At 48.9% G+C, this 242757-nt stretch overlaps 9 protein-coding genes, 1 long non-coding RNA gene and 1 pseudogene across 25 annotated transcripts; 6 read left to right on the top strand and 5 right to left on the bottom strand.

Annotated features, from left to right (window-relative positions):
* Positions 1–1892: 1892 nt before the first annotated feature.
* On the bottom strand, positions 1893–9541 carry NR1D1 (nuclear receptor subfamily 1 group D member 1). The gene is made up of 8 exons (XM_030839939.3): positions 8922–9541; positions 5867–6202; positions 5487–5575; positions 5245–5389; positions 4255–4898; positions 3778–3963; positions 2876–3086; positions 1893–2223 (listed from the first exon to the last, which is right to left on the bottom strand). The coding sequence occupies exons 1-8, from the start codon at positions 8950–8952 to the stop codon at positions 2024–2026; spliced, it is 1842 nt and encodes a 613-aa protein (XP_030695799.1). The 5' UTR covers positions 8953–9541; the 3' UTR covers positions 1893–2023.
* Positions 9542–20884: 11343 nt separating this feature from the next.
* LOC132594214 (uncharacterized) lies at positions 20885–28661 on the bottom strand. The gene is made up of 3 exons (XR_011377068.1): positions 25020–28661; positions 23287–23888; positions 20885–22935 (listed from the first exon to the last, which is right to left on the bottom strand). It is a non-coding gene; the product is annotated as an uncharacterized lncRNA (long non-coding RNA).
* A 546-nt stretch (positions 28662–29207) lies between these two features.
* Positions 29208–41741, top strand: MSL1 (MSL complex subunit 1). Of its 2 annotated transcripts, XM_030840216.3 has the most exons (9): positions 29208–30311; positions 32966–33189; positions 34487–34869; positions 36772–36819; positions 37271–37335; positions 37978–38045; positions 38440–38564; positions 38706–38778; positions 39179–41741. In XM_030840216.3, exons 1-9 carry the CDS (start codon positions 29544–29546, stop codon positions 39267–39269), a joined length of 1845 nt encoding a protein of 614 aa, XP_030696076.1. In that variant the 5' UTR covers positions 29208–29543; the 3' UTR covers positions 39270–41741. The 2 variants fall into 2 exon arrangements, with proteins under 2 accessions (XP_030696076.1, XP_030696077.1); XM_030840217.3 differs by lacking the exon at positions 36772–36819.
* A 2203-nt stretch (positions 41742–43944) lies between these two features.
* On the top strand, positions 43945–64714 carry CASC3 (CASC3 exon junction complex subunit). Its single transcript, XM_030839791.3, has 14 exons — positions 43945–44237; positions 44628–44655; positions 45003–45040; positions 56402–56560; positions 56650–56801; positions 57582–57758; positions 58479–59164; positions 60504–60568; positions 60869–60983; positions 61225–61323; positions 61577–61791; positions 62408–62530; positions 62709–62772; positions 63245–64714. Exons 1-13 carry the CDS (start codon positions 44007–44009, stop codon positions 62730–62732), a joined length of 2112 nt encoding a protein of 703 aa, XP_030695651.2. The 5' UTR covers positions 43945–44006; the 3' UTR covers positions 62733–62772; positions 63245–64714.
* A 3437-nt stretch (positions 64715–68151) lies between these two features.
* Positions 68152–81843, top strand: RAPGEFL1 (Rap guanine nucleotide exchange factor like 1). Of its 4 annotated transcripts, none has more exons than XM_030839795.2 (15): positions 68152–69055; positions 71861–71939; positions 72868–73003; positions 73228–73325; positions 75374–75486; positions 75725–75892; positions 76636–76733; positions 76828–76950; positions 77499–77677; positions 77752–77842; positions 78427–78477; positions 78821–78908; positions 79117–79181; positions 79562–79616; positions 79870–81843. In XM_030839795.2, the coding sequence occupies exons 1-15, from the start codon at positions 68536–68538 to the stop codon at positions 79992–79994; spliced, it is 1989 nt and encodes a 662-aa protein (XP_030695655.1). In that variant the 5' UTR covers positions 68152–68535; the 3' UTR covers positions 79995–81843. The 4 variants fall into 4 exon arrangements, with proteins under 4 accessions (XP_030695655.1, XP_030695653.1, XP_030695654.1 ...); XM_030839793.2 differs by having other exon boundaries at positions 79538–79616; XM_030839794.2 differs by having other exon boundaries at positions 75371–75486.
* A 9705-nt stretch (positions 81844–91548) lies between these two features.
* WIPF2 (WAS/WASL interacting protein family member 2) lies at positions 91549–130176 on the top strand. Of its 4 annotated transcripts, XM_030840094.2 has the most exons (9): positions 91549–91690; positions 94552–94690; positions 114475–114606; positions 118691–118823; positions 119537–119653; positions 120006–120662; positions 128125–128334; positions 129693–129794; positions 130037–130176. In XM_030840094.2, exons 3-9 carry the CDS (start codon positions 114544–114546, stop codon positions 130075–130077), a joined length of 1323 nt encoding a protein of 440 aa, XP_030695954.1. In that variant the 5' UTR covers positions 91549–91690; positions 94552–94690; positions 114475–114543; the 3' UTR covers positions 130078–130176. The 4 variants fall into 4 exon arrangements, with proteins under 4 accessions (XP_030695954.1, XP_030695950.1, XP_060146310.1 ...); XM_030840090.2 differs by lacking the exon at positions 94552–94690; XM_060290327.1 differs by lacking the exons at positions 91549–91690; positions 94552–94690 and adding an exon at positions 91866–91966.
* CDC6 (cell division cycle 6) lies at positions 130132–149773 on the top strand. Of its 2 annotated transcripts, none has more exons than XM_030840086.2 (12): positions 130132–130379; positions 138540–138730; positions 139577–139858; positions 139983–140182; positions 140434–140609; positions 141465–141571; positions 142339–142478; positions 143325–143425; positions 144597–144661; positions 147592–147794; positions 148457–148597; positions 148902–149773. In XM_030840086.2, exons 1-12 carry the CDS (start codon positions 130132–130134, stop codon positions 148989–148991), a joined length of 1944 nt encoding a protein of 647 aa, XP_030695946.1. In that variant the 3' UTR covers positions 148992–149773. The 2 variants fall into 2 exon arrangements, with proteins under 2 accessions (XP_030695946.1, XP_030695947.1); XM_030840087.2 differs by lacking the exon at positions 130132–130379 and adding an exon at positions 137707–137765.
* A 5165-nt stretch (positions 149774–154938) lies between these two features.
* Positions 154939–198457, top strand: RARA (retinoic acid receptor alpha). Of its 8 annotated transcripts, XM_070044514.1 has the most exons (12): positions 154939–155035; positions 175203–175744; positions 177046–177121; positions 178073–178161; positions 179293–179475; positions 189623–189771; positions 191054–191195; positions 193211–193371; positions 193606–193782; positions 195062–195266; positions 196084–196242; positions 196888–198457. In XM_070044514.1, the coding sequence occupies exons 2-12, from the start codon at positions 175567–175569 to the stop codon at positions 197103–197105; spliced, it is 1737 nt and encodes a 578-aa protein (XP_069900615.1). In that variant the 5' UTR covers positions 154939–155035; positions 175203–175566; the 3' UTR covers positions 197106–198457. The 8 variants fall into 8 exon arrangements, with proteins under 8 accessions (XP_069900615.1, XP_060146890.1, XP_030696123.1 ...); XM_060290907.2 differs by lacking the exons at positions 177046–177121; positions 178073–178161; positions 179293–179475; XM_030840263.3 differs by lacking the exons at positions 154939–155035; positions 177046–177121; positions 178073–178161; positions 179293–179475 and adding an exon at positions 163725–163923.
* A 5130-nt stretch (positions 198458–203587) lies between these two features.
* GJD3 (gap junction protein delta 3) lies at positions 203588–204454 on the bottom strand. Its single transcript, XM_030839959.2, has one exon. It carries the CDS (start codon positions 204452–204454, stop codon positions 203588–203590), a length of 867 nt encoding a protein of 288 aa, XP_030695819.1.
* A 6564-nt stretch (positions 204455–211018) lies between these two features.
* LOC115843627 (large ribosomal subunit protein uL15-like) lies at positions 211019–212681 on the bottom strand (annotated as a pseudogene).
* A 3788-nt stretch (positions 212682–216469) lies between these two features.
* Positions 216470–241422, bottom strand: TOP2A (DNA topoisomerase II alpha). Its single transcript, XM_030839738.3, has 35 exons — positions 241317–241422; positions 240294–240449; positions 239987–240077; positions 239508–239571; positions 238189–238334; positions 237898–237995; positions 237430–237642; positions 236913–237086; positions 236622–236723; positions 236370–236507; positions 234896–235034; positions 233727–233884; positions 233300–233425; positions 232546–232656; positions 232296–232401; positions 232095–232204; positions 231749–231841; positions 231228–231342; positions 231016–231137; positions 229653–229801; positions 227666–227897; positions 227343–227477; positions 227018–227218; positions 226644–226839; positions 224636–224727; positions 224368–224532; positions 224160–224243; positions 223094–223276; positions 222682–222772; positions 219390–219542; positions 219047–219170; positions 218887–218930; positions 218327–218467; positions 217689–217888; positions 216470–217034 (listed from the first exon to the last, which is right to left on the bottom strand). Exons 1-35 carry the CDS (start codon positions 241335–241337, stop codon positions 216906–216908), a joined length of 4602 nt encoding a protein of 1533 aa, XP_030695598.1. The 5' UTR covers positions 241338–241422; the 3' UTR covers positions 216470–216905.
* Between the last annotated feature and the right edge of the window lie 1335 nt (positions 241423–242757).

The following is a 242757-nucleotide window of genomic DNA, read 5'->3' as shown; positions in this document are numbered from 1 at the left end:
CCCTGGGCTCAGGGCTGCATGTCGGCAGGGATGGATGGGTGGACACAGATGCCCCCGGAAGCCATGGGGAATGGGGCAGGGGGCGGGGGGAGGGGTGCCAGGGCTTCCTGCGCTTTGCACTATTGGGGCAAAAATGTCTTAAGCAGTGGGGAACCTGCCACCCCACCCTGACCCTCAGCCTGCCACAGCCCCCTTCACACACACACACACACACACACACACACACACACACACGAAGGCAATGCTATGCTGCCCATCAGGGCATGTCCTTCCCCCACTGTTCAGGTGTTCCGACAGGGCTGGAGGGCCTAGAAGAGCATCTGCTATCACCTGTGCATGTGCCTGCCCAGCCCCCCTTGGGTTCGTGGGCTGCCCGTGCTGTCCTTGTCCGTCTCTACCCTCTCGCTCTCCTGGGGTACTGATTCCTGTATTACTCCAGTCCCATGGATAAGCCCTCTTGTACCCTCCTCCCACCCCCTGGGGGCCCAGTGGAATTCCTGACCTGTCTGCAGTCTCTCTATCCCTCCATCCCCACGTCCACCCCTCCGTTCCCATTCTCAGCCATGCCCATGGTGGAGAAAAGGCCTTCAAGAGGCCTGGCCTCTTACAGGCACTTGGGAATCCCCCCTCCCCCTCCCCCTCCCCAATCATATGAGCTGTGATCCCCCACTCCTCCCTGTAACCCCCGACCCCTCCCCCCACTCTCAGTGACGTGGGGTGTATGTGTGCGTTTCTCTGTGTGAATGTGTGAGCAAGTACACGTGGTGGGGGAGGAGCCGGGGGGACTCAGGAGCGCCACGCACCTGCTCTAGAGAGGCAGCTGTCCCAGTCCCTGCTTTGGAAGTGAGGGACAGGGCCCTCTCCTGGGGGCCATTGGTGCTAATGAGGGGGATGGCCTTGACGTGGGTGCTTAGCATGCCTCCCCCAGTATTGGCCCGGGGCACTAGGGCAGGCAGAGTGGGGCAGCAGGTGCAGTGTTGGTGGGAGGAGGGTGCCAGGCCAGGACAAGGGGGTGCCAGAGCCATGACCACTACCCCACCCCCACCACCCGCCTCTCCATCTCAGTATTCCCCCTCCCATCACTCATAACACACATACCTCATCCAGCCTCCTCCCTGCTCAGACTTGGGGAGGGTGGGGGTGGAGGAGCCCCTACCCCTTCCCCTGGTGGCGGGTCTACAGGGCTGGGAGAGGGCAGGGCGTGTGACACAGACACCGTCCATAAGGGGGACAGTAATTCCTGCCCTGGGAACTCCTGGGTGGGAGGAGGGGGACACTTCCTTGCAGGCGCTACTGAATGTATGAGAAGCTGGTGCTGGGGTGGGGGGAGGGGGGCTGTGGCCAGAAACAGGGAAGGAGGTAGGTCCCTTCCCCAGGGAGGGGTGGGGCCAGTAGGGGTGACTTGGGGGCTCCTACTCCTGCCCCACGTTGACAATCAGTATGTCTGTTTTGTGCGATTTTTCACCCCGTTGTGTTCTGGGTCAGGATTTTAAAGAAAGATATTTTTATGGTAATTGTTGCTCGTCTATTTTACTATATATTTATGTAATAAATATATGATGAAAATAATCCCCTTGGGCACCCCCCCCTTAGACTTGTGTGCTGTTTCCCTGTATCCTCCCATCTGCTGGCCAGAGGACCCACCCCACAAACTGACCAGGTGGAGAGGTGTGCCCCCAGCCTTGGCCACGCTTCCGCCCCGCCCCCCAGAACGAGCACACACCACAGAAGCCAGCTCAGCTGTGAACTACTGGATTTGAGACAGGAATAGAACAAATCGGGGGGCTAGAGAGTAAGAGGGGGGAGAGAGTGGTTTAAATAGGGGAGGCAGGGGAGGTTCAGTGATGGGGGAGGGAGGCAGGTATTACAAGAAGGCTCGGGGGGCCGGAGGCTCATCTTGGAATATTTTATAACAATATAAATAAGATTCTGGTTTGCTTTTCCTTTTCGTCTCGTAAAGGAGAGAGAAGTGCAGAGTTCGATTCTGTACAAGGGGGCAGCGGCAGAAGGCCGGCCGGGCGGGTCACTGGGCGTCCACCCGGAAGGACAGCAGCTTCTCGGAATGCATGTTGTTCAGGGTCCGCAGGTCCGGCAGCTTGAGCAGCAGCTTGGTGAAGCGGGAAGTCTCCGAGGGCCGGTTCTTCAGCACCAGAGCCCGAAGAGCCCGCAGCAGCGTCTCCTGGAGCTGCTCCACCGAAGCGGAATTCTCCATGCCCGAGCGGTCTGTGGGGAAGACGACGGCAGTGAGGCAGGCTCCCTGAGCTCCTCTGACGAGGAGGACCCGGAGGCCTGCGAGGACGCGGCGGCGGCCATGCAGCCTCTCCCCGAAGCCCCTCAGAGGGCCGATGGGGAAGGAGGAGGAGGGGGAACATGACTCCCTCTCCTAGGCCTCTGACCCAAGAGCAGGAGGTGCCTGCGACCTGGGAGCCCAGGCTCAGCAGGGCTGGCCCCCTCCCACCCCACCAGGCCGCTCTCCTTCCCTGAACAGGCCACACACGCCCAGGCTCCCTTGCTTTTTGTTCTGTAGTTCCCTCTGCCTGGGATGCCCTTCCCCCTCTCTCTGCCTGGCAGTATCTTTACTTGTCCTTTGAGGCCCCACTCAAGTGTCACCTCCTTCCCCAACTCCCCAGGCAGAAATAGTTGTGTGTGCTTCCAAAGCCCTTGGTTCATGCTTCTACTGTGACACTTATCTCACTGTTTTATAATTAGTCGGGCATGAGTCTGTCTCCTGAGCTAGACTGTGTCTGAATCATGTCTGTATCCCCAGTGCCCGGGTGCAGGGCCTGGCCTAGAGTAGGTACTCCATAAAAGGTGTGTTGAATCGAACTGCGTCCGCCTCCTCCCGGGGTCAGGCTCAGGCGGGAGCCTGACCTACCTGCAGAGACGAGCACCACCGCGGTGAAGAGGCCCAGCTCCTCCTCGGTAAGCGCCAGGGAGTTGAGCTTCTCGCTGAAATCGAACATGGCGTTGAGCAGGTCTCCCATGCCCATAGCGCCGAGCTCCTGCAGGCTGTAGGTGGTGCGGCTCAGAAACATCACTGTCTGGTCCTTCACGTTGAACAGCGATGCAAAGCGTACCATCAGCACCTAAAGCGGGGACAGTCATCCTGGGTGGAGTGGGAGGAGCAATCGCCAAGTTGCCCCTAAAGTTTTTTTTTTTTTTTCTTTTTTCTTTTTTGCGGTACGCGGGTCTCTCCGGACGCGCAGGCTCAGCGGCCGTGGCTCACGGGCCCAGCCGCTCCGCAGCATGTGGGATCTTCCCGGACCGGGGCACGAACCCGTGTCCCCTGCATCGGCAGGCGGACTCTCAACCACTGCGCCACCAGGGAAGCCCTCCCCTAAAGTTTTGTGAAAGGGTTACTGGTGCTGCCTTAGATTTCTCAGTCAAGACTGGGGCTAGTTTCTGAGTAAGCAATGAGGGGGGTGCAGTGCCAGGTGGATGGGGAACATCCCACTGGCTTTGGAATCCAGCCTGAATCTGGGTCTCAACCTTGTCGCTCCCTGTGACCTTGGGCAAGGCACTTCACCAAAGTGAATGTGCTCATGTCTAGAACGGGAATAGCGCTGTACCCTAAAGTGTTATTTTAGGGTAATAGGATGTAATTAGACCCCAGCTGAGATGACAGAAGTCCCAGCCATCCATAGGCAGGACTGGGAGGGATTCTGCCCCTTCCTTCATCCGTCAAGAGTAAGGTTTCAGAGCCCCTGCCCACCCCAGACACCCTTTCTGCTGGATCCTTCCCAAGGTCAAGAGCAGGGAGCACAAAGGGTCACTCACCTCAAAGGTGCCAGCCTTAAGCAGGGTGACCTGGTCGTGCTGAGAAAGGTCACGGAAGCCAGGGATGTGCTTGGCAAACTCGACCACCTCCCTCACAGCGGGCGTGAAGCTCATGGAGAAATCCTCCCAGATCTCCTGCACAGTTCGCCCACTGCGTCCGTGCGGGTACATGTTCATGGGACATGCCTGGAAGAGGAGAGAATTTGGGGAGGGGAGTATCAGTCAGGCTGCCTCAGATAGGCTTCCCCGGCAGTGCTGGGCCCCCGACTCTGCTTGGGTTAGAGTTGTGGCGTTGGAGGATGGGTCTTTCAGGTAAAGTAGCAATCGGGTGCCAGGTGGAGATCAGGGATTCCCAGGCAGAGCCCTTCCTGCAGGGCTGAGCATCCTCCCTGCACCTAGCCTTCAGGCACACCCAGCGGCCCTGTGCTAAATCCAGTCTCCCCAGTCCCCTGCCCACTTCACCCCCAGTGCCCTCACCAGCAGAACGTTCTTGGAGTTGCCCTGCCGCAGACTGTCGGCAGGTGCTTCGCCTTCTGGGGCTGGGTACACGTGGGTGGGGCACAGATGGTGCCCATGGCTGTTTGGCTGGTGGCAGCTGTGATGGGCAGGGCCAGGGGGCCAGGTGGGAGGGTAAGAGGAGGGAGCCTGGCGTAAACTGTTCAGGGCCTCATTATGACGCTGGGCGGCCACGATGTTGTTGTCATTGGGGGCAGGCGGGCAGCCCTGACTTTCCCAGTGATGTGGGGTGGTGGCTGGAGGGTTGCCCGAGGCATGGTTGGCATTTAAGTTGCCAGGTGAGGTGCCCAGCTTGTCATGGGCGTAGGTGAAGATCTCTCGGTGGGCCCGGGCTACCTGGGATATTACATCCTCCACTGTGGGCTCAGGACTTGGGGATCGGGGAGGCGTCAGCTGCTGTGGGAACTGGGAGAAGCCCACCAAGGGTGAGGGGGCAGGGGCTGGGGGTGGGGAGGGGCCCATGGGGCTTGGGGTGGGGTGCTGGGTGGGCGGGGTCTCCAGCGGGCACTGGCTGCTTAGCTGGTTGTTGGCCAGGTTCATGGCACTCTGCATCTCAGCCAGCATCCGCTGCTTCTCTCGTTTGGGGATGCGCCCAAAACGCACAGCTGTGACAGGATGAGAGCAGTGTCAGGAAGTTCTAATACACACTCACACGCTTCTCTTCCTTCCTCCTGAAAGGGCAAGCCCCTTAGAGCTTGGGGTTCCACATAAAACCCACAAGGCCACACCCATCGAGGGGGTTTTCCAAGTAGGCATTACGGTAAGAGGTGACCAGAGAGACTAATGAGAAAGATGTGTGTGTTTACCTGAGACCCGATGAAATGTGGGCATCCCCTATGCAAATGAGATGCCTAGTATTGGGCCTTTGTAAGGCAGGGATTAATTCAGAAACTTCCGAGTGGAAGAACGGGGGAGGGGGAGGGGAGGCTCGTGGGCACGGTGCTGCCTCACCATCTCGAGACATGCCCACGGAGAGACACTTCTTGAAGCGACACTGCTGGCAGCGGTTACGATTGATGCGGACGATGGAGCAGTTCTCGTTTTTCAGACACCTTTTGTACTGGATGTTCTGTTGGATGCTCCGACGGAAAAAGCCCTGTGGAGCCGGGGCAGCTAGTGAGCATCTCCGTCTAGGCCGGGCCTATGTGTCCTGTGGGAGAGGGTCACCTGCCCTTACCCCCACCCTGCCTCACCTTGCAGCCCTCACAGGCATGCACGCCATAGTGGAAGCCCGAGGCCACGTCCCCACACACCTTACACAGTAGCACCATGCCATTCAGCTCTGCGGGAAGAGAGGGGCAGTGGGTGAACAGGGCAGGTTTCTGAGTGGTCAGAGAGCTGGAGGTTTTCTGAGCTGGAGATTGGGCGGGGGGGGGTGGGAAACTGAGGAGGAGCTTCAGTATCTAGGGAGCACCCGGATGAGCAGACAGGGCTGACAGCAGTTGGTGCAACTCTAGGAGAAAGCCCTGAGGCCAGCGTAGGTCCTGGGAATAACTGTGTCACATGAATGTCAACTCCCCACCTCAGCCTGGACACCTTCCCTTCCCCCCAGATCGGCTGGAAATTTACTCACTGGTGATGTTGCTGGTGCTCTTGCTGGGGGACACTCGGTTGCTGTCTTCCAGGGCCACTTGTAGACCCCTGGGGGGGCTCCCGTTATAGAAGGAGGAGGAGGATGACAACGAGGAAGACGAAGAAGGGGAACCATCGTCACCCAAGCTGGGTGGAGTGCTCCCAAAGGGGCGAGCTGGGTCCTGGGTGAGGGAGCCAGTGGGTGATGGTGGGAAGTAGGTGGGACAGCCTTGGGTCAGGGACTGGAAGCTGCCATTCGAGCTGTCACTGTAGAGGGACTCGGGGCTGGTGCGGTTTGGGGAGGAGCCGCTGGAGCCGATATAGGTGATGACGCCACCTGGCAGGAGAACCCAAGGGAAAGGCGTGTCAACCGCCATATATCTTTGGTCCTAGGTCACCACTCTGCCCATCTCTCACCTGCCTCCCAAAACACTGTTGGATACTCAGAAGTTAACCATGTGAAACACCTAATCCTGGAGTCCCCAGAAGAGCCACAATAAGCAACTCCCCAACACATACCAGACACGGCCAACCAACCACCGCAACTCTTGGCAGGTACACTCAGCTTCTGCCTGGCGTGCGAGGTACCTCTCTAGAGGCATGACCTCTGTGATGCTCTGCGAGTATCTCACATATGTACCAACCCCCCCACCCCCGCCCTGGATGCCTTCCTTTAGAATATCAACCGCAGCTAATGACTTAATTGTCAGCAGCTGACCTCGGGATAGGATGAGCAGCTGAAAACCATTCATAATGCCCAGGCTTCAAAAAAAAAGAACAAAAACCAGCTGCTGATTTTAATGCCAAGACCATTCCAGTGATGAGACCATGGAGGGGCAGCTAGCCAACAGTGAGGAGAGTGGGGGTCTTACAAGAGCAAAACAATCACATTCCCTCAAAACTGGAAGACGTATTCTCCAAAGGTACTGTTCCCCTGGCCTCCAAGATCAAGAGTCAGAGTGGACTCTATCCCTGAACCCAGGGAAGGGCTTAACAGTATGAGTTGCAGGAGTTGGAAGTGAAGGACAAACTGTCCAGCCTCAGGCTTTGGAATTCCCCCTTCTAGATCTCTCTGCCTAGTGACAATGACCTTGGCTCTCTGGCCATTCAGGGACTTTGGCCCTCTAGTTATATTGCCAACCAGGTGGCTGTGTTCCCATTGCATTAGCAGGAGAAGAAGGTGACCTGCCTGCCACACCTTTGCCAAGTACCTCGCATGGCCTGCCATGGATGGGGTGGGAGGAGGGAGGATCCCAGGACACGTGTGAGCTGACACAGGGCATGCCACCGTGTCTACAGAGGCACATGTCTTGCTCACCCACTGACACACACTAAGCTGGGCAGAGCAACCCTAAAATAGCTCAAGGTTGGTCAGGGTGAACCGAGTTCCCTGTAAAATAATTGCACAATAGATCGGCTCCTACAGTTTCAGGGCTGAGGTGGGGGAATGGGATATTTATTTGGTGGTAAATGAACCTGACCCAGTTCAGCCATCCCCCAAAGAGAAGTGAGACTCATCCGAAGAGACTTCCACCTGGAAGTGTGGGGCACACTCAAAAGAGTCTAGTTTTAGATCTGGATCTATCACCACCAACTTGATTTGTGACCCAGAGGAAATCAACTCCCCTCTCTGGGTCCCAGTTTTCCTTTCTGTGGGGAAAAAAAAAAAAGATGAAAGAGACTTAATATCCTTTCAGCTATGTTTCTGGGATGTAGTTGTTCTGCGGGAAGCCCTTAGGAGACAAACTGCTTCTTGTTTGCTGGGAGTAGGCGTAAGACAGTGTTTGCAGGACTAAGAAACGAGATGCTTGGGGAACAGAAAGAATTTGTAATGTGGAGAAGCTGAGTCTAAAGGCAGTACGGTGAGGTAGGTGCAAAGAGAATGAAGAGGAAAAGAGTGAGGAGAAGGGTGGCTAGATGTGAGGTCCCCTTGAGGAGTGTAAACATGAGGCCACGAGAGGTCAGGGATGGCTCTGTCTTACTCTGCATCGGTTATGGGGAAGGAGGAGAGGGCCGGGCAGGCGGACAGGAAAAGGAGGCAGGCGGGGGCGGTGAGTCAGCCCAGCTTCACCCAGATCTCGGCGGGGCGGGGCGGGAGCCGGGCCCTCAGCCGGCCTCACGTCCCGGCTCCACGTGTGCCTCTTGCACGTGGCTCCCCAACGAGGAACCCCAGAACCCGAGGTTCCGCCCTCTCCGCTTCCCGTCAATCGGGAGCAGCAGCCCCGCCCCCCGCCCCGCCCCTCCTCGGCGTCCGGGGTCCCAGTCTAGGGCTGGGTCCCTCACGCCAGCTGGGTCAGGACTACTAAGGGGAGGAGAGAAGGGTACACGCGTTGCCGGGGCAACGGGGGGCGGAGCTCATTATGTAATGGGGCCGGGAGGCAACCACCAATGGGGTGGCGGCGACGGCTTCTGCAGAATGAAAACAAACGCAGCACGTGGGCCCGGCTCCGCAGCCATGTGAGCGCTCCGGGCTGCCGGGGCGCTCTGGGTGTCCTTCCTGGGGCAGAGCACCACTCGTGGGGCTCCTCAAGTGCCGCTCCCTACTGAGGATTCACCAGTGAGATCCGACCCATCCCCCCAGCCCCTCCTGCCTGGAACCCAGGTCGCCCCACTGCTTCTCGAGTTCCCTCGAGCCTGCAGGAACTAAGGGAAGAGGAAGATTGGAAGGAGGGGGTCCTCCTTCCGAGAAGTCCAGGCATGCCACAGCTGCAGGGGGTGGACAGATGGGGGCGTTTCGGGGCACTGCTCCAAAACTCCCAGTTCTTGTAAACTGTTCATCTCACCACACGTACCCGCTCTCCATTTACTCCTTCCCCGCGATCCGAGTCCTTCAGGCTAAAGAGAGGGGCTCTGAGGGGTGATGGTGGGGCGCCTCCGGGCGCATTCCCAGGCCGAACAACCCACTCTGGAAATCCCAGCCTACGGCCCCCATCACGCTAGCAAATCCCCAGGCCGAGGGAGTCTCCAGTCCCTTACAAAGTTCCTTACAAAGGCGTAGATGGAGGAGAGGAGACAGTGACAGAGAAAGAATGATGGTAGCAAAGGAATCTTAGTACCTGTGTTGTTGTTGGAGTCCAGGGTCGTCATGTCTTCACCAGCTGACAGCGGTCATTCAAACTGGACCTTGACACAAACTGGAGATTACAATTGCCGCTGTCGCCCCCTGGGAACTGACCGAGGACGGGGAGTGGACCCCGCGGCTCACGATAAGGATCCTAGGCACCCTGCAGCAAGGTCTTGGGGTGGCCGACTGCAGCCCTGCAGAAGGGTAGGACGCTGAGGCAACGGAGGTCGGCTTTGCATGGGAAAAGCAAGAGAGTGTGGGGGAAGGGGGCGGAGGGAATCAGCCTGCAGTAGTTCTGGCTAGAAGGTAGCAAGGAGGGTCGGGTCTCTGCAGTGCCCGGGGTGCCACTGCCTGAAGGCTCCGCAGCGCTGCAGGGTAGGGAATCTGGAGCTCCCGGTGCAAAAGTCCCAGAGGGAGAGAGGTTGCAGTCAGGAAGTAAGTACGTGATGGGAGAAACGGGGCACCCAGGCGCAAAGAAGCGAGACGTGTGCCCTGCTACGTTCCCTCGGCAGCAGTATTTCACTCTGCCAATCTCAACGGCCTTTTGCCCCAGCCTTTTTCTCTGGGACAGAGGGCTCTGCGCAGGCGCCAGCAACCCAGGGTTCCCGGGCCGCACGCGGCACTGGAGCAGGTACCATGTGATCCCAGGGAGCGCCTCGTGCCCCAGTGACACACTTTTCCAGCAGCAGGCACGTTGAGTTCCGTGCGCCTGCGTAAAGCCAAGGCTGTCGGGATATGTAGTCCATTGGCAAAGTGTGCGGACTGCGTATATTTCCCCGTTTCTGCCTCGCAAAAGCTCCTGCTGGAACCGGGGAGGAGCTGAGAGCCTTGTGGGGTGGAGTGCGCTGAGAGTCAGGGTGGCGTGTTTGGAAAGCCTGTATGGCAGAGGCATGTGAATTCCTGGGGAGCGGCTGGCAAGCTTGGCCGCTCCCTGGGAGATCAAAGCTAACAACCCCTTTCTGCAAACCTTGCAAACGTGAGGGCTTCACGTGATTGCAGGACTGACTTCGCCTTGAGGTTACTGGTGACACGAGAGAGATGACAAGTAGGAATATCCCCTCGGTCAGGAGCTTAAGCTGAACTTCTGCTGCAGAGCCAAGTCCTGAGATGGAAAGGAAATGTGGCCCCTGTTCCATTCTACTCCCCTAGGGAAACGAGTTGCCATGGCAGGGGGGGGGGCGTGGTGAGGATGTCCCTGGGGACTCCCTGTTTTCGTGTATGACACCACCCCACCCACTGAAGGTGACTTCGGGGTGAGTCATTTCCCTTTGTCTAGGAAATAAAAAGGACAAGGGAGGAGAGCTTTGTGGTGAAAGTGCTTTGAAGTTCTAAAGGGGCCAGAGGTGAGGCAGGGCTTGGGGGCAGAGTGACACCCCCCTCCCCACCCTCAGTGCTTCAGGGTAGCGTGGATTCCACGGAAGGGAACACAAAGACCATCTTAACCCTCTCTCCCTTACTGACGAGGAAAATGAGTCTTAGAAGAAGTGATTGGCCCAAGGTCAGGCATCCATTGCTAGTTTCATTTGACCACCATCAAGGAGGTGGGCAGACATGGAAATGAAACGCTGAATAGGGGTTAGAAACAGCCCGCATCTCCCTTCAGAGGAGCAACTCTGCCCCATTGGCGAAAAAGGGTCTCCAGTCAAGGTCTATCCTGTTTTGGGGTTTTTTTTTTTTGGCCTCGCTGTGTGGCTTGTGGGATTCCCCAACCAGGGATTGAACCCGGGCCTTCGGCAGTGAGAGCTGGGAGTCCTAACCACTGGGATGCCAGGAATTCCCGAGGTCTATCCTGTTTGAGGACTTGGCTTGCGGGGAGAGCTGCAAGCCTCTTCTTGAAGCAGCCAAGTGAACCTGGGCCACCTGCTGCTTCCTGCTAGTCCCTCCTCAGTCCCACTGCTCCTAGGGAGGGTTTTTTTTTTGTCTTTTTTTTTTTCCCCACACAGGAAGCCCTTCTCCACTTGTTCACAGATAGCTCCTGGGACAGCATTGATGGATGCCTGGAAACAGCTACCAAAAAAGTAAAGAAAAGGAGGCATGTGGACACCAAGGAAGGAGTAAGCTGGGTGGTGAGGAAGTAAGCAGAGAGGACTGTGAAGATGACTGAAGGGGAGGCGGCTGGGCAGCTGGCCTGACCACTCGCTGGCCCTCTGACTCCCAGGGGAAGACAGATGGGCTCCCTAGAACGGCCTGGGCTTTAGCTTTGTTTCCTTGCCCCCAAGAACAGTGGGAGAGTGAGGGCAGTGGGCTCTTCCCTGGCCTGCCCTGGCCCCTTGGCCCAGAGCTGGGAAGCTGCAGCAGAGCGTGGGAGGACCTGGGAGGGGCTAGGACAAACAAGGAAAGAGACTTTTCAGGAAAACTTGGTTCTGAACTCAGCCTCCACCCCCTCTCCCTCCTCCTGCTGGGCTCTGGAGGGAAAACTGGGAGGTGAACTGCCATGTCCGGCACTGCATGCTCTCTGCACCCTTCCTGAGTCTCCATCAGAGCCAGGGCCAGGGCCAGAGCCCGAGCCCAGGGACCTGCCAGGGCTAGACTCAAAATCAGGGACCTTGGTATGACCTCTAGCTCCCCACCAGCCCAGCACCCCCGTCAGCACACTCCCTTTCGTTGCCCTGTTAGGCAGCTACAGTTCTTCTTGCTGCTGTGGTCACCCTGCCCACCCCTTGTTCTACTTGCTGGTGTTTATCCCTACTCGGGGAGGGCAGGGGTCAAGACTCCCTCCCTGAGTTTACAGCCAGTGAGAGGGAGGAGGAAGCAGAGGCAGCCAGAGCTGAAATGCAGTCAGCCTGACTCTTGGCAAGAAGCTGGGTTGTTTTGCAGTCTGTGTGAGGTACGAAGGCGGAGGCTGGGAGGGAGGAGGCAAAGGAGGGGGGTTACTTCTGCGCCCTCCTTCCTCTGCACTTCTTATAGGGCCCCTCCTTTGCTCCCTGACAAAGAAGTAACTTTGGGATCTTCCTTCTACAACTGGAGAGAAGGATACAGAATAATGACGAGGCAGGACTCTCCCTTGGCTCCAGAAGCTTCTGTCTATCCATCCTGCTCCTCTCTCTGTCAACAGCTGCTGGGAGAAGGACAGAGACTATGGGACTAAGAGCCACCAAATGGAGGGAGAAAAGGCTGGGTTGTCTGGCCTTTGGGGACCTGGAATAGAATCTAGCTTTGGCCTCTCTATGACCTCAACCTTGACCTAAGACAACAGGTGTATCTCAACATGGCCTCCCACCCCTCCTGCCAGCTGGACATTCCAGTTCACTTCTATACACACACACACACACACACACACACACACACACACACACACACACACACACACACACACACACCTGTGCATGCTCACGCACCGTATCTCCCATAGCGAAATTCAGCCCAAGAACAACTTGGACCCTTAATCAACAGTGCCCAGGTAGAACCATGGGGAATGGATGCATATCCAAGACCCAGCACAGCAGAGCACACCTGGCTCCATGTTGCCCACACTTCTGCTCCGATTCCTCAGAGTCTGGGATCCTAGACTGACCTCACCATTTAGGGGCCGGGTGGAATCCTGTGTGTGTATATATGTTTCCAACTATCTGTTAAATTCTCTTGAATTTCTTTGGTCTGGGGAGGACAGCAGAGATAGGGTAGAGGAAGAGAAGAGAGTGAGAGCTCCAAGCTCTGGCCAGAGTGTGATCATAGGATCATGAATGAGAGACTGCATGTGTGAGTGTGTAAGTGTGAATGGCAAGAATGTGTGTGGATGTGTGTGTTTGATCCAAGACCTATTTTCCTCATCAGTAGGGTGCTCTGGGTAACAAGGCAACACCCTGTGCAAATCCTGGGTGGCCTAAATCTTGGGCTGACTGCTTGACTGACTGACTGGGGTGGGTCCTTGCTGGAAACCAGGTCAGCCTTCAGTAGGAAGGAAGTGCCTTCCTTCCCCGCTCCTTTCTCACGGAACGAACCACTGCCCCAGGAAAATAACCTGCCTGCCCAGGTGATGCAGACCCAGGACAGAAACGCTGGGAATGCCCCAGCCCCAGGCAGCAAGCCCTGTGCCTGGGAGAGACTCATTCCCAGCCCTCCTAGATCCTTTTTCTGTTCTCTGAAAGACCAGCCAGCTTTCCCTAACCCACCAAAAGCTTTGATGTCTTGGGGAGAATTTCAGGAGAATTAAGTAGGAGGGTTAAAGTCTGAATTAATTTTTTCTCTGGGGGTGATAGAAAAAGGGAGGGTGAGGTATGATCCAAGCCTGGGTTCCATGGATGTGTTTTGTCTCAGATTCTATCTTTACCTCACTACTCCTTTTTCCAAGGAAAGGAAGTAATAAATATGTATTAAGTACCAACTGTATGCCAGGCACTGGGCTAAGTGTGTTACACAGATCATTTCATTGAACGTCCATGACAGCCCTATGCTGTAGGTCTCATTCTTAGTTTATTTATTTTTAAAATTTATTTATTTATTTTTGGCTGCGTTGGGTCTTTGTTGCTGCACGCGGGTTTTCTCTAATTGCGGCAAGTGGGGGCTACTCTTCGGTGCGGTGCGTGGGCTTCTCATTGTGGTGGCTTCTCTTGTTGCGGAGCATGAGCTCTAGGCGCGCGGGCTTCAGTAGTTGTGGCTCGCGGGCTCGGTAATTGTGGCTTGCGGGCTTTAGAGCGGAGGCTCAGTAGTTGTGGCGCACAGGCTTAGTTGCTCCGCGGGATGTGGGATCTTCCCGGGCCAGGGCTCGAACCCGTGTCCCCTGCATTGGCGGGCGGATTCTTAACCACTTGCGCCACCAGGAAAGTCCCCATTCTTAATTTAGAGATGAGGAATCTGAGACTTAGAAACATTTATTAACTTGCCCAGGACGCTCCAGAGACAAGGCAACTTGTCTTGAAGCTGTATTTGAAGTGAAGCACTTAAGATTGAGAAGATGTCACATTAAAGAATGGAGGAGTTAATGGAGACTTATGGAGGAGCTAAAGCTCCCCCAGCTGTCTCTTGGAACTACTACTATCAATGGCACAATGAAAATGGCAATGTTGGGAATTCAACCCCAGGCCTGAGGATAAAACTCTTCCCACTAGCAAGACTGCCCTTCCTTGAGAGAATGATTACTCTGGGTGGAATGTCTGAGCTGCAAGCTCATCCTGGTGTTTCCTAAGCAACAATGGTGCTGGAAATGAGGTGTGTCACCAAGAAGGGGAAGCCCGAAGTACCCCTTGCTCCTGTCTCCACAAGTACCTTAGTTTCCCAGAACCTCTAACTCCACCCTCATTTCTTCTTCCCTTAAACTCCTCCCTCTCTCACTCCTACATTCCCCTCCTCTGGTTAGGTAGAAGGGGGCCAGATTAGGGTGCAAACAAACACACAAAAAAACAAACTTCCACATACATTGCTACAGCAGTGAGTAACTTAAGCAGACATCCTTCTCTTCTCTGACCCCGTGACTCTGGGATATGTAGCTGGTGATGAAGGGAGAGGGACACATAGGTCTGGGCCCCTTAAAGGGCCATGGTGCTTCCTTCCATAGGTCTGGGCCCCTTAAAGGGCCATGGTGTATCAGGAATGGATTGGTTGGGGAAAAAAATGAGAATTCCCTGGCGGTCCAGTGGTTAGGACTTGGCGCTTTCACTGCCAGGGCCCTGGTCGGGGAAGTAAGATCCCACAAGCTGCGTGGTGTAGCCACAAAAAAAAAAAAAAGGATTGGTTGGGTGGTGTGGTCTCTATCTTGCTGGAAGGCACCCTCGGTGGGGCCACATGAATGGGGGCTGCATGGATGACCCCCTCCTGTGGGAGCCCTTTGCATGCAGACCCTTTGGTGAGAACCATATCTACGTGTACCCCTTGGTAGGAACCAATCAATATGGGCCCATTGCCAGTAATGACCTGTTACATACTTGCTTACCTTTATAATTCATTTAGTCGATTGACTTTTCCAGTGAACCAAAGTTCTCCTTCCTTGTTAACACTTCAAATACAAGTTTCAATTAAAAAAATTAAAAATAAAAAAGAATGGATTGGTTAAATGAGAGTACGGAAGACCACCAAGGACAGACACAAGTTGTATAAAAAGCCATAAGGAGGGACTTCCCTGGTGGCGCAGTGGTTAAGAATCCGTCTGCCAATGCAGGGGACACGGGTTCGAGCCCTGGTCCAGGAAGATCCCACATGCCGCGGATCAACTAAACCCGTGCGCCACAACTACTGAGCCTGTGCTATAGAGCCCGCGCGCCTAGACCTCGTGCTCCGCAACAAGAGAAGCCACCGCAATGAGAAGCACGCACACCACAACGAAGTCTAGCCCCCGCTCTCTGCAACTAGAGAAAGCCAGCGTGCAGCAACGAAGACCCAATGCAGCCAAAAATAAATAATAAAGTAAATTTATTTTTTAAAAAAAAGCCGTAAGGAAACAACATCCTTCTTCCCCATTTACCTGCTTGAGAGATGAGCATTTTTGAAAACAGCCCTCTGAAAGCCACCCACCATCCTGGGCCAGTGCTTCTTCAGCAGATGCTTTGGGGAATCCTCCCTTGGGTTCCCCTCTCTGAGCCCAGGATCCCAGCAAACTCACAGGATCAAGGAGGTGACATGGACTGCCCTTGGCAGGAGAAAACTAAGCCCCAGAGTGCCCACTTTCTGGCATGGGGTTCCTCCTCCCAGATCGGGGGGCAGTGACATCCAGGACATGCTAAGGCAAGGCCATCCTGTCCAACCTTTGCTATGCTGCTGCTGGAGCCCACGGGTGGTGTCACCTTCCAGGTCCCTGCACCTGCCCCTTGGCTGTCCTTGAGCCTCTGTAGGACTAAGATGCACGGGAATGTATGGGGAGTGGTGAGGCTGGGATACCTGTGTGCCTGCCCCCATCGCCATCCCTTACCCCAAGCTCCATCTCAAACCCCCTCCGTGTCCAACATCTCCTCATTCCTTGAGCCTCTGCAGATCTCCATGCAGCTGCCTGGGGAGGCCGGAGGCTCATGACAGTCCTCGTGAGCAGGACGGACCTTGGAGGAGCTGCGGCCTGGGCAGGCATTAGGGGCTGTGTGTAGCCTCTGGGAGGCTTACATAAACACTGGCTGGGATGGGGAGGGAAAGAGGGATGCAACGGGTTGCCCAGGAAAAAAGCAACCCCGCCCCCCGCCAGCTCAGTCTGAGTGCAAAGGAGGAACAAGGCTGATTTTTCCCACCTCCCATCCCTCTCCCCTGGTCTGCAGCTGTTAGTTGGGCTGGAAAGACTGCAGTATGTTGGGGGAGGGGAGCAGGGGAAGGAGAAAGGGAGGATGCGACTTCACAAATTTGGGATCCCTCCCCTTTTTCTAAATTGGGGGTGGGGGTGGGGAGAAGCAATTTGCCAGAGATTTTCAATGCCGCGGGAAGGAGCTTTGGCTCATTAGAATGCGCAGTTTGCACCCTGAAAAAAAAATCTGTACTGGTTGCAAAAATGCAGACGCGTGTAGGGGCCCAGTGGAGAATTAAAAAAAAAAAAAAAGCGCTAGCTCTGCAATGCAGGATCTGCGAAGTTTTGGTGCGGTGAGGAAATGTGGGTCGTGCTCCTTTCATTTGCTTGTTCCTGCTAACCTACTGTCCGCCTGACTCCAGCACAGTCTCACATCCCAGCAAGAGGCACTGCCGCTCAGAAACAGGGTCACGGGTGGGGGGCTGGAGCAGAGGGCTGGAAGCGGGGGTCTGGGGTTAGAGTGCTGACAGAGGTCTCTAAGGGGCTGGGAGGGCCAGATGGATGAGAGGGGACACTTCCATGAGGGATGGAGGCTGAGCTTGTCTCTCGCGTCACAAGGAAGAGTTTGTTCTCCAGCTGGACAGAGTTTGTGTTCTTCCAGATCTCACCCCCCATCCCCACCCCATCCCTCAGCTCTTCCCTATCCTCAGTTGGCAGAGGGATTTTGCCCTTCCTGTCCACTAACCTCACAGACGACTGCTGCAGAAAGAATCCTTGCTTCCAGTCCCTGACCCCACAAATCCCTGAACACTCCTGGTTCTAATTCTGGACCGGGCACTCACTGCATCTCTGTGCGGCATCCTCCTTCCTAGAAAGAGGGGACCAGGCAGCCTGATTTGGGGAGCCCAGGCTGCAGGGAAACCAAGTCTTGGCTCTGGGCTGCCATTAGCACGTCAGCTGGAGGACTGGGGCTGGCATCCTGTGATCTTGGCTTGGGGAGGCCCTTTGTTCATTTGGGGCTTAGGGCTCTGGGTTGTGTAAATGCCAAGGGGCTGCCTGGGAGGAGAATATGCCTGGGGAAACCATGTTCCTTTCCTGGGTGTTTCCTCTCCTGGTGGCTTGGGAGAGACAGAGGAGACAGAAGCAGAATAAAGAGCCAGGAGACAGGGGGAAGGGAGCCCAGTGCCCTTTCACTCCTTCCCCATCTTTCCTCCTGTTTCTCCAGCCGGTGGAGGACAGGGCCGAGTGTGTGTGTCTGTGCCGGCTCGAGGCTCACGCGGGCTGCTGGGGTCACATGGCCCGGGCATGTGCAGCCTGCTCCATTTCTACCACAACAACTCGCTCATAAACAGCCCGGCTGCTGCGGCGGTGGCGGTGCAGACATGTGCAAGCGAGGGGGTGGGGCACGTGGCCCTGCCCGAGCCAAGGGAAGGCGCTCGCTCAGCAAGGCCTCTCCCCTCCCCATGCTGGCGCTGCCTCGCCACAGGAAATTCCTAGTGCTCCGTTGCTGCTGCAAAACATGTTTTGGGAAGTGACTTTAAAAAAGGATGGAGTCGATGGACTATTTAAAAAGAGAACGTCTAATCAATCGGAGACCGACTTCTGCTCACCCTTGCCCTATCTTTCTGGGATCCCTGTAGGTGTTGGGGTGGAGGACTGAGCAGGAGTCACGTGTTCCCAATTCTCACCTGTTCCTTCCTCCTAAACTATATGACATTGGGACGAACCAGGTCCCCATGGTGAGCACTGGGGTGAGGGGCTGTGGTTCCCTAAGACAGTGATTCTCAGGATTAGTGGAGGGGTCAGCATCACCCAGGCACCTGTTAGAAATGCAAATTTTCAGGCTCCATCCCAGGCCCATTGAATGAGAAACTCCGGCGGTAGAGCCCAGCAATCTGAGTTTCACCCAGCTCTGCAGGTGATTCTGATGCAGGAGAACCACTGCTCTGGGTCTCTGTTCCCTAGCAATCAGTCCTGTAGGAGAATCTAGCCCAGGATCTGGAGAGGGTCTACCTTCTCCTTTTGTGCTTTTTCATCTCAAAGTTTAGCCAGAGAGCATAACCGGATTCAGTTTGACTCAGTGTAAAAAGCATTTATTGAGTGCCTACTGTGTGCAGGGATTCTGGGAATGAGAGCGAACAAGTAGTGGGAGGATAAGTAGCTGAGACGTGAAAGGGGAGGGTAAGGGTTTGAGGGGAAGAATGAGGGGAAGAGAATGCTAAGACTGATTATTTATCCTTTCTCCATCTTCCCTACTTTTCTTCCTGTCCTGAGACTCCTACAGAACAATTGATTGTGGTTTAAATTGTTTTGAGTCTGGAGGTAGAAATTGGTCCCTTGTCTATTTTTCCTGGCCATGAGGACCCCAAGCTCATTACAGCCATAGGTCCTTGACACCCCATGCAAAACCAAGACAGTATGGGCACCATGCATGTACACAAAAACACACACTCCTTTGGATCTTGGCGGGTAGGGAGAGCCAAGAAAAGAAATGAGGCCCCAGAGGGTTGGAAGTACCCTGGGCAAAATGAGTTTAACAGATAACAAGCAGGAAGAGTCTTTCAATGGGGCGGGTGGGGACAACCCTGGCCTACTCTAGCTTCCTGAGACACAGAAACTGTGACCAGAGGAAGCAGAGGGTCTCTGAGGCAAGTCACAAAGGCTCCAGAGAATGAAATCTAAGCCTTGAAAGCAAGGCGACTGGAGAATGGGGGATGGACAGTAGATCAGAAGGGTTCCCTTACACAGGCAAAGAGAGCAAGGGTGGGGCATGGGAGGGAAAGCCAGGGAGGGGGCCATGCTCAGCCCCTCTCCTCTCCCTTTCCCTCCTCTGTCACATGCAGCCTCTTAGGAGCAGAGCTCCCATCACTGTCTCAGGTGCGACCAGTTGACTCCTGTCCTCTCCATGCTTCATTTTTTGAGGAATGCTTTCCTCTGTTACTCACAGAGCCCTTTCTCTCACTTCTCTGCAAGGTTTCCTCTCTGTGCCTGAAAGGCTCTGCGCTCAAGGAGCAAACAGCCCCGCAGGCTCAGCTGCAGTGACCTACATCGGCTCTCCTCTAGGCCCTGGGTGTGGGGGGCTGAGATTTCAAGGTAGGAACTTGGGAATCTGGCACAGGTCTACAGATGATGACTTCAGGTAGACAGTCTGCAAAATCTGCACCAAGGGACCGCGAGGCAGGGGATGCCACAGGACTGAGTTCTCACTTTGTCACTTGTGGACAATATCAGAAGATTCTCCAACCCCCTCAATGCAAAAACATTTCTGAGCAGTGACCCCTTGGAGAGGACGCAGAGGCCTCTGACAGGCCTGGTCTCTATTCATTAGATTTGGGAGTAATTTCTGCCTGTTCCCCATTCTCGCTGAACCCATCCCAGTCGGCTACAGCTGGGTGGAAAGATTTCCTTGGCCTTGATGTAGACCAACAAGTTCAGATTTCAGCTGATTTATTTCAGGAACATGGAGAGTGAGCAGAGGTAGTCAGATACGCAGAAATTCACTCCCAAGCTTTACTACAGAGAGACGTACTTCCTTAGACCCAATGGTCCTGAGAAGGATCCAGAAGGAGTCCCAGGGCCAAATGACCGTTTACAAAACCCTTACCTTCAGGACCTGGCAGCTGAACCTCTCCTTCCAGCTACATGCCTTCTGCAACAGGGAAGGCAGGTTCTGTAATAGGTTTTTTCCGCCTCTCTCACTATAAACCAGCGTTTAGGATGCCCACCGTCTCCATATTGTGGATGTTTTGCCCTGGCAAGGAAATCCTATTGTGGGGGTAGGAAATTAGGTGATGGTGACAGAGAATGATAGATGAGCCTTTTGCCTGGGGCCGGGGGGTGGGGGGGGGCGGAGGGAGAGAGAGACACGGAGAGAGCGCGCGAAAGCAGGCTATGCAGGATTGGGTGGCTCTCCTGTCCAAAGGGCTTCCCCTTGGCCAAGCCCCACCCCAAAGCCCAGGAAGTCCAGAGCTTGGCACCCAGCCAGGGTGAGAGCATTCCTCAGGACTCTGACAGGCTGTGGGGGATGGTGGTGGTGTTCCTACCACAAGGATGGGGGAGGGGAAGGAAACGCGCAGGGGAGGAAATGACCTCGGAGGGTAAGAGGTGGGGAACTAGTCCCAGTCCCACGAGAGAAGGGCTGAGGCTGGATGTCTTCCCAACGGCCATGCGAAGGGTCTGCAGCTTCAGAGCAAATGTCCCCTAAGTCACCTCTCTGCTCAGGGTCACCACTGACGTCCCAAACTGTCCTCTGAAGGCTCTATCTCTCTCTCTCCCCACCCCCTCCCCTTTCCCCGTCCCCATCCCCGTCCCCGTCCCCGTCCCTAACTCTGGGACTGTGGTTGAGCTCGGGAGCCGCCGAGTGGCGAGAATCTAGAACTGCAGCTGGGCTGGGGGAGGAGCCCATCGGGTCTCCCTCTGTCGCTCCACCAGGGCCCCTCCCTTTTCCTCCACTAGACCCAGGACTCTGGAAATAGCACCTGGTAATGAGAGCGCTGACAGATGCTGAGTTATAGGAGAGCAAGTGTCCCTAGTCCTTAACGTTCTAGCTTGATTGCTTTGGAGCTGTTTCCTTTGAAAATAGGTGCCTTAGGACTCCTCCCATTCCCTTTGACACATCTCTCTTTAACATGCCCCTGGGTGGTGTGCTTCTTGGCTACAATGGAAGTCCCATTATTCGTGCCCCAAGATTTGTAGTTCTTGGACTATCTACTATTCATGACCTCTGTGACTTTGGAGGGACAAATGGCACCCAACTATTCTGATTTTAAATTTACCCTTCCCTACCCTTCCTTCTCTGATCACTACCTGATGTACAACCCTTTCTCCTAGTCAGCCTCCGACCACATAACTTCCGTCACCCCAATTTCCTACCCCATCTCTCAACACCACATCTCATGTGGGGAAAAGGAGTGGGGCGGAAAATGGACAAAGCCCCGGTCAGAATCTTTCCCAAGGAAAACAGTTCCTCTGTTTAGCTTCACTTAACCTATTTTCTAGCTTTTCCTCTTTAGTCCCCTTGCTCTGCATCAAGCCTTCCCACTGGACTAATTTTTGCTGTCCTGCCCTCTCCCCCTTCCTTCACCATGATCTCCCAGGACTCTTCCCATCCAGGACAAATGTACCCAACGTTGAGAGAGGAGTATTCTCCATTCTGGAAGTAATTTGCAGCTTGAGGAAACTGAGCCCAGAGAGGAAGAACTGTTTCCAGTGTCGTTGGGGAAGAGGAGGTGACGGAGGAGGCAAGAAGCAGAACGCTCACCCTAGGAGAGGCCACGTTCCCATCATCCCGCCCGTAACTGAAGAACTCGGGTGGTATTCGGGGATCTCAGAGAGCTCTGCCAGCATCACGAAGAAGTCTAGGGGAAATGGAGTAGAGGTAACCAACTTAGCAGCTAGGGATTAAAACTCTACCCAACTCCACCTCCAAAGCAGTTTTCTTTTTTTTTCTAATTTATTTATTTATTTATTTTTGGGTGTGTTGGGTCTTCGTTGCTGCGCGGGGGCTTTCTCTAGTTGGGGTGAGCGGGGGCTACTCTTTGTTGCAGTGCGCGGACTTCTCACCGCGGTGGCTTCTCTTTTTGCAGAGCACGGGCTCTAGGCACACGGGCTTCAGTAGTTGTGGCACGCAGGCTCACGCAGGCTCAGTGGTTGTGGCGCATGGGCTTAGTTGCTCTGCGGCATGTGGGATCTTCCTGGACCAGGGCTCGAACCCGTGTCCCCTGCATTGGCAGGCGGATTCTTAACCACTGAGCCACCAGGGAAGCCCCCAAAGCAGTTTTTTTAAATGATATCCTTCCTCTTGAATTTGCCTCATCTTTTTTTTTTTTTCTGCAAAACAGCATGTTTATGAAAACTCATTTGATCCATTTTGTGATGACACTTGAAATAGATTTACTAATTAAGACAACCAACACTCTGCTTTTACTTTTATTTGCATTTAATTTTTGCAGCATTTATTCTCGGGCCATAAGTTTTTGTTCTTCACTTTCTTCTGGGATATCTTTTTCTTCTGGGCAACCTCCTCTTCCGGTTTAGGAGCAGTCCGTTCTTTTTCAGTAAGGATCATCTCAATGTGGCAGGGAGAGCTCATGTATGGGTTGATCCGACCATGAGCTCTGTAAGTCCTGCGCCGCATCTTGGGGGCTTTGTTCGCCTGGATATGCTCAATGACCAGGGAATCTACATCTAAGCCCTTAAGTTCAGCATTACTCTCTGCATTTTTGAGTATGTGCAGTAAAAATTCAGCACTCTTTTTGGGCTACCGACCTTGCGTCCAGCCCCACTGTCTGGCCTGGGCACACCTACCAGCTCCACCATTGTAACGACGGAACGGCACACATTGCTTCTTTAAAGTGACATCCTTCACATACTTGGTGGCTTTTCGGATATGCATACCCTTAATGGCCTGGGCAGTTTCACGAGTGTTCTTAAAGTGAACACGAAGATTTGAACCTCTTGACTTGCATGATTTTGTGGAGTTTTCTGGGTCAAGTGAATAGCGAACCATTTTTAGAGGTCACCTCAGACCGCTTACCGGAAAAGCTGCCTCATCTTTTAATTGTATGATCCTTAAAGTTATTAACCAGGGAGTTATGGTTTTGAAATCATTTTAAGCAGAGGCAGTCACGTTCCCCTATTGTACTCCAGTCCTCAGTCAACTTTCCTCTCCTCCCCAGGCTGCTGCTCCACATTCACCCTGAAGGGGGCACTTTTGTTCAGTCGTTAGTTGGTGCCAGCGAAAAAGGACCCCAAGAAGGAAATATAACAATTGGTCACGTGTTGGGGGTGGGGTCCTCGCAGAGGTTGCTGGGCCAGGGAAGGGAGGTCCACGTGGAGTGGGCGGAACTCGCTGAAAGTTTTGGCGGGGCTGGCAAAACGAGAGAAATAGCCGAATTTGAGTTGTAGTTTTATTAAAAAAAAAAAAAAAGAAAGAAAGGCAGCAGGGAGGGTGTGTCCTGCGGAGAGGCCCCCGCGGAGGGGAGAAGGGGAGCGGCAAACGAGCATCCTGCTCGCGGAGGCCTGGAACGCAGGGCAGGGTTTTTGCCAAAAAGCTCTGAGCCGGGGCAGGGCTTCAGAGCCGGAAACCTTTGTGGCTCCATGCTGGTTCCCCATCCCCCATCCTCCCCAAAAAGGGAAAGGTGGCCTCTCCACCCGTGGTCTCATTTCAGTGCCATGTGGAGCTGGGTTAATGCCAGCCACGCAACCCGTCTTCATTTACCTTTCCAAGAGGCTCAGGAAGTCGCCAAGATGAGTACTCTGTCTCCGGGAAGAAGCCAAAACAAGTCTCTTTTTACTATACCTATTTCGGCCCCACTCTTAGTAGGAAAACACAGCTTCATACGGTCTTAAAGATGATCTGTTTCAATTTTCTTTTTGGTCTGGGGAAACCAAGACCCAGACTGTTAAAAGGGCTTGCTACATGCTCTTTCCACACTATAGGCATTCCCTTCAAAGAATGTAGGTCATAGAAACGGAATTCTGTCATTCCAAAAAGTCTTAGAGGAATGGTGAAAGTGTTGCTGCATCCATACACTTAGCCAGAGGGCAAATGGGAATGGTCATTATCCCATTAGGGATGAAACAGAGATTTGTTTAGGGACTTGATTTATGGGTCCTATGGTTTTCCTAAGGCTCCTCAGCCAGTAGGTCCACTTTCTCCCTCTTGTCCTTTACTCTTTGATATCTCACGTCCTTATATATGTCCTAGGTCAGGGATTATCACAGTTTAGAACCTAATGGTTTGGCAGCAAGAATTCTCTTCCCTTTTTAGAGAGCTTCTCTTCCCAGGTTTCAGTTTTCTGGTGGTCTATCCACCTCATTCTGTGAATTGAGATCAAGAAGATCAGACCTCAAATCCAAAATTCCAGCCTTTTCGCGTTGGGGGAGAAAAGCATGTTTACTTAGTCTGGAGCAGTGAAATCCTAGACTTTGGATTTCAGAGCTGTAAAGTTTTCAGGAAAAAAAAATTGTGGGGGACTGATGTAAGCTTTTTATTTTGCCAAGTTAAGGACATTAAAAAAACTACCCACCACCGATTGCTGTGTACTATCATTTCACGAAAGTACATTTTAACATACACAAAATAGGAAGTATGTGATCTCTGAGTAAATGACAGTATTAAGCCACCCTGCATTAATTTACATGGGTGCATTTATTTGTAGACTTTTTTTTTTTTTTTTTTTTGGCGGTACGCGGGCCTCCCACTGTTGTGGCCTCTCCCATTGCGGGGGCTCCGGACGCACAGGCTCAGCGGCCATGGCTCATGGGCCTAGCTGCTCTGCAGCATGTGGGATCTTCCCAGACCGGGGCACGAACCCATGTCCCCCGCATCGGCAGGCGGACTTTCAACCACTGTGCCACCAGGGAAGCCCTATTTGTAGACTTTTAAATGATGGCCATTCTGACTGGTGTGAGGTGGTACCTCATTGTAGTTTGATTTGCATTTCTCTAATAATTAAGCTAAGTGTGTGTGTGTGTGTGTGTGTGTGTGTGTGTGTGTGTTGTTATTTATTTTTGGCCACACCCAGAGGCATGAGGGATCTTAGTTCCCTGACCAGGGATTGAATCCTTCTCCCTCTGCATTGGAAGCATGGAGTCTTAACCATTGGACCGCCAGGGAAGTCCCACTAAGTATTTTTAAATAGTTGAAAATCTAAAATAATATTTCATGAAACGTGAAAACATATGAAATTTAAACTTCAGTGTTCCTAAATAAAATTTTATAAAATGGTGGGAATGTAATCGCTGGTTGCAGCCTCACCCCAGAGCCTTTGCTTTCAAACAATGAGTCTGCCACCTGTCATTCCCTCTAAATCCCCGTACCACTGGTACCTTAGATTAACCACTCATCATCAGCCACCGCTCATTCATTTACACATTGTCTTTTGTGCTACGGTGGCAGAGTTGAATAGTGCAAGAGACTCCACAGCTGTCAAAGCCTGAAATACTTACCATGTGGCTCTTGAAGAATAGGTCCTGGTATAGACTCCAAAGCAGTGTTTTTCAAATTTGAGGTGCATCAGAATCACCTGGAGGGCTTGTTAAAACACAAGACTGCTTGAGTCCCACTGCAGAGTTTCTGATTCATTAGGTCTAGAGTGGGGCCTGAGAATTTGCATTTCTAACAAGTTCCCAGCTGATGCTGATGATGCCAGTCCAGGACCACACTTTGTCTAGTGAGGAAGAAAACATATGCAATTTGTTCATGGAATTGCCATCTGCCTGACCTTAGAAATCTTGACCACAAAGTCCTCCTTCTCCCTCACCCCCTCCTCACACTTTCTATCAATCAAGAAATTCTGCAAATTACTAATAATGTGATAACTATACTCTCAAGCCTTAGATTAACGATTCATCATCTCTCACCTGGACTAACAGCCTGCAAGCTGGCCTCCTGCCTTCCATGCAAAGGTATACTGAAGTTAGCTTTCAAACACAAATCTGATCATTCCACACTCTGGTGGAAATCCTTCGATGTTTCACCTTGGCTGATAAATTAGTTGTCCCTCAGTATCCGAGGGAGATTGGTTCCAAGACCCTGCTCAGGATACCAAAGTCCTCGAATGCTCAAGTCCCTTATATAAAATGGCGTATATTTGCATATAGCTGACGCACATCCTCTAAATCATCTCTAGGTTACTTACAGTAACTAACACAATGTAAATGCTATGTAAATCGTTGTCGGGCTTGCGGCAAATTCAAGTTTTCCTTCTTGGAACTTTCTGGAATTTTTTTTCCTGAATATTTTCTTGTTTTTTTAATGGTCAGCTTTTTAAATTAATTTACTTATTTATTTTTGGCTGCATTGGGTTTTCGTTGCTGCGTGCAGGATTTCTCTAGTTGCGGCAAGCAGGGGCTACTCTTTGTTGCAGTGTGCAGTCTTCTCACTGCGGTGGCTTCTCTCGTGGCAGAGCATGGGCTCTAGGCGCACGGGCTTCAGTAGTTGTGGCACACGGGCTCAGTAGTTGTGGCTCGTGGGCTTAGTTGCTCCCCGGCGTGTGGGATCTTCCCAGACCAGGGCTCGAACCTGTGTCCCCTGCATTGGCGGGCGGATTCTTAACCACCGCACCACCAGCGAAGTCCCTTCCTGAATATTTTCAATTTGCAGTTGTTTGCATCTGCAGATGTGGAACCTGCGCATATGGAGGGTCGGCTGTATCCATTTCTTAACTGGGCCTTCAGACCTTAACAATCTGGTCTCAACACACCTTGCTTGCTTTACCCCCTGTACTCCCCAGTATCCAAGCTAAAGTCCAGCCAACTTCTCCTATTTACTCCAACACATCCTTTTATCCCATGCCTAGGCAATGTTCTCACCTCTGTCTGAAATGTCCTCCTATGGCCTCAAGCTTTAAGACCCACTTCAGTTGTCACTTCCTCAATTCCCTCCAGATAATATGTTCTATCTTCTCTGTGCTTCTAGACAACTTTATTCTTCCCTAGGTTTCACTAATTTTTACACTCTATTAATGTTACAAGACTGTCACTCTCAACCAAGCTAAAGGTCAAGGGTACATGCTTTCTCTTAATATAAACAGCTCATTTACTCATTCAATGAATATTTATTAACTGCCTACTTTGTGCCAGGTATGGTTCTAGGGGCTAAGGATACAGCAGTGAACAAAACACAAAGCTCACATTCTAGTGTGAGAGGACAATAAACAAGGTCAATTACATCTTAGATGGTAATAAGTATATGAAAAATATAAAGCAGAAAAGGCAAGGGAGGGTATTTGGAAGAGGTTGTGCGTTTACACAGGGTAACCAGAGAGGAAGGCATGATGAAAAGATGATATTTAGTAAAGAGCTGAAGGAGATGAGAGAGGAAGGTATGTGACTATCTGAAGAAAGAGTGACCCAAGTGGAGGGAACAGCAAGTGAAAGAACCTGAGCAGACACATGCTGGGTGTGTCTGAAGGACAGCAAAGAGGCAAGTGTGGCAGGAGGGGGGTGAGTAAGGGGGAGAGTAGTAGGAGCCAAAGTCAGAGAGCAGTCCTGGGGACTAGATCCCACAAGCCACAATGATGATTTTGTTTTTACTTCAAGTAAGATGGTAAGTCATGAGAGGGTTCTGAGCAGAGAAAGAACATGCTCTGCCTCATATCTTATCAGAATCACGATGGCTGCTGTGTTGAGAACAGACTTAAGTGGGGGAAGGCAAAGCTTGAAACTGAGGGACTAATTACAAGGTTACTGCAATAAAAAAGTGAGATACGATTATGGCACAGATTATGACTCAAGGTGCAAGTTGTGGAGATGCTGCAAAGGTGTGTGATTCTGGATATATATATATTGAAGGGCAATGGGATTGAAGACTGATTGGATGTGGAGTGAGAGAGAAAGAGAGGAAGGCTGTAGAAGAAGCAGGATTTGGGTGAGGGAAATTCAGGAGTGTGATTTTAGACGTACATTTGAAATGCCTGTTACACATCCAAGTGGATATGTCTCCTAGGCAGCTGAATATATGATTTTGGAGTGAGAGGATGATCCCAGAAGAAAATATAAATTTAGGAGTTGCCAGTGTAGAGATGGTATTGAAAGTCTCGACACTGAAAAAGATCACCACTATTCTATATGCCTCCTGCCACACACCTCCTTCACTGGTATCCCTAACTCCAGGACTCCCCTTGCAGATCTGAGGCCATACAGTCTGGTAGAAGAGCGCTGGGGCTCCCTTGGCTTAGCATATTCGCACCCATCTATTTAAAATTTCCAGTGCTCTGTGTTTTGGGGAGGTTTTCACATTAGACCAAAGAATGTTAAGTCATCTCCATCTCCATATAGACTGGAAAAAAAAAAAATCCCACCTCAACACAAAAGAAAAACAATCAATTAAAACTATTTAAAAGTTTTTCTAGGAGAAATTCTGTGAGGACTTGTTGGCTAAAGTTGCCTGTAAGTTAAGACAGACAGACACACAAAATGAACACTGAAGAGAGAGGACAAAGTGCTCAGCATAGGAGAATACCCTAAAGTATTCCTATTCCCGGTAAAGGTAAAGGTCCCTTCCGAGACTTCCTTTGCCTCAATCCTTCATGAACCCCCAGAAGATGCTAGAAGTGACTTAAGAAGGCTGGGGAGATGGCCGTTGGGAAAGAACTGTCGGTAGTTGGCAATACTTCATTCCAGGGAGGTGGTGGCAACAACTCCCTAGGCAGCAGACATCATGGATTTTCCTCCCTCGGGGAAACAGAGGTCCCCTCCGTTTCTGGCCTGGATCCCTTAGAGACAAAGAACTTCATTCTCTCCCATACCAGTGTGGGGCTGCTGGGGAGTGCTGGGGGTGGAGGGTTAGAATTCTATGCCCAGGAAACACCCATAGGCTCAAACAGGAGCCTGCATCCTGACTGGTCCAGGAGGCGTGCGGGGCCGCTGGGCCCCTCCAGCGAGGGCCAGGCCGGTTGCCAAGGTGCCCGGGGAAGGGGTAATCCAGCGCAGGCCGGGTACGTGGACCGCTCGGTACACTTCCACGGAGGGCGCATCTGCCTCCCGAAGACCCCTTCCTTCCTCTCAACTCCATTCTCTCACGCTCCTCTCTTCCGAGGAGCCTCCGCATTCGCCTTCTACCCGTCCTGGCCCCAGCCCTTTCTTCACTCCTCCTGACCCTCCCCCGGCTTGCCCCTCCCCCGGCAGCCCACCTTCACCCCGCCGCTCCACGGGCTCCTCGGTCCTCGCCCCTCATCCCCGGCCTCCCCTCGCCGGCCCCCCGCGCCGGGGGCCCCCGTGGCCCCTTGCCCGCCTTCCTCGAGGCGGCTGCGGCCCCTTTCACAATAGCGCGGCCCGCCTCCCTCCTCTCCGCTCCCGGTTCGCTCCCGCCCGCTTCCCTCCCGGCGCATGCGCCCTCCGGTCGGCGGCGGCTGCGGTTGTGGCGGCTCCGAGCGGCTCCGTTTTTTTTAAAGGGAAACGCTGAGGCGCCGGGGGTGACTGTGGGGGAGGGGGACCCCGAGCCCGGAGACCCGCGGGGGAGGCGACAGACCCCCTCCCGGAGTAGGAGGGCTTTGGGCGGACCCATCCCTCCCACCCCCTCCTGAGGAGGAGGGGGGGGAAAATGGAGGCTCGGGGCGGCTGAGGCGAGCTCCGGGGCGGGGGGCCGGGGCGGGGAAGGGGGTGTGTGGGGTGGGGAGACGAGGCGGGCCCGGCCGGGCCAGGGGGGGCCGAAGCGAGCTCCGGGGATGAGCTCGGGGGCGGCTGGGTGCGAGCTCCTGCCTCTGAGGCGAAGGCGGCGGCGGCGGCAGCAGAGGCGGCGGCGAGGCCCCCATGGGCCGGCGGCGGGCCTCAGCCGCGGCCTCCACTTCTCCGCACGCCGGCGGGATGGCGCCCGGGCCCCGGAGGAGCCGCGCTAGCCAAGGCCTGCTGCCGCGCTGCTGAGGCGAGCCCGCCAAACTCCCCTCCCCCTCCTCCGTCCTCGACCCCCCGCACCTCACCCCTTCCCCACCCCCTCCTCCGTTTCGGTCCCCGGCGCTGCTCCGGACCACTATGACCATGAGATCCGCAGTGTTCAAGGCGGCCGCGGCCCCTGCCGGCGGCAACCCTGAGCAGCGACTGGACTACGAGCGAGCTGCGGCGCTGGGCGGGCCCGAGGACGAGCCCGGGGCGGCCGAAGCCCACTTCCTCCCCCGGCACCGTAAGCTCAAGGAGCCGGGGCCTCCGCTGGCCTCCTCCCAGGGCGGGAGCCCTGCGCCCTCCCCGGCCGGCTGCGGCGGCAAGGGCCGGGGCTTGTTACTCCCGGCCGGGGCGGCCCCCGGGCAGCAGGAAGAGAGCTGGGGCGGCTCGGTGCCCTTGCCCTGTCCGCCCCCGGCCACCAAACAAGCTGGCATTGGGGGGGAGCCAGCGGCAGCCGGAGCCGGCTGCAGTCCCCGACCCAAGTATCAGGCGGTGCTGCCCATTCAGACGGGCTCTCTCGTGGCGGCGGCCAAAGAGCCTACGCCCTGGGCTGGGGACAAGGGTGGGGCGGCTCCCCCAGGTGCCACCGCCTCGGACCCGGCGGGACCCCCACCACTACCTCTGCCCGGGCCGCCACCCCTCGCGCCCACCGCCGCCGCCGGAACCCTGGCGGCCAGCGAGGGCCGATGGAAGAGTACGAGGAAGAGCCCTCTCGGGGGTGGCGGCGGCTCGGGAGCCTCCAGTCAGGCCGCCTGCCTCAAACAGATCCTTCTGCTGCAATTGGACCTCATCGAACAGCAGCAGCAGCAGCTGCAGGCCAAGGAGAAGGAGATCGAGGAGCTGAAGTCAGAGAGAGACACGGTACGGGAGGGGTTAATCTGCGTTCGGGACTAGGAGCGAGTTGTGCGCATGCTCGGGGGAAGGGGGCTGTAGGAGGTTAAGGTATCCCTAGGTTAGGGGTAAGGAGGTTGGCCACCAACGTAGGAGTCTTCTTAGTTAACGGGTCCTTGGGAGCCAGGCCCACAGACACACGTTGGGTTGGAGGGAGGGGTTAAAGGGCAACCTCCCAGGGGGAGGGGGAGGGGGAGGGGAAGTTTCAGGTGCCAAAGGGTTAATTTAAAATGACAGCCCCAGACGTGTGGGAAAGACGTTTAGAGTGGGAAAAGACCTGATTTGTGAGGGGTTGAAAAATGAAAAGGTGGGATACATATGTGGTGGCTTTATGGAAGGGGTTAACTTAAAGAGCTTTGCGTTATAAATGTATTCTGGAGGAGAGGGCCATAGCAGCTGTTGCTCTAAGCACTGCTGTAGCATCTTTAGACAGAGTAGTAGGCCTTTTAATTGGCAGAGGGGTCGAGGTGATTCACAGTGGAACCCTATTACAGCTTTTTAAAATGATATTAAGAGCATCATCACCTTTGATTTCAGACAGTTTTTCATAGGAATCTGAGTTATAAAACATGACCTGCTAACCAGCTCCCTTGTATGAGCATGGTGTTTAGAGGCTGGAAGGTTTTTAAGGCATCAGGGGAAATTAAGCTTATTAAATGTATTAAGTAGACCAAAATTTTTTCCCCTATATTAGAATCTTAGGGTAGTAGGGAAGTCATTTATTATTTCTTTGTACTTCTGAGGAGCACGACTATATAGGGTTATTTTTACTGCAGCAGTAGTTAAGGGCACCTTATGTGTTAAAACATATTCCTCCAGATATCAGGAAAGCTGTGGTGGTGGGATATTACTGTGCTAGCATACCTTACAGCTGCCTAAAAATAAACATGGTTTCTACAATTGTTGTGTTCAGGCTGCAGCAGTCTCTCTCTCTCCCTCCCTCTCCCTCTCCCTCTCCCTCTCTCTCTCTCTCTCTCTCTCTCTCTCTCCCCCTCTCCCTCTCTCCCTCTCTCCCTCTCTCCCTCTCTCCCTCTCTCCCTCTCTCCCTCCCTCCCTCCCTCCCTCCCTCCCTCTCTCCCTCTCTCCCTCTCTCCCTCTCTCCCTCTCTCCCTCTCTCCCTCCCTCTCCCTCTCTGGCGTTGTGTGCGCCAAGGGCTGAGCAGGAGAGCAGAGGGCTGTTCATTTTGTTTGCTTTCCAAATGAATCTCTCCAGGCAGCGACTGTTTTATTGGAGAATGCATTCTGCAAGGTGGAATGGGAGCTGGGGCCGGTCTCATTAAAATATCTCATGGTGTTGATTTGTGGAAGTTACTCAACATGGAGGTGGCACTGCTCAGCTACTGTACTGCAGTCTAGGGGTGTGATGGTACTGTAATTACAACACATCGTGTCCTTATTTGGGGGGGGGAGGCGGGAAGAGAACGACCAGTGAAGGAGAAGAAATCAAGGAAATGTCACCCATAAACCGTGTTTAAGTAATGTTAAGGCTGTGAATCAAAACAGAAGATGAAATGAGAATGTGGCTGACAGGGGGGCTCTCTGCTGATTGTGGAGGTTTCTGTTCAGTACCTGAGGTAATGGCCCCTTTGCAGACTTTCCTAGGCAGGAAAAGCGGGGTGAGTTAAGGATAGAGTGTCAGTCTGAACTTGGCATTCATTGCCTCTGTTGTGTATTGCAGTCTTAGCGATGCTTAAGCTTGTTTCTCTTATTCCAGTTGTTGTTTGGCCTCTCATGAAATCTGTGCAGCTAAGTGGATGTAATGAAGTCAACATTAATATCACAGTCTAACCCAAATAAAATTCTTATTATAGGGTGTAAGTAGCACATTTGGCATCTTTTCTCAGAACATTTTAATGTGAACTTTTCAATGATAATAGACTTCCATTTCCTGTTTGATTATGTGGTCCTCCCTTTAACTAGAATTAAAAGACTTTGTTTTCAATATTCAGACAAATAGGTATAATTTTTTTGTTATCTCAAATGCAAAGCAATATGTATATTTGATGATTGATGGGATTTATGGGTACTGGTTCTTTTATAATTCTTCCAAATTGAGTGTTCATTATTTAGGTGGCACTTCCCCATCCCCACCCCACCCGCCTTCAAATAACACTGCAATCCCTAGTGGCACTGTGATTGTGTGAGCTTTTAATTCCTTCTCAATGTACTGTCTGGACTTTGTCCTTGTGTATAGTGTTTTGGAGTGGAAGTAGAGAGGATAGGGTTTGGAGAACCTTAGGGCCTCCTAAAAGAACATTAAGGTTAATTCTGGAAACTCCCAAACTGACTTGGAGCCACATGGTTAGCAGTAGCAGAGACCATGCCATTTAAAAGGCATGTTGTGGCCCCTCCCAGTAAAGAGGATTTTCTTTCAGAAGAATGAAGTACAAATTCCCCCATGCCCCTCCCCAACTAGTTTAGCCCCTAAAATCAAGCAGTGTACCTTGTCTTCTCTATTGTGTTTAAGAAAATCTATTCAGATTAATGTCTGCCTGTTAAAAATAAGTTGAATTGCTATGGTTCATGGAAAGAGGCAGAAGACCATACTGATTCGCAAATAGGGCTAAGCACCTGTGTTTAATTTTTTTGTTTTTTAAGTCTGCATTTTGCCATTCTCTCTTTTAGCTCCTTGCTCGGATTGAACGTATGGAAAGGCGGATGCAGCTGGTAAAGAAGGATAACGAGAAGGAAAGGCACAAGCTGTTTCAGGGCTATGAAACTGAAGAGAGAGAGGAAACGGAGATATCCGAGAAAATTAAACTGGAGTGCCAGCCGGAGCTTTCCGAGACATCCCAGACTCTGCCTCCCAAGCCTTTCTCCTGTGGGCGGAGTGGAAAGGGACACAAAAGGTGTGCTGATAACTTTGTTACACTGTCTGGACATGAGGTCACCTGTTTCCAGTGACTGAGAGTAAGGGATTAGGACTTATGAATTTGTTTTAATAGAACTATATCTTGAATCATGAGGTCTTCTGTGCTGAGAAACTGTCTTGAAACATTTTTGCGCAGACTATGTACGTCTGTTAGGAACATTTTGGTCACCGTAGTAACTACAGAATGCAGAGTACATCATAAAGAGAATGGGCAACAAATGTGACAGCTGAGTTTCTTAAAGAAAACTATAGCCCTTCACTTCAAGTTAGGAAGTGTTAAATTCCTTCATTGCATCAGGCACTGGTAGACATTAAAATGTAAGCTCTAAGTGTCCTTGGACTCGAAGAGATTAGTCTAGCTATAAGGATGGCATAGGTTTTGAAAACTCAGAATTCAACTGCAATAAAATATGCAGATAGACAACAGTGATACAAACTATTCAGAGATTAAAGATTATTGTGCGTTAAAATAGTGAAACTTTAAGGAGGAGATGGATCTTGAAAAAGAAGTATAGAATTTAGATTGGTAAAAAGGAGAGGAGATGGCATCCTAGAAGTGTGTGTGTGTGTGTGTGTGTGTGTGTAGACTGGTGGGAGAAAGAGAGCCAGAAGATAGCAAGAAAAAAGAAACAGAGATTGTAATTAACATGGTGTAGGTTTGGAGGGGTAGAATAAGAGACTGGTCTCTGGCTGACAGGAATGAAACAGGCCACAAAGTAGAGGCCTCTAATGTTAGCTAAAGGGTCTTTTTTTTTTTTTTTTTTTTTTTTTTTTTTTTTTTTTGCGGTACGCGGGCCTCTCACTGTTGTGGCCTCTCCCGTTGCGGAGCACAGGCTCCGGACGCGCAGGCTCAGCGGCCATGGCTCACGGGCCCAGCCGCTCCGCGGCATGTGGGATCTTCCTGGACCGGGGCACGAACCCGTGTCCCCTGCATCAGCAGGCAGACTCTCAACCACTGCGCCACCAGGGAAGCCCCAGCTAAAGGATCTTGAATAAAATAGGGACCTTTTTAGATTTAGTAGGCAGTAGGATACTAGTAGAGGTTCTTAAGCATGGAAACTCACTTGTTCAACAAACATTTACTAAGGGCCTATTATATATACTGTTAAGCATGAAGCTGTTCCTGCTCATGACAGCCAAATGAACGCAGATATTTAGATACTTGAATACTGGTTATTTTGAAGCAAGCTAGTTCTCTTGCCCCAAAATGTAATCAAATTAGATTTTATTCAAGAGTCAATAAATTCTATAATGTTTTCTTCCCTATCTAATAGGAAATCCCCATTTGGAAGTACAGAAAGAAAGATTCCTGTTAAAAAGCTGGCTCCTGAATTTTCAAAAGTCAAAACAAAAACTCCTAAGCACTCTCCTGTTAAAGAGGAACCCTGTGGTTCCTTATCTGAAACTGTTTGTAAACGTGAATTGAGGAGCCAGGAAACTCCAGAAAAGCCCCGGTCTTCAGTGGACACCCCGCCAAGACTCTCGACTCCCCAGAAGGGACCCAGCACCCATCCCAAGGAGAAAGCCTTCTCAAGTGAGATAGAAGATTTGCCGTACCTTTCCACCACAGAAATGTATTTGTGTCGTTGGCACCAGCCTCCCCCATCACCGTTACCATTACGGGAATCCTCTCCAAAGAAGGAGGAGACTGTAGCAAGTAAGGCATAGAGAACACTTGCTCTTATACCCTAGTGGTGGCGGTCAAGCTAACAAGTGTGAAAATGCCTTTGGCATTTTTAAAAAAGTGCAATCAATAAAGCAGAGTTCTGTCAAGAATGAGTAAGTTAACAGCCAGAGACAGACACTGTGCAGGCATTGCAAATAGATGGAATTACAGCAAAATGTGCTCAATGTATTTGCCTGCTTACAACACTGGGAGATGTGTTTGCCAGTAAGTTGCTCATCACAAGAGCACCAGACTTGGGGGTGTAATCTCCGGCAACTTGCATGCCCTCTGAAAGAAGGGTTTTCTGTGCTGTGAAATGCATAGAACTTATACTTTGCCATGCACGACTGTTCCTGCAATTGATATTGTGTGAAACCTGGGAGGGTGGTCTTTGGGTGTTCTCAGGGGCCAATGGTAATTTTTGGGTTGGGGAGCCAGTTTGGGGTGGGGAATTTCACCTGGGCCTCCGCTCTTTAACTATATAAACATTTATCTGTATCTCTATGTCCCGGTCTGGGGGGCAGGAGGAATCTGCCAAAGACCAACAGTCTTACTTTATCTTACGATACTTCACAAAGGTTCTAAATGTGAAGAGTTTACTTGGATTGCAGTAGCCCATTGGTTGTTCATATATTTAAATAAAATGGTCTACAAACTATTTTTCAAACAATAAGGACTATCTTGGGATATCTGAGCTGCTTGGGATGGGTGTGGGGTATGGGACCTTGGTCTTCATTCCCTTTTTTTTCTTCATGGCTTCCACACAGAGATGCTCCCCTATCTCCTACATCAACCAGTAACTGGAATGTGCCTTCAATCGTGTAATGTTAGTCTGTGACAGTCACAGCGGGTGCTCCGGGGTGACGGTGGGGAAGCCTTGGATAGAGTCACAGCCCTGAGTTTCTGATGCTGTGTCTTGCCCTAGTAGGGATGGGGATGGGAATCCATTCCAGTAAGACAAGAGCATTCTCCAGGCTTTGTTTGGCTGTTCTGGTGACAAAATTAAGTGGGGAAGATAGATTACTCTTCTTAATTATCTAAAATTCATTAGGCCTTACACTTGAGTACATGCGATAGACCAGGACCCTGATCTAGGCTCAGGTTTTTTGTTGGTTCAGTTAGTTGAACAGGTTCATCCTTAATGGTTAACCTTCTTGCTGCCATGGCAATGCTGTGTAACAAGAGAAACCGTGAAGCAATTTCCCATCCGGGATTGGGAAATGGCTTAGTCCGGAGCTGTTCTGTGTGACTGGCTATTTTTGAAAACCCTTTCTGCCCTAGTACAGAAAATTCCAAACACGTCTAATATTGTGGGCCTAGCAGTACAGAAAGAGTCTGATTGGGGGGAATCCCAGTCCTTTGAGGACCCTGAGTTGTGAATAAACGTGTGAATCCTTATTCTTGACGCCCCTATCTCAAGAGGAAGTCTCAATGGCTTGTTCTAAGGAAGCCAAAGTCTTTGTGCATGTTGTTCAGGCTGGACCAGCAAGGTAGTTTGTTTGGAGGGAGGAGGGAGCTGTTTAAGAAGACTACATATGTAAGTTTTGAGAACACTGATCTTTTATTTGAAAAATAGGGTCAACTTTTACTCACCTGCCATGTTCTGAGTTTAAGGTTTGATATCCTTGGCCATCAACTGTTGCAGGGAAACCACCCTAAATAATGAAGAAAAGAAGTCGTCTCAGTGTAAAAAAAAAAGTGGTGGGCTTATTTTCTTTTCTTTTGTCTGTTGTTCCCTCTTCCCCTCCCCCAGAGAGAAATTCTCAAAAGAACAACTCAAAAAACCAAAATGGCTTCCTAGTGAGAACTTCAGTGATGATCCTTTCCTCCATTTTGGGTATGGGCTTTTTTTCTTTTTACACTGAGGTGATTCTTCTTTCCTGCATTATTTAGGGTGTCTGATGCCATCAAGTGTTGCAGGAGAAACTTCAGTCTTGGCTGGTGAGTAGAATAGGAACTGTGCTGGCTGGGTCTGGGGTGGGGGTGGTGGGATGGTGGATGGTTGGGAGCTGCATTCCCCATCAGTTGGATGGGGGAGAGTGAGATTCCTTGGTGTATGATTACACTATAGACTTCAAAATGACTACAAATTTCAGTTGTTTTTCAGGAACTGCAATAGCATCCATTATGTGAATTGTCAGGTATTGGTTTAGGGTTTTTTGTGATCCTGTGTTTGGCAGACTGCAATGGCATTTTAGGTTCTTTTAATACCGTAGCAAGGACACTGAATATGGCTTCAGGTGAGGCCATAGAATGGATTCCTATCACTTGGTAACTTTGTCTTATCTGGGAGAGATCTCTTGTCCTAGTGAATAGTAGGTTGTGTGACCTTGGATTTAAGGGTGGTTCCACCCCTCCTCCCTTTCTTTCTCTCTTTCTTTTTTCTTTCCAGTTCCTTCTTGGAGGGACCACTCAGTAGAGCCTCTAAGGGACCCAAATCCTTCAGACCTTTTGGAGGTAGGTACCTAAGACCTGTCAGTAGAAGGGAGTGAGAGAGAGAAATGGGGCTGTTACTTGAATATGTCATTGTAACTGTATGGATGGGTTAAATAGAACTTTGAAGCAAGAAGGTAACTTGAGAGATTATCTAGTCCAACTCCTTTGTTGTATAGATGAGAAAACTGAGGTCCAGAGTGGCTAAGTGATTTATTAAAAAATAAATAACTAGGGAATGTTCAAAACAAAGCTAGATTCCATGCTATGTAGAAAAGTTAGCGTGTACCACTCAGCAACAGAATTATATATTCCAACCTCATTTGACTCTTATAAGTTTGATACTTACTTTAAACTCAGACTCTTATAAAGTATAGAGGTAGGGAGGGTTTGTGGCAGTCTCAAGGGTTGTTTCAGTTTGATGTGACTTTCACCTTGGAAAATTATAGAAATGATTTTGGAATATGGAGATTCTACAGGGTAGGGGTGGGGAAAGGAGTATGTGTTTTGTTGATTTTGTTACCAGGAGGTTCCTATGATATCCATAGAACTCACAGACTCAGGTGGGACCTGAAGGTGAAAGATTTTACATTCCTGGAAGCTGGAAATGAGTATACATGTGTCACACGGTGATAAGTAGCTTATCAGCTGCTATTCTTTACACAGAACCTGGATGACAGTGTGTTTTCAAAGCGGCATGCAAAACTGGAGCTGGATGAGAAGAGAAGGAAAAGGTGAGGCTGGAGATGTCCATTCTGGGGACAACTGAGCCCTATAGGACCCTAACCTCTCTTATCTATGCTGAGGGGAGCCCTGGAGCTCTTAATACTTTTCAATTACTCAATTGGTTGAGTATCAGAGTGTGAAGTGGTTGTTGTTATACCCGTTTGGCCTCTTTTTCTTCTGGGGAACACCAACACATGATCTAGACTGCCAGACCTATACAGCTCTTCCCTAACCAAGCAGGCGGTTCTCTTTACCCCCGTACCCCTCCCCACCCCCCATCCCCCATCTAGAAGACTCAGCAGAGATCTCCCTAGCATCTGGATTGTGTGAGTTGCCTTTATAGAGCTGGTTTTCAGTAATGTTGGGTTTGTTTGTTTTGTTTGTCTGGTTTGTTTTTCCCAGATGGGATATTCAGAGGATCAGGGAACAAAGAATTTTACAGCGACTGCAGCTCAGAATGTATAAAAAGAAAGGAATTCAGGAATCTGAGCCCGAGGTTACCTCATTTTTCCCTGAGCCAGATGATGGTAAGTTTTGTTTATCTAAAAGAGTACAGGGCTCCAGGATACAACTTGCTCTGAATGAATGCAGTATTTTGGAACAGGTATAGTTGCTAGACATTTTCCATCTGTGTCACTAACAAGGTCCCGTTTGGCTTTCTTCCGTAGTTGAAAGTTTGATGATTACCCCCTTCTTGCCTGTTGTAGCATTTGGACGACCATTACCAAAACTAACTCCACAGTAAGTATAAAGTTTTTTTCCCCTCCTCTCTCAGGTAGTCTGTGCTTCACCTCCCTTCCAGACTTCATGAAAGCCTAGATATAAGGTGGAATAGCTGGCTTAGGGATAGCCATGGCTCTTTGACAGAAGTGAGGCTGCCTGGGCCACTAGTTTTTGCAGTGATAAGATTCCCAAGCCAGGAATTAGGAGGATTGCTTTTTGAATTAGAAATAGATTATTCAATCACTTTAATAGCACACCATTGCTCTGGCTTTGAGGCAGGAAAGACAATCTAAACCTGGGACTTGGGAGTCAGGGCTAGGAGTGGTAAAGGGCATAGTGTCTTTTTCTGAGTTAGTCTCATATCCATACTGAGTTTCTTCTAGTCTTGCAGGTTGATTTCTGTATCCTTTTTTGCCAGGAATTTTGAGCTGCCCTGGTTGGATGAGCGTAGCCGATGCAGGTTGGAGATCCAGAAGAAGCAAACACCTCATCGGACATGTAGGAAATAGCTGTGCTGGCAAGAACCTTCTGTCTTCAGATAGTTGTAGCATGCCACTCCCAGAGAGTGGCAGAGACCTGTATATGTGACCGATGTCCTCATGTATGTTATCATTCGCTGGTAATGCCCTTCCATACTCCCCTGATCTTGGTTTTGTTTTCATCACTCTGATTTCACAAATACTCTTTCACTGGGCTAATTGTGAATTATGGAGGGTGATTGGGATTTCTTTTCCCCTTTTGGGGAAATGAACTCTCAAGCTAAATCTATAGGATGGCAGATTTGGAAGCTTCAGGGGTCTGCTTCTCTACATTTGCCTATGTTAAAAGGGTGAAAGGGCTCTCTTCATTAGACTTTTGGAAGATGAAGCAACCCCTGCCTTTAGAGCTGTGCCTGCATGGCACTCTTCTTGCCCTGGTATACCCTTCCTTATAGTGTGAGCATAGTGGTTTTTACCCTAAAACAAAACAAAACAAAAAACCTCACCATGAGCTTAAGGACCAGATGAGGAATAACAAGTGACGTGATAAAGCAAGTCATCTTCACAGGGTAGAAAAGAGGTTGGAGTTGGTAGATAAATATCTGAAAAGACAGTTCTCTTAAAACTATCCTGTGATATAGCCATGTGGGAAGGGATGTTTGGCTGTGATTATTTTCTTAGTTAATGGGTAACTGAATTTCTTCCCCCACCCCTCAAAGAATAAAATCTTCTGAAAAGAGAATGAGGATGGTAAGTTTGGGACCAGTCATGGCTCTAAACAAAAGCCGTTGGTGTTTGGGGATGGCATGCCAGATCCTGTATAGATGTCTTTGTGTCACATCACTTCTCCAGTATTCCTTAGTTGGGTTTTATCCTTTTAGCTGAGCTCTTGGTGGTGGGATAGAGATTTAGGGAGGGTGGGGGTGTGTGTGGAAATATGTGCTTCCTTTGGCTGGCAAATGTCTACATCTTGAAACAAACAGATGTACCTAATGAGCTTCTCCGTTCATTTTGTAAAAATAGATTTGTATGTGTACCATCTTAGTTCCCCCCTCCCCCCCCCCTCCCACCCCACCCCCATTTTGTTAAAAGAATTTCAGGACAGCACTCCAGGCCACTTTGGTCTCAGTGTAAGATCTCTGTAACTATCTGGAAGGAAAATAGAGCCAAGACCTCTGGTCTTAAATATATAGGAATTGCCTTTCTTTAGTCTTCAGGACTATTGTATGAAAACAAGTAGGGGTCTAATCTCCTAGAAGGTAGGGGCTTTTATCCTTGAAGAGAATATGTCCCCAGATTATTAGCACTTTTAGAGGAGAAGCCAAGGTATGTAGGATGTGTGGCCGGCCCATCAGTGGAGCATGAGAGAATGGGATACCATTGTGGGAAGGGAAGAAAAAAGTTCCTCAGGGGCCTCCCACTGCTAAAGCTTTTTGTGAGATGTTGATCTGTGCTCCCTGAGTTTGACTTTTAAAGGAATTACTCTGGCAGCACATGTAGTATTCTTGGATGATCTTGCTGCTCTTATTTCTCCTTTGTGTGTGTGTGTGTGTGTGTGGCTATGGGTTTTCATTTGTAACTCCATCTGCTTAGGAGAGTGGGCTCTCCACAAGGGAACCTGCTGTGAACTTCATTGCAGCAAGAATGTAGAGAGAAATAGGACTTATTCCACTAGGGGCTCTCATCTCACACCTTAAGGAGAGGAAGATTTCTAGAAAAACTGGGCCAGATTTTCTTTGTTCTCCATCATTTTAATATGGCAAGCTGTTCGGCTTTCCTACTCTGACCTATGTTATGTTCCTTTATAATGTGCCCAAGAAGAAAAAGACCAGTCAGTGTCTCTTTTATTCCTTGATTCCTCTCAGTTTCTTCTTGATTTTCAGCATTTGTCAGACTCCTAATTTGGGTATGCATTAGCAAACTTAGCCTTTATGTTTGTGCCTATCCAGCAGACTCCCCAGATTTTGAACTTGAGTTAGACTAAGAGGAATCCATGGGTGCTATCTGGCCAGTCTTAAGTGGATTCTATTTCCTTGGTTCTCCCTCTACCTAGGACCTCTTATTTTATTGTCCCCTCTTCTAGATCAATTCTCCTTTGATTTGGATATGTTGAAGTTTTGTTGAGAAGGAGGTTGGAGAGTAGATTAGCAAAGTTCCAAGAGCAAAATTACAGTGTGTTGAAGTGTGGGGGGAAAATTAGTCTTATTTTTTCCCTACATGGGATACAACACTGAAATTCAATCTTCAACTGAAGGACCTGCAGTTCTCCTAAAACACAGTTCTTTGTTTCTTTCCTTAACAAAGTTTAAGCTAGTGTTAATAAATTAAAAAGAGAAATTGCTTGTCTGTCCACTTCAGCTTTGTTTTATGCCCGTTTCATATTGTTGTCTGTGTTGTAATTCATACTTTTGATACCATTTCTGATGTGTAAAATTGGTTGTCTTGTAAATATCTTATAAAGAGTTCAATTGTAAATAAACTATTGTGGCTGTTAATTTTGAACTTCTGCTTCAATTTATTAGATTTATTGGGAAGCATTAAACAATTCTGCTTGTATATTTTAAAAGACTAGAAAAAGAAATCCATTTTCACAAAATAGAAAAACACTATTTTCCCTTTTATATGAGATATTAACTTCCATTTGTGTATGAACACAATGTATGTTTCATCCCTCTTTGTCCTGTGTTCTTCCTTACACATAATTGGCAACTTTAAAAACAAGAGATGATAGGATACTTGGTGCCTGGTGTCTAAATTAGTAAAACCTCAGTTGGAAAGACCTTAGAGGTCATCTAGTCTGACTCCAATACATGATTTCCCTTTGACAACATTCCAGACAAATGAAGTCCAGCTTCTCCTTTAACACTTTGTTTTCTCTTATACGTTTTTTTCTAAATGTTAGAAAATTCTTCCTCGTTGACAAAATCTAACTTCTTGTAACTCGAGCCCACTGGTTCTTGCTTTGCCTTCTAGGGTGATGAAAAAATATCAATTCCTCCTTTCCTCATAGTCCCTCAAATAGTTAAAGTTTGCTGTGGCAATCCCAATCTTCATGGTTAACATTCAGAGATTTTACAATTGTTCCTCAAAAGAAAGGATCTTGAATGTTTCAGTTCTCTGGATGATTTGCTCATGTCCATTTAAAAATTGAATCCAGGGGCTTCCCTGGTGGTGCAGTGGTTAAGAATCCGCCTGCCAACGCAGGGGACTTGGGTTTGAGCCCTGGTCCGGGAAGATCCCACATGCTGCGGAGCAACTAAGCCCCGTGCACCACAACTACTGAGCCTGTGCCCTAGAGCCCGTGCTCCACAACAAGAGAAGCCACCGCAATGAGAGGCCCGCAAACCACAATGGAGAGTAGCCCCTGCTCGCCGCAACTAGAGAAAGCCCACGTGCAGCAACAAAGACCCAATGCAGCCAAAAATAAATAAATAAATTTATATAAAAAAAAAATTGAATCCAGACCAAACAACTGAAAGGCAAAGTGGCAGACTATCACTTTCCTTATTTAGACACTAAACTTGGCAGCTTTACTATATCAATTTACTTTGAGATAGATAGGATCCTCTGGGTCTTTTTTTTTTTTTCTTTCTGTTAACACTTATTAGATCACACATCCTCCATTTTGAACTCAGGCAGTTGGTTTCTGGAGCTGTATTTACAAGTCGTCACATTTGACCACTTGTTTAACCAGCTGAGATCTGTTTGGATCCTGATTATATCTCTGAAGGCATTCAGAATACCTTCTGGTTTCATATTGTCTATAAATTTGATAAACATCAGTATCCTTAACCATAGCATTTGTAAAAGCATTACACAGGACAGAATCCTGTGCTATGATAGTGACCTTTCTCTGGTGTGTATTATTAAAATGTGTACTCCCGTAGGTGCACTAATAGCTTACGCTTCTTATATGTTTTTATTATGGTACAAAACAAATATACCGATTTTTTTCATTGCTGAAAAATGTGTTGCCAAAATCTCAGCATTCCCTCATCTACCCGTCTGGCATGCCCTTAACAAGAAGGAAATCATGTCAGGATATTGAACCAAATGCCCATTCCTATGATTCTCTTTTTTAAAATCGGTTCTAAAATCTTGGTAAGATTACCATCATACCAGCCTGCGCTTTGGGAGAGGTGATGGCTGGGGTGGGAAGACACTTGAAGAGGGAAGAGTAAATGAGAATACAAGGGAAAACACTGTAGTGCTGCAACACTAAATCCTCGGGCTTCACTACGGACAACTGGTTTCTCCTCCGCCCTTTAGCTTAAAATGGGCTGGTGTAACAAATCTGATGCAGCACAACGGCTTCAGAGGTTTCCCTTGATTCGTGATTTTACCAAGCAAACGAATTCAGTCAAACGATCTGCTTCAAACGTAGGTAGAAACGAAAAAGAAAATCATGAAACAACTCCAATGCCGCAGTGAAGCCGGGACAGGTCAACGATATCTACTCAGAAAGCCCAAGATGGCCGGGCGTGGAGCCGAAGGAGGCTGCCCGAGTGCAACTCCCCCCTTGCCCGGTGCCCTACCGGGGGAAGTGAGGGGCCGCGTCACGCCCCCTCACGTCACCGACTTACGCAATCCCGCTCGCCGGCAAACTTGTCGCAGCGCGCCAGCTCCGCCCCCAGCCCCTCCCTCTGAAGAGCCAGGCGATCAGCGCCGCAAGTGAAGCATGCTGGGACCAGGTCTCGAGCTTCCCGGCAGCCCCTGCGACGGGCGGGGTACGTCAGGAGCTGGCCGGCGGCGGCTGTTCTCCGTAAGATGGCGGACCGGCGGCGGCAGCGCGCTTCGCAGGACACCGAAGACGAAGAATCTGGTGCTTCCGGCTCAGACAGCGGCGGTTCCCCGGCGCGGGGCGGCGGGAACTGTAGTGGTAGCGCTGGAGGCGGCGGCAGTGGCTCTCTGCTTTCCCAGCGCGGAGGCCGAGCCGGGGCCCTTCATCTGCGGCGGTTGGAGAGCGGGGGCGCCAAGAGCGCTGAGGAGTCGGAGTGTGTGAGTGCGCGCGGGCGGGGCGGGCCGGCGGGCGGGCGGGCGGGGCGGGCCGGGGGGCGGGCGGGGTGTAGGTGAAGATGGGAGGCTGGGAGTTGACGGTAGATGCTGAGGCGTAACGTGTTCGAGAAGAGAGCTATCCCAGTGCGGTTTGCCTCCGGAGCCCCAAGCGAGGAGGAGCGGTTTGTGGGGGGAGGGCAGAGCTTCTGCGGATGGGTAGTGGATGTTTATTCAGAAATTGGGACTGGAGGTGAATAGACGGGACCTCCCTCGGATGCTGCTTGTTAAAGATGTACCTTTCCTCGTGCCCCTTTCCAACCATTTTGTGTTCGGTTTTCACCTCTCACCCTCTGGAAATCACAGAACTAACCCATGTCTTTTCCTTTCTTTTAGGAGAGTGAAGATGGCATCGAGGGCGATGGTGAGTAGCATCCTGACAGAGTTGTTTGCCCATAAACTCAGGTCAGCTGTTTCCAGCAATTGACATCCTCTCAGACTGTAAGGATTTGGGGGAGGGTGCCGCAAAGTGGCTCTTTGTAGCATAGAGCTTAAAAGCGTACGTTTTAGCAGTATGATCTTGGGAAAGTCAAAGTCACTCTTTGAACCTGTTTTCAGTCTGGATATGGGGACTGTAATTTTATCTCCCTCATAGGTTGAAGTCAGAATTAAATGAGAGCTTTAGCTTGATCCGCAACAGGCAGTCGGGAGATGTAATTATAATAACTTGTGTTGAATTTTTTTTCTTTACATGTTTCTGTTTCCTTTCAGCTGTTCTCTCGGATTATGAAAGTGCAGAAGACTCAGAAGTGAGTGTGATAGTTTCTTTTTCCTATGGTGTAGGTTGGAAAGTGTATTTTAAAAACTGTACGCACCTGTGGTTCAAAAGTACCATCACCTACTTGTTACTCCTCTTGTGCATTCTTCATTTGTGCTTCTGAAAACTATTATAAAGGGTCTTGTTCAGTTATAGGGAGGGAAGCTTGGTGTAAGCTTCTTCAGGCCACATGTGTTATACTGTTAATAGCTGGTTTTTCACCCTATCTAAAGGAAATAAGGTTCTAAATGAGAGAATGAGAACATTTTGAAGCCTTTTACAGGTTGTTTGACACTCCATTTCATGATGCCTAGGTAGTGAAGCCAGCCAGTTGGATATTTTTTCTGAGTATATCTGAAGACCTTAAAAGGGTAGGATTCTGAGTGGTTTGTGTCAGAAACATTTCTCAGTTTATGGATAAGGTTTTCTGTCTTTAGCAGAAAGCTTCCCTAAGCCAAACGTTTGTGAACTTACTTGTTTTGATTGGATAAACTACTAGAGACGCTATCAGAATGGCTATTTGTTTACTGGAGTTGTTGAACAGAGCCCTGAGATATAAGGAGGAATTGGATTGTGGATCAAAGGTTTATTCTATAAATTTTATAGAACTATTGCTACATATTAGACTTTCCATTAAGCCCGGGAGATGCAACAGATATAACAAAGTTCCTATCTTTAGGAATCCTACAACTTAATAAGGAAGTCAGACAAACAGTGAGGCAATCGTAGGACTTGGTGACAACTGCTAGGGGATAGGGTTAAGTAGGGTGTTAATGGCCGGGTACTGAGTCCATCTTAGGCTGTCAGAGGAGAATGAATGGAGTTAGCCAAGCAAGCCATGTTCTAGGCGGAGGGAACAACCGCTACAAAAGCCCAGAGACGGGAGAGAAGATTAAATATTTGGAAACTTGAAAGTAGTTTGGTGTGGCTGAAACATTGTCGGGACAGGATGGATACAAGAAATAAGGGCATATTAGTGAGTAGGGGCCAGATCATGCAGGGATTACTTGTTCCTTCTCTTTATTAAGTGCCTGCTCAGAGCCAGGAGCTGTACTAGGCACTGGAATAAAAGACAGGCATGGTTCTGCCCTCATGGAACTTAGCAGTACATTCCAGGTCAGGGGGGAAAATATAGACAGTTAACTAAGTAATTACAATAATGTTTGGTAAATGCCATGTTATTGGAAGCATATGGTGCTTTGGGAGCACATAGCAGGAACAACTAACTGGGTTTAGGGTGTTTGGAAATGTTTACAGGAGCGAATGTTCAAATAGAGACCTGAAGGGTGAGTAGGAGTTAGCCAGGTAGAATTTTCTAAGCAGAGGGAACAGTGTGGAAAGAAGGTCTAGAAGGGATGGACTCCATGGTGAGTTGGAGGATATGAAAGGTTTAGTATGACTGGTGGTAAGGATGAATCTCAGTCCAAATTTTAAAGTACTTTATAAGCCAGGTTGAAAACTATTTGGATTTTATTCTAAGGAAGTAAAAAAGTGTACCAGGGTTTTAAACAAGAGTGTGATACAGGTTATGAATTAGACTTAAATTTTAAAGCAGTGTTTGTCAGATCCAGGGAACACCTACATGAAATAATCCTACTGAAACAATCTTGCAGATGGAGGGAAGACTCAGACATTTGTATGTTAACAAGATCCCAGGTTGAGGCACAGTAATATTTTAGAATTATTATTTTTATAACCATTATTTTGTGTGCAGTGGGGAGAGTTGATCTGAAGGGAGCAAGACTAGAGACAGCAAAGCTAGTTAAGAAAGCTACTGTGGAAGTCTAGGAAAGTAGTAAGTGTGGCATGGAGTGGAGTGGTGGCAGTGAAAATAGAAGTGGACAGCACTGACAGTTATTTAGGCTATGGAATTGACAGAATGTGGTGATTGATGAGATGATTTATTTTCTTTGAAGTCAATGGTAAAGTTATCTGCAAAGAGTAAAAAGGAGATAAGAGGTTTTGGAGTGAGGAATGTTTGCAGTTGTCACTAGAGAACAGAAACATCAGAAAGACTGCCAGGCAGTATGGAGTGTTCAGTGAGGTTTGGTGCTTGTGACTTTATAGGAGTTTACCATTCTGTTTATAAATGAGTTTGGATGTTACTCTAACAGCAAAGAAAGAAAGGCTGTTGGAGGCTTAAGTGTGGAGGATGCATTGTGGATGAGGCAAGACTGGAGACAGAGCTGTTAAAAGGTTATTAGGATAGTCCAAGGAGCATGATGGTGCCCTAAAGAAGGGACATGGCAGTGGCACTAGCAAGACATAGATTTGAGAGATATTTTGGTGATACTAACAGAACTTCTTGATTGATTGAATGTGGAGCCTGAATTAAGGAGGAGTCAAAGGGATTCCCAGGTTGATGAATGGTGTTATTCACTAAGAAACAGACCACAGTGGGAGGAGATTTCAGGAAGGACAGTGTTGGGTTAAGTTTTGGTTGTTTTGAGATTGAGGAACATGTGGGACTTTGATGTGGCAATATCTAGTATATATTGTCTGAAATTTAAGAGAGAGGTGTAGTTCTGTTCTGTCTGATAGGGTAGTCACCAGCCAAATGTGGCTATTTAAATTAATTAAACTGAAAAGTTCAGCTCCTCAGTTGCAGTAGCTACATTTTAAGTAGCCACATGTGCATAAATAAAAACATTTCCATCATCCCAGAAAGATCTGTTGGACAGCACTTGTCTAGATTAGAGAAGTAGACTTGATATCTTGCCTTTCATTGTAATGTTACTTGCTTGAATTTCTTGTTGATTACTAACTGTATATACCTAGATGCTACACTTTAGTCTTGCCTATTTTTAAAATTTTGATCTATCTCTTAGTCTGCAGTTTAGTTTTTCATCCCTTTCTTTTCTTTACAGTGTATCCATTGAAAAGATTTTGATGGTCACTCATTCATAGTACAACTCAGCATGCTCTCTCTGTCCTTTGTATTTCTTGCAAATTGTCTTTCCATGATACCCTTGGAAAAATACCAGTGTGACCCAGAGCTTTTATCTTGCACCGGACTGACTGGTGAACACCTGATTTTCTTTCCCTTATAAGTCACTTGCTATTTTTGTCTAGATATTCCCAGTATGTTTTCTTTAAGTCCAATAAATTTATTAGAATTTGTCCTGGAGTTGGTCATTCTGGATCAGTGTTCATAGGTATGAGATGTGCTCTACAGTATGTCATGGAACTTCTATCCCAATATTCTTTTCCTGTCTTCAGTGTTTGACCCTTCTTCTGTAATCCTTTATATCTGTTTCTTCATTTTCTGTTGATTTTTAAATATTTTCTTCCTTTTCACTTTTAATTTCTCATAAGGCATTATTGTTGTGTTTGTGTTGTTTGTGTTCCTTCTAGTTTTAGACTTTGTATTTGAAATGAATTTTTTTTTTAATTTCTAATATCTCCCTTTGAATGAATGAGTTCTTTCATTTCATTTTTGGATTTTTCTAATTCTGACTGATGTTCTTTCATGCCTTATATAATATTAATGTCTTTTTTGCTCATTTTGAAATAGAAGTTACAATTTTGATATGATATGCATGTCTTTTTGGCATGCTTTCATTGTAGGAATGCTATTCTACGTTTTTTTTTTCTCATAGCAAGTTTATGTGGGATTTGATCTCTGTATTTTTCCTTTGTTGATTTTAAAAATTAGTTTTCCTGATCTTTTCGAAGGAAGTACGGCTCAGAGTAACTTTTTCTAACTTCATAGAGCTCCCTCTTCAGTTGTTTTTCTGTAGTGTTAAAAAATATATATATGATGGCTTACTTTCTGAGATTTTCTGCTTTTGTTTCCTTCTCTAACTTGTTTTGGACCTTCTCTTTCCTTCATTCCTTTTATCCCTCTTCTGCTGAATTTGATTCCCTTCTCAACAGTTTTATCTTCAGTGTGTTACTCTCCTAGAGGGGAGCCCTGGCAGCTAGATTGGTTTTGAGATTTCAGAAGGGTTAGACTGCTCTAACCCTTTCAGACCTTCTTACTGCAGGACCCTTAAACACATTCTATTGGAGACAGTAAAACCCCTTCTGGTTTCAACTGTTATTCTCAGTTTTGCTTTCTATTGACTAGTTCAGGGTTCTTCTGTTTTCAGGTCCATTTAGTGCTCTCTGCTTTTTCCAGCACTGATACCAATCTGATGCATGTCTTGTGGCTGTTGATGCTTTGCTCTTATGTGCTTATATTTTGGGTCCTGGGGGATAGCTTGTAACCTAGTTTTGTTGTAAATGTTATCCAGAGGGTTTTGATCTTGCTCCCATTTCATGTGGAGATTTGAAGAGATCAAAAACTATGCTGCTGCCATTTTCGCAGAATCCTCCAAGAAAATTTTTTTTTTTTTCCCAAGAAAATTTTTTAAAGAAATTAGCCTATGAAGGGGAGGCTAGAGAGCTGGTAGCTGGAAAGAAGGCTGTAACGTCAAGAGAGGGTTTGGTGTTATTTTTTAAGTTGGAGAATAAAGTATGGCTAAAGGGTGAAGAAATCAGTAGAAAGGGAGAGAAAAGGGAGGGGATAGGTAATGCGTGTATTGGTGTCCTTGACTGAGTACATGAGAAGAAATAGGAAACATCTTCCATTGTAATTATAGAGAAGTGGGAAGCAAAGGTATATGGGGAGGAAGCTGGTGTGCCCTTTGTTTTGTTTTCCTTGTGAAGTAGAAGGAAAAACGTAAAGAATGGTTGTTGGTGGAAGGGCAGTGTAGGAATTGTGAGACTAAAGGAAGTTTGAGTAGTTGAGGTTGGAGGTGGCACTGATGGGTGAAGTTGTATGATTTTTTTTTTTTTAACTCCCTTTAGTGATGATCAGAAGTCTGGTTGTAAGCTTAGAAAAAGATAGTTGATCCAGTCTTGGGCACATGGGAGTAGGGGACTTGAGGGAATTACTAGTAGTGATTGAAATGAAGGAGTCACAGAGTTGAGAGAGGAAAGTGAATGTGGGAAAGGACTGATCGGTAGGGAAAAGGTAGAAATGTCAAGGGAGTGGATGACGTAAGAAATTGGAGACTAGAGAGTAAAGGAGTAACTGGGGAAGAACAGGAATAACAGGCGGGTTTTCGTTTTTTTTTTTTTAACAGCTTTATTGAAATATAATTTATGTGCCATTCAACTTACCCCTTTAAAGTGTACAGTTCTACAGTTTTTAGTATATACAGGTATGCGTGACCATTACCGCCGTCAGTTTCAGAACATTTTCATCACTTCAAAAGGAAATTCTGGGGACTTCCCTAGTGGTGCAGTGGTTAAGAATCCGTCTACCAATGCAGGGGACGTGGGTTTGATCCCTGGTCCGGGAAGATCCCACATGCCACGGACCAGCTAAGCCCGTGTGCCACAACTACTGAGCCTGCGCTCTAGAGCCTGCGAGCCACAACTACTGAGCCTGCGTGCCTCAACTACTGAAGCCCATGCACCTAGAGCCTGTGCTGACCAAGAGAAGCCACCACAATGAGAAGCCTGCGCACTGCAATGAAGAGTAGCCCTTACTTGCCACAGAGAAAGCCCACGTGCAGCAACAAAGACCCAACGCAGCCAAAAAATAAATTAATTTAAAATATACATATATGGTCCACATCAAAAAAATCTTAAAAAGAAAAAAAGAAATTCTGTACCCTTTAGCTGTCACTTGCCCCCCCACAGTTCCTCCATCCTTATTCGCTCCAGCCCTAAGCAACCACAAATATACTTTCTGTGTCTAGAGATTTCCCTATTCTGGCCTTCTATATGAATGGAATCATATATTATATGGCAACATAATATAATATACTGGCTTCTTTCACTTAGCATAATGTTTCCAAGGTTTTCATCCAAGCTGTTAGTTGCGGCATGCAGGGTCTCCGTTGAGGCATGTGGGATTTTTCTTTGCAGTGTGCGGGCTTCTCTCTAGTTGTGGTGTGCAGATTTTCTCTCTAGTTGGGGCATGTGGGCTCCGTAGTTTGTGGCACACAGGCACTCTTGTTGAGGCGCGTGAGCTCAGTAGTTGTGGCGCGCCGGCTTAGTTGCCCTGTGGTATGTGGGATCTTAGTTCCCTGACCAGGAATCAAACCCATGTCCCCTGCATTAGAAGGCAGATTTTTTACCACTGGACCACCAGGGAAGTCCCCTGTACTTCATTTCTTTTTATGGCTGAATAATACTACGTTGTATGCATATACCACATTTTGTTTATCCATTCATCCATTGATGGACACTTGAGTTTCTGTTTTTTTGTTATTACGAATAATGCTGCTGTAAATATTAGTGTACAAGTTTTTGTGTGGTTGTATGTTTGCATTTCTCTTGGTTGTGTACCTAGGAGTGGAGTTGCTGAGTCATGTGGTAACTGTTTAATTGTTTGAGGAATTGTCAAAACTGTTTTCGAAAGCAGCTGCACCATTTTACTATTCTCAGCAGCAATGTATGGGAATTCCAGTTTCTCCACATTCTCAACAGCACTTATTATTGTCTTGATTTTTTGATTCCAGCCATCCTAGTAGGTATGAAACGGTATCTCATTTTGATTTGTATTTCCCTGATGAGTAATGATGTTGAGCATTTTTTCTTGTGTTTATTGGCTATTCGTGTATCTTCCTAGAAGAAGTGGCTATTCAGATACCTTGTCCTTTTTTTAATTGGGTGTTTTTTTTATCATTGAGTTGTAAGAGTTCTTTATATATTCTAGATATAAGTTTCTTATCAGATATATGATTTACAAATACTTTTTCCCATTCTGTGTGTTGTCTTTTCACTTTCTTGATGGTGTAAGGTTTCAATGTTGAAGAAGTCCAATATATCTGTTTTTTCTTTTGTTGCTTGTGTGTTTGGTGTCATATCAAAGAAGCCTTTGCTGAATCCATGCCAAATGCTAAGTCATGATTTCTTCTAAGAATTTTATAGTTTTGGCTCTTATATTTTAGCTCTTTGATCCATTTTGAATTAATTTTTGTATAAGGGGTGAGGTAAGAGTCTAACTTCATTCTTTTCCATGTGGCTTTTTTTTTAATAAATTTATTTATTTATATATATATATTTGGCTGCGTTGGGTGTTTGTTGCTGCCCGCGGGCTTTCTCTAGTTGCGGGGAGTGCAGGCTGCTCTTTGTTGCGGTGCGTGGGCTTCTCATTGTGGTGGCTTCTCTTGTTGCGGAGCACGGGCTCTAGGCACATGGGCTTCAGTAGTTGTGGCTCGTGGGCTCAGTGGTTGTGGCTTGTGGGCTCTAGAGTGCAGGCTCAGTAGTTGTGGCACACGGGCTTAGTTGCTCCAGGGCATGTGGGATCTTCCCAGACCAGGGCTCGAACCCGTGCCCCCTGCATTGGCAGGCAGATGCTTAACCACCGCGCCACCAAGGAAGTCCCCCATGTGGCAGTTTTGATCAAAGTCTGAGGTGTTTAAATTTAAGATTTTTAAAAGTAGATCAGGTTTACTTAAAAAAAAAGAAAATGTATATAGCAGTTCCAGGTAAGACTGAAGTGTGTATGTGGAAGTGGATGACCAAAGTGGAGGTGAAAACTGTGAGCTTCTTGCCATAGTCTTCAAATTAATGACAAGGTGGACCCAGGCAGAGGCATAGAGGTACAGGTTTCCCCCTTGGTCTGATAGAGCGTCCCTGTGAGCTGAAATGGCTTAAAGCAAAGAAGCAATTACCTTAGGACACATCTTGCCAAGGGATGCACAGAATAAATCGACATAAAGCACGGATGCTCACAGACACAGTTCAAAGCTGTGGTAGCTTGATGCTGAGAGGCTGAGTGTAGTTCCCAGGGCAGGAGCTTGGTGGTGCCACTATTTCTGCTTGGGGTGTGGAGCTGCCAGTATGACAGCTCACTGCAAAACAAAACACTGAGTACAATTTTCACTTTTGCCTTTTTTCTTAAAACAAAAATTATCTTCAAGTTTCTTTCAGTTTGTGAAAACAAGTGCTACTGTAGGTCTTTCATAAAAGTGAAGTGGTGTAATCCTAACCTTCGAGAAGCAGGGTATAGCTAGGTGATAGGAGCCTCAGAGAAACAGCAGTTTAAAATGAGGTGGAGTTGGGATTAGCACATACAAACTGGTATATATAGAATGGATAAACAACAAGATCTTACTGTATAGCACAGGGAACTATATTCAGTATCCTGTGATAAACCACAATGGAAAAGGATAGGAAAAAGAATGTTTATATATGTATGACTGAGTCACTTTGCTGTGCAGCAGTAATTAGCACATTATAATTCAACTATTCTTCAATAAGTAATAAATTAAAAACAATAAAAATTAAAAAAATTTTTAAATGAGGCAGAGGAGTTAGATCTGGAAGAGACATTGAGAATGAGGAAGATACCAGGTCGACCTCTTACTCTGAAATATGTGGGGAATGAAAAAATGAGCTAAAACCTTTGCATGAGAATTCTGCCAGGGAAGCATTTGCTTCAGTAGAAAGCTAGGCTTTAGGGTTGGGAAGGGTGTTCACTGAATGGGAGAGTCAGCAGTAGGGTAAAGGGTTTTGATGTCAGCCCATAGCTGAAGAAGCTTGACTCTAGGGTAGCACCTTGGCTTCCATTACACCAGACTTTGATGCTAATTTGGAGTCTCCTCAGCACTGTGCTATTTGTATCTTTCTGTCCTGCCCTGGAAACAAAATTAGTTTCTCATTTGGAATAAAAGAGTTGCCTCATTTGGCATTCCACCACAGACTAAGAGGGGATAGAGCGTAAAACAAAGTTCTCTCATTAATCATGCTGATACTATTTTAAGGTGTTTGAATTTAGTTAGTGTTGGGGCGGGGGGGGGGGGGAGTAGTGAATTAAGGTCACATACACACCAAGGAAGACATTTTTTTTTTAAAGATGAAATCTTTATTATTATTATTATTTTAATATTTATTTATTTGCTGCACCAGGTCTTAGTTGTGGCATGTGGGATCTAGTTCCCTGACCAGGATTCGAACCTGGGCCCCCTGCATTGGGAATGTGGAGTCTTAGCCACTAGACCACCAGGGAGGTCCCCCAAGCAAGATTCTTGCAATTTCTGCTACAGAACCTGCAGGGAACATAGGACCAAGGAAAGAACTGAATGATTACCACCCACCTATTCCCAGCTCAAGAGGAGAGAAAACTTCTTGTGATTGAGGAGAAATGGGAAGAATCAAGGGTACTCGGTTGTTAAAAAGCTGTAGGTAAAGGTGTGGTTCTCATAGTGTGGGTGTGGTCAAGCAGTCTCCCTGAACTCTGTGGTTTCATAGCAGTGTCACCTTCCTGGGACTCCTAACCCAAAACACTTAGAGGCAGAAATGCCCTGATGCTGAGCAGGGAATAAAGGGGAAGGGGAATTAACTGACTAGTCTGGGCCAGTCAGCAATCTTAGCCCTATTTGAAAAAAGGTCAAAAACTTAGAACTTGAGAGCTTCTTGTTTCATCAGGAGTCTCAGTGAGTATCTTTGATCAGATTCCTGAGGCCATCCTGGACCTGGAGTCAGGAGAGGGTCTGGTACAGATTGAGTGTCAGACCCAGTAGGAGAATAAGAGACCAGTGTACATGAATATACCAGAGGGGCAGAGGTATATTGATACCCTTACATGTTAACCCAGCAGTGGGGACTAAACTACCTTCCCTTGAATCCATTTCTTTGTGTCCTCATAGGTCTCTAAACCTACCTCCCCTGGCCTATAGCCCTGCCTCCTTAGGTCCAAATCTTGGAATGACAAGGATATGAGAGTAACTTTAGTCTAAAGCCAGCCCCCTTAGCAGGAGCCTTAGCTGCTCCCTTTCCCTACCTAGAACTAGCTACACCTCTATCGCCTAACCCTTTCTAGTGGCCCCTATTTAAAGGATGGCCTAAGGGACCCTTCTTTGTATGGGCAGACCTAACACTTCTATGTCACAAGCAGGATTGTCCAGTTGTTTTTTTGTTTTTTTGTTTTTTGCGGTATGCGGGCCTCTCACTGTTGCGGCCTCTCCCAGCCACATGGCTCAGCGGCCATGGCTCATGGGCACAGCCGCTCCGCAGCATGTGGGATCTTCCTGGACCGGGGCACGAACCCGTGTCCCCTGCATCGGCAGGCGGACTCTCAACCACTGCGCCACCAGGGAAGCCCCTGTTTGTTTGTTTGTTTTTTTAATTGAAGTATAATTGATTGGATTATCCAATCTTGCTGTGCTAAGAGAGGGAAGAAAGTGGAGAGGAGAGAGAGCATTTGGGCTTTAATTTTTTTCATTTCTCAGGTGCAGTGATTGTACAAGTCCTTCTAATGTTTTCCAAGTCATAATTTTATAATTTTATTCTGGACAGAGTTGTTGCTAAGGGGCTCTCACGCTACAGAAAATTTAGTATTTATATCATAGACATAAAAAATGTAAGCCACTATTTCCCAACTTGAGAGTAATAGTGCCTTGGGAAATCATGGAGTTATTATAAAGGGTTGCAAATTCACTAGCTGTGTTCTCATTATCTGTAGACCAAATCGACATCTCCCACCTTTATGTACTACTATTATTGAATATATATATGAATTAATAAAATATAAATGTATTTAAAAGTATTATTGAATGTATAGCAGTTGTTTGTCATTACATGTTTTCTCAATTTGTGGATACTATACTGAGCTATTGTCTCATGGGGATCCATGAAAATTTTAGATTCTAAAAAGGGGTTCATATAATCTAAAAGGTTGGGAATCTCTGTTCTAAGCCATTTTGAGATGAGAGAATTAACAGCTTGAGTTAGAGTGTAGTTATCAGGCACTGCATGTTTAAAGAGACGATTCATTGAGAGGGAGAGAAATTATCAACAAAGATAAAGCTCCTTCTGTATGCTAGACACTTAAGGCCTCCCATCCATATCCCCTGGGCTTCTTCCCCAGAGGCTGCCACTGTTTTTGGTTTTTGGGTTTTTTTTCTCCCAGTTTTATTAAGGTATAATTGACATATAGCACTGTGTAAGTTGAAGGCGTACAGCATGATTTGACATCATGAATGATTATCACAATAAGCTTAGTGAATGAAAGAGGCTGCTGCTGTTAACAGACCCTTGCATTTCTTCCTGGAAAACTTACAGGAATCTATATAAACATACATATATATATTGGCCACACTGCACGGCTTGTGGGATCTCAGTTCCCTGACCAGGGATTGAACCCAGGCCCTTGGCAGTGAAAGCATGAGCATGGAGTCCTAACCACTGGACCGCCGGGGAATTCCCTGTATATATATATTTTTAATGTGCTTTTAATTTTTTTAACAATGTTTCTGTTCTCTAGAAATTTTAGTAAGAATATTGATGTGTTTGCTTTTAATTCGTTAGAAAATGTTTTCCTAAAGAATGGAAAATTTTTTAAAAAAATGGAAAAATTTAAAATACACCATTCAGATCTTATCTCCACAGCTGACAGGGAAACTTTTTTCAGGGTGATGAAGGGGAGTACAGTGAAGAGGAAAACTCCAAAGTGGAGCTGAAATCAGAAGCCAATGATGCTGCTAATTCTTCAGCAAAAGACGAGAAGGGGGAAGAAAAGCCTGATACCAAAGGCACTGTGACTGGAGAGAGGCAAAGTGGGGATGGACAGGTTAGTACCCACCAAAGGCCTCCATTTGGGTTCTGGAATAGGAGCTCTTAACTTTGGAGTGAGTAAGGAGTCCTTTATCTGTCCGATAGGAGAGCACAGAGCCTGTGGAGAACAAAGTTGGTAAAAATGGCCCTAAGCATTTGGATGATGATGAAGATCGGAAGAACCCAGCATACATACCCCGGAAAGGGCTCTTTTTTGAGCATGATCTTCGAGGGCAGACTCAGGAGGAGGAAGTCAGGTAACAGCCACTTGCCACTGCTCTGTAGTATGTTAGTATGTATTTAGTGCTTACTATTGAAATATATGCCAGGCACTTTGCTGAGTATTTTACTTGTATTATCTCATTTACTGTTCACAACATTTTAAGGTAAGTACTGTGATTATCCCTCTTGTACAAATGAGGAAAGTAAGGCTTAGAATATTTAGTAACTCTTGGTGGAGGAGCTGGGATCCAGAGCCACACTTCCACTGCCTTCTTTAATCTGAGGCTCAAAACCTCTGGGATTTGAAATACTTGCATAGGTGGCCTTATAGGAGAGAGATGTTTCCAGAGTGCTGAGTAGTTTGAAGTGAAGTCTCTCCTCATTTCTATTCCTGTTACATTTGAGCCCAGCAGGCCCTGAGGTGCTGTGATTCACTCTTGCTTTTGGAAGGCCTGTTTTGTATAGCCTGTTGGGAAAGATGGAGAGAATACCTGAGTTCCTACTGTTTCCCTGCCCAACCCTGTTTATTTCATGAACATCTTTTTTTTTTTTTTTTTTTTTTGCGGTATGCGGGCCTGTCACTATTGTGGCCTCTCCCGTTGCGGAGCGCAGGCTCCGGACGTGAGGCTCAGCGGCCATGGCTCACGGGCCCAGCCGCTCCGCGGCATGTGGGATCTTCCTGGACTGGGGCACGAACCCGTGTCCCCTGCATCGGCAGGCAGACTCTCACCCACTGTGCCACCAGGGAAGCCCCATGAACATCTTTACTTGGCAGAATCTGCCAACCTAAGACACTTTTCCCTGGTTTCAACCAGACCCAAGGGACGTCAACGAAAGCTGTGGAAGGATGAGGGTCGCTGGGAGCATGACAAGTTTCGGGAAGATGAACAGGCTCCAAAGTCCCGACAGGAGCTCATTGCTCTTTATGGCTATGATATCCGCTCAGCTCACAATCCTGATGACATCAAACCCCGAAGAATTCGGAAACCCAGGTGAGGAAATTTTGGAGCCTACACTATTGATATTTACAGGAGAAAATCTCTGCTTTTTTTTCTTGCTTTTTTTTTTTTTGCGGTACGCGGGCCTCTCACTGTTGTGGCCTCTCCCATTGCGGAGCACACGCTCCGGAAGCGCAGGCTCAGCGGCCATGGCTCACAGGCCCAGCCGTTTCGCGGCATGTGGGATCTTCCCGGACTGGGGCACGAACTTGTGTCCCCTGCATCGGCAGGCGGACTCTCAACCACTGCGCCACCAGGGAAGCCCAGGTCTCTGCTTTTTAAAATGCTATTCTGGGGGCTTCCCTGGTGGCGCAGTGGTTGAGAATCTGCCTGCCAATGCAGGGGACACGGGTTCGCAGCCCTGGTCTGGGAAGATCCCACATGCCGCGGAGCAACTGGGCCCGTGAGCCACAGTTACTGAGCCTGTGCTCTGCAATAAGAGGGGCCACGATAGTGAGAGGCCCGCGCACCGCGATGAAGAGTGGCCCCCGCTTGCCACAACTAGAGAAAGCCCTCGCACAGAAACGAGGACCCGACACAGCCATAAATAAAGCAAACTGTCAACAAGTAAAAATAAATAAACACTATTATTAAAAAAAAAAAAAAAAATGCTATTCTGGCCCGTAATTGGGTGAGGAATATAGGAAGTCTCCCTGACCCTCAGTTTATGTCTCTAGTGGTCCCTTTTGTTATTTCTCTGTTCCATTTGTTCAGGTTTGGGAGTCCTCCACAAAGAGATCCAAACTGGATTGGGGAGCGGCCAAATAAGTCCCATCGCCACCAGGGTCCTGGGGGCACCTTACCACCAAGGACATTTATCAACAGGAATGCTGTAGGTACTGGCCGCATGTCTGCTGCCAGGAATTACTCTCGATCTGGAGGCTTCAAGGAAGGTTGTGCTGGTTTTAGGCCTATGGAAGCTGGCGGGCAGCATGCTGGCAGGTCTGGTGAGACTGTTAAACATGAGACTAGTTACCGGTCACGGCGCCTGGAGCAGACTCCAGTAAGGGATCCATCTCCAGAAGCAGATGCTCAAGTGCTTGGTAGTCCTGAGAAGGAAGAGGCAGCCCCAGAGATACCAAATCCTGCTCCTGACACTGCACCACCAGCTCCTGACAGGCCTATTGAGAAGAAATCCTATTCCCGGGCAAGAAGAACCAGGGTCAAAGCTGGAGATGCAGTCAAGGTTGCAGAGGAGGTGCCCCCTCCACCTGAAGGGCTGACCCCAGCACCTCCAGTCCCAGAAACTACGCCTCCTCCACCTGCTAAGACTGGGAACTGGGAGGCTCCAGTGGATTCTACTACAGGTGGACTTGAACAAGATGTGGCACAACTAAATATAACAGAACAGAATTGGAGCCCAGGGCAGCCTTCATTTCTGCAATCACGTGAGCTTCGGAGTAGGTACCTTAGGGATAGTGACTCGCTTTTTCCCCTTTGTATCATTGGACTTAGGGGCATGGGACTTATGTCTCTCAGAGGTGTGGTGTCTGACAATATCTTCATTAACTGCAAGAAACAGATGGATTCATAGGTATATTCATTCAAAAACCTCAGAGCAGTTTTATCTATTGCACAAGACTACCCCACTACTTTGCTTACTATTAACTGATCAGTCATCAGTACTGAGCTCCTGAGTACAGAATCCGTTACCAGTCGCTGTAGAAAAAGTGGAAGAAGGCAGTGTTCTTATTATTTGAACTAATGGTTAAATGTTTCAAGGCAGAAACTGCATTTGAATTTGGATGAGTATCTCCTAATCTTTTTGAAAGGAAAGCCTCTCTAATTTCCTCAGTCTTCTAGAGCCAGGCTGCCCAGTAGAACTTTCTGTCCTGATGGTGCTTTTGAATACTTGTAATATGGCCAGAGTGACTGAGAAACTGAAGTTTTAATTTTAATTAATTGAAATTTAAATAACCACATGTGGCTAGTGGATATCCTGTTGGACAACATAGTGCTAGTGACTAGGACCTATCTACCACCCCTCTCCCCTATCCTTTTTTTCTTCCTCCAGTCAGATAGATTAGAGGATCTTTTCCTTAGTTTCTGAAATCTAAATCGAACTCAAAGATTGGAAATCCTCATTTGGACTGGCAATTTCTGCATTCTTATCTGGTGTGCGTAATTTTTGAACACCGAAAACCAGGGTAGCCTAAACTGGACCTGGAGTTGATCTTTGGATAGAGGAGTACACTCTCCTACCAATGCCTTATTACCATTGGAAGACAGTCTCTAGAACATTCCCTTTTGTCCTGAGTCATCTTCAGCCAGAGGGGAATCTCTTCCTATACTTCTAGCCCAGACCTCTGTGGCCAGGAATAATCAGGTAGATTTAGAACATCCTCCCCTCTCTAGTTGTTGCTCAGAGACTTCAGGGCTGAGATTTTTCAAGATGTTTGATAATGTAATATGCTAATTATAACCTCCCAGGGATTCTGTTCAGGGAAATACTTGATGGGAAAATTTTGAACTTGCATTTTCTGAATTGCATTACTGAAGTAATTTTTTTTTCATGTTCAGAGGTTTTATTGCTGTATTAAGGTGGCAGGCAATGGGGGCAAATTTCCAAATGCTGGAGTTGACAGGAAGCAGAGATAGTTTAAAAGGAATTTTGTTAGTTTAAAGGAAGAAAGCCATTCCCCATGTTGGGATTCTTCAGCCTGTCACTTTCTTGATGGTATCTTGAGTCCCATTCACATCTGTCTGCTCTGCAGCAGTGACTTTTTTGGTGTATTACAGGTATGCCCAACCACATACACATGGGAGCAGGACCTCCACCTCAGTTTAACCGGATGGAAGAAATGGTACAGAAGGGGGAAAGGGGCACATGCAGGGGGTTGCATGTCACAGCTCATTCACTGTTTAAACTAAGTCAGTTTTCGCATGTTTCCCTTTTAATTTGGGTCTCCCGAAATGTAGGGTACAGGGTTTGGGTTTAGATCTTGATGCTTTTTCATTGGTTTTTCAATTCTTTTTGCAAATACTTTTTTTTAACACTGCCATGTACCAAGTAAGTGTTTTGCAGTACCTAAAGGAGGGTGGGACATGATACAAGAGTCAGCCTTTTGGAAGTCTTCTTGCTCAGACCTCTTTCTTTATTTCAGGGTGTCCAGGGTGGGCGAGCCAAACGCTATTCATCTCAACGGCAAAGACCTGTGCCGGAGCCCCCTGCCCCTCCTGTGCACATCAGTATCATGGAGGGACATTACTATGATCCATGTGAGTTTATTTTTATTGTTGGAGTATCTTTCTTGGCAGGGTGAAGTGAACTAAGAGACCAGCCTCCTGCCTCCTGAATTTCCCTTCTGACCTCTCCTTGTGGTTAACAAACATTCTCTGGTTGCTGTTTTCTTCACATGGAAATGAGAACATCTTTTCAAAGGGCTTGGGGGTCAAGGAGGCTTGTCCATGTGATGTGAAGAGTGAGGGTTTATGAGAGTCCCAATGTGATATCTTACAGTGCAGTTCCAGGGACCAATCTATACCCATGGTGACAGCCCTGCCCCACTGCCTCCTCAGGGCATGATTGTGCAGCCAGAAATGCACCTTCCCCACCCAGGTAAGCTTTGCGCCTCTGCTTGTATGCTTCCAGTACGTGAGGATATGTGTTGGGGGCTTCACAAACCCCATCCTCTTGAGCTCTGTGCTGCTTGCTAATGAAGCTGGCCACTTCGGCTGCTTGGGCAACAAACTCCTCTTGGGTCCATCCTGAGGACTTCCATCCTGAGCAGTTTGTGGTGAGCAGTTCAGCCAGGCCATCCCATGGAAATGGTGTTATCTTTTATTTCAGTTTTTGTTTTCTTATTGTCCAGGTTTACATCCCCACCAGACACCGGCACCTCTGCCCAATCCAGGCCTCTATCCCCCACCAGTGTCCATGGCTCCAGGACAGCCACCACCTCAGCAGTTGCTTGCTCCTACCTACTTTTCTGCTCCAGGCGTCATGAACTTTGGTAATCCCAGTTACCCTTATGCTCCAGGGGCACTGCCTCCCCCCCCACCGCCTCATCTATATCCTAACACACAGGTGAGATGGCTAATGAGATTTTCCTAAGTACACATCCTTTAAATCAGACAGGAATATAGTATGAGGAGAATGCTCAAGGAATTGGAGAGAACATTTCAATGCCACTGATTTGCATGTGGTGTCAGGACGCCTCTTGGTGGTCAGGAGCTAGAAATGCAGCTTATGTGATGCCCATCATCTGTTTATTCTCTTCCGTTTCTTTAATGGTGTTTCATTCAAGTATTTTAGTATGTCTTAGGTGCGCATGTCTGCTGTTTATTCAACTGCATAATGAAGTTGTATTCTACTTACCAGCCCTACCCCTCCCTGTACTGTTTAACTCCCAGAAGGTTGACACCATGTGGTATCTGGAGTGTCACCACTGAGCTCAGTTTCTTCCATTTGTCAGCTGATGGTAGGAATTAGAGAAAGCTGGGTAGTACTTTGAAGAAGTAAGAACCCTATTAGGACATATTAAGGCAGAAATGAATAATTATTTTAAAGGGGGGCAGCTTAGAGATTTAAAAAATTATAAATTCCTCAATGCTCTTATTTTTGTGCCTGAATAATGTTTCCTGTTTATCATAGTTTGGATGAATTAATTCCTTTTTCTTCTCCTTGCTTATTGGGGTCCCAGGCCCCATCACAGGTATATGGAGGAGTGACCTACTATAACCCCGCCCAGCAGCAGGTGCAGCCAAAGCCCTCCCCACCCCGGAGGACTCCCCAGCCAGTCACCATCAAGCCCCCACCACCTGAGGTATGAGAGCTCCTAGGGAAGCAGCTCTAAACAAGGGATGTTTAGGGCACATCCGACCTCAGTGGGCTTTCCTTTTCTTCAGATTTCTCTCCTTTTCTGGGTGTGTTTCTATGGAAAATGGTCTTTTTTTTTTTTTTTAATAATAATGACCTGATAACAAATTCCAACTTTATTTCAGGTTGTAAGCAGGGGTTCCAGTTAATATGAATTTCTGAATATTTTAAATCTAACATCATATAAAAGTAAGTGTACAACTTAATATGACTCAGAACATTCTTAAAACTAATGCTTATGCTTACTTGCTGAACAGTCACCTAATTAGTGCTCCAAGTTGTAATCATGGGATATCTCAGGGGGAGGCTTAGAGGAGTCCCAGAATTTGCCAGTTTCTTTGTTTTATGAATGCACTGAGCAGGGTTGAGTAAAAACCACTGTTAATTTGGTAGCATTTTATTTGGGAAGCTGGAAGGAAAAAATGCAGGAGGGCATTCCTTATTAAGGAAAGGGGAAATCTAAATTTGAGGTGTTACAGCAGAGCTAATTCTAAAGGTCATGGAGGAGAAAGACCATGGGGGTTTTATTGTTTTGTTTTGTTTTAGGGATATTACTTTAATATACATTATTTAGAAATGTGGCTTTTTGGAAATAGCTTATAAATACCCAAAAGGTCCACTAACACTTTGGTGGTTCTTCCCTTTTTCTCACCCCTGTCAGGACAGCAGAGGTGAGAACCCAGGATAGAAAACAACTGGCTGTCTACTACCAGGAGGGCTTCGAAGATATAGGATGGCTCCTACCAGCACGCAGCTGAATGGGGGGAACCCCTGCCTTCCTCTGAGGGTAGGCTCTGTTGGAGAAAGGGAGAAGCAAGTGGACTTCCTCCCGTTTTCAGTCTTTCTTTGACTTGGCTGTGTTCAGAGGAGCAGAGATCCAGACAGCCCAGGCTTCTGAGTCTACATCTAGGAGCCCACATCTTTTGCTCTTCTTCACTTTCTCCTGGGAAATTCAAGCATCTGCTGCTCCCAGGGAAGCTCCATCCTGTTTTGTTTTCTAAGATGTTCGTTTTTAAAGCCTGGCTTGCTATTCTTAAATTAATATTCCTTTAACACACACACACCCCCCCCCGCCCCCTTCTCTCTCTCTGCCTTTAAATGAAACAAGTTCATTCTCTGGTTTGCTAGCTTCTCTGGGTTCCCTTTTGGCTCTTCCCTGCATCCCAGATAATTGAGACCTTCCCAGCCAGTCTTCCCCCACCAAGTCTACAAAGAGCTGGCCTTTCATTTTTGGTTGGCCTTTGTTATTGTATACTTGGACTCTCTTAACTCTTCTAACTCTATGGAAACATAGCTGTCTGCACAGAGTGTCCCGTTGTGGAGAAGATCTCAAAGTGTGTGGTAGGAGTCCTTCTTCTTGACTTCGGTTTTTAGAATTCTGGGCCTTCATCAGTCTCTGTACTCTGGTAGACTTCACTTCTCTACTAAGGGCAAAGTCTCAACAGTGGAGAGAGATGGCAAACTAGATGCTTTAGTGAGAAAGGGAGGGTGGAGTGAGACCCTTTGCACCTTAGGGGTGTGTATTCACACAGTCCTCAGGGCTCAGTCTTTGAGGTAAGTGGAATTAGAGGGCTCTGCTTTTCTTTACATCCTTTCTACCACACCCCTTCCAGTTGCTATGGACCAATGCATCTCTCTAGAGGCAGATATTACCCAGCCAGCAGTCTTCCCTGTCCTTTGCAATTGCTCTTCTCCGTGTCTTTCCTGCTACAAGTGTTTTAGATGTTACTACCTTGTTTTCCCTAAGTTTTATTACTCCTGTCCTTGCAGACAGAGGGTACCACACCTGGGCCTAAAGCCTAAGGACGCCAGTCACTTTTCAGGGCAAGGGCTCCTCCCTCCTTTCCTTCTTATCTATGGCACTGAACCACTCCCCTGCTGCCTCTTTGGAAGAGATTCCTGTTATTGCAGCACTTGTGACTGCCAGGGGTAACTTGGCCATTGTCCCTGTCCTTCTACAGAACCTGAGGGAGAAGGTGGCAGCTGTGTCTCTCCCCAAGTAATGTCACTAATTCTGTTCCTTCTCTTCAGCAGCTGGCTTAACCACTCTGAGTCACAGGGGTGGGAGGGGAAAGAGGCACTCAAACTGTAACCCCCAAGGAGGAAACAACTAAGAGATTGTTCCAAGGGTGGCTGATGGTTGTGCCTTTTGTAGGCTGTTCCCTTTGCCTTAAACCTGAAGATGTCTCCTCAAGCCAGTGGGCCACATGCCCAGATTCCCAGACCTTAAGACACTGTGACAGTTGTCTCTGTTGGTCCACTGTGTTTTGTTGCAAGAGTTTCTCCATGTGTATTGTTCTTTTTTGTTACTGTTTTAAAGGGTGCACATATGTGATTGGCATTGTGACTTGGAGAAAATAAAATTTAGACATGTAAACTTGGCTCCTTTGCCAGTGTTTTGCATGGGTCTTGATTTGGGAGGCAGGGAAGGGGACCCCCTGATTCCCTAGAGTCGCAGTCCCAGCTTGAGCCAACTCAGAATTGTGAAATGGAAGCCCAGAGAGGTGAAGACCCCCCACTATGAGGCCACAAATGACTGTACTCCCTATTAATTTTCTTAACCCCATTGCCACATAGACACCAGGATATGCAGTCTCTTAGATTGGAAGTGCAAGGGACAGAAAATCTAGTGAGATGTTGCTTACCTACATGAACAGCTAGTTACCCTCATGCCTTCCTTTGTGCTTGGCAAGTAAGTTTCCCAGGGTGATGCCCCACATATCAATACAACTGTACCAGGTCTTGGATGAGGGGAAGGTGCAAATAGCTAGCTGTCCTCTTGAAAAGGAAAATTTGCGCTGGCACTGAAGTATCAAGGACCACAGTGTAGAGAGAGGCTCCTATCAGTACAAGTAAAGAAGAGGGGCAATTGAAAGACCAGCTCTGGCTCACACTCCCAGTTACCTAGGCCACTTGGTAGCTAGCTTTGAGTTGACTATTTCCTCCTGCAGATCCTCCAGATCCTGGGTGGTATGGAAGTTTACTACAAAGGCTATCCCTGATGTGGGGAAGCAGTTGAATTCAGTGTGGAGCTGGCAGCATCTGTCCTTGGGTCCCACAAGTCTTTGTACACTGGGGGCATGGGCATCATGGTGCATCTTAAAATGACAGTTGGGACTCCCTCCTATACCCTTTGGTGCTGCTGCCACAGCCAGAGAACCATTGACTCTTCTGACCCTCAGCCCTAATTCCTCTTTGACTCATGTCAGTTTACTTACCTTCTCCTCTGCAGAGTGATGGGTAACTATGGGCCTGATCTCTTGGGGTCATCCAAAGGATGCCAGCCAGCCTTGGGGGTGCGTTGCTGCCAGGAGGAATGAGCATGATATTTCCCCCTCACCCCTGCCTCTTGATTCTCCAGTCCTGCAGTTAGATCCCATTGCTCTCTCTGTTGCCCTGGTAACCAGCTCAGCAAGAAGAAACTCAAGCTCAGCAAAGCCCCCAGGTTCTCTGCCCTCCCGGCCTGCCTCTCAGTGGGCAGAAAGAAGGCGAGAGTGTTAAGGGGCAGACGGATCAGCCTTAGGTAGCCCTGCCCTATCCCCTTCCAGAAGTCCATGGGCTGGGCTCTCACAGTTTTTTGCCTCCGTCTCCTCACAGGTGTTATTCATACCACCCTCTCTCCCTCTATTTCTTCATGGAGTGTAGATGCCCTGCCAACAATCCTCCCCACAAGGTCGGTGCACAGGCCTTACGGGAGACTCAGAAGAGCCAAGGACTTAGAATCCCCAAGTTGTCTCCCAGCATCTGCAGCCCACTTAGGTTGGGTTGTCCCTCTAGGGCAGTGATTTTCAACCCTGGCTATATGAATCACTTGGGGATCTTTTAAAAAATACCATAAACCTTGGCCCTACCTCAGAGATCTGATTTAATTGATTTGAGGTGTGGCCTGGGGAACAGTATTTTTGAAAATTTCCCTGGATTACAGTGTGCAATTGGTGTGAGAACCACTGCTGTTCTAGGAGGACCATGACTCGATGCTGGTTTTCCTCTCTGATTCAAGGTCTTGAACTTAGTCTATGCCTGACATCCTTGAGTAGTTGGAGTGTGCTGAGGTCCTGTTTCCCCACACTCCGGTTTCCAGAAGTCTCTTTGACCCTTTTATTTGCAGCCCCTACACCCTCCACACTGCCCAATTCTTCCCCCTTCCTAGCCGACAATCCCAGATCCTGCCCAGAGAGGACGTTACCAAGGCAACCAGTTTAATCTGGTAACTGTGGCATGTGCTGGGAGTGGAGCCCTCCCCTCTTCTTACTTGGTTCATAAAATGCCTGGGGAGCTCCAAGCCACTCCAGCCAGTTTCCCCTCTTAACCCCAGGGATATTAGGGTATCCAGTAAAGTGGGTCCAGGAAACTGATACTTTGATATTTATTCTAGCTTCTTAGCCAAAATTGTGCTCTCTTTTTTTTTTACTGTTCCTTTTTGCAAATCCACAAACAGATGGGTGTACAAAGCTTTATTTCTGTGAACACATGCTCTTGTACACGTAGGACCAGATAAGCACACACAGTGACACATGTGTAATACACACCCTATTCAGTTCTACCACCACTCCCAGCCTTTAGCATTCCTGTCCCTGCCTGGTCTGTGCACGGTAAACAGAGGTGGGGCATTGTCCAAGGAGCCTCGACCCGTCTGTTGCCTGGTGCTACTCTCCCACCTTGTTACCTTAACCTTGATGTGCTTACACTGCGCGTGTCTCTATACACCCCTCCTCCTGGGACAGTGTACCCTTAGGGACAGAATGATCTGGGCATAGGATCAGGATTAAGGATTATTTGGAGTGCAAATTCGGTACCACTTTGCCCACTCCATGGTTATGTCACCTCTGGAGGGGCTCTCTATGCCTGATGGTGTTGGTTGGCAGTTCTAGAGCTTGTCACCCATCTCCAGGGTTCTGCTTCCTCCTGCTGCCAGTAGGCTCAGGTGCCCTTGTGCCCCTGGTCTCCTCCTCCACCTGCCTACTGTCTCTTCTCTTCACCCTAATTAGACCTGCCACAACCTGCTGCTCCCTACCTGGCTCCTACCTGCCTGCCAGTACCTGCCTCCCACAGGCCAGGCCCTCACCACCTATGGTGCCCTACCAGAAAGGGCAGATGGGTACCGCCCCCAGTTCCAATGCCAATGCACCGGAGGCCTTCCCATCCCTTCTTACAGAAGCAAGATAAAGACCACATATTCCAGTGAGTATGGCAACAGAGCACACAACCGAGATCGAGAGTGATGGACACCCAATCAGCAATTTTTGTAGGCCTCACCTGAATACAGGTAGGTGAGTCAAGGTTCAGCCTGGTTCTTTGCAATGATACCAAGAGTCCTCGTAAGCCTCGAGCCAGGAACCCCCTCTCCATTGGTAAATTACTCCCTCACCCTTGTCCTTAATGTCTGCGTCTGCTCTGAACCCAATGCCGGTCAGCCCTTACTGTTTCCCTCGCGGTCAGCCCCAAGTTGAAGCCTGGCGCGGCCCAGGGGGCGGGTCCATTTAGGGGAGGGGCGGGGACTGGGCGGGGACTGGAGGAGGGGGCGCGGTCTCAGTTCTGCCACCTTCCTCCGGGCCGGGAGCGCAGCCGCCGCCGCCGCCGCCGCCGCCGCCGCCGCTGCGTCCTCTCAGCCTTGCGCTCCGCCCGCTGGCTCTGCCGCCGCAGCCCGGCCCAGGAGCGCAGAGTCTTGGGCACCGGCCCCGCAGCCTAACCACCCTTCGGGCCGCGTGCGCTGCAGCCGGCATGGGGGGCCACTAAGAGCGGGCACTCCTTCCCTCTGGCACCTCCCCCGGTCCCTGGCCACTGGACTCCGGCCCGCGCACCTCGGGCACCTCTGGCCCCCAGTCCGGCGACTGGCACGGCCCTCCGCTGTGACCCTCCAGATCTGAGCACCGTGTCCCCACCCCCCCCCCCCGCCTGTGCCTGGGACACCTGGGTCCCCCGGCGGCCCCGAGCAAAGGGGCGGGGGGGAGCATGAAGCCGCTGGAGAAATTTCTGAAGAAGCAGACGTCACAGCTGGCGGGGCGAACGGTGGCGGGAGGTCCCGGCGGGGGTCCGGGGAGCTGCGGCGGGCCTGGAGGGGGTGGGGGACCTGGCGGGGGCGGCGGTCTAGCCGGGGGACCGCGGCCGCTGCAGCGGCGTCAGAGCGTGTCTCGTCTGCTGCTCCCAGCTTTCCTCCGGGAGCCCCTCGCCGAGCCGGGTCTGGAGCCGCCCCCAGAGGAGGACGGTGGAGAGCCGGCGGGGGTCGCGGAGGATCTCGGCAGCGGGGGGCCCTGTTGGCTGCAGCTGGAGGAGGTGCCGGGGCCCGGGCCTCTCGGGGGAGGGGGTCCCCTGCGCTCCCCTTCCTCATACTCCTCAGACGAGCTGTCCCCGGGCGAGCCTCTGACTTCCCCACCCTGGGCCCCTCTGGGCGCCCCCGAGCGGCCGGAGCATCTTCTGAACCGGGTTCTGGAGCGGCTGGCCGGAGGGGCCACCAAGGACAGCGCCGCCTCAGGTAAGGGGTGGCTGGCTCATCCATCCCGGAGTAGGGGGTTGCCACCGGGTTCCTCTTCCTTTGCCCTTGGACGGTGGATGGGGGTTGCCCTATGCCGAGCCTCGGCGTGGGGGCGGGGGAGGGTTGAGTGGTCAGCTGGGGGCCTATGGGAGGAACAGACCTTTCTGCAGCAGAGAAGTGGCAGTGCCACCTTCCTCCCTGTAGCAGCCTCACCCATGGCTGCAGAAGAAGCTGAACCCCTTTCTCTCCTTAAGCCACCCTTCCTCTCTCCTGGACGTTTCATCTAGACCCTCATGCGTCCCTGATGCTGACTACCTCCTTCTGTGGCCCAAAATTAAGGCCTGACACACTAAGATGGAAGCTGCCCAGACCAGTCAGTGCAGCCCCCTAGAGGTGGCCAAGCCCCACAAGACCTTCCAGGAGTCCCCGATTCCGTTTAGAAGACCCAGAGCAGAGGGCTGGCCCACTCAGTGGGGCAGTGCCAGATAGGCACGCGGCCCAAGCTGCCTTTTGGGCTCCGGCAAAGGGATGTATTGTCCTTAGCAGCTTGGGGGGAGGGAGGTATTCTAGTTGGGGGCTGACTCAGAAGGTATTTGTTGGGGGAGAGGCAGCTGGGCAGACATCAGGGCCCTGCAGCATCCCGGGGGGTCTGAACCTCTCCGACTCCCACCCTTCCGGTGGCAGGCCTCAGCACATGGCCTCTTTAAAAAATAACCGCACCCTGAGAGGCTTATTCCCTGAATGATGATGCTATTTTGCCACTCCCCACCAGCACCCGTACTAAGGGGATTCTGAGGAAACTGAGGCCTCAGATTGCTGGTTAGTGGCTGAGGTAGAAGACCGGAGGGTCTTTAGGGCTAGCTCTCGGCATTTCACCAAGCCCAGCGGGGTCTGAGGATTGGGAGCCCTGGTTGAGGGCCTAAAGATGGGGTTTCATGCTTTGCTCCCAGACCTTTGCAGGGAGTCCTAACCCAGGTGTGTGGAATGGGGCTCCACTCCCCTAGATTTTTCTCAACACCCAGGTACTCTCCTTGGCTCAGGTTGTAGTTGCCCTGGGGAGCTGACACCTTTTGGATTTAATTAGAAAAATATCAGACACACACAGCTCTCTTAACCATAACTTCCCGCCTACACCACACACCCTATGTCTCTATGACACATTCCCTGGGGAGGCTGTACATTGGACCAGAGCCTGCCTTGGAAGAGACAGACGCCAAACTGTAGCCCCCATAGCAGCATCTCCCCCACTCTGCCCCCACGTTCCTCTTCCTTTGCTCTGTTTAGCTCTCCTGTGAGATAAAGAGTAGAGGAAAGATTTTGGGCATCCCTATTCCTCGTCCCCATACCTGGAGCTGAGGGTCAGGGCTGGGGGGCTCAGACTCACTTTAAAAACTTGGCAGAGAGGAAAAGGGAGAAACTGTCTTTCCCCTTCCGCAGGGGCAGGGGCCTGGTGCCACAGGCGCTGCTCAGTCTTCCCTGGGGAAGGACTCTTGAACTGACTGTCACCGTATTATCTGGACTGGCAGGCTGGATCCCCAGAGTAACTGCTTTGGGGAACCCCAAACCAGTCCCAGAGTGAATGAGAATCAGCGTAACCTGCCACTCTGATATTCTCCAATATAACCAATGTTCTTAAGCCATCTCGGTTCCCTCCCAGGGCGTGTGGGAGGAGGGGACTTACAGAAGTTACCCCAAACTAACCAAAGGCTCTCAAACGTCTAAGCAGCCCCACCTGCCCACTGTACTCTGACGCTCTGCTGGCCTCAGGAGTCTGGGTTCTTACTCCAGCTCCACGCAAGTCCCTCCCACAGCTCTGGGCCTCAGTTTCTCATTTGTGAAATGAAGTAGTTGAAGTAGAGGATCTGGTGTTGATTCTCCTGCTCCACCTTCATGGCTGGAATTGGAGGCCAGGGGACGGTGACCCGGGGGCCATCAGAAGCCTTGGTTTTGCCCTGGGGCAGTACCTGGGGACCTGGCCCTAACCTGTCCTGGTGAGGACACCTGGCTCCCTCCCCGAACCCTGCCTGTCTGTGTGTGCCAGGCTGCCCTGCCCCACCCCAGGTCTGGCTGCAAGTCAGGGCGACCTTGTACCTGGCTGACGGGCTGAGCCAGGCCCAGATGGGGGTGTGGAGGGAGAAAGGGTGGTGTGAGGAACCACTCCCCTCCACCCTTCCATCATTAACTCTTTCATCCCTGGGCGTCCGGAGGACACAGGCTTTCTATTTAAAGGCTTTGGGATCAAAGAGATGGCAGTCGCTCCCTCTCCCTTTGAATGGGGCTGGTTCTCACCTGCCTAGTTGGAACTCAAATTTGTTAGGTAGGGAGTGAAGAAGGGCGGAGGGACACACACACACACACACACACACACACACACACACACACACACACACACACACACACACACACACGTTGACCCTAACCTCTGTGCTTAAAAGTTCTCTTTGTCTAGAGACACTTCTGGGGGCTACCTCTTCCTCTTTTTTTCAGGCAGATCTCAAGCTTGGTGTATTAACTGACCAGCTTCCCACACACATTGGAGAGAAGTGGGCGTGGCCATGCAAGCGCGCCCCTCCTTCTCTCCAGCCGCCTCGGCAGCTGCCAACCCCACCCCCGCAGCGGCTGCCCAGAACCTTCACATGTGTGTGTGTGCGCGTGTGTGTGTGCAGAGCGTGACTGGGCAGGTGGCTGGGGCTCCAGCCTGGCTAAAGAGAATTTGCCCTCGGAGGCAAGAGAGGGGGTGGTGAGTGTCAAATTGGGTCCTGGAAGTGCCCTCCCGACATCAGTGGTGACAATTGCTCTCTACAGATATCCTGCTGGATGACATCGTCCTCACGCATTCTCTCTTCCTTCCCACGGAGAAGTTTCTGCAGGAGCTACACCAGTAATATCCTTTTGGGGAGCTTGCAAAAGGGGAGGTCAGGAGGGAGCCACCCCCCCTCACCCCACATGTGATGTGAGGGTCTAAGCTCTTCCCTAGAAAACACACCTGGGTTTCAATTCCAGGTTTTTCACTCACCAGCTGTGTGACCTTGGGCAGCTCACCTAACCTCCTGGGGCCTCAGTTTCCTCTTCTGTAAAACGGGGGTAAATAGCACCTGCCCTGCCTCTCTATGGGGCTGCTGTGGAGACCATTCTGACAGCAGATGTGGGAGTGCTCTGGAGACTGCAGAGCCCTGTATAGATGTAAGGGGTTATTACTCTATTAAGAGTGCCTCTCTCCCCACTGAATTATTGCTCTGAACATCTGGTTGCCCAGTGAGTTATTACAGGGTCTGATGTAAACATCAGGTCGTGGCTGTGCTTCAGCTGGGTCTACTAGAGACAAGCCACTGGCTGGGCTATTCACAGGGCCTCTCACCAGGTTATTCTAGGACCTAATTATAAACGTCAGGCCAGTGAGTAGAATATCATAGGCTCTCTTAGAAACACCAGGCCTTACACTGAAGTCTTGTCAGGCTTGTGGTTAGCACCATTGGCCTTTATCAGCCTGCTGTAAGCTCCAGGCTGTGGGCTGATCAGGGGTTGGGTGGGTCCAGGCAGAGTAGCTTCTAGTGAATTTTCTCAGGTGAAATTCAAACAGGCAGGGGCAGGAGCTGGATGTGGTCTAGTGGGTGTCATCCCTACCTACTCTGGCAAAAACCTGGGCTGGGGCATGAGGTGGTCTTGGTTCCAAGGGCCCCTGGAGCCCCTTTCTCCATGGCCCCAAACCTAGAGAATTTTTAGGGGTAGCCTTGCCTCCCATTGCCTCCCATACCCCTTCCTGGTGTCCTCAGGTCTGCCTGCCCAGGGCTTTTTCTTAACTTAGGGGTCAGCTTTGTTTGGGCAGGAGGCATGGAGGGCCCCGAGGGGCTTGGCCGGAAGCAGGCCTGTCTAGCCATGCTCCTTCATTTCTTGGACACCTACCAAGGGCTGCTGCAGGAGGAAGAGGGGGCTGGCCGCATCATCAAGGTGGGCCTGGGATGAGAAGGTGGGTGAGCAGGCTGTTTGCTCTGGAAGGGGACCCCTTTGAAGGAACCATACTTCTCAAGCTGGGTACCTGGAAGGAAATGATGCCAGTGAGCCTTAGCATGTACGGTTCTTCTGTGCTCGCAGGCATGGAGACCCTGCCCCGCCCTTGCAGAGGGTGATGCTTGAGACCCCTGCCCTCACCTTCTCTCTTCTCATCTCTGCAGGATCTGTACCTGCTGATTATGAAGGATGAGTCCCTTTACCAGGACCTGCGAGAGGACACACTGAGGCTGCACCAGCTTGTGGAAACAGTGGAGCTAAAGTGAGGGGAATAGGCTGGGGGAGGGGACAGGAAAGAAATCCCCCTTGTTCCTCTATTACAGGGCTGGGTGCCTGTGGCCTTTGGGCTCCAAGATGCTTTTATTTTCATTCCCTTTCTCTTACTGGAGAGTAGCACAAAGCACTGTCTCCAGTCATTTTTGGGGTCCATTCTCCCATCCATTTATTTGTCAATCCAATGGTGTACTGATAAATATTGAACGATCAGCACTTCAGGAAAAAGAGCCCTGGTTTATAGCTTTTGCTGATTCCCATGGTGTAAATTCTCTCACTGTGGTTGATTCCAAGCTACCAGTATGACATTACTGAATGTGAAGTTGGGAAGAGATGTGCAGTAGCAGGCCATTAGGTACTATCTTCACCATATAAATCCAACAGACGTAACTTAACCTGAAGAGCATAGATAAGAGTAAAAGGTAGTGAAACAATTAGGAAACTACTTTTTGGGTAATAATTTGGCTGTAAGTTTATAAAACATATATATATGTTTATATATAATTATATGTTTTATATATATGTAAGTTTACATATGTATGTGTAATTAAATTTTGAATGGCTATGTTTAAAAACCAGTTGGCAGAACTCCCCAAAATTTAACAATCTGCTTTCATGAACCAATGTGAGCTGGCTTCAGGACACTACCGCATCCATCCCTCCATCTTTTCAGCCCTTTCAGTTTCTCCCTGCTCCATCCCACCATCATAACCCTCATTTAGGCGTCATTATCTCTCACCTGGATTATCGCCACAGCCTCCCATCCAGGGCTTCAGCTTATGGTTTTGTGTCTTTCTTATGCTGACCCCAGAGAGAGCTTTCAAACTTGACAACATTGTGCTTCTGTTCCAAGAATATCCACGGCCCCCCATTGCCTACAAGATAAAGTTGCAACATCCGAGACTCTCTCTTTCTGCCTCTGGTCATTCTTCCCATCTCATCTCCCACATCCCCCTTCACCCGTGACACTCCCTATACACCCCACCATTCCATGAACACCTTTGTGTTCCCAACTTCCTGCTGTCACTTATGTGGTTCACCCCAGCGTGCCCTCCTCCCACCCCCTTCTCTTCCTGTTGTCCTTCAAGGTCCAGGTCAAATGCCATCCTCCCAGTGAAGGCATCCTTTAGTAGTAGCTGTCCCTCCCCCATACCAACGTAACTCTTCTTGTACCTTTATTATATCACCTAACACCTCCTGCCTCGTGTTAGATGTAGCTGTATGCATGTCTCCCTCCCTCCCAGACTGTGAAGTTCTTTCTTTTTTTTTAATTTATTTTATTTTTGGCTGCGTTGGGTCTTCGTTGCTGCGTGCGGGCTTTCTCTAGTTGCAGTGAGCGGGGGCTGCTCTTCATTGCGGTGCGCGGGCCTCTCATTGCAGTGGCTTCTCTTGTTGTGGAGCGTAAGCTCTAGGCGCGCGGGCTTCAGTAGTTGTGGCACACGGGCTCAGTAGTTGTGGCTCGTAGGCTCTAGAGCTCAGCCTCAGTAGTTGTGGAGCACAGGCTTAGCTGCTCTGCGGCATGTGAGATCTTCCCGGACCAGGGCTTGAACCGTGTCCCCTGCACTGGCAGGCGGATTCTTAACCACTGCACCACTGGGCAAGTCCCCCAGACTGTGAAGTTCTTGTTGGCAAAATTCAGCAGACAGCTGATGACCTACACCTACCATGTGCCAGGCAGTGTGCTAGACCTGTAGGATGAAAATAAAATTCAGTCAGCTCTCAATCTTGTAAAAGAGATAAGACATGAACATAAACAAATATTAGCCCAATGTCCTACAGCTATTAAGACAAAATGGTGACCTCTCCTGGTGGGTGGGATGGATAGAGAAGAATTCACGGAAGAGGTGGCATTTGATTTGAGTCATTCAGACAGTTGTCCCATGCTGGCCATCGTCCTCTCTTCTTACCCCCTTCACCACTCTCTGAACCTGATGCCGGGGCATCCTTGACCAGTTCTGATATCCCTGATTGATGTTGCCTGCCTTGCATGCAGTATGCCTGGCAGGACTTCCTGATGCCCAGCTGTGTCCACAGCAGGATCCCGGACGAGAGCCAGCTGCCCAGCAAGCAGGTGAAGCCACTCTTCCGCCACTTCCGTCGGATAGACTCCTGTCTGCAGACCCGCGTGGCCTTCCGGGGTTCCGATGAGAGTGAGTGTGGACCGTAGGAGGGGCAGGGATTCCTTAGTGGCTCCGGGGGCTCCGGATCTCGGGCACCCTCTGTGGAGTCTCCCTTTTTCATAAAACCAGTCCTTTTCACAGCATATTTTTCAGAGGCCAACCAATTTCAGGTTGGGGTGGGGTGGGGAACAGAGGTGCCCAGGGGGGAACTGTGCTGATGCTGCTGTTCTGCCCACTGGTGAAAAACCACCTCCCGGTCTCTATCCAGTCTTCTGCCGGGTCTATATGCCTGACCATTCCTACGTGACCATACGCAGCCGCCTCTCAGCATCTGTGCAGGACATTCTGGGCTCTGTGACGGAGAAATTGCAGTACTCAGAGGAGCCTGCGGGGCGTGAGGATTCCCTCATCCTGGTAGCTGTGGCCTCCTCAGGAGGTGAGGGTCAGAAGGAGCTGGGCTGGGGAGCGGGGGTGGGGGGGGCGGGGGGCACAAAAAAAAGAAATTCACAAGCCCAGTGCCTTGGGGCAGGAGTAAAGACTGAATTCTAGGCCCTGGCTGCTACTCCAAGTGCGGTCCTGGGACCAGACACATGAGCATCACCTGGGAGCTTGCTAAAAATGCAGTATCTCAGACCCCACTCCAGACCTGCAGAATCAGAATGTGCGTTTTAACAAGATCCCCGGGTGATTCTTGTGCACATTAAAGTTGGGGAGCAGTGGTCCAGGACACTTGCATGCTGCCTGGGTGCTTTGCCTCTTACATTGGAATCTTGTCCTTTAACTTCCACGAGCATCTAAGGATGCTACGTTTTTGAGGCCAAAGGCACAGGGTGGGCCTCCAATCCCGGTAGGAAGGCAAAAACCCTGCAGTGTAGTCATAGCCTTATTTTCCTCTAATTCAGAAAAAAAAATTCCTGCTTTCCCAGTGTCACAGGGATGATAGACTAAGAGAAGAGCTATAAAGAAGGTTGGGAGCCAAAAGGAGGTTATAAATGCAAGAGAACTCATTTTTTGAAATATGTCAGATAAATATGGCATAAACTGGTGATGATATGAGTCCTGTTAGTCTAGAACATGTCTGGGCGGGATTAGGAGTTTCTGGAGGGGACGGCGGTGGTGGCTGGGGTGTGTGAGGGTACAGGGGCCGGGGCTGAGGCAGGGCAGCTCGTTCTCCTGCAGAGAAGGTCCTTCTCCAGCCGACCGAAGACTGTGTCTTCACCACGCTGGGCATCAACAGTCACCTGTTTGCCTGTACCCGAGACAGCTATGAGGCCCTGGTAAGAACTTCACAAGCCTGGGCTGACAGGGAAGGCTGAGAGGGACCGGGAGCAGAAATTCAGAAGCCCAGCCCATGTCCCTGCCTGCCACCAGGTGCCCCTCCCCGAGGAGATCCAGGTCTCCCCTGGAGACACAGAGATCCACCGAGGGGAGCCTGAGGACGTCGCCAACCACCTTACTGCCTTCCACTGGGAGCTGTTCCGCTGTGTGCACGAGGTGGGGATTGAGGCTGGAGCTGGGCTGGGGGCCTGGAGGGAGGCAGCGTCTGGGCTGAAAGTTCTGGTTAGGACGCTCCCTGGCAGCGTGCCCTGGGGCAGTGTGCCGCCAGAACCTCTCTAAGCCTTTGTTCCCTTTATCTTAAAAAAAAAAAAAAAAAAAAAACGCAAAGAGGGAGGAAACACCTCGCCTTACCCGCCCCCCTCCCTGGGTGGTTCAGGATGCAATTGCTGCTTACACAGAGCCTGACCCACGGTTAGAATTCGTAAAATATTCACTATTAAAGAAAATAAGGCAAGGACAATAATGTCGATCAGACGGTTCAAGCGCCTGGCACCGGGTAAGTGTTCAGTAGATGGTAGAGCATTATTAATGTTGGTTGTCTTTTCTCCCCCCTCTCTGTTGCATCCTGTCCTGTCCCGGTTTTCTTCTATTTTCCACCCCTCCCGCCCCGTCCTCCTGCCTTACCCTGCTCACCGCCTCGCACTGCCCTCTTCCCACCCGCACTCCCCACGCCCTGGCGGCCCCTCCTGCCACCGCGGGTGCAGCTGGAGTTCGTGGACTACGTGTTCCACGGGGAGCGCGGCCGCCGGGAAACGGCCAACCTGGAGCTGCTGCTGCAGCGCTGCAGCGAGGTCACGCACTGGGTGGCCACCGAGGTGCTGCTCTGCGAGGCCCCGGGCAAGCGCGCGCAGCTGCTCAAGAAGTTCATCAAGATCGCGGCCATGTGAGTGCGGCGGCCGCGGAGGGGGAGGCCATGGCCAGCCGCCCCCCCGCTGACCCCGCCTCCCGCCCCCGCAGCTGCAAGCAGAACCAGGACCTGCTGTCCTTCTTCGCCGTGGTCATGGGGCTGGACAACGCCGCGGTCAGCCGCCTGAGGCTCACCTGGGAGGTGATGAGACCTCTTTCCTTTCCTCTCCTCCCACCTGTGCTGGCCCACCTCGGGGGTCTTGGCCTCCACCCTCAGCCTAGACATCTCGGGCTCACCCCAAAGCGGCCTCCCGGGACCGCTGCTCGCCTCTGGGGAGCTTTTGTGCCGATTGGAAGGAGGCGCCCTCTTCTGGCAAATACAGCCCCGGGGCACACAGCAGGGCTGAGGGACCCGGTCCCAGGGCAGATTAGTAGAGGCGGATTCCCCTGGGGGTGGGGGTGGGGGTGGGGGTGGGGTGGGAGGGGGCAGTCCCGGCCAGATCGCAGCCTTAGCTCTTGGCTTTCAGACAGCACCCAGTGAGGCCTTGTACGTGGCACGTGCATCTGCAGAGGCCTCCATTTCCCCAGAATAACTCGTTCCTCTGGGCCGCTTCAAGCTCCCCAGACCTAGCCCAGGGCTGGTTCTACTTCCCCGCCGGCCAGCTTCCCAGCCCCCTGGGAGACACTCAGACCCTTTCCCCCTCTAACACCTGGGGATTAGTCAGGAGATCCCGTGAAACCCAAGGAGCTCCAGACTCTGACATCTCTTCTTCCTTCAAACTGCAGAAGCTGCCAGGGAAATTCAAGAACTTGTTCCGCAAATTTGAGAACCTGACAGTGAGTGGGTTTGGCTCTATTATCTGCCCCTGGACTGGCACCCCAGAGAATGTCTGTGCCCATAAACCTTTTACCTCAAGCTTCCCTTTCAAGGTTTTTAGTGCCTGGGTCCCCCCACCCCTGCCCGCCCTTGCCCACCACGCTGGGAGGGAAGATGGGAGGATTGCTGCTTCGTTATCCCTGGAGGAGAGGGGAGAGCAGTTGAGCCCCAAGCAAGACACCCAAACACACCCCTATCTGACTGAAGATATTTCTAGGGCAGGGGCTGAGGGAGGGAGTGGGGGATGACTTTGGGGTACACTGGGCCTGTCTGTCCCTTTATCCCTCTTCTGTGGAATGCTAGGACCCCTGCAGGAACCACAAAAGCTACCGAGAAGTGATCTCCAAGATGAAACCCCCTGTGATTCCTTTCGTGCCTCTGATCCTCAAAGGTGAGAGTCACTTCCAAGCTACATTCTTCTCTCCACGCTCTCCATGCCCCATTCTGACCCTCCGTCCCCTCTGAACTCAGCTCTGTGTGTTCAGCTCTCTCTGAACCCACCTAGAGAGGAGTTCCCCCCAGATTGAGTGCGGTCGGGGGGAGGGGAAGGGCCCTTTGGACCTCCTCTCTTACCCATTTGCTTCTCTCCCCATCCCTAGACCTGACTTTCCTGCACGAGGGGAGTAAGACCCTTGTAGATGGTTTGGTGAACATTGAGAAGCTGGTGAGTGGCACTGCCGACCTCACTCCCATTGAGTGGGGGAGGGCTGGCATCCTCGTCCTCTCCTAGCATCCCCCCTAAAGGTGCCAGCCTTCCTCATGGCACCCAGCTTGCCTGACAGACTCCTGTCTTCCTGGAGGTGTCACTGTGACAACCTGCCCACGGGTGGCAAAACTGACAGGCAGCTCAGGGTGGGGGAGCAACTCTGCCTCCCCCTCACCTGGCACCCTATTGCACCCCTTCTTTGGTCCTTTAGAGACCCTCCAGAGCTGGGGACTGGAGGGAGTTAAACCAAGAGAGTTGGAGATTGGAGGAGGGAGAGCATTAGAAGGGGGGGCATCTTTCTGTGCCCTTTTCAGGACTCATTCCTTGTCATCTCCCAGCATTCAGTGGCTGAAAAAGTGAGGACAGTCCGCAAATACCGGAGCCGGCCCCTTTGTGAGTAACCCACAGCGTTTTGAGAGCGTTGCAGGTAGAGCTTTGACTGAGCAGGGGGGGTTCCTGGGAGAGGTCCCCAGTTAAATGTTTATTTCCTAAAATGTGTCATTTCTCCATTCTCTCCTTGGCCTGCCTGGGGGGCCCTCCTGCCCAATATCTGTCCCAATCCACACCTTTCTCCTCTGGCTGGTATGTGTGTAGGGGAAGAAGGGTGGCCAGCACCCTGACTGCCTCCCTGTCTTCACACCCCCAGGCCTTGATATGGAGGCCTCCCCACATCACCTGCAGACCAAGGCCTACGTGCGCCAGTTCCAGGTCATCGACAACCAGAACCTCCTTTTCGAGCTCTCCTACAAGCTGGAGGCCAATAGTCAGTGAGAACCGAGCTTCTGGCTGGCCCTTCACCAGGGTCCTTGGGCGCCTGGCACTCAAGCACTTTGCACGACGTCCCAACCCACGTCTGACCTCTGTCCCCGGGAGCAGGAAAGAGTTGGGTGGACTTAGCCCTGGACTCACAAGCCTGTTTGTCCTGCTGAAGTCCTCTCCGCCTTGCTCCTTCAAGCCCAAACCACACTCTGCTGGTGCCTGCCCTCCCAGGGAACGTGGGCAGAGAGCTCCTTCCCCAGCCCCTCGCATAGAGGTCTGTTCCGGAGGTGCAGTTCCCAGCCTCCTCTTCCCAAGCAGGCAGGAAAGCTGCCCCCTTCCCATCTCGCAGAGCGGAGTTACGGGAGGGATTGGCGTCCTTCCTCTCCACCGCCTGCCAGGCTTCTCCATGGTCACTCTGGGACCCCTAGATGGACCCCCGAATATTATAGTTACCTTGTGTCCGTGTGGGTGTGTGCGTGCGTGTGTGTGTGTGTATGTGCGCCCCCTTTGAAGGAGCAGGAGTGCATCTGGTAGTTGAGGGAGGGTGTTGTGTGTGCCGGGGAGGGGGTCCTTCTGTTTGGTGCTACCCTTGTCTACTCTGCCGCTGGGACGGTGTGGGGAGCTTTCGCCGCCCCACCACTCCCTGCCCAGCTCCTCTGATGCCCTGTATGTCCAGGCTTGTGGGTGAAGCTGCTCGGGAGGGCAAGGAGAAGCAGCAGACGGGAGGGTTACCCATCAGCCCTTAGGATTTCCCCCCTCAGGCCTCCCAAAGGTCCCTGGGTGGGCTCCCATGAGAGGGTGAAAGATGCTCAGGGAAACACTGGCCTAAGCTGCCTATTGGACCCTCCGTCTGCATTGCAGTGGGGTGAGGTGTGGCAGGGTCGGGTTGGGGTGCCCGCTGTCCATACTCCTGCTGTTCGGGTGTCTCACTGCTAAGCAGGGAGTTGTCACCTCCCTTCTGGCTCTTCTGTGGGATACCAACACATGGTCTCATCCTCCTCCCTGTCTTGACTCCCCCTTGGTCCTTCCCATCAGAGCTGGGGTGGGGTGGACGCCTGTACCTGGGGCAGGCAGCCCCCCAAGGTGGGGAACGAAACGGCAGAGACTGGAAAGGCAAAACTGGGCTCTGGCGATGCCTTCATTACCTGTCTGTCTCCCCTCTGTCTCCCATCACGGGCCTCCAGGGCTGAGGGGTGCAGGGCTCCCGGCAGCTACGGTGTGAGGTTTCCTGGTGCAGCCTCACCCTCCTTTCTGGCACCGCCTCTTTCCCTTCCGAAGAGGCAGCAGCCAAAGCAGCTGCCGTTCCTATTCTGAGAGTGTATATATTTTTTACCAAAAGCTTGGGAATTGTAAATTTATTTTTTAAAACTCAAAGAGGGAAAGAGCCTTGTATCATATGTAAACAGTGTATCATAGGTTATGTTGTACAGTCCCTTTTATACAGCGGTCTGTCTTGCTCCTGCCCCCCCCAAAAAAAATGCCTATAGACTCCCCACCCCCAGCACATTCACAGGCGCTGTGTCCCACCCCCTCCATCCCTCACAGACAGGGACCTCTGTCTATCTACTCCTCCCTGCTACTGCTGATGTGCCCTTCTCTCCCTGCAGCCGCCCTTCCTCCCGACCCCTCTTAGCAGCCTTGTCACTCCAGCTCTCATCATCCTCCCCAAACCCTGGGGCCCGCTGGTCCAGTCTCTGCTGCTGCCCACCCCTAGCCTTGACGCCTGCCCTGCTGCCGCCCAGGGGCCTCCGGACGCCTTCCTGTGCCCCACAGCTTTTCCAGAGTGAAACGTGTGTACTGTACAGGCTTGGTTGTCATTGCAGAAACCTCCCGGTGGAGTAAAAGCTGATAAAATTCTGAATCAACCCGTCTGCTGTTCTCCATTCTGTTTCTTTGAGCCTGGGGAAGGAAAGGCCGAGGGAGGGGAGAGGGAATCCCCTCTTGGGGCTCTGGGCTACCTCAACCAGGCTGTTCTGGAGTGACTTTGAAAATGTGGGTGAGAGGAAAAGGCGCTAACCTTGGAAGAAATGCCACCTAGTGCCTGGGACTTGCAAGAGTGAATGTTTTCGTTCTTCCACGTTCCAGGTGCCATGGATATGTGATCGCGTTTAATTCTAACACTGTGAGGTGGAAGCTAGAAGCTGGGCAGTCCCAGCATAATGTCCAAGTTACAGGGCGAGCGAGGGGGCAGAACGGGGCCCCTAACCCAGATGTGTCCGCTATAGACAGCATGCACGTTCTCTAGCCCAGGGGTCCCCAACCCCCAGGCGGCGGACCGGTAGTGGTCCGTGGCCTGTTAGGAACCGGGCCGCACAGCAGGAGGTGAGCGGCGGGTGAGCGAGCGAAGCTTCATCTGCCTCTCCCCATTGCTCGCATTACCGCCTAAACCATCCCCCCCGCCATCCGTGGAAAAATTGTCTTCCACGAAACCGGTCCCGGGTGCCAAATAGGTTGGGGACCGCTGCTCTAGCCGCTACCCAGACAGCATGCACTCTGCACACAACCAGTACCTACCAGTTATACTATGCGGAGAATCTAGAGCCTCGTGTTAGGCTCTAATGAGAGCCTGAGCTCCAGGAGACATCATATACTCAAACAGCTACACGTGAGCCCTTGACCTTCCCTCATCCTGCATCAGTTATTCCCTCAGTCTTCTGCATCTCAGAAAATGGTCCTCTCGGGCTTCCCTGGTGGCGCAGTGATTGAGAGTCCGCCTGCCGATGAGGGGGACGCGGGTTCGTTCCCCGGTCCGGGAGGATCCCGCATTCCGCGGAGCGGCTGGGCCCATGGGCCATGGCCGCTGAGCCTGCGCGTCCGGAGCCTGTGCTCTGCAACGGGAGACGCCACAACAGTGAGAGGCCCGCGTACCAAAAAAAAAAAAAAAAAAAGTCCTCTTATCCACCCAAGTTTTCCAGGCGAGAATCTAAGACTCACCCTCGATGCCTCTTTCCCTCATCCCTCACTCATCTCATCGGCCCGGCCCGGCGGTTACAACTCCAGAACACAACCTGATCAGTCCACTTCTCTACGATTTCTCTATTACCACCCAGTCCAGACGCTTTCACGTCTTCCCTGGACGACTGCACTAGCCTCCTACCTGGGCTCTCGGCTTCCTCTCTCCAACCTGCTCTTAACCCCACCAGTTGGGTCTCCACACTGCAGCCAGGGTGCTCTTTTACAAACCTGAATCGGATAATGTATGGCTAAACTTAAAGAGCAGCGATACCAGGTGTCAGTGAGAATGCGGCGCGACTGGCACTTCTGTACATTGCTGGCGGGAGTCTAAATTGGTACAACCAGTTTGGAAAACTGTTCGGTCGTATCTACTAAAACTAAATGTACACCGTACCTGTGACCTAGCATTTCCATTCCTAGGTGTATATTCATGATAAAGAAGTTAGAAAAAACCCAAGTATCCTTCAACAGGTGAATGGACAAATCAATTGTAGTATATTCTTATAATGGAATATTACATAGCAATAAAAGGAACAAATGACTACTACCTGCATAAATGAATCTCATAGACATAATATTGAGTAAGCAAACCAGACATATAAACTACACACTATATAATTCTGTTTAGAGAAGTTAAAAAACAGGCAAAATTATGGGGATTGGAGTGAAAATAGTGGTTACTCATGGGGTGGGAGAGAGTATTGAAGGGGTGTGAAGAAACCCTGTGTGGTGATAATAATGTTCTGTGTCAGGGACTTCCCTGGTGGTCCAGTGGTTAAGAATCCGCCTTCCAATGCAGGGGATGAGGGTTCGATCCCTGGTGAGGGAACTAAGATCCCACATATGCTGCGGGGCAACTAAGCCCTCGTGCCACAACTAGAGAGCCCGCGTGCCGCAACTAAGACCCGACGCAGCCAAATAAATAAATTAATTAATTAAAAAAATATGCCCGGGGGAATTCCCTGGTTTAAAAAAAGTTCTGTATCTTTTTTTTTTCATTGAAGTATAGTTGATTTACAATGTTGTGTTTAGTTTCAGGTGTACAGCAAAGTGATTCAGTTATGTATATACACATACATTTATACATATATGTATATGTACATATACATATATGTATGTGTGTATATATATATATATTCTTTTCCATTATAGGTTATTAAAGATATTGAATATAGTTCCTTGTGCTATACCGTAGGTCCTTGTTTATCTATTTTATATATAGTAGTGTATATCTGTTAATCCCAAATTCCTACTTTATTTCTCCCCCACTTTCCCCCTTGGTAGCCATAAGTTTGTTTTCTATGTCTGTGAGTCTATTTTTGTTTTGTAAATAAGTTGCTTTGTAACATTTTTTTAGATTCCACATATAAGTGATATCATATGATATTTGTCTTTCTCTGTCTAACTTACTTCACTTAGTATGATAATCTCAGGTCCATCCATGTTGCTGCAAATGGCAATATTTCATTCTTTTTTATGGCTGAGTAATATTCCATTGTATATATGGACCACATCTTCTTTATCCATTCATCTGTTGATGGACATTTAGGTTGCTTCTATGTCTTGGCTACTGCAAATAGTGATGCTATGAACATAATGTTCTGTATCTTGACCTGGATGTGGTTACATGTGTGTGTGTGTGTGTGTGTCCATTGAGATTTATACATTTCACTGTAATGTTACAGTTCAACTAAAACAATTCTGATTATTATAATGCTCCTCTGTTTTTGATAACACTTAGGTGAAAAATCAAAATGCTCTCTCTCTGACCTCACCTCCTCTCTCTTCTCTCACTCATCCCACTCCAGCCACATTGACTGCCTTACTGCTCCTAAAACACATAACACTCATTCTTGTCTCAGGGATTTTACCTTTGCTCTTCCCTGAGCCTTTCCTGACTATTCTGATCCCACCCCCGCACACCCCCCACTCTCTCTCCCCTAATCCTCCTGTGTTTTCTTCAAAGTTCTCATCGCTACCTGACATCATCTACTCTTCTTTGTGTATTTGCTCCTCCAGCCCCCAGAATGTTAGCTCCATGTGTTTCTCTTGTTCACGCTTCAGAACCTAGAACAGTACTTGGCACCAAGAAGACACTTGATACATATTTGCTGAATGAGTAAATTAGGTTGTTTGAAATAGGAGCTGTAAGAAGGGGACAAGACACAGGATGATAAATGCTCTTGGAGTTAAGCCAAGGAGATTCACTACTCGTCTGGGGATAGGGGGGTGGGGGACAATAAGAGAAAACTCCTTGGGGGACTTCCCTGGCGGTCCAGTGGTTAAGACTCCATGCTTCCAGGGACTTCCCTGGTTGTGCAGTGGTTAAGAATCCGCCAGCCAATGCAGGGGACATGGGTTCGAGCCCTGGTCCTGGAAGATCCCACATGCCGCAAAGCAACAAAGCCCATGCGCCACAACTACTGAGCCTGCACTCTAGAGCCCGTGAGCCACAATTACTGAAGCCTGCGTGCCTAGAGCCCGTGCTCCACAACAAGAGAAGCCACCACAATGAGAAGTCCTCGCACCGCAACGAAGAGTAACCCCCGCTCACCACAACTAGAGAAAGCCCGTGCACAGCAACGAAGACCCAATGCAACCAAAATAAAAGAAGACTCCGTGCTTCCAATGCAGGGGGTGTGGGTTCAATCCCTGGTCTGGGCACTAAGATCCCACATACTGTGGGGTGTGGCCAAAAAGTACACACACACACACACACACACACACACACACACACAAAAAAAAAAACAGAGAGAGAAAACTTCTTGGAAGAGATGACCCAGTCCTTGAAGCAGGCAAAGGGTTTGATGGGCAAAGTGTGGACATGGGAGCGTTGCTCAGCACTGAGAGCTGCCCCTCATGACACGAGGTGGTCAGAGAGCCCTGTGGGCTGTATGGGGAGAGGATGAGCTTACTTAATAATGTTTCACCTCCTAGGCTGGCTTAGCAGTGAAAAAATGGTGGAAATAATTTAGCGTGTAATAAATAAGATGTAATAAGATGCTCTCTGGATCTGGCGCACAGTGAAGAATTTAAGCAGTGCCCTTTGCATCCACTAGGTGTCGCCACCAAGATTACTTCACCACGCTTGGGAATAGGGAGGAGGCCTGGGATGGGGAGAGCGGGGTAGAATCTTGAATCTCTCAGAGGGTCTATCTCCAGGCATGAGAAATTTGACCAGAATAACCCATATCTTTCATTCTCTGCCTTTCTACTGGCTCTTTCCCATTAAGCGTTTAAACCCCTCTCAACTTTCCATTTTTACAAACTCTTTTTTGTGTGTGTGGGATCTCAGTTCCCTGACCAGGGATTGGACTCAGGCCACGGCAGTGAAAGCCTGGAACCCTAACCACCAGGCAACCAGGGAACTCCCTACAAATGCTTTCCTTCACCTGACATACACGCTCTAGCTTCTGTACCCCCTCACTTCCAGTTCTAGGCCAAACTTCCTGAAAGGGTTGTCTCTACCTCCTCATGTCCCATTCATTCCTTTTTTACTTTGCCTTGTTCCCCCAACTTTTCAACATGAAAGATTTCAAACACAGAAGAGTTGAAAGATTAGTACAATGAATACTTAGATCTTTTTAGACTCTATGATTAACATTTTGCTAAATTTGCTTTTGTTCTCTCTGTACACACACACACACACACACACACACACACACACTTTTTCTTTTGCCAACCTACTTGAAAGTAAGTTGCAAACGTTAATATCATTTCATTCCTAAAAGCCTCAGCAGAAATCTCCTAAGAATAAGGACGTTCCCTTACATGTCTACCACACCATTATCACACCTAAGAAAATCATCAGTTGTTCCATGATATCTGCTAATATTCAGTCTATATTTAATTTTCCCAGGTTGTCTCAAAAAAATCTTTAAGAAAACTTAAAAAAATCCGGATCTGGGCTTCCCTGGTGGCGCAGTGGTTGAGAGTCCGCCTGCCAATGCAGGGGACGCGGGTTCGTGCCCCGGTCCGGGAGGATCCCGCATGCCGCGGAGCGGCTGGGCCCGTGAGCCATGGCCGCTGAGCCTGCGCGTCCGCTGAGCCTGCGCGTCCGGAGCCTGTGCTCCGCAACGGGAGAGGCCACAGCAGTGAGAGGCCCACGTACAGAGAAAAAAAAAAAAAAAAAAAAAAAATCCGGATCTAATCAAGGTCCATGCGTTGCATTCGGCTGTTATTTCTCTTCAGTCTCTTAATCTAGAACAGCTTCTTTTCTTTTCGATAACATTGACTTTTCAAAGTCTAGGACAGATGTCTTGTAAATTCTTGACTTGTCTGATTGTTTCCCCATGCTCTTGTTTACTTGCATCCCCGTCCCCTCTATAGAGTATAAGCTATTAGTTCTGCCTAGAGAGGAGTGTCCAATACAAATATAATGTGAGCCATATCTGTAATTAAAATTTTTCTAGTAGTCACATTAAAGAAGTAAGAAGAAACAAGTAAGTTAATTTAATACTTTAACTCAATATATCCAAAATAATATCATTTCAACATGTAATCAATATAAAAATATTGAGACATTTTACATTCTTTTTTTTTGTATTAAGTCACTGAAATCTGGTATGCATGTTATACCCACAGCATATGTCAATTCAGACTAATCACTTTTTTTTTTTTGCGGTACGCGGGCCTCTCACTGTTGCGGCTTCTCCTGTTGTGGAGCACAGGGTCCGGACGCGCAGGCTCAGCGGCCACGGCTCACGGGCCCAGCCGCTCCGCGACATGTGGGATCTTCCCGGACCGGGGCACGAACCCGTGTCCCCTGCATCGGCAGGCGGACTCTCAACCACTGCGCTACCAGGGAAGCCCTTTTTTAAAATTTATTTTTTATTGAAGTAAAGTTGGTTTACAATGTTGTGTTAATTTCTGCTGTGCAGCAAAGTAACTCAGTTATACACATATATATGTTCTTTTTTTAAAATAAATTTATATATTTTCTTTTTTGTATGCGTTGGGTCTTCGTTGCTGTGCGCGGGCTCTCTCCAGTTTCGGCGAGCAGGGGTTACTCTTCGTTGTGGTGCGCAGACTTCTCATTGCGGTGGCTTCTCTTGTTGCAGAGCACGGGCTCTAGGCGCGTGGGCTTCAGTAGTTGTGGCACGTGGGCTCAGTAGTTGTGACACACGGGCTTAGTAGCTCCGCGGCATGTGGGATCTTCCTGGACCGGGGCTCGAACCCGTGTCCCCTGCATTGGCAGGCGGACTCTTAACCACTACGCCACCAGGGAAGCCCTACGTTCTTTTTTTACATTCTTTTCCATTCTGGTTTATCCTAGGAGAGTGAATATAGTTCCCTGTGCTATACAGTAGGACCTTGTTGCTTATCTATTGTCTATACAATAGTTTGCACCTACTAACCCCAAACTCCTGGTCCGTCCCTCCCCCACCTCCAACCCCCTTGGCAACCACAAGTTTGTTCTTTCTTTATGTCTGTGCAGAATAATGACATTTTTTTTTTAATAATGACATTTTAATTGATAAATAGCTACAAGTGACTAACGGCTCCCAGCTTGGACCGTATAGCTCCAGTAGTTTTCCAGAGCTTAAATATTCTAGGGAAGAATACTTTATAGGTGCTGCTGTTAATAGCATTATGCCGGGAGGCGAACAGTGTCAGGCTGGCCCATATTAGTGGTGGCTGTGTTTGACTCTGTGGTTAAGGAGGCACTGCCAGATTTCTCCATTAAAAAGACACTTTGTTTTTTCTCTTTGCGAAGACGCTTTGTTTTTTCTCTTTGCAGTTACTATGTGGTGATTTTTGCATCTGGCAAATATCCTGTGTATCCTAACCATTCACTCTTGTTAAAAAGTTATTTTTAAATGTGTTGTGTAATATTTCAATCATACAAAAAGTTTAAAGACTAATATAATGAACACCCGTGTCTCCACCACTCAGCTTAAATGAAATCTTACCTTACAGCTGAGGCTCCTAGTACCTGCCCCCAGTCACAGGCTCTTCCTTTCTCCCCAGAGGCCACCACTTTCCTGAGTGTGGTATCATTTCCATGAGTTTCTGTAAACTTTCATTACATATGTATATATCTGAAAACAATATAGTGTTTTGCATTCAGGGGGAGTAGCAGTTTTACGGAGATATAATTTGCAACCACTATTTAAAGTGTGTATAGTCCGGGACTTCCCTTGTGGCGCAGTGGTTAAGAATCTGCCTGCCAATGCAGGCGACACAAGTTCGAGCCCTGGTCCAGGAAGATCCCACATGCCGTGGACCAATTAAGCCTGTGTGCAACAACTACTGAGCCTGTGAGCCACAACTACTGAAGCCCGCGCGCCTAGAGCCCGTGCTCTGCAACAAGAGAAGCCACCGCAATGAGAAGCCCGCACACTGCAACGAAGAGTAGCCCCCACTCACTGAAACTAGAGAGAGCCTGCAGACAGCAACAAATGTGACATAGTGAATATACTATGACTCATGAATGCTTTCCAAGTGTGTACACGGTTCAGGTGCATTCCATTTAGTCTTTTCTCCACTTTGCAGATGGGGAGCCTGAGGCTGGGAGAGGTTGAGTACCTTGCCCAAAGTCTCACCCTATTCAGTAGTGGGGAGAACTAAGACTCGAGGCCTTGGGCTCTTCCAACAGCACTGCCTCCGAAGTCTTTGTGCCCAGTCATACCCAGCGGCCACTCAGTGCAGGCATCCATCATCTCTCACTTAGATGTCCACAACACTTTTGCCTTTAACCTGGTCCCCTCTAATCCATCCTCTATGCTGCAGTCAGTCAGAGGGATCTTTCTAGAAGGCAAAGTGGGTCATGGCAGTTCTCGGCTCAAACTTTCTAGTGGTTTCCCTCTTGCCCTAGAGATAAAAATCTAACTTTTCATGAGAGATAATAAAGTCCTTCACAAATTGGCCCCTGGCAACTTGACAGTATAGCATGGGGCAGTGGTTCTTCATGGATGCATGTTGGAAATTTGTGGTAGCTTTTTTTGTTTTTTGCCCCACTGCAAGGCTTGTGGGATCTTAGTTCCCTGACCAGGGATCGAACCTGGGCCCTCAGCAGTGAGAGCACGGAGTCCTAACCATTGGCCCGTCAGGGAATTCCCTGTGGTGTTTTTTTGTTTTTTTTTTTCCCTGTGGTGTTTTTTTTTGTTTATCCCAATGATAAGTTCGTGCTACTGGCGTTTGGTAGGCAGGAGTTAGGGATGCTATATTTTGGCAATGGAAGGGACCATTCTGCACAACCAAGAATTATCCACATGACTTTCACTGTCTTACTGAACATTCTGTGTGAAAAATCTATTATCATCTTAGCCTAGAATCTATCTCTATTAACCCTACATCCAAGGCAGGAGGGGACAGGTTTACTTCTGGTTCACCCTAACCATGAGGATGTAGTCCTTTGGGGTCCCATCTTTACGAAGGAGAATGTCCTGTTAAACTCCCCTGTTGAGGAGGTCCTGGGGTGTTTTCTTTTCCCACAAGACCTGGAAAAAGCTCAAATTCATCTAGTTAGGCAAGTGTCCTCAGAGCAAAAGCCTGCTTCAGTGTTCCACTTTTCTCTCTTTATGTCCCCTGCCTTCACTTACTTTGTTTGCCCTGAAAATTCCTCAATTTTCCATTAAAGCATTTAAGAGCTGGGGACCTGATGAAAGCACTTTATCACGTGCTTTCCTATTCATCACCTCATTTGAGCCTTCCAACAACCCTATGAAATAGTTGGGACAGGCACTATTATGTAGACCCATTTTACAGATAGGGTAGCTGCGGCCCAAAGGTACGCAGTAAGTAGTGAGAACTAAGTCCCAACTCTATCCCCTTACTTCGGATTCAGCGTAAATAAGGATGATGGAGAGACCCAAAGGACATTGTGAAGATATATGACAATGGGGTTGACTGCAACGGAAAAGCATTTTTGTGGGTGGACTAGGGAGGGATCCTTAGTCAGCTGGGACCGAGTTAACAGCAGCCCCACCAGGGAGGGCACAGGATTCCTTTCCCTGATCCAGGCAGCTGGAAGTCCGCAGCACCAACCCCCAGCTCTGGAAACAGAGGAAGCCCAGGCCCGGTAAAGAGGAGACGGACGTTCACAGGTGTTCGAGTCAGGCAGCTAAGATGACGTTAAGGATAACTTGTTAACAAGGCCTGCCTCTGTTCCCGTGACAACCAGAGCTTGACTACTGAGCCCTTGCAAGGTTGACTGGGGCGGGTTCTTCGTTAACTCGAAATTAGGAAAGGATATTTATGGGGTGTATGTGTGCGCGCGCGCGCAAAAAAGATGAAAAAGATATTCAAAAAGATGTTCAGCTCAGTGATTCTCCACCTCCGCAACATGTTAGAATCACTTTCGCAATTTTAAAAGTTCCGATGCCTAGCCATACACAAGACCAATTAAATCAGAATCTCTGGGGATGGAACTCAGGTATCACTATTTAGTCAAGTCTTACCAGGTGATTCTAATCGCAGCCAAAGTTGCGATCCCAGCTTTTAGCTGCTAAACCAAATTCCTGCGACCTTCTCCAGATGGCGGCCACCCGCCCACTTCCGCCTTTACGTGCCCTGGCAGGGGGAGGGCTTTCCAGGGCGCATGCGTGTAGCTTCTCTTCGCGCTCTGCTCCCTCCTCCTTTTCCCCCTCCTCCATTTTGTTCGCGGACGCTGGGGACGGTGGGAGCAGATCCATTTCCGGGTTGGCAAAAGGGGCGGCGGCGAGAAAGGGAGCTTGCTGGGGGGCGAGCAAGACGGGACGGAGCCGGAGCGGAGGTGGCGGAGGATTTGCTCCCGGAGCCGCTGTGCCCAGGTGGGGAAGAGGCCGGGGAGGGTGGGTCCGTCGCTGAAATGACCTGAGGACCTGAATGGGAGGGAGAGCCGGGGGAGGGGCGATTGGGGCGGGGCTTGAGGAGAGTGGGGGACTTTGGAGGAGGGGCCTGTGGGAGAGAGGGGTCCTGGGGGCGGGACCTGAGGGGAGGGCGAGTGGGGGCTGGGCCTGAAGAACCTGGAGAAGAGGGGGCGTGGGGAATCTAAGTAGGGAGGAGTGGTCGGGAATTGGTGTGAGGCGAGCGCCGACTGTGAAAAGGTGAGGAAGGTTATTGAGAGACGGGAAATAAGGGATCCTGAAGGGTTGGGTAAGGTAAGACGGCGACTCAGGGTGAGGAACGAGGTAACCGTGCGCAAAAAGGGAGATGGGGAGGGAGGACCTGTTGGGAGCAGGTAATTAACAGGATGCTCCGGGTGAGGAGGCCGCCGTGACATTTTGGGAGTTGATGAGTGAAAACCAATGGTTGAAGGGATAACTGAGGAAATTGCTTACTCTAGAGGGAATCTGGAGAACATTAGTTGAGAAGGAATCAGATTTGAGTTAAAGGTTGGATTGAGAAACCTTGGGGTTCGCATGGGAGCAACCTGCAATTGAAGGTTCAGGTTGGAGTGATGTGAAGTCTTAGTTCTGGGCACCTCCAGGATCCACTTCCCTTTTCATCGTGTTATTTTTGCCCTATGTTTGTTTCTGAATGACTTATGGTATGTTTTGAGTGACTTTTTTTTCTCCTTTTACAAACCAGAACAGAACCTCAGGGAACAAGGATTCCTAAGGATTTACTAAGTAACTTTGAGGCAAATCATTAAACTGTCTCATTTTTTTCCCTTGGAAATGTAGGTTTGATCCCTCTCTGCTTCTAAAAGATTGTGTTAACCAAATGGGATCTTTAAAGTGTTTGCAAAGAAGTGATCCCTGAAAATTGGATTGAGATATTGATATTTAGAAGACATGTCTTTCCCAGTTTCTTCCTCTCAGCCTTGCACATTTTTTTTTTTTTGTGCCAGGGAAGAGTTGGTTTTGATTTGATACATGTCCAATTTTTAAACTTTTCTCAGTGTCAACTTTTAGTAGCCAAAAATTTCATATTGTTGTGTTACATTGTATTGGCTGCCATCAAGACCGAGATGGGGAAGTTAGAATTGGGAATAAATAAGGTTGGTTGATGGAGAATGTGGAAGAATGCAATATTTTATTTCTATTTTATTGTCTTTGAGAATTCACTGGAAAATAGTGTTGTAGACAGTTGAGCCTTTTGCTTTGGTCCAGTCACTTTGGCCCTTTTTGCCAGTTGTTGGGGAAGCAGTGTGCTTGTGGACAATTTTAGCTTCTTTATTCTTAATCCTTTAGCATCTTGACTGTTCTAGCGTTTTCTTTGGGCATAATACTCTATAAACACTTTGCCCTTAGGTGAATTTGTTTAGCTTAGAAGTGTTCCTGAAGGTCTTGGCATTTCTGAAGTCTGATGTGGATTTGCTTAAGAAGGGGCAGATTCTAACTCACACTTGATATCAGAGTAGTGTTTACCTTAGTTGGTACTGATTAGTTAGGTGATGTCAGCACAAAGGTGAAATGTAGAGGAAAGTGGAAGGTGTTGAGAACTGTACAGTTTTCTGGTTTTACTGATGGCTTTTAAGAAGGGAAAGCACAAGTCCTATTTCTTTTGAAGAGAAAATTGTCGGATGTTCTTTCTTGACTTCTTGGGCTCTTTGGGAGAGTAACCTGGTGGACTTGAACCTGTGTTCTTATTGTTTTGAAGTAATTTTGAAAACCGTGGGCCTGCTGATTCAGGCTGTTTCAGCAACCCAACCCCAGGAAGAACTGCAGGTATGAAGTGTATACAGGTGGTCCCTGACTTACCGTGGTTCCATTAAAGATTTTTCAACTTCATAATGGTGTGTGAGTGATATGCATTCAGTGGAAGCTGTACTTCTAATTTTTAATTTTGATCTTTCCCTGATTTGGCACCATACTCTTGTGATGCTGAGCAGAGGCAGACAGCCGCAGCTCCCAGTCAGTCACACCAGCTGATACACTTACAACCTTTCTGTGCCCATACAACCATTCTGTCTTTCACTTTCAGTACAGTATTCAGTAAATGACGTGAGATATTCAACACTTTATTATAAAATAGGCTTTGTGTTAGATGATTTTGCCCTACTCTAGGCTAATGTAAGTGTTCTGAGCGCATTTAAGGTAGGCTAGGCTAAGCTGTGATGTTCAGTAGGTTAGGCGTATTAAATGTCTTTTCGAATTAACAGTATTTTCAACTTACAATAGGTTTATCAGGATGTAACCTATCTGTACACTTATTTGGGGGTAAAAACTTGCTTAATATTTTGCTGTCATTTCAACCTACAGTGTGTCTTTTTGGTTTGTTTTTAAGGTATTGAAATAAGTTGTGGAGGCTCAGAGCTCTGGGCAGGCTTTTGGTATAGCCTGCTTCTTTCACATAATGGTTTTCCATTTTTCCTATCCTGTCATGTGTTTCCATTGCTCTACTGGAGCCAGTCCGAAGTGGAAAATGGCAAATTGCACATTTTTTTCCTCCTTTTCAGTCTCTGGTGGACATCTTGTCTGTGTCACAGTTTGATACCACCAAATTGAAAGGATTTTTGACTGCTTCAAATGGGGAGGGTGGACAGAAGCTGAGCTGGGTTTGCTGGGCCAGAGAATGGACTCTGTCAAAGCAAAGAATAGTTGCAGAAACACAAACCAGGACCTTGAAGCTGTGACTAACATTTTGGCAACATGCTTCCCTTTGCCAAATAACTTCTTTTCTTCTTGAGTGTGATTGTTGATCTCCTTCTCAAAGTAGGCTCTTGTTGCTACTGTTCTTTACACAGCTCCCGAGCAGAAGTTGGCAGAGTTCCGGTTGACTGTCTCTTGAGGGATGTGGCCCGGATTAGAGTGGATGGGGTGTTTCATGTCAAAGTGAGGTTCATTGGCAGATCCTGAGAGCTGCTCTGCAAGGAAATGGAGGCGGTACTCTTTACTGAATGTTCTTACACGCCTTTATGTTTCTCCTAAATTCAAATCTGTTACTTATTCATCTGGTGATTAAATGCAGAATCATTGCCTTTGCCTAGCTTTGAAAGTCCAAGGCATTGAGGAAGAGAGAAAGAGTGTTTCCCACTTTTTTTTTCGCCTCACGCTCACTCCCAAGCCTTTGAGCCTGGGGAGCCACAGGCTAAACTCACACGCACTTCTTGGTGTTATTATCGAGGGGTATTTTAAAATGCTGAATAGAACTTTATGGAGAAAAACAATGTTAGTAGGGAAAGAAGGTGATACATTTGCTAATGTCTGTGTCAGTCTTAGGTCTTTTAATATTTTGGCTTACCATGCCTGTGGAGGCAAATAGGTTATCAAATAAGGGAGCCAGGAATTGGCTTCTAACTTGCCATTTAGGCTTGGCAAAGTTAGAGCAATTTAGTATGACTACACTGAATACTTTATTTATTTATTTTTTGAAGATGTTGGGGGTAGGAGTTTATTAATTAATTAATTTATTTTTGCTCTGTTGGGTCTTCGTTTCTGTGCGAGGGCTCTCTCCAGTTGTGGCAAGTGGGGGCCACTCTTCATTGCGGTGCATTGCAGTGCACTCTCACTATCGCGGCCCCTCTTGTTGCGGAGCACAGGCTCCAGACGTGCAGGCTCAGCGGCCATGACTCATGGGCCCAGTTGCTCTGCAGCATGTGGGATCCTTCCAGACCAGGGCTCGAACCCATGTCCCCTGCATTAGCAGGCAGATTCTCAACCACTGCGCCACCAGAGAAGCCCTACACTAAGTACTTAATGCTACTTGGTAAATGTCCTTTTCAGTGTGTTCTACTTAGTGAATACCCCCTTTTTTAAAAAATATTTATTTGGTTTTTCCGGGTCTTAGTTGCTGCATGTGGGCTCCTTAGTTGTGGCATGCAAACTATTAGTTGCTCCACGGCATGTGGGATCTAGTTCCCTGGCCAGGGATCGAACTCGGGCCCCCTGCATTGGGAGCACGGAGTCTTAGCCACTGCGCCACCAGGGAAGTCCTTACCCTTTTGTTTTTCAGGGGATAATTATTTGAAGATAACTGTGTCTCCATTAGGTCTTGGAATGGATTATGAAGATCATTTCTTGCAGTGTGTGACAGTGGCCCTTGTAACATTGGAGATAACCCCAAAACTAATCCTCTTCTTGGTGGCCCTGGATTCACCTTTCTCTTGCCATCGTTAGTCCAGAGTATTCTGTTTCTGATATGCAGGTTCAGATCCAAAGGTTTTGACTCTGGTCCAGGGCTTTGATTGTGGCAACAAATATGATTATTGGAGTTGTGTTCAGCCTAGCCTCAGGTCTTTCTTTCCTGAAGAGTGTCTTGAAGTTTGGCACATCTGTATATCCAAGGAACGTGTGTAGATGTCCTCCCCATTTTAATAATTGGTTTTCAAAAAATTTTTAGTTTCTTAAACTTCATGGATTCATATTAAGCTCCATTTAGACTGAGGCCCCTGAGTGAAAGTAATTTGTTTTTAGTTGGTATTTATGATAATTCTTCAGTACAAATTCATCAACCGGCTTTCTGTGCTTATAGAAATGCTGAATCCAATAATCCCTTTTTTTTTCCTCCCAATAATCCCTCTGACTGTGAAACATTCTCCATAAGTCCAGATTGGAACAATTGGTTGTTTAAAAAAGAAAAAAAGGCATTTTCTAAAGTGGTACAGTCTACTGTGGGACAAGCTGTCTAAGATTTGTAGATAGTGAGATTTCCTTCTTTCCACTTCTACCTTCCCTGTGCTCAGATGTAGGCAGGGTGTTTGTCATCAAAGATCCAGGTATGAGATTAATTTAAACTCTTGCTATCACTGTCTTATAAGGACAGGACTGTCTTTAACAAATATTATTTAAAAAAAATACTTTATTTATTTATTTGGCTGCGCCAGGTCTTCATTGCAGCACACGGGATCTTCATTGCTGCGTGCGGGCTCTTTAGTTGCGGCATTCGAACTGTTGGTTGCGGCATGAATGTTGGATCTAGTTCCCTGACCAGGGATTGAACCTGGGTCCCCTGCATTAGGAGCGTGGAGTCTTAGCCACTGGACCACCAGGGAAGTCCTGACAAATATCATTCTTTTAAATAGATAATACACTCACGTGGCCCAGAATTTGAAAGGTAAAAAAAAGGTTTACAGTCAATAGTCTGCCCTCCACCCTTGTCTACTCTTCATTCCAGTTCGTCTCCCCAGAGTCAGCTAATATTATCAGTTTCTTGAGATCCTTTGCAGAGATACTGTGTACATGTAAAGCAAATACATACATTTCTTGCATTTTTTTAAACGAGTGTAGCACACTGCTAATTCTATCTGCAGTTTGTAAGAAACTTATTTTGACCATCATTCCGCATGAACAGTAAAGAGAGTGGGCACCTGCCCTATACTGGTAGATATTTAATGTTTCCAGTCTTTTGCTGTTGCAAACTATGCTCCGGTGAATAACTATATATATTTGGTCCTGTGCATGTGTGACCGTATCTGTAGGGTAAATTATAAGTAGAATTGCTGAAGCTGCTTTTTTGGGGCCCTGTCATTCACTTATGTGACAATTTTTGAGCTCCTGCTGTGTGCCAAGCACTGTGGTAGGTGCTGGAGATACAACAGTGAACAAAACTGACTCAGAGCTTGCACTCATGCGATTATGGTCTAGTGGGGGAAACATCCATTAAACAAATAATTAATTACTCTTGCTATAAGTGCTGTGGAGAGAGCTAATGAGAAGCCTGATCCTGGTTCATTGGGAAGGCAGGACTCAGGGAAGGTCCCTGAGGAATTGACTTCTAAGGCTGAAACCTAAAGGAAGAGGGGAGGAAATGGCATAGATGAAGGTCCTGAGGAGGGAAAGAACTCGGCTATTTTGAAGAATTGAAGGAAGTTCCAGTGTGTCTGGAGCTTAGGGAGTGAGAAGCAGAGAGGTAGGAGGCAAGGCTTCAGAGAGTGTGAGCTCTCCAAAGATACAGATAAATGGCATAGTAAATTTTGAGCTCAACCTTTACAATAGACATTTTTTCCTGCCACTTCTTTCCACATGTAGTAGTTGACCAGTGTTGATGCTGAAACCATCAATATCATGAAGGAGTATGATGCCTGTACGGTGGAACGTGTTTTCTAAAAACTTTCCTGGGTAAAGCCTATTCTTTTAATCTTGATTTCTTTTAGGTCCTGCAAATTAAACTTGTGTGGCTGGATTAGGACTTAAAGTTTTGGGCTCTTGAGAACTGGTTTGGAGATTGTTGGGGAGCAATTCTTATACGGGGGATGATGGGATTGTTAGTTTGCCAGACCTGCTTATTTAGGAAACAGAAAACCTCTTCACTTCTGGAGACTATTGACTGTTTTTTTTTTGTAAGCCTCATGAGGCTGGAGAGAGAACACAGATGTTCTTACTGTGAACTACTGAATATAATTTGTCATACCCATCATCTAGGCCATATGTCTTAACATGATGCCTACGACTTATTGGACATGCAAATGAATCAGTAGCTCAAGGGCCATTATAACTCTTAATATATGAAAACATTTTTATCTGCTATATCTGCTGTATATTTTATATTGACGTTTGTTCAGGAATCACAGTACTCTTCCCCAAAGCCCAGGTGGTCCTGTTTGATTTAGTACCTTTCTTGTGTAATTGGATCAGCTTGCCCTGTTTTCATAGCTCAAAGTAGACTCTTGGTTTAGCAGATCATCGCTAGTGATCAAGGAATGAAAATGTGCAGATTTTTCTAGCATTTCAGCAAGGAGCGTATGTGTATCTGATGGCTTAAGGGTGTTAGAGTGAGAGAAAGAGACTCTCCAATGAAAGTCATAGCTTTGTTATAAGATTATCTGTGGTGAGTTGGGACTTAATATATTATCTTTGAAATGAGGCATGACACTTCTCTCCATGTGGAGTCTGGATCAACATTTTATGGAGCATCTGCTTAAATTTTCTTTCAGGCCTTTTTTAAAAAATATTAATTTATTTTTGGCTGCGTTGGGTCTTTGTTGCTGCATGCGGGCTTTCTCTAGTTGTGGCGAGCGGGGGCTACTCTGTTGTGTGCGGGCTTCTCATTATGGTGGCTTCTCTTGTTGCGGAGCACAGGCTCTAGGCACGCGGGCCTCAGTAGTTGTGGCACGTGGGCTCAGTAGTTGCGGCTCGCGGGCTCTAGAGCACAGGCTCAGTAGTTGTGGTGCACGGGCTTAGCTGCTCCATGACATGTGGGATCTTCCCGGACCAGGGCTCGAACCCGTTCGCCTGAATTGGCGGGTGGATTCTTAACCGCTGCACCACCAGGGAAGCCCAGGCCTTTTCTTAACGGAGACTGTCATCACTGATTTTCCTTACTTCTGACTGTTCTATGTCTAAGCTTTCTACTTTTATATTTGAGGTGTGCAAATGAAGGAAGGCACACAGAAGTCGAGGGCTAGTACTATGAGATGGCCAACCTAGAGTGAGAAGAGCTGTTTTTTGTCATCGGTGACTAGGTTTCAGCCTACCTGGTAACAGTCTTTTAATCTCATTAACAGTTTCTTAGAACTTCTAAAGATATTTTGACAACAGATGGTTATTTTTGTTTTTCAATTAGTTGCATTAAATTGAGGAGAAGACCTTTTAAAAAGGGGGCTAAGGTAATTGATTTTAAGATTTATCCCTCTATTTTTGTGCTTACCTTTGCAGTTAAATTTTGGTCACGAATTCTGATAGTGGCCTGGAAGTTCCTCCCATATTTGACCTGTGGTGCAGTGAGCTCTGGGGTGGTGAACATTGTTTGGTTACACCCAGGCTGTGCCAGAGATTCGGGTTGCATTAGGCAGCCTGCTTCCATTACAGTGAGTGAGACACGGGTTATTTTGGTTTGTTTGGGATTTTCTACTCTCTTTAACTGCATTGGTAACAGATCCAGTACTGACCTCATTTTTTTGAAATTTTGGTCAGTCTGAAGCTTGGTTTTGCTTATACGGTGTTAGATTTTTTTGATTTTTAGTAATTAAATTAAAAAAATCAATAGAGTAAGAATACATCGTTTAAGGAGTCAAATAGTACTATAAGTCTTACAATTTAAAAAGCTGCTCCATTTCTCCTTATTTGTCCTCAATCACTTTGAATACTTCTGGTATTCTTTTCCTGATGTATATTACCTTCGTGTTTCTACATAGTATACTCACACTGTTATGTCTTGGTTTTTCAATTCTTAGATATTATCTATTGAATTTCTACTGTGGACACTGAATTTTGCATTCTTATGTTGCTTTTCACGCTCAACCCTTCCTGCTATCTGCCTAATAGAGATATATCACAATCTTGATTAAATCAGTATTTTGTATTATGTATCAGGGTTCAAATAGAAAAACCAACCATTCTTGAGATTTCACAGATTACCAAATCATTGGAAGGCCAGGGGAGCACAGGTCAGGGAAAGCCACTTGTGGGGATTGTAAGAAACTGCAACCATTAATAATCTTGGCTGCCTTAAACACCAAAGCAGGCAATTTACAGAATATTGAAAACTGCTGCAAACCACATGTCTGTCATCTGTTGGAGGCCACACACCTGCTCATTGCTCCTGGAAGGTCAGTAGTAGCATCTACCTTCCTTCCATCTTCCAGATCTTGAGTGAATGAGTTGTGTCGGTGGAATTTAAACCACAACCTCGTTGACAGGGGATTCTAGGAAAAGTAGTTCCCAGACCTCCAGCCTCCCTCCTCTGCCATGAGTCCAGAAGGAAGTAGAGGTGAGTGTTATCAAAAGAAGGAAAAAAAAAAAAAAGCATCCAGTATATTGACTGTGTACTATATTTCCTTCTTCATACTTTTTTCCCCTAAGTATAATAATTGCCTTTTTTCTTTCTTTTTTTTTTTGCTTGATTTTCTGAGTGTCAACCATTAATTCATCCCTAAACTCGGATGAAAGTTTCTCTTTTCAGTACACTCGAACACATTAGTGGAGTCTCTTCCAGAGGCTTTATGAAAAAAGGTCTATAGGAGGGGGTGCATTTTTTGAGGTCTTGCATGTCTGAATCATCTCTTTTCTACCCTCACGCTGGTTGGTAGTGTGATTAGATATAAAATATTATGTTGGGGATCATATTTCTTTGGAAATTTTAAGCCTTTGTCATTTTCTAACTTTCAAAAATCATATTGTGAAGTTTGATGCTATTCTGATTCTAGATTCTTTGTGTGGGATCTGTTTTTCCTCTGAGAGATTTTAGGGTCTTGTCTTTACCTGCACCCCCTGGAAGACTCTGCAGTGGAAGCGCAGAGTCTTAATCACTGGATTGCCAGGGAAGTCCCATTTAGGGTCTTGTCTTTATCCCTGGTATTCTGAAATGCAGTGATGTGCATTGGGATGGTTATTGGAATTCATCATACTTGGGAATTCCCTGGTGGTCCAGTGGTTAGGACTCCACGCTTCCACTGCTGGGGGCCCAGGTTTGATCCCTGGCCAGGGAACTAAGATCCCACAAGCCTGGTGGTGCGGCCAAAAAACAAAATCATCATGGCTGACCTTCAGTGGGCGTTTTCAGTCTGCAACTTATTTCCATCTGTCTTGGGAAGTTTTCTTGTATTAACATCTTTTATAATGTATTCTCTCTATGATAATTATTTCTTCTTCTCTCTTTCTGGGAACCCCTTTTGGGGAATCCAGATGGTGAAACTCCTAGAATGGCCCTGTAATTTTTTTTCTCTTGTGAATTTTTTTTTTCTCATTCAATTTTCAGATAACCTTAATTTTTTCTTCCAACTCTTCTATTGTATTTTTAATATTTGCTATCAATTTTTTTTGCTATCAATTTAAAAAAAATAAATTTATTTATTTATTGGCTGCGTTGGATCTTTGTTGCTGCATGCGGGCTTTCTCTAGTTGCGGTGGCGAGTGGGGGCTACTCTTGGCTGTGGTGTGCGGGCTTCTCATTGTGGTGGCTTCTCTTGTTGTGAAGCACGGGCTCTAGGTGCACGGGCTTCAGTAGTTGTAGCACGTGGGCTCAGTAGTTGTGGCTTGCAGGCTTAGTAGTTGTGGCGTGTGGGCTTAGTTGGTCCACAACATGTGGGATCTTCCCAGACCAGGGCTCAAACCCGTGTCCCTTGCATTGGCAGGTGGATTCTTAACCACTGCACCACTAGGGAAGTCCTTGCTATCAGTTTTTTTAATTTCCAGGAAATTTTTTTGGAATTTTATATATAAATATTTTTGCATGTTGTCAGGAATTGTGTTTTGTTTGCTTTGATTCCTGTCTTTCATGTTAGAGGTTTTCTTGAAATGTCTGATAATTCTTGGCTATGTCTGTTCATTTTTAAGGATGAGGCACTAAAAAGCTGAGTGTGGAGCCCTGGCTCATCAAGTGGTGGGCACCATTTTAGGGTGAATTGGCACTGGTCACTTTCCTCAGAGAGGGCTGCTCCAGTCTTCTGCCTGGAGAATATAAGCCCAGCAGCAGGTGTTTTTGGAGCCAAGTGGGAGAAGAGAGCTGGGGATGGGGGAAGAGGTCTCATTGTTGAGTACAAGTTAGACTTTCACTTGATCCCTCTGTTTTCATTATGGCTCTGCTGCCCTTAGCTATGACTGGTCCCTTGGTTCAAGAGGCCCTCTGGTTCAACTTCTCTCATCTTCTGCCAGGCATCATGGGGGAGGGGGCAGAGAGGATGGAAGAATCTTATTTCTTATACAGACTTTCAACCAATTCTGTTTTAGCCCCTCCTACACTCCCTTATCCAGAGGTATTAGGTGCCTCCAATTTCTGAGCCTTTTCTGAGATTCTGTGGTAGGAACCTGCTTGCTTCTTACTGCTGCAAGCATTTAGCTTTTTCCTTTCTGTGAAGTTATTTATAACTAGTGCATCTGCTTTCCAGCTTCCAAAATTTTGTTGACGTCTCTCTTTATGTTGTTGTCTCCTTTCCCGTTTTTTTTTCTTTTTTGAAGTTTATGCCTTAAAAAATCCCTTTGCTGTAATTTTGATGGTGTTTATGTGTGATAAATGTACAGACATATTCATGTTTAACCAACATATTCATCACCTTTTCTTTACTGAAACCCATTCAGATAGCAGTTGATTGCTAATGCTCCTTTAGAACCCTGTGTTCCAGACTTCCCTAACACCAAGAATACTTAAGGTGCTCATTGAAAATACAGATTCCCAGATCTCTCTCCTGCAAAATTTCTGATTTTAGTAGGTCTGGATTAGGGCCCAGCAATCTTTTTTGTGCTTGATTTTTAAACAGATGCCCTACGATGTGTCTTATCTTCAGACAAGTTTGGAAGCTCTGTTTTAGAAGGATCTTCTAAACCATTTATTGCTATCCTAAGTTGCTTTTGTATTCCGACTACATTTTAGTCTGTCTAGCTTTGGTCTGGATTTCTAAATTAGAATGTGTGTCCTTCATCTGATTAACTCCTCTCTTCTGTAGTTAAATGCTGGCTAATGGTAATAACTTTGGCCTTGTATGACTCCATTTTTTTAGCCAACATTTGTAAACCCACTGGTTCCTGGGATGTGTGGGTGGGGAGGAAATATTAGTTATGAACATTGAGCTACTCTGCATCATTTCACTGTCCACATCCAGGAATCTATTTTTTTGTATTTGAAATGGAAAATTGACTCAGGCTTTAAAAACAAATTTACTAATTATCTGCCTTAGATTTATGCAGCATCATTTTTGGACATGTTAAAGCACTGTGATTTGAAGTTTGTTTTTTTTTTTTTTTTTTTTTGCGGTACGCGGGCCTCTCACTGCTGTGGCCCCTCCCGTCGCGAAGCACAGGCTCTGGACGCGCAGGCCCAGCAGCCATGGCTCACGGGCCCAGCTGCTCCACGGCACGCGGGGGATCCTCCCGGACCAAGGCATGAACCCGTGTCCCCTGCATCGGCAGGTGGACTCTCAACCACTGCGCCACCAGGGAAGCCCTGAAGTTTGTTTTTAACTTTGACAATATGAGAGGGCACATTCTCTTCTTTTTGTGTTGTAGATCCCTAGGCCTTAGAAGGAAAAACAGTTGTTGTCTTTTATTGTTGGTATGTAAAACACCTGGAAATGAGGTGTTTGCTGCTGCTCCTTGGTTGCTGTGAGTCGCTTGGCGATCAGGAGCTAAATAGTACCTGTCTTAGCTATGTTGTAGAGGCCAAGTGTAGTACCCTAGTACTCAGGTGTTGGAAGTCTTGCTGTTATTAGCTAAAATGCAGCCTGAGGAAGCCATGTCGGCTCTGACATAGATTTACATTCTAAGATGAACAGCTCTATCAAAACAGCTCTAGTAGAATTTTACAGGTTTCATTGAAACAGTTTTGCTGAATGAAGTCACAAAAACAGTGCTAAATCTAAAGTGTTATTGTCTTGGGAGTTCCCTGGTGGCTTAGTGGTTAGGATTCCAGGCTTTCACTGCCATGGCCTGGGTTCAGTCCCTGCTCGGGGAACTGAGATCTTGCAAGCCGCACGGCCAAAAAATAAAAATAAAGTGTTATTGTCTCATTGACTATGAATCACTGGCTATGTTTTGAAGCACTACAGCACTTTGAACTATTACTGATTTACTGCAGTTGACTATTTTCTATATATGTTCCCCCACCTTCCCAATACTTCAGTGCTTTCAGGATAGTAGGATTTTCTCTTTGCTTTGAGGGGTGTGGTAGGGGCTGGGGATGTTTGGTGAAGTCATTCTCTGATCTCTGTTTAGGACGATTTTCAGGTATTATGTTTACAGTTGCTCTTGCATTAGTTATCTCTAGCCGTCTTTTTATTGAAGTAATTTTTCACAGATGTGGTTATTTTATTGCACACAAGAGTAGACTTCTCATTGATTTGTGATCATTTTAGATGAGAGGACTTGGCTGCTGGGTTGCCCTGTAACTGGGAATCATAACCTGTGGTACCTAATATTTACCACATCAAGTCGTCTATGAATATGTAGGCTTCTGAGTTTATGTTTTTCGGGCTTTTGAAAAATAATCTGAGACAAGAGGAAAGAGTCATATTAGGGGGAAAAGCTGCACTTTGGGATGTATACTTATGCTCTTATTAGGAAAATTATATTTGAAAGGATTTCGTCATATAGTTATATATCTTTCTTTTGCCTCTGTCCTTTTCTCTTCTAGGGTTGTGTTCTGCTTGTAACAGTGAAAAATCATTGAGGTAAAGAGTAAAACATCCAGGTTTAGTTGCAGAAGTCTAGGATTTTCAGTTTAAATTATCATGGTGTGCGTGTAATTTTTTAAAAAATTAGTTTACTTATTATTTATTTTTGGTTGCGTTGGGTCTTTGTTGCTGCGCGTGGGCTTTCTCTGCTTGCGGCGAGTGGGGGCCACTCTGTTGCGGTGCGCGGGCTTCTCATTGCGGTGGCTTCTCTTGTTGTGGAGCACGGGCTCTAGGCGCGCAGGCTTCAGTAGTTGTGGCACGAGGGCTCAGTAGTTGTGGCACGTGGGCTCTAGAGCGCAGGCTCAGTAGTTGTGGCTCACAGGTCCAGTTGCTCTGCAACATGTGGGATCTTCCTGGACCAGGGCTCGAACCCGTGTCCCCTGCATTGGCAGGCGGATACTTAACCACTGCGCCACCAGGGAAGTCCCTTTGTGATTTTTTTAAAAATTACTTGTTGGATCAATCAGATTTGCTGCAGAGTTGAATTTCCATGATGAAATATGTGCGCAGTTGGAAAAGTGATTTTTTTCCCTTCATGGACTAACCTTGGAATTTTAATTAATTCCATTTCTACATATGATAGAAATCTGTTTCACCAGGTTTGACTGAACTGAATTTCAAGGGGGAGGGAGCACCTTTTCCATTGAGAGACGAGGGCTGTAGATTATTTTCAGACTATATAAAGCTTTTTTGGGCGGGGAAGGTGGTAAAATACGAATAACAAGAATGTTACTCTAGTCTGTTTCCTTGTATTTTAGAGAAACCAGAAGTGCTTTAGTGGAAACTCTCTGCTGTATTCTGTCCTAGAACACGTGGAGGCGTGTTCATAGTTCAGTGTTGACATCAGTTCCTCCGTAATTATAGGAACCTGTTTGGCTCCTGCTGTTCGTTAGTCTCCTGCAGTGGCATGTGAATACTCTTAGGCAGTAGCTCCTGGCTGTTCTCCCATGTGGGGTTCTGTGACTTAGGAACTGGATGCCATTGCGCCACTGTGGTAATGAGCCCCTCCTTCCCCATACTGTACTGCTTTTCAGGAGCAAGGTTGAAGGGCAGGTGGACAGGTAGGCAGACTGCCATCAGGGGACTTTTAACCCTGGAAGGCTTTCAGTTAGTACCTAGGTCCCTAGCTGTACTCAAGCCAAGGAGAGATGAGGTGTACAGTCTGTGAGATTAGTGAACGAGATAACTGATGGAACTTGTTTACTTTGGGTGTGAAGCTGTTGGTTTGTTTAGACTTCTTTGGTATAATAGGCATATTGGATGGAGAAGGATACTACTTTTGGATTTGGAGGATGGCCTACAGAGGCCTCAGATTTCATCTCCTCTCACTCTTCACCTCACCCTGTTCTAGTTACTCTGGCTTTTTCACTAGTTCTCTAACACATCAAGCTCATTACTATCTCAGGCGGTTTTCCCTTTGATGTTTGTGAATTCTTTTTGGAATGCTCTTTCCCCAGATGTTTCCAGGGCTTGGCTGTTCGTGGAGAGACTTCTTTGGAGAGCCAGCCCCCAGCCCCCACCCCTCTCCTCATCTAAAAGAACACTATACCCTACTCCTGCACTCTCCCTTTATGATTCTCTTTTTTTCATTCTTTTTGTCAGTAATGGAAATGTTGAGATTGTATTTGTTTCCTTGTTTATCTTTTCCTCTAGAATATAGGCCCCAAGATTGTAAAAAATTGTCTAGTTCAGCCTCTAGAACAGGGTTTATCAACCTCAGCATTATTGACATTTTTGGACGGGAAAATTCTTTGTTGTGGGAGGTTGCCCTGTGCACTATAGAGTGTTTAGCAGCATCCTTGTTTTCTACCTCCTAGATGCCGGTAGCACCTCCTAGTCATGACAGTCAGAATGTCTCCAGACATTGCCAACTGTCTCCTGGGGGACAAAATCACCCCGCTTGGGAACCATTGTTATAGAACAATGCTTTGGCACCTAGCGGGTGCTCAATAAATGTTTATCATATGATAGATGGATTAATGAATGAATAAACTCAGCAAGTTAAGCAAGTTAAGATTTTTTGGAACACTGAACTACACATGTGTATATAGCCTTGTGTTTCTTCCTTACCTCTTTTCTTGTCTTTTCCATTTCTGGCACATTGATCCATCCTTCACTGCTTTTTTCCCTCAACTCAGGCTTGCTTGCTCTTTCAGACAATGCTACTTTTAAATTTGGTTCGGTTCAACAAGTGACAGATGAGCCCCTACTCTGTGCTGTAAAATAATAGGAAAGAACTATAGAAGGATACGGTACTGTCTGTGCTTAAGAGCTCATTGGGTAAAATGGACACATACATGAAATGTTCCTCTAAAGTTTCTTAGTTCAGGGTAATGTCTAAACTGGTACAGGGCCATTATAGGGTTATTTAAGGAATAGTTGTTAAATGAAATGCTTATCAGAATGGAGTGCTTGCTGTTGAATTTGGAATCCAGTTTTAACAAAAACCTACCCATTCAGGGAATTTCTTGGTGGTCCAGTGGTTAGGACTCTGCACTCTCACTGCCAAGGGCCCAGCTTTGAACCCTGGTCAGGGAACTAAGATCCTGCATGCCGCATGGTGTGGCCAAAAAAAACCTACCTAATCATTTTCTACTTATTTTCATTGTTGCAGTTACCCTTGGTTTCTTGCTATTGATTCTGTCAGTAACATGGTTGAGAAATATGCAAAGTGGGCTTGTTCATTTTGCACTTGTTTGATGGGAATGTTTCTAAGGTTGGTTATTTTATTGAATGGTCTTGACAGCTGATTCATCAATGGTTCTTTTTTTTTTAACATCCGTAAAACCTTTTTTTAAAAAAAATATTTATTTACTTATTTATATTTATTTTGGCTGCGCCGGGTCTTAGCTGCAGCACATGGGACCTTCGTTGCGGTATGTGGACTTCTTTAGTTGTGGCATTCGGACTTCTGAGTTGCAGCATGCGGACTCCTAGTTGCGGCATGCATATGGGATCTAGTTCCCCGACCAGGGATTGAACCCAGGCCCCTTGGATTGGGAGCTTAGAGTCTTACCCACTGGACCACCAGGGAAGTCCCATCAGTGAGTTTTAACGTCCTTGCTTGGAAAATCTTGCCACCTCTATCCACCTGGTATGAAAATACACCAAACAAAAACCCCATTGTCTGTTATGTGACTTTTCTTTGTCCTAGAGCAACTGATCTTTCTCTTTCTGCTGAATATTTATGTTCCATCTCTCATACTGTTAGAGAGGTGTTTTGTTTTGTTTGTTTGTTTTGAACTATGGGATCAGAAGAATTGCATTGGGGGAACATTTGGAACCTTTTCCTCTTGAAGACACAACTGTCTTCTCTTTAGATTATCTGGAGACAGAGTAGACAGAGCTAAATGGTCTTTCAGTGAGAATCTTGAAATGTCTCTTTTAGCTGTCTCTCTGTTCCTTTATATTACAAAGCAGTTTAATAGGATATTAAAGAATTGAACATGTATTTAACAAAGGAGAGATAATTTTCTTGTTGACATCCCAAATTCCTATCCATATGACTGAGTCTTGTAAGGTAGAACTAAGGCCCTTGAGACTTTGCTGAGGGAGACAGCCTACTTAAAAATGTTCAAGGTCAGGTGTTTTTTTTGTTTTTTTTTCCCCTGTGGGATTTTGTTGGGTACTTTGGTACAAAAACTGTAATTTACTCTGTAATCAAAGCTGAGATCAAAGGAGAGTGCTGTTACCTGAGGTCACTCAGCATGAAAGTGGATGTCGTTAAGATTTAGATTTAAAATAAAAATTTTTTTCTTTGTAAAATAACTTGGTATTGAAACCTGAGTTTTATAACAGCAGAATACCATTTGAGTAAAGCCCTCAGATTGTAGTGGTAACTGGAATACCTCTTAGATCTTTTAAAATATATGATAAAAAGCAACAACTAAATTGGATTCTTCATTTATCAAATGTAAAAGGAAGTAGTTTCTGTCTTTGTCCTCAGGAGGTTTCCTGCTCCTAAAGTGTACGAATATTTGGAAATTGAATAGAAAAACAGGTTTTGTCTTCTGAGGAACAGAAGAAAGCACTTTTTAAAAGTGCTTGAGTTTTATGGAGACTTACCTCTGAATTCTGTGATAAATTTGATATTAAGAAGACTTGAAATAATGCTCTCTGATCTTTATTTCAGAGAAACTGACTCCTGAGGATGTGAAAAGCTATCATGGTTTTTAAGTGGAAAGGCTTAAGAAGGGAATGAGAATTTTTCTGAAAATCAGGGACTCTGAAGAACACAGATGGTGAGGTTTGTAGTTCTAATTTAATAGATCAGAAAGGAAAGACTTAATTCCGTGATGAACCCTCTTTTTTCCTTTTTTTAGTTTAATCTCAGGTTTAACTTCAGGAATGTTAGATTCTTTTTTTTTTTAAATAAATTTATTTATTTTATTTATTTTTATTTTTGGCTGTGTTGGGTCTTCGTTGCTGTGCATGGGCTTCTAGTTGCGGCGATCGGGGGCTACTCTTCATTGCAGTGCGCGGGCTTCTCATTGTGGTGGCTTCTCTTGTTGCAGAGTATGGGCTCTAGGTGCGTGGGCTTCAGTAGTTGTGGCACATGGGCTCAGTAGTTGTGGCTCGCAGGCTCTAGAGCGCAGGCTCAGTAGTTGTGGCGCACGGACTTAGTTGCTCTGCAGCATGTGGGATCTTCCCAGACCAGGGCTTGAACCCGTGTCCCCTGCATTGGCAGGTGGATTCTTAACTACTGTGCCACCAAGGAAGCCCACTTCATTTGTTCTTAACTGAAAGCAGTTCTCAAAGCAGACCCTCTGCATTGGGTTAGTGCTTGTAGTGTCGATCCTGAATTGGTTTGAATAAAGCTTCTTCAGGGAATCTTCAGGGCAAGGAAAGTTGTGTTAATTTAAATTTATATAAATTGGGCTTCCCTGGTGGCGCAGTGGTTGAGAGTCCGCCTGCCGATGCAGGGGACGCGGGTTCGTGCCCCGATCCGGGAAGATCCCACATGCCGCAGAACGGCTGGGCCCATGAGCCATGGCCACTGGGCCTGCGTGTCCAGAGCCTGTGCTCTGCAATGGGAGAGGCCACAACAGTGAGAGACCCGCGTACCGCAAAAAAAAAAAAAAAAAAAAAAAATTTATATAAATTGGTTTGCTCTTGGAAAACATAGAGATCTGTTTGTATTCCATCCCTAAGATAGGAATTTGGAGTGGGTTAAGTTTTCATTTAGGAAAAATAGTAGAAAATTGCTAAACCCAACCAACTTGCAGTGGAGATTTTTTTCATGGTGATTGGTGAAATAGAAAGGGATCAGGAGACCTGAGTTTGAGTCCTAACTCTGCAGTTTACTCCTGAGTGATCTGGGGGGTCGCGCTTAGCTCAGTCAGTCTGCCTCTCTCCCTAGTGTGCATACATGTAACCCCACTCCTCGAGCTTCAGAGTCCTCACCTGTAAAATGGGAGTGATAATACTCTACTGTAGTGTATCATTGTTTCCTCAGTGTCCCTGGTAGGAGGGTGTCATGCCTGCAGTCTTTGTGGAGACAGAAGAAAAGTTGAAAGCCACTGCTGGTAGTCAACCATGGTGCTGGTAGTGATTTTTTTTTTTTTTTGGCCATGCTGCATGGCTTGCAGGATCTCAGTTCCCTGATCAGGGATTGAACCCGGGCCACAGCAGTGAAAGCCCAGAATATCCTAATCACTAGGACACCAGGAACTCCCAAAAGTGATTTTTCTTTTTTCTTTGTGGTACGCGGGCCTCTCACCACTGTGGCCTCTCCCGTTGCGGAGCACAGGCTCCGGACGCGCAGGCCCAACAGCCGTGGCTCACGGGTCCAGCTGCTCCGCGGCATGTGGGATCTTCCCGGACCGGGGCATGAACCCGTGTCCCCTGCATCGGCAGGCGGACTCTCAACCACTGCGCCACCAGGGAAGCCCCTGAGCCTATTTTAAGAAGGCATCTTTAACTGCATAATGTATTAGTGGCTTTCTGCAGTGGGTGACTTTAAAAAAAGATTTGCCTTGCTAGAGAACTACTGCTTTGCCTAATAAATGACTCTAACTGTCAGACTTAAGTTTGTCCCTTTAGGTCATTTCTTACTCCGTAGCATGTAGATTGGATCAACTGTGGATCTGGAAAGAACTAGGGACTTGTCTGAATCTCTTTTCCGGGTCATTCTAGGAGACCATTTCAACTGTGGCAATGGCCAAAGTAGGTAGAACTGGAAACCCAGAAAAGGTGGGAACTGAGGTGACTGGAATTAGTTGAAAATGTTTGTTTCTGAATAAACTACTATTTTCCTTATTCTTGGGCTGCTAGCTTTATGACTGCTATGGGGACTTGAGTGGAATGGTCATAGTGAACCCAGAAAATTTAATAGAAGAAAGGTTTTTTCTTCTTCTCCACGTGTTTCTTTCACTTTAACACCCCCCACGCCTCGAGATAGATGTTCTGCTTATGAGGATTTACTATTTTGATCAATTTTTCAAGCCTAGTATGTTAGATTCCTGGCAAAGAAAGACTAGACTTAATTTTGAAACCAGAAATGAGAAGGTATTTCCCTTCGAGGGGAGTCAGCTGCTTGTTTCTTGAAGTGAGTTCAGACATCATTCCCTGTGGGAACCACTTAGCCAAAGTACTGTCCAGTTCTTTGTGATTGGAGCAAAAAGCTCTGTTGGGCAGCCAGCCTAGAGTGGCATTCCACTGTAAGGAGCTGGGATTTTGAAGATGTTAACGGTCATATTTTTGATCAAATTTACTACCTACAAAGGTTCTTGGTTTTATAGAACCTTTGGAATATTTGCCCTTTTATCATTCTCAGGGCATTGAGAGAAGTGTTTAAGTGATTACTTCTTTATTCACAGAGAGATTTTGATCACCCATGTAAAGAGTTTAGAACCAAGCCTCTGCAATTATTTGGCTTTGACTTTTGAGGGTTCAAGAAGTAGGATTTCCTTGGGGTGACTTTTGGGGGGTATTGTTCTTGAGTTTTAGTTTTATCTTTGCCCCCTACTTCAATGTCTTATGAAGACTAAAGTTCCCTGGCTTTAGTCTCATTTGTGAAATGAGGATCACTTACAGACTGTAATAAGGAGACAACTGTATACTTTTTGAGTGTTAAATATTAAGCCACTGATAACTGGATAAATTCTCATGTGGTATTTATGCTCTTACCAGATTCCAGTGATGTGACTATACCAGGGATCAGTAAACTGTGGCCCATGAGTCAGATCTGGTCCATGGTCTGTTTTGTATGGCCCAATGACTAAGAATGGTTTTTACAACTTTCCTTAATAAGTTTATTTATTTATTTTTATTTTATTTATTTATTTTTGGCTGCATTGGGTCTTCGTTACTGCACATGGGCTTACTCTAGTCGTGGTGAGCAGGAGTTGCTCTTTGATGCGGTGTGCGGGCTTCTCATTGCGGTGGCTTTGTTGTGGAGTTTGGGCTGTAGGCACACTGGCTTCTGTAGTTGTGGTGCACGGGCTTCAGTAGTTGTGGCGCATGGGCTCAGTAGTTGTGGCTTGTGGGCTCTAGAGCACAGGCTCAGTAGTTGTGGTGCACGGGCTTTGTTGCTCCGTGGCATGTGGGATCTTCCTGGACCAGGGATCGAACCCGTGTCCCCTGCATTGACAGGGCGAATTCTTAACCACTGCGCCACCAGGGAAGTCCCAGTTTTTCCTTTTTTTTTTTTTTTTTGCAGTATGCGGGCCTCTCACTGTTGTGGCCTCTCCCGTTGTGGAGCACAGGCTCCGGACGCGCAGGCTCAGCGGCCATGGCTCACGGGCCCAGCCGCTCCGCGGCATGTGGGATCTTCCTGGACCGGGGCACGAACCCATGTCCCCTGCATCGGCAGGTGGACTCTCAACCACTGTACCACCAGGGAAGCCCCGCGATTTTTACATTTTTTAAATGTAAAATTCAAGAGAATGAGAACACAAGCCACAGAGTAAGAGAAAATATTTGCAAAAGATACATCTGATAAAGGACTGTTATCTAAAATGTACAAAGAACTCTTAAAACTCAACAGTGAGAAAACAAACAACCCGATTAAAAAGTGGGCAAAAGACCTGAACACGCACCTCGCCAAAGAAGATACATAGGGACATCCCTGGTGGTCCAGTGGTTAAGACTCTGCGCTCCCAATGCAGAGGGCCTGGGTTCGATCCCTGTTCGGGGAATTAAGATCCCACATGCCGCAACTAAGCCTGTGTGCCTCAGTGCAGCCAAAATAAATAAATTAATTAATTTCAAAAAAAGAAGATATATAGATGGCAAGTCAGCATATGAAAATATTCCAACATCATATGTCATTTAGGAATTGCAAATTAAAACAGCGGGATACTGCTACACACCTATTGGAATGACCGAAATCCAGAAGGCTGGCGAGGATGTGGAGCAATAGGAACTCTCATTCATTGCTGGTGAGAATATGAATTGGTACAGCCATTGCGGAAGGTATTTTGGCAGTTTATTACAGAACATACTCTTACCATATGATCCATCAGTCATGCTCCTTGATGTTTTACCCAAATGAGTCAAAAACTTATGTCCTCACAAAAACCTGCACAAGGATGTTTATATCAGCGTTATTCATAATTGCTAAAACTTGGAAGCATCCCAGATGTCCTTCAGGAGGTGAATGGATAAACAAACTGTGGTACATCCAGACAGTGGAATGTTATTCAGTGCTAAAAAGAAATGAGCTATCAAGCCATGAAAAGACATGGAGGAAACTTAAATGCATATTACCAAGTGAAAGAAGCCAATCAGAAAGGGGTACTGTATGATTCCAACTATACAGCATTCTGGAAAAGGCAAAACTATGAAGACATTAAAAAGCTCAGTGATTGGGCTTCCCTGGTGGCACAGTGGTTGAGAGTCCGCCTGCCGATGCAGGGGACACGGGTTTGTGCCCCGGTCCGGGAAGATCCCACATGCCACTGAGCGACTGGGCCATGGCCGCTGAGCCTGCACGTCTGGAGCCTGTGCTGCACAACGGGAGAGGCCAGAATAGTGAGAGGCCCGTGTACCCCCCCCCCAAAAAAAAAAACTCAGTGGTTGCCAGGGGTTCAGGGGTGGGGGGCAGGGAGGGATGAACAGATACAGCATAAGAGATTTTTTAGGACAGTGAAACGATTCTATATGATACGACATTGGTGGAGAGTTGTTATACATTTGTCCAAACCCATGGAACGTACAACACCAAGAGTGAACCCTAATGTAAACTATGGATTTCGGGTGATAACGAGGTGTCAGTGTAGGTTCATCAATTGTGACAAATGTATCACTGCAGGGTATAGATAGTGGGGGACTCTGTGTGTGTGGTGGGGGACAGGGGTTTTAGGGGAACTCTGTACTTTCTGCTCAGTTTTGCTGTGAACCTAAAACTGCTCTAAGAAATAAAGTTTATTAATTTAAAAGGTTGTCAAAACAAAACAGAAGGATAATGTGCGACAGAGACCATATGTGGTTTACAAAGCCTAAAGTATTTTTTTATCTGGCCTTTTACAGAAGAGATTTACCGAGCCCTGGACTAGATCACAGTGCGACTAGGAGATGAGTGCCTAGTTTCTCTCTGGTGTCATGCTCAGTCCTCTGGTTCTCCTGGTACTCAGTGTGTCTCATGGCAAAGTTGTTCTCATGAATTTATTTCTGTTTCACTTGCAGGTATATGAGTGACCTAAAGCTGCAGATTAAAAAGGAAAGAGAGCAGTGCCAACTGCAAACAGGGCAAGGATGCCAATTCCTCCTCCCCCTCCACCACCCCCTGGTCCTCCTCCACCTCCCACTTCTAATCAGGTAGGTAGTCCATCCACCTGGCTATCTCAAGACCTGAATGGATACTTAGGGCTTCCTGGTATGAGACATAGTGTACTGAAAGACATGGGGTGTAGGAAGATGGAGAATAAATAAGTAAAGTCTGTCTTCCTAATTCGTTCTGATTCCTGAGAAGTCCTCTTAGGACCATAATGGCTTGTCTTGGTTTTTTTATCCTGGTTCAGTCTAAATGGAGATTTGGGCAGGTGGCATCAGAGTAGGAACTAGTGTGTCTTCCCTAAAACTATTGTAGTATAAAGGTCAATGTGTCCTTTTTCTGCATCTTTGAGAAAAGGGATGGCAATTCCTAGTTGTTGTTTCTTGCTGCCATTTCATTTCCTTCTCTTCTACTCCAAATCAGTTCACTTTAAAGTCAAGTCCATCAGGTCTAAATGCCCCCATGCCCCATATCAAGAAAGAAAGGAGTTAATGGAATTAGGGGGAAGACTAAAGGTTCAGTAATGGGAAGAAAAAAAAGCAATGTCTGAGTTGTGATACCTGGAGTCACATGAGAAAGAAGGAAGGAACCTGGGTGCTTCATCGTGTGTGTGTGTGGGTGTGGGTGTGGGTGTGTGGGTGTGTGTGTGTGGGTGTGTGGGTGTGGGTGTGTTGGGTGTGTTGGGTGTTTAACAGATGAGAAATTGTGCCCTGAAAGAGGAAAGGTGACTTAACCTAGCTAATTTGTTTCAGAACTAGGACAACACTTCAGGTCTGCCAACTTCTGGTTTTTTTCCTGTAATTTTTGGGGTGTGGTGGGAGCTGAGGCTGGAGGTGTAGGTGGGGGGTTGGAGTTTTCTCTTGGTCATGATGGGGAGATGCTGAAGTCTCTTCAGCAGCAGGAGGAACCTGCTTGGGTTTATATTAGGAAAGTTACTCTTCACAGTGTGGACGGTAGGTTGGGAGTTGAGACTACAGACAGGGAGGTTGAGACTGGAGACAGAAGCCTGTGGCAATTGAAAATAAGAGTCTGGACTAAAGCAGTGAGGATGGAGAGTGGAGACAAGAGACAATGACAGAGTAAAATCTTAAGAGTCTGATGACAGATGGAAGAGTGAAGAAGAGGAAGGAGATTTGAATGACTCTAGTTGGGGGATTGATTTTTTAATTTTTATTTATTTATTTATTTATTTATTTTTTGCGGTACGCGGGCCTCTCACTGTCGTGGCCTCTCCCGTTGCGGAGCACAGGCTCCGGACGCGCAGGCTCAGTGGCCATGGCTCATGGGCCTAGCCGCTCCGCGGCATGTGGATCTTCCCGGACCGGGGCACAAACCCGTGTCCCCTGCATCGGTAGGCGGACTCTCAACCACTGTGCCACCAGGGAAGCCCTGGGGGATTGATTGAATGCTGGTGCTATTTACAAGAGAAACAGGTTTGTGGAGGAGGATATGAGCTCAATTTTGGACATGCTTAGTAATATTTTTCTCTTTACAAAAGTAATATGTTCAAGAAATTTATGAACTGTGGTTAAGCAAAAAGGAGCAGTTACCCATAATCCAACCATTCATAACAGTTTTGTGTCTAGACTTCCCCTCCCTCCTTCTTCCTTTTGTATCTGTCTACCTTTTTAAAAATTATTTATTTATTTATTTATTTATTTATTTATGGCTGCATTGGGTCTTTGTTGCTGCGCACGGGGTTTCTCTAGTTGCAGTGAGCGGGGGCTACTCTTCGTTGCCGTGCGCAGGCTTCTCATTTTGGTGGCTTCTCTTGTTGTGGAGCATGGGCTCTAGGCACGTGGGCTTCAGTAACTGTGGCGCGTGGGCTCAGTAGTTGTGGTTCACGGGCTCTAGAATGCAGTCTCAGTAGTGTGGTGCACGGGCTTAGTTGCTCTGCAGCATGTGGGATCTTCCCAGACCAGGACTCGAACCCGTGACCCCTGCATTGGCAGGCGGGTTCCTGACCACTGCGCCACCAGGGAAGCCCGTCTACCTTTTTTTAAAAAAAAGGCTGTTCTTTATATACATACTGATTTCTGATTGGCTCTTCTTCCTCATTAATACATCATGAATGGCTTGTCATGTCATTAAATGTTTAGTGATGTCATTAAAAAATTCTTTACTAAAAATCCAGAAAAAACTAGAGAACACCAATAAACATAGAAAATGTTAATCTATAATTAACCTTTGTTAACATTTTGTATGTTTATTGTAGGAAAACTAGAAAATACAGATAAACATAAATAATTATTACCCCAGATTAACTTTTGCTAGTATCAGTGTATATCCTTCTAGAAATTTTCTGTATGTGTGTACCTTTTTATTCTTCACAATATAAGCTAGCTGCTACTTATTGAACTCTTACTATACACCAGGCACTGTGCTAAGCTCTTAAAAAGTGTTATCATTTAATTCTCAAAACTACCCTATGAGATAGGTCCTATTATGACTCCTGTAGAAAACTGGAATCATGTATATGTATTGTTCTATAATATTTTTTGCTTGATTGTGTCAGATATTTATTTCCATGAAAAGATGCTTACTTCTATATCCTTTAAGAGCTTAACTGGCATCCCACTGTATGATTGTACCATTGTTGTTCTTTTCGGTTGAACTTTTAGATTACTTCCGCTTTATGCTATTATAAACTGTTTTTTGCTATTATTATCGTCTTTGTGCATGTCTCCAATTATTTTCTTAAAGTTAATTTCTGGAAGTAGAATTCTTGTGCTAGACTTTTACGAGGTGTTTGATACATAAATTACTTTCTAGAAAAATCATACCAATCTATCCTACCACAGGTAGTAGAAAAGAATACCTGTTTTCCTGGATCCTTAAGATCACCATGGGGCAGCTTTTTATTCTATACATTGTTTTGAACATCTTCAGTGTGCCAGGCACTGTACAGGCAGTGGTCCCTGCCTTCACAAAGCTAGCAGTCTCTTTGTAATTTTAACCTTTACCAGTATCATAGGTAGATAATGATAGTTTTACACTACATTTTTTTTTATTATAGTTGGTTTTTTTCCATATTTGTTGGCTCTTTTGACTTCTTTTATGCAGTGTTGTTCATATCTTTTGCTTATTATCCTACTGATTTCTAAGTCATCTTTATATGTTAATGCTCTATAGATTTGGGCCACTACCTTTATTTCTATCATATGTTAACATTTGTCACTGACAATTTTTCTTCCAGTGTGTCATCTGCTTATTTACTTATATTCCTAAGTAAATAATTTGAAATAAGCAAATCTGTCGATCTTTTCCTGTATTTTGATTGTCTTGATTAGAAAGTCCTTCCCATTACCTATATTTTTGCATATAGTACTTCTGTGGTTTTATTTTTTTACACTTAAATTTTATAATTCAGCTAGAATTTATTTGAGAGTAAAGTGCTAAGGTAGGTATTTAACTTTATTATTTTTTTCTAAAAATTAACCACTTGTCGGACTTCCCTGGTGGTCCAGTGGTTAAGACTCCACGCTTCCGCTGCAGGGGGTGTGTGTGCGATCCCTGGTTGGGGAACTAAGATCCTACATGCCGCCTGGCATGGCCAAAAAACTTAACCACTTGTTATTAACACCTTGTATTTAATAATCTATCCTTTCTGCACTGAAGAAATATATTTTTATTATTTCTATATAGACCTGGGCCTGCTTTATGGACTTCCTGTTTTGTTCCATTTATCTAGCTGTCTGTCCCTATGCTCCTGTTGTTGTTGGTCATAGGAATATTTCAGGATTTAAACAAGATAATGAAAGTAATGTGCTTATTATTAGCACAATGCCTGGGATATAGTGGGGGCTCAATAAACGTTTGCCTTGGTGGTGATGATACAAATAAAGTGTCCGGCACACAAGCCTAGCACATAGGTGCTCAGTAAGTATTGGTGCAGGCCTCCTGTCAGAAGCTTCTGAACAGGAGGAAGACCTATATCCTTCACAGAAGGTACAGCATGAGAGAAAGTTCTAAGGAGGAGGATAATGGACATTGATACTGTCATTTGGCACATGTATCTTATTAGGTTAGACAGGCATCTCGTGGAATCCAGTTTGGCTTAAGGCATTTATCCCGAGCTTGTGATGAAGGGGATATTGAGGGTGAACTTATGTTTCGCTCTTCCTTCAGGCCAACACTGAGCTGCCCAAGCTGAGTAGAGATGAGCAGCGGGGTCGAGGTGCTCTCTTACAGGACATCTGCAAAGGGACCAGGCTGAAGAAGGTGACCAACGTTAATGATCGGAGCGCTCCCCTCCTCGAGAGTGAGTCTAAGCTTCATCTCCTAATGAACCACCGGGATCCCAGGATTGACTCGGGGACTAGGCTTGGCTGTCATTTTTATTGTTGGGTCGTAAGTGGGAGAATTTTGTCTTGGCATGTTCTTTGGCTGTCTTCTCATCTGTTCATTTGAATACCTTAGAAATTGCTTTTTGACCTTTGAGAAGCATTCTCGGGATCTTAAGCCTCCCATCTCCTACTATAACTAGTGCTTGTTAGGGCATATCCTTGGCTTTTCTCTGAGAAGACCACCACAGTCCTAAAAACCTGTAAGCTGAAGCCAACGATGATTTTATAATTGCTACAAGTGTTCATTCTGAAAGGCCTCTGGGGGTTTTCTCACACCTGGGTCCCTGAGCCATTAAGCCCCCTCACCATCTGGGACTTGGAGAGGAAAGCCTAGAGAACTCTGTTGAACAGGTCCTCATCCTGGTTACCACTCTGCCCTAAATAAAGGAAGATTGGCTCCTCGTTCCTTTTGTTTTCTCTCTTTCATCACAGCACAGAGTTTCATCCCCACACCTACATGAAGCTGTGGAGCAGAGAAGCCCAGCTTTCTATCTCAGTGGAAAGGCAAAAGCAATATCGGTTTGTTTGCAAATTAAAGCCCAGGTAGAGGAGGGGTTTCTCCTCAGGATTGACTTGGTCACCAGCCTCAGAGCATATGAAATGAAAATCCTAATGGTGTGCTTTCCAGAACCCAGAGGAAGCAGTGGTGGTTATGGCTCTGGAGCAGCTGCCCTGCAGCCCAAGGGAGGTCTCTTCCAAGGAGGAGTGCCCAAGCTCCGCCCTGTGGGAGCCAAGGACGGTTCAGGTATGTGATAAGTACTTTCTTAGGATGTTTCCCAAGCACGTTCGTTTCTGACTGGTCCCAGGTGGGCCCTCTGGGGTTGAGGAGTGTGGTAGAGATGGGAAGAAGGAGTTGGGGCAGGGCAGGGGTTATAAAGTAGAATAAAGCAAAAGCTGCGGGTAAATAAGAATGCGTTCAGCTTGCATCAGTAGTGTTTGTTAATGGGCCCTGAGCCTGAAACCAGGGTAAAACCCAGAATCATACAGGTATTTGCCCTGCTGCCATGCAGGTTGCACTAAGGAGGCGGGGTGACGTGGAGATACCCAGCAACGTAGGTCCAGCTCTGTTGACCCAGTGCTGTCTGGTGTATTTGTAGAGAACCTAGCTGGCAAGCCAGCCCTACAAGTCCCCAGTTCTCGAGCTGCTGCCCCAAGGCCTCCGGGGTCTACAGCCAGCGGGCGCCCTCAGGATGATACAGACAGCAACCGAGCCTCACTCCCAGAACTGCCCCGGATGCAGAGACCCTCGTTACCGGACCTCTCTCGGCCTAATACCACCAGCAATACGGGCATGAAGCACAGCTCCTCCGCCCCTCCTCCGCCTCCCCCGGGGCGGCGTGCCAACGCCCCCCCTACGCCTCTGCCTGTGCACAGCAGCAAAGCCGCAGCCTACAACAGAGAGAAGCCCCTGCCACCCACACCTGGACAGCGGCTTCACCTTGGTCGAGAGGGACCTCCCGCTCCACCCCCAGTCAAGCCGCCTCCTTCCCCTGTGAATGTCAGAACAGGACCAGGTGGCCAGTCTCCAGCTCCTCCGCCTCCGCCTTACCGCCAGCCTCCCGGGGTCCCCAATGGACCCTCCAGTCCCACTAACGAGTCAGCCCCTGAGCTGCCACAGAGACACAATTCTTTGCATAGGAAGACACCAGGGCCTGTCAGAGGCCTAGCGCCTCCTCCACCCACCTCAGCCTCCCCTTCTTTACAGAGTAGTAGGCCACCTCCCCCAGCCCGAGACCCTCCCAGTCGGGGAGCAGGTAAGTGCCTGGAAGCACCTGATTTTTCCTACCATACTGAGATTGAGTTTATCCTTCCTCTTCACCCTTTTCCCCAAAGCTCTCCTTCAGTGATTGAAGTGAACACTCATTCAACAGGTTTATTGAGTGCCTCTTTACGTGTCAGACTCTGTTGTTAGGAAAACAGCAGTAAATAAAAAAGACAAAAAATCCTGTTCTCCTGGACAGTTAACAAATTAATTAGAAAAAAAATATATATATATATATAAATACATAGTATATAGATGCTTTAGAAAATACAAAGCAGAGAAAGGGAATGGGATATACTGGAGTGGGGATGAGGTAGTATTTTAAATTACAGGGGTGAGGGTAGAGTTGGGGTCAGGGAAGGCCTTACTGATAAAGTGACAGTGTGGCAAATACCTGAAGGAAGTGAGGGAGTACGCTACGCAGGCATTGAGGGCAGCAAATGCAAAGACCGTGAGACTGGGGACAGCAAGGAGACCATTGTGGCAAGACCAGGATGTGTGAGGGGAAGAGCGGCAGGATGTGGAGGTCAGAAAGCCAGATGCCACGGGAGCACACTGGAGGACTTTGTGAAAACTTTGGGTTTTACTCTGTGTGAGATGGGGAGCCACTGGCGCGGCACGGGGGCTTGGAACACAGAAGTAGCTTTGATTTACCTTTTGAAAAGGCAACTGGCTCTGTTGTTGAGAACCCACCGCAGGAGGACAAAGGGGCCAAAGGAGACCACTTAGGGGGCTAGTGCAATAATCTGAGTAGATGGATAGGATCACAGCAGGTTTGGGGGAAGGTGGGTGTTCAGTTTTGGATGTCAAGTTTGAGGTGCCTGTTAGACATCCAAGAGGAAATAACCAATTGTCGATTGACTCTCAGACTCTGAAGTTCAGGGGAGTGGTCTGGGCTAGAGAGAGAAATTTGAAGGATATTGAGAACCACATGCTGGGGTGAGATCACCTGGGGCGTGAGTATAGCGAAGAGGAGAGGTCCGAGGCCTGAGGCCTTCCTACATTGACAGGTGAGAGTGATAAAAGTACTAAGCAGAGAAAACTGAGAAAGAGCCTCTAGTGAGGAAGAAAGGAGGAATGCCAAGAGAGTAATGGAGAAAGTCCAGGATAGAGTGAGCGAGCAGCTGTGGCCTGTGCTGCAGGTGGGTCAGGTAAGTTGAAGACTGAGAATGACATTGGTCTCAGCAACGTGGGAGTCATTTTGGGGACCCCCAAACTACCCTTCTAAGTAGTTTCAGTGGAGTGCTGGAGGGAGCGTGAGGGTGAAAGTCTAATCGGGGTGGGTTCAAGCATGCCGGAATAGGAGAGGACTTGACAAAGATAGCAATAGAGAAACTCTAGGGAGTTTGCTGTAAAGGGGAGTGGGGGGTACAGGTATGTGGAATGGTTGCTGGAGGAGGATGAGAGATTGAAGGTTGGTTCCCCCCGCCCCACCCCACCCAAGACGGGAGATATTTCAGCATCTGTTTGTGCGCTGATGGAATGATCCAGTAGAGAGGAGGAAATTGCCTGGATAGTGTCCTTGGGGAGGCAAGAAGGAATGGAACCTGATCCACAGGTCAAGGGCTGGCCTTAGATAAGAACACAGTTCTTTGTGGTAACAGGAGGGAAGGCAGAGCATATAGGCAAAGAAGCAAGTAGGTAGGTGGGTGTAGTGGTAGGAGCATGTGGAAAGTTTCTTCTAAAACTTTTTAAATAAATGTATTTATTTATTTATTTATGGCTGCGTTGGGTCTTCATTGCTGCGCGCGGGCTTTTCTCTAGTTGCATGGAGCGGGGTCTACTGTTCCTTGTGGTGCGCGGGCTTCTCATTGCAGTGGCTTCTCTTGTTGCAGAGCATGGGCTCTAGGCACATGGGCTTCAGTAGTTGTGGCACACAGGCTCAGTAGTTGTGGCTCGCGGGCTCTAGAGCGCAGGCTCAGTAGTTGTGGCGCATGGGCTTAGTTGCTTCGCCGCATGTGGAATCTTCCCAGCCTGGGGCTTGAACTCGTGTCCCCTGCATTGGCAGGCAGATTCTTAACCACTGTGCCACCAGGGAAGCCCTTTTTTTTTTTTTGCTTCTATATTCTGGGTGAAATTGAAAGCAAGAACATATGCTGTGAATGAGGGTAAGGAAATGGAGGGAGATTTGAGGAGAGAGGAAAGAGGGCACAAAATGGCCATCTGGGCATGCAGGAGAATGAGTGGAGGAGAGAAGTGTGCTAGGATGACCAGCATCACGGAAGGCCCGCTCGAGCTTAGGGGCCACACATTTCAAGTGAGATTCATCAGCGCGGTGTGTGTTCAGCTGTGCCTCTGCAGGTACTGAGTTGGAGCAGAGTTGTATTTAACCAGGTTAGCGGTTTTTAGGCATGTGCGACTGTAATGGAGAGCAGGGCAAGGGAGTTAAGGGTGTGTGTAAGGGAGTGCTTGTAACGAGGGACCATGGTCCTGAACTGGGTAAGGAGGGGATTAAGGAACCTTCAAAAAGGTGGGAGAGGTTGTGTCATCTTACAAAATAGCCTGACTGAAAAGTAGAGAGTGAACGAGACCATGCTGGGGCCTTCTCAGACCTAGGAATTTTGGCTCCTGTATTCTCTTGTTTCATTGGGCTTGGAGCCGCAGTCTCCACAAATGGCTTTTGAACTTTGATTTTAAACAGTCCCTGCAGGTATAGATGAGATAATCGATTAAGCAGGTGTGTCATCAGGAAGTATGTATTAAAGGCCCATTAACTGGTACTGCTGCTTGATTAGGTACAGAGACTTGTATTCTAGGAGCTGGCAGTAGCATCAGGTGGTCACACAGGAGCCTGATACATGGCTGACCCTGTATCTCCCTGGCTTCAGCCATAAGGATATAGTCCTTACGTGACCTTTGACTCTACAAAGTTTAGGTTAAAAAGAAAATTTTTTTTTTAACTTAGGGATTTTTTAAAATGACCCTTTATCTGAGCAGAGCCCATATCTTTCGGAAGCCAACCAGGAATAGAAGCAGAGAAAAATGTAATTTCTGTGGGTTGAACTGAGTTGTTTTAAATGTCTGCAGACTTCTTGCTTCCCACTTCTCAGTTCTTTTTTTGTGATTTCTTTAGAAAAATGTGAAGTTATGAGCCTTGTTCTTCTGTCTACTAGCCATCACCAACTTCGAGGCCTGACATAGGCCTCAGCCTGCTTTCTGTATCAGTAACCAGAGCAGCAGTTCTCAAGAGTGACACTCTGAAAAAAAATTGAGATATTTTAGTCAGAGATCTTTCGAGTATTGGCTCCACTTGTTTTGTGACATTGGGCAGATCACTCTGATTCTCTGAGTTTGTTTCCTCATCTGTAAAATGGTGTTCACAGTACTTTTCAGAGATGGTTATAAATAAAAGGGTGTGTAAAAGTGCTTTATAAACTGTGGTGTGCTGACAAATTTAGTGGTTTTATGCAAAGGACTTCTAGGCAGTTTTCATGGACTTATCTCTATTAATAAATCATATGGTGTGATAACATGGGATAATTTACTTTTGTTTCTTTATGAATTATTTACATTTGAATGAGTATGTAGTCTTTTACCCTCCCCGGGGTGCTCAGAGACCAAAAAGTCCCTTATTGTCCATAGCATTTGTTTTCTGAATTTTTCCTTTGCAGAGTAAAACACTATTTTAAAAAAATGTGTATTTATTTATTTATTTATTTTATTTTGGCTGTGCCGGGTCTTAGTTGCGGCATGAGGGATCTAGTTCCTTGACCAGAGATCAAACCCAGTCCCCCTGCATTGGGAGCACGGAGTCTTAACCACTGGACCACCAGGGAAGTCCCTAAAACACTGTTTTTTTAAGGGAATTTTTTTCTTTTTAAAACAATCGAGAATGGAGTGGGAGGTTAGATTTAGCAGATGTAAGTGATTATATATAGAATGAATAAACAACAAGGTCCTACTGTATAGCACAGTGAACTACATTCAGTATCTTATGATAAACCATAATGGAAAACAATATAAAAAAAGAATATGTATAACTGAATCACTTTGCTATATAGCAGAAAGTAGCACAACACTGTAAATCAACTATACTTCAGTTAAAAAAAAATGTCATGCTTTCTTTAATACGGGTTTATCTTGGATTACAAAAGTCAGTCTTCCTACCCCAGGGTTTCTTTTGCATGCTACTTGTTTCTTGGGGTCCTTGGGTTCTGGCTCTGTCACTTGAAAGCCTTGAAACTGGATGTGACAAAGAGCTCAGAAACTTCTTAGAGATGGCAGAATCTGGTCAGGATGACCGGCCCTGAGGGAGGGTGCTGAGGGAGCCAAGCAGGTAGCTCTTGGTCCTGCTCCGTTTTGCCCATCCAGGTTGGCCCTCATCACTGCCTCCTGCGCAGAGTCTAGCTGGTGTCCTTTTGAGCCTGACCGACCATCTACCTTACTGTCCCTGATCCCGCTCTCGCAGTAGATGCAGACTCTCAGGGCCCTGAGAAATCTGAGTCTTAGGGAAATATTTTGAGGATGACCTGAAAGAGCTTCAGTTTGGGCAGATTTGGAATGAAAACAGGGTTCAGAGATCTGCTGGGAGGAGTTAAGGAGATTTCTCTTTAATTATGGCCTCTAATGGCCCCGTCCATACTTATACAGACTTTGGAGAGTGAGGGAGAGTTGACATTCTGAGTGTGTTTTATGGGAAGCTAAAACTAACATTTACTGGGCCTACAGTGCCAGACTTCTTGTCTATAAGCATCATCCCAGGGTCTGCCCTGGTAGTCCAGCGGTTAGGACTCCACGCTCCCAGTGCAGGGGGCTCAGACTCTATCCCTGGTCAGGGAAATAGATCCCTCATGGCACAACTAAGAGTCTGCATGCCACAACTATAAGATCCCACACGCCACAACGAAGATCCCTCATGCTGCAACTGAAGACCCGGTGCAGCCAAATAAATATTTTAAAAAAACAAAAACAATAACAAAATCATCCCATTACTGTTTCATTCTTAACTATGGTTACTCTATAGAAATTCTGACAGTAATTCAGGAAGAATGATATACACTCTTATTACTAAGACAGTGTTGGCTATTAAGCCAAGTAGTCTCCATGTACTGTTTGGTAACATGGCCCAGGTACCAAAAGACACATTTCCATCTCACTGGGTTATACGTTTGTTCGGGAGATATTTAATACTTGAGGTTGTTGTGAAAAGCATTGGGTAGCAGTTTTCTTACTATGGAAGAGCAGACGTATGCTGGGTCTGTTAGATCTGTGACCTTAGACAAACAGCTTGAGTCCCAGTTTCCTCATCTGTGAAATGGGGATAATGCCTCATACTTGTACAGGGGTGGCTACAAGAATTTTTAAAGATTTAATACATAGAAAGTGCCCAGGACAGTGCCTGGAACATGATGGATATCAAATAAATGGTAACTGCTATTATTGTTAGTGCAAAGCACAGAAATAATCTAACTTAAACACATTCGAACCTATTCCAGTGATGTCCAGCATGCTTTTTATTTATTTATTTATTTATTTATTGGCTGCATTGGGTCTTCATTGCTGCACGCAGGATTTCTCTTAGTTGCGGCGAGCAGCGGCTACTCTTCGTTGCGGTGCTCGGGCTTCTCATCACAGTGGCTTCTGTTGTTGTGGAGCACAGGCTCTAGGCGTGCGGACTTCAGTAGTTGTGGTGCGTGAGCTCAGTAGTTGTGGCTCGCGGGCTCTAGAGCACAGGCTCAGTAGTTGTGGCACATGGGCTTAGTTGCTCCGCGGCATGTGGGATCTTCCTGGACCAGGGATTGAACCTGTGTCCCCTGCATTGGCAGGTGGATTCTTAACCACTGTGCCACCAGGGAAGTCCCCCAACATGCTCTTATTTTTTTATTTATTTTATTTTTGGTTCCATTGGGTCTTCGTTGCTGTGCGTGGGCTTTCTCTAGTTGCAGCGAGCGAGAGCTACTCTTCGTTGTGGTGCACGGGTTTCTTACTGCAGTGGCTTCTCTTGTTGCAGAGCACAGGCTCTAGGCACGCGGGCTCCATAGTTGTGGCTCGCGGGCTCTAGAGCACAGGCTCATAGTTGTGGCACCCGGGCTTAGTTGTTCCACGGCATGTGGGATCTCTCCCCGGACCAGGGCTCAAACCCGTGTCCCCTGCATTGGCAGGCAGATTCTTAACCACTGCGCCAGCAGGGAATTCCCCCCAACATGCTTTTGACATTACCTTATGCTTGGTGGCAAATTTTGTCTTTTAAGGGTGAATTTGATTTTCGAAAACGGCCAAAAATCAGAGTCAGACGTAGGTATGAATTTTTTTGTTGGTGGTGCAACCTCAGAAATGAGAAGTGACCATCATATGATAATATTTATGGATCTGTCTGACAACCTGGGTTTGGAGGCAATTCCAAAAGAGGTGTTCCCTATTTTTTCTGAGCAATGAGCCTATCAATGGAAATATATAACTTCTGCAGATGAAATTATTATACATAATTTGAAAATCACTCATTTTAGTCTGTACTACTAAGTGTTAGAATAAGTGACATAGCCTGTAAATGCTGTGGGAGAGCAAAGGAGGGAATCAGGTTAGAGTGGATTGCTTTGGAAAAGCCTTGAGAAGATGGGACTTGAGTTGAACCTTAAAGAAAAGTAGGATTTGATAGTAAGGGATGAGGGGTGGTATTTCTGAGTATTGTGGGGGAGTCACAAGAATAAAGCATATGTAATTTGGTTTATTTAGCACGTATTGATTGAAGACCTACCATGTGCTGAGCTTGGGAACTCAGATGAATGGACACTGCTCTGACTTTAAGAAATATACAGTACCCTCGGGAGGAAGCACGTGTAAAAAACATAGTAGTGGTAGAGAGAGACAGAGTCAACAGAGCAGTACAGAAGAGTGGTACCTAATCCAGTGTAGGGATCAAGGAAGAAAAGAAGGTGCAATCAGGCTGACTGATGTGGTGGGTTACTGTGTAAGAAAGGAAAATGATTGGGTGAGACCCAGGCAGTGTAGAAGCTAAAGATTTGAAACTTTATGATATGGGAAATGCAAAGCCCTTGGAAAAGTTTGAGCTAGTATTTCGGGGAGATTAGTGAGTTGGTGGTATGCAGAATGGATTGAAAGGCTAAGAGATTAGAAGCAAGGAAAACATTTGAGAGGCTTTTTGCAGTAGAACAAGATAAAAATGAGAAAGCCCTGACTTAGAATTGTGGAGGAAGGCATGCGAAAGCAGAGAAAAAAATCATCGAGGATAAGTGGAATTCTTGACTGACTTGTCTTGGGAAATGAAAAAGGGTCATAAATTTATTCTGAACTTTGGTATCGAGAAGAATGGTGATGTTGTTAAAGAAATAGGGATGAGGGGAGGGTGAATATGATATTTAACATGCTGCCCAGTGGTTCACAGGGTCTGGTTCTTTGAGAAAGCACCGAGCACTCTTTTGGCCCATGTCTCTCAAATCCCTCCGTCCATCGCCGTCTCTACATCCAAACCTAACTGCTTTGAACTTTAATTGCAGCTCCTCCACCCCCGCCACCCGTGATCCGAAATGGTGCCAGGGATGCCCCCCCTCCCCCCCCACCGTACCGAATGCATGGGTCAGAACCCCTGAGCCGAGGAAGGCCCCCGCCTCCACCCTCAAGGACGCCAGCTGGGCCCCCCCCGCCGCCTCCACCACCCCTGAGGAATGGCCACAGAGATTCTATTACCACTGTCCGATCTTTCTTGGGTGAGTAGCTAACTGTTTTAGTCTCATAGTTCCTGTGGTGACTTCACTAATTCCAGTGGCCGCTGCAGAGTGGGAGTGGTCACTTGGTGTCCTCTGTTCACTGCAGTTCCTCTCCTGACCTTCCCTCAGACTTCTGGGTCCATCCATGGACATCCCTTTCCTTAGGCAAATTCTAGGCACGATTCCTTTGGAATAGATGGAAGTAAGATCAGCAGGTGTTGTGCTAACTCTAAAGCCAATCTCTTGCTCCCCAAGGCTCATTATTTGTTGTTAGCTTTTAGGTCAGAGACTGTATCCTCTTCAGGATTATTGAGACAGGAATTACGTATCCTCCTAGGAAGAAGAGCTCCTTTCTGGACCTTTGAAAACAAAACAACACTGTGTACACAACTTTTATCTAGTAATCCAAAGCCACTGACTAGTTGTGTTACTTTGAAGAAGTCACTTCATTTTTTTGGACCTCACTTCCCTTATCTATGAAACAAGGAGACTGACTAGCTCAAGAGTGTATCGGATTAACTTTTCCAAGGTTATAAATGAATCGTAGACTGCACCTAAGAGATTTCTAATTCATTAGGTCTGGGATGGAGCACCAAGTAAAGATTGTCCATCAGGTATTGTTAGACCCTCTGTTGAGGAAGTCTGGAAGGATCTGCACAGTCCCTTGTAGCCTGAACACTGTAGATTCTTTAATGGCTGACTCTTCTCTGGCCCTGCTCTAGTCTGTTCCTGTTAAGTGGACCAGTATTTTTGCTTGGAGGATATGCCCTTTGGAATGTGATCGAGCCACACCCATAGAACATTTGAGCCTTCTTGTAGAGGGGCCATGGAAAGTGGGAGTGGGAGCCATGACATGGCCATCCCGACTGTGTTGCAGAGCTCAATGAGGGGAGCCTGGGCCAAAAGGGAATTTTCTGGTCAGATCGTTCCCTAGCTGGTGGCATATAGTCCCATTTTAGATTAATTTCTGCCGATTTGTGGATTTAGTTCAGTTGGTTTCCCATGGTGATAGTCTCTAACATGACTATGTTACTGAAAGACAGAACTATATTTCCTTCTCCTGCCATGCAAACAGCTGGGCTCCTTTCCTGGTATGTGCCTGGTTTGGGGTGGAAAGATTTAAAGAACCAGTTCAAAGACTCATTCCTTAACGTAAAGAGCCTTTGAACACACTGTGCGTACGAGGTGCAGAGAGTAATGCTGTTGCTGCCCTCACGAACCTTGCTTTAGTGGGCAAGGCAGGCCCTCATGGTACATCAGGAAGCCCGGGAGACTAGTATGGGGAGAGTCAGAAGTGGCAGAGAGGTGTGTGGGAGCACGAGGAAGGGCGATATGAATTAATATTGTTCCTTTTGCAGATGATTTTGAGTCAAAGTATTCTTTCCATCCAGTAGAAGACTTTCCTGCTCCAGAAGAGTATAAACACTTTCAGAGAATATATCCCAGCAAAACAAACCGAGGTGAGAGAAGAGAATCATGGAAGGTCTTCCATAATTGCATAGGCTGTAGAATTGGTGTGTGCTTTTCTTAGCTTAAAATTTGCTTCTCCTTGTCTGCATTTTCTTAAACAGACAACGAAGCCTTGTCCCAGATTTTAAAGGTTAGCTTGAAGAGCCTGTCTGTCTCTCATTTTAGGAATGTTTGAGTTATTCAGGGTCTGGTGGGTGACCTTGCGTATGTGGTTTTTATTTATTTTTTTCAGCTGCCCGTGGAGCCCCACCTCTGCCGCCCATTCTCAGGTGAAGCCTGGCTTGGTCCTGTTCCTCAGGAAAAGGATGGACCCTCTCCTCTTCTCAGATGGTCCCTTCCATTCTCCCTGAAACCTGCATGACAGCTCCTAACGTGTTTCTCCAGTGCAACCAACCTCGAGACTCCAAGCGTCCACCCAGCTCACCTCCATCTATGCATCTCGTCTCTGGACTTGGTGACCGGACTCTTTATATTGACAGTAGGGTCTCAAACCCTGCATCCATCCCTCCTCTTGCAAGCCCTGCTGGCCAGATGAGGAAAAAGATTCCATGTCTCCTGCTTTCCTCTGGGGAAAGGTGCCTTGTTGTGATGAATGAACTCATTGTCGGGGCAGGGTGGAGGATGGTACTCCTACCTTCTCCTACCCACTGTGGGGGGAGCTTGGTGGGTATATTATATTTCATCATTTTAGGAGGATGGCATGGCCAGGACTTCTGGGGGTGGGCATTTTTAGTGAAATGGGAAAGTTTGCAGAGAAGTGATCTGTTTTAAAGGTCAAGTTTAGAGCATGGGCAAGGAAGTGGGTCTGCTTTATTTTTAGGGGTATTTTGGCTTTGCCCTCACCCCACCCCACGCTTATACCCAGAAATAGGTTGGATATAAACACTAAATACTAATCAGTTGAACTAAACATCTAATAAAAAGAGAGGGTGAAGGAAACTGGGGGTCCTTTTAGAGCTAGTCGGTTCCTCTGCGTCACAGGGACCAGGAGCCATGTGAGCCCTCTGGGGCTCCCTGCTCCATTTCTTCAGGTACTGAGGCTGAGGGATGTTTTTCCTCCTCTCACCACCTATCCCCTCAAGAGAAAAGTCCCTTTCATTCATTCATTATGGATTCAGAAACCCCCAAAACCTCTAGTGAGAGATAGGAAGATAGGACCTTGGCCTTGGCCTTAACCTTGACCTTGAGGCTGCCTCAGTCTTCTCTGCTTGGCCCTGAAGGCCACTGGCCCTTTCATCCCTGTTCAGAAACTTCAGCCCCTGATGGGTGCTCCAGGATGACGAAGAAGGGAAGGGTGAAGCACCTTGTGGAAGGGACCGGCTCTGCGGGCTGTGAATGGCTTTAACTGAGGCCCACTCGTTGTGAAGTTCATAGCCCGTCTGAGTGAGCAGGCTCTTCCTGTTCCCTTCTGCACCACTCAACCCCAAGACTGCAGGGGTTAGCACAGCAGAGTAGAGAAGGGTGAGGAAGCTTATGGGGGTAGTCAAAGATTCCTCTGCCAAAAGCACAAGGACTTTGGTGCGTTACCTCAGTCCAGTTGATCTTCCCTGGCAGCCAGCAATATGTTGTTTCGTCTTCCAGGTCCTAGTTAAAGAGCACAGAGAAAATGGAGGTTCCCAGTCTAGGTAGGAACTGAGCTTGGATCGTGGTGCAGGGACTTGCCCTTCTCCAACAGCATGATGGAGCTCCTGGGCTCCACATCCAGCTGGTTTGGTTTGCTAAAGCTCTTGTCAAGTGCAGAGGCTGCTTAAAGCTTGAAGTGAGAGCAAAGGAGCTTTCATCAGATACATCACAGGCTTAAACTGCCCTAGGGACCTTTCCTATCTGTTGGATCACAGACGAAGGATCTGTACATGGTGCCCAGTGAAACCCAAGTCCTCCCAGTGCTAGATGAGAGAGCTCTCAACTTGGGTTATTTATCTGGGGTCTGCGATCCTTTGCCATCCCCTGGACCATATTGACTGTTGGGGCAAACCATGATTAGGTCTGTGACCACGCTTTTTCTAATCATTCTTTATTTATCATTCTTATTTTCAAATCTGTTAGCAGTTACCTCCCAGCAGTATCCCCCCAGCATCCTGAAGCCAGTGGAGCTTAGAGAGAGGATGCTAGTGGAGGGAAAAGGACAAAGTACAAGACTTGATACTGCAGCAGAGTTCCAGGGTAGATGCTGACCCCAGTTACTGAACTTGGACTGTGAAGTCTTCCCATTTATTTTTGAAATGGGAGTTGATGCCTTTTGTACAATGTTATCAAAGCGTATCTCTTTTCCCCTCACTCCTCAAACACAGAGCATCGAAATGAGCATCACACGTAAAAGCCAAACCCCAGCTTTTCACTGGGGCTACTATCTTCCTCCCGTATGACCTGCTGCCCCTCATATTCCCCAGCATTTGGACTGTGTCACGTGGGTATTGACTGTATTTTCATTTTCTTGGCCTCATGGAAAAAGGCCTGGGACTAGATCTAGTCAGATGGATTTTCTTCTTCAGAGCATGTTGATGACACAGTACCTATTTAAATGTCTTTGCCTTACACCCTATTTGGTCCCTGTGTTAATAACAGATTTATTATCATGTATATTTACTATTGATGAATGGGAATGTGAGCCTCATAGTTACTGATCTATTTTGTATGCTGTAAAAAGCTTGTAATATAGGTTTGAGGTGGGCTGGCTACAAGAGCACTAAAACTTCTCACCTTTTAAACTGCTCTTTTTATCTGCTTGTGGGAATGTCATCTCTTCAGTGGAAGATTGGGTGGTCTCATGTTGAGGCTGTTGCCCAGTCCCATTAACCCCCTTATCCCTTCCCAGAAGGAAGAGACATTGCCCAACTAGGCATCAAAGAAGCTGTGTTAAAAGCCCTCGTGTGGGTTTGGTTTTATGATGTTTTTCTCGGGTGGGAAAAACTTCATAGTTGTTTCTTACCGCCCTTTCTGGGAAGCAGGCCAGTGGTCTGCAGGTTTTTAAATGAGCTAGATGCCCCTCTCCCCGTCTCCTCTGGTCCCCAGACCTGGATCGCAGCACTGTGGTGCTCCAGGTGTGGTTTGCTCTATCGTGGGGGTTTCCTCCAGCTGCAGAGGCCCAGCGTTTTCCCAGCTGGGCCCGCAGAGTGAGAGCACTTAGGGGCTATCCCACCCAACAGACATGAGGCTCCTGTCTCCAAAAATTCATCCCAGCCCTCTGAACTGGCAAAGGCAAGGAGACTAGCCACTGACCATTGCCCTGGGGACATCCCCTCACCCCATAGCTTCCCCTCTTGAAACCTAAATTTACCTCCAGGGAGAGGTGAGATAAAATTGTAAATAGACTTGCTACAGAGCAACTCAGGGTTGGGGTGTGTTTTAATTCTCCTGATCACTTGAAATAATCTGTAGGCTGAGTGCTTATGGGAGTGGGGGTGAAGTGTGACTCCAGGGTCCTTCCCTTCTGCAGAGCTCTGGGGGTGGAGTAGAGGGCATCTGAGGCCCTTTGGTGGCACTACACTGAGCTGTCTGTTCTGGAAACCCAACCTGCAATCAACTGCAAATCAGATTCCTCACATTCCAGTTGTAGTCTTTCTTTCCCTGTTGAATCTCAGTCCCTGGCTGTACGTGGTCAGGGTGGCTTTCTGTGAGCCACCCTACTTTAGGGAATAGGAGGCATTACAACTCTGCCTTCGAGACTCGTCTCTTAAAAGCAAAGTGAAGCAAAACTACAACCACCTTCAAAACACATACAGAAAAAAAAAGGATAATTTTAACCAAAGGAAGGGTTTGGTTCCATTCAACTCCACATTCATTGTGCCTTTACTTGTGTTAGATTTCTGTGCTTTCTTCCTCTCTCCCTCTTTGAAGCAATTAAAATCTTCCTTGATAACTGCTGTTTCCTTCTTTCTCCTCTTGTCTGACAACTTAGTGGGTTCCCTCTCTAATGGTCTTAAATCTCATTCCACTGGTGGCAGCGGGGCCGAGCCTTCTCTTCTCACGTCTAACCCTTGTCCTTTTCCACGGCGACCAGCATGGGAGCCATCGTCAACACTGAATAAAAGACTAGAGTGACGTGCGTGAAGAGTGTATGTGTGTATGTGTGCGTCCATCTTTGCATGTGGATTGGTTTCTTTTCTTCTAAAAAATAATTTATTGTATGATTTATTTTGGAGTTGTTTCTGATTACGGGGCTCCCTCTCCCAATTAGCATTGATTTCTTTACCCCCTTCTACAGTGTATAATCCGGTCTCAGGTTGGATTCTTTGGTACATTTCTTTCTTCTGGATGCCGTGCAGTTTAATTAAACCTTGCTTAAAAACAAAAGCAAAAAACCTGAAAACTGTGTAGTCTTGTCTGGAATACCACCACAAGTGGTGGCATAGAAGAGAAAAATCTGTTGCCTCCGGTTAGGGTACTGGTTTGACTCCAGATCCTCTGAGAAAGTAGAAATACTAACTTGGGCAGAAGCATCTGCAGCTTCCTCGGAGTTTTCTCTCCTCCCCTCCTGCTGTGTTTTGAAAGTCACAGTTCCAGTTAGCCAGGCTGACTGGGTGATTCTGATAGAGTTGGTCATTATTTATATTTGCCACCTAACTCCCCTTTGCCCATGATTCCAGGGAACTCAGGAGACCCCCTGGCCTTGTGTCCTTTCCTTATATCCCTAATGCTTCTTTCCACCTGTGTGTGTGGTAGATTCTCACACTGAAGTGTGAAGAAAAGGTGAGGGCAGAACACGCAGACTGTGTCTGTTTTTATGTGGGTGTTGCCTTTTTTTCTTCACTGCTTAAGTTGAAATCTTAGCTGGCTTTCTTGAACTTTGACTGTAGGTGTCAGAATTGAACCAGACATTCTCTGCTTACTGTGGTCAGCTGACATAATCACCACTAAGATTTAATGAGCTTAATCTACACTTTCATCGCTAGCAAAGGTCTTGAAATTATTTCCCGTACTGGTTCATAATAGGTGTGTGTATGAGGCACTCTCACACAGTTTGATATAAAAACCTATGAGGGTGCGGGAGCGAGGGGAAAAAAGGGCCTCCTTTCATTTTCATCCATATTTGCCAGGTTGGCTGAATTCCTGATTCTTTGACCCATCATTGTTATTAATATGATTAATAAACTACCTATTTATTGATTTAATTGTTCCTCCTGTGACTTTGAATAGCCCTCAAATAGAGTTTGCCTAGATGACTCTCAACTTGCTAACCCTATAAGCTTTCTCCGTCCTATTGGGATGGTATTGCTAGTCTGTGTACGTGTGCACGTGCTCGCCAGTGCACGCACGCACGCACACAGACACACATAAGGATGCCGGACAGGTCCTTCCTGTGTCATTTGGTCCCTTCCTCCATGACACCGTGTATGGATTAGCAAGTGATAAGGACACTAGTTTGCCCACCTTAATTATTACCAAGACATAGCCGCTTATGGTGAATGTGCCTCTTTAAGTATTTTCTGGCCCAGCCCAGCCACTAACTGCAACTTACTGCAAGGAAGCTACCTGTCTCTGACTTCCTATTACTCTGCAGACAGAGGTAAGAGAACTAAAATGTCAACCTCAGGATCCTAACCACCCCAGAGGATAACTATGGGGAAATGCTTCATCTTTGACATCACTGGAGCCCAGTCTGGATTGTTTTTACACATAATTGAATTGATTCTCCACTCCTAGGTTTAGGGGTGTGAGATTTAAAGGGCTGTATGCTGTCTGACCACAAAAAAATGTTCAAGCAAAAGATGGATATCCACTTGGCAGGAATGTCCTTTCCATTCATTGAGCAAGCATTGATTGCGTATTTTACTCTGTGCCAGGCACCGACAATATGAAGACGAATAGGACATGGTCTTTGCCTCCAAGGAGCTCAGAGTCTAGCAGAAGACTTCAGGACAGCCACCAAGGGAAACCTGTGCGGGGCATTAAAGGCTTTATGGTAATTAGCCAGGGCAGGAGGATGGTGACTGGCATTCCAGACATAGGAAACGGCAAGGACAAGGCACAGAAGCGAGAAACAGTATGATGGTGTGCTCATCATGTTACTGGAGTAGTGAAAAGAGAAAACTTCAACTAGGTAACCTTTTAGAGAACTTTCAATCTGGACGTTCTGTGATTCTCTGCCTGCTTCCACAATAGTCACTTATTCTTGTAGGCTTTTCTTGGACCGGTGCTATATTTCCTGGTGAATGCTTTCATAGGCTCCAATATGCACGTTAAGTACTCATGGCTTCCTCTGCCCCCTCTGTCCCGCTGTAACTGAGGTAGTTGTTCACCACCATCCCTTAAAAGCTGGCTGGGCACTTGTTACTACCATTTCTGGTTATGAAGGACAAGTTTTAGGTGTCCAGGTTATAAAAATAAATATGAACAGTGAAAGTTGCTTCTTTCTAGGTTCTGTTCCCCTGTTAAGAGATCAGAAATACCAGCTGGTAAAAAAGTCTCCATTCTGTGGTAGCGCTTTCTCCATTCGTGGCAGCCTACGCTCTTCACTCTTGTAGTTTTCAGCTCCTAGAAAGCCTTCCCCAGATGTGGTCCTTCGCCATCTCTCCCTCTAAAACCTGCATCTGTCTATTCCCCCTCGGTATGTTTTAAGTGGTCAGGAGTTTGATCTCCTGTTAGACTTCCTGAGTTTGAATTCCAGTTCTTCCACTTACCAGTTGTGTGACCTTGGGCAGATTTACTCAACCTCTCTATTTCAGTCTTCTCATTTGTGAAATGGAAGTAATTCCAACTTCATGGGGGTGCCTGTGAGAATTAATAAGGTGATATAGGTAAAATACCAGAGCTCAGCCCCTGGCACACACAAGCACTCAATATTGGTTTTTATCTCCTATATGAATGAACTACAATTAAGTTGATTGTATTATTGTTTCCCTATTTCTCAGCTTGCTCTATTTCATTTGATATTGAAGGATGACAGATACATGCTTACCATCACCTAGAATTGGATTTGGGTTTTTAGTGGAACCTGAGTTGTTCGCATTGGAAGCTGGCCTGTAAATTACTGCTTTAATTTATATTTTTCATTAAAAGTTCAGATTGCCACTCCATCTGTAGTGGTCTTCTCTGGCCCTGAAACCCTTGTATTTAGCCATAAAAAATATATATATTTTAAAATTAAGGGGCCATAATCCTCTCCACTCCCCCACATTGTGTGGATTAATGGGATTAATGATAGGAAGGTGCACAGAATATCGTATTCTTATCTTTAACAAAATAAAAGCAAAGGCCTGGCCCTTTTTCTCACCCTTGAAACACAAATCAGGGAGATACTGTGATGAAGTGCAGTGTATTTATGTATGTATGTATAACTTTACAAAGAAACATTGCTTTTGGTTGTCAGGAAATGGACCTAGGCCCTTCGAGGCCACCAAAATTCTGTGACCTCTAACTAACCCTCGGCACATTTGCTTTGTGTCTTGCAGTGTTGGGCATTAGATATGTAAAGCGCCTAGCGTCATACCTCGCACCCAGAACCGCCCAAATAATGGCAGGTATTATGTAGTAGCTCTCTGAAAATATAGCCCATTAGGGTAAGGAAAAAATGGGTATGTGCAGCAGTGAGAAGGTATTGAAGGAAGGGCGTGGGAATACAGTCGCGAGCGGCAAAGACTACAGCTCCCGCCGGGCCTCACTCAGTCGGCCCCGGCGCAAGCGCGCATCTTTCCGCCGAGGCCCCGGATGTAGACTGCCCTTACGGCTCGGTGGGCGTGGCCTCGTGGTGCGCTGAGACCTGAGGCTCTCTTATTGGTTGTGCGCCTTCCCGCTTGATTGGTTGTGAAGGAGGGGGCTGGGGCCAAGGCGTGCGGCGCTCTGGCGACACCCAATCAGAAACGTGGCCGGGCTTTGGCGGGAGGCGGGAAAGCTGCGGCTGTGCAGATTTGGCGCGAGCGCGTCTGGGCTCTCCGGCTGACGGTGTGGTGTTTGTCCAGGATCCTGTCGTGGACAGTCCCTTTAGTTTTCTGTGGGAGACGTGAGAAGGCGCCGGCACTGAGGTGACGCAGCACTGTGAGGTGGAAAGGAGAGGAGGCCCGAGTCCTGGGGGGCGGCGGAGTTGGGTGAGGGGCTAGGGCGAGGACCGCGGGTTCCGTAAGAGGAGGAGAGCTCAGATCGCGGGAGGGTGAGAAGGTCGGGGTAGGGAAGGGAGACGTGCGCCCTCGGAGTGCTCTGGCAGTTGTGCTGAGTGCGGCAGGAGGGAGACGTTCCCCCAACATCTGGGGCTATGTGGGGCCGAGAGTTGGGTAGAGCGGGGATTGAGTGCGGAGTGAGGGCTTGAGGAAGCCTGTAAATGTGGGAGGCTGCTGGGCTAAGCTGGTGTTAACGATGTACCCCGTGCCTGGAGCCAGGGGGGTAGAAGTACTATGGACGCCAATTAAGATCAACTTGTTATTGTATGTCTCGAGTGGTTAAAAATTTGGGCTCTGGAGCCAGAATGCCTGGTCTTATATCCTGCTTTGCTGTGACGTTGGGCCTCTCTGCCTCTGTTTTTTTATCATTAAGATAAGGATAATAGTACCTACCTCTAAGGTGGTTGTAAAACTTAAAGGAGTTAATACCTAAAATGTTTATGACAGCCTTTTACTCGTAGTAGGTGGTGTTCGCTATTGTTGCATAGATTCGGATATGAAGCAAAATTAAATGCTAAAATATTGTTACAATATAATCTACTTATGAAATGAATTTCGATCTTCGGTATAAGTTACATGTTAGTTGTTTTTTCTTCACTTTTACATATTGACTGGCTGTCCTGTTCTCTTTTTTGTACGCAGCTGTGTTGCCGTCATGCCTCAAACCCGCTCCCAGTCACAGGCTACAATCAGTTTTCCAAAAAAGAAACAGCCTCGGACATTGGACAAAGCTAAAAACTCCAGTGACACCAAACTAGAACTGGCAAATGTCCAGGCCATACCCCGTTCTCCTTGTGCAAAAATTCTGCCTCTTAGCCCCAGAAAACGTCTGGGTAAGCTATCCATTATTTGAGTACAACTTTTTGTCTGGTAGCTCTCGACCTCTCTTTCTCAATAATAAGATGCCTTTGAAACAGCTTCCTGAGTTCAGTTAAGACCACTCTGTTCCCTTTGGTTATTTTCAGAATGGTTGCTAAGTGCTTACTGAACTTCAGAGTTAAGCTACTTATTGAGATCACTTTCTGAACTACTTAATAGGTCTGATCTTCAGTTCCTTAATACTGAACTTGGTTCTGTCAGTGTTTTAAACGACCTTGCAGTTAGTTATATAGTATTTTGAAACTTGCCTCGTTAGTTGTGAAATTAAGAAAAACAGGTGACAATTCTTGTTTTAGAGCAGTGGTTGGTAATCCTTTCTTTTTTCTTTCCTTTTTTTTTAAAATTATTTTTTGTTTGTTTTTTCCTTTCTTGTTTTAGATCATCTGTTTTTAATGAGGGGTGATTTGGTAGGATCTGGAGACATTTTTAGTTGTCATAACTGAGGGGGTGATACTGATATATTGAATAAAGGCTGGGAATGCTGCTCAATATTCTACAGTGCACAGGACAGTCCCCCACAATGAAAAATTACTTGGTCCAAGATATCAATGGTGCCAAGGTTGGGAAACCCTGTTTTAGAGCAATCCTAGAATTTCATCCCACTAAAACCTCTACCAACTAGTAAGACTCAGTGGTGCCATCTGGTGGCCACTATTTGCTTCTGGATGAGAGGCATTTTATTTTGGCGGTTCTGACCGTGATAGAAATTCACCCCCTTTTTGGGGGGGATGCAGAGATCTTTCCAAGTCCTTTTACTATCCACTGCTATGAATGACCACATTTTGCTTTTAATGTTTCAGGTGACGACAACCTGTGTAACACTCCCCGTTTACCTCCCTGTTCTCCACCAAAGCAAAGCAAGAAAGAAAATGGTCCCCCTCGCTCACATACATCTAAGGGGCGCAGATTGGTATTTGACAGTCAGCTGACAACGGAATCTCCTAGCAAAAGAGAACAAGCCAGACTTCACCAAAACAAAATATGTTCCTCAGTTCCAAAAGGTCAAGACATTGCAACAAATTCTGAGCAGAGATGTCCACTGGAGAAAGAATCTGCGTGTCTGAGACTTCTCAAGCAAGAAGGTTGGTTCTTACATGGCAACTGTTAGTGCAGCCTCATAAACATGGCTGGTGATTCCAAGTGAAACCTGGTGGGTCTTCTCAGTCACCTCTGTTGTGTCTAATTGTCCTTTCATGTCTGGCACAGGTACTTGCTACCAGCAAGCAAAGCAGGTCCTGACTACAGCTGTCCCAGATCAGCTGCCTGCAAGGGAAAAGGAGATGGATGTCATCAGGAATTTCCTGAGGGAGCACATCTGTGGGAAGAAAGCTGGAAGTCTTTATCTTTCTGGTGCTCCTGGAACTGGAAAAACTGCCTGCTTAAGCCGAATTCTGCAAGACCTCAAGGTACATTGAGAGTCTGAATTATGATGCTCTTGCCAAAATGACACTTGGTTATCAAGGGTTAAGAAAAAGTAGAAGTGCTTAGGGCACTGCAGTTTTCCCCAAAATAAGACATTTTTAATTTCACTGTCTAAATCTTTCCAAATGAAAGTGGACCTTATTCTCTTGTATGCTGTTAACTCTTCAAAGACACTTCAGGTTCCATCAAACCTTTATCTGAGGCCAAAATAACTCGCATGTTTGCATTTTTCTAGAAGGAACTGAAAAGCTTTAAAACTATCATGCTGAATTGCATGTCCTTGAGGAGTGCCCAGGCTGTATTCCCAGCCATTGCTCAGGAGATTTGTCAGGAAGAAGTATCCAGGCCAGCTGGGAAGGACATAATGAGGAAACTGGAAAACCATATGACTGCGGAGAAGGGCCCCATGATGTAAGCATTGCTCTGCTGCATGTTGCTCTGTGAAAATCTGCAGGATCCATTGCCCACAAACTCACATTCTCGTCTCTTGAATGTATCAGTTTGCTCATAAAAAGAACATTTCCTATATTTTCTCTCTGAGGGGTAGTTACATAAGCTTAAAGGGAAAGAAGAAAAGAAAAAACAAAAGCCTTCTAATTTTAAATTGGGGGAAAATGTTTTTAAACTAATTACTTGAAAAACCTGTATGTTACTTTCTGGTGATGATGGGGGGTATCATCATAACAGTGACTGGAGGTGGGACAGATTATGATCTTCAAACTGGTCTTTTTTTTTTTTTTTTTTTTTTTTTTTTTGCCATATGTGGGCCTCTCACTGTTGTGGCCTCTCCCGTTGCGGAGCACAGGCTCCGGACGCGCAGGCTTAGCGGCCATAGCTGACGGGCCTAGCCACTCCGTGGCATGTGGGATCTTCCCGGACCGGGGCACGAACCCGTGTCCCCTGCTTCGGCAGGCGGACTCTCAACCACTGCGCCACCAGGGAAGCCCTGGTCTTTTTTTTTTTTTTTTGCGGTACGCGGGCCTCTCACCGTTGTGGCCTCTCCCGTTGCGGAGCACAGGCTCCGGACGCGCAGGCTCAGCGGCCATGGCTCACGGGCCCAGCTGCTCCACGGCATGTGGGATCTTCCCGGACCGGGGCACGAACCTGTGTCCCCTGCGTCGGCAGGCGGACTCTCAACCACTGCGCCACCAGGGAAGCCCTTCAAACTGGTCTTAGCTGTAGGAATGTGACCTAGTGTCAGCCCAGATCAAACAGATTGGAGAGTTAAGGTGAACATGGATACTAATTGTTTCTCTTTTTTTGTAGTGTGTTGGTGTTGGACGAGATGGATCAGCTGGACAGCAGAGGGCAGGATGTACTGTACACACTGTTTGAATGGCCATGGCTAAGCAATTCTCGGTTGGTGCTGATTGGTTAGTGCTCTGTTGTTTATGTTACATGGTGGTTCTAAAGACCTTTTTCTAATCTCTTCAGTTTATTCATCACATATTTTGTTTTGTTTTGTTTTTTGGCTGTGCCATGCAGCTTGCGGGATCTTAGTTCCCCGACGAGGGATTTAACCTGGGCCCCAGCAGTGAAAATGCCGAGTCCTAACCACTGGACCACCAGGGAATTCCCTTATCAACTATTATTTGATCTTACACCAGCTTTCTGCTTTCTTACCAAAATAAGAAAGTTACTATAAGATAATAGGAACCTTAATCTAAGTCAAGTCAACTTTGTTAACTCTGGATAGAAATGACATAATGCTGCATTTCAGAGACAATTGATTTTGGGAGTATCTGATCCTGCTTATAATTGAACAATTCTAAACATAACTCAAAAAGAGCATTCTTCGATGATTATACACATCTTATCTAATGGGTATTGAGGGTGGGGGTGGGGGAAAGTGCGAAGCAACTGTTGGAATGCTGGATTATAACTGGAAATTTTATTCAGTTTTTTGGTGGGTGTTTTTTTGTTTTTTTAATATTTATTTATTTGGCTGCACTGGGTCTTAGTTGCAGTGTGCGGGATCTAGTTCCCTGACCAGGGATCAAACCCGGGCCCCTGCATTGGGAGCGTGGAGTCTTAACCACTGGACCACCAGGGAAGTCCCTTATTCAGCTTTCAGAGGGTTTGGTTTTCCTTTTACGATGATTTGACCAATGATGCTTAGTGTCATTTATCTCCTCCTCAGGTATTGCTAATACCCTGGATCTCACAGACAGAATCCTGCCAAGGCTTCAAGCTAGAGAAAAATGTAAGCCACGGCTGTTGAACTTCCCACCTTATACCAAAAATCAGATAGCCACTATCCTGCAGGATCGACTTAATCAGGTGAGTGCCAAGCACTGTACCAAGCTGAGTGTTCCTTGTATCACCTGTGAAGGTGGTTCAAAAATATTTTGCTTTGATTGCATTACTAAACAGGGAGTTCCTATAGCCCATTCATTTTTATATGAATTTCTACTCTTGGCTCCATTTTAGATGCCTTAGTGTTGGAATAAAAAGAGTTAGAGGAGTCACCCAAATGCTTCTCTAATGGCCTTTTAAAATAGGACCCATGGGGACTTCCCTGGTGGCGCAGTGGTTAAGAATCCGCCTGCCAATGCAGGGAACACGGGTTCGAGCCCTGGTCTGGGAAGATCCCACATGCTGTGGAGCAACTAAGCCCAAGCGCCACAACTACTGAGCCTGCGCTCTAGAGCCCGCGAGCTACAACTACTGAGCCCGCGTGCCACAACTACTGAAGCCTGAGTGCCTAGAGCCTGTGCTCCACAACAAGAGAATCCACCTCAGTGAGAAGCCCGCCCACCACGAAGCCCGCCCACCCCGCTCACCGCAGCTAGAGAAAGCCTGTACGCAGCAACGAAGACCCAACACAGCCCTAAATAAATAAATAAATTTATAAAATAGGACCTATGAAAACACTTTCTCTATTGGAAATGACCAAATAGATTTTAGTTTAGTTTAGTTTTGCTAATTTGAGTTTCAAGTGCCTTTTTTTCCCTTTGTGAACCTCTACCACATTCCTACAAAATGCTTAAATGTATGAAATCCCCATTTACTTCTAAGCAGAAAAGGCGTCTTAGACCCTAAAGGTTGGTCAATCAAGTCTGGGACCTAAATTGCAGAGGGGAAGTCTTATAGTTCAAACTGTCATCTTCTATGTCTTGTTCAAAGGCATCTAAAGATCAGGTCCTGGACAATGCTGCCATTCAGTTCTGTGCCCGCAAAGTCTCTGCTGTTTCGGGAGATGTTCGCAAAGCGCTAGATGTTTGCAGGTGAGTTATGGCACTGTTGGCTGCTTTTATTAAAAAAAAGAAGTGCTGTTGATTGTCTCATGTAACTCAAGTGAATGTGGCTTAAGAGGCTCCATTCTGCCACTTTTTACGCTCAGAAAGGAGGACTTGTTTCTCAGTGGGGAGCTCTGCATTTCCACCGGTGTTAATGTCTGAAACATTATCAGTCCATTACCTACAGAGGGAGAAACAAATGAGATGTTGCTGGCACTCCCTGTGGTGATTATAGATTGGTTAATTACATTTGTATTAAAAAAGACTCCAGTTTACTTTTCCATTAGCTGGTCTCAAGCAGGTTTATTTATGGACCTGAACCATCTTTGCCTTTAGACTTTTTTTTCCCTTCCTTTGCTTTTGTGAGCACCCCTTCCTCCAGTTGGTGGTCCCCCACAGTTGTACTCCAGACCTCTCTCTCCCTTCCCATCCCCCGGCCCCTCCTGCTGGGGAAAGCCTCTGTGCTGACTGATGAAATTTCTTCCTTCCCAGTAGGGACACTTGGTCCATTAAAATGATACTTGCTGTGTTGGCCCGCTGGTCCAACTTCCCCCTACTGCGATGCAGAAGATCCAGGTCTGGCTTATGGCTTCCTGTGGGCAAAGTACTTTGGAGAGAGCAGTGGGAGAGTAAGCTCTTCCTATTGCTAGATGGTGTCATCCTGGATTTGAAAGTTTCCCCTAGTCAGCGAACTACTTGGGTAAAGACTGCAACTATGAGCAAGAGTCAAGTAGGCCAGTGTGGTTCTAGCCTACACATATCCTGTGCGGAGATAACTGAGGACCCTCCTCTTAGGTCTGGTGTGTATGGGCGGTACTGGCGCTCTTAGTCAAGCACCCACACTACGTGTCCTCTCTCCCATCCATGACAGGTTTTCCTTGTTCAAAATGTTATCATTGGCTCAGTGTACGATGACTTACTTGGCCTCTGTAATAGGAAACCATGTAGTGTTGAAGTTTCTCAGATTCCCTGGTCCATGAATTATTTCAAGGCAATTAAGTCCCCTGGAGCTGAGACACAACCCAGTTTTGTCTGGGGGCTTTAAAGTTATAAGACATGTTGCTTTTTGTTAATGTGCCTGTTTTCGAGCTTTGGTGGTTTGGTGTGGTGTTTGGTTTGGCTCAGCCTAAATTAATTTTAGAAATTTTTTTTTTTACAGGAGAGCTATTGAAATTGTAGAGTCGGATGTCAAAAGCCAGACTATCCTCAAACCACTGTCTGAATGTGAGTAGTTTATCTCCTTTTTGTCTTCCTTTATAATTGGAAGCTTAACTTCTCTGAGGAAAGAGATAGAGAGCTGAAATGAGCATAGTTAAATCCACAGTTAAATCCACACTCACCCATTTGTGTACGGGTGTCGTGTTTTTCATCAATTTCATCCACTTTATTTCCATCTTGCCTGCCAGTGCTATAATCCATGTGTTACTGGAAATGAGTTCTCCAGGGTGTTACCTGAATGGTTGGGACAGAGTCAGTTTTCTTTCCAAGCTCTAGGAATGAAAACTAGACAGTAAGGTTGGATCAGCTTCTCTCTGGGTACTTACGTTGAGTGCACTTTACATCTCAACATAGGTGAAAGCAAAGCCTGGGAAGTAAGAGAGTCAGACAGGAAAGAATTGTGTTCAACTTGAGATATCACAAGCCTTTAAACAAGTCTAGGAGGGTGGAGGTACAAAGATAGTATTGCTACGGTAAACTGCAGCCGTTTACAAAAATGACAAAATTAATTTTCCTTTCCTTCAACCTTGTTCTCTTAGCTATGGCAGATGTAAAATGTCCATGAACTACATACCTTGTGTTTAATATCCACTCTTAATCTTTAGAAACAGGACAGTCTGATTTGATTGTTTCTTCCTTCACTCCTGCACTGGTTGAGTGTTACTAAAATTGTTTCTAGCACCATAGTTCCACAGAAAACTCTTTTTTTCATCAACTTGTTGAAAGAAAATTAATAAAAGTATTTCAGAATTAGCCAAACTTAGTGCTTAGACTGATAGGTAATATTTGCCAATGCATAGACTAGATACTGGTTTCTCTTCAACTTTTCACATTATTCCCTTTTTTCCCTTACCAATAACATTTAGGCTTATCAGTGGACCCTGTGAGCACCGCCTACACACATACAACTAAAAGGGGTTGTGAATTCCTGTCATAAATTATTAATCTAATTCCTGTCTTTTGACCTCTGGTAGGTGTGGTTAGCTTTTTACAGGCTCCGGACGCGCAGGCCCAGTGGCCATGGCTCATGGACCCAGCCGCTCCGCGGCACGCGGGATCCCGCGGCACAAACCCGTGTCCCCTGCATCGGCAGGCGGACTCTCAACTACTGAGCCACCAGGGAAGTCCCGATGTGGTTAGCTTTTAATGGCTCTAGAAAGCTATAGGGAGACTGACTTGAAATAAATATAAGAGGACACTCTCCAATAAATAGCACTAACTGGGCTTTGACACAGTGTGGGTACACCAGTGTTGAAGATACTCAGACACAAGCTGGATAGGTGACCACTTTTTTTTTTTTTTTTTTTGCTGTACGCGGGCCTCTCACTGCTGTGGCCTCTCCCGTTGCGGAGCACAGGCTCCGGACGCACAGGCTCAGCGGCCATGGCTCACGGGCCCAGCTGCTCCGTGGTATGTGGGATCTTCCCGGACCGGGGCACGAACCCGCGTCCCCTGCATCGGCAGACGGACTCTCAACCACTGCGCCACCAGGGAAGCCCAGTGACCACTTTTTGGGATTGTTTTGAAGAGACTCAGCTGTTGGTAGGGAGCGAGACTAGACCTCTAAATTCCTCTCAACTTTAAGATTCTGCTTGTTTGATCGCTGATCTCCAGTTTCTCCATGATGATTAGTCCTCGGTAGCATCCCATTTGTGATCATGAAATAGAAGCAGACTCTTGTGAGACAACTGACCTGGTCTCAGGAAGTAACCTTAGGCAAAGGTTGTTACAGAGCAAATCGCTCCCCTGTCTTGCAATTCCTGTGTCCAAACAATGAGGCCACAATCCTCCGAAGCTTGTTGGCAGTTTCCCAACCTCCAGACTCTGAGATGGTGCTATCTGCTAAGATATCCAGTGACATTTTCTCAAGTGTTGCTCTCCTGGAGATCAGCTTGGGCAAATGAACCCAACCTCAGAGGTCATTTGGGGAGGCTATCTAGAGGACTTAGGTAGGATTGTCCATGTTTAGCCACTCTTTTTTTGATGTGGACCATTTTTAAAGTCTTTATTGAATTTGTTACAATATTGCTTCTGTTTTATGTTTTGGTTTTTTGGCCGTGAGGCATGTGGGATCTTAGTTCCCCAACCAGGGATCGAACATGCACCCCTGCATTGGAAGGTGAAGTCTTAACCACTGGACCGCCAGGGAAGTCCCCTAGCCACTCATTTGATTTGAAATATTAGGTAATTTTTTGAGCCTTTAAAAATGACCAGGGACTTCCCTGGTGGCACAGTGGTTAAGCATCTGCCTGCCAATGCAGGGGACACAGGTTCGAGTCCTGGCCCGGGAAGGATCCCACATGCCGCGGAGCAACTAAGCCTGTGCACCACAACTACTGAGCCTGTACTCTAGAGCCCACGAGCCACAACTCAGGAAACCGGTGTGCCTAGAGCCCGTGCTCTGCAACAAGAGAAGCCACCGCAATGAGAGACGCCCGCCCCACAACAAAGAGTAGCCCGTGCTCGCCGCAACAAGAAAAATCCTGCTCGCAGCAACAAAGACCCAACGCAGTCAAAAATAAATAAATGAATTTAAAAAAAAAAAAAAAGACCAGGCCCAGCCATCTTTGTTTCAAGGTTCTATCCTTTGCCTTTGAGATATTAGGAACCTTCCAAGCAAGGCTGAGTACATTGGTTCTCTGTCTGGTCCTTATTCTTTCATGAGGTGGATTTTGTCTCTCTGACATTAAATTGCACTCTACAGGATAAAATTGCTCACTGTTCTGCCCAGAAGAAGGATAACTGTACTTTCCAAGTCATGTCACACTTTGGCATCTTTCTAAGGATCACATTTTGTCTCATCCTTTGGCTTCTAGTTACAGAATTGGAACTTCTGCTTTGCTCTTGAATTTCCTTCTGTTAAAACTTAATATCATCTGTCTCAATACCCACAATATTTTAAAAATCTAATTAAGCTTGATTTATTTACTTTATAGGTAAATCACCCTCTGAGTCACTGGTTCCCAAGCAGGTTGGTGTTATTCACATATCACAAGTCATTTCGGAAGTTGATGGAAACAGAATGACTTTGAGCCAAGAAGGAGCACAAGATTCCTTCCCTCTTCAGCAGAAGATCTTGGTCTGCTCTTTGCTGCTCTTGACCAGGCAGCTGAAAACCAAAGAGGTCACTCTGGGGAAGGTTAGTTGGGAATCTCAGCAGATGGAGCTGGGGTGGAGATGAGAATCTGCTTTGCAGAGCAGATATTTTCCAAAAGGCCTATCACGCTCCAGCTGATGTGAATTAAAAATGGATTTTAACAGTAAGAATAAGTACTGGTATCATGTAAAAGGCAGCTGACTTTATTTCCCTTGGGTTGTGGTTGAGACTTTACCATTAATCTTCTCCCCTTTATTTCTGCCTCTCCCTATGAAATATATAAAGCCCCTTTCTTGCATTACAGTATAGGTTTTTGGCAGTATCTCCAAAATGCCTTTTCAAGGATTTCATTGAAAAGGGAGAGAATTAGGGTATTCAGATAACTATTTTGCAAACCCAGATTCACATTCTTTTAAAAGATTACAGGGTTACAAGAGATATGACTTTTGGGCTTCCCTGGTGGCACAGTGGTTGAGAGTCCGCCTGCCGATGCAGGGGACACGGGTTCGTGCCCTGGTCTGGGAAGATCCCACATGCCGCGGAGCGGCTGGGCCTGTGAGCCATGGCCGCTGGGACCGCGCGTCCGGAGCCTGTGCTCCACGGCCGGAGAGGCCACAGCAGTGAGAGGCCCGCGTACCGCAAAAAAAAAAAAAAAAAAAAAAATGACCTTTAAGCAACATTTGTTCTCCCTTGTTTCCTCTCAGTTATATGAAGCCTATAGTAACGTCTGTCGCAAACAGCAGGTGGCAGCTGTGGACCAGTCAGAGTGTTTGTCACTTTCAGGGCTCTTGGAGGCCAGAGGCATTTTCGGATTAAAGAAAAACAAGGAAACGCGTTTCGCAAAGGTACAACGAACTGCTTCTTTGTGACATTGCTTTTAACTGTCCTGCTTTGGCGAGCTTATCTTTTGCTAAAGTAAAGATTTAAAAATGACCACAATTAGATAAACAATTTTTTTGTTAGGTAGGGTTTAAGGTGTGTGAAGATAGGGCTGTAGTATGAATGAGATATTTTATTTTTTCGGGCTGTTGCAAAAGCAGTGTTTAACTTGCTTGCCTCTTGTGAGACAAGTTTAATACGGTAGAAGTTTGTGTAATAAAAACTGCTTTTGTGAGTTCTCCACCATGAAAAGTGCTTTTCTCTTTGCAGGTGTCTCTGAAGATTGAAGAGAAGGAAATAGAGCATGCTCTGAAGGACAAAGCTTTAGTTGGAAATATCTTAGCTACTGGATTGCCTTAAATTCTTTTCTTTTATACTAATACTCTGCCTAAAAGTATCTGGCTGGCATTTGGAGAGGGATGGAATCTTCATTTTATTACTTTATATACACTTAGGTCTGAAAGCAAACATGACCTTTTTTACTTAAAACTGATAAAATTTAAGCTATAAATTCGTGAATATTAGCACAGAATTATTTATCTTTGGGTCTTATTATGTTTATGCATTAAAAACAACCAAGTAGACCCTTTTTAATTACATTCACTGCCTCTACCTCTAGTGTGCCTCTAACCAACATGCTTGCAAGTATACAGACTTAGGCTGTGGAAAGTTTATATATTTATCTCTGTTTCCTCAAACATTGGTGTATTTTAAAGAATTTTTGGACTAGAGGAAGAAGAATGAAAAAGGGGTTGATCCAGGAAAATCAGCAAGTCCACGTGGAGATCTGGAGGACACTTTGATCAAAGAATGTCTTTCTGTTTGGAGTATACTGTGTTCATGTTGCACATACTTCCACGTTGTGACTTTTTTTTTTTTTTGCGGTACGCGGGCCTCTCACTGTTGTGGCCTCTCCTGTTGCGGAGCACAGGCTCCGGATGCGCAGGCTCAGCAGCCATGGCTCACGGGCCCAGCCGCTCCGCGGCATGTGGGACCCTCCCGGACCGGGGCACGAACCCGTGTCCCCTGCATCGGCAGGCGGACTCTCAACCACTGCGCCACCAGGAAGCCCCCACATTGTGACATGTTAAAGACTCATTGAGTGTCTTGGGCACTCCCAAGCTTGTGGAGGTGGTAAGGAGGATGTGACTACAGGCTGTGAATATATTTATTTTCAAGTTGCATTCTTTGTTTTCTTAAGCAGTCACATTTCAGGAGAGCTCAGACTTTCAGAAGGCAATGTGAAAATTGTGAAAATCCTCCCCAAACTGTCTCACTGTCCTGGCTGCCCTCAGATGAAGCCACTTGTTTCAAGATGCCTTCATCTGGGGTTGGATTTTCAATGACACCTCATTTTCCCAGTCTTCTAGGTAAATGCATCCATACGGTTACTCAAGTCTCCCCTCTTCTGGGTTTGGTTTCCAGTGGCATTAAATGGCAATTTGTGACAGGGACGCCAGAGGGCACCATTATAACACTGACTGCCTCGAAAGTGCAGGCATAGGGCTGGGGTAGTTTTGAGAGAAGGGGAAAAGAGAAACTTAAGTTTGCTTCATTTGGGAGGTTGCTGTACTTTTATAACTCGAGCAAATGCTTGGAATGCAAACCATGTGTGCTATGAATGGTCTGAGAGCCAGTGACCAAGTCTGCTGCTCCCTGAGCTCTTGTGCCTCCTCCCGCCTTCCCAACATGGCTTGGGTTTGAGAACTTGATATGTGTACAAATGATCTGTTGGCCACTGTTTCGTTCATGCTGCCCACTGTATCCTTGCAATGTGATCTGGGCTACAGCAGGTGGTATGGGATAGAAGGGCACACAGAGCCCTCTGAAATGAACACTACCCACCGGTGTGTGTAGCAGCGCATAGTCTATAGACAGGAGTCTGACTGTCTCACCGTCACACTCCTTTACTAGAGCATTCATTCCCTCTGAGAGCAATTTGTGAGGGGAGGACACAGTTCTATACCTAGAAGCTTGGAAAGTGTCTGGGGCTATAAGGGTTAACCAGCATAATTGCAGAGATTGTCCGAAGGCTGATGGAAAGCAGAGACTGAATGGGATTGAGAACAGATGCGGGGCTTGATTTAAATTACATTTTATTGGATGCTGCAGCCTTAAGAGACGTGACTGCTTTACAGTTTGTTTCCACACTGTGGGCAGCTGCTGTCTGTTCTGTGTCCACAGTAGGATCCTGCCCAAAAAGGAGCAGCCTCCCCACCTCGTTGTGTTGGAGGCTTGGCGCCTTCCTCTTAACTGCAGGGCTGGAGTCAGGAACATGGCTTGCCTCGCAGTGGGGCTGCTATGCATCCTCCATGGCTCTGAGCCAAGATCGCGTTTGCAGATTCAAAGGGACCAAATTTCTTTCCCCTCTACCTCCTTTCCCTCGCTTTCCCCTGGTATTTGGAAATCAGGTTTTCTGTGTACTAGTTTGTTAGTTTCCTTTCCTTCCATTCTCCCCACACTGTCAATTTCTAGGTCATTGATGCTCTTAAGACTTGAGCAATTGGAGCAGGGTTGGTTCTGTCAGTGATGCGTGAAGCTGACTTAGAGTCCCTGTTTGGCTTCCGCTGCCCTTGTGGGAGCAACACCTGATGCATGTTTGTCAGCGAGGTCTTCAGTGTGATTCAGACAGCTGGAGCAGACTGAGGGGGCAGAAAGTCCTTTTCTCACTGAAGCTGACAGCTCTGGGAAGGTGGTGGGATTTTTAAGGGGCTGGGCTGAGCCTGTGGTTACTTGTTTTTTGCCAGGAGCATAGGCTGTTTCACAGGGAGTAGTGGCAGAGATGCTGACCTACATTCTTCCTCTTGAAGGTGGTGGGCTGTGTGTCTGTATCCTGGTTTATTTATTTTTCTTCACAGTAGCAGATGAAGCTTCCATAGAGTGTTGGTGGGTATTGCCATGGAACGCACACAGACACAATAAAACTGGCATGAGTTTCAACCCCAGAGCTGCAACTGACATTTCTGGCTCAGTGAAGACCTGCCTGTGGCTGGATGACTGGCAAGACAGTGTGAGGTCCAAGCTATCCAGAGATCCAGAAAGTCGGCAGAGCTCTCTTTCTTCCCCTTCATTGCTCCCTGCCTTTATTCAGTGTCCTTTTAAGATGCAGCAATAAGAATTGGGAAGGAGGAAAGAGATACGACTTGGGGCTTTTAAAAAATATCTGTGGAGAGGTTACCTTGACTACTGAGGGAGACAAAAAGAGAGAGCCGAGATGGAGATTTTATTTACATTTGTATCTGTCCCCAGCACTTAGTACAGTGCCTGAGACCTGGGAGGTATTCAATAAACTTGTTGAGTGAACAGATACATGACCAAGTAAGATGCTGCCTCTCCCTCCATCTTGAGGACAGTTCTAATCTGGAGGCAGACATTGCTCGTGCTTTTGCACCGAGGTGGAGAAGGCCATTGTGAAAGAGGGGTGCTCCATCCTACAACATGTGTCAGCACAGCATTTATCAGCCTCACAGATGCGTTCCAGTGGCTCCCTCTGATGTGGTATTTTGCTTGAGGCAACTTCCATGTTGCTCCCAGGAAGCCTTGGCTTTGGGGAGAGAGTCCACCTACAGGCTGGGAAGAAGGGGTGCCTGTCTGGATGTTCCCTAATGTCCCTAGAGATGGGCCAGAAGCTGTGCCTCTAGTTGGCAAGGTATCAGGGAGAAACCCACCTCTGATGTCCCACTTTTATTTTTTTGCCGCACGCGGGCCTCTCACTGTTGTGGCCTCTCCCGTTGCAGAGCACAGGCTCTGGACGCGCAGGCTCAGCGGCCATGGCTCACGGGCCCAGCCGCTCCGCGGCATGTGGGATCTTCCTGGACCGGGGCACGAACCCGCATCCTCTGCATCGGCAGGCGGACTCTCAACCACTGCGCCACCAGGGAAACCCTCTAATGTCCCACTTTTTAACTTCTGGGGAAAGATGTGATCTCCGGTTCCTCCCGAAAAGATCAGGTGCCCTCGAAGACATTTCTGTCTTAAGCTACGAACAGCAGCAGGTCTCCGTCTCCCAGAAGAGGTGGTTCTGTAGCGGAAGAAGCCTTGCCCTCTGGCCTCCGCTTGATTTCAACCCCAGCCCAAGGCGCTGGCAGGAGAAGCTAATTGGGTGCAAGGGGCCTGGGTGAAGGCTGTCTGAAGACTGGCGAAAGGAGAGAGCCAGCTCTTTTTTAAAAAAGCTCTAATTGAGTTCTGAATCAGCCTGGCTCCCTTTGATCCCTCCTCTGTTTCCCACACTGCATGAAAGAGCTAGATCAGCACTTTATAACAAGGGTGCGTCTGCTCCCCACACCCCCACACACCCCCACCCCCACCCTCGTGCTCTCTGCTGCCGCCATCCACTGCTTGTCTCCTTCAGTTAAGATAATGAAGATGCTGAGAGATAAAATATGTATTTAATAAGGGTGGGGGGAGGGAGGCGGGAAGGGACAGCCGGGGCCTTCCCTAGTTTGGGGCCCCGCCAAGACTCAAGCTGAAGGCGAAGCCAGAGTAGGACTTGGCCCCAGGGTGTAGGGGTTTCCGGCCCCCGATCCCGCTGACTTCACTGCCTGCTGCTTGCCCTAAATTCCCCCACCTCCACCCTCTCAGCCCCACACTCCTTTCTTTCCTCCCTGCTCGCTCCCAGTGGCAAAAAGGGAGTCTTGCTTCAACCTTATTTTCAGCTGGTAGCTTGGCCTTTGGTGCAGTGCCCCCCACCCCAGAGTCAGCTGCAAGGTCGGGCTAGGGCAGCCCCTCCAGCCTGGGCCTGTTGAAGCTGTGGGTTCACAGTATGGGGTGGGGGGGGGTGAAAAAGGCTGGAGTTAATGAAGACCAGCTGTAGCCTGGGTTCTGCCCACAGTTAGCTGCAGGCCATCCTTTGGTGGTGGTTGGAGGGATGGAGGTGTGTGACCTCCATCCCTGGGCACAAGGATATCCTGTGGCAGCTGAGGCCTGTGCTGCTCTGTGAGCATGGCTTTATCCTTAGGTTGTAAGGGAGTAGTCTGTTTCCCTCTTCCTCTACTCCTCCCCTCCCCAAATGACACTCAGCCCTTATTGAGCTTTATAACTCTAGTGGTGGCCCAGCTGAGATTTGAATATCTCCGGGCTCTTCTGTAAACACTCATTAACTGCCTGGGAAGAACCGAGAGCCCTGTTTCACAGCTGGGAGAGAACTGAGGCAGATTAGGGTGAAAGGCTTGACCTGAGCTCACCCCATGGACTCCACCCCGGGGCCCTCCAAACTTCCCGTCCAGCTCCTTTCCCCAGTTCCTGCCTCTTCTAGGAAGAAGCCATGCCCTCTCCCTTCCCTCGACTCTGTCCCTGACTTCCCCTGGCCCTTCACCCCATGACATTTTCCCTGCCCTGGTGCTGGAGATATGTGCAACTCTCCTTGCAAAATGTTCTCCCCCCAGCCCTCTGCAGCTTTCCCTGGCCCACCTGGCCCACCAACCCTGAGTTCTCCCTCTGGAGAAGGTGGGCTATCCTAAACGGGGTCTGTAACCTTGAAGTTGATCTAATTGTGCATAAGAGGCCCTCTGCCCCTCTATATTTATCCTAAGTCGTACCTGGGAAAATATTCTTTCTTTTACGTGTTCATTCTAGTAAAGTCTCAGGATCCTATTAAGGGCTGGGTAGGGGCCCGAGTTGACCCCTAGGTTCTGCATCCCCTTCGTTCACTGACAATTGCCATTTCTGCTAATGGATGTAACCCAAATTCCCCCAGCCCCACCTGCTTATACTCTCACCTGGCTCTGTATATCGGCACACACTCCCAGATCTAAGGATATAGAACTGCCGGTTTCCAACTGCTATCCAAGTCATACTGCTCTTTTTACTTGCTGGAAATCAGGACTTTTATTTCCCACTTGACGTGGTCTTCTAGGCAGTTAGGAATAGTGGGGGAGAGAAGGGGAGACTGTGCTCTGTCTAGGAGGGGGAGGGTAGAAGTGAGCTCCCATCCAAAGTGAACTCCCCCTTCCCCAAATTCTCAATAGCCAAGCTACTTGGGAGTGATTAGGAAAGCGATCTTAACCCCAGCTTCAGTCCCAAAGCCCAAATTCATCTGGTCAGGGCAGGCAGAAGAAATGTCTTCTTCTCCTGTCCCATAATATCCTCAGCTAAAATCAGCCATGTGCTGTGAATTTGACACTGGGGACTCTTGCTGTCCCAGCCCATGACTCAGATCTCGTCTTTCTACCGTGAGTTCTTTCTGCCCCATCAATTCAGCTCTGCATCCGCTGACCCAGTCAGGGACGGTGGGAGAGGGTGGGGAGAGCCTCCTGGTTGGAGAGTGGGCTTTAGGACCCAACGGGAACCCGTGCCTCTTGCAGCAGCCTAACCCAGAAGCAGGGGGGAATCCTGAATCGAGCTGAGAGGGCTTCCCCAGTTCTCCTGGGAACCCCATCGTCCCCCGCCGGCACGCACCTGAGCAGGTAGGACCACGCACACCCCTTCCCAATTCTCCCTCGGCCGCCTTCCGCCTGGCCTCTCCGCTTCTGATCTGGTCTTTTCCCTCTCGGCAGTTCAGGCTTTCCCCATGCCTCCTCCCCCACTGCTCGCTGTAGTCCAGGGAGGTGGGAGCCTGGGAGCTGAAGGGTGTCTGGAAGCTCAGAGCCCCTGCGCCCTCCGGCGCCCTTGCTGCACGCCCCTCGAGGCATTCCCGTTCTCTATCTAAGAATGGCAAGTGGGGGGAAGGTCTGCCCGGGCCCCAGCCCCTGCACCCTCCTTTGCAGTATTGCCTAATCCCCCTTCCCCCACCTCACCTCGAGGGGAGAATTGGCAGAGCTGGGGTAACAGAGAGCCGGACAGGGAGCCGGACGGGGACCCGAGACTCCCTGGGAGATTTCTCTCTTGCTTCCTCTCTGCCTCCCCAGCCCTAAGAGCTCAGGACTTTGCCCCCCACTCCCTACTCACCTTGTAGAACCAGAGCCCCCTTCCAGGCTCATTGCACACTTGAGTGGCCAAAGGCTTTACTGGAGGGTAGTGGAGGTTGTGAACAATTCTGTGTGTGTGTGTGTGTGTGTGTGTGGCCTTTTTCTCTGGGGAAAGTTCTTTCAGGTTAAAGAGCTGTCTTTCCCATCCCTGCCAACACCTCAACACCTATGAAAAGCGCCCCCCCCCCACTGTGAGTCTGTGTGTGTGTACCATATGGTTGTAAGATCTATAATCTTAGGATGGAGGTGACTGGGTGCCTTGAGACATCCCAGAGTGTGGCCCAGGCCAGAACAGACTCAGCCCAGATGGCTGGGGAAGGGGGTGTGGACCAGATCAGGGAGGCCGCCCAGCCATGCCAGCTCCCTGGGCTCCTTGGCTTTCAGAGCTCAGGCTCCTGGTGTTACCCCAAAGCTTCTGCCCTCCTGCAGGCTCTCTGGGAGAGGGTTGGATGATAGCTACTGTTTACAGTGACTTGTTTGTCCCTCTCATTGGGGGCTGAGAGGCCTTGTTCTCTGAAGATCTAGGGCATCTCCTTCTGGCTTGGTGGGTTTGCAGGAGGGGTGTATGGCTTGTCGGGATAACCGTGTTTGTAAGTGTGGGTGTCGCCTCTGGGCGTAGCAGACTGGGGTGGGGAGCAATGGAAGAGATGGGTCATGTTTTGAGGGAACCCCTCTAGCTCTCTGTGTGGTAGGTGAGTGGCACATCCCTATCTGGTAACTCTGTCTGGGTGTGGGGTGTGTTCTATATCCCTCCATGACCCCCCAGATCCCCGAAGGGTTGGTTTTAGAGGAAAACTTGGATAATAGCGTGACTTCATTCTGCTCTTGACCCAGGAAGGAAAGTAAATTCTGAGTGTGAGGTGTGAGCGGTGCACTGAGAATCAGGCCTGAATGTGAGACTCAGCTCGGTCTTTTAACTATGTGCATTCATACAGCTCTCTAAGCCTCTGGTTTCTTCATTTATAAAAATGGCTATAGTAACAAGACCCACTTGCCTAATAGAGATACGGCCATAAAGACCTCATAAAGCAATGTATCCTACAGCCCAGTGCAAATGGTAGTAATGGCGCCGGTGGGGGGGGGGCGGGGGGGGTTTCTAGGATGGGATTCTCTTTCTAATCTAGGTCATCTCTCCGTCTTCAGCTCCCTTCCCCCATCCTTGCCCATCTGGGGGATGGAGGAAGCAGACAGGGTTTTTGCCCCAGGGGCTGCAGAATTCCCCTAATGTAGGTTGTAGTTGGCCCCCAGCTCTTTTCCTCTGGGGCTCTACACCTTCTCCCCTGAGCCCCATCTCCACCTTCCTCCTGTCATTCCTGTTCAGCGTCCTTGTGCCTGTCTCTCCCCTGCCCAGTGGCCTCCTTGTCCGGCTCACTGGGCAGGAGCCCTAATCGGATTCGACAGCTGAGATATGTGTGGCGGCTGAGAGCAGGCAGGAGGGAAGCCAGTGGGAGGATGGTATGAGGGCTGCCCCTGGCACTGCCCAGGCCTCCTAGGCACCACCTTGGGCCTGCTGACTCCTGGCTTGGCTTGGCCCCAGGGAAGGGGTGCCAGGGGAAGCTCAGGAACGAACAGGCTGGGGTCTGGAGATAAGGGAACTGGAGAACACACCTAGGACCCCAGGACCTCTTTGATATTTAGTGCCTTTAACCTCAGCATTTCGGACTTTGACCAGGAGGAGAGGAGAGTAGGTGAGAGACCGGCTGGCCCGGCCCCCTGCCCATCCCCAGGGCTCTGCTTTCTTCTCTCTTCTTGTTCAGAAATGTGTTTGCTTGCCCCATCCAGCCCCTCTGGCCAGTTCCTCCTTAAGGGCCACATCTGGGAGCTGCTGGGGCACCATGTGTCTGCCTCACTCTGGGCTGTTTCCTCCACTCCAAGGTATTTCTCTCATTCACTCTCTGGGCCGGGCGCCAGGACTCCTGGGTTTCCCGCCTGCCTCATGGTGCAGGGCTGCTCTGCAGGCCTCCAGAGAATCGCTAAGCCGGTTTCCTTCCTCCTGCGTGGGGAGGGCCTTCTCCCAGGGCTGGGAGGTGTCAGAAATCCCAGGTGGGTTAGGGGTCGGGGCACTGTAGCCCCTGGTGCCCCAGCACCCCGGCCCCTCCCTCCTAACCTCTGACTCAGCTTCAGGGCAGCATCTGCCCAGCCTGGCAGGCATGGCCTCTTCTTGCCTCCAGGCTTCCATCTTTCCGTGTGGGAGCCAAGATCTAGCCTCTTGAGCTTTTTTCCCATGGTATCTGGGGGGGGGGGGCTACCGAAACCCCTCTGTCTGCACCCACACGTTTGGGGGGGCGGGGGATTAGTGTAATTGAGGCTGGGGCACTATTTTGTCTTCCTTCCAGCTGGGCCAGGATGAAGAAAACCAGCACAAACTTCCCCACACCAATTCCCTCTGCCCTCAAAAGACCAGTCAGTGGAGCCAGGCCCTGCCCTTTCGGTGCCCACAATGTGGTTGGCACTGATTTTTCAGAAATTGGGAAGGTTTCCCTCTAGACCGCTGGCCTCCTCTCTCCTCCTCCCGTGGGGTAAGGACAGCTCTCTGATTGTAGGCACTTCTGGGCAGGCCTCCCCCTAGAGAAGGGGTGTGGGATGCCCTCGAGATGGCCAAGTTGGCACTAGCCCCAGGCTGGAGGGCTGGACCTGATTTGGGGCTGGGAGTTTGTGGGGGAGAGCAGGACATGGGCCTCCCTGCCCCCCTCATTTCCTGCTCTTTGGGCAGCTGTGGGCGAGAAAGGCTGCAGGGACTATTTTTAGTTGGTCTGTCCCCTGGCAGGAGGGACGTGCAGAAAAGCACGGGGCAGGCAGAGGGGCTGGCCAAGGTGAGGGTAAGCAGGCGGGTGGGGGAGTGAGGCAGGGCCAGAGGGGCAGCAGACAGAGCAAGGATGCGTGGCGGGCAGGGGTAGAACCTTGAGAGGGGGAGAGGGTCCTGACCTGGTAGATGGGCTGGACTGGGCTCTCTCTGTCCAAATAGACTCAGAACCAGAGGGGCTTTAGAGGTGCCTGGACCATCCCTCCCCCTTACAGAGGGCAAGACTGAGGGCATGTGACTTGCCCTAGGACCTTCAACCAGTCGTTGACTGCACTGGAACCCCAGCCCAGGCCCCTTGCACTGTTTGCTTTTCTCTTGTCATGGTCTCTCCCCCAACCTGGCTGTGCTCCCTCCCCCCCTGCAGCAAGGGCTGGGTTCCTGGTTTGTTTCCTTCTCTGCTTGTTTACACAGGGTCTCAGGTAAACCCCAGCTGGGTGTGTTTGTAAGTCTCCACCATGTGGAGAGAGTCTGTGTCCAGGCTGGAAGGAGGTCAGGGCTGGGGTTTGTTTAGGTGGCCTGTGGCCACAGATGTGAATCAAGGTGCTGGGCAGGTTCCAAAAGTCTCACAGGCTGGCGAGCCGGGAGCTTGGAGACCCCTTTGAGAAGGGGCATCTCGGTCTAACTCCATTTTAGAGACCCAGAGAGGGCTGGGGGTTGTGCCTACAGTCCCAGGATGGGTTAGAGGCAGACCAAGGGCTAGGATGCAGCTTTCCAGACTCTCCAGAGCCTTTTGTGAGTGCCCATCCTGCCGTGCCTAGGTCAAGGTGGTTGTTTGCCAATCCGCCTCAACCAGGAAGGGGGTAGGCATGGGGAGATTGCTGTTGGCTTCTGATCACAGTCAGAAGTGAGCCCTTCTGAGGCCTAGAGGCAGAGGCAGCTGGTTGGAGGTGCAGGGTAAGAAAGTTCAGTGCAGAAACGTGGTTCCTCAGAATTCAGCCTCATCCCCAGGGCCACCATGTTGCACAGCTGCAGGGGGCGCCATTCCATAGACCAGGGTATGAATGGCACCCTCTCTCTCCAGTTGTTCAGAGCCCTGCCTGTGTAGCCGCTGATGGTGCTTCTGTCCCCCACCTTCTTTCTTTGAATCAGCTTCAGATGCTGCTGGAAGAAGGTGTCCCAGACAGGCTTGAATCCAACTCCCCACCCTCCCTCCTGCCACCCGATGGCTCCTAGTCCCCTGCCACGGTCTCAGTGGGCCATAGATTGGGTGCAGGGGCCCCTCCCCCCTCTCCGCTCAGTTTCTATGTCTCTGGGGGGCTTTCTTATCATTCCCCCCCCCCATCAGGCAGGCTGCAGTGTATGAGAAATCAATAGTGCAAATGGATTGAGGTTGTTCAGCCGGTCGGCTCCTCTTGGGCCCCATCAACTCTCCCAGGACTTGGGGAGTTACTCAGTCCACTTCTGGCTCAACATACGCAGAGATACACACACCTAGTGATTGTAGCCTGGGCACTGAGCACGGGAATTATTCTTTCTGTCCATCGCTGTCTTCTCTCTCATTCTCTCTCTCTCCCTCTCTCTCATATACTGGGCTGGTCTTAGCATGACAAATACCCTTGAACATTTCTTGTTTTCTAGCTTGGGTGGAGTCCACTGCCAGCCAGAGGTGGGAGGGGTGAGGCAGGCTGTGCCCAGGGAGGAGGACGAGCTGGGGAAGGGATTGGGTGGCAGCCCACCCCATCAGCCTCTGGTAACTCGATCCCTGCACCCCACCCTCCCGATTCCCCTCCTGCTGAACAACTTCAGCAGCTGCTGGCAGAAGCAGGGCTGGCAGAAGTGTGTATGAGTGCATGTGTGTATTTGGGGGGGGGGGGCGGGTGGTGGTGAGAGGGGCTGTGGCGGCAGGAGGTGTTGCCAAGACATGTTAAAGGAGACTCACAGCCTGGGTACAACTTGGGTGGCAGGCGGAGGCGGGGCTGGGAGAGTGGGTGGTGAGTGATGGGCAAAGGGCAGGCTTCAGGGGAGAGGCAGGGCAGCCCAGGGGGTCTCACAAAACTTGTCTGCACTGGAGCAGGGCCTGGCATGGTGGGGGTGAGCAGTGGGGAGGGGGCAGGGGTGGGTAAAGCCATGGCTTGCCCCAGGATGCCTGTAATGCACATAACCATGGAGGACACAGCCTGCCCCTGTCCCCAGTCCCTGGACTGTTCCTGCTGGATATCACAGTCTCGGTGACTAAGTCACTTCTGTCCTGGGGCTGGCAAGGTGCCAGGCTCAGCTCTTCTCGGTAGGTGAGTCACTGCCCTGGCATCTCCCCCGGATGCAGCTGAGTCACTGGCCGTGCCTGCTGGGCAGGTGGGCATCATGCTTGCGGGTGGGGTTGGGGACTATGTGTGGAGCCCCCAGCATCTTCTCTGATCTCTCTCTGGCATTCCCTGGCCCCACCCACAACTCTGCAGAGCCAGGCAAGGCTGGTGTTTCTTCCATATGCTCTGCTGAGAGGGTAAAGGAAGAGGGAGCAGGGTACCGCATGGAAATGTATTTCGTTCAGAGTAAATGGGAGGGCGTGTGAGGAGGGGATTGTGGGTTTGAATCTTAGGTCTGCCATCGACAAGCTGTATGACCTTGAGCAAGGCAATTCCCTGGTGAAGCCTCAGTTTCCTCATCTGTACAATGGAAACAGGAGCCCTGCCCTAGATGACCCTCCAGGACCGTGAGAATCAGATGTGCGGAGCCATGAGGGGGCTTTGGGGATGAGCTGGGTGGCTGCGGAGGGGGAGAGGAGTCTGTTGGGGTCGGTTCGGGTTCCAGCAGACACCTCCACCCCACTTGCATCCAGATGGTCAAAGTTTCCCATCCTCTGTTCCGATGATTACCAATGATGCAGGAGTTCCCCACAGGCCATGAAAGGGAGGCCTTGTTTTGGGGGAAGTGTGGGCTCTCCCGGGGTGTTTCACAGCTGTTTTGTATCTCCTTTGTCTGTGTGGGGGGCCTGTCACTGGGCCTGCACCTATCAGGGCTCTCTCAGATTTCCTCTAGTGGGAAGAGGGATCCCTGTCTTGGGCAGCCAGCTGCTCAGGCTCCTCCCCCAGCCCATCTCCTTCTGCCTGCAGCAGGGGAAGGGTAGGCCCCAAGAAGGAGTGTCTTTTTTAAGGAGTGAGGAGCACCTGGGACTGTGGCTTTTCTCCCTCTGCCAGTCTCCTGCTGCCTCCTTCTCCCTCCTGCATGAGGGTCCCTGGAGGGTGTGTGGGGGGGGGTGGGGACACTGGAGTGGGCCCAGCACAGCTGGAGTTCAGCTGGGCAGGGAGGGAGTGCCCTCAAGGTGTGCAGGCTGTGTGCTTGTATACCTGGGTGCGGATCTTCTGTGCGTGAGCAACCGCCCCCTGTGGGGAGCAGGTTTGTGGGCGCATGAATTTCTTCCCTCATGTGCCTGAGGGTCTACTGCTCTGTCCAGGAGTGTGCCACACCTGCACCCTCTGCTTCATGACCTTGTGCATATGCACAGATGCCTGTCTTGTATGTGCTTGTTCTGTGTGCATACATGTGCATACATATGTGCATACAGGTGTGCTCTGAATGTGCACGTGCGTGTGCACATATGCGTGTCCTGGGTGTGCATTTGCACACCTGCATCTCCGTGTGCGCGAGCGTACCTGACCCTCTGCGCTGGCAGGTGTACATGAAGGCCACCCTTCGTGGGAGGCAGTATACCTGTGTTTGTGCACACTTGTATTTCTGTGTCTGTGATCCTTCCCCCCTAGCCTCCGCGGGAAGGAAGACTGGTAGAATGTAGGCCAGGAGGAGCCTGTGCGGGCTTAGGGGCTGGCTGGCACTAAGTCCCCTCCCAGGCTGGTCCCTCATCGGGGCGGCGCCCCCTGCTGCTGGCTGGACTCAAGCTAGAACGCCTTTGGGGGGGGGAGCTGGGGGGGAAGGGGTTAAGCGTCGGCGTCCACATCTGGGAGCCATTGGCGCATTCCTGCCTGCTGAGCGCATGTTTGCGGATGGATCTGGACGGGACAGGGTGGGAGGGGCTGGGCGGGCGGTTCGCACCGGCGGACGGAAATCCAGACGGGAGCGGGAGACGGCCAGGCCCAGCAGGCGGGAAGGGGCCTGGGGAAGCGTTGCCCGGACGCTCTCCCCCTGTGCCGCCGGACCTCAGGGCACAGCGTCCCGCCGACCCTGCTTGTCCTATCTCACCCAGGCTGGGGCCCCAAAGCTGGAGAGAGACAATCAGATACCTCGGTCCTAGACCCGGCTGTGCAACCGGTGCCAGGGTGATCGGGGACTAAACCCGTGTCCACTCCCAGCCTGCGGTTCCTTGTCTATAAAGCGGGGGCCGTCGGGCCGGTGGGTTTGAGAGCTCAGCCAGCCGGGTCAGGGGTGGAGGCCTGGGAGTGTGGCACTTCCCCTTCCAGTGGGAAGTCCTGTGGGGTTACTTGTGGCTACTTCTCTGACCGGGGACGGAGAGGGGGGTGTTCCCTATTGATTCCTCTTTCTCTCCCCCAGTGGACTGCTAGAGGTGGGGAGATGGTCCTCCCAAACGGAGCAGCAGGCTGGGAGGGGGCTTGTGGCTGTGTTGGGGATTGGGGTCTCTGCAGAGGGAGAGTAATTCAGATCCTGCCCCGCTGGAACAAGAATGCGAGCTTTCCTGGCTCCTCCAGCCTGGGCCAGGAGAAAGAAGCTTTGGGTCTGAGAGTCCCGTAGCATGTAGGGGTGCTCCTGGGCGCCCCCTACTCGGCTCTTGGAAGATCACAAGAGCCGCTGTCCTTTTGGGGGGAGGGTTCTGGGGTTTGCTGAAGGGTTGGGTCGGGCCAGAGTTCCTCCGACCCACTTGAGCTGGAAACGTGTTTGGGGGAGACGAGGTGAGCAGGCGTACTTGAGGGCGGTCTACCTGCTTTTGCACTCCTTTTTTGCCAGTGAGAAAATTAGGATTTAGAGAGAGGAAGCGACTTGCTCAAGGTCACACAGCTCTCATTTTCAAGGGTTGCTGGAGGAGGATTATAATTATGGGAGTCAGGGGCTTGACAGATAGGGCCGGAGTCACTGTATTCGCTTCCATATTACGTCGCAGTCCCTCTAACCCCGGTTTAGGTGTGAGGGGTGTGTGCGTATGATCCTTGCCCCTGTGAGTGTGAAGAGTGTGTGATACCGCACACTGCAGTCCTTTCTCTACCGAGCCCTCCTTCCATTTTTTGCGCAGAACTCCCCCTTCTCGCTCTGAATGTCTCCTTTTGGGTCAGAGGGAGGGATTCTCCCAGATTCCCACGGTCCAGCCTTCTGCTAGGCGCGGCTCCTTTAAGACTCGCCCTTTCCCGGGTCTGTTAAGGGGAGGGGGGGCGTGATACTGTGGGCCCGCCCCTGGTTGCTGATTGGTCGGAGGGCGGACGGGGGCGGGCCCGAGGGTGAGGGCCTCCCCGCTGCTCGGTACCCTCCGCCCCCCGGTCTGGGGCTCCGGGTAAAGTTTCAGCCTCCGCACGTGACTCGCCATGGCCGCTGCTTTCGCCCCGCGCCCCTGAGCCGCGGCCCCCCAAACCGCTCCTCTCCCTGGACCCCGCAACCCCTGACGCCGAACGGCTCCAAGGCTCAGGGTCAGGGCAGACGCCTTGCTCGCGGGCGACCCGGACGGATTGCTTCCCCCCACTGCGAGGTAACCTCTCCCCCGGGGATTTTAGAGAGCCTCCGGCTCCCGCAGGCATCGCGGCCCCTTGGCCTGCTCCTGAGAGGACCCGTGGGCAGGGACCCGGTGCCGGACGGGTTCCGACGGGAACCTGGGGTTTCCTAGGCTTCCCAACCCCGCGCCACCGTGCTCAGGGTGGGGGAGCCCCGTCTGTCTGCGCCCGTGTCTTCGCGCGAAGCCGTGAGGCGTCTGGGGCCGTCTGCCGCGCGTGTCTCCGGCGCCCGAGCTGTGGCAGAACCGCCGCTGGGAACTCCTGCTCTCTCTCACTTTTCTCCTTACAAACAAGCAAAACAAAAAGACTTTCAAACCTGTTTGGGGAGAGATCGGATGCCCAACGGACTAGCCCCCTCCTTCTTTCCCTCCTGTTATCTGAGCCGCCCTGTGGTTTGGGGAGAATCAGCCCGGGGGCCCACCCCCACCAGAGGCAGCCGGTTGGGGGGCGGGGCCCATTCAGCTGGTGTCCCCCGTGGAGCACGGGGAGCCGTCAGATTGGGGACGGGAGCCAGTGCAGCCAGGGAGGGATGTCTCTGGGTCGGGTGGCACCATGGAGTCATGGAAGCTTTTGCGGGTGTAGGGAGGAAGGAATAGATTGGTCGTCTTCGCTCTGCTGAGGGTGTCTGGGACCTGGTGCCACCCAGAAGGCGGGGAAGCTGCTAGCCAGATGTGTATGTGGGAGGGGGGCGCTGGAAAACCTGCTTGGCAATGCCCCTTCTCCTCTCTGGACATTGCCCTATTGTCAGGCTACGTGAGAAGGAGGCCAGGCCTCCAGTGTGCTAGGCTGGGGATGGGGACTAACTCATGTGGAAATCAGATAAGAAAAGCCCCCCGGTCTTGGAGACGCTTTTCCACCGTTCATCCTACCTTGGATAGGTTGCCCACGTGCTGGCATGGAGGGGTACCCTTGGCCCCCACTAGTGCCAGCTCCCTCTTCTGTAACCAGATTGCCTTCTACCTGCGAGATGAGTGCACGTGTGTGTGTGTGTGTGTGTGTGTGTGTTTTCAGAGGAACACTCCCCCACTCCCCCACCCCATGCTGCTTACCCCCAACCCTCACTTCCGCTCCTAACTGCCATTCCTCCTCCAGTTTCCTGGTTAGGAGATTCAGGGATATCTCTTGTCCCTTCCCTGGCTGCAGTGGTCATAGGGCAGGGTTCTGGGGAAGTGGTTCAGTAAGGTTGCCAGGTCTCGCTAGGAAACGGGCTCAAGCCCCAAACTCTCTTCCAGGGCTTGTGCTTGATGGGGAGGCTGGGCTGGGGAAGCCCCAGGGTGCCGTGGGGGGTGGTTTGGAGCCTTGGGGCTTCCCCTGTGAGGGGTGGAGAGGAGTCTGGGGGAGGGAATAAGAGAAAGAGTATTTGGACCTGGAGGAAGAAGAGGGGTAGTTGTGGAATCAGGGAGTTTGTGGCTATGAAAGATGTTGGTGCAGTGGGAGGGGCTAGGACGTCAGTTCTGCCTGGGAGTCTGGGCCATGTCAGTCCTGAGACAGAGCGGTCACTAGGGTCAGACTGGAGTTGACCCTTGGGAGCTGAGGATCTTGGATTTGGAGGGTGTTAATGAGTGTGCATGTGGTGGTCACCTCAGGACTTTCCCGGCCAGACTGATGAGGGCAGTGCAGATGCAGTGGCAGTTCTGAGAAGACCCTGGGCTTGGAACCGCTTAATCCCGGCCACCTCCTCTTATAGCCCCCAAATCCCCATCCTTCAGGTTGACCCTAAATGCCCCTGCTACCACTCTGGGAAATCTCTCTGGTCCCCCTCCACCTCCCAGCCATGTGGCAGCCTGGCAGGAAGCTAGCTGCGGGCAGCCCCATCCTGATCACCCCCATGCCGCCCTGCTGGGCATAGTCACCCACATGTACCATGACGTGGTTCCTGCCACCATGTCTATTGTGGGGGGAAAGGGCATTGTCTGAGTGGCCCTTAAGGTCTGTTTTGGGGGTACTGACCCAGACTCCAGTTAATTAGCTCCCCTTCCCCTAAATCATTTGGTCTTGGAAGCTGGCTCTGCCCTCTGGGAACCCCTCCACCCCCACCCCTGTGCCACTCCTTGCTCAGACTTGAGGGTATTAGGTGGGTTGTCCTCAGAACTATGTGACAGGGTGGGGCCTGCCCCCAGATAAAACCTCAGTGCCCCATTCCCTGTCCTCTGGGTGGCAGGGGCAGGGCAGGACCCAGACTGTGCTGTACGGGTGGGTGTGTTTGGGACTCTGTGGGGTCCATTTAGGAGCTCTGTCTGGGTTTGGGGGTGATGGGCATCTGGGGAAGGTAATCCTATCCCTGTGATGAGTAAATGGGGTAATCTCCACTCGCCCAGCACCCCACACCCTTTCTAGTGGTGGTGGTTTGGGGAGTGTGGGAAGCTGGCAGGGCTCCTGGCAAGATGGCCAGGGTTGTCTTGACTTACTGGGTTTTGGGAAAGGAGTGTGGCAACTGATACCCCAGTTCCCAGGGCTTTGGCTCCATGTCCTCTCTGACGCCTGCTGTCTTTCCTCCCTCTGTTCCCCTTTCCACCCTCTGGCTGCTGTACGGAGCCCACAGGGTTTGTGGGGGGATGTGGGGTGGGAGCGAAGGCCTGGCTCTCCGTGTGTGTCCAGGGAGTGTTCTGGGGATGGGCAGGATTGGCTGAGGGAGTCTGGGTGTCCCTGCAGAGTGGGCGGCACTCGGGGACCAGGCCCAGAGTGTGAGAATGTGTCAGTGTCGGTGTGTCTGTCCTGTCTGGCTTGGGCGTGGGCGTCTCTTGCTTCGTCTGGATCTTGCCTCCCGCTCCAGTCCCCGCCCCCCCTCCCTCTCAGCTGGGACCGCCTGCTTGCTCTCTCTCTCTCTCTCTGCAACTGGAGCCTCCCTTGCCTGTTCCTGGAATTTGGAGAGGAGGAGGAGGAAGAGGCAGGCAGACAGACCTCCCACACTCCAGCCCGCCCGGCCTGGCATCGTGGGGAAATGAAATAGGTGCGGTGGAACTAAGGTTTCCCTGCCTTCCCCAGACCCTCCAACACACATCACAGAGTCCAGGGGGCCAGGTCTTACAGAAGGGGCCTGGGCTGCCCCCTCCCCACCAGGCAGCAGTGCCTCCTTCTTTTACCCAGCATCCTGCTGGCCAGGGCCCCTGCCTGGACCTCAGGCACCACTGTCAGCCTGGGGAGCGGGTGGGGGATTAGACTGCTGCCAGCCTGGCCAGCACCTGTTGCCAACCCCCAGCCCTGTAACTGGAGCAGGCCAGGGAGGGGGGCTGCAAAATGACAGGTGGAATTTCTGCAACCAGGCAACCCCCCCACCCACTGGATATGCCTTTCCCTTCCGGCCCCGGAACAAGGAAAGCCTACCCCCCCCCACCAAGTGTCAACCTGATCTGGTGGGTGATGTCCCTGTCCTGCCTGTGGGGGTTATAGGGCCCAGGACATGGGCAAGGGGATGAGTTTATTGCTGTTTGCCCGATGACCGCCACCGCCAGCCGCATCGCTGGCTCGCTGGCTGCAGGGCTGGGCTGCCCTTGTCGTGTTTTCTGAGCTCGGCTGCTCTGGCTGGGCTGGGGGGTATGGGGGTGTGTGGATGGGGGTGGTTCTCTGTTAATGTTTTAATTGCATAAAAACTGGGAGCTCAGCTCCGGGCCAGTGGGGAGTCTGGGTCTGGCTAGCCGCCCGGTTTGGGCTAAATATAGTCTGGGACATCTGCAGAGAAGGGGAGGGGGGTGGCGGGAGGTTCCATTCCCCCCGCCTCCGGCCAAGGTGCCCTCGTCTGGGCGAGCACCTTGGAGCAGGGAGGGGGATTCCTCAGCAGGAAAGGCAGGGGAGAGGCGGTGGGGGCTGGGCACTATTGAGACCTCGCCTGCCTGGAAGCCAGGAGACGCCTGAGCTGAACCCGGAGGCTCAGGAACTGGGCTGGAGTGGGGCACGCCGGGGCGGATCCAGTGGCCCTGCTCGATTTTCCCCAGAGCTGCCTGAGGTCAGGCAGTCTCTGTGTGTCACTGCGCCCCGGTGGTGTGCCACCGTGACCCACTCGCTCTATGTGTGCCTGTGTGTACACACCTACCTTGGAGTAGCTCCCTCCCGGCTCCTCCCCTGGAGCCTCTGTCCCCTGGGTCCTACCGCAGGTCCCCAGCCTTCCTTCCTTGTGTCCCTCGCCCCACAGTAAACCTTCAGCCCAGGAATCGAGACTTGAGAAGGGGAAGCTGCGGTGGGGAGTTCTCTGATCTCCAGTCACGGCAGGAAGTGGAAGGGAGGGGGACCCAAAGGGGAGAACCGTGAGTGGCAGGCGGGAAGGGAGGGCCCGTCAGCCCTGCGACCGACTGCGCACACTGCAGTGGGGTCGGGTGTGTGTGTGTGGCCACCTTCCCAGCTGACCCCTTCCCTCCAGTTCCAAGTAGGGGAAACTTAGGGGACAGCTGATTCCCCAGGGGCTGCTAACAATCTTTCTCGCCCCCCCCCCACTGAAAAAACTGGCTTCCTGTCACGTGGCTGTCACTTCCTGGCCCTCTGTGGTTCCCGGGATGTTTGTTGTTGGTTGCCATGGAGATGGCCGCCTTGGGCACTACCCTGGTTCTCTTGGGGAGGGAGCTGCCCCTCCCCCTAGGCCCACAGTTTTGGGGGGGGATTGGGGGGCATGCCCAGGGGGCTGTTTCAAGCTGAGTGTGTGTGGTCTCCGATGCCCCAGATCCCCCAGGGCACCCCAGACTTCTGTCTGTGGGAAGGAGTCACAGCCACCTACTCAGACTGAGCGTCGGGGAGACTGTGACCACGTCTGGCTGTGCTTGGCTGACTGTGAATCTGACCGATTGTGCAGACCCTGTCCCCTCCAGCCTGGGTCCCGCAGTCCCAGAAAGATGCCCGTTCTTGGAACCTCCGCGCCCTCTCCCCTTTCCCTTTGGAGGCTTCTCCCGTCCTGTGTTCTCATGGAAACTACCTTCCCCAGGGAGTTTCTGTGGTTTCTTGGGGTCCAGGCTGGAGTAGGGAGGGGCTCTGGGCAGGATCCCCAGTTGTGTGTGTTTTGGGGCCGGGGAGGTGGTGGTCTGCAGGGCCTCCTCTCCCCTCCACACACAGCCTGCACCCGCTTCACCCTGATACCGCAGGCCCTGTGCTTTAAGGGGCTGGTCCTGGGACTTTGTGACCATCCGCCCCACCCCCTGGTGGGCTTCCCTGTTCAGCTGGGGGTGGAGAGGGGAAGAGATTCCCCCTAGTTCTAGCCCCACCTGAGTAGGTGGGTGTGGAGCGTGGGGCGTAGGAAGTTCCTGGGGGTCGCTGGATGGGGGGTGTGGGGCGGGGCACGGTCTGACTCAGGCCTGGTCTGGGGTCAGAGCCAAAAGGATATCCTGAGGCGGGAGGGGGACGGGGGCGGGCGTTCCCGGCTTCCCTGCAGCCCGGGTCCCTAGGGAAGGACGCCGGGAGGGGGCTGGTAGCACTGGGTCGTGCCGACAGTCTGTCCGCCCCGGGGTAGGGTTGGGGCAGAGCTGAGGGGTTGGGGGAGGCGGGTTGCAGCCGCGCAGCCGCGCACATACCTGCTGCTCTGTGTGTTCGGCAGACCCCGCCCCTTGTGAGAGTTATGCTTCCTGCACCGCGGAGAGGGGAGACAGTGGTGAGGGGGCAGCTGCCAAGGTGGGGGTGGGGAAAGCCCCGTGCCAGGCTGGCTGTGAGGACGGTGGTTTCCAGGCTGGGGGGGTGTCCCCTTTTGTCTGTGCCCCTTCGGTCCCCGACCCGGACAGAGCTGCCTTTGTGTGGTCCACACACTCCTGTGGTCTGGCTGTGGCCTCGGCAGCCTCATCTCTTCCTCTTCCTGTTTTCTTCCTTCCCTGTGGGCCCATCCCTCTCCTTGAGGCCTGGGCTGCCCCCTGCCCTTTCACCTGTTCTCTGCTCCAAGAGAAGACTGGGTGGGAGGCTTCAGCTCTGGTTCCGGGTGGGCCCCTCAGCCGCCCTGGGCTTCGGAGGCCCTGGGCACATCTCCCAGGGGGCTCTGGGGTGCAGCCCCTGGGGTGCGGAGTCGGGACACTGCCCTGACCAGCAGACATCCCCCCCACACACACTTCCTCCTCCCAGCACCTGGCCTGTCCTGGGCTTGGGTTGTCCAGTTGCCCTTTCTGCCTGGTATTCAGTCACTGCGGGGATGATGGCCCGTGGAGGTCAGGCAGCCCTGTGTAGCTGGGGCAGAAGCTTGGGCGGGTACAAGTTGGGGAGACACCAGATCCACTTTTCTGGGACTAGGTGCTGTGTCTTGAGGCAGTGGGCAGTGGCAGCATCCAGAGGCCAGACGCTGGACTTCAGCACTCCCCTGACTCTCTCCGTAGATGTGCTCAGGCCCTGCACGTGCTTGGGGCAGGTTTTCCAACAAGTCCCAGCTCCAGCGAGGCAGGCCCGGGCTTCTGAGGACTGGTGGGGAAGAGGTGCCCTCCACTGTCCCAACCTCACCCCGCTGGTCCTTCTCAGGCCCTCCTGGGGTGGTCTCTTTCAAAATGAGGCTGGCCTTGCTGGCTTCCTGCAGCCCAGAGCCTGGAGAGCAAAAGGTAAACAGAGGACCGGAGTGGCCAGGAGGAGAGAGGGGCCTCTGGAAAAAGGGGGAAAAGGGAGTAATGTTCACCATTCTGCTGATCTGAGGAGTGTGGGGGAGGGGAGAGGTTTTGGCTTTGCGTGTATGTGAGTGTGTGTGTATTTTTCTGGAAAGTTTATAAATAGTTCCAGCCCACTGTTCTGGTTTGAAATCTTCCCTGTCCCGCCCTGCCCTGCTCTGCCAGCTCCTGACAGGGGAGGGGGTCCAGAGGGGCTGGGTCTTTGCTTCTGTCAGGGCTGGAGTCCCTGTCCCCCATCCCCAAGTTGAGCTGGAGCTTTGGGTGTCATTTGCATATGATTCACTGACTGTCTAGAATGCCTAGGAAAGCCCCTGTCCCCCCTTCTTTTAAGCGCCCCAATCCTTATCCCCTCCTCTCAGCCCGTCCAGGACTGCCTGGCTTCTATTCCTTGCGAGCCATGGTAGTGGGGTAGCCTGGGAAGCAGAGAGGAGGGATTGGGTGAAGAAGGGGGGCAGGGCCAGCTGGGTTTGGGGACCCCTGGCTCCTCTTCCCTGAGGGTAGGGGGGGAAATCGTCTATTCCTCTTCCCCTCCTCCCCTCCCCATGTCCAAAGGTTTCCCTTTTTTGGTTTGTGAAATGAAAGAAGGGAATTTGGGAAAGGGTTGTGGTCAGGCCTCCACCCACACCCCGAATATTCCTCTCCCCACATTCCTGTCCTCAGTCTGGGGGGAAGCAGACCCTGGAAAATGGGTAATTCTCCCGCTCAGCCCTGTCAGCAGCTGCTAGCCCTGGCTGGGGAAGGGACAGCAGACATACTGCCCAGGGAGGCCCCGACCTGGTGCTGGCAGGCGCGGGGGAGGGAGGGGACCCGTTGCCCAGCACCTCCTGTGTGCCGGGTGGGCGCTGTGCTAGGTGCTTTCCAGGACTTTTATCTCTTAAATCACACAGCCGGTTGTTGAGGTAGGCAGTTCACAGACGAGTAAACAGATGCTTAGAGAGGTTAAGTGACTCGCCTAAGGTCACCCAAAGTGGCAGAGCTGAGATTTGACCCTTCAGACTTCTGGTTCTTTCTGCTGTCTTCACAGCTTGGCCAACATTTGCCTTTTTCTCCAGATGTGTGACTCTGGGGACATAAAGAACGGGTAGCTGGGGACACCTGACACTGGGGGAGGGATCCTGGAGCCTTTTGAGGGTGAGGGAGGCCCCAGCGGGCAGGGGTGCCTGGCTGGTGGCAGGTGCTCTGGCCCTCCCCCCCCACCCCCCCTTTCTGCTGTGCCGAGGCTGGGCTCCGGGTTTGGGAGGTGTGGGCCTGTGGTTTTTCTCTCCCTCAAGGGAGGGTGCCCACGGGCAGTGGAGGTGGCAGGCATAGGGTGGAGGTTGGATGTGGGTAATTTGTTTTCCCTTTCTTTGGTGCTGGTTTTGATTCTCTGACAGTGTCTTCTCCACCCCTGGGTGCAGGGGGCCAGGGCCCAGGCATCTCCCCAAGGGTCGTAGTTCCAGAGGGACCTTCTGAGGCCAGGGCTGTGCTCTTTGGCCCCGCCCCCATCATCCCTGCCCTTGCCCATCCCTGTTCCCTGGTCAGCCTGGCCCTTGGCCCATTTCTGTAACCTTTGCCCCTTCCCTTGGCTCAAGGCCTTCCCCAGGGAGCTAACTGCATTGAAGTTTGCAGGCTGAGCTCCTTTAGTGAGGCTCCGATGGGGGTGGGGAACACCTTCCAGCCTCTCCCTGGGGTGTGTATCTGTGGCTGAGGTTTGAAGTACGGTCCAGTTTCAAACTCCTCAGGGGCAGAATTGAGGCATTAAGGCGGCTGTCGTTAATCTCTCCTCTGGGGTCAAGGGTTGGCTCCAGAGGGTCCAGATCGAATCTGCTGCTGCCCCCCACCCCGCAAAAGCTGGGTCAGGAGGCCTGGGTTCTGGAGTGAATGGCTTCCTGGGCCTCACCTCAGAGAGGCCGGCCCCCATTTGGACGTGAATCCACCGGCGTGCTTCTCTGTGTCTGTGGACCCTGCTGTGTACTGGGGGGCCGGCCCGCAGGGAGGCAGGTGCAGAGGTTCGCCTGGGGGGGTGAGGGCCAGGGTAAGTGCAGTTTGGGAAACTCTGAGGCTGTGGTTGTGCGTCTGTGGGGAGCTGTGTCCCGGTCCGGGCATGCAGGCCTGGAGCCGGCTTCACTGTGTGTGGAGCCCAGGTGTGGAGGGATCGCATCTCCGGATTTCCTCTCCTCATGTGTCACGTGCGTGCCCGCACGCACCCAGGCTAGGTGTGCAAGCACGCGTGCTCTTGTCCACCGGACGCTTTCCCTGGAGCTGCGCGTGTGAGTTTCTGCAAGTGGGTGTGCGCATATGTGAGGGTCTGACTGTCAACGCTGGTGAGGCTCAGCCAACCCCTCCCTCCCTTGCTGGCTCGAGTTTCCCTTGTGTGGCGCCCCTCGGGGTTGTGGGGGGCCAGGGCGGCAGCTGGCCAACGGGTGGGGTCCCTGCTCCTCTGACGTCAGCCTCGCAGCCCGGGAGGGAATTGGCAGGGGCGTGGGGAAGGAAGGGGGCACCTCATTCAGGAGTAAGAAGAGAGGCCCTATGGTCGTCATAATTAGTAACAGTCAAAATCATGCTCGTTAACAATAGGGGAGCTGCCCCCTTCCTTGCAAGTACCTGTCCCCCTCCCCCTCCCTCAGCCCCGCACAGTCACAGGCTGGCTGGCCGGCGCGGCTGGGACCCAAAGTCCTGGCCTCGTCCATAGTGGCCTTGGCAGAACTCCCCCATCCCAGGCATGGTCCGCAGCCAAACGCTGGCCATGTGTGTGTCCTCTGGACTCCAGGTCCGAGCCTGGAGCCTGGAGCCTGGAGCCTGGCACCGCCGGAGCTTGGGGAGGAAGGGCTTGGAAAGGGAGGTAGTCCTTATTTGGGATCTCTGTGGCCCTGTCTTCTTTTCTTTTCTCTCTCCTTCCTCCCCGCCTTTCTTTCTTCTTAACAGCTTTATGGAGATATAATTCATATACCATAAAATTCACCCATTAGAGTGTACAATTCACTGGTTTTAATATATTCACAAGAGTTGTGCACCTGTCACCACAATCACTTTTAGAAAATTTTCATCACTCCAGAAAGAGCCCCCATACCATTCAGCAGTCACTTCCCATTTCCCTCGGACCCATGCCCCAGCCCCTGGTAACCACAGTCTACTTTCTGCCTTTATAGATTTGCCTATTTTGGACATTTCACATCAACGGAATCATACAATAGGTAGTCTTTTACAACTAGCATCATGTTTGCGGGGTTTATCCATGTTGTCGTGTATATCGGTACTTTGTTCCTTTTTATGGCAGAATAACATTCCATTGTATGGATGTACAACTTTTTATTTATCCGTTCATCAGTTGATGGACATTTGGGTCGGTTCTGCTTTTTGGCTGTTAGGAGTGCTGGTATGAACAGCCACACCCACGTACAAGTTTGTGTGTGGACTTATGTTTTAACTTCTCTTGGGTAGATACCTAGAAGTGGAATTGCCGGGTCGTATAACTCTTGTGTTTAACCTCTTAAGGAACTGCCACACTGTTTTCCAAAGCAGCTGCACCATTTTACATTCCCACCAGCAACGTCTGAGTGTTTTAGTTTCTCCGCATCCTCACGTACTTGTTATCAGTGTTTCTGATTATAGCCACCTTAGTGGATGCAGAGTGGTATCTCATTGTGGTTTTGCTTGGCCATGTTTCTTTCTCTCTTTTCTTTTGTCTCTCATATATGTCATATGTGTGGGTATATACACACACTCATATATAAATACGTGCATATTTATTGATACTGTTTATATATATCCTCCTGGACCTCTTGTGGATGCTTCTCTTTCTCCGTCTCGTTCTCTGCTCTTGTTGCTGCCTGTCTGTCTCACCGTGACGTGGAATTTCTGGGTTCATCTCTGTCTCTTGCTACCCGTGGTGTTATCTCTGCGTGTCCTCGGGTCCCAGCTGTTCAAACAGGGTATGGATTTGTGGATGCACTGGTGGAGGGGCATCTGGCCTTTCATCTTCTGCCCACCTCCCACCCTCTCCAGGGAGGTTGCTTCTGCAGACAGAGTATGTGGGTGAACTCTGAGATCAGTCTCCCTTGCCCCTCCATTGCCTGGGAGTAGGGGGCTTCCACCCTGGGCAGTCCCTGCCCATCATGCTGTTGGGCAATGGAGGTGATACCCAGGAGTCCTCAGTTCCCATTTCCCTATTTGTATGTATGTAAACGGGCCTCCCCTCCAGCCCGTGGGACAGACCCATCTGGGGTGCTCGGGCTTGGATTTGGGGGGGAAGTGGTGTAAGCGGGGGCCCCCTGGCTTAGGAGTCATTTTTCTGAGAAGTGCCACCGCTTTAGGGAAGCGGCTTTTCCTCCCCCTCCCTCCTCCCTTCAAGCACACGTTCTCTGCATCTTGACCTCAGGTAACCCGCTTTGGGGGAAGGAGGGCCAGCTGCCTTCCTCTGCTGCAGGAATCTTCTGGGGTGGCATGGCACCGGGGAACCTTTCCTCTCAGGATTGTGGGTGAGAAGTCCTCCTCGGCTCTGGGCTCTGTCCCCGTCTCCCCAGCCTGGCTCTGCTGTCCTGCCACCCCCAGCAGTGTCTGGGCCCTACTCCCAGGCCGTCTCTGCCAGCCAGGCATGGTGCCAGCTGTCTGCTCAGCCGGGTGCCACGGGAAAATCGCCGGCCGCCCAGGTTGGGGAGCTCCGCGGGGAATGCCCGTGCGCCTGCTCCTCAGTGCCCACTCACCTGTCTTTTTTCTCTCTGCAGCATCACAGGACATGGCCTCCCCAGCCACCTAGCTCGGGCCCACCTAGGAGAGGGATCCTTTCGGCGTCCTGAAGGCCAGCTCTGGACCTTCCTGGGAAAGTGGCAGCTCACAGAAGTGTGTGACCAAAGGACCGGCTCTTGGGACGTCCCCCAGCCCACCTGGCCCGCAACTGGAGTGGGGGCTCCAGGAGGCTGAGATCAGCCTGCTAGCCTTGGACCGCAGCTCCAGGACAGAAGGGGGGGTGGGCTGACCACCCAAACCCCCTCTGGGCCCAGGCCCCATGACCCGAGGAGAGGCGGCCTGAAGCCTGCCAGAGCCTTCGGCCAGACGGTCTACCTGCCCTTCTGACTGTGGCTGCTTGGCATGGCCAGTAACAGCAGCTCTTGCCCAACACCTGGGGGCGGGCACCTCAATGGATACCCGGTGCCCCCCTACGCCTTCTTCTTCCCCCCCATGCTGGGTGGACTCTCCCCACCGGGCGCTCTGACCACTCTCCAGCACCAGCTTCCAGTTAGCGGCTATAGCACGCCATCCCCGGCCAGTAAGTGGAGTGGTGGGCATGGTGGGAGGGGCGGTGGAGGGCGGCAGGCCGAGGTGGGCCTCTAGGCACATCTCTTCGGCAGTGGCGAGGGCTCCTCCAGACAAGGGGGATCGTTGTTTGGGGGGCTTGTAGGCTGATGGCTGTGACTGCGTTTGGTGTTGCGGGGGACAGAGGGAGAGCTGAACAGTGCTGTCCTCCGGCGCCTCTCACGCCGCCCCCCACCCAGTGCTCTGCCGTGGAGGGCCTTATAAATAGCTCCAAGGACTGGACACGGAGGCTGGAGGCGGGTAAACAAACCTCTCGACATTTGGTGGAAATGGCAGCTCTACTGCGAGCAGCGCCCCACCTCCGCCCCGCCCCATCCAGTGCCTCTGGGGGAAGGGGCCTGAAGGCGTAGAGTCCCCTCCCCTCGCCTTGGCCAGGCTAGGTGGTGCTTCCCTTTGTGGGGAGGGTGAGGGGGGGGCCCACAGGCAGCCTGGTGGGTCGGGGCAGGGTCCCAGGAGGGGGCGCTCAGCCTGGACTCCGGCTGTGGATGCAAGCCTGCTCTTGGCCGGGCCTGTGTTTCCTCTCCGCCTCCGCCTTCTGCCACAGGGGTCGCCTGTTGGCTGGGTGGGGGTCTTGGTAACCTTCCCTGGCTGGCCGAGCCAGGTAGTGGGAGGTGGCGGCAGCTATGGCCAGCTGGCAGAGTCCAGGCCTCGGGCCTGCCAGGACGCTTACAGTAACTCGGGCCCCCAGGGCCCAGCTGGGCGCCGGGCCAGGGCTTGGCGGGGGGGAGGGAGCCGGGGCCTGGCCTGGGGCAGGAGGGGGTGGAAACAGCAGAAGGGGGCCGTGGACGGCGGGCTGGCTGGTCAGCTGCTGACCTGGGAAACGTGTCCCACCTCTCCTGGCAGGCAGGTACTGAATACCCTGCCCCGGGCACCCACCGCCTCTCCCGTGGCCACTGGCAACATGCCTGGCGCCGCTGCCCTGTGCGCCCCGGCTGGGCTGGGTCAGTGCCCCCTTCCCAGTGTGGGGGCAGCGCCCTCTCCCCGGAGCCAGGGAGTCTCTTTGTCCCTGGGGCAGGCCCTGGCTGGGCGCCTCACTGCCCACACTGGCCGGCTGCCCACTGCCACCACTGCTTCCTGGCTCACCTCCTCTGGCTGCACGGTGGCCCCTCCCTCCCAGGCCCCACCAGCCACTGGGAGCAGGGGCTCTAAGTGTGTGCTCCTTCAGGTCCTTACCCTTTGTGCCCTGGGGCAGGGGCAGGCGGCTGCTGCCTACTCAAACCTCCACCTTCTGTTTCCTCCCTTGGGGGTGTGCAGCCGCCAGCACTTTGACCTGGGAGTCGGAGTTGGAAGCCCGCCCGCCGATTCTGGCCTGGTCTTCAGTCTATGCTAGGTGATGGGGGAGGCCAGTGTCTGGGTTCGGGGCTGCTGGGGAAGGAGCGGGTGTGTCTGTGTGGGGTAGTGCCTGCGTCCATGGGGACTGGGATTCATATCCCAGCTCCAGTGACTGGAGTGTCTGCTTCCTGCCAGGGTGGGGTTTTCAGGGAGGGAGACATCGACATCGAGGGTGCTCAGCCTGGTGCCGGTGGACAGCTTGCTCTTCCCCAGGTGATAGGAACAGAGCCCCAGACACTCTGTCCACCTGGGGCCTGGCTCATGGAGGGTTGGATGGGGCTGGGCCTGACCCCTGACCTTGCCCTGTCTTGTGCCGGACAAGCAAATGTTTTACCCTTCTTTGAATGTTGCAAGCTTCTTCCTCTTTCTTAGAGGTGGGTGGGGAGGGTTTCCGGATACCCCACTTCCCATCCTGCTAACCTTCATCCCCCAGGGTGGGGTGCCCACATTTCGGGTTAGGCAATGCCCCTTCCTGCCCCCTCCCTTTGTGAGCCTGTGGGTTGCCCTGTCCCTTCCTAGTAAACAACAACTTCTCTTCCTACCCATGGCCCCAGCCTCTGAGCTTCTCCCTGACCTTCCCCTTCTCTGGGACCAGAGGTGTGGCCAGGAACCTGAGGGAGCCCTGCATCTCCCTCCTTCTTGGGCAGGGCTGAGGGGCTTGGAGACCCTGGCTCTCAGCGCTGGGTAGCGAAGCGTGACAGATCAAAGCTCAGGCATGGAGGCAGCCTCGCCTTCCCCGCTCTCCCCACCTGGGGGCTGGTGCTGGGGGTCAGGCAGTTCCTAGGAGGGGTGGACATCTGTGGCCCCCATTCCTGTAAGGAGCGATTACATGCTCTGGTCCTCTGCCGCCCTTTCTGTAGGCAACCTGGCACATGAGGCTCCCTCCTCCCACTTCCCACCAACACAGGTGTTTGGTAGTCCTCCCTCCACCTCCCATTCCTCTCCCCAGGTCAGGAGGAGGCTGGACCTTGGGTGTACCCTTCAAAGACCCGGGGGCCTGTGGAAGGACAGAACTGTTCTCCAGGTCACTGGGGACAGGTGGGTATCTTTTCTGCTGTCGGCTCCCTGGGAGACGGAGTGGCAAGCTCCAGAGATAGGCCAGGATCCCCCCTCTAGACCAGCCCCTGGGGCGTGGTCTCTGAGGACTGGTACTTACTGTGGAGGGTTGGGACTCAGTGTGCCTTGGGGGGAGGGTCAGGGTTGGGTGTGTTTTAGGGGTGGGGAGGTCAAGGTTGGGTGTGTGTTGGGGAGGGGGTCGATGGCTTATGTGTATTGGGTGAGAGGGTCCGAGTGCGTCTGAGGAGAATCAGACCCAGAGCCCGGGAGGGGTGTCAGTTTGTGTGCTGGAGGGGGCGGTGACTTAGGGCACAGAGGGTGTAAGGGGGAGGCGTCTGTGATTGTGGTGTGTGTTTGGGGAGGGAAGGGTCTTTATTTCTTATCACTAGTCTAGGCTGGAGAGGAAACAAACCTGCCTTTTTTGTTGCTCCCCTGGGAATTCCACGGGGTCGGGGTCGGGGAGCGGGGGGTGGGTGGGTGGAGGAGAGGTGGAGTACGCTGTGTAGCGAGTTCTGGCTTTGCCACTTACTAGATGTGATAACCTCTCTGAGCACGTGTCCTCGTCTGTAACCCAGGGATCTGACCAGAACCTCCCTCAGAGGGCTGAGATTAGGCGAGATCTTTGCTGTAATGCACTCTGGTCTTCACCTTGCCTGTGATCATGCTGTCTCCTTGCCGTGGTACCCCGTGTTACGACAGTGGAAAGGGACCGTGGCCCTTTCTGGGTGGGGGCTGGAGAGAACGGGAGGCTAACATCTGTGGAGCACCTACTGTGTGCCTGGGACTTTATCTCTGTTTTACAAATCTTAATCCCGACAATCCTGGGAGAGGGACATTATCTCCATTTACACATGAGGAAACAGCACCGGTGGTTAAGTGGCTGAGCTAAGTGACCTTACAGCTGGGCTGTTTTCTACCATCCAGATAGGCAGCTGCGGGAGGGTATTGTGGGGAGCCCTCCTGGGTGTGGGGAGCTCAGGGCCATGGTAAAACCCCCTCTCCCATGGCTGAAGCCCCGCTTCTGCCTCAGGACCTTCTGCTTTCACCCAGTAGGGGGCGTAGGGGACGGCCTCCCCCCTAGCCACGCCCCCTTTTCTGTTTTTGATCCTGAAGGCTGGAGGGAAAGACCGATAAGAGGCCTGGGCCAGATCTCCATCCTGTCCTGGAAGCTGCGGATACAATCTGTTCACACCCATCCTCGCCCCCAGATCAGCCCACTGCAGCCCGGGGAGTTTGCAGAGCTCAGCGGGCACCCTCCCTCCAGCTCCATCCAGACAGACACTGTAGGAACAGAGTGTAAAAGCTACCGTTCTTATTTTGTTTCCATTTGTGGAGTGGGGGCAGGGAGGTTGGAAGCTATCTGTAGAGGAGCTGGGGATGGGAGCCCCGAAAGACTGGGTCCAGACTTTTCCTTTCCATCCGCACATTTGCTGTGTGGCCCTGGGGTCTGGGGGAGCCCGGAGAGACTGGAGGGTGTGAGCCCTTCTCCTTTCCCTCTCCTCTGCCACTCCCCTTTTCAGTCTGTATCCTCCCTCCCCCTGCTCCTGCCCACTCTTTCCCTGGACAATAGGAGGGACAGCCCAGGGAGAGGGGGGACTGCTAGCAGTGCCCTCCCTAGGGTCCAAAATGCAGAGTCAGCCAAAAGACTGTTGGACAGGGTTTTGAATGAAAATGCGGCCCCCTCACCTTTTATCTCCAAGCATTGATAGTGCACAGGCCCCCTCAGGGCAGGATCCCAGCATGGGCAGGGGGAGGGGACTCAGGGAAGGAAGCCTGTCCTCTTAGGCTGGCCAAGACCTGAGACACTGTGTCTGCCCGTGCCAAGGGCCCTGTGCCCATGGGGATGTGCCAGTGCAGGCCCTGACTACCCTTTGAGGGGTAGTGTCTGTGGAAAGAGGAAGTGTTTCCCTTCTCCAAATCACTTTGGGGCGGTGCCTACAACGCCCTCCTTCTCTGCGTTTTCAGTGGTGGGGCACAGCCCATGGAGCTGGACCTCCCAGGGTAGACTGGAGGCCCTCTGCCCCGACTAGATCAGAAATAGAGGCCCTCCCCTCCCCATTTTGACTTCTGAGCTGCTGGGAACCTCAGCCCACGGCCCAAGTTCCCCTTGGCAGAAGTCTTAAAGGACAGCTCTTCCTGCGCAGCCTTGGGCAGATCACTCAACCTCTCTCGAGTCTGAGTCTGTTTCCTCCTCTTTAAAGCAAGACTCCTAATTCGTTGCTTGCTGGGCAAGTTGCTATGAGGCCACGGTGACCTGCTTGCTGGTGAGGGCCTGGGCGAGCTTCAAGTACCCTGCAAAAGCAGTGATGACGAGGGTTGGGTGGAGCCGGGCATTGTCTTGGGGGATGGCTACCCTGTACTGGGACCTGATGTCCGTCTGGCCCCGGGTCTCATGACGTCCTGTTTGTTATCCCCTCCAGATGGGGTTGGGGACTGGAGGGACCCCTGCCTGGCACAAGCGGAGGCCACTTCAGTTCTGCCCATACCTGCTGAGGGCCTGCTAAGCACACAGTCCTGGAGGAGTTGTGGGGGACACGGCAGAGGAGGACGGGGCCCCAGGCCTGCCACTCGGTCCTCCGCACGTCCCCCGCTGCCCCCCCCCCCAGGCGGCCAGAACCTTCCTTTTTCCCTCTTCTCCCATTGCCCCAGGACACTGCGTTCTGCTCTGACCTGCCCCATGACCTTGCTGTTGCCCAGAACAGGCATCTCACCCCGACTTCTCCACTTCTCTAGCTCCGGAAATCCTATCCATCTTTCAAGGAATATCTCGAATACCGCCTCTTCTCAGAAGCCTTCACAGATGTTCCCGCTTCCTTGCTCACTCGCTCCCTCCTTTGAAGGCCCGCAGGTCCTTATTTTTTCTCTTAACAACACTCATCTCTCTACCATGAAGTGACTCTCTCCACCTGGTACCTGCAGTGAGCTGTATCATTTGGGAGATCTTTTACTGATCACCAGGTCTTCGATGGCAGGGACAGCCCCAGATCCGTTAGTACCTTGAAGCTGTGAACACAAGGCCTAGCACATAACTGGTGCCCAGGATCTACGTCGTTTGGGAGGAGATACCAAGGGCTGTGGAAGCAGTCTGCCCTCCTCCCCAGCAATCTCATAGACAGCCAAGGCTTGCACCCAGCCTTCCACCTGCAGCCCAGACCTCACTTAGGTGAGACCTCACTCTGGAGCCCAACACCCACCCGTCCACCTGCCCAGCAGACTTTTGTACTTCGCACTCTTGGAAACTTTGCTGTAGCACAAGCCACACACCAGAGTCCTCTTTGCTACCTCCTTTCCCACACTACCCCCTATCCGACCCCCCCCCCCCGCCACATTGATGACTTTCCTCTATCACCACTGCCAGTTTCTTGGGCTGTGCTGCTATTGTGTGCTGCCTGGACTGTTCTAACTGGTCTCTCTTGCCCTCCTACCATCCATTCTTCATACAGCTTCACACGGTTAAATCTGATTTATAACACTGTAAATCAGATCTTGCCTCTCCTTTGCTTGGAACCTTTTTGTGGTTTCTCCCTGCATTTGAGATAAAATCCAGCAAGCTCACCTGGTCTGGCCTCAGCCCACCTCTCCAGCCTGGGCCTCTGCTCCTTTTTCTTTTGAATTTTATGTTATGTCCTCTGTTAGTTCACCAACGTCTGTAACCCCAGGACCCTTGCACAGGCTCTTTTACTGGGATTCCACTCCTTCCTACTCTTTACCTAACTTCTAAACTTCTACTTTCTTTAGGTCTCTGCTTTGACCTTCCAACCTAAATTAGGTGCCTACATTAATTCTTCAAAGCATACTTTATGTGCTTACTTGTGTCATAATACCAATGATCTCAGTTTGCAATTATTTATAATATGCAGTAATAAACATAAATATATATATTTGTGATTATTTGCTAAATGGCTGTTGCACCATAAGGTCTGCAAAGGCAGGCTCCCCAGGGTATCCACCTGGGAGGTGCTCAGAAAATAGTTTTCCTTGAATCGGCCTGGCATGGTGGGAATATGGGCTTTGATGGCAGAAAGTTCAAATACTCACTCTACCCTTTAATAGCAGTGTGATCTTGGACAACCCACCTAACCTTGCTAAGACCTTAGTTTCTTTATTTGTAAAATAGGAATAATACCACTTATCTCTTACGAGTTGCTGTGAGGATTAAATGACCACATATGTTAGGAACCTGGCTTTTAGACGGTTCTGTCCTCGGGAAGCACGTAAATTCCTATCAAATGAGGGAGCTCTGCTGCAGGGTCAGAGCGAGCAATAAGATACTCTCTTCTCCTGGGGCATTCCCCCCGCCCCCCCCCCGCCCCCCCGCCGCGCCTTCCTGCACCTACCCAACCCAGGTCTTTCTTCCAGTGAAACCGGCATCCCGAGGGCTTCCGGGAGGAAGTGGTCAGCTGAAAGGCACCAGCCCCTCCTTTTCTCTCTCCAGGGCTAGACGGTGCGGTGGGGGGCCCATGCTGGTTCCGCCTGTGGGAGACACCCTGGGCGGGGCTTTGCGCGACTGAAGCACGCCGGGCATTGCGGGGAGAGCCCCCTCTGCACGCGTTTGTGTCAAAGCGCCCGAGCTGCCGCATCGGGTTCCGGCGGGCGGGCGGCCGGAGTCACACATGATGTCACAGACAATGACACAAGCCGGGTGTCTCATTCCCACGCGGTGCCCGAGCTGCACAATGTCATACCCGGGACACCCGGCACGGCGCTAACACTTGGCCACACGCACCCCAGACCTTCGCCTCCTGCCGCCACTCTCCGCGTCTCCGGGGGAGCGGCCCGACCGGGCAGGGGGCTGGCGGGTGAGCCCCGCGGGCAGGCTGGCGAGCGGGTGATGTCACGGGCAGCGGTGGGTGGGTCACCCGGAGGTGAGGCGCCGCCAGGCGAGTTCAGAGAGAGTTCAGCCGCATTGCATTAGGCAAATGAGGCCCGGGCTGGGTGGGGGTGTGTGTTGGGGGAGGACAGCGGGACCATCCCCCTCCTCCCGCCCACCACCTCCCTCGCCTTGGCATCGCGGGGCCGGGGACTGACCAAAGCACGGGGGAGGCTGGGAGCCGGAACTGGGACGGGGGAGACGCCCGCCCCTCTTCCGTCCTGGAGCAGCCCCCTCCTCTCCCGGTCCCCAGCCTCCGCCAGTACTCCGTGCACTCCTCCTCTCGAGCCTTTTACCCCTTCCGTCCCCTCTTCTCTCCTCCTCCTGCCCGGGCTCCCCGCCACTTGCCTTCCATGGCCCGCCTCTCCCTCTCAGTTCCCGGTTTGGCGCCCGCTGCTGCCGGACCCGCCGGGAAAGGGTTAAGGCAGGGGCGGTGCCTGGACGGGACGGGGCGGAGGAAAGGGGGTGGGACTGCAGGGGAGGGGTCGCGTAGGCCGGGGCTGGGGGCCCGCGGCGCGCACCGCCGGAGACCGAGCGCAGGGCGGCCGCCCCTTGCCTGGTGGAGGCGGAGGCGGAGCCGCGCGGTCCCAACCCCACCCGGAATCCTCGCCCCGGAGAAGCCCGGGAGCCCCGGCTGGGAGGAGGAAGTGCTCGGTGACTCCCCGCCCCGCGCCGATCGCGCCCCCGGCAGGCGCACTCGGGGAGCCGCGGGACGCTGCCTCGGACCCTATGAGACTCGCGACGGGAGCCCCCTCGAGGTGAAGACGCCGAGTTCCCGGGCCTCGGCCGGGCGTTCCCGGGGTCAGCCGAAGGACCCCCCCCCCAGTCCCCCCGCCCCCAGTACACACAACTTCCCTGCTTTTCACCTGGGACTCGCAGAGCGGCCGGCCGACTTGGACGCGGGACTAAGGGCAGAGGGCGGCCCCCGGCCCGGGTCTCCAGTCGGGGCGGGGGGGACGTGCCCCTCGCCCCCAGCAGCTCTCGGATGGCGCCGCCGGCTGAGTGAGGGAGGCGGCGCGCAGGACTTATCCGCCCGGACCTCTTGTCTTCGCGGGGAAGATGTACGAGAGTGTGGACGTGGGGGGACTCACCCCCACCCCCAATCCCTTCCTGGTGGTGGATTTTTATAACCAGAACCGGGCCTGTTTGCTCCCGGAGAAGGGGCTCCCTGCCCCCGGTCCCTACTCCACCCCGCTCCGGACTCCGCTTTGGAATGGCTCAAACCACTGTAGGTACCGGCCTATCCCTCCTATTGTGGGAGCTGGGGGGTGAGGGTGGGCTGTAGGGCTTCCGCTCCACCAGGAGATGCAGGCCTGGGGGCGTAGTGAGGGTCTTGTCTCTACCCTACCCTCCACTTTCCCTTGTTTCTCTTGCTGAAAGTAGGGTGCCCTTGTTGGACAATTGGACTCCCCCGAGTAACCCTGGGCGCTATTTCTGTTGTATTTGGACTGAGGAACTTTGGGGGTTCCTCCTTTCAGGAAACGTTTGTTCATCTCTCCTTCCACTTTTTGCAGGGGAAGTGAAGCCCCTTGCCCCCAGTTTATATTCTTCTTGCTTGCAATCCGATAGCTTCACAGCTGAGTGGTCCTTTCTCCCACCCTGAAGGGTGGGGTAAAGGTCCTATCTGTGGGCTTGTCTGCTTCTAGGAGGAGGGGCCTCCTCCCCAGATCCCACCCCTGCCAAAGCTTTGGGGAGAGCCTGTCCCGGGCGACAGCTGCTGCCCCCAGCTCTTGAATGTCAGGGGAGCGCTCCATTTCTTTGGTGTTGGCAGTGGGGTGTGGCAGGAAGGGGCAACTCCGTCAGATACCCGTCGGCCAGCCTAACCGACCCTTACACCTTGGGGAAGGACACCTGTCCATCTGAGGGTTGTCCTGGCCCTAGACATTTGGCTGGCACAGGCTTCTATGCCAGGAAAGGAGGGGAGAAGCTACTCTGGTGGGAAGAATCCCCCTCCCCATGATCCTAATACGGTTTGTTCTCTGGAGGATGAGTTTGATTTTTTTGTGGGTCTGGGGCTACTCTGGAAATGAGGGCTGCATCCCCTCCCAGCTCAGCCGTGTCCTTTTGTTACCCTGTTTTCACCTGGGGATGAGGCAGGCACTGGGCTGTCCCTTCTTAAGAGGGCCGCTGCTGATGAGAACCCTGGAGTCCTGGCACCTCCTCTCCTCGCCGTCCTCTGGCTGGGTTCAGGCTTCCCTGGAAGGGAGAGGCCCTGTACACTGGCGGGAGCTGTGAGTGCCTGGGGTGCACACCTGGGCATGTTTATACCCAGCTGTGAGGTAGTGTACCTGGTGGGGGAGAGCGGTGCTTAGGCGTTATTGTTACTTGGCTCCGGTTCTGTCCTCTCCCCTGCTCTGGGCTCAACTCTTCCCTGGGGGGCTTCTCCCACCCTCCCGGCCTGGCTGCCTCTCCCTTGCCTGCCAGGGAGGAGGGGTAGAGTGGGTCTCTGGGGGCCTGGCAGATTGCAGTAGGTTGAAGGGCAACCCGCAATGCCTTTGCTCTGGGAAGAGAGACCTGAGGTGCAGAGACGCCCATCCCTGCCCCTTTCAGAGCCACCTCACCCCCAGCCTTTATTGTCCCGCCCCCTGACCTTTGCCTCTGGGGCAGATTGCCTGGGAGGCTGCAGGCTGCAGACCGTGGGAGGGAGGGCGGGGTGCGCGTGGGTGCACTTTAGGAAAAAAAAAAAAAACAGACAGGCGAGAGGTGTGACACACACTGGGACCCTTCTTCCCATCCTTCCAGAACTGGAGGAAGGTGTTCCCTGCTAAGTGGGATACTTGGGGCATGGCTGCCATGGGCACTCCCTCCACAGCCTTGGCCACTTTTGCCAGAGGACTGGGGAGGAGATGGGATCCGAGGCCTTGGGCTCCAGCCCTTGGGGGCAGCTCAGCTCTTTCTGGCCCCAAACTGGCCAGGCGAGGTAGGGGGAAGCCTGGAGGCCCTCGGGCAATGGGGGAAGTGGAGGCCTGTTCCCCCGCACCGTGTGTGGGGCAGCGTGGAGCCAGAGGCCCCGGCTCCCCTGTTCCCGTGGCGGGAGTGTCGGGTCTGTGGCAGTGGGTTCTGCCCCCAAAGCTTAGTGGGCCGGGAAAGTGGCTGGGAGGGTTGTGGTGCGGTACAGGCTGGGAGGGCCTGGAAGCTGGGGGTGGTGACTTGAGTGTGTCTACAGTACACGGGCTCATGACCGAACCCCTGGGTGTGTGTAGGTCCTCTGGTGACAGGAGCCCTCCTGCCCCCTCACACCGAGTTCTCCACTCTCTGCTGCCACCTCCACCAAAGGTGGGAAGAGACTGCACGTGGGCTTGGGGAGAAGACCTTCGCGATCCTGCAGGGCCCCGGGGACCTTGCCTCCCTCCCCCAGAATCCCCGTTTTGGGGCGCCAGAGGACAAGGGGTACAAAGGATGTGGCTCTCCATCTGTCCCCCAGCAATCTCGCGGCTCACGCCTCCGCCCGCTCCCAGACGTCCAAGAATGTGAAGCACGTGGATGCCCGTAGTGGGGGGAGGGGGGGAGATGCTTATCGGCGGCCGCTGGGTAGGGGCCTTCTTCCGCCGCCGCCGCCGCCGCCGCGCTACACCCAGAGTCACCCCCACCCTCCTCTGGGGTGGAGGAAGGGCGAGGCCCAGCGCCGTGCGCCCCCTCCCCGCCCCTCCCCGCGGGCTGCCAGCGGAGCTGCGGAGGAGCGGGCGCCAGCAGGATTGGGAGGGGAGCCGCTGGCCGGGGGCCCGGCTGATTTCCTGCAGATTTCCTCCAGGAAACCGGCCCCTTGTGCGGGCCTGCGAGCGGCTCTGGGGCGCGGGGACTCCGGAGCGTTCTGCCCACCAGGAGCCGAGCGGGGGCGTGGGAGGGGCAGCCTGGCAGCGCGGGCGGGAGGGGACGCCTGGCTCCCTGGGCCGGTGCCATCCGTTCGCTGGGCGCTGGAACTTTTGAGCTGAGAAGGTGTGGTGCTTCTCCCGCCTCGTCCTTCTGCAGGAAGAGGAGAGATTTGTGGGCTGGGGCCTCTGGGGAGGGAGGTGAGCGGAAAGGGGCCAGGCCGTGGCAGTCCTTCCCCCGCTGGGTGTGCAGAGTTAAGGCTGCGTCCTGACTCTTGCAGAGGCTGGGAGCGTCCTAGAGTGCCCCTGCTCCCCTTGGCTGCTGGCTGGTGGCCCGGGAGGTGGGGACTGAGCCGGGGCTCTGGGTGCAAAGGGCACAGTGGGAAACCTCAGAGCTGTTACCTGGGTGACAGGTGGGGATGTGCTGGGCGTGGGGCGTTGCAGACCAGTGTGATAGCCTCAGAGGCAGCCAGCTGCTGTGGGGTGGGCCGCAGGGAGGCCTCAATGAGCCCAAACTGTGTACCCTCACCTTCGGTCATCTCCCCCGTCCTGCCAAAAAGTGCAATTTAAAAAGCACATTCTTCCAGTTTCATAAACAGCCTCTGGACTTTGCCTCAGCTCCAAATTTCTACAGACCTTTGCCTCCCCAGTCAGTCCCTGGTCTTAAGCTGCCTGTCCCTCATCTGGGTACCCCCTGTGTCTCCCCACGGCCCCCTCCCCTTAACCCCACTCCATACCCCAAAGCTCTCTCTGTCCTTTCTCCCCCTCTCCTCTGGTCCATTTTAGAGGTCGGGCTTTGGGGGAGGTGGGTCCAGGGCAAAGACTGGATGGGGAGGGAGAGAGGGAGGGGAGGGAGAGAGGGAGGGGAGGGAGGTCAGAGCCTCCTTCCTCTCTGGTCAGAACTCTGACTGGGATTCTAGGCCATGATCCTCCTCACACCCCCTTGTCCTTGACACCCCACCCCCACCCCCCACCAGTCTGGATTGTCTATTGTGACTCCTTTTACGTCTTGGAAAAAGTTAGCACAACAAAGGGCTCCTTTGTCGCTCACCCCTCTGCCTCCTGGCCTCACCCAGGCCCCCCAACCCCGCCCCCCCCCCCCAGCAGCTGTTCTCAGGCCTCTCGCCTGTCTGATTTGCTTGTCTGGCCTCTGGGAGAGTGAGGTGGGGAAAACCAGGCCAGGACGGTTCGATTTGGGGTGAGGAGCAGAGGGTGGGGGAGGTCAGCGATGAGTCCGGCTGGGTGCGGGGCTGGTGTCGGCAGTCACTGATCCTTTGCTGCAGGCCGCCCTCTGGGCAGGGGCAGGGACGTGGGGCCACAGCAGTGCTGGTCGGCCGGGCTGACCAGGGAAGTGGTGCCCAGGCCCAGCTAAGAGCCAGGGAAGGCCTGCCAAGGTTGTTGGCCTGGCTCCCTGTCAGCAACCGCCTGGCAGTCCCTAGTTGTGTTTGCAGGTAAAGGGGGAGGGTGGTAGCATGCAGCTAGCCAGCTCCCCACCGCTCCCCGCCCCCATCCACGTGCTGCTTTTCTCCGTGCCTGGGCTTCGGGGCCACATGAGCCATGAGGTGCTCGGGCAGGAACTGTGGGCCCCTTTGAATTCCAGAACCTCGTGTGCTGGAGTTTGGGGTGAGACTAGATGGGATTCTGGGGTGTGGGAGGAAGCAGGGATCTATCTCCTCAGGGAGGCATCCTTGCCCCTCCTTGGCCCTGGGCACGTGGACTTAGCAAAGCTTCAGGAGGGTGCTGGGTGGCCCCTTGGGAATCTGGGGTTGACTGGGTCACAGTTCTCATCCAAGACAGTACACCCCCAGCTGTCCTGGCTTCGGGCACAGACAGCCCCCCCTGTTCTGCCTGGGGTGATGGGCATGGGGCCAGGCACTGGGGAGGATTTGTAGGGGGAGCTGCCCTTGCTGGCTAGGTCACCCGCCTGGCTGCCCTCTTAGAGCTGAATAACAGGAGGGGAGGGGAATAGTAACCGGGACACAGGACATAGTATCGTATGGAGGCCAGACAGACAGAGCATTGATGGGAACAGACCCCCTTTGTCATGCTTTTCCCCCCAGACAGGGGGCACCCAGAGCAATGGGCTTCCGGGGCCCACAGGGACTCTTCTCCCTGTCTCCAAGGGGTCCCCCTGCTTATCTCAGGGAGTCCCCACCTGCTGTGCCCCAGCATTTGTGACCGTGCACACCCTGCCTTGGGTCCCTGGCCGGGGGATTGTTTGGGTGGAGGAGGGGCTGTGGCTGCTGGCAGAGGGGGTGGAGGGGGGAGCGGAAGCAGAGGGGGTGGGGGAGTGGCCGGCTTTGAATATCCTGTTGACCCCAGTTTCCTCTGTCCCCAGCTTGTGTCCTCTTCCCTCCCTCCTCATCAGGCCTTAACTCCTTCCTAACATAGGGGAGATGGGGCGGGGCTGCCCAGAGTCCAGGGCTGTGGAGCCAGGCTGACACCCACGCCCAAGCGCCAAGTACTGCCACATCCGTGTACAAATCTGATGGTTTATTATCTGCTCCTTCTGGTTTTGAAGGTGGGGTCCTGCGGAAGCAGGCAGGACTGAGGGGGTGCTGGAGCTTCATCGGCAGCCCCATTTCCCCAGTCGGGCTGGGAAGTCCCAGGTTTCCTGAGACCGTGTCCCTGCCCCAGAGTTTGACTCCTGGCAGCAGTGGGGTGGCTGGGAGAGGCTCCTGGGAGAGATCAGGAGGCAGGGTGGGCACTGTATTAAGGATGGTGACCTGGGTCTCTAACCGCCCTTCTCCTCTTGTCTCTCTAGCCATTGAGACCCAGAGCAGCAGTTCCGAAGAGATAGTGCCCAGCCCCCCCTCGCCACCCCCTCTCCCCCGCATCTACAAGCCTTGCTTTGTCTGTCAAGACAAATCCTCAGGCTACCACTATGGGGTCAGCGCTTGTGAGGGCTGCAAGGTGAGTTGAGGGGGTCATTGGGAAGGACATCCCTGATTAGATAAATGGGATGTTCCCACTGCCGAGGGCTGGGACTGTGCCGGTGGTGGTGGTGGTGGTGGTGGTAGTGGGTGTCCCTGAAGCTGCTGCTTTTACTTCTGTGCGGGAGGTGGCAGCAGCCTTGGAGGAGGGGAAGCCTTCAGCAGAACCTCCTTCCCCGTAGATGAGCAGGGGTCCCCCAAACCAGAGGTCCCTCTCCTGCCTCAGCTCTTTTCCCCATCATCTCCATCCTCCAGCTGGCAGGGTGTACACCCGCTCTGCTACCGATGCCCGGGTTGCCATGGTGAGCTAGCTGCCGACTGGCTCTTGGCTGGGGACCCAGGAGGCCTGCCCTCTGTGGCCCTGCCTGAACCTCGCCATGGCAGCCTGGCAGGAGGCCGTTAGGAGCAGGCGCCTTGCCTTGGCCTCTCCTTCAGGTGCCCAGGCTGTGGGCTTCCCAGAGTCTGGCTGGATTTCCACGTGCCCATGTTTGGCTCCAGGGTGCAGATGTGGCTGCCACCTTCCCAGCAGCTGTGGGCATGGCCTCTCCTCCTCCTCTCCCCAGGGCTTGAGCCTCTGTACCCGTCTCTTCCCCAGAGACTGGGGTTCCGAAGCTGCACAGCTTTGAGGCTTGGGGCCCTGGGCTGCCCCTCAGTGTGGGGCAGAGATCAGCGCAAAGCGCCAGGCCTGGACTCTGTGTCTGCCTGTCCTGTCTGTCGGTCTCTCTGTTAGCCCGTGTGGGCAGCCGCTGGCCAGCCTGGTCTACCCGTGGTCAGTCTGTGCGCATCTGCCTGGCCAGCGAATGTGTGTTTCGCTGCCCTGCTCCCGCGCGCTCTCCACCTGTCTGGCCAGCCTGTGTGTGTGTCTGTGTGGCCCCTCCTGCTTGCCTTCTCTTCTTGCGCTCTGAGCCCAGGGCTGTGGGTTCCAGAGCTCTGCCTCTCTCTCCTCTAGCCCCATTTGCCTCTTTACTTGACTCACCAGCAGCCCGAGGTCCTTTTCCCCAGGAGAGAGGAAGCTGGGTCTATGCGTGTGGGTTGCCCTCTGCCCACCTGCAGTGTTGAGGCAGCAGGTACTGGGATTCTTCTCGGGGTATCCTTGTAGGTGGACCCTTCCCTCTGCCTTATCTGGTCTACTCAGGTAGTTGATGTCCGAAGCCCTTGGGGGCAGCAGCCACCTGGCCCTCTGCTCCCACGGCTGAGGCCACGGGCCAGCGCTCTTCCTACTGTGGGTGTGGCTGACCTGACTCCCTGCCCTCCATACCCAGGGCTTCTTCCGCCGCAGCATCCAGAAGAACATGGTGTACACGTGTCATCGGGACAAGAACTGCATCATCAACAAGGTGACCCGGAACCGCTGCCAGTACTGCCGGCTGCAGAAGTGCTTCGAAGTGGGCATGTCCAAGGAGTGTGAGTGCCGTGGGCAGGGCGGGGCCGTGCGTTGGGCAGGGCACGAGTGCCTGGCCCCTAAAGCTGGGTGATCAGGGGCTTGGGGATGTGTGTGTGGATGTGAACGGCCGTGCTCGTGACGTGGTGTGCAGGCTTGTGGTTGAAGACGGTTCACCTGTAGCTTCAGGGACCTGTCTGTCTCACGAGTTGTGTGTCCCTGTGCGGACAGCCCTTCCTGTTCGCGTGAGGCGGGCTGCGTGTGCTCGCTCACGTGCATGCGTGTGTCTGCGCCCGCTGCCTTGCTTGCCGGCCCTGCTTGGCTTTGGGGTGGGGCTCAGAGGCCTCCCCGAGTCCCTCCGGATTGTGCATCTCAGGACAGGGGTGCTGCTGGGTATTTCTTGTGTGTGTGTGGGGGGGGGGGGCCGGGGAGGTGCTGCAGGCATAGGGATCTTAGAGCCTTTGTCTGGTGGAACCTGGGACCGGGAGTTGGAAGAGAGGATTGAGACTTCCCCGATCCCAGAGGAACGGGGGCTTCCAGTTTGGGCTCAGCTGAGGCCCGATGGAGGGAGAGAGGGAGGGCTGGACAGGGAGACCCTCTTGTGTTGAAATCATGGGTGTTGCCGTGGTGACCGGTGATTGATGATGTCAGAGATAAATGACGCTGACAGACGCCTCCTTGTCTGCGTGGCCGTTGCCATGGTGCCTGAGCCATGGGGGATGGGGTGGGGGAGGGGGCTGCAGGACCCTCTAGCCCTTTGTGGGCAGGGCAGTGGAAGAAGGAAGCTGGGAGGGGACGAGGGGGGGACACGAGCAGCCCCAGACAGGAGCAGAGGGATCCTGCAGCACCCGGCCACCTCCTGCCTCAGGAGGAAGGGGCTGCGTTGTCCGGAGCCCAGGAAGTGGCTGCTGTGCGCTGCAGAGCGGGTGACAACTTGGGACCCACAGGCCTGGGACCCTTCCCTGCAGGGCCCGGAACCACCTCCTCCCTCTGCTTCTGCCACCTTCCGCTCCCAGAGCTTTTCATCACAGAAGGGCCAGGGTGGGGACCCCCTCTCCCTTCCACCACCAACTCCCCCTTTCCCTCCCTCCTTCTCCTCTCTGGCTGCTCTGTGCCCCGGAGCTGAGCAGCTGCCATTTCAATAGAATTAAAGCTTCCGAATGATAAACGTCTTGTCACAGCTGCAATTTTCTCTTCCCAAATTATCCCCCCACTCTCTCTCTCCCTCTCCCTTCTCTCCCTTGCACTTTATTGAATTTGCAGAATCGACATGAGTGATCTCCAAATTATGCCTGCCCCCCCCACCGCTGCCCCTCCCTGGGCCCCCCACCCCCACCCTCTCTTCCTCCAGCGTCAGCAGCCGCCGCCACTGGTCCTGTGAGTGATTGTGTGTCTGGGCTAATCGGCTGGTAACGACCCCATCGCTTCTTTAAAGCCGAGTGGTGTGTGCGGCTCAGCGCCCCCGGTGATTTGTCAGCTCCCCCGGCTAATGGGCCGAGAGATTCTCCCACCCGGGCCCCCCACTCTCAGGCTGGGGAGCCCTACTCTTCGCCTGGCCGCCCATCCCCGGGACCCCAGGGAGACGGCTGCCCGGAGGGCTGGGGGATGGTGGAGGCAGGAGCCGGTCCTTCCTGGAGGCAGGGGGAGCGGGAGGCAGGGAGGCCGAGCCCAGACGTGGGACACTCGCCACACGTGCCTTCAGCCCTGGACCCCCGCGCGTGCGCACCCGGAGTGTGAGCTGGAGTAGATGCGTGGGAGAGCAGGCGTGCGTGCGGTGGTCACGGGGCCCTGGGGCAGGCCTCGGTGTGTGGCCCGGGTGGGCACGGCGGGGGGCGGGGGGGGGCACCGTGTGTTGCCGTCCCGCCTGCCTGTGCGCTCGCGTGTGTACGCATTCATGTGCGCGCCCCCGCCGGGTGGCCTCCTGCGCAGCCGGCTGCTCTCGGTCTGGTGGGAGGAGCTCGGGCTGGGGATGGACGGGCTTGGGGACGAACCGCCGGCCGCACTTGCCCTCTAACCGCGCAGCCTGGCCCCTCCACAGCCGTGAGGAACGACCGAAACAAGAAGAAGAAGGAGGCGCCCAAGCCCGAGTGCTCCGAGAGCTACACGCTGACGCCGGAGGTGGGGGAGCTCATCGAGAAGGTGCGCAAAGCGCATCAGGAGACCTTCCCCGCCCTCTGCCAGCTGGGCAAATACACTACGGTACGGCCCCCCGGGGGCACCCCTTCTTCTGCCAGGCCTGCCCCTCCGCACCCCTGCCTGGGCCACCGCCGCGTCCCCTCCACCCCCACCCCGCCTCCCCTTCCTCCCCGCCGCCTCCCATCAAGGAGCTCTCAGGAAGTGAAGGCAGTAGAGGGCAGGTCTGCGGGGGCTGGTGGAGCCAGGCTGAGAAGGGTGCCACGAGGGGAAGGCCCTCACTCTCCCCCGTCCTCCCAGAACAACAGCTCAGAACAGCGTGTCTCTCTGGACATTGACCTCTGGGACAAGTTCAGTGAACTCTCCACCAAGTGCATCATTAAGACTGTGGAGTTCGCCAAGCAGCTGCCCGGCTTCACCACCCTCACCATTGCGGACCAGATCACCCTTCTCAAGGCTGCCTGCCTGGACATCCTGGTGAGGGTCTGCACCCTGCCCACCTGGGCACTACCCCCGTGTCCTTGGAGGATGTCCTGCCACTCAAATAACCACCTCCCTAAACGTCCATCTGGAATCGACCTGTCCAAATACCCACCCACCCAAATAGCCACCCTTCCTCTCCCCCATGTGTCCACTTAGCCACTCAGCCCCCGGATGTGCACTGGGTCACCCGTATAGCTATACACGCATGCATCCACCCTCAGTCCATCTTTCCATCGGACCTTCCTTCCAGCCACCTGTCTTCCCATCTGTTCAGTCTAATAAAGATTCTCCTGGGACCCTGTGTGGCCAGGCCTTGAACTGGGTGTCAGGAGCAGAGGTGAACACACCACTGTCCCCTCTCGAAAATCTTCTATTGGTGGAGGCAACAGATATGTAAACAGAGCTTGCAAAACTGTGATAAGCGCTGGCTGGAGATGGGGGAGGGCTGTCCCCTCCCTGAAGGACAGAGAGCCACACTGCTGGACCCTAGGGAGGACGCCCCAGCGGAGGTAGCATCTAGGAGTTTGTAGAAGGGGCATGTGAAGCGGCTGCTGGTGTGGGACCAGCTGGATTCAGGGGACTGCAGGGCATCTACTGGGGCCAGAGGGTGGGCTGGACTGGAGGCAGGATGGGGGCGGATGGGATTGTCAAATCCAGGGCTGGAGGGAGGACTGTCCTCCCTGTCTTCCCTGATGGGCTCAGCCCACCTGTCCCTTCTGAACCACCTCTAAGGTGGTTGAGATGTGGAATGTTGTGGTGGGACGTGACCAGGCTGCTCTTCCTGATAGGGGTGGGGTGGCAGGTGGGATGCAAGAGGCAGGATCAGGGTTTGAGAGAGTTGAAGACAGTATACATTTACGGAGCTCTTGTTGCGTACCCAGTCCTGGGAACTGTAGGCATAAATCCACTGCGGTCTTTGCCTTCTTGGAAATTCTAGTTTCCCTCTTAATTCTCTGCGTGGAGGCGGGATGAGCTAGATCAGCTGTCTAATATAGAGGCCACTGGTCATGTGTGGCTATTTAAATTTAAATTAATTAAAAATAAATTCAGTTCAGTTTTTCAGTTGCACTTGCCACATTTCAAGTGCCCAGCAGCCACATCGTGGCCGGTGGCTACTGTACTGCACGGTGCAGACGTAGAACGTGTCCAGCATTGCAGCAGGTTCTATGGGACAGCACTGGTCTGGCTGCCTGCCAGGTGGTCCTCGGGGGTTGCTGGTGCTAGAAGCGCTGGGGGATGTGAGTTCCTGAACCCAAGAACCCTCTGCACCCAGATCCTGCGGATCTGCACGCGGTACACGCCCGAGCAGGACACAATGACCTTCTCGGATGGGCTGACCCTGAACCGGACCCAGATGCACAATGCCGGCTTCGGGCCTCTCACGGACCTGGTCTTCGCCTTCGCCAACCAGCTGCTGCCCCTGGAGATGGACGATGCTGAGACCGGGCTGCTCAGTGCCATCTGCCTCATCTGTGGAGGTGGGCAGGGCGCCTGGGTCTGGGGGCCAGGCCCAGGGTGGTGGTGTGACCCCCAGAGCCTCTCCTGGGGAGAAGCTCAGGGATCATCAGATCAGAAAGGGACCTGTCAGACCCTTGTCAGACCCCTGTTAGAGGGGGAAACCGAGTCCCAGAGGAGCAGGGTCTGGTCTGCGGCCACACGGCAAGGGAGTCGTGATGGAGACCTGGATTCTGGTTCCGTTTCCAGGCAGTGCTCCTTGTAGGGGGCTTAGGAGTGAGGACCTGAAGGTCAGACCACCCAGGTTCAAGTCCTGGCCAAACGTGTGACCTTCAACAGGTTGCTGGACTTCTCTGAGCCTCTGTTTCTGTAAAATGGGGGCAGTAATGGTCTTCCCTTCATAAAGTTGATGGGAGGATTAGGAGATAATAAATAAGGCACAGTGTGCCCAGAGTAAGACCCAGTGAATGTTGGCTGCTGTCATTATTTTATTATTATGAGTTCTACCTTATCAGGCTGGTGTCTAGAATAATGGGCAGGAGTGGGAGACCTGTCTCTACTTAAGGTGGCACTGCCTGTGTTCAGGGATCCCACCTCCATGAACTTGGCTCTCAGGGGGACCTTTGGACAACCCCTGTCCCCAGCCCCTCTTTGCTCACATCTGAGAGCCTCTCAGGGCCTTTCTGTGTGGGGACCGCCCCCGCCCTCCCCCCGCCCCCCAGCAGAGAAGCTCAGCCCGTGGTCTGGGCAGGCGTGCCCCCTGGTGGTCAAGGCTGGAAGTGCAGCTGTGATCCTCGCTGGGCTAGGGCAGCTACTCAGCCGGCATTTCTGCTTCCTCAGACCGGCAGGACCTGGAGCAGCCAGACAGGGTGGACATGCTTCAGGAGCCGCTGCTTGAGGCACTGAAGGTCTATGTGCGGAAACGGAGGCCCAGCCGCCCACACATGTTCCCCAAGATGCTGATGAAGATCACAGACCTGCGAAGCATCAGTGCTAAGGGTGAGGCTCCCACACCTGGAGATGCCCCATGTGTCTGCTGGGGCTGGGCCCCAACACCTGGCCCAGGACCCACCGTCCACGTCCAGGGTCAGGCCTCCTGCATCTGAGCTGACATCCCACGTCTTTGTGCCCATGTGATGCCCCACTCACCGGACCCCACCTTGCCTAGGTGGGTGACCCCTGCCTGTGAGCCCCAAGGTGGCAGTGTCATCTTTGCGTGGTGGTTAAGGGCTCTGGAGCCAGACTGTGTGGGTGTGTGTCCTTGAGCAGGTCAGACAGCAGCTCGGAGCCTCAGTTTCCCATCTGAGGAGTGGGGATAATGATGGTGTTTACAGAGTTGTTTCGAGATGTCAGTAGGAGAGTCCACAGCACACAGCGCATAGGAAGGGCCCAGTGTCAAGCCCAGGCAGTCTGACCCCAGAGCCCGAGTTTGGGACCACTTTGCCCTGCTGCCCCTCAGCCGTGGGGGCTTAGGAGGGCTGCCTTATGTCAAAGAGCTGAGCCCCGAGTTCAGTGCACGGTGGAAGCTGATATGGGTAGTACTGACCCTCCCACCCCCTCCACCCTCCCTCCTGGAGCCACAATTGCTTGTGGGGCTGGAGGAGCAGGGCGGGCATGCTGACCTCTGTCCCTCCTTTCCTGCAGGGGCTGAGCGGGTCATCACGCTGAAGATGGAGATCCCGGGCTCCATGCCACCTCTCATCCAGGAAATGTTGGAGAACTCAGAGGGCCTGGACACTCTGAGCGGACAAGCGGGGGGCGGAGGGCGGGATGGGGGTGGCCTGGCTCCCCCGCCCGGCAGCTGCAGCCCCAGCCTCAGCCCCAGCTCAAACAGAAGCAGCCCGACCACGCACTCCCCGTGACTGCCCGTGGACACAGCCCTTGCCCCGTGCCCTGGCTTTTCTCTGCCTTTCTACCAACCATGCGACCCCTGCCAGCCCTGCCCCCCACCTGTCCTCCCTTCCCTGGGGGACCGGAGGGAGGCGGTGGCGACTCTTCGGACAGAGGCCCGGGCCTGTGATGGACTGCCCGCTCCTGCAGATGTCAGGGCTGACATCGGGGGCAAGGACTGAGTGAGGACCCCTGGTCCCGGGCCTCAGGATGGGGCCCGGGGGCCTCGTGTTCATCAAGACACCCCTCTGCCCACCTCTCCACATCTTCATCACCAGCAAATGCCAGGACCTGGCTCCCCCATCCTCAGAACTCACAAGCCATTGCCCCCCCGTTGGGGAGCCCCCCTGCCTCGGTTGGTGACAGAGGGGGTGGGCCGGGGTGGGGGACTCCCCCTGTACATACCCTGCCGTACCAACCCCCAGGTATTAATTCTTGCTGGTTTTGTTTTTATTTTAATTTTTTTTTTTTTGGTTTTGATTTTTTTAATAAGAATTTTCATTTTAAGCACATTTATACTGAAGGAATCTGTGCGGTGTATTGGGGGGAGCTGGATTCAGAGCTGGAGGGGGGTGGGTCCTGGGGGAGGGGAGTGGCTCAGAAGGGGCCCCCTCTCTCCCTAAGTCCCTGTGCCCCCAAGCCCTCCTCCCTAGCCTTTTCCTCTTCAGTTTTCTCTTTAAAACTGTGAAGTACTAACTTTCCGAGGCCTGCCCTCCCCTCTCCCTCTGCCTAACCACTGGGCGTGGACAGTTTCCCGGCAACCCCTGGAAGGAGGGGGCTCCCCCAAGAGATGGGGCAGGGGCAAAGCAAGGGGGCCTCAGAACATAAAGGCGTGTGTTTCTCAGCCTCGTGTCCTTGGCACAGCTGCCTCCCCATCAGAGCCCACATCATTGAAGCCCTCCAGCCCCCCCACCCCCGAGCCCCGTGAAGGGGCTGGCCAGGGGATCCGAGCTGCCCCTGCCCCCCAGCCTCACAGCCACCAGCACCGCCCACAGGGCCCCCAGATACACACACACACACACACACACACACACACACACACACACAGTGGACAGACGGGCCGGCAGACACTTGTGGCCCGAGTTCCTCCATTTCCCTGGCCTGCCCCACCCCACCCCCGTGCCCCCTCCTTGCCCCGCAGGACGGGCCTACAGGGGGCCCCCTCCCGTCACCCCTGCACCCCTGGGTTTGGGGAGCTGGCTCTGCCCTGCCCTCCTTGCCCCGGGGTTGGGGTCTCATCCCCCCAGAGCCCGCTGGTGCACCTGTTACTGTTGGACTTTCCACTGAGATCTACTGGATAAAGAATAAAGTTATATTTATTCTACACGTGCCTCAGAGCCTCGCTGCCTCGCCGCCTTCTCTCGGTGTCTGGGCAGGGGCTGGGGGTTAGCTGTGGGCGCTGGGGGGGCCAAGCCGCCTTCAGAGCCTGCCTTGCTGTGCTGGGATCTTTGGAGACCGTGTGGAAGGAGATGGGCCTGCCCTTAGAAAGCCCTTGGTCTAGGGGCTTTCACAGCCCGTTAGGGACCCCAGTGTGGAGTGGGGGGAGGGGAGAAAGGGAGAGCCTGCCTGCGCCTTCAGGGAGTCCCCGTTCCGAGGGAGAAAGCCACCTCGGCCCTCAGAGTCCCTAGCCCTTGGGAAGCCAGAGGTTGAGTCTGGGGGGTCACTTAGTGGCAGAGTTCTATTTTTGGAGTGACCACAGATGACCTTCACAGCAGGAGTGGCAGTTGGCATGGGGACCTGGGTCAGGGGCTTATTGCAAACTAAGAAGAGCTCAGGATTGGGATGGAAACTTGGGAGGCCCGCCCTCTTGTCCCTCTGCCTCCAGGAAGAATTGTCCTGCCCTCCCCTGTCCACCCCTAAGCTCACTTCTGTGGGCAGGAGGCACAGAGGACAGACAGGTGACAGGGCACTTGGATGCTCCTGGTTGAGAGGATGGAGTGTGACAGGGCTTGAGGGTCCTCAGAAGCCAGTTCCCCCCCCCTTCCCCGCCACTACACATCAAGGCCCAGAGAGGGCAGTGCCCTTGCCCATGGTCACACAGCAAGTTAGTGGCAGATCGGGGAACAGTACTAAGGGCTCCTACCTCTCAGCCAGGGCTCTTTCCTGGATCCCTGAAGCCCTTGAAGAAGCATCAGGCACTGAGATCTTGGGGGCGGGGACGTCTGGGGAGGTGGCAGTGGAGGCTGCGTTTGGGGAGGGTTAGCGGGGCGCCTGGGCGAGAAGAGATTCCTGGGCGGGAAGAGTTCCTTCCACGGGGGTCCACCTGCCATTTATACTTCAGCCATCAGGTGGCGCCAGATCCTCACTTATGTCACAGTCTGGCCCAGGCTGGAGAGGGTGCTGAGGACCGAGGCTCTCTTCCTCTAGCAAATACTTTCTAACACTTTCTAACAGGTTTCTTTATGAACCTGACATAATTTAACATAACATACCAAACACATGCTTTAAAAAGTCACCACGCTGGCACACTATATTGTAAAGGAGAAATTCAGGGAAAGTACTGTGAATTTCCACGTGTCGATGCTTGGGCCCAATCACTGGGCCGATAGGACACAGTCTTATACTTGCTTCTCTTTTTTTAATGAACATTTGGATTTAAAAGAAGTAAGAAGGTCGGAAGCTATTCTGTACAAGGAGCCCAGGAAAATTAAAGAGTATGGGTGGATAAAAACCAAGAATGAATAATAAAACCATGCCAAAAAAAAAAAAGTCCCAAACTAAACCCTTAATGTTTTATATGTAAAACAGGGTCAGGTAATTATCAAGAGGCTGTTCACTATGTAAATGTCAGTGGGACATTCTAAAGGAGTGTGTGACAATTCTTTATTGTGGGGGGACATTGGCATTCTTAGTCCCTACCCGCCAAATGCCAAGAGGGTGCCCCTCCCTGTGACGACTAAAGCAGTGACGCCCACACTTACGAAGCGCCCCCCTTGGGATAGTAACTTTGCTGCTGGGGCTCGAGGTTGCGCTGGATGGTTCATAGTTCACTGTAGAGCAGAGTTTCTTATCTACGGCACAAGTGACATTCTGGGCTATGAATTATTTGCTGAGACGGGCCGTCCTGCACACAGTAGGTGTTTAGCAGCAACCCTGGCTTCTATCCACTAGTCGCACCTTCCCTCAAGCTGTGACAACCAAATATATCTGCAGACGTTGCCCAATGTCCCCTGGGGGGAAAAATCGCCCCCAGTTGAGAACCACTGCTGGAGTCTGGTCATCGAGGGCTGACGTGGGCTTTGCCTATGGGAGCACAGGGCAGAGGCATTTAACCAGGCCTGAAGCAGGGCTTGGACGGCTTCCCGGAACAGGTGCTCTCTCCCAGCTAAATCTCTAAGGGGAAGAGTTAGCCAGGTGGAATGCAGAGGTAATAAAAAGCTCCTGGTTGTCAGAAACTATCCCCAGCTCTGTGTTTTAACCATTTTGGGTTTCGGTGGAAAAGGCAGAACAGGTGAAGCTGTAGAGGCTGGGACGGGCTGGTCAAGGCCAATTCAGGAGCTGGACTTGATCCTGAGGGCAATGGCAGTGAAGGATTTGTAGCTAGTGAGTGAGGTGTTCAGATTAGAATTGCAGGGGGCGGGAGCAGAGGCTAGGAAGGGAGTACCCCAGGCCATCGGTGACCGGCTGACCCTGGGCAGCCTCTGAAGGGGTGGAGAAGAGTGGCCAAGGGGAGGAAATGCTTAGGTGGTGAAACAGGAGGACCAGGTGATTGATGGGATATGGAAGGCGGGCAGAGGACGGGCTCTGGCAACAACAGACGGAGGTGGCCAGGGTGGATGGGGACCCCAGCAACTGAGAGGAGAGCTAAGGAAGCTGGGGCACCATGTGAGTTGCTGGTGACCCCCTCCATGCCCCTCACTCCACTCCGGCCACACCAGCCTCCTTGTTGGCCTCCAAGACCTCCAGCTTATTCCCGCCTCAGGACCTTTGTTCTCGCCATTCCCTCCAACGGGAATGCTCTTCCTGGAGAAGCTTCATGGCTGGCAACTTGGTATGTTCTTGCTCCCCGTCACTCCTCAGGGGTGTCACTCTCTCTCCCCTTACTCTTTACACTGGTACAGTCTATATTTATTGTCCACCAGAATGTGAGCTTCACAGGGGCAAGTTTTATTCACCGCTGGAGCCCAACACCTGAATCTGCTAATAGCAGCCACTCGCCACGGGTGGCGGCCGAGTCTTAGATACGCGGCTGGTCCAAATTGAGATGTGCTCCAAGCGCAGAACACACCCCAGACTTCAAAGACTTAGTACAAAACGAAGAATATAAAACATCTCCTCGATACTTTTTTTATATTGCGTGTTGAAAAAGTACTTAAAGAAAAATATTACTAAAATGAATTTCACCTGTTTCCTTTCACTTTGTAATGTGGCTAATGGAAAACTTGGAATTATATGGGTGGCTCACCTCCTCTTCCTATGAAACAGTGCTCATCTTGAACACTGCCTGGTATACACTATGTGCTCAAGAAGTATTTGTTGAATGAATATATATGGAAAACAGCTGGACATTCACATCTGAGTTTGCATGGAAGGGTCCAGGCGGCAGACGCAGAACTCACTGTAGGTGGAGGGACGGTAGCACACACCGTGAGCGTGGATAAGTGCTTGGGCCTGGGGAACACCACCAGTTCCTCATCCAGACCAAGTTTACTGAGCACCTACTATGGGCCTGTGAGGAGGAGAGAGCTATGCATCCAGCAGTAGTGCTGCCTTGGGGCCTCCAGCTCTGGTTTGGGGCTTGGGCTGTCTGTAAAGGAAGCCATCTAGTTTCTTCCCAGGTGAGACCAAAAGGCAGGTAGGCATTAATTAGCTAGCGGAAGGGGGCGGTGCAGAGAGGGAGGCCTCTCCAGGCAAAGGAACAGCATGTTGAAACACTTAGAAGCAAGATTGGGTACCGTGCTTGGTAGGAACAGAAAACTCGGCATGGTTTGGGGCATGGCGACCTTGGAGAAGCCAAGGGGAGGGGGCCTGATGAAGCAGGGCCAGACGTGCAGGGCTTCAAAAGCCTCGTTCAGGTGCTGGACTTACCCTGAGGATGGGGGAGCCCCAAGGACGTAAGTAGGGGAGCTATTTAGAAAGACTCCTCCAGCTGCTGTGTGGAGCCAGGCAGGAAAGCTGAGGAAGAGGCGTGAAGGAAAAAGGAGGACAGAGAGGAAGCGACCGGGGACACGGAAGACCGGGGCGCTGGCAGCCTGCTCGGCAGGGTCTGGTGGAGCCCCGGAGGCGTGGTTAGATGGTGGAGCCCCGGAGGCGTGGTTGGATGGTGGCCCCTGGAGTTTTCAGTTTGCTGCTGGCTGCTTACGGAGAGCATCCCCACTGGGGCAGTGAAGGAGGAAGAAGATGGGGGCAGAGGAGAGATAGGAGGGGAAAAGGATGCAGACACGTAGACAGATCCTTGTATTTCCCCGGGGGTGGGGCCGCGGCGGGGAGGGAGGAGGGGAAGCGGGTGATGGCTGCGGGAAAATGCAGGTCCAGGAGCACACGTTCTGGGGGAGGTTTCTTCTGAGGATGTCTATGGACTGGGGTAACAGCGGCAGGGTGAAGAGGGGGAAGCCAGAAAACAGTCCTGCCCTCTGACCCCACTGCCCACCCCCACTCTATCTCCATGAAAGGAGGGCCTAGCCACCTTGCCCAGGCCACAAGGCTGAGAGTGTAGATGGTGCCCAGACTGAGGCCTCCCCTCCCGCTCCCGTCCTGTGTGGGCTCCAGCAGGAGGGCAGACCATCCCATGACGCCCCTGCAGGTAGGGAGGGAGCCACCGTGGCTGCTGCTGGCACTGGGTCCTGGCCACTCGCACAGTGCACGTCAGAGATCACACACACAGCTCACACAGGGCGCACAGATGCACGCGCATACGCAGAACGCACACGGGGTAGGCCCACACGTGCGCAGAGAGCCTGCAGAGGATGGACATGTGCTTGTGCACACGCGTGCACAACCAGAGCTCTCCCAGGATATATGCGTGCATGCGCACACACGCAAGAGCTCACACAGGTTTGACGTGCGCTTGGGCACCCACAGCTCACACCGTATGTATGTGTACATGTGTGTGTACATACACAGAGGGCCCACACAGAGGCCACGCCTCAGTCTGAACAAGGAGAGGCCCCCAGGGATGCTGGTATCACCGTTGTTTTTGTCCCCAGTAAAACAACCCGGGCTCCACCGGACCCTCCACTTTGCAGTAGCTCTGCCCTCCTCTTGTCCACTTTCTCTCAGCACCCAACCCCCCCCCCAGCCTCCTTCCTTTCTGCCTGGATGACGGCACCAAGGACCGGCCTTAGTTCCTTAGATGTCCCCAGCTTGGCTGGGAGCTGCGGATGCTGCCCGGCGGGCCATGCCCCCTGTGTGTCATCTGCTGGGCAGGGGACCCTGCGAACAGTTGCTGCAGAGCTGCTTCTCGCTCCGGGGTAGTGGGGTCTGGCCTCTGACCTCACCCCCGCCCCAGGCAGCTCTAGATGGCCAGGTCCTGGCGGACGGTGGCCAGCGATGCCTTGCTGCGGCCGCTGCCGCCCTCGCTGTCGCAGGTCGGCGCCCGGTGAGCATAGGAGGGCGGGGCGTAGGGGTCGGGGCCCGGGTGCCTGGCGGGCAGGGCGGGCGGCGGCGGTGGGAGCAGCTGCTGCGCCTCCTCGTGCGCGCGGTTGCAGCGGTTGTCGCGCTCGGCCTCCTGGCGACAGTGGCCGGCGCGCGGGCGGCCCTTCCAGAGCAGGTGTCCCAGCTCGGCCACGCTGAGCAGCGCCGAGAGCAGCCCCACGGCGAAGTAGAAGATCACGAAGACGGTCTTTTCGGTGGGCCGGCTCACGAAGCAGTCCACCGTGTGTGGGCACGGGGCACCGGCGCACACGAAGTGCGGGGCCACGCGGAAGCCGTAGAGCAACGCCTGGCCCGCCAGGAAGGCCAGCTCGGCCAGCAGGCGCAGCGCCACGCTCAGCAGGTAGCAGCGGCGCGCGCGGCGGCCCCCCGGGCGCCCCGGGGTCCCCAGCGACCCTGCCCCACCGGCCGCGCCGCCCGGCTCCTTGCTGGCCCGGTGCACAGAGTAGATGACGAAGAGCACCGGGGGCGCCGACAGCAGCAGGATGTGGAAGAGCCAGAAGCGGTAGTGGGAGACGGGGAAGGCGCGGTCGTAGCAGGTCTGGCGACAGCCCGGCTGCAGCGTGTTGCACACGAACTCCTCCTGCTCGTCCTCGAACACGGCGCCGCCCACCGTGGCCAGCACCAGGATGCGGAAGATCAGCATGACCACCAGCCACAGGCGGCCCACGAGCGGCGACTGCAGCTGCACGGCGTCCAGCAGCGAGCCGAGGAACGCCCACTCCCCCATGGCGCTGGGGATGGACGCGGGGCGGGCAGTCAGAGGCTGAAGGATCGGGATCCCCAGCCCTCCGTGCCCGTCGGGGTGGAGTCAGTTGGACCTCCTCTAACTTCGAGGTGAGCCAGGGGGTCAGCCAGGCCTGGGTTTAACAGGGACTTTGTGGGAACAAAGGGCTTAGGAAGGGGGGCGGGGCGGGAAGGGTTAGGTGATTCTCCACTATGGGCGCTGGGGAGGAGCTCCACTTTGGTGCTCTAGTCAGACACCCACGGGCCTGCTGGGTTGGACCCTTTGCTCCTCCAGAGTCCAGGTTGGTGGGAAAGGGCCTTGGAGATCAGCCCGCCCCCCACCCCCCACGGCCTCTGACTGCATTTGTAGAAGCGGGAACCCAGCAGCGCCCTCGTGCTCAAGGATGCTTTCTGTGGGCAAGAGTGGTGCCTCAAACCCAGCTCTCCGTCAGACCCAATTTGGTACCCCTGGGAGAAGTGGAGTCAGCAGACCCAGAAGGACCCACCTCCTTCTTTCTCCGCCCATTTTCCTGCCCTTTTTACTGCAGTGAACTGCTCTCAAAATTGGGGAGCGGACTCAAAGGTAACGCCGCTTCCATAACTCTACCCAATGTCCTAGGTGTCCCCCGCCATCTGAGCTCAGCATGGCAGGAATGCCGGCCCAGCTTCTCCCATCTCCTCCCTGGTGTCCCTCTGTTTCCAGCCTCCCATATCTCCCGAGAACCCCCCCAACTCCCCCCACCCCTCACAGGTCCCACAGGCCCCTGATGCCCCCAGACTCTCACCCGTACGTAACCACTCGCCCTGTAGCTGACGCGGGGATGTTAAAGCCGAGTAAAGGACCTTGGGAGGTGGCTGGGACCTGTTCCTCCTGGTCCCTCTTTCATTTTCCCTTTCGGATTTTGCCCGGGATGGATGACAAGACAGGATGGCCGAGAGGGGCTAGCTCTCCCCTTCTCTTAAAGGGACAGGGTGACCCTGTTGGCTGGCTCCACCCCTGAGAACAGACCCAGGGCCACACCCCTTGCTGGGCTCTGCCAACCTCCCTTTCCATCCCCTCACTCGCCCCCACCCCACGGCTGTGTCCCCAGCTGGAAATGAGGGAAGGGGTTAACCAGGGCTGCCTCTCTCTCTCTTTTTTTAAAATAAATTTATTTATTTTTGGCCGCGTTGGATCTTCGTTGCTGCGTGCGGGCTTTCTCTAGTTGCGGTGAGCTGGGGCTACTCTTCGTTGCGGTGCACGGGCTTCTCATTGCGGTGGCTTCTCTTGTTGCCAAGCACGGGCTCTAGGCGCGCGGGCTTCAGTAGTTGTGGCTCGCAGGCTTCAGTAGTTGTGGCTCACGGGCTCTAGAGCACAGGCTCAGTAGTTGTGGCGCATGGGTTTAGTTGTTCTGTGGCATGTGGGATCTTCCTGGACCAGGGCTCGAACCTGTGTCCCCTGCATTGGCAGGCGGATTCTTAACCACTGTGCCACCAGGGAAGCCCCAGAGCTCCCTCTATCGCCAATCACCAATAAATTCCCCCAAACTGGAAGGTTTAGGTCCACTATCAAGTGACTGTCCCGTCTTCAGGGCTGGAGCGAGGTTTGCTGCGGTGTTGGAGGCACTGGTATTTTTTTAAAATTAATTAATTAATTAATTTATGGCTGTGTTGGGTCTTCGTTTCTGTGCGAGGGCTTTCTCTAGTTGTGGCGAGCGGGGGCCACCCTTCATCGCAGTGCGCGGGCCTGTCACTATTGCGGCCTCTGTTGTTGCGGAGCACAGGCTCCAGATGCGCAGGCTCAGTAGTTGTGGCTCACGGGCCCAGTTGCTCCGCGGCATGTGGGATCCTCCCAGACCAGGGCCCGAACCCATGTGCCCTGCATTGGCAGGCGGACTCTCAACCACTGCGCCACCAGGGAAGCCCGGAGGCACTGGTATTTTAAGAGGCAGCAGACACCCGGTAACTCTCCTTCTAGCTCTGCCACTGCTAACCTTGGACCAGTCGCTCAGCTCTTCTGGGCCAGAGTCTCCTGGCTTGTCAGCTGGGGAGCCTGGGCCGGCTGACCTCCAAGTTCCCTTCCGGCTCTGCGTCTTAATGCTAAGGTCCCAGCCATGTTACAGAGAACAAAAAAGTCCGAGCCTGGAAGGAATTCCCTTTTGGAAAAACCTTGAAGTATCAGGAGTTGGCTTTGGGACTTAAATAAAAGCTTCTGCTTCCTTCCTGCTTTTCTGTAATTTCCAGATTTACTGTAATGAGTGTGTCATTTCATAATGCAAAAAATAAATAGAAAGCAAGGCTTCTTTTCCCCCATAAGGCTCTGAACTGAGTCACCTACTGCTCTAGGTGGCAGGAGAAGCTGTCCCATAGGGGAGGAGAGTTAGGACGACCAATGGTGACCTGAGCGGCCAGGGAGGGGACACTCCCAGGTTGAGCACTTGTTTGTTCTCTCTGCCTTTTCAGGAGTCTGCCCAACCCACACCATTCCACTCGTCCACCTGTGCAACTGCTCCGGGCCAGGCCCTGCGCCCCACTTATCGCGCGAGTTAGCTCGCTTAGCCCTCCTGGTGAGCCGGCAGCAGGGCAGCTGAGACTCAGAGCGCTAAGCCACTTGGTACACTCACGCGGCAAGAAAGAGCGGCTCCGGGCCGCACGCCCAGCCTCACTGGTTCGGAGACCGTGTTCTTAAGCACATCGTGGAACTGTCCCCTTTCCAGCCTGGCTGGGCTTCCCAGGTGGTGTCCCAGGGCCTAACAGTCCCCAGGGCTTTGTGTGGGGCTGGTGGGGGCCGTGCCAGGACTCTGTCCTCTTCAGCTATGGGGGCCGATGGGGATCCCTGGCACGATTTCAAGAAGGGGTGGGAAAGGTATCCTTCACCCACACTGGCTCAGGGGCCTGGCCCAGCCTGGAAAAACCCTAGGTTAATGCTTGGGAGTGCTGGGGTTCCCTTGGGACTGGGCCTGGGTGGGGAGACACTGGCCTGGACCAAGTCCAAAGGAAAGAACATGCTGGGGCCCATTCCAAAAACAGGATGTGACGTTGAGGGCACTGCTGACCTCCCCATTCCCAGCCTCCACCTGCTTCTGGCTAAAGCTGCTCCCTGCCCCCTGCCCCCCGGCCACGGGGGCTCAGCACATACCTCATCTCCCCTGGAATGGGCCCTGCCCTGGACGCATGGCCACTGCTGGGTCAGGCCACCAGCCCAGCCTGGAAAAATCCTCATCAGACCAGACCCATCTGCCCGTGGAGAGTGGAGAGTGGCAGAGGTGGTGGGCTGGGCTGGGGGGGGTGGGGGACATGGAGCCCACGGTCACCCTGTGCTGTCCCCAGTCCCTGATACCACAGGGCCAGACACAGGAGACTCTACAATCTCCGGGGCCCATCCTTCCTCCCAGACAGCGCCGTCCAGCCTGGGAGGAGGTGTCGCTGTTGTTGCCCAGAGCTGGCGGCACGTGGCCCTGTTCTTGGCCAAATGTGAGGTCTGGGGCTGGGCTCAGAGCCTGTCCTGCCCTGGTCCACGTTCAGTCTCTGTCCCAGACACCTCACCCTGACCCGTCAGGCTGTGGAGCCACTTCCCATGCATGTCCATCACACATGAACACACACATGCAGGCACACGCATGTTGGCACCTGGTAAATTAATACTCGTGACATCATCAACGCACGGCTGTATTTTCTCTCCCCTGTGTCCCTCTAACATTTAAAAAAGTCTTTACATAAATACTGCCTTTTAGTGAGGCCTTTCCTTGCTGCCCTAACTGGAATTTAACCCCTGACCTCTATCCCCTTTCTTAGCTTTATTTCCTTTGCACTGACCACTTCATAACATACTTTATATTTTTCTTATTTATCCTGTGTAGCATCCATCTCCTCCGTTAGCGTGTAAGCTCCATGAGGGCAGGGATTTTTGGTGCTTTATACACTGTCTTGACCCCAACACCTAGAACAGTTCCTGGCACTTAGTAGAAGATCAGTAAATATGTGTGGGGCAACAGAATGAATGAAATGGGGTGAGAGGATTGCGGGAGGTGCAGAGCTCCTCTGCCCCAAGAAGATGAGGACGCTGCTGGTCCGTTGGACACTCTGGTCTCTTCCAGGGCTTTGATCACTTACATGGCCAAGGGTCTTTGGAAATCTTGCTGTGCATTGGACCAGTAAAAGTAATTGCAGATCTGAAGGCAGCTTGGAGTTGGCTTGTTTTTACTGATTCCTTTTTGTTTTTCAGAGCAACTTGACTGCCTGCTCTCAAGACGTCATTATCAGGAGACTACAATTCTCCTCAGAAGATGCTTTAATGGAAATCACCATCTCCTCTTTAGTCATTCCAAGAGCATCCACTTTGATGTGGTGGAGAAATATCGTGAAGGTGATTCTGTGTTCAACTCTAGCCACAGCTCAGCGGCTTGGCAAACTGTCTCCTCATTCTCCACAGGTAAATTGTCACTAATGAGAGTGCCTATCAGTAGGTCAGGTGGAGGCTGCATGGAGGCTTTCTGGTGGTACCTGACGCGAACTTGTGGCCACCAGTTTTTAGCATTTTAATTCCTTACAACTGAAGGGGTCGGCAAAACTCAACGATTCTCCTCATTTATTATTTTTAAATTAAATACTCTTGACATGGTTGCAACACATATTCTACTTGTAGGAAGCATGTTGTTGCATAAAACTGTTCTACAGTGTTGTCATTTATTGCCGCGTGACCATGTGTGCACACGTTACTCTTAAGTATAAGGCAGTGTAGTGACACCAATGTTCCCTAGGTGTGAGTGTGTCTACTATCACTAGTTCATTCATAAACAGGGCCGGGAATAAGAAATACACACTGCAAGAATCAACTTACCGCAAGGGAGTTCAGTGCCTTCCGTGGCATGTAATAGGCCAGTGAGGAGCTGCTCTTTGTTAGTTTTAACTGTTCCAGCAGACACAGCATATTCGAGATTGATCTCTTCTCGTGATGCACAGGACTGTGTTCTATTACTATGTTTAGGGCCAGACTGGAAAAGTCAGTCTTTCTAATGAAAGAGGATCAAGTGAATGATTCCTAAGTAAAGAAAGGACGATCTTCATGTGATCTTTTTTTTTTTTGCTTTTATTTAAAAAAAGTTTTAATTGATGTATAGTTGACTTACAATACTGTGTAAGTTTCCGGTGTACAGCAAAGTGACTCAGATATATATATATATATTTCTTTCTAAAAATTCTCTTCCATTATGGGTTATTACAAGATATTGAATATAGTTCCTTGTGCTTACAGTAAATCCTTGTTGTTTATCTAGTTTATATATGGTAGTGTGTATCTGTTAATCCTATACTCCTAACTTATCCCTCCCCCCTCCCCTTTGGTAACCCTCCCCTTTGTTTTCTATGTCTGTGAGTCTGTTTCTGTTTTGTAAATAAGTTCATTTGTACTATTTTTTAGATTATACGTATAAGTGATATCATATAATATTTGTCTTTCCCCATCTGACTTACTTCACTTAGTATGATAATCTCCAAGTCCATCCATGTTGCTGCAAATGGCATTATTTCATTCTTTTTTATGGCTAAGTAGTATTCCATTGTGTATATATACCACATCTTCTTTATCCATTCATCTGTTGAAGGACACTTAGGTTGTTTCCATGTCTTGGCTATTGTAAATAGTCCTGCAATGAACATTGTGGTGCTTGGATCTTTTCTGGATATATGCCCAGGAGTGGGATTGCTGGATCATATGGTAGCTCCATTTTTAGTTTTGTAAGATACCTCCATACTGTTTTCCACAGTGGCTGCACCAATTTACATTCCCACCAACAGTGTAGGAGGATTTCCTTTTCGCCACACCCTCTCCAGCATTTATTATTTGTAGACTTTTATTTTTTAAGGTTCTTTTCCTATGTAGGTCATTACAGAGCATTGAGTAGAGTTCCCTGTACTGCACAGCAGGTTATTATTAGTTATCTATTTTATATAGTAGTGTGTATATGTCAGTCCCAATCTCCCAGTTTATCCCTCCCCCACCTCCTCCTTATCGCTTGGTAACCATAAGTTTGTTTTCTATATCTGAGACTCTACTTCTGTTTCGTAAATAAGTTCATTTGTGCCCTTTTTTTAGATTCCACACGTAAGTGATATCATATGATATTTGTCTTTCTGTGTCTGACTTTACTCAGTATGACAATCTCTAGGTCCATCCATGTTGCTGCAAATGGCATTATTTTGTTCTTTTTTATTGCTGAGTAATATTCCATTGTATATATGTGCCACATCTTTTTATCCATTCTTCTGTTGATGGACATTTAGGTTGCTTCCATGACCTGGCTATTGTAAATAGCGCTGCTATGAACATTGGGGTGCATGACTCTTTTTGAATTATGGTTTTCTCAGGGTATATGCCCAGGAGTGGGACTGCTGGGTCATACGGTAGTTCTAGTTTTAGTTTTTTAAGGAACCTCCATACTGTTCTCCATAGTGGCTGCACCAATTTACATTCCCACCAACAGTGTAGGAGGGTTCCCTTTTCTCCACGCTCTCTCCAGCATTTATTATTTGTAGACTTTTTTTTTTTTAAGCAGTTGTTAACATTTAATGAATCTCCCACCAGGTGGCTTCAAGCTACTAGGACACGTGCCCCACCCACACCCTTAATCTCCTCAGCTCTTCTGCTGAAGAATCTGGCCTTTACGATGCAGGCCGCTTTGGGAGCTTTCCTTCCTCAGAACATTGTATTGATAGTAGCCTGAAGGCACCACATCAATGATAGGAGCAGCTCATCTTGTTCTTGACAACATTTACCGGTGTCTGCTCACCGACCAAGGTTCCACAATTTATCACGGTTCAGAGCTGGGCAGAAGCTCTGGTCCCTCTTTAAGTGGTAATGCCAGATAACAACTTTCCCAAAGTATCCTGGGTGATATTTGTGGAAGTTGATCCTGTGGTGATGCATGCCACCAGCATTACCGCGGCCTCCCGGGTGCTTCCGGTGTTTGCTGTTGCAGCTGTGGCTGTATCTCATGTGGCCCTAAGTTTCCAGGTCTCCCTCAGTCTGGATGGCTGCAGACTTTTTGATGATGGCCATTATGACCGGTGTGATACCTCATTGTAGTTTTTTTTTTTTTGCGGTACATGGGCCTCTCACTGTTGTGGCCTCTCCCGTCGCGGAGCACAGGCTCTGGACACACAGGCTCAGCGGCCATGGCTCACGGGCCCAGCCGCTCCGCAGCATGTGGGATCTTCCCAGACCGGGGCACGAACCCGTGTCCCCTGCATAGGCAGGCGGACTCTCACCACTATGCCACCAGGGAAGCCCTTTTGTTTTCTTAAAAATAAATTTTATTTATTTATTTTTGGCTGCGTTGGGTCTTCGTTGCTGTGTGTGGGCTTTCTCTAGTTGTGGCGAGCGGGTCTACTCTTCGTTGCGGTGCGCAGGCTTCTTATTGTGGTGGCTTCTCTTGTTACGGAGCACGGGCTCTAGAAGAGTGGGCTTCAGTAGTTGTGGCACGCGGGCTCAGTAGTTGTGGTGCGCGGGCTTAGTTGCTCCGCAGCATGTGGGATCTTCCCGGACCAGGAACTGAACCTGTGTCCCCTGCATTGACAGGTGGATTCTTAACCACTGTGCCACCAGGGAAGTCCCTCGTAGTTTTGATCTGGATTTCTTTACAGGTCCATGTGATCTTCTCTGCAGCATTCAGAACCAAGGCTGCCACATCCACTATCCTAGGTCATCCTGGGTTCTTTAGGTACCAAAATGGATTTTGGAGAAAAACAGAACCAACAGGAGGTATATATATATATATATATGATTTGTTATAGGAATTAGCTCAGTTATGGAGGCTGGGAAGTCCCATGATCTGCCATCAGCAAACTGGAGAATTAGGAAAGCTGGGGGTGTAATTCAGTTTGAGTCTGAAGGCCTGAGACCCAGGAGCACTGACATCCAAGGGCAGAAGATAGACGCCTCAGCTTAGAGCGAATTCACCCTCCCTCTACCTTTTTGTTCTCAGTGGATTGGATGATCCCACCCGCATTGGTGGGAATCATCTTAACTCAGTCTACTGAGTTACATGCTAATCTTTGCCAGAGACACCCTCACAGACACACTCAGAAGTAATAGTTTACCAGCTATCTGGGCATGCCTTAACCCGGTCAAGTTGACACATACAATTAACCATCACAGGGTTTTTCAGTACAGCCTGCTCAGATTTGCAAGGAGGCAGCCCATGAGTGAAAAACACCTGAGGGCAACTCCTGGAGTGGTACCAGTTCAGCGTCATGTTAGAACTGGAACCCATATATTACTTTTATAAACAGAAAAAAAATTAAAAGTTATTTTCATTTTGAAAGAAAACATGTAACATCACTATTTTTGTAAGCTATGGGAAGATACAAAGAAGAAAACAAAAATCACCCAAATCTCATTAACCAGAGAAAAGCAACTGACATTTTGCTGCAACTTGCAATAAGGCCTTTCAATGCATATTGCATTCTCGAACTTTAGTGTGCACCAGGATTAGCTGGGGTGCTTGTTAATACAAGTGCTTTTAAGTCAGTAGTTCTGGGGTGGGCCCGATAATGAGAATTTCTAACCACCTCTCCAGTCTTGCTGCCACAGTCAGTCCAGAGGCCACACGCAGAGAAGCACTGGTCCAGAGTTTACACCTCTGCTGTTCCAAGCAGGGTCTCCAACCAGTACTATTGACATCACTTGGGAACCTGTTAGTAATACAATTTCAGGCCCCACCCCAGACCTACTGAATCAGAATCTGCGGTTTAACAAGATCCCTAAGGGATTTGAAACACAGGTTTGAGAAGCACTGGTTTATATTTGAGCCTCATACTGTCTGAAAGATAGCTTTTCCTCCCTACTTTATTGTGATCTAATTTACACACAGTAAAATGCACCATTTTATAATTGAGTTTTGACAAATTATATTAAGAGTTTGGTATCTTTTCCCCCCTCTTCCTAACAGAATGAGAACTTTCCTGTGCTACCAAATATTTTGGGAAAACATGACTTTTAACTGATTCTATAATACATGGTAAGTAAGGATGTGCCAGTTTAATTAGTTCTTCTGTTGTGGGACATCTGTGCTGTTCCCGGTTTCTCACCAGTGTAAACAATGCTTCAATGAACTCTTTTGGACACAAACGTTTCATTTTTCAGACAATAATTTTCCAAAAGTGTTATTACTGAGGCAGGCAAGAACAAACATCCATTACGGTAGGAAAAAAAGTTAATTAAAAAATTTTCTATGTGGGAATTCCCTGGTGGTCCAGTGGTTAGGACTCTGCGCTCTTGCTGCCGAGGGCCTGGGTTCAATCCCTGGTCAGAGAACTAAGATCCCGTAAGCCACGAGGCACAGCCAAAAAACAAACGCAGATTTGCTATGTGTTTGGGTTTCAGGAAAAATGGCCAGAAACCATTTAAAAAAATTCCACTGCAGGAGGAAGAGAGGGATGCAATGTATCCTAAACAAAAAGGCTTAGAAAACTTATTGTATCACTTATCAACTAATTTTTGAATCCCTTATTTTCTCAATAGCCATTCTTTTGTAATTTATAGTTGATGTAATATGTATTTATCTAAGCAATGTTGCATATGTGTAAGGAATAACTACATTCTATAAAGGGTTTAAATGTGTATAACCACGAAGTTTATTAGCACTAAAATTTTTAACTCCTAGAATGTCAGTGGCTTAAGGAATGAAGAGTCAAGGACTGAATTCACTTGTTTCAGTTAGCAAGTGCATTACTGATCAGGAGAGAACTTCTAGTTTCGAGAGGGAAACATTCCTGATTTTTTCCTTTCCAAAGAAGGTTTATATGCTTTTGTCCCACGATTTATTTTGTAAACAAATGCATACATACCAGACAGGGATTTCACCTTTGACTTGTAACCTGCTTTCTTCACTCAGCAATGTCCTAAATACCTTTTTATGTCAATAAATAATATGCACGATCATTCTTTTTTTTTTTTTTTGCGGTACGCGGGCCTCTCACTGTTGTGGCCTCTCCCATAGCGGAGCACAGGCTCCGGACGCGCAGGCTCAGCAGCCATGGCTCACGGGCCCAGCCGCTCCGCGGCATGTGGGATCCTCCCGGACCGGGGCACGAACCCGTGTCCCCTGCATCGGCAGGCGGACTCCCAACCACTGCGCCACCAGGGAAGCCCTGCACGATCATTCTTAATGAGCACCTGGTATTCCTCATTGTACCATAATTTGTTTAAACTAATTGTTTTGCCAGATGTCTCTTGTTGGACATTTAGTTTACTTTCAATTTTATTATTACAGAAACTTTTTTTTTTTTTTTTTTTTTTTTTTGCGGTACGCGAGCCTCTTACTGTTATTGCCTCTCCCGTTGCAGAGCACAGGCTCCGGACGCGCAGGCTCAGCAGCCATGGCTCACGGGCCCAGCCGCTCCGCGGCATATGGGATCCTCCCAGACCGGGGCACGAACCCGCGTCCCCTGCATCGGCAGGGGGACTCTTAACCACTGCGCCACCACGGAAGCCCTATTACAGAAACCTTAATAGGCATATTTGTATGTGGCTTTTTTTTGCAATAATTACAGATTTACACGTAGTTGTGAGAAATAATACGGAGATCCCTTGTACACTTTGCCTACTTTCCCCCAATGGTAGCATTTTGTAAAATTATGTTGTAACCAGGATACTGATATCTTTTGTTACTTGAACTTGCATTTGTGTGTATTTACATAGCTTTTTGCACATGTCCAATTCTCCTGAACTAAATTTCTTAAAGTGAGAATTGCTGGGACAAAGAGTTTGACCTTTTCGTCCAGGTTCTAGTGAAAGGGCTCATTTTCCATATCTTTATCAACACCACCCTTGGGGATATGTTTAGGCTATCCCTCTGTAACGCAAGACTACTTTTCTTCTAGTACTTCTTTAGTTTTGTTTTTGATATTTAGTCTATTTGAGGGACTTCCCTGGCAGAGTGATTAAGACTCCAATGCTCCCAATGCAGGGGGCATGGGTTCTATCCCTGGTTGGGGAAATAAGATCCCAAGTGCCACATGGTGTCACCAAAAAAAAAAAAAAAAAAAGTCTATTTGAACTTAACTTTCTGGTAAGATGGGAGGAAGGGGTTAGATTTTTCTAAATTTTTTTCCCCTAAATGATTAGCCAGTTGCCCCAATATAACTTATTGATATCATCAAGCAGTTGACTAGTTTATCAAAATATTGTTAAAGTAGGGAATCATTTAAAAAAATAAGTTTATATTTAAAGTTATTTATTGATGTAGGGCCAATGCCTTTTGAGTGTGGAAGAGGTGAATTTAGCTCCCACGTTTAAAAATCTCAGGAATAAACCTGGTTGGCCCCAGTTAGGTCATGGTGCCTCTCCCTCAGAACTATCACTATGGCCAGGAGCAGGCACATCAGAAAATGATCAGAATAGTTCTCAAAACCATTTTACAGTGAAGAGTGAAGAAGGATATATTTTAGACTAAGGAAAAGAGTGTAGTGCAGGGGGAAAATGGGCAACAATCACGGGTTGCAATATCTACAACATTTTATTAAAGCACAAAATTGTTGGAATTAAGCTAAATAGAGAAAACATAGTAAATAGTTACGAAAAACATTGATAATACCACTCAACTCACACACATATAACGAATGCAGGAAGGTCTTAAAAAGTTTACAAGTTGAAAATTATGGAGATTTCCTCAAACTGGATGTAACAGCTCGCTGCTGAGTATGGCATCAATATAATATATAAGATCTTTGAGAGAATGCTGTCCCCGACTCTTCTGCAATCTAGTGCCTCCTAGAAATTTGTTCCTTGGGAGATTCAGACTCACAGGCAGCCAGAGGGGACAAGTCAAGAGTTGAGATAATCTCAGCTTAGGGTCTAATTTTCTTCATCTAATTGACTGTGTTGAGGTTATAGAGACACAGCCATGGTGTTTTTCTTCAGCTCATTCAAAAAGATATGAAGAATATGAACAATTTTTCACTGCTTAAAAATTCAGCACATAAAAGGCTGAGCGAGAAGTATTTGGTACTGGAACTACATAAAGTTCTATCTGATGGAAAATTATCTATGAAACTAAGATAAAACAGAGAAACTCATCATGCTGTATCTCATATTTTCAGAAAGTAGGCAGAGTAGAAACTTTTATGTCAAAGTGCTCCAATTTTAGCTTAATGAGTGGTCAAACTACATTATGCTGAAGTGACCACACAACTGCCTCTAGAGCCCAGAAGAACCTAAAATCAGATTTAAAAGACAAAAGAAAACAGACTCAATACATATACAAAGCAGAGAAAAAACAATCCCACGAGATGGTCACTACTTAGACAGTATTATATAAAGATAAGGGACACTTGGGCTCTACTTCACTTTGATGGTTCTGAATTAAAACTACCTTCCCCAAACTAAATTCAGAGGGGAAGAAACTGAGAGATTCACATAAATTTAAAACCAGTCTTGAGCTCAATAAGACAATTACTTAAAATAATCACCTCACATTTTAAAACAGATCATCTTCATCTGATTCTTCGAGGTACTTTATAGGTTTCTTTGTCCGTCCCGATTTTGCCCGAGAAGCCACAGCTGAGTCTAAGTCCAGGTGGAAGTCATCACTGTCCTCCTTGGGTTTCTAAAAGAGAAAAGCCCAAGTAGTTTGTACAATGTCAACCTGACAGCAGAATTTCGATGCAAAAAATATATCAACAGACTACAACTCAAGGAGTTTTCCACCTTCTAATGAGTAGTAAGAAATTGGGACTGCCCTGGTGGCACAGGGAATCCGCCTGCCAATGCAGGGGACACAGGTTCGAGCCCTGGTCCGGGAAGATCCCACATGCCTCAGAGCAACAAAGCCCGTGCACCGCAACTACTGAGCCTACGCTCTAGAGCCCGCGTGCCACGACTACTGAAGCCTGCGTGCCTAGAGCCCGTGCTCCAAAAGAGAACCACAGTGAGAAGCCCGCGTACTACGACGAAGAGTAGACCCTGCTCGCGGCAACTAGAGAAAGCCCACGTGCAGCAATGAAGACCCAACGGGGCCAAAAATAAATAAATAAATTTTTAAAAAAAATAGAAAGAAGGAAAGAAATAGACTGAAGGCAACTCTCTCATTGACTAATTAGTGGCATATTTAACTTTTTTACAACTAAACTACATAGAGTAAAAGGCTAACGGACTATGGGATTTAAATTTATTTCCTTAAAAATGTGCCAAATTATTAGGAGCAAAGCTTGGTTATGTGCTTCAAAATACCTACAGCAAAAGGACTGACTAGGATAAATACCTTGCTTGTGACTGCTTTAGAAATCATTTTCTCAAAATTAGAGTCGGAATCATCAGAAGTGGACGGCTTCCTTTTGCGGTGACTCTTGGTTTTGGGGGGATTAGGCTTTTTAGAGACATCAGAATCCAAGTCTGGATCCTTTTTGGTTCCTTTTGGTGCAGCCCTTTTTTTGGCCCCTGTAGTAGAGGTGGAAGACTGACCTGCAAGTGAACACAGGAATTTGTCAGGGACACTCTTAGCTGAATTGTTCCCACAGTGAACCTTCTTTAGCAACCTGTTGACTGCTTATATTTAACATAGGAAAAGACAACCTAACAGAGATGAAATGCATTAGAGAATCAAAGTATTCTTAAGCATATGATTTTTTTGTAGGTATATGCTTCATGTTAAACATTTGCAACTGTTTCTAACTCCCATCCCTGTCACAGAAATGAGCTAACTAACACCTGGCATTTTGAGAAACATGCTATTTTTAAACCTTTTGACTAGCAATTTTGATTATGAAGATCTAAAGATTTGTTTTCAGTTGGTAAAGGCTTAATTTCAATATAGTAAATTTGGGGAATAAAAATTGAAGCTGACTTGTGGCAGCCAGTAGCTAATCCCAATATTAACCCATCTCAAAGACTGAGGCTCACTTTTTGCTGCCATCTTCTTCACTGTCACGTTCTTTTTAGGAACAGGGTTTGTGGTTTTAGTTGCAGCTGGGAAATCAGCAGCAGGAGAGCTTGGAGGAGGTGGTACATTATCCTTGGCATCATCAGCGTTAAGGTCCGTTACTTCAAATGGAAAGGAAAATAATACATATAAGCAATACATGAAAATCTGTTTACTGCTTTTGTCCCTGCTCTGAATTTCTATTTAAACACAAAGTCTGTGACTTTCCTGGAATATTTCAAACACGCTTTTATAACTCTGTTCTAATTACTGAGTTCTTCATGAGCAAACAATAAGTTTTTGTATCTCTAGCACCTAGCATAGTACCTGGCAAGCAAATGATTACTTTTAGTACATTTAGTTTAAATGTAGAACCTATTTATGTGCAAAACTAAACCTAATGAACAATATCAATGTAATGCTAACAAGAACCCACATTTATTTTCAAAGACAGGACTTGGATAATGTAGGCCGGGTTAGAAGCCGGGTGGACCTAAGTGCTCCAATAAAGCAGACATCTCACTATTTTTACTTAACATACCTGATGTGGCACTTTTCTGTGGCTTCAGTTCTTTGTTAGTATGTCTAGAATAATAATAATAAAAAAATCCTGATGACCAATTCTAAATGTGTCAACAAAGAATATATCATCAGCTATTAAAAACAATCATGATAAAATCCCTATTAGAGAGGATACTTACTTTGGGGAAGTTGTGGTCCTAGGTGGACTAGCATCTGATGGGACACGATCTTCATCTTGAGTGTTTTCATCAAAATCTGAGAAATCTTCATCTGAATCCAAATCCATTGTGAATTTGGTTTTTGCTGTTAAAAATATACATATACAAAGAATCAAAGAGGATAACAGGAGAAATATTTAATCCACAGATTAATATAACATTTCCTGAAGATATAAGCTTCAGTTTAATCTTCTAAAAGATGTTTTAGTTTCTCAAAAATGTAATTACTGCTCTAAGATATAACCATTTCTGGGATTATGTGCCTTGAAATAGATTGCCCATTCAAATCTTCACTCTTCCTTACTTGCTGCTCTCCGTGGCTCTTTTTCTCGGGGAGGGACATCAAAATTACTTTCGTTACTGTCTATATCTGATTCCGAATCAGACCAGGGGTTTCTCTTTTTGGCTTTCTTGACTGGTTTAAATGGCAATGTAGTTTGTTTCTTTGTCTTGGTACCTGGAAGGGAGATAGGAATTAACCATGTTTACATATTCTTTGACTCACTTTTCTCCATCTATCATCCATCCATCCTTCAAATATTTATTGAACTCTGTGCTAGTACTGGGAATAGAATGGTGAACAGAAAAGGACATAGTCCCCCTTTCTGTGGAGCTTATAGTTTGGTTATCTAATCCCATATATAATAATAATCCCACATGGTATATATGTTTACATAGGGCACGTAGTATGTATGCATATGTATATAAATAAGAGGGTTTTCCAAGAAAGAGATGCTTAAGTTAACTAGTTGAAGGGAGTTGGATGACAAAACATTCCAGTTTAGGAAATAACATGTACAAAGCCCTGTGAGAAAACATAGTGCACTTAGGAAACTGAAAGAAATCCATTATGGCTGGAAAGCAGAAGTCAGAGGGAGAGTGGCTGGTCTTTTTTTAAAAGTCTTTGGCTGCACCCCGCGGCATGTGGGACCTTAGTTCCCTGACCGACCAGGGATCGAACCTGCGCCGCCGCCTGCATTGGAAGGCGGAGTCTAACTACTGGACCACCGGGGAAGTCCCAAGAGAGTGGCTGGTCTTGTTAAGGATTTTGTTTTAAACAGGGAATCAATATGACCAGCTTTGCATTTTAGAGTTCTCTCAGACTGTAGTGTGGAGATGGGAAAGGCACAAGAACAGATGCAAGATCAACAGAAGGTTACTGCTGAAGTCAAGGCGAGGGAAACAGCTCAAAGGGAACAGAATGGCTGGGCCCGAACCTCGAGGAGCATTTAATGGCTGAGTTAAGGAGGTTTAAAGTCACTAAGTCTTGTTAATTCTTTTCCTCAAATGTCTCTCATACCAATCCTTTGCTATTTATTTCCCTCATCTAGGCCCAAAGATAAGGACAGACTCCTTATTGATCTGACTTAGTCCTTTCTTCATATTCTTCCTTCATACACCTACCTATTTCATATCTCCTAGTTGAATCTAATCTTATCCACCCTCCTCCAACAACCTGGTTTTCTAACTCTCCATAATCTGGTTTAACTATTTTCTACTATTTTCCACTCTGTTAAGGGGCCTTCTCATCGTCCCATGCATATTATATGTCCATTTGCCTTCTCCCAGTCTAGAATACCTAAATCTTACCCAATCTTTAAGACTCTAAACCAAGTTTTACCTCTTTCACAAAGCCTCTGCAATCTACATGTACCCACACTGATCTCACCTTTCTCTAAATCCCTACAATGGCTAGTATGTACTGCTTTACCTTTCTTTCCTGATAAACGTCTTGAGGGTGAGCGCCATGCTTCCCCACTTCTTGTGTCCTCACAAGACTTGAGATAGTGATGGGAAACGTGAATGTTCAAAATACTTACCTGATTCGCTGCTTTTATATGCTAATTGACTGCTAGGTAGGTTAAAGTTAAACACGTGCTGTAGTATAAGGCCAGTAGAGAACTTTCCACAGCACAGCACACACAACACACTTTTATTACTTCTTTTTAATACTAAGATGTTTCCAATCATTTTATTCATCTTTGTATTCCCCACAGAACTGAACGTTATCTATCAAAAGTAGATACTCAAGGATAGACATATACATCAATCAATGGAATAGTTAAGAATCCATAAATAAACCTTAATATTTATGGTCAATAGATTTTTGGCAATGGTGAAGACAATTCAACAGGGAAGAAGGTTTTTCAATATATGGTGCTGGGTCAACTGGATATCCACATGCAAAAGAATGAAGTTGACCCCTTCCTTATGCCATATACAACTTAATTCAAAATTACCTAAATGTAAGAGCTAAAACTAAAAACTCTTAGAAGAAGATAAGGGGTAAATCTTTTCTTTTCTTCTTTTTCGCCATGCCGCACAGCTTGTGGGATCTTAGTTCCCCAACTAGGGATTGAACCCGGGCCCATAGCAATGAAAGCATGGAGTCCTAACCACTAGACTGCCAGGGAATACCCTAGGGGTAAATCTTAATGACCTTGGATTTGGCAAAAGATTAGATATGACACCAAAAACATGAGCAACAAAAGAAAAAAAGAAGATAAATTAGACTTCATCAAAATTAAAAACTTGTGCTTCAAAGGACACCATCAAGAAAATGAAAAGATAATCCACAGGCTGGCAGAAAATATTTGAGAATCATATATCTGATAAAGGTCTGGCATCTGGAATATCAAGAACTCTTACAACTAACTCAACAATAAAAAGATAAATAACCCAATTAAAAAATGGGCAAAGGAGCTGAATAGACATTTCGCCAAAGAAATATAAAAGCCCCAAAGTGGAAACAATTCAAATATCTAGCAGCTGGCGAACAAATAAATATAATGTGGTATATTCATACAATGAAAAACTATTTGGCAACAAAATAGAATGAAGTATTGATACATGTTACTACATGAATGATCCTTGAAAACATGCTAAGTGAAGAAGCCAGCCACAGAAGAACATATTATATGATTCCATTCATAGGAAATGTCCAGAATAGGCAATCTAGACACAGAAAGTAAATTGGTGGTTGCCTAGAGGGAGGGGGAGTTGGGAGAAAATGGGGGGTGACCAGTAATTGCGTACAGTGTTTCTTTCCAGGACAAGAAACTGTTCTAAAACTGAGTATACTAAAACCACTGAATGGTACACTTTAAATGAGTGAATTTGGTATGTGAATATCTCAATGAAGAAGTTAGAAAAAAGTAGATATTCAGTAAAGGCATAATCAAATGGTTAACAGAATTTTTACTTCTATTTAATTTACTGAGTGAGTGTTAAGTATATCCCAGGCATGGTGTTGAACTCTAGGGATAAAACAACATGACTAAGATATGGTGACTGTCCTCAAGAAGCTTTACATATGAATATATTACATATATTAAAACCTCATAACTGGCTAGAAAGTGAAATCTAATAAACTGAACACTTTCTTTAGATCCCAACAAAGTATTTCATTACAAAATGATCTCTTCTAAAATAAATCAAATCCCAAGGACAATGTTAGGGAAGTTCAAGTATACTTCAGATATAGCCCTTCTTCATGTACCTCAATAAGAACTTTTGAACATCTATATGGAACGTACTAGGTAACAAACATAATTTAGTCTCAACTCTATATGATTTTCCTTAAAATGTTTTAATACCTGGTTCTATTTTCTGTTTCTTTTCTAATCTCTGTTTTAGGCCTTCTATTTCCATCCCATCCTCTCGAGAGCTTCCTTCAGTATTTTCATTCTAAAAGACAGCAAGACAAAAATGGTTAAGTTCTGCCCGTTTATTATTTGGAATAATATAAGGTCAAATATACAAATATATATCTGTCAAAGAGTGATTTTTTTTTTCTTTGTATTTTGGCTAAGAGCTCTGAATAAAAAAGGGTATGGGTATGACTTTTTCAAGATACTTAAACATTAAAAAAATCAGGCTCATAAGAAAGGAAAGTTATGATTAGTTGATAAATTCCTGAGTACGGGATTAGAAGTTTTATGATTAGTTCAATTTTAAGTGGAAAAACACTTAAAAGTGTTTTATGTATAATGCTTTCAAGAGTATTACCTTAATTTTTTTTTTAATTTTCTTTTCTGCCTCTGCTTTCATCTCTATGGTCACTTGGGGGATGACTCTTTTTCCACATGGAGAAGGCAAAACTTCTGCCCTTTGTGTTTTTTTCCCCTTTGCTTTCCCACCTTTCCCAGGAAGTCCTATTTGTTCATCTTGTTTCTCCTTTGCTTCAACAGCCTACAAAAGGTTGATATAAAAAAGCAAGTTTAGGGAAGAGATATGGGAACATATGTATAACTGATTCACTTTGTTATAAAGCAGAAACTAACACACCATTGCAAACCAATTATACTCCAATAAAGATGTAAGAAAAAAAAAAAAGAAAGCAAGTTTATAAGCTAACAAAGACATTACAGCATCGATGCCACTTTATAGGGACAGAATAAAAGGCAACGGTTAAACTGATTTCAATTTGTTACATCTTAACATAAATTTGTGATAAGCTGTTCTATCAAGTATACCACCAATATTAAGGCATACTTTGTAAACTCAATTAAGAAATAAGAAAGGATGTGATTCCAGTAATGTACATTTATCCAATCGACTGATTACAAGCTGGACATCCAAACTGAAGTACAATAATATAAATCTACATGTTAGGCCTTTTATCTTAATTTATAAAATACTTTTTCTTATGTTAAGATAATACTGGAGAACAAACCACATTAGCAATTTTGGTAACAGAGGATCTCCTGAAACTACTGATTAGCTAGCCCTGAAGGAAACTATTTTTGTCCTTTCAGGTTTACTTGAGGGACTGGGCTGGTTTTCTTCCGTGTTTGAATTCTCTTTATCTTCTCAGTCCCAATAGGTGAAAAATCAACTCCTGCCCTTTCCCCTCTTTGTCCAAAAACTTTTAGGTAGTATGTTTCTTGGCACCATTTACTTTATTCTAACTAGTTTCTAACAATGTTATTTTATGTGTTATCTTGGAATGTATCTCCATGCCTCCTATATTCTTTCTATTGCCAATTGTGAAATTTCTTGACAAAGAGGTATATTGCTAGAATACATTATTTCATTAATAAAAATTCTAACACAGGCATTATAAACTACATACCTCCAGCTCTTCAACAAAAGCAGCCAAGTCTTCTTTCCACAAATCTGATGGACTCTTTCTCTTTAATGTTTCTAGCTCTTGCTCCTTCATAAGATAGTCAGAAAATTAAGTTAATTTATGTGCATAAACAGCATTTTCCCAAAGCACACAATTTACTTTCACCATTGGAATACAACCAAGCAACATGTACTATCCATCAACAACTCACTTTTTCATTTCTTAGTCTGCACAGTTCATCTTTCTTTTCCTTGGTTAGATACCAAAGAGGCATATCAAGAAGGTAGTTGAAGGTTGGTCCGGAATCTGTTACAGAGTCACTCTTTTCAGTTTCCTTTTCATTGTCACTCTCTTCATTTTCTTCTTCATCTGCAACCTAAAGGAGAAATTAAAATGTAGCTTTAATAGGAAATGTGAAACATAGACATTAGACTATACATAGTCTTTAATAAGACAGAAAATGCTAACCAAGAAGTTACCTTTTGCTGGGCTTCTTTCCAAGCCTTCACAGGATCCGAATCATAACCTCTTTGAATCAGAACTTTAATTAATTCTTTCTTAGGCTTGTTTTCTGTTTAAACAAATGTGAACAGAGATAGTAGTTTTGAGCAATATTTGAGGAAAGGGATAAGGTTTTACCATATTAAGTGAAAAGATTAAAACTGGAGATTAAACTGTCTTCTTGCATAAATTTGTACATCCTGGTGGATAGTCAAGTCTGCTCCTAAACCACTGACAAATGTAAATTACCACAAGGGGGCAGTCAAATCATATATGAGGTAGTGACTTAATCATAACTTGAATAACAAGACAATCAAAACCTTTATTTCTGATAAATATTGACCTCAATTATATCCCCTGGTCTTCTATTTATTTATTTATTTTTAAAATTTATTTATTTATTATTTATTTTTGGCTGTGTTGGGTCTTCACTGCTGCTCATGGGCTTTCTCTAGTTGCGGCGAGCCAGGGCTACTCTTCGTTGCGGTGCGCAGGCTTCTCATTGCGGTGGCTTCTCTTGTTGCGGAGCACGGGCTCTAGGCACGCGGGCTTCAGTAGTTGTGGCACGCAGGCTCAGTAGTTGTGGCTTGCGAGCTCTAGAGCGCAGGCTCAGTAGTTGTGGCGCACGGGCTTAGTTGCTCCGTGGCATGTGGGATCTTCCCGGACCAGGGCTTGAAACCACGTCCCCTGCATTGGCAGGAGCCTCTCCCGTTGCGGAGCACAGGCTCTGGACGCGCAGGCTCAGCGGCCATGGCTCACAGGCCCAGCCGCTCGGTGGCATGTGGGATCTACCAGGACCGGGGCACGAACCCGTGTCCCCTGCATCGGCAGGTGGACTCTCAACCACTGCGCCACCAGGGAAGCCCGGCAGGAGGATTCTTAACCACTGCGCCACCAGGGGAGTCTCCTCCCTGGTCTTTTAATTTCAACACCCGAGTGGGCAAGTTTTTAGTGCCACTCATTCAGACATTGATTTCTCTTGATTATAGTCCCCTATAATGCATTTGTTCCCTTTTTTCTATAGCACCCCTCTCCCAAAGTTTACTGCAGTCAATTTGTTAGACTTTGAGGGACACTGAGAGTTACTAGTTATAATAGAGTGAGGTTTTGAGTACCACCTTTCATCAATTAACTTGATATAGGTCACACTTTTAGGCCCTCTATATTTACTCCTCAAGAAGACTGGATAGTCTCTAGTATTTCCTAAATTCCAGTCAACTAAATACTTTTTACTTTTTATTTTTCCTTGAGTCATATCCAATATTACTTATTTTAGCTTTGTCTTAAGCAATATCATCTGTGAAATTAGGGGACTGATATGCCATCGTTATTGTATTTTAAAATATCCATGAAAATGAACATGTAACTACTAAGTTAAACATTTTCATGTACCATCAGAAAATGATCCTGTGATCACTGGTAACTTGTGTTGTCATGTTTTGGGGCTTGCTACTACAACCCATAGTTACCTGGCTTTTCTAGTTTACTCTGGCCAGAGCTGAGCCATTTCTTTCAACCCTCCAGCTTTAGTCAAAACTGTTTTCTTCCTGGTTACTTAAACTCTGATTTAGTTGCTTCTAGAATGTCTTAAAAAAATTCCCTTAGACATGACTTTCAGTCTTGAGTATACCATTTACTTATAATATAAGCCATTTAAAATCCTCCTTCCTTTTTTTGTTTTTCTATCAGACTTATCTCTGCTCTTTATCAATCAGTTTACACAGGGACCTCTTCTAGCTCTCTGTTCTTTTCCTGTCTAAATGTTAACTAAATCTTGATTTCTCACGACGCTCAATCTAGGAAAAGCTATCTCTTTTAAACTATAAATGCTAACTTAGGTATTTGAAAGAAATACCTGTACGTGTAACCAGTGGAAATAAACGGATTTTGCCCGCCCTCTCCATCATCCCTCTCACCAAAAATGTTTAAAGGAAGTGAGGTACGATAGTAATTTTAGTACAGGAAGTTATTGTTCCAAAAACATACCAATGATTATTTTGCCATCTATTTTCTCTAAGATAAAGCGAGCCTGATTATTCAGTTTAGCAGATTCAGCGCCAAGCATTCCCAGAAGCCATTCTTTTCTTAATCCATAATATTTAAGCCTGAGTTCAAAGAAGTCTCTTAGAATATCCAACACTGTGTCGTATTTCTTTAAACAGCCTACGTGGTCAAAAAGCACCTAGAAAAGAAAAACAAGATTGGAGTCAACAACAGATAAATTGGCTAAACTTTAATCGTTTTAGAGAAATGACTTTATCCTTTGAAACTGTAAAAGTAGCCTAAGATATCCTTTTAAAATTGATATTAATCTTTAATATAAATGGAAACATACATATTTCTCATGAAACAAGACATACCATAGAGTTGCATGTGAGACTAGTTTGGAGTTTGAAGACTTTGTGTAGTCCAACTCTCTCTGCCTCTGCCAGTTTTTCTTCAGTCATCTTCACAACAAACTTCACAGTGGTGTCTGTGTGGTATTCCCTATAATCTGTTATCAGAGGGGGTGTCTTCTCAGTGCCATTCAACATGGGTTCCAGAACCTGTTCTTTATATGTCTAAAGAAAGAAATAATCCTTTTGTAAGTTTCTCAAACATAGGCTCCTGAATATTCAACAAACATCAGTATAAAAAATGTTTCCCCTATCACAAAAATCAAAAAAGAAACCCATAATTACGTACCTGGGTCCATGTTCTGATGGGAAGCTCTGAGATTTCAATGGTTGTAGAATTAAGAATAGACATCTCACCACTAATCACATATTGATTTGGAGCCAGCTCTTCAATAGTACCCTTGAAGTTCTTGTAACTTGGAAGCTAAATTAGTATTTTGAAAAAGAATATTTTCTAAATGTGATACTAAAACAAATCCCAACAGCATTAAACAATAAATCTAATATTAAGCATGAAATAAATTTTCTATTTGTGTCTTCTTTAACCATATCAACTGCTGAATTGAAACCAGAGGAAAACTAATAAGGTTCCTAGTACCACAGAATAGTTACCATTGGCAAAGGTTCTTCTCCATCCATCAAACGTCTGATGTTATTCACAACTTCACGAACATCAAAGTTGGGGATTTTGCAGGACCACCCAGTACCAATTCCTTCAGCGCCATTTATCAGCACCATGGGTATAATAGGAATGTACCATTCAGGCTCAACACGTTGGTTGTCATCATATAAAAACCTTAACGTGTGATCATCTTTTGGTGGAAATAACAACCGAGCCAAAGGGCTAAAGAAAACAAAGAATGTTATTTTAGAAAAATATTGGCTTTGACACAACTTTCACGGAAAGAACATATGTTATCTCAGATATATACATGAAAATTACTTTGGCTTTACTTGCTGACTAATATTCATTTATCAATATTATTTATTGAGTACTTTCTACATGCCAGGCACTGCAGATATAAAGCCTCAGTCTTTAAGGAGCTCAGTACAGGGAGATATTCTAGTACAGGCATTTTGTCAGGCGGTACGGTAAATGCTAAATAGAAAAATAAAGTAGCTAAGATTGATTGAGGGGATGCTAAGGAATGGTAAGCACTTTCTGATAGGATAACATTTGAGCAGAGAAGAAACTGAGAGAAAGAGTACTGCAAGCAGAGGGACCAGTAAGTCAGAGGCCCTGAAGGCATGTTTGACTATAGGCAAAGAGGCCAGGTGTGTTTGAAGCAGAGATAGTAGGAGATGGAATCAAAAGACATGGGGAGTGGGAGCACATATCATATAGGGTCTGGTTTGCTAAAATAGGGCTTTAGTTTTTCTCTGAAGGAAGAAGTTGGAAGGTTCTGAACCAGAGTAACCTATTTTAAAAAATCAACTGGCTGCCAAAAGAAAGAAGAATGGTAGAATATAATAGTCTGTATGAATATAATGAATGGGGTGGCTTAGTATTTTCCAATGTGGAGCCCACAGGGATGCAAATGTGGAGAAAAGGAGTCAAAGGTAACTCCAAATTTTGAGCCTGAGAATTAGAAGGATGGCTTTCCATTTACTGAGAAAGGGACTAAGGATATGGTTTTGAATTTAACGTTTGAGATACTTATTAGACATTCAGGTGGTAAATGTTGAGAGGGGACATGAAATTTAGAGGGTAGGGCTGGAGCTATGAGACTGGATGTACGAGGTACCATCCATGGATGGGAAGGCAGTATAGTTAGTGGAAAGAGGTCTGATGAAGGAGCCCTAGGGCAGGCCAGTATTTGGAGGTTGGGAAGATGAGAATGACCCAGTGAAGACTAATAGGGAGGAGAACCAACAGTCTGGTGTCTTGGAGGACAAATAATGAAAGAAGACTTTCAAGGATGGAGTGATTACCGTACCCTATGCTGTTGAAAAGTTGAATAAGATGACAGGTGAAAACTGACCACTCATAATGTACTTTCCATAGACTTGTAAAGGAAGTAAAATTTCAACTTGTGGTATTTAAGAAGAATCAAGTTCTTTACTCCGGCTCAAACTCTACAGGGTTTCCCAACCTTGGCACTACTGCCATCTTTCTTCTTTGCCGTGGGGGTGCCGCCCTGTGCATTACAGAGTGTTTAGCAATATCCCTGGCCTCTGCTCACTAGATGCCAGTGGCATGGCTCCCTAGTCATGACAATCAAAAATGTCTCCAGACATTGCCACATGTCCCCTGAAGGGTAAAATCTACCCTGGTTGAGAACCACCGCTCTATATGGAGAAAGAGAATAAAATAAAAGAAATGGGAGTAAAAACATTTATAGTTTGGCAAGGAAACAATACTTCTAAGGGATACAAAGGCTAAGCTATCAAACTGAAATAGATTTTTGACTTTCTACTCATTGCAAAGAGTAGCATAGTTAAACTTTAAAGAGCTAGTTTTAAACAATTAATAATCCAAGCATCTGCATCAAAAATCTATTTTCCAATTAACTGGATTTTTCTATTTTTGGTCAACTAAATCTCACAATACTTCAAAATCGGAAATGGCAATTCACAAAAAAATCGGAAGCATACCCACCTGAGCATTGTGAAGATGTATCGAGGACTAGCAGAATCCTTGCCACCATGCAGCCTGGTACCAAACTGACCAATGGGCTGCAAGAGGTTCAGATTATTGCTACCCACAAAGTTCTGAGCCAAATTGATAATGGTCATCATTAGTGACATCTGTGGGTGGGGGGAAAAAGATTCATTAATCTAATCTGTAGTCTCTCAATAATAACATGTTTGTTATCATGAGTGTGTTTCACTATAATCCTGTAAGGTTTTATGAAGTGTAGATATTTATTGGCTTTTCCCAGATAAATACATGGCAGGAGTAGTACCCTAAACCTAAGAATTCTGGCTCCAAGTTCAGGGATCTTGCCTTCCAGTAATTTCTATCAAGTCCTACTCAACCTTGAAGGTATAGCTCCTCTATTCACCCTCAGCAGAATGAAATATTTCCTCCTTTGTGTGAAACATTTTGCTCATTTCTATTCTAGCATGTATCACTATTCTATAGGGTGTGTGTGTGTGTGTGTGTGTGTGTGTGTGTGTTTGTATGTGAGATATAATCCTCTGGTTAAACTGTGATTATACCTTAAAGGTAGAGAACATGTATGATTTATCTTTGTATACTTGGTACATGCTAAGCATTCAACAAATGTTTATTATGTGAACACTTACTGAGTACCTGCTATATTTTGATTGAAGCAACAGGCAAGACAATCATTAACTTTAAGGTTCTAGAAACTTATAGGCAATCTAATTCTTTAAAACTGTTTTACATAATAAATGCAAAAAAAGCAATTTCAATTACAAAATAAAAAATGAACAGGTGTATGTTTGTATTGATATAAAGTCAAACAATTTAGACATATATGAAAAATTGGAAAGTTGCCCTTTCCAATTCCCAGCGATAACCAAAGTTAACAATTTGGAGTATATCCTTCCTTTAAGTATTATTCTGCCCCTTTTTTCTTTTCCCTCACCTGACAATAGAACATGGACATTCTTCAATGTTAGTACATATAGATTTACTTAAGTTATATCACTAATTCCATTCATAGATGTGTCATAATTTATAATAATTTTCCAATTGATGGACACTTTCCATGTCTAAATTTTGGCGTAACAAAGTTATAGCAAACATCACTAAATCTCTTTGAACACAGATCCTTGCATATCTTTTGATCTATTATAGTATCCTTACAGGAACATTATTTTTATAAACAGATTTGTTAGGTCAAAAAATAAGCAATTTTATAGTTTGATATATTCCACCACATTGTTTTCTACTATGGATGTATAGCTTATACTTTCATCAACTGTTTGGAGAATGACTTTGCAGGTATTTCTGCTATAATGCTTTCTGGAAACATTATAGATTATGTGTTTACCTCACCATGATGATAAGAGGACATCTCAGCTACTGACCCAGCTAACTGGGCAACCTTCACCTCTCGCTTGTCATTCCGTTTGAAACATGTAAACAAAACCTTTCTCTGACCTGGCTTCAAACCTTTAAAATGAAAGAAGTGCAAATATTAATATCCTCAAATTAACCATTTCGGGGCATTGATTCCCATCTTATGATAAAAATAGAACTCACCATCCACCATAGATGGGATAGACCTCTCATTATCAGAATTTGAGAACAGGATAAGTTCCTTATTTATGAAGTCATTATATGTCAGATATGTGGTAGTTTGCCCATATAAGTAATCCTGAGGAACCAAAGAGAGTATTACATGATCTAGTTTAAAATAAAAAATATCAATGGTCTTAATAATGCTTAATACAAAAATAAAACAAAAACACATGTTAGCATTATCACTTCTATGATAATTGTTAACTCCCTCAAAAGCAAAGAATTATGAAGTATTTTATGTTTTAAAGACAAAATGAATTTAATTGCTGCACAATCAGGAAAAAAGTGCATTGACTCTGTAGTTTCTTTCAGGTCCAATACATTTATGCAGCAGTCTAAATAAGAATAAGGATATTTATAAATAGTTATCCATTAACTTTTTAACTGAGGTACTTATTATTCAGTAACTTTAATTTGCTATAATGTCAATTCTAAAGGTAATAAATAGTACATTTTGTGAGATATATTTAACATTTTTTTACCTCAGGAAGGCCAAGTAACTTTCGTTGCCTTCTATCTTCCATGAAATGAGTTAACCATTCCTTTCGATCATCTATCTGTTTTTTGCTAAAGGCCTACAAATTAGAAGATGAAAAAGATGTCACTGGCACGAATAGGTTCCAAAATATTTCTTCTATAAAAAGTTAACAAATAAACAACAAAAACTCAGTTTCTAAAATATCTGGCTCCTTTCTTTGGGATATGCTTACTAAAAACAATCTATTTTATAAAACATTTTATTATATGAAAATTTAAATGTTTCAACTGACTAGTTGAAGCATTGATTTTTAAAACTAGAAGGTATGTATGAAATACACTCAAACTCACCAGGCTGATTGCAGCATCATCTTCAGGACCTGAATATTTGAATTGGATACGATGTCTTTTCATATCTGCAAAGTACTCTTTAGCTTCTTTTGATGTGCTGGTGCCCAAACCTACAAAACCAAGAACACCAAGTTACTCCACATAATATTGTACAATGGAATATAACAAAATGGGAAGTTCTATGTGAGTTTCATTTCAAACCTTTGTAATACTTGACTTTCCATTTTTTATGATTTGGCGTAGAACTCTTCCATTCTTCAAACTCAGGAAGGCTATAGAATGCCACTTCTTGCTTGTTTTTAGACACCTGAGGTAAAAAACACATCGCTGTGGCTTTCCACACTTCAGGGTCCCCTGCATACCATCATACATCACTGGGGTTATATGTGTATCCAGGGTTGAGGAGTAGGGCCTTAAAATATCCATTATGGTATCTTAGAAATTAGTATACCTTTACAATGGGAGTGATAAATTCCTCCAGAAAACGATGGTGCAGAAGAGAGGGCCAGTTATGATGGATAAAATTAATCAGCAAGCCTTTGATATGGGAACCGTCTTGGTCCTAGAAATATTTGGAAAGCCAAAACACAAAAGAATTGTTTAGAAACTAAAAAGATTATGATTGACTTACTGGTAATTTCTCAAAATTTTTTCTATGGGGATTAAAAAAAAGGCTATTCAAATTCAGGCTCACTTAACTTACATATGTAATATACATAAAATACAAACATAATATATCTTATTAGATGTGGATTAAAAATAATGAACAAAGCTCCAGTTAAGTAATTTCCTTTCATGGCAGAAAAGCAATGCAACAATAAGATGTGTTTAATTTAGGTTAACAATCTAAAATATTTGCTATCGGGCTTCCCTGGTGGTACAGTGGTTAAGAATCCACCTGCCAATGCAGGGGACACGGGTTCGAACCCTGGTCCTGGAAGATCCCACATGCCGCGGAGCAACTAAGTCCGTGTGCCACAACTACTGAGCCCGTGTGCCACAACTACTGAAGCCCGCATGCCTAGAGCCCGTGCTCCGCAACAAGAGAAGCCAACGCAATGAGAAGCCTGTGCACTGCAACGAACAGTAGCCCCTGCTTGCTGCAACTAGAGAAAGCCAGCGCACAGCAATGAAGACCCAACACAGCCAAAAATAAATAAATAAATAAAATTTAAAAATTTAAAATATTTGATAATAAATCTGACCTGATCTGTCATAATCATTATCTTCCCATAACGCAGAGTCTTCAATGAATCTTCATCTTCATAGTTTTTCTTGTACTGAAGACCCACAATCTTGATTATATTGTTAATTTCAGCATTTTCCATTATCTGAAATGGATGTATAGCCAAAAATGTACTATTTTGTTTATAAACTTTAAAAGAACAAAGAATTACAACAGTATATGTTGCTTGGGTTTTCTTGAACTCCAGTATTTTGAGTTACTAGCCTATATGTCAGTAAGTCAGAAAGATCTGTTAAGATATGCTATAGTGTACCCAATTTCCTAAAATAACAAAAAAATATCCAAGGTGTATTTCAAAATGCCCAATAAAGGAATGAAATACAAGCATGAAGTCCTGCATTATAAAATTAGATTTAGATTCTGAAGATAGTTTTTATATATTCTACCTGTTTATGAGAAGCTTCTCGAACATTAAGCATTTTTCCTCTAAGAGGGAAAACCCCGTACTTGTCTCTCCCAACCACACCAAGGCCTGAAACAGCCAAAGTTTTAGCTGAGTCTCCCTCTGTCAGGATAAGTGTACACTCAGTGGAGTTTCGGCCTCCTAAAATAAACAAATTAATATTAGCACATTTAGTTCAACCTCAAATATACTAACTCAGACATGTGATAAAACACAAATAATTTACAATTCATAACAAGTTGGCTGAGGAGTCAAATGGAGGTAAGTAATTAGATCCATAGTTTAGCTTAAGTTTGTAATAAAGTCTTAAGTTTCTTAGACTAATTTCTCATGACAATTATACTGTTGCTAAACATTCATTTAATCATATTACATTTAATATATTTGTTGGTGATGAGGTTTAAGACATGCTACCCCAAAATATGGCACCTTGGCATACTGAATACCTTAAGCTGACGGAATTTTGAGAAAATGGTAGAAGCAGAAAGATCTCCTGACCTCCCCGTTAAACTTCGCCCCTGAAGCATGTCGTAAGACCCTCATGAGGAGATGCCCTCTTTATACCTGGTGGAAAGGAATATTCTAATCCAAGATTGAGGGTCACCAAGAATCTGAATGAAAAGGCCTTGCTAAGTTTCCCCAAGTTTACTATACTTAGCTCATAATCATTATCCTATCATATCTTTCCACAACTTTCCACTCTTCATCAAAACTAGCATAAAACCACTTAGGTTTAACCATTTCTTTGAGTCTGCATTTCCTTACAATTTTCTGGTGTCACAAAAAATCATATTAAATAAATTCACATGCTTTTTTCCTGTTAATCTGTCTTTGTCAGTTTAATTTTCAGAGATAGCCAGGAACCTAAGAAGGTTGAGAACACTTTTTTCTCCTCTACATTAGGTAATAGATTACTGTATAAACATTTTTGTTTTATACCCCCAAATAATCATCTCAACACTACTTTTAACAGCTAAAAATTGAAATGACCCAAGTGTTCAATAACAGGGAACTGGTTGATTTTTAACAAAGTACAAATATTCCGTTCAGTATTAAGTGTCAAGGGAAAAATACCCACAGTATGCTGTTAATGAATAAAACAAATAACTGAACTTCAAGATTTAAAGTTTGGAAACATGATTAAATGTGTACCTGCATCATTGGCATCATCAAGTTTGGGAATTCCTTTGATTCTGTTATGTTTTACAGCTGAACACTTCTTGTTTAACTGGACTTGGGCCTTAAATTTCACCCAGTTTAGTATGCTTTCTACAATACCACAGCCAATTGCCTGAAAATGAGAGGATTCATGTTAGGGAAGAAGAGTTCTGTCAGAAATCTGGAGTACAAATGAGCTCACACAAAAATAAAAAGAATTCAAAGATGAAAAGAGGTAGAAAAGTAATGTCTGGATAGAGGGTGGCACATCTTCCTGCCTCAGGTTACCACTACTGAGGGAGCTGGTTCCTTTGGGTTCATTCATTCAATAAATATTTATTGACTACATACTTATATTGTGCCAGGCACTGAGCTGCATGTGGAGATCTATTGGTTAAAACAAATTAGACATGGTCCTTGTCCTCAAGGAGTTTAGTTTACTACAAGGAAGACAGAAATAAAATGAGAAATTACAAGTGTGACAGGTGTTACAGATAAGTGAAAAGCATGTTATATATAGTAATGCATGTCCAGTGTTATATGGGAACAAACTTAGGGAAAGAAGTAGAAAGTAAAAGCTTTCCTGAGGAAATGACATTTAAGACCTAAAGTAGTTGGGGACTTCCCTTTGGTCCACTGGGTAAGACTCTGTGCTCCCAATGCAGGGGCCTTGGGTTCGATCCCTGGTCAGGGAACTAGATCCTGCATACATGCTGCATCTAGAGTCTGCATGCCGCACCTAAGAAGTCCGCATGCTGCAACTAAAGATTCCGCATGCTGCAATGAAGATCCCACGTGCCACAACTAAGACCTGGCACAGCATGCATAAATAAATAAATAAATAAATATTTTTTAAAAAAAAGACTTAAAATAGCCAAGTGTAAAGCATTTCAGGCAGAGTAATCCTCTGCCTGAAATGTGAAAAAGCTCTAAAGAGGGGGAAGAGTACTCTGCTTTTGAGTAATTTAAAGCCAGTAGAAGTGAAGCTTAGATAATGTAGGAAAAGTGGTACTGAGATGAGGTTGGAAATGGCAGGGTCTTGCAGGCCAAATTAAGGAATTTGGATTTAGATTTATGCAACCTAGTGGTTAGTTGGGGCCTTTGACTAAAACAGGAAATAGTTTTGTTTTCTGGGGGTGGGGGAGTTCCTTGTATGGCGATCAGTTAGTACGGAGAGAACTAATTCAGTTTTGGATGTGTCCACTGAGAGCAACTTTAGGCATTCAATGCTCGGTAAGCAGTTAGATGGGTTAAATTCAGTAGTGATCTAAACTGGTGACATGTAATGGGTAAATATAGATGGTGATTAAGGGCTTGGTAAGACCTGGTAAGAGGTAAGAGTTGTTTTTTTATTTCCTTTTCAGAGTGAGAAGACATGTGGGAGGAAGCTTTATTTCTGCAGGGCTGAGAAGGGCAATGGAAAATAAAGGAAGGTGCTTCTATTTTTTATTTTCCTCTAAGTACTCACAGCTTTGATGAATTTTTCACTCAACGGGCACGTTGATCCAAAGCTCTTGACTTGTAAAGTCATGTTCTCTTTTGTCTGGGAGTCGAAGGTTGGGTTTTCAATTAAGGCGTTCACAAAAATCCACATGTGATTTTTTACCTGCAGTAAAAGTTGATAATAAATCACTAAAAACTTACTCATGCCTTGCTTTATTTATAGCCTTTCTCCTCTTTCTTGACTTTAGAAAAAGAACACTGCGTTAAAGTATCATACCTGATGTGCTTTTACTGCAACACCACCCTTGTTCTTTTTCTTCACAACATCAACAAGTTTAGTCACAATCTGATCAGCTACATAATCAACATGTCTGCCACCCTAATGAGGAAAAATACCAAACTGTAAATTCATTACCCTCAAAATTATAATAATAAAACATTAAAAAAAAATCTAATTTAGCTTCCTTTATGCCAAGGTAGCCAAATATTCAAGTTCATTTTATAAATTTAAACAATAATACTTATATGTAAAGGTAAATCATGATTAATAATTCAAAAATAAAATTACCTTGGAAGTAGCAATGCTGTTGACAAAGCTGATTTGCTGAAAGCCTTTTTCACTCATTGTTAAACACACTTCCCACCTGGGGTTTACTTGTTCATGGATAATTTTCAGTGCATTGCCAGTTTCATCTACCTTATCCTTCAGATACATATCTACATAGCTACGGAATCCTTTTATCTAAACAGGAATTAAAAATAATAGTATGAAAAATTTATTTAAAGTAAATTAAAAAGTAGATTGTAAAGATTTTTCAAAACTAATGAAATGGTGTTCACTGATGGGCATAAGAGGATGGTCATTAAAAGACACAAAAGGATTTATTTAGGAGATTCTTTGAGAAAGACTTTAGTGAACTTAAAATGAGCTAACTGATTTAAAAAAATGTAGCATAATGTTTTCTTTACAGGAACATATTTGAGAAGTGGTTAAGAAAAATATATGGGATGGAAAAAAAAAAATCAGCATTGCCTTTGACAATGATCTCAATTCCCTCATTGCCCACACCCAGGAAAGTACTTACTGGAAGCTTATTTCCATTGAGAAAGACCTTGACATCTTTAGTGGATCCAGCAATATCATATGCTCTTCTAACCATCAGTGCAACAATATCTTTGTCTAGGCTTTGCATTTTAAACTTAGACAAATCAGGGTGGAAGGTAATACATGTATAATCTTCTCCACTAAAGGGCTTGAGTTCCATCTCACCAGCTCTCCCCATGTTATCCCTCCATGTCTATGGAAATAAAGAATAGAGGAGAGAGAAAAAATTCAAGTAATCTCACAAACTAGAACTAAATAACGCAAATTTACAAGTCCTAAAAAACCCTCCCAAACAAACAAAAACCAAACCCCCCCCAACCCCCCCAATATATGTTTATGAATAATTTCCCATGATGAAATAGCTTATAAATTATGTCAAACCATTAATACCAATATAAATTGCTATAGTACAATTTATAATCAAGGCACAAGATACCTATTTACTTGCCTGTTTGAACATTTTCTTGTATTCTCTACTGGCTGTTTCCACAGTAAATTTGGTACTGAATATGTTACACAATTTGGCTCCATAGCCATTTCGACCACCTGGGCAAATAAAGGTAAAATACTATTTAATTGTTCTTATCTCATTAACAGCTTTATTTCTTAATCACTGGCAATGTTATTCAATTACAGAGATTTATTTCCATGCTTTTAACCTTTATGCCACAGACAGTCATTTAAAAGATGTATTTTTTTTCAGCAACAAATATGTTTTTTATTTTCCTCAATACTCTACCCGTTACTTTCTTTTCTTCATCATCATAGTTACTAGAAGTTAGGAGCTGTCCAAAGATGAGAGCTGGGACATACATCTTCTCAACTTTGTGTTCAACAACAGGAATACCTTTTCCATTATTCCATATACTAATTAAATTATTCTCCCTAAGAAAAGAAGAGTGAAAAAAATTTTTATAAAACAGATGTTAAATTAGTGCTTAATATTTTTTAATATTTAAATATTATTATCTCTAAAATACATGAGTTCACAAGTCTCAATTTCTTTATGACGCTTTTTCATATACACCTTTTGAACGTCGGCATGCTTAGTTCCTAACACTCCTGAAATAGGAGCCAAGAGAAAAACAATAAATCAATCCTTTTCCAACACCTGAGCAGACACTGATAATATTGAAAAAATAGGAAATTTTAAAATGTTAGGATAAACAAAGGGAAATGATTTATGCCCAATGGAAAGAAAAGGACAAAATTTGGAAATAATATTATTATATCACTTTTAAGGGGATCATCTGTACTGTCCCAGCACCCTTAGCTTTCCCACCCAACAAAGTACATTGCAAAACAAATATGAAAGGACATTATTAACTGTAAACTTCCCTGCTCGCCAATAAAATGCTAAAAATTTATTTGGACTTACTTATCTCTTAGTTATTTTAATTCTAAGAAGATAATATATTTTAGTTATAACCGGAAACAAACTATGGTTCTTATTACAAATAGTACTGAGTATTATCTACAAAAAAGACTAACTAAATCTAGCTTAACATTTTTTAAAAGACTATGATATCAAGTCCTTAGGAGCATTTGAGTACATCATTAACACGTTTCCCAAAAAGAGTCTAAAGTATAGTTTATGTTATAACTCATCAGGCTAATAACAAGGGGAAGCAACACCCTGACTACCCACAAAGGGGGACATTTATAAGCAGAAATGTTAGATCAAATTATTCTCTATCACCACCTGCTGGTTTACTATTTGAATAGCATCATGAGAAAAAGTTAACAGCTATAGAGTCCAGAATACTTAGAGCAGTTAGTGGAGATGCTTACTAAAATATTTAGGGATGAAGTGTCATAAAGACTGTAATTTATTTTGAAATGATTCAGAAAAAATATAGATGGGGCAAATATGGCAAAGTGTTGATAACTGTTGGATCTAGATTGTAGGTATCATAGATTGTTCATTTTAGCCTTCTACCTTTCTGCACTTTTGCAAACTCCCATTTAAAAAAAAGCCAACTTTACTATAAATCAAAGTAAATGCAACTAACAGTAACAATGAGCTATAAAAAACAAAAGACTAAGCAAGAGACTTACGGGTCAATTGTGACTCTAATACAAGACATTTTGGGGTCCCTTTGTTTGTTGTCTGCAGCATTGACTGAAAGAAGATAAAATACACATTGGTAAAAAATTAAAGTATTTTAAAAAACATCCTTTAACTCTAAGACATAAAAAGAAAAAAATCTCAAGCAGCACAGGAATATCATTAATGAGGTTCATTTAGCAATTTTTATTCATAGGCCTGTTTCTAGGAAAGAAGTCAACTTCCTAGATTCCAGTAGACTGCCTCACCTTTGCCAACTGTTGTTTGAAAGGATAGGATTTCTGGCTACAGAGGGTTTGCTAGGAATGATACTTCTTAGAAAGGATCTGACCAGTGGACCTTTGTATTAAAGCATATACTCACCTGCATATAGCTGATTCACTTTGTTATACAGCAGAAACTAACACAACATTGTTAAGCAATTATATTCTAATAGAGATGTTTAAAAAAAAAAAAAGAACACACTCACCTAGAATCTCATCAAAGATTTTGTACAAACCAGGAACAAAAGTGACTTCCCTACAGTTAATGCCAATATCTTCATCGTAAACCCACATTTGCTGGAAATAAGGCAAAGAAATATGGTTACTTTGACCATATATTTATTCTATTTTACCATCATGACTACTGTAAAGTCTTCTGGATTAGTAGGATAACATACATGATAGATTAGGTCAGTTCCAGTGACACTCCAAGTAAATGAAGTACGGAAAATTAACCTGGAAAAGTATACATTTTAACTACTTAGGAACTGCATTTAATTAGCTTGGTTTTACCTGGGTCACTGATTCCACAGAGCCAATGTAGGTGTCTGGGCGGAGCAGAATATGTTCCAGTTGTGTTTTCTTTTGATAGATTCTTTCAATAGACAGTCTTTTCTTAGCATCTTCATTTTTCTTTGTTTTGTTGACTTGCATATTGTCATCTACAGGCTGACAATTTTTTAAAAATTGAAGAGAAGGTATTTTGAGTCACGGGTTTATCAGAAACCATAAACAAAACACCTATCATAGTGATCTGCTTACACACACTATAAGAAATCACAACCTTTTAGTAGTTATCAGTGGAGTTGACATCGTTTTGTACAAACATGGCAGTTTAAGTTACTGCAGCCAGGTTCCCAGGCGTCCGTTTAAATTGACATATTATTTTGCCAAGTGTATCTGACATGGAAATATTTTTACGTGTTAGACGCCATCAATAGCATACACCCCCTTCTTTCACCTACTCCACACATATTTACTGAGTGCCTACTAGGTCCCAGGCAAATAATAGATTCTAATTCAGCAGCAGCAGCAGTTTGCGAGGCTATGGGTCCCATCCTTTGGGCACGTTAACGTTTTGAACACTGGAGGGATGTATTTTGAGCACCTCGGGGCTGCCGGCTGCACAGTGGGAACCCTGTGCCTTGCTCTGCACCTTCCAAGGTCAGGGGCGTTCAATCCCATTTTCAGCCCCAGGTAGAAGAGGAGAGCATCTGTCTGTGCCGCTTAAAGCCCCACGCGGACCATGATCCCACCGATCTACTCCAGGACTAAGTGAATTCCTAGACACAGTAAAAACACAACTGCACACCCTAGAAGCCAGGTTAGCCGATAATACTTCGCTATTAGCACGAGAAAGGGGTTTCAGCCTCTTCGCGATCACGCCGAGCCCAGGGGACCCGGATCGACGCGGAACACCGACGCCCAGTCAGCCTCTGCCGGACCACAGCCCAGACGCCTCCCTCTCTCACAGGCAGCCGAAGGGATGCCGGGCCGCGTTGAGGCCCCGCGACGCGACCCTTCCGCAAGCCGTACCTGCAGTGGTGACATCTCCATGGTGACGGTCGTGAAGGACGGCTCGAGAACCCTGCAAGCGACTATGCCGGAGCAAACTGAGACAATCACGGAGCAAACCTCTTCTCCACAGACGTTCGTCGGTTAAGAGAGCGCTTCCACTCCGGTTTGAGCTTTCCGCTAGCCCGCCCAAACCAGGTAAGCCAATCCCTGAGGCGCTCTCACTGGCACCGATCCGAAAAGCCAATCAGAGCTGTCCTTTTATATCCACCAATGAATGACTGAGCTGGCCGGGGGCCCGTTCGAATGAACCAATTAGACAAGGGAAGCGGGACTAGAACACATTCAAAAGGCACCACTCGGAATCGTAGCCGAGAGACGGACAGGGAATCTAGCCAATGACGGGGGCTGGCTTGTTCTCCGTGTGTAACTCTGAGGAGATCCGCTGTGGAAATGGGAGGGGTTTTTCTGAGGTCCGAGCTGGGGTAAAAAGAGAAAAGTAGAGGGTATGTATCCCTCAGGAGCTGCTAACGTCTTTCAGACCACCGAAATCTAAAAACCGTCCTCCATCCTGAGGTTTTTTTTTTTTTTTTTTTTTTTTTTTTTAGCGAGAAGAACGGGAGTCCTAGCTCCGTTTCCTGAGGAAACAGCGCCGGCTTTCTGGACAGACACCCCGTGATTTGGTTCAGTTCAGCGAACAGGCTCTGGCGTCTGCCTCAAACTCCGTCCCCACACCCCCCAACTTTATTTATTTATTTAATAAATGTATTTATTTATTTATTTGGCTGCGTTGGGTCTTCATTGCTACGCATGGGCTTTCTCTAGTTGCAGCGAGCGGGGGGCTACTCTTCGTTGCAGTGCGCAGGCTCGGTGGTTTCTCTTGCTGCAGAGCACGGGCTCTAGGCGTGCGGGCTTCAGTAGTTGTGGCACCCGGGCTCAGTAGTTGTGGCTTGCGGTCTCTAGAGCGCAGGCTCAGTAGTTGTGGCACATGGGCTTAGTTGCTCCGCGGCATGTGGGATCGTCCCGGACCAGGGCTCGAACCCATGTCCTCTGCATTGGCAGGCAGATTCTTAACCACTGCACCACTAGGGAAGTCCCCCAAATTTATTTATTTATTTTTATTTATTTTTTTTTTTTCCAAATTTATTTTTTAAGAAACAAAAGCTGTATAGTTGGTGGGTTTTCGTATAATAGAAGGGCATAGAGAGACCACACAGAAGAGAGAGCAGCATTCCAGGCCCCGGGGGAAGAGCGGCGTGGGGCTGCGACTGGTCAATCAAAGGGAATAATTTATAGTCACCACCTCAGGAGTTGAGGATGGTTTAGGGGCCATTCTAAGACCATAACTTTTCCCTCAGACGGCCAGCAGGATGCCCTCGTACTTGTTACTTTTGCTCTCCTCTGATTTAAATTCCCTGAGCCCTGCAGTCCAGATTTGACGAGGAAATGCCAAAGACGTTTA

Source organism: Globicephala melas, chromosome 20, assembly GCF_963455315.2.
Source record: "Globicephala melas chromosome 20, mGloMel1.2, whole genome shotgun sequence".
In the NCBI taxonomy this organism is placed as follows: domain Eukaryota; kingdom Metazoa; phylum Chordata; class Mammalia; order Artiodactyla; family Delphinidae; genus Globicephala; species Globicephala melas.
Note: the sequence above shows the minus strand (reverse complement) of the source record. Positions and strands in the feature narration are given on the sequence as shown.

Excerpts from the sequence above, each read along its gene's own strand:
- NR1D1 (XM_030839939.3), bottom strand. The coding sequence starts at position 8,952 with ATGACGACCCTGGACTCCAACAACAACACAG. Across the intron at positions 4,899-5,244 it reads CGTGGGCATGTCTCGAGATG|CTGTGCGTTTTGGGCGCATC; the intron begins GTGAGGCAGCAC and ends ATCCTGTCACAG. Across the intron at positions 2,224-2,875 it reads GGTGGTGCTCGTCTCTGCAG|ACCGCTCGGGCATGGAGAAT; the intron begins GTAGGTCAGGCT and ends TCTTCCCCACAG.
- MSL1 (XM_030840216.3), top strand. The coding sequence starts at position 29,544 with ATGACCATGAGATCCGCAGTGTTCAAGGCGGCCGCGGCCCCTGCCGGC. Across the intron at positions 34,870-36,771 it reads GAAGGAGGAGACTGTAGCAA|GGTGTCTGATGCCATCAAGT; the intron begins GTAAGGCATAGA and ends TGCATTATTTAG. Across the intron at positions 38,565-38,705 it reads TTTCCCTGAGCCAGATGATG|TTGAAAGTTTGATGATTACC; the intron begins GTAAGTTTTGTT and ends TTTCTTCCGTAG.
- CASC3 (XM_030839791.3), top strand. The coding sequence starts at position 44,007 with ATGGCGGACCGGCGGCGGCAGCGCGCTTCGCAGGACACCGAAGACGAA. Across the intron at positions 61,324-61,576 it reads AATGCACCTTCCCCACCCAG|GTTTACATCCCCACCAGACA; the intron begins GTAAGCTTTGCG and ends CTTATTGTCCAG. Across the intron at positions 62,531-62,708 it reads TCAAGCCCCCACCACCTGAG|GTTGTAAGCAGGGGTTCCAG; the intron begins GTATGAGAGCTC and ends ACTTTATTTCAG.
- RAPGEFL1 (XM_030839792.2), top strand. The coding sequence starts at position 68,536 with ATGAAGCCGCTGGAGAAATTTCTGAAGAAGCAGACGTCACAGCTGGCG. Across the intron at positions 69,056-71,860 it reads CAAGGACAGCGCCGCCTCAG|ATATCCTGCTGGATGACATC; the intron begins GTAAGGGGTGGC and ends TGCTCTCTACAG. Across the intron at positions 71,940-72,867 it reads CTGCAGGAGCTACACCAGTA|CTTTGTTTGGGCAGGAGGCA; the intron begins ATATCCTTTTGG and ends CTTAGGGGTCAG.
- WIPF2 (XM_030840090.2), top strand. The coding sequence starts at position 114,544 with ATGCCAATTCCTCCTCCCCCTCCACCACCCCCTGGTCCTCCTCCACCT. Across the intron at positions 118,824-119,536 it reads GAGCGCTCCCCTCCTCGAGA|AACCCAGAGGAAGCAGTGGT; the intron begins GTGAGTCTAAGC and ends TGTGCTTTCCAG. Across the intron at positions 129,795-130,036 it reads TCCCAGCAAAACAAACCGAG|CTGCCCGTGGAGCCCCACCT; the intron begins GTGAGAGAAGAG and ends TATTTTTTTCAG.
- CDC6 (XM_030840086.2), top strand. The coding sequence starts at position 130,132 with ATGGTCCCTTCCATTCTCCCTGAAACCTGCATGACAGCTCCTAACGTG. Across the intron at positions 138,731-139,576 it reads TAGCCCCAGAAAACGTCTGG|GTGACGACAACCTGTGTAAC; the intron begins GTAAGCTATCCA and ends TTAATGTTTCAG. Across the intron at positions 140,610-141,464 it reads GCGGAGAAGGGCCCCATGAT|TGTGTTGGTGTTGGACGAGA; the intron begins GTAAGCATTGCT and ends CTTTTTTTGTAG.
- RARA (XM_070044514.1), top strand. The coding sequence starts at position 175,567 with ATGGCCAGTAACAGCAGCTCTTGCCCAACACCTGGGGGCGGGCACCTC. Across the intron at positions 178,162-179,292 it reads CTCCAGGTCACTGGGGACAG|GCTGGAGGGAAAGACCGATA; the intron begins GTGGGTATCTTT and ends TTGATCCTGAAG. Across the intron at positions 191,196-193,210 it reads AGTGGGCATGTCCAAGGAGT|CCGTGAGGAACGACCGAAAC; the intron begins GTGAGTGCCGTG and ends GCCCCTCCACAG.
- GJD3 (XM_030839959.2), bottom strand. The coding sequence starts at position 204,454 with ATGGGGGAGTGGGCGTTCCTCGGCTCGCTGCTGGACGCCGTGCAGCTG.
- TOP2A (XM_030839738.3), bottom strand. The coding sequence starts at position 241,337 with ATGGAGATGTCACCACTGCAG. Across the intron at positions 231,343-231,748 it reads AGTTACTTGGCCTTCCTGAG|GATTACTTATATGGGCAAAC; the intron begins GTAAAAAAATGT and ends TTGGTTCCTCAG. Across the intron at positions 229,802-231,015 it reads CCTCTTATCATCATGGTGAG|ATGTCACTAATGATGACCAT; the intron begins GTAAACACATAA and ends CCCCACCCACAG.